The sequence below is a fragment of the Xenopus tropicalis genome, chromosome 1 (genome assembly GCF_000004195.4).
Source record: "Xenopus tropicalis strain Nigerian chromosome 1, UCB_Xtro_10.0, whole genome shotgun sequence".
Classification (NCBI taxonomy): domain Eukaryota; kingdom Metazoa; phylum Chordata; class Amphibia; order Anura; family Pipidae; genus Xenopus; species Xenopus tropicalis.
In genome coordinates this window covers 160,335,376-160,586,774 of record NC_030677.2, presented here as the reverse complement: position 1 = coordinate 160,586,774, position 251,399 = coordinate 160,335,376, and the positions used below count along the sequence as shown (strand labels likewise).

Sequence of the window (251,399 nt, the reverse complement as noted above, 5' to 3'; positions counted from 1 at the left end):
GAGTGGCAGCAACACAACTCAAGTATAGGACGCAGTATTTGTATTCATGCCATTGTAAATGTTTAAGAATATATTCTTAATATATAAAATATATTTTATTAAATATAATTATATAATTTATAACTTAGTTCATGTTCCTAAGAGTCAGTGGAAGTAAACTGCCCCCCCAGCGAGGAAGAATGAGCAGGGGATATATTCTGTATATATATTAAGAGGCGACTTAGAGCCATTGTGGTCCTACATAACAAATACTGTATATTTCCGACTGTTCAGGTAAGGAAACCGGCAGGCAATGGCAATCATAGCATGGGGTTCTTCACCTTCACAAACCTTGTTGTTTAATCCTGAAGGTCAGTAAAAGATAACTGTAGCTACAAATGTATAATATACAGTAACAGCACAGTATCCATTCCATGTTGTCATTTTATTTGCATGGCTTTTCAACTGAGCATTGTGGCCTTGTAGTGTGGCACTGCTCCACCACATCCACAGGCACAAACTTTAGTTAGTTCTACTGTATGTGTGTGATATATTCTGCAAGTATGTACAAGCCAGGGAGAAATGCACATCTTGATTTCCCCACCAAAGTATATGGTGGAGCTGTACCCAAATGCAACCCAAGGTGGGCAACCCTAGTGATTGAGCAGGGCTTATTGTGAAAAATATTCTCCTTGCAATCCCTTTACTTATTCCCTATCCTACAGTTCCTCTGGTGATGAGAACTGTATACAAAAATGTGTAGTGCTGTACCTTCGTCAACAATAAATTCATGTTATTGCCTGTGCTGTTGAAGTTACTCTTCTAAGCAGTTATACAAGGCATGTTCTCTCCTAATCTGGTCCTGGTTGCTGACTGTTATCCCATTCCCCTATGCTGGTATCTAGGTAGCCAGTTCTGGGCCAAGCCAGCCAGGTGCCCAAGGCAACCCGACCAGCCCCTTTGCCCCAAAGCTGACCCCTTTCCTGCACACATGTGCGTGGGCACAAACAAATAAGTGCGTGCATGCTTACGCCACACTGGCCTGGAGAGGTACAATGAGGAGCAGGCCATGGGGAAACAAGGGCCAACTGTTGTGCCCTAGGCACGTGCCTCTGCCTTTCGGCCCTATAGGTAGCAATGTATTGTATAGAAAGTAGGTATGCACCATACCAGCATTTGGTTTGTGCCCAAATGTTGTATATTTAGATTAAGGTTCAGATTCGCTTCTGTATTCAGCAAATCTTTCACAAAGGATTTGGGATTCAGCCAAATCCCAAAATAGTGAATTCAGTGCATCTCTAATAGAAATGTTTGTACATGCGATTATACTCTCAGGAACGGGATGTACAGTCTCTTTGTGTGTCTGTAGTAACAAAGTGCCCTGAGAATATAGAAGGATTGAGGGAACGGTGCAAGTTTGTCATGCAGTGATATGTACAAATGTAATACAATCCATTCCTACTGCATTGCTATGGTTTCAGCATAATAATGTGACACACCACAAGAAATGTAAAGCTTGGCTTTGATTCAGTTGCTGTTAAACAATTTCCGTGACATCAATCATGGGGATTCCGCTCAGATGAGACCCCAGAGTACTTTTCAGGTTAATATGGAACAAATCAGACAGCCATTCCATCAATCAGTTAGCATCTACTGCTGTTCCAAGTATGAGAGATTGACTGTTCCTTTAGTAGAACTGTTCCTTTAGACTGTTCCTGGCAGTGCCGGCACTAGCACCAGAGGGGCCCATTTCAGGGTAAACATGAATAAAAGAAAAGTCCATACTATACTGTATAACAATGATATAAATATCAGGTATTTCTGGATGGGCCCTGTCACTAAGATGTTTTAAGATTTCCCAGAAAGCTTTGTAGAGTGAGCCATCAGTTTCAAATACATTTTCACCCCTCCCACTCCCAGCAAGTGCAAGCTCCGCTGCCTAAACATTGTGAGCATTGCTGGTATCATAATCTACATTTGAATGAGCAGTTCCTGTTAATTGCTGCTATTTGTATTGCCCACGTAAGGGACAAACCAACTGCTTTGAAAGCAGAGAAAAGACAAGATGATCTTTTAGAATCCCGTTGGGAGTCACAGAATCCAGGATTTAGTTTGGGATTCGGCCAAATCTTAGTAATTGTCGTAGGATTCAGATTTGGTTAAAGCCACGTGACTTTAAATCTCTGTAAAAGCAAATCTGATGTTTTAATCACAATAGGTGATAACCATAAAACCTTCAGTTCTTTTTTTCCTTTTTCATGAATTTAAGGCTGAAAGCATGCAGGGCATTCATCTCTTTCTCAGGAATGCTTACTATGGTTTTTCCATCTGGACAGCACCAGGTTCTGCTATGGGCATAGGCAGGGAGCAAGGAAGGGGGTTTTACCATTACTCACTAGGGCAGCAGCTGATAAAAATGACCCGTATGACAGGGCCGCTATGAAACTATGCCAACATAAGTATTCCACATGAAACAAACTTCAGCAAGAGCATTTACGTGAGTTTGGCTCTTTTATTATTTTATTAGTGCACTTTTAGAACCATTTTCCTAGCTGACATGTTATAACCCTTCATGTATGCAGCAGCAGCAACACATTCACGCAGCAAAATATCATTCCCATGAGTCTCTGCACTCACACTAGGATCAGTTTTATCAGTCAGGAACCAATTACCCTGCCTGAATATTGGAAATGTGGAGAAATACATCTCCTTGTAGTAATCTGGTAGTATCAATCCCAGGGCCCCATTGCTGCAATCCTAGTTAGTATTTCTCAAGTCACACCTGCCATTTAGTGAGAGCACAGCTAGTAAGGGATTCACTCTATACATATCCCCAAGAGTCTTCCACTGGAGGGGATCTTAAAGCACTATGGTACCTGTCCTGTCCTAGCTCCAAACTGGCTTGGTTTTGGTGAGTCTATTCTGCAGGTTAATGTATTAATGAGTCTGTTGCCTCAACCCAGGATTGGGCCTGCTGGGCCCCAACTTTGACAGCCCACTTCTCCTACCCCCATCACACCCCCCCCCCCCCCCCCACATGTCCAATTGCCAGCCAGGCAGCTCACCCACCTACCCACACAATCAATGCACCTAACCACATGCCTGCTTACCCAAGGCATTGACTGTACCTTGGACTTCCCTCTCAGCCAAAGACTTGCAGCCACTTCTCCTGGGGAGGAGCCAGCCTGGGTCAGACTTAATGGGGCAGGCTGGGGTCTGACTGGGGTCCACCAGGTTTTTTCCCAGTTAGTTTCTCACCAGCCCAGTCTGACTCTGTTAACCACTGTACAAAGCAATGTAACAATGCTCTACTATCAAGCAGATGTGCTTTGAAATTAAATCATTCTACTCTATTACATATACAGTATATATATTATTATATTGTATATATACACATACACATATTCCTATATGAGTGTGTCTATATGTATTGTATGCACCATTGCAAATTACTGTATCATTGTGTGTGTAGTCAGTAGGTATAAACTTTGCTTTTAGATATATATATAAATTCTCATATACATCAATATATAAATTCTCATATACATCAATGCACATCTACATATTTGCAAGATTTAAAAGAACCTTAAATACAGTATTTTCTGAGCAGACTGCTCTTCTTGCTGTAGTTTCTATAGAACACCACGCAGGTACAGATGGTGAGTTTTATATACAAGTTTTCAGTGCTGGATCCTTCTGTTTGTTCCTAATAAAGCTGCCATGCACTAAGTTAGCAGGAAATTACCAAACACAATAGTATCAACTGTCACCTCCTGAGACAGAAGTAATTCATACGTTCTACTGACACAAGTGGAAATGTTAGCTTGGCTTTTATTAGTGCGGTTATCTTGGAAAAGAAAAGCAACCATGAACTATTCAGAAACTGCTGCTTCTTGAGTCTTATTGGAAAAGTAGGGTCCACAAAATCTCTTGGAAAACTTGCGTATGGGCATGAATTTATAATATATTATTCTTTCCCTATTTCCTATGTACTTTCACGTGCATCCAGTTCTAGTTAATAAGTTATATGTACATATACATAATTGCTCCTCCTTTCACAGCGGGACCTGAGCTCAAAGGTTAAATTTGGTATAATATATAACTAATAACAATAAAGCACAATGTGGTACGGGTATAGGATTCATTATCTGGAATTCCATTAACCAGAAAGCCCCCAAATACATTAATCCCATCTCTCATGGTGCTCTCTTTAAGTGCACACACTCCTGCAGTGACTTGCAGTGGGGGGGAGGCGGGATGCATGTCGGGCGAAGGATTGCATAGGGGGAAAGCAAACAGGGTGCAAATAGGGCAGAGATCCCCAAAAGCTATAAACTAGAGGGTAGGCAAACAGAAGTGGTACGTGCCTGGCACACCCCCCCCCCCCCCCCCCCCCCCCCCATTCTTCTGCCTACCCCTAGTTGTAGCCCTGCTGTTATTATGTCTAGCTATGGGAGAAGTGTATAACCCCAGTTTAGCTCCATTGCTGGTATAAATTGCAGTGCTGCCTGTTTCCGTCTACTCTGTAACTTGTGGCTGGAAAATTGGAGAGCGAAGCATTCTCTAATCCCTTATTTTGGTTCACTATTAAACTCTACTGCAAAACAGAAGGGCTTTTCTATCTCTCTGGCTGCTGCTGATCGGGTGTGGAATTTGCCTTAACCCTGTAGAAGTGGCACTGCCTGTGTTCTGCAGGGGCCATACAATAACTGAGTGGCCCCTACAGCTAAGGAAGACAGTAAATGTAACTGGATTGAAGCAGATGCCCAGCCTTTGTAAAACTACTACATCCAGTCTCCAACTATTTTGTAAATGTGTTTTTATTTGATTTTGCAACAATAACAAACAATGCTTACAGATGGATTTCCCACCATTTTGGAAGGCAGGCAGTAGTGCAGATATACTTGCTGGATGCATGTGCTTCTTACCCTAAGGCATCCCCAATATGTTTTACCTGTGAGCTTCATTCAAATATAAAAAAACATGGAGAGCAACACAAGCATGCAAAAAGTTCCTGAGGGTACTACATTTGGGCTTTGATTGGCTTGATTTGATAGCCCCTATATGGACTGGCAGCCTACAGAAGGCTCTGTTTGTCAGTACATCTGGTTTTATGCAACCAAAACTTGCCTCCAAGCTAGAAATTTAAAGATAAGCACCTGCATTGAGGCCACTGGGAGCAACATCCAATGGGGTTGGGGAGTGACATGTTGCTTGTGAGACACTGGTTGGGGATCACTGCCCTAAGGGGGGTGGGCATTAGGTATTTGCCCTAAGCATACTTTATACAATACAGTATTACAACTATTACATATTTATTTTATTGTATATGCCAGTATCTATATACCATAGATCAGAAGGGGAAGAACGGGAATCACACAAATGAAGAATGTGTGATTAATAGTGCCATGTTCAAGGTGCCAGAGTGCGGTTTGGCAGACTGGCCTACATACAGCACACTCATATGTACCTGTTTGTGCGATTCATTGTTCATCACTTCGTCTCAAGTATCGTCCTCTGTTTCATGCCACCAATTCCTGACATTAATGTAGTGCTTCCCAGGAGTCTTGTTCTCCCTCTTATATTCTACACTGTGATTCAATCCTTGCCCCCCTGGCACGCTGATATACAACTGAAGAAACCCACTTGGCTACCATGTCAAAAATGAAAGGGTTAAGTTGAGCTTAATGTAACTATAGCAGGAACACTGTGGCACTAGACGCCTTCCAGAATGGAAAAGGTTGCAGTGTACAGGTACGTGGCATTTCAAAGCTAACACAAAAAATACTTTATTAAATGTTATATTTAGAGACCCATTACAAGCCTCCAAGTCAAATAAACACCAGAGTTTTGTCCGTTCAGTAATCCCATGGATCTCAGCATCAGCTGCCTTCAACCCAGACATCAACAAGGGGCTGCAATGTTTGTGATGGATCTTGTCTGTCAGCTACGCAGAGCCCAGCGCCACAGCAAGGACACTTAGATGTCATTACAAAGACTATGAGATATTGCTGGGTACATAACACGTGTAAAGCAGCCAACTGGAAGCAATGAGTGGTATAAGCACGCCTGCCCCGCAGCTTAGTCATTGTGGCTCATACTGCGAATAACATATGTTGTTGTGTTCATTACTATTCCCAGCTTGTACACAGGAGACTATTCATGCCAGGCACCTGGCTCTCTCCTCATACTTCATGTGTCCTTTAACATAAGTGCAAGGTGAGGTGTTGGAGTGGGGAGGCCACATACAGTAGGCATGGCCCATGGGCAGTATATGCACATCCATAGCGCGCCCCTTTACTGCAAGTCATTCATAATGTAGAAGTAATGAGTGCCAGGGACACAACATGCCCTGCAGACCTGTACCTGAAGCTGGTTCAGGGTGGGCATTAAGCACAGGACGTCCTTGTGCCCAGAAGCTCTGCAGTCATCACTTAGGGGCTGAATTATCTACATTTGAATTAAAAAAATTTCCACAATTCAAGTGCAATATCTTTGTTTATGGATTACCAGAGCTGGAAATAGGAGTAGGCATCATAGACACATGCCTTGTGGGGGTGCAGTAATGGGTGTGTGATTGGAATGGGGTAGGAGCAGTGCTGGGCCAAGCCAACCAGGCGCCCTAGGCAACACAGTGGGCGGTGGGGTTACCGGGGCCGCTGCAGTGTAGAAAAGGGCCTGGAACCAGTGGTAGTTGAAAGAAGAGATACCTGCCTGGATCCCCCCACCATTGTGCCATTGGCAGGTGCCTCTTCTGCCTACTCCTAGTTCCGGCCCTGGGTAGGAGTGAGTGGTGGGAGTCTGTTTGGACCTAACTGAGCTAGTGGGTGCTGGGCAAAGTTGTATTGCCCTGGGCGACAATACTTGGCACAGCTCTGCTGATTACACTAAAATATATTGAGCAACGAAATCCATGTGGGTCATTCTTGCAAGGGATCTGGAAAATTGCCCGGACATCTGGGTGGCAGATAAGATGCAATGTAGATAAATGTAAGGCTATGCATTGTGTGTTTAGAAATATGTATATCATTTGTACTCCTAATGGAATCCTTTAGTGGAATCCTTAAATTTAGAAGGGCCTTGTACATTATTCTGCCCCCCCATTCCCTTTGTTGAGCCCCCTGCCTGCTCTGGGATAGGCAATGCATATAGTGCAGATAGGAGGCCGCCAGTTTCAGGTTCTTGTAAGTGCAACAATATAGGCCTGGGGCAAACACATTCACATTCTGCTATCTGCAAGGTCCCGCCTTTGTCACAGAACATCCGTATAGTCACTGTAACTCCTATCGGATCTTCAGATTGGACATATCCAAAGCTCTAGGAACAAATCCTTACTGGATACTAATTAAAAGCAACCTAGGCAGTACAGTGCTGCATATATGGAGTTACATTATATAAACAAGAATATACACATTCCTAATGTGGCTGCAAGTTTCAGTTAGATGAATAAGCGCTTAATAAAAACAGATTAATAACGTAATTCCCAGTGCATGCGATGCTAAAAACCAGTACGCGCCACTATTAATCCTCACATGCTGGAACATTAACATTTATTAAAGCAGGAGTTTACAGTGGAAGGAACTAGTAGATCTCCAGGCTGCTCACATATGTTCCGCAACACCCACAGAGCTTTCTTTCTCTGCTGAGGGTTATAAATCTCTGACACATTCAGCTGCTAAGTCTGTCTCTGCTGATTTATTCCTGCTACTCCGCTGCAAAGGTAAGTAGTATGGTCACATTGGAATGTTACAAATGGCCGCACCATCCTATGCCAAAGGTGCCTACAACCGCCTCAGCACCGTATGGCTTTTCTACATTCCACCTGTAATAATAATGATCACACCTTGTGCTCCGTGTATCACTGATTCCCAAATGAGAAGATTAAGACGAAAAGAACAATAAAGTTATTCATGGTCTCTGGAATTATAGCCATTTTTTATGACTATAATTTTTGATAATAGCCTAAAATCTAAGGTAAGTTTCTGCCAGAGCACATTGACTGCTCTTATAATAATAATAGAAACAACTATTTAAACAGGAGTAATTACTTGTTATTAATCTGTGTAATAAATCATTTTTGTATTGTTATTTAGTTAGTATATATTAGTAATAATGCTAATTTATATGATAAATAAATAAATATATATATGTGACAGGTTTTTGGAAATATCTTCACTGTATTTTTAGTGGTGCTGACATTGATGGTACAAACGCACAAATCAGTAAATGCATTTTAATGTTTATTCTTAAAATGACAGCTGTAGTGTTCAGAAATCCCCTGAGGTGATGCTCAGTGCCATGGTGAAACAATCCCCAGCACTAGGGAAATCTCACAGTGATGGAACGCTCCAAGCATCTCTCTATCCCTGAGCCTGATCGCTTGAGTCCCTATACTGGCAGCACTGACAGGGCAATAAGCCCTACTAGCCTCCTCATTGGAGCCTCTGGCTGCTCTGCTAACTACCATGATCTTGCCTCTCACTACTAGAGCTATTACAAATCTTTCCTGGCATTTATTTAACCCACTAGAACCTACCTGTGTTTCAGGCCCTCCAGAACCACTACACTCCCTCCAGCAAGTGGGCAATTTCGGAGTGAGGTTTCGGGGCCCACCGGGGCTCCAACGTCAGGGGGCCCCCACCCCTAACTTCATCCACAATGAGCCCGACCACGCTGCTGCCACCCCCCTGCATGGATGCGCCGCATACCTTCCTCCATGTGGCTCAATAGGCCCACCTCTAAGCTGCCCATAACCTTCCCTGGGGCATACCCCTACATTTATATAGGGACCGCTATAGAGATTCTTAATAGCTAAAAGGGAAATAATGGAAACTGCACATGATAGAGGGAAATTGTAAAGGCCTAAAACAGAAATAAAAATGAACATTTCTGCAGTGCAGGGAGCTAGTGCACAAACTCATGGAAATCCGGCCCCTCCTGAGACCCTTCCCTGCCAATACATGTGCCCACTTATGCAAAGAGATCAACCCCAGGGCTATATGGGAATGTCTTAACAAAATAGAAACTAATTGCCCAGTCCAAGCCTTGACATGAATTTGGCAATGAACCCTGATCAAGTTGACAGCTCTTGGGCAAGTTTTCAAACAAGAAAGAATGAACTTGGTCACTTCCATATCTTTTACATACTTAATATTTCTTTTCTGGGACCAAGACATTATAAGATTTACAAAAGCAGTGCTGCATGCAAAGTGCAAAATCAGGACACAAATCGACTTTTTGTGTTGTGTGTAAGTTCTTCCCAGAATTCCACCATCAGGTGAGTGCTAAATAGCGAGTTGCCTGAAAGTCTCCAGGGCTTTGTACACAAGTACACAAAAGTGCGTTTTACTACTCTTGTGTGCAAATGGCAATGCTGCTGGCACCCAGTGTCAACTATGGCATTAGTGAGTAATGTTTGTATGCAAACCCTGGAAGTAATACCCCAGATGGTAATTCTAGGGTCCCCTAGTGTTTGTTCCACATTGATCTCTGCACTTGAACATAATTGCATTGTATAAAGGTTTCAAACTCACAACTGGGCATAATAGCATATACCAGTGGCTTTATTATGGTTCCAGGTGCCCCTGTGAAAGCACAGCTAGAGACTAATGTAATCTGTGCACTAAACCTGTAATCTCCTTATCTCTTCCTTACTTTTCATAATCTTTGCTTGTTTATCTGAAGAGCAAGGAACAGACACATGCTTTGAATCTTTCCCTTCTCAGTTTGCCTTTTCCTGGAATTCCACGGGTACTGGAAATAGGTTTGTTGTACGGTTGGCCTGATATACGCGCTGACTGTGCAGGAACAATAAATCTCTAATGAGGAAACATTGCTCACATAGAACTCTGCTTTTCAGGTTTCCAGTTGCTTTAGACAAGAAAATCTTGTTAATAATCATTTGAATTTACGAGCGGTAACATCTGTAGTAAGGGTCAGTTTTTGTGTATGGGACCCCAGGGGGCAGATACAAGTACAAAGTATTATTATATTGTGTAACAATTATTGGTTGATTTTAGCATTTAGCATGTCCATCCGGTGTCCACCCAGCTGTTCCTGAAACGCAACTTCCAGGGTCCCACCAGCAGCCAGAGCCTTATCAGGGTTTGACAACCATAAGCCACTGAAGGTGGCCATACACGGGCTGATTCTAGCTGCTGATATTGGTCATTTAGAACAATTTGACATCTTATTGGCCCATGTACGGGCCTGCCCGGATGACATCTGGCCTGAAATCGACCAGATCTCGATCTGGCAGTTTTAATTTTTCATTGGATTGGGGGCCGCAATGGTTTGTTGATGTGGTCCACGAACCGACAGGCGTCTATCCCGCCATTTTAATTTGATTGTTTATGACTGAATTAGCCTGATATCACCACCCGTAGGTGGGGGTATCAGGAGAGGATCTTACTGTGTATGGCCACCTTTACTGAGCTACTATCACACTGGTACGGATGCTAGGCATGTCCTTTCCCAGCTATTGGCCAGATTAGCTAAAAACCATCAGAAATTCTCCAGTTTGGGTGAAGACACACAGAGCTACTAGTAGCAGCTACTTGTCACAGCTACTAAAATAGACTAGGCTGATCTTTTACTGATAATTGTCTCTATGTGTGTTTTAGCAGAGGCAGTTCTCAGTATTGTCTATGGCAGTATTGTCTATGGTAAGTAAAACTTACCTTCAGTGCGTTAGGGAAAGGACACCAGCAGGTCAGGGGAGCGCCCTGCAGTGATTGGGTCTGAGCCCTGAATTGAGATCTCTCTCCCTGAACAATATTATGCAAGCCAACAGCTATTTGTCCTTTGTTAGATTTAGCTTTTTTTAACTAGTTCCCATGAGCTACTTCAGAAGTTTATTGGCTAAAGAGAAAAAATACCTCATTGGTTATCATGGTTTCCCTTAGTTTGTGGAATCAGGTATATTTGTTTAGAATAGAAATACATTTATATTTTGAATTTTAGATAATGCTTATGCACATTTTTACATAAGCCCAACTGTATGAGCTCATGTCAAAAAGGGGGTATATTTCCTCCTTTAGCATTACGCTGTGTACCTATCCCTTCAGCTTTTCTTCCCATGTCATTAGGTGGTCATAAGCAGAGGATTATTATTGGGCACTTTGGCATATTTGTGCCTCAAAATATAAACCATCCCTACGAGTTGCCCCCCTCACAGACGGGTTTGGGCTGCAGTGCCACATACTCTGTGTGTACAGGAAGAGCTGGTGTTTTTGTGCGTCCCATCAACACATGCAGAGACATCAATAGGCCACAAAGTCTGCGTTATGTAGCAATAATCTCCCACTGATATTAGAATAGTCTGCCTATGAATATCTGAGTGTATTTCCATTAGCGCGGGTGTAAATGGGATTCCAATAGAGAGGCTCCTATTCAGAAGTCAGATGTAGCCATCTAGAGGACACTCAAACATTTGTTTTCTTTTATTTAAAATCTCATTTGCCCCAAATACCTAGAGTCAAATTGCAGTAAACTGAACTAAGATGAACAAATCATTAATTCTGAAATAGTCTAAAGAAATTCTGAACTGGCAGACTGCTATTTATAATGATGGCAGCGTGACTTGTTTGTATCATATCATAAAGTGCTTATGGGGTTATATAATAAACTGCCCAGGAGCAGTTACCTGTAGCAACCAATCAGCAAATAGAATTTACTGGTCGCCTGTTTAATAGCAAACATCTTATTGGTTGTTATGGGTTACTGCTCCTGAGCAAACTTAGTGCCTTTTATTACATATGAGGGTTGGTGTCTGTACACAGCCAGCATAACATTGGCTGCACATCTGAATCCTCCCCCCTATTTTAAATTATTGTTTTTAATAAAGAAGGAAAGGACATTTCAGTGGCACCAAGCACCACCCAGCAGCAATACTCCAGGAGGGGCAACATAATGTTCTAAATAACTTTAATTAGGATCCAAGCAATAAAGCTGAGTAACTTGTACAAAAAAAATGATTTTATGTTTATGACCAGAAGGCAAAGCTATGCAGCCCGTATGAAACATAGAGCAATAGCCTCTATAGAGCCTCTCTGCAAAGTGATTTCTTTTGTTCCTTTCTGCAATGTTTATTGTATCCCTTTCCCTATCAGAATATTATATGGCAATATACTGGTATTGAATTTAAGTTATTTAAAGTGAAAAAGTGATGAGCACTTTGTGTGGTTCCCCCAATTGTGATGTGACGATTCCTTGCAGCTCCTGTTCTCCTTTCCCTTCTGAATGGACTTCAGCAACAGTTGTGGGAGAGAGAGAAATATGGGGCACCCCTTTCAAGCATGTGTGTTTCATTCTCTAAGACACAAAAAATTATGAATAACACCAATAGAATTAGGGCCCAATAATAAAAACAACAATGTAGAAATGTAAGCGCGCGTCTCAGTCTCCAAAACACAAAACAATTGAAACTGATAACTCCATCAAAATAACTGCCCAACAGAAACCAATGGAAAATTCCACCACTGGTTACACAGGGAGTCAGGTTGCTCATTAGAACAAAATAAGAATCCAGGTTTATTAAATACTTCCAAGATAGAGACGGATATGCCAACGTTCCATTTGAATCCCATGCAAGTCATATAGAAGATTGAAACCAGTATAGTGAAGAACATTTCCTAACAGGCTATTTACAAACATCCGGTAAGATCGGCACATAACCAGTAACCTAATGCATTTGCATGGTACCTGCCATACTTCCTCAGGTACAAGTATAAAAGGGAGTAAAATAGAATGCTGTAGTTCCCTCTCCATTTTGGAAGTATTTGATGAGCCAGGATTCTTTTGAACTGATAGCGCCTCCATGTTTCTGTGCTGCTGCGACTTTTCTGCTTTGGGCTAATGGCACTGCTGGTGGAGAAAACACCTTGAATTTTAGCAGAAAAATGGCCAAACCTGCCCATACTGCTTCCCATTGGCACACTGTGTGTATTTCTTCTGCCCCTTTGCCCCAGTAGCTCTTACAATCTAGTTCCCTATCACATCCACATAGCACTATGGTCAGATGTTTAAGAAGCCAATTAACCCGCCTGTATGTTTTTGGAGTGTAGGAAGGAAACCAGAGAAAACCCATGCAGATGGGAGAACACTCAAACCTCTTGCAGATGGTGCCTTGGTTGGAATTGAACTGAGCAGCCTAGAGATGCAAGGCCAGCACTGAGCTTATGTGCTACTCTTTCTAGCAGCCAAGACTGTTGCATCTGATTTCCCATTCTATTAACACAAAGATACACAAAGCCCAATGCTCTGTTATAATTCTGATACATGACACAGCTCACACTGTTTTGGCCATGACTAGAAGAGTCCATACATGTTCCGTATCTGTAACGTGGGCAACACTGGCTCTTGCAGCAGTAATAGGAACAGACAGTATAAGGCAGAGAGATGTTCTGGAATAAGAAACAAGCGGGCACATGTTCTGTTTGGCTGGCAATAAGCTTTTTATTGAAACAGTAACACAGTGTTTCCACACTGCTCCCCACAATTCTCAATGTGGGCATGGCGTTATTTTAAAATAACAAGTGTAATGAAATTTCACCTTCAGAAGAAGGAAGAAACGTTCAGCAAGCTGCATTAAATATGTACAACTCTGCTCTATTTACAGATCACTCTATCATACAGTTCCAAACAGAACAGCTATACACAATATGAATGCACAGAAGCCTGTCAGGTCTCTAGCACAGTCCCACTGGCATCCTGCCCCTGCAGCACACATGGGAGTAATACATGGATCCTCTATCTACATCATTCCCCCCCGCCGGTATATATAAAGCATGATGTACGCTTCATTTCATTTTCCTCTAATACACTGCTGTATCTATTTGCACAAGAAATGCAACTGTAGACACCGAGTTTACCCAGACAGAATTCTATCCCTATGAAGTCCGGTTCCTCTTACATATTTATAAGGTCTACTATAGGCCTTTATTCAACTGATTTCTACCCTTTACTTAAAAGTCTGAAAAATATAAGTGTGCACCAGCAAGCACCTATTGCATATACTCTCTCTATATTTACCTTTTGGAATTAGGATTTATTGTAATAGATCTGTTCCATGGTACACATTGCAAAATAACATTTGGTCAGGATCCCCTTTAGGACCAGACTGGCCTGCTATAGTGTTATAGCATCTCCTAGCTGGACGCAGTTATGGAAAATGATTTCCACCATAGACCTGTCACCACTGTAGCCCTATCTATATCTAACTCTTGTGAGAGTGGGCCCTAAGTGTCAGGTTCTCTAGTGGACCCTGAGGGCCAGTCAGACACTGGGCCCCCTTAACTGACAAGGTTTTTTAATATATGAAAATATGGTGCCATCAAATGTATCTAGGGTAGCATTAAGCATTCAACTTCTGTATTGCTCTCCCTATGGGCATTAGCCCAACAGTTTGGGGACAACTGAATTACACAATGGTCTGAGAGGGAACAGAACATTCCTGGTCTAAGAGGAGAGTGTCACAAGGTTTGAGCTTAGTAGCTACACACATATGCTGGTGTGTAGGGGGAAGCTTGCCCCATTTATTGTGACTACCAGCATAGTGTCCCCTTTTCGGGGGGGCAATCCCACCCTTGGTCAGGACAAATTGGGTCCCATCCACAATATATGCACGTGTGCAGCTCCTACTTCTCTACTTGTCTCCTACTGCCTACAGAGTTAAAGTGACAGCGCTGCAACTCTTATTAATTCGAGAGCTGCATGTACCGTTCTACTATTGGTAGCCGTGACATCACAGCCCAGAACAGCTATACACTAACACAAGCTATACACTAACACATGGCGCTCCAGCTGAAGGTGTTGCTGGCCTGCTGCCCGGTGGTGTAAATAGAGGCAGGTATGTGCATGACATTGGCTACTAAACACCCCTAAAGGATTCTCATCACTTTAGCACATATTACATTGTCACATTATAGCTTATTCTGTACAAACATTTTCCTTATATATTTGATACTGAACTACAGGTGCCATATTGCTTGCCTCTGATAAGGTTTCTCCATAGGTCCTTGTGCTGACATCTCAGGTAAGGCAAGCAGTGAGGCAGCACCTACTCAATATAGAATATTCTGAGCACAAAATTCACTATTTATTTACACTTTACTCTGTATTTAACAAGCAAAAGATAAACCCTAGACAGGAAATAGTTTTCCCTTGGCATACTCCAGTATGATTTGGCAAAAAATACAAAAGTGTTCTGTTTGCCCAGGGCTAATTCCTGTCAGACAGAAGGATTAGGCTCAAGTGGTACTGGGACGTCTGGTACAAACCTGAATAACAGAGGGCGGCTGACGTATGTTTAATGACAGATACTTGCTGTGGTTGCACAGTTACTAGCGCTCTGATAATGACAGCATTGTGGCCAATGAACAGCAGCTAATGTTCCGCAGAACATCATCCTCAAGAAAATTTTGCCTGTTAATATTTATGTGCCGATGGTATAGACATATTCCCCCATTCCATTAACTGCTAACAGTGCTTGTATTACTCTTATTACACTAGTGTTTGCCTTTACCCTTATGGGCCAATATTTTTGTATTTCCTGCTGCCTCTAAAACTACTTCCTGTATTCTGGTAGAGAATGGCTCCAATGTTTCCTATGGCCACATAAAAGGCTGCTTTCCTCATATAAACAACAAACCCTTTTTAGCTACTGGACAAATAGCAGTTGCCTTTAATTGCAGGCCATGATGGACATAAGAAGCTTGTTTTGATGGCCAGGATCATGTGGCGCACCAGCAGCTCATTAAACTGTAAATCAATTCCTAGGCTGGTTAAATAACAAAACAACATACACAACAGGGGGAAACTTAAGACATTTAGAAACTGAAGCTGTCTGTGTGTGTGTAAAGATATGCTCATTTGGCCACTGCCAACTAATACAGCCATCTACATGGTGGGGCAATTTGTGTTCATTTGAACATTCAGCTCATTGGCCAATCATTGGATCACCATGAGGCCAAGAGGTTTTCTGCCTGGCCTGATTGGTAACCAAACAAGCTCTGATCAGATATTGATAAGGAGGAAAATAATGGGGCTCTCATATAAAGGTCAATGGCTTTTTTCTTAAACAACCAAGGCCCTGCAAGACCAATGTTGGTGGGTTCCAAGTGCTGTAGTGCCAGGAGAGGAAGTGAGAAAGATAAAGGCCAGTGGCATGCAAACTTCTGATTGGTTCCTATGGGTAAATATGAGTCAGGTAGGAGTGCACTATGGGCCTACAGTTCTATGAACTGGGGACCAAAATTTGGTTGAGTTTGTACTACAGTAGTACTAGGAAATTAGCAAGTTCCATTGAGTTTCAGTACATACTGAGGGGTAACTTACATCTATAAAAATATATATTGCACTCCAACAATTAATTATAAAAAAAATAACAAAAGTCTTTATTAATACGTTATCTAAAACATACAACCCCCACAATCCATGACCTTACTTGTTTTGTGCCCATAGGCAGTAAGGAACTTCAGACACAAACTAGATTTTGAAAAGCACAAACCCCTCCCACCATTTAAAACCCAATCAAAATTAACATCATCAGAAACAACTTCATCAGTTACATCAGTAATGACTCATTCACTTCTATTATACAAACAGCAGGAGGATCAATAAAGTTATCATTATACACCAGGCAGGGTTGTATTCTATATTCCCCTAAGGAGGTAAATCAATCAAATTCAGCATTTAACATTCTAGGATCTTAATTTTTGTGCTTTTAAAAATCCAGTTTGTATCTGAACTTCCTTACTGCCTACGACTTGCTTTATGGGCACAAAACATTTAAGGCCATGGATTGTGGGGTTTGTTTGTTTTAGATAATGTATTAATAAAAATATTTTACTACATTTATGGTGTGCAATATATATATTTTGAGATGGGCGACTAGGAAATAAGCAGCTATATTTGAAAGCTCCGTTCTACACATAACCAATGTGGGACATTCCAGTCAAAAACAGGTTCCAGGGTGTTAAACAATATAGTTTTTAAACCTATTTATGTCTCTATATATTGCTAGTAATCCTGTTATCAAACTGAATCCAACTGAAAGCCCAAAACATTGCATACATGTACCGAATCATTATGTGATCCAGCGGCAATGCCCTGCCCCTTTCCCATTCAGCGGACAGATAGACGCACCGCCTACTTGCAAGAGAGTCTAGCAAGTCTCTCATCTATTTATTAGAGATTAGTTTGGAGATCATATTCTGAAGACAGTAGTAGTTTTAGAGGTATATAAAATGGAGGTGGGGGTTATAGGGCACTGCTCTATATGTAGATCCCTTTTTCATGGAAAATGAAATCAAAGAGTCTGTGACTGCTTCATGAGAAGGAACAGGTACTGGGTATAGATATGGCTTTAATACCAGATGGTCCCACTGTAGAAGAATTTGTACTAGTGTAAGACCCCCAAGTTGTTAAACTCCAATATATTTGACATTGTGTTTAAGATGTCAAATAAAGGGGTTAAATAAATAGCATAAAAATAGCAAAAGGCTGCTCATATTGAACCAATACCAAGTTACTTATTGTTACAGATAGCCTTTCTGCTGCTTTAGGCAGGGGGTTTAATTCTTCCCTATTCTACTTTATCCCTTTCTAGTATCACAATGGAACCTAGAATGTTTTACTTTAAAGCATACCCTGTATTTCCACACTATGAAGCATGATTTAGTTGCCCCATATACACCCATATTTCCCAACTGAATACATGTCAATCTATAAGCTTTGCAATGTCATGTCTTTGTGCGAAGACTCAGACTGAGCAATGCTATCATTTGGATGTAACCAACATTAGGTTGGAACAGAATGCTTCTGAAGGTTCCCCTCACCCAACCCTCTGAAGGAAAGGCACCTACAGACATTGTTGCTAGGGGAAGCTAACAATAGAAGGCATGCCAATGGAGAGCTTATAATTATATATAAATATTGCATATAGAATATGACCCTGCCTTGTACAGGCTAAGCCTCCATAAATTGTCACAATTCTCCGCCTTAGCCTACATAAATTCTTATTATTACAAAAGTCCTAAAGTTCACTATCCATGAAATAAATACTTTATGTTTTTATGAACAATAACTAGTATTTTTCTTCATATATTTTATAACTTTTTTTTTAATCAGATTTTTTAGACTTCTAGGGTTCAAGGCCCCTTTGCAGCCCAACATGAGTTTGGTATCTCCTTAGCGCCTAATGAGGTTCCATGGGTTTCAGCAACAGCAAATAAGCATGTCACACTCAGACTGGTCCCTCTATCTGATTCATATTGTGGCCAGCCCCACATCCAAAGGAACCTCTATTTCAGCTTTTCTAACTTATTTAAGGACAGCAAATGGTGGACAATACTTAAAAACATGGAGTGAATATTAGATATACAGATAACCAGTTAGCACTGCCCTACAATACGGGGGGGGGGGGGCTTGCATTCAAAGTGCTAGTTGATTAAACTAGCACCTGTTGTTGGCACAACAATGGCTCATATCTTTATTACTTCCTTGTTGCTGTGTTAGAAGAAGCTATATACAGAGCCCAAAGGCCAACAGATGTGGTGGGACCTGATGAAGCCCCTCTAACAACATCTATCAGGATCAAGGCTAAACACAAAAAACAAAATGTAACATTACAGTTTATCTTCATTACAGTTTTCAACCTCCTTAATTCTGCTTGTGCAATTGCTTTAATATAGAATTAGAATAGTGTGTCTATACAATAATGGCTTCATATGTACATCCCACTCACAGGACAGTGGCCCCTTTACCAACACATGACTCCCCATCCTAGGAGTGCAACTTCAACTCTCTGTGGCTCTGTGGGTTCACTGCTGGAGAGATATCCTTACGGAAAGAGGGAAGGGTCCTTTTTCATCATCACCGGCCCTCCCACCTATCAGACAGGACCGCAGCAGCCTACACAATGTGGAAATACTGGTGCCACACTATATACAGTGTGCATATTCCTGGAAAAAAACATGCAGCAATTGCGCAAAAGGTTGTCTCTTTATTCATGTCACTAGTAATCCTTCAGCAGAACATTCTTAGAGAGTTACGGGCTGAGGGAAACAAATCAAGTGCTATCATTGGCTTCTCAGGGAACACAATAAGATCAGGAGACCTCTAAAAGGCTCCCAACCAGAGTGGGCAAAGTTCTGCAATGGCCGCGCATGCAGCTTCTCTGCACTTCTAGGTCTGTGTGCAATAAACTGGAATGTGAATATATTTAAGTGCATATGAACACATGTACATACATATACATTGTACACAGACATACAAAATCACGCACACGAGTCAGCTAGTTTAACAAACCAATGCAATGTAGCAAAGCACCAGGTGGAAATATCCCCTGAGTATAGAACTGAAATATCCAATCTTCTGCGAGGTCTGGGACTCGCTACTCTTTTCTGAGCAGTCTCGTTCCAGAAACTGTAAAAACACTGACCCTCCAGTGAAGATCAGGGAGTTGTTTTAAGGCTTTTCAGACTGAAATAGACATTTTCTTCCCAGTTTTTCCAGTCGTTGGATCACATTGGCTGCTGCTTCCTTTCCAAGCAATTAGATTGGCCGTGGGGATTCCATAGTGACCAGAGCTCCTCCATGGATTGGCTAGTCTCGCTACACTGTCACTCACTGTCTGACAAAGTTTCATACTGGGAGCAAAGCAGCGGTTTGGGCTCTTCATCCCGAGCCCTCTGTGGGGTTCCAGAGTTACTCTGTGGAATGGATGAAGAGGTTGGAGCAGCAACAAGGCCCGTTGGGAGCCGGATTGTTAGTGGATTGTATGGAAATGGTGTTGACCCTGTAAAGAAAGAGAATATATTGGTTTGAGTTTCATTATTATGGCACCTAAGTAACAGTATGTAGTTGCAGCTGTATCTCCAAACAACTTTCCAAGTTATCTTAGCTGCATTTATATGTATTATACATGTATGTGTATTTCATGGGAATTAACTCAATTCCAATATTTTAAAAAGAACAGCAAGGCCAATGGCACAAGAGCAGTGACAAATGGTTTCTCTGTGACAAACAGCGGTAAGACTTTTGGACACTCCACCCCTTCCCACCATGAAATACGTTGATAGAAGGCCATGGGCCCAAGGGCTTCCCATAGTAGTGGAACAATACTTTGACTAAACCTAACCTAAATGATACCTCTGGGCATAAACATACTGCACTAAGTTAACACACTACTAAGAATAATTTACTAACATTGTTTGCTGCAGTAACCCACAGCAACAACTCACAGTCTGATTGTACACTAACATGCAAAGGAGCAGTTACGTCTCAGTGTCAGGGTATAGTAGCCAGGGAATGGTGCACCCCTATAAAGGGCAGATGCACAAGGACAGAACTTAGTCTTAGAACTAGAGCTACACTCTGATAGGAAATGGTGTTACATTTATTAAAGCATTTCCTGGCTTTTCAGAACTAAACTTTAAACCAACATTTTTCTAACGAAAACTACATTTTGTTGAGGAAAAAATCAAGCAGGAAGTTCCAATAATGGTAATGCTGTATTTGTTAGGGGCAATGGAACATGGACGTTTTCATTAATGTTATCTTCTCAGTAGAGACCAAAATATCAAATATCTCTGCCAGCCGGTTCCTATTATACTGTATGGAAACTGTGTTGCCTAAGGCAGAAGAGCAGGTACCTCTAAGGTTCACTTCCTCCTGCAATATGTACTCCCATGTGTGCCATATACTGTTTAATTGCAATAGAGTTTAACTGGAAGTAACTGCCCGGCGTATGAATGCCCTTATTTATAGAACCTGATGCTTTGCTCATTACAGCTGTACCTGTTGAGGATGGCCTCTCTTCCCACACTCTGTTAGTTAGGGGAGTTTTCCTGTTGCAGTCGCCCTCTGAATGCACTGATGAAGCTGAGGGAGGCCTTTCTCCAGAAGCCTGACCTGGTGCAGGAGACTTGGCCTTCCGGCTGCTTGGTCTGGGAATCTTGGCTTTTCCACTGCCTGAAATAAAAAATATACAGAATACTGCAAAAGCTTTCCTTTCATGATATTTTTCCTAAAGAAGAGTTGCTTTAAACAAAAAGTACCGTAAAATAAATCTCGGCAAACATGGCACAGCATACAACTCAAATATGGATTTAAAAATACATAATATATAAATTAGGTGGAAATTAGGGTGCCTTTTATGTGACCAATGGCAACAGCTCGAGAGGAGGTAGTAGATAATTACTAAAATCTTCACATAGGAAACTGTCCTACTCCCCAGCGTTAGGCTAAAAACTGGAATGCACAGAGCCATGACTGAGTATTTTATGAATACGAAATGCGTCAGGACTTTTCTGTTTTAAGATCTCTGCAATAAAAACAAGTTTTAGTGGACTAAGGAGTGTGTGCTATTTCTCCTTCAATTGATGTTTGTTTATACCTCAGGCTACGGGCTCGGGCCACCACTTGTCTTTGGCGAGTGCATTTTCCCTATAATTTTGCCAGGAGTGTTCTGAAGTCGCATGTTGGAGGGTTTGTACACCCGGACCATATATGTCACTGGGTGAGCCTATCATCACGTTATTTGTAAACAAGTTTTGGTGGAGAGCCCGGGGTATATAGACCTGAGCTCACATTCATTAATGGTGAGCCATTAAAAGGGCTTTAGAAAGTTTTTTTAAGAAGTTTTTCCCCCTCCAGTTACCATAAAACTGAGCCACTTATTTTTCATTGGGATTGATGCACAGAGCCTTGCCTGACAACTTCACCCCCCCCTCTTTATTTAGGAACATGAAAGCATGGAAAGGTACTTTATAGGCACCCCCTACTAGCTGAGCCTTGTGTTACTACTCACTGGGAATAATGGATGCAGTTTAATGTTCACTTAAATTCAGATGTGAAATAGTGAGAGTAAGTTACAGACAGCTTTGTGCAGGGGTCACACAATTAGAGAGCCACATAACTCATCGGGGATTCCGATATAAAACACATCAATGTCTTGAGTCGATATATAAAGACACTGTAACACAGCCTTCTCTTCCTACACCCCCTGCTGGTAGTAGTTTATTCTCTCAAGGCAACTAAAACTGCAGATATCTTTTAACATGGCATCCAAATGCAGAAAGTAAGTGTCATGAATAGGGGTTACGGGCATCTATAAGGCGTTCAGGGGAAGGAGCTCTAAGGAGCACTGAGGTACCTATGCCCTTTTGGTATTGTTGATTTTTTTTCTAAATTTTGGATAAATCTATGCTATTGCTTTGTGCACCAAATAAATGTTTCATGTGTGAGACTGTCTTCTACTTGTATTATTATAGGCCAGCAACAGACAATAACATTTCAGCATTTCTTTAACAAGCAGGGACCATTGCTTGGCAAATAATAAACCATAGGAAATTCTCCATAAGGCTCTTTGTCTACTAAGCCTGTCCCAATCAATCTTTCTTTCTTTCTGACCCTACTTATGTGTTAGAGATATTTATTTAGGATTATGTTCTGCTAGCTTCTGTACAGCTATAGGTCTATACTTAGCTATTTTATAAAAATAGATTCAGATTACTCAACCAAAAGCTAGCTTATATCATATTAAATGGTCTGCTAAAGAATCTCGCCAAACTAGAATATATATAAGTAAATATTGCCATTTTACATCTTTTCCCTTGAGCCACCATTTAGTGATGGGCTGGGTGCTCCCTCAGAGATCAGCTGACAGGAAGTAACGCAGCTCTAACTGTAACAGGAAGTATTGTGGGAGTAAAAGGCAGAACTCTGTCCATTAATTGGCTGATGTGATGTAACGTGCGTGACAAAGGAGCGTTGCCCTGAAACTTTGCACTTAAACCGCATTAAAATTGCAAGGGGACACCCTGCTAAAACAAAACCTTGTGTGCCTGTGAGGATTCTTTTACTTTTACTAAATCAGCTGTGCCACAAGGTGTCACTATATGCAGAAGGAGTGGGCAAGCAACTGGCATGCAGTATTCGTCGGCAGCTCCTTCTCTCTTATGCGGCAGCGACAGGCCCTTTTATAAGGTTGCGCCTGTGCGTATGACGTCACATGTCAGTGACGAGGCGCAACCTTATAGAAGTGCCTGTTGCCGCGGCATAAGAGAGGAGCCGCTGACGATGACTTGGTCTGTTGGGGGTACTTTCTATGGGGGCACTGTGTGTGGGGGCTACTGTCTATGGGGCAAATGGGGGCACTGTGTGTGGGGGCTACTGTCTATGGGGGGTACTGTCTATGGGGCAATTGGGGCACTGTGTATGGGGCACTTTCTATTGGGGGCACTGTGTGTGGGGGCTACTGTCTATGGGGGGTACTGTCTATGAGGCAATTGGGGGCACTGTATATGGGGCAATTGGGGCACTGTTTATGGGGGAACTTTCTATTGGGGGCAATTGGGGCACTCTGTATGGGGCCACTTTCTATTGGGGGCACTGTATGTGGGGGCTACTGTCTATGGGGGGTACTGTGTATGAGGCAATTGGGGGCACTGTGTGTGGGGGATACTGTCTATGGGGCAATTGGGGGCACTGTTTATGGGGGCAATTGGGGCATTTACTATGGGGGCATTGTCTATGGGGGCACTGTGTGTGGGGGCTACTGTCTATGGGGTCAATTGGGGCGCTTTCTATGAGGGGGTACTGTCTATGGGGGGCACTGTGTATGGGGGTACTGTCTATGGGGGCACTCTGTATGGGGGTACTATGTATTGGGCCATTGGGGGCACTGTGTATGGGGGGGCAAAACTAGTACATAGTTATAACTCACTTATAACTGACTGCCTTCTCTCTATATTTGTATTTTATATGTAGGAGTTGCTATATTGTTTTCCTTAGGTAGTACAGTATGAGGGTATAGTACAATTTGCGTCTGATCCCACCATTTCAACTATATAAAAGGAGTATTTTTTGAAAAAAAAGGGGGTGTGGTAATTGGGGCGTGGCCACAAAAGTGGGTATGGAGGGGGCCCAAAAGTAAATTTCTGCTTAGGGCACCCATTTGGCCAGCAGCGGCCCTGCTGGCATGGAGGGGGTAACTGCACTTAGGCTAGTGAGCTTTAGCCCGTCATGACAGAGCTGTCCAACTGGCAGGCTGCGGTCCCCCCATTTGTCTGGCTGCTGTGACTGCTTACCTTTGTGTAAGATTTAAATGGTATCAGTACTGAGATTAACTGGCCCCCTGCATGGTTCACACCTCAGATTCAGGCTGTAAACCCCCTGTATTGTTCACACCTGTAAAACCTCAGATTGTAAACCCCTGCATTTTTACACCTCAGACTGTAGTAGCAGTGCCAGCATTGTGTCACTGTATTTACAGCCTGCCCTATGCTGCCTGTGTGTTCCATACTCTGCCTGCCCTATGCTGCCTGTGTGTTCCATACTCTGCCTGCTGCCTGTGTGTTCCATACTCTGCCTGCCCTATGCTGCCTGTGTGTTCCATACTCTGCCTGCCCTATGCTGCCTGTGTGTGCCATACTCTGCCTGCCCTACCCTGCCTGTATGTGCCATACTCTGCCTGCCCTATGCTGCCTGTGTGTTCCATACTCTGCCTGCCCTATGCTGCCTGTGTGTGCCATACTCTGCCTGCCCTATGCTGCCTGTGTGTGCCATACTCTGCCTGCCCTATGCTGTCTGTATGTGCCATACTCTGCCTGCCCTATGCTGTCTGTATGTGCCATACTCTGCCTGCCCTATGCTGTCTGTGTGTGCCATACTCTGCCTGCCCTACCCTGCCTGTATGTGCCATACTCTGCCTGCCCTATGCTGCCTGTATGTGCCATACTCTGCCTGCCCTATGCTGCCTATGTGTGCCATACTCTGCCTGCCCTATGCTGCCTGTGTGTTCCATACTCTGCCTGCCCTATGCTGCCTGTGTGTTCCATAGTCTGCCTGCCCTATGCTGCCTGTGTGTTCCATACTCTGCCTGCCCAATGCTTCCTGTGCATGCCATACTCTGCCTTAATGTGGGTATGGTATTAAAAGCTCTTGTGACAACATGAATGTGGGGGGGGGGAGTGGTCAAAACTAGCTTCTATGATCATCCCTCCAGCATGTAGGCAAGAAAAAGTCCTGCCCTTGATACCAGAGAAGTTGGACAGCATTGGCCTATGGGATACACCATGAACATATATAAATATCAGGAGTAAAGTTCTACAATATGCTCAGACCAGGGAAATACAAGATGATTAATGAATGTACTAGCAGATCAATATTTTTTATTTTCTTTTAAATGCTCTCTGGCACCTTAATGTTCCCTGCCACTGACTGAGTGCCTCCTGAACTTAAAGGAGAAGGAAAGGCTAATAAAGAGTTAATCTCTAGCTGCAGGCATACCTTCAGTTCTCTCAATAGTGCCCTTAAGTCTCCCCATATTTCACCTGTTCAGAAGATCAGAAGCCAAACAGGAAGAAAAAACGCTGAGCTGTGTAAGGAAAGTTCCCATAATGCCTCGCTCCTGCACAGACATGCAGACCAAACTGAACATGCTCAGTTAGTAAGACTATGAGTCAGCTTCCTGCTGATTGGCTCAGATCCACATTCCTAAGAGTGGGGGGGGGAGTGAGTTCTTAGCATTCTTGAGGGAGGGGGGAGCAGGAGAGAGGGGAGAGCAGAGATCTGTGTGTCTCTGGCAGAGGAATTGCAGACACAAGAAATCTTTTCACAGAGAAGTCAGTGCAGCGTTTCTGTGAGTGCTTATGACTGTATTTACATAGACCTTTCTGATAAAGCTTACTTAGTTTTTACCTTTTTTTCTCCTTTAACAAAACTATACTGTGGCATTTGAATACAACAAACAGTATAATGGAAATAGAAGCTCTGCCTTAGTTTGAGTATAATGGCACACAGGCTATTTTAGAAGCACATTTTAAAGCACACCATATTGCCTGAAACAGCTTGCCGCAAACTTAAATATAAATTGCTTGATACATGCTTATGCCATAGCTCGTAGTTTTATACGTAATAGTAGTTTTTGGCCATGCCATTTAAATCATCTGAAGTAGCTCTGTGTGCCATTATTCTAAATGGGGCAACCTTTGTGGCTGAGATCCCAGCAATCTTTATTACAGAGCATTTGGATAAAAGTGTGACACTAATATCACACAACCCTTTTTCCAGTGCTGAAGAACATGCCAATACCGACCGCCCTTTAGCTGTAGCTATGCAGATTCTACAAACACAAATGCTGGCAGTATATTTGGAGGCAAAGGCTGGCTGAGGATGCTTTGACTTGTACAAAAATGTACAAAGAATAAGCATGAAATTAGCTCCCAGCCCCATCTACAGGAGCTGTGCTGACAATAAAACATTGACCACACTTAAGCTATAGCAGCTGCAATATGAAAGGCTCTTGTATAGCATAAACAAATATGCTGGAGATTAGTGCTGTGTATGTATAAGTGTTGAATGTGGCTGTTGACTTAAAACCATCACACGAAGGGGTGATCATGGAAAATATGATTTTAGGGTGGCACACCAAAAGAATTACATTTTATATATATATATATATATATATATATATATATATATATATATATATATATATATATATATATATATATATATATATATATATATATATAGGGAAGGGTGCTCACTGTAGGGGACAAACTGGATGGCTCCATAAAAGTAATCAGTAAGTACAGTGATAAGGCATTCCTTTTCTAAAAATGCTAAATTTGTTAAAAAACCCATATAACAAAACACAACGCATTTTGGCCCTTACAACAAGGTCCTTTCTCAGTGGCACAAGGAAAAAAAGGAGTGCATTTGTCCCTGATGAAGGCCCCTGGTTTAAGGGCCAAAACACGTTGGATTTTGTTATATGGGTTTTCAATAAATTTTGCATTTTTGTAAAGGAGTGCCCTGTTCACTGAACTTACTATGCTTGTAGTCTGGCCGATTAACAAAGATGACAGCTCCAACAACACTTGATACCTGCAGATTTCACCAGTCTATTGCAATGAGTTTAACCTTGAGCCATGGACTATAGAAGCCTGGCCCCCCTAATGGTTTGCACAGAAGAGTGTAAAGGCTTAGTCTGGGTTTGTGCTCAATAGTGATTGTGTGTTGTTTCTGTGTCACCCAAAATACTGACAGAGATACAGGATTATTCTTGCCATCAAGCAATATATCACTATGGGCATTCCCTTTGTACTTTTCTCCTGCAGAGCAGGAAGGGTTCTTAGACAAAAGGTGGCCATACACGGGCTGATAGTAGCTGCCGATATCCGTCCCTTGGATCGATTCGGCCCGTGTAGGGGCAACAACGACTGGCCTGCCCGACTGATATTTGGCCTGAAATCGGTCAGATATCGATCGGGCAGGTTAAAAAATTCAGTTGGATCGGGGACAGCATCGGCTCATTGATATGGTCCCCGAACCGACTAGGCCCATTACAGTTGTTATAATTCGATTGTTTGGCCCCAGGGCCAAATGACCAAATTAGCCTGAATTCTACCGATATTGCCCACCCATAGGTGGGGATATCGGGAAAAGATCCGCTCGCTTGGCGACCTCGCCAGGCGAGCAGATATTTACGTGTATGGCCACCTTTATGCTGATAGTTGGGCCATACCTGCTCAGAGAGTTTGGGCCATCTGAGGGGTAATGACAGAGTGCATTGTAATCCAACCGGACTGTCTTATCTGTTATTGCCTCTACTTAGGGCAGATGTGGAAGTTAGAAGAGCCAAAGGTGCAAATTAACTTAACCAATGATGGCCAAATCATGTCTATTTGCCCGATGGACTAATGGTTAAAAAATTAAAGGTCGGCCATCTTTCAGCTACTGCAAACAGTGCATTTTAGTTCTTTTAATTAGCATGATATCTCTACTACTTTCCAGTTTAACCCTTTTGTACAATAATCACAAACATGTTTTCTATATTGGGAAGGTATATATTCTTCGGTGAAAATATTTATGCTGTTAACTCCTCTGTGAGAACAGCTAGTAATATAACGTTCCCTTTAAATTACATCAACTGTCAATGAGCATTTGCAATTAGCACTGTTCATAAAGTGCAGTGTGAACATCAGGCCAAGAGGAGCTATACAGTTATACCAAGTGCCGATGCCTAACAGCAGTCTGATACAGTTAGCGTGCAGGTGCATTGCTCAGCATTAAGGGGTTAATACACTTGTTATCCTTTTTAGTTCTTAGCCATTCATGATGTGTGTTTATAGATTGGTGCATGTTGGCATTAGAACAGAAGAAAGAAGAACACAATAGGGGGTTTAGAGCAGAAAGCAGGCAGCTCCAAAAGCTGGTTATAAACAGAGAGAGTAAAGTCAGACACAACTGAAAGTCAGTAGAAGAAAGAATAAAAGGAAGAAAGTAAAAGACAAAATTAATAACATTAGAGAAGGAGGCAAGAAATGTGAATTGAAAAAAAGCGGCAGACCTGTCAAGGATCGCATGTCGTCATTCCGTCCATCGACAGTGGTTATGGGTATAGCAGAGGGCAGACTTGCGCTGGCATTCAAAGGGTTAAAAGCATTGGCATTGAGAGCTGAGCGGTCGTCCCAGTGCTCGTCATATTTACCCATTAGGGCCTTTCTTATTATGGCCTCCAATCCCATGTTGCTGTTGGAAGTCTCTGGCACAGTTTGGTTTCTGCTGCTGATGGGTCCTGGGAAGAGAGAGAGAGTAAGAGCAAGAGGAAAATCTGCGGCCCCCACAAATCCCTTCTCCCGGCTGTGATGGTACTACAGCTTGTTACCAGCCACTGATTGATATGGCTCAGCCTTCTTTTCTACTTTTAGACTCTTGGGCTGATTTACTTACACATCAACTAAACTGCACTTGTGCTATTGCCCATAGCAATTTAAGAGCTTTTTGGCTTCATTTTTTACATTTTGCAGCATTTTTTAAATTGCGGATTGATTACTAAGGGTAACCACACTTGGTTGGTAAATCAGCCTCCTTGCTTTTTATTCTTCTGGGGTGTGGTGGAGAGGGTGGCATCTTGGACCCCATCAACAAAGAGCACCTTTCAGGAAATACTGTATATGCTCTTTTGGGCAGGGCCCCCTTAACCCCTTGCAATAGGTTATTGGCTTTGTATGTTATGTTGTATGTTCAGTGGATAGGCTCTTTGTACTGAACAGTGTTGTGGTATATGTTGGCACTTTATAAATACATGTTGTTGTTAATAATAATAATAATAATAATAACAACAACACCAATAATAACAACAATAATCATAACAATAATAACACAGCTAAAAAGCAAAGGACATTCATATTTATATTACATTACTATGGTTATTCTCAGACTGCATAACTGCAAATAATTGGAACTACTCTTATTACAGGGAAGATATTTAAGGCTACAGGAGCAACAAAAGGAGTGGGCTTGTGCTTTCATTATTACAGGAAGTTGTTGCACCTATTTACTACTTGGCAGGCAAAAAACAGATGCCAGGCAGACATCTAGCATGAATACAGCATCCTGATTGGTTGAATAGGCCAGAATGGAGCATCCTAATTGGATGTCTTATTATGAGCAACAAAACATTCAGGCAGCATCAAACCAAAGCACTGGGGAAGGACAAGGCTAAAATAACAAAGAAACAGCACCAGAGCTCATGCTGTAAGGAACCAATAAATCCCTTTCTCTATTAGATGCCTCTCTGAGATACCAGAAAACATTTTTAGTTTCTTCTTTCTCTTAAAAGAAGTTTCTGCTTATTGCCGATTGTTTTCTTTATTGCATTGGCGAAATGGCACAATGGCTAAAATGGTTAAAATGGCTGAAATGGTTATTTGCCTGCCAGTAGCATCGGGACCTACCACAAATAACGTTTTTGGGTCCTGAACTTTGGGAATAAGATAATCTTCAAGAAACTCCTTATCAGCCTGTGCTGTGACCTTTCATTATTAAACATGGTATGAAGCGACTTAATTCACACCTGAACCCTTACAGTGGCTTGACATTACCTGCTCCTGTATTGGCTGGCATGTTAAATATCTCTGTTCCTGGCTGTCCCACACCTGGCAAGGAAAATAAAACCACAAAATTAAAGGATATGTAAACCCCCCACAAAAAAAATAATCAGTGAACAGTCTCTTCATAATCTTTAAATACCTGCCACACCAGTTGTTCACAGTCTAATAGAAAGGCTGCAGCATCCCCTTAATCACTTAGGATCCCTTCTCCTCCTCTAACTTGCCCCCATCCCTTGGGGATTGACTTTGGCTCTTGGCTTACTGAGCATGCTCAGTTCTTCTCAACTCAGGTTACCAAACACGCCCTCCGGTCTGGCAGCCAAACTCTGCTCTAGCTGTGCACTCTGCTGCAGAAACATGTTTTTTCTCCTGTGCCGAGCTCAGCTTAACTTTTTTTTTTTATCAAAGTAATTTCTGCCTGCATTCATTGATCCATGAACTTTAGAGCGCACATTCTGTTTGCATATGTAAATGTCGCTGATGATGTGTGAAAAAAAAATGGCCACCGGGTGAAAGCTGCTATTTGTTTTAGGAAAATGTGATGGTGCTGGCAAACGGAGGGGATATATGCAGTACAAATGGTGTGGTTTGGATAGAGGAGATGTGCCCAACCTATATACAGAGAAGGAAAATGTAGGGTTTACATGTCCTTTAAGTGGGTCTCAAGACAACATACCCATACAAAAGTGAATTGCAACCATGACATTTCTAAGCAAAGCAAAAAACGATTGACGGGCACAGCAAGTGTGAAGCAAGTGGGGCTTAGCTCCTGCATGTTTATTCAAAAATAGCAGCAACATTTCGGGGGCGTACCCCATCGTCAGGCATGATGAATGGGTAACTCCCCCGAAACGTTGCTGCTATTTTTGAATAAACACACAGGGGCTAAGCCCCACTTGCATCACACTCGCTGTGCCAGTCAATTGGTTTTTGCTGGATTGTGCTGGGAGTGAGGTAAGGGTGTGCTGGTGGAACTTTCCTTGTTGTATTTCTAAACAAAGGCCATTGTTGACTAAAATAAAGGATAATCAGGACTATTTCAGAGGCAGCACTCTGCCACAAGAGCACAGGGAGTGTCTATTGGGGAAAAAAGTGGTGGTGGGCGATATTAGGTTGAATAGTGTGGTAGCATATTTTTATTTGGAGAAAAAGAGGTGGAGTGCTTCAAATATATTAATTTAACAGAATTCTTGAAATTTAACATTATATTTAAATGTTAAATAGCTATATATTATTAATATATGTTTATTTATACGTTTATAACAGCAGGGTACTTTTATATAGGTCACATGACTGAAAATAGGGCATATATTAATTGTTTCTTAAACACAATTTTTAAGGTAAGTGACACAAGTGACATCACAGAAATAGTGTAGTATGTAAAGAATGAATCAGGTGACAAAAAGAACAGAGAAATATTCCCCTTATTTTGACATTTCTTTAGGTGTAACTGCCCGACTTTAAGGCAGGAAGTCAATTGCAGAATAAACGAGAACATAAAGGGAATAAATAAGCACATATAGCACCTTTCCTAAGCACATGAAGGTCAGTGACCTTCCGTTTCTAACTAAGATTTTAGGGCTAGAAGGTGTAACGTGGCCTAGTATTGGGCGGGGACATTGGCTGTTTTCTTCTAAAACAGTGATCTTTTATCTAAAAAAAGATCTAAAAAAGTGATCTATTATGATCTTTATTTCTTTGTTCTGTAATAGACTCCCTGGTGAAAAAAGATCCCTAAAGCCTAATAAGCTGGCCAATAGAATACCTCCCTCCCTTGAGTGCTGCACCTCTCTTCTTTGCATTACATTGTCATGCACAGAAGCACTGTCACATACATTTAGTGGCATAAGTACAACTCACAGGACTTATCAATACATGATTCTTGCACTGAACAGAGCATATAAGTATAATGCAAACCAACCATGACCCATTAAAATATAAAATTGAGGGATAATCTCACTGTGACCCACTCACAACACATATCCAAATTACTAATGCAATGCATTAATGCATCTTCTACACCAGTTACTACACTGTGGTTCATATATTTATGTGGCACATATAAAATCCCATTGGAGTTCTTTGACGTGTTGATGCAATCATGGTCTAGGGATCAACCCTGTTTGTTTGTTGTTTTTTGTTTCTTTAGCAACATCTTGTTATAATTGAAAGCTCTTTTAACCACCATTGTTTTCTCTGGTTTGTTTACATTACACAGAGTAGTTTGGATGTGTGACATCAGCAGGGCTTTACAGAGAGTTCCAGTTTAAATGGAATGTAAATTGGTAATTGGTAATTCCTGTGAGTGGCATTATCCTTACTCCTGCATCTGGACTTGAGTATTCCTGAACACATACATACACCTGTATTCACATACACACGCATGCACACACACAAAAACATTACTTAATGAAACCAACAAGAATGAATAGCCATTTAATTGCACAATAAAGGGGCAGGGATGGCAGAGCTGTTTATAGAGCATGCTATATGAAGGGGGACAAGGCACTTGCATACTTATGTATGTTACCTTTAAGACTGCCCAATTTATGCCTAATCCATGCAGAAAGTTCCCTCTCAGATACAGAAAACACTGACTAAATCTACCCTGGGTAAGATAGCAACTACAAGCCTAAACACTGCACTTATATAATGGTTTTATTAAATGCAACCTTTCAGCATCAGCTTTGAAGCAGTTTCCAATTAATTAAAGAAACTTTGTCTTTCTACTATTTTATTGAGGCATTTTCAGGGGATCTAAAGATAATCTGTCTCTTCCTACCAACATCAGCCCCTTTGAGCTTAGAGACTAAAGGTGATATAGGACCAGTGGCACAAGTATGGGGGGCACATCTTGTCTGTTTTGTCTTGTGATTCCATAGTACCACTGCCCTCCCCCCAATCCAAACTGCTTCCGTGTGAAAAGAAAATACATGGAAACTCTTACTATACTCTTGCTCACTCCTGTTGGTTGTACTAAGCTTTTTAATCATCTCCTGTTTCTTGGACTTAACCATAGCAGAGTTGCTCTCGGTCAGCTTACTGAAGAACGCTGGGGGCTGTGTGTTGTTCCCTGGGGATTTCGAACCCATTCTGCAGAAAAAGCAAACCAAACATATCAATAAATACCTGGAAACAAACACTCCAGAACATAAGGACCCCTGTTTTTAGCATCAGGCCCAAATCAGCATTTGCTCAATAAACCTACAAATTTTTTAAACTCCTATACCTACAGCCAGCAGTGCATTTGTCCTGGGAATGTATGCAATAAAAATAGTACTACATTAAGGTTAACATCCCCCAAGGAAAATAAATACCAATGTACCAATCCTAGATTGCCTGAGAAACAAACTTGTTAGTAAAATAAACTTGTTGTTTGTTCCATTTACATAAATATCAGTTGAGGTTGCCTGGCTTACTAAAAAAACGCATGCAGTATTGTGTATTGTTAACAGAAGGTACAGACATTACTATGCATAAAGCAGAGAACATTACAACATGGGCTCTCAAGCTATAGCAAGGAAAAGGCGATCCTTCAATGCTAGGAAATGCCATATATAGTTCTCTAATACAGAATATCCCCTCTTTGGGGGACTGGAATAAGTGATTAGAGTGAGCTGTACAGGGCACAGATACCCTCCAACGCATTTAATGTAACATTGCTCTTCTGAGCACTCTTCCAATTTACATTATTATTAATTTATTTATTTAAGGTATTATTATGTATGAGCAGTTTCTGTCTGGGTGCAGGCAGACCTCTCATGGGGTGCTCTTGTGCTTAGTTCTATCATTCACTGTGCCTGGAACAATATAACTGAGCAGAGAAGCACCACCAGACACTCCCTGAATCACTAAGTTTATAGGGTTCTATCTGGCCCCACCTGGAGAGGATAATAAAGAGCACTCATTTTCTATGTTGATGAAAGCAGCAGTAGTTTGACTGCTAAAGGGAAAAAAATTATTTGTGTCAATTGCAAACCAGCTCATAACAGCACTCTAACCAGTTGTAAATGAAGTTGTATTGAGGGGTATATGTACCCTTTAAATATGTTATATCATTTCATGAGTAAATCTACAAAGTCAGGCTTTAATAATTTTCCAGTGGCAATTTAAAGCAGGTAAGCAGGTGGGGTCTATTATCTGGAATGCTCGGGACCAGACATTTTTTGGGACAAGATGTATGCAGCTTAGTTACCACAAAGTACAAGTAAAATGCCAATGTTTCCAGGATCCTTCCTAAATGTGATTAAAAACGTTGTGGGGCTCCAGGTCAATAAAATAACACAAAGGTTTTTTACTTTAACCTGCAGACCAGTTAATGCTGACTGGCTGCTATGAGTTACTAGATTTGAAGAAAATATTTACAATATATTACCCCTGCAAAGCTTAGGGACTGGGTGAAACCTACTTATACCTAAATATATGCGTTATGCTTCCCAGTAGTTTTTTTGCTGCACAAAACCTGATGGGCTGCAAATGGCAGAACATTATTCCCTTTTGTTAGTTTAAGTACATGTTTATGGCAATTTCTATTCACATCCCCTCTGTGATTTCAAAAAGAGCTTCCAGTCGGACAACAGTAACTGATTTAAACTTCAAGTCTATTTTTATTAACTGGCAATGGGAAAAGTTGCCATCTTTTATGATGCTAAATATCAGCCCTGTGCTCCTAAAAAATCTGTACCACTCCGCTGAATATCAGGAGCACAAGATGAGACAAAGTCACATAAAACCCATTCCAAATCAGAAAGGACAAAAATGCAGTGGGCATAAAACTTAAATTGCCATTTGGCTCAGACTTGGCCATGGCAAATGGAATACCCATGGCTATATGGAATGAGCAGGTCAGTGTGGAGGAGAACTGTTAGCATTCTGAGACAGAGACAGCGATGAAAGGCAGAAAGGTGATGATAAGTTGCACCATAATAATGAATAAAGATACTGAAGTAGGATTGGATGTTGGAAACTTTAGAGGAGGTTCAGTTTTTCCCATTTTAGCACAACTTTATTGCACTCTTCCTTTCAGCCTGCCCGTGGAAATTAGCCATTTTCTGTTTCCTCTTGCCTAGGTCACAGGCATCTGTGGGTATTGTAAAGCATTTAATCATATGTTTGCCATCAGACAGATCAGTGCTTGATGACAGCACATCTGTTTCCTATTCTACTACTCTATCCAGTATCATAGTTTCGTATCATACCTGTCAGAGGGTAAACATGAACCACTCCAAAGGGTTACTGAAACGGAGGGTCTCTCTCTATACATGAAGACTAGCAATAGCCAAGATTATACTGCTGCTAGGTGATACTGGTGCCCTAGTCCCTCATCCCTGTATCACTTATCAGGATTGGTGACCCCTGTGGCTCTCCAACTATTGTCGAAATTAAACACTATTAGTGGGTTGGACATCTGGAATATACTTTTTAAACACTTTTCAATAGCAACCATATTTATGAAGTAAATGGCCCACTCTGCTGACAGGCATTTCCTTCTCCAAACAGGGCCCAGAATATGCTCAAAGATACATTTCCTAAAAGCCCCCAGGTTTTCCCTTGCTCTGTTGAACCTCATGTTATTAAAAGCTGGTGAAGTATGGATGTTATTGTTAAAAAAAAAAAAAGTTGGAAAAGCATTTGGAAAGTAGAATTGGATATTGATGAAAAGGTAGGTCGGCATGCTTCAAGAATGCATTACCTTGGTTCTGTCAGTTCTCCCTCTCTATATAAAGTGGGATATGTGGTACTTCTAGAATAGTCTGGGTCTCCCATGCCCTCTGGTGGAGATATGGGGTCGATACCATCTTCTGATCCACTCAATGCAGATGCTTTGTTTTGATCAGGTGATCTGAGGATCAATGAAGCTTAAATTCAACTATGGGCACATAGGAGTCATTTAACCACAAATGATGGGAAAAGAAATATTTGTGTTTTTGGAAGGGTGTTACTAGGATCAGGAGGCTTGATGGCCCTTTTGCCAATATCCTCTGTCCCGGAGCAGACTGCAGACAGTAAATATTCCTCCTTTGAAGCCATGGCATTACAAACATGACACCGTACTGAGAGGTTCTAGCATGCCACTGAGACAGATCTGCCATTGTACATGTTATAACAACTTTAAACACTGTTTCCTAATTGACTTAGCAGAGATGAGGCCTGTATTTTCCACCAAATAAAAATAAATGCTGGCCTCGTATGAAACTACTTGTGCAATTTTCTTAGCTATTTATAAACAACGAGGAAACTAATATTGAAAGATTCCAGCAGACTGGGTAAACAGGTTCCACATTTTCCCAATGGATCTCCTCTGGGGCACAGACAACTCCAGAAAACGGGAAGGGGGTGATTTTGAGAACTAGGCTCTTTTACTAAAAGTGGGTAAAATCTTCTGTTTAACAGTAACCCATAGAAACCAAATCATTAGCTTTGTTCTTTACACTGCAGCCAGAATAAGAAAAGCAAAGTTTGGATAGGTTGTTGTGAGAGACGTTGCACACTGTTAGGAAATGAACCTGAGGGTGCAGAAGAGAAATACTGGACATAGCAGGGGTTTGTCATCTCAAGTTACTGGTAGCTTAAGACCCACTGAGGCCCCTTGGGTTCCTCACAAAATATCTGTCACCCCCGATTATCCAATGTACCCATTTTTTTATGCTCCCAATGACTCTAGAAAGAACCATTCCATAACACAGCAAAATGGATGGGACTGTACATTTCAAAAACTCCTGCACAGTTACAGTCTTTGAGGTTATGGGAGAACAGTAATGGGAGTATGCATGAATGGCATGCTTGCAGCTGGACTGGTGGGCGAGCCAAATCTATAGGCTCAGGTTTTCAGCCCCACCTTCCATTTTAGACTTTAGTGTAATTTTAAAAAACCCATGTGACCTAGATTCCAGCCCACCACTAATAAAACATAACTTGCCAACCCAGATAAGTGCTGGAATCAGGAAAGGGAAAGGGTATTTTTAGGAAATCGTTATTTCCACTTTCTCATTAGGATAAAGATGAAATCATTTTTGCCCAAAGACTAACTGATACCTCAGGAGTAGCATCCAAAAGAAACCCCAGTGTGAACACAACTGGGAGCATGGAAAAGTGCTTCCCTTACACACCTTGGAGAGTAGTTTCTGCTATGTCAGTTACTTGGTACAGTATATTTATACTGAGTATATATATTACATTTATGTGCATTTAAAACAACATCTTATTGCAATGCTGCCATGGTTGTCTGGCAAAAGAGTTGTGCCTCTCACCGTTTCTCTCCGTTGCTCCCTGGCGATACTCTTGCAGCCTGAACCAGTTCCTGATGCTGAAGCACACTGTCGCTGGGGTTCTGCCTTAGATCCAGTACAGGACAACCAGCTCCAGCATAATACATTGATGCTGGCATTTGAGGATGTAGCTGCTGTGGATGGTGCCGAGTGTAATCCTGCGTAATCACCTCCTGAAATAGAAATGTACATGTTTCCTCAGTGCCAAAGGCAACAAACTAATTGTATCTTTTTATATATCTGTATTCTCTATTTTGTGTTTTCTGGCAGAAAACTGCCTATACCAGCAATGTCTGGGGTTTCCCAGGAACAGCTACCACTTTGCCCCTTAAAGGGAAACCAACCCTATGAACTAATATTGGCCATGTAGCATAAACATCAATAACAATATCCATGCTTAAATATGTTTGCGTGATTTTGTTCTATACTTTTTGGGTTTCTGTGTATAAGTAGATTGCTAATAGAATGCAATGCTCTACACACACTTAAAGAAACAATAAAATGAAAATGTTCAAAAAGAGCATTGCAGGGCATGACTTTCCCTATCTCGCTGGTTGCCAGTGCCAGATTATAATACAAAGCAGCATGACTAAAATGCATTTTGCTTTTCTGTACCAGGAGCTGGTAGAGAGGTACTCCTACTACAGTCATACTAGATTACTTTTACTATAAGGGTTAATTTACACCCTTTCTCTGTTAGAACTTCTAATGATTCAGGGTTCCTGATATTATAGTTACACACTCTCAGAAACAACATTGAATATTGCCGAAACATACGCTAATGTGCTGTGCCAAGGTGACCACCCGTTGGCTTTTTCCATATGGAGGCTGAGCATGACATGGTGATTGTTGGCCTTCGGCTTTCTGCCGCATGTGACCATCTGATGTTGAAAGCTTGATGGGCCCTGTGAAGAAATACATAAGATGCAGTTTTAGTACACAAGAGAAATGTAGAAAACACTTTGGGAAGATGTAGTTGGTTAAGAAATAGATGTTAGGATACCCCAAAACTCTAGATTGGAAAGCCCCATTAAAACAGTTACCAGAATTACACAATGGCATAAAGCAGGGGACCCGAGTCCTTAAAACTTGTGTCATCTCGTGCTATGTGAAATTCCATTCACCTTGTTTTTGTCGTAACTCCTGATCAAATCCTGAGCTTTCCAGGTCCTGTGTAGCCGCAAGGATGCCCTTGTCATGGCACAGTCCGGGGGAATTCCTGGGGCTATCAAGTCTGTCGGGGCTATAGCCAGCAGGGAATCCTAATCAGATGCAAAGACAAGGTTTTAGTGTAACAACCCCCACTCCACAGACATGTTGGCAAAACTGAACTGTGCAAAATGTTCTCAACTTTGATGTCTCCTGAAATCAATAGTTCCACAATGAAATGTAAAAATAGAAGTTTCCTTCTGGCAATAAAAGTGATATTTTGCTGAAAATGCAGAGGATATTGTAAACATATTGTGTTCTGGGATTATTTCATCATTTCATCATTGAAATTCTAAAGGACTAAAGCTCCTAAAACCATTTTTTCCATGGCATACCCTCCCCTCCTATTTCCTTCATCAACACATCTTCTGCGGCTGCACAAGATGGAAGCCAAGTGAAATCAGTTTTCTCTGGTTCCAATGCCTTTTTACAAAATTCAAGTGCCACTACTGGTCAGATGGCAAACAAATATACCATTTCTTGGAACCCAAGAACATTCACCTCAAACATATAATTACTCTGTTTTGCTCTATTTATTTCTGTATTTCCATAACCTACACATTCATTGCAGTAACTCTGGTTACATGCCCACTGCTGACTTAATGTGACATAGCACACCATGACAAATCATGAAAATAAAGTGAATGATGGCATATGGATATTCCACCCAGGAATGTCGAGATGGCACTTTAGTTCATTTTTGGTCAATCCTTGTGGCATAAGGAACAATACCAAATATTCAGAGGCCCATCACTGACAGGGGTACAACTGTACCACCCCAATGGCTACTCTGCCTTTTCTGTAGAACGCCTTCATCCATCAGTATGGCCTTAGGGGCATCAGAATAATGTCTTGCTTTTCTCTTTGTATGTTCCATATAATGTTTTTGCATTTCATTGCACGTATCCCAGTACTGTATGCATTCTTATATCCTTTGCATTTGTAAAGAAAGCATAAAACACAAGTATAATGTTTTCCCCAAATTATGCGACATCCAGACCGTACATTTTGCACAGCTCCGCAGAGACCCACATACCACAACCCAAACTAAATCAGACACATTGAGCAGGCAGTGTGTGGCATGATTACAGCTGCAGCATTATGCTGGAAATGTCACAGCGAGGACACACCACCAAGCCAAGCCACCCCTAGGTGACCGCAACCTGCCAGCAGGCGATCCTAGGATCTGCATCCAAAGGAGAGCAGCTAATCCTCTGGAGGCGGCAGTGGAATCACTGAAAGCTGTAGCTTCTCCCGGCATCATAAGGACACAGGCTGCTGCACTCTGGATGAACCTTGCAGTTTGTTAATGCAACCCTCAAGAGCTGGGCTAGTGATGCCCATAACAAAGTGCCAGGCTACTGCACAAAGTAGTGATGGCTAGTTCAATTTTGAGGAAAATTAAGCATGCAACTAAACTACAACTTCCAGTATCCCCAACCAAACACTGGCAGTTGTAACATCTTTATTGCTATAAGAAGAGCATCGAGAGCAGTGAAGTTTCAATTAATTCTTACTTTGAACAGAAAGACCTCTTTGACCCAATACTCAAACTTACTGAGCAGCCGTACCCCAAGAGAGCTTATAAGCCAATATGGCATGTTCTGGATCTGGACGTGCCATTGTTAGGAGTGAAACACAGCTCTCAACTGTTCATTTTCCTGCTGCACACTTCACACAAGTTTCCATCTGAACGGATTTGTCCTAAAACAATGTGCTTCGTGGCTAAGCTAGGGTTAAAAATTGCAGTTGCCCTTTCCTGGTCTGATAGGTTGTATTTGCTGTATCTTCCTATAATAGGGCTACATTTATACAAGCCTTATAAATGTAAAAGCAAATGGGTCTAGGAGTACTATAAAGATCAAAAGGCCCCCTGGACAAGTGTCTAGTTCTGTTATTGCCAACCAATGACCCTCTAGATATTGTTGGACTTTAACTCCCAATATGCTCAAGACACTTCTGGTATTGGCAGGATTCTTGTGGTTCAATTCAAAGTACCTATTGTGAGGACTCCTGGCAGTAGCAGTAACAACTGGAAGGCTCCAGGTTGATCAGGGTAATGTAATAAACTGTGTAAGGTTTCCACAGGTCTAGTAACCCATAGCAACCAAAATGTTTAATTAGACACCTACCAGTTAATGCTATCTGACCAATTGTTGCTATGGGTTACTAAACCATCAGAAAACTTTCAACTACAAAGATGTTACACCACAATGGGAACAGATATGCCTTTGGCCCATAAAACAATTATAGCCAGTTTATAAATAATTAACCCATCTACTGGCAGACGCCTGCAAAGCATTGCATAAAAAGTAGTAAACACCTGTGTGACTTAAAGCCCTAGAAGGGGATGACAACACATTCCCAACAACTGAATGAGGCCAGCGAAGCACTAATTAAACCAATAATAAAAATAATAATAAAAAAAAAAAACAAAACAAATCACTCCTTGCAAAAAATATATGTCATTGGAAAATGAAAAACTGAGACAAATGATTTGTTAAAAAAAAAAAAAAAAAATACAAATTGGGAAGCCAAAAAAAGCCAATCACCGGAACGTGCATGAAAAAAAAAAAGGCCACAAGCTTTGGACTACCTGCTCCCGTATGTCTTACCATCACTATTGGCGTCGATATTTAGCGAGCCTCTTTCTCGCTTTCCGTTATCGCAAGAAATTTGACGCATGATAATGGCGTCTATGAAGTTGGCCGCAGTCATGGTGGTCTTACCGAGTGATCGGAGCTCCTGTTCCTGCATGGAAAAGGGTTTATTTGGGGTCTTGTCCCTATTGTGCTGCTCACTCGCTGCCACTGTAGACTGGTCCAGGGGCTGATGCTGTTGGCCTTTCCCCTGTCCGTTGTTATACTGGTGAGCTGAACTGGCCCCAGTTGCGATGAGTGGCCGAGACTCCATAGCCTTTATGGGAGAAGTCTGTTCTATGGCTGCAGCAGACAGCTTGGAGTTATAAAAGTTCTCAGTCCTATGGCGTTCTAACTTGGGGTCACGTGTCCTAGTTAGATCCTTCTGTAACATAGCATGCTCAGCAGACTGGTAACCCTCAGATCCACCTGCGGAGCGATGAGACGCTGCAGTCAACTGCACTGATGATCGGATGGGCGAAGAGCTTGAAGAAGTTCTAGGAGGAAAGAGAAAGATAATCAGAAACATGTCCGGCATGCTACTCTCACATCCCGCTTTACAGGATTGCATTACTGATATAAGTAACATACAATTTTTTTGTTAATGTAGACTAATAATGGTGCAGTAGTGTACTAATAATGGTGCAAATTGTATTTCCAAACCCCTACTTTATATAAAATTGGTCCTATACAGATCAATTGCTTTATTCTGACAGAACTGAGATCACTGGTCCATTTGTGTGTGGGGCCACTTCAATAAGTGCACCTGGGAGCGGATATATACATTTTTCAGACGGTATAGCCCATTCTGCCTTTAACAAACCGACCTTGGCAGTTAGGGAATAATGTATTTTGAAATCTTCATAGAAGCAGGTTTAAATGAGAGACCGCTTTATATAAAGCAACACATTTCATTATTTACTCCCTTCCAGCCAGCGGTACGATTCCATACCTCCCTTCTGCTTTTGCAAGAACCTGCTGCTAAAGCCACCACCTGTATGATGCCCGCACTGGCTGTAGCTGTCATCCCAACATTTTAAGGAGTAATTCTTACCGCAGAACTGATGGGGTGGAGCTTTCTGTGCTGGCCATAAGGTTTTTCATGCTTGTATTATGAAGAACACTGGGGCGCTGCTGCACATTTTCATGCATGCGTGGTGACACTGGGGAGTGTTGGTGGCTGTGACTGGAAGAGCGTCCACTGCTCTGTTCTGTGCCTAGAATCAAGGCAGGCTGTTAGTGATCAGTAGTTACCGACATGTATCTATCCATCCAAGCTGCTGCCCTATCATTTAACTTAATCTCAGATCATCAACTGTTGCAGGCAAAATCCATTTTCCTTTCCTATCTCTAATTTGGTAGTTTTACTAAAATGCTCAGATTTTAGTATGATGTTAAAGTAGCCCTCATTGGCTTGTTACTGTATATAGATGCCCTACCATATAACAATGGAATGTTGCTCCTCTGAGCACTTTTGCAATTTACATGATGAAACTATTACAGTGCTAATATCATGAAGGTGTAACACATGGACCCCCTGCTGTTTGGGCTGGATGAGGGTCATCCAGAAAGACCAAAGTTTATTTCACTAATGCAGAAAGTGTCTCCTGAAGCTTCTCTACTCAGCTCCATCACCAAATGTGACAGGAGTAATTTGATATTAAGTCATATGTAGAATTTATGCCTGTTAACTAATGTGGGGCTTTCAAAATACCATGAGACAGTAGAAAACAATAGGAATCAGTGGCCATATCTCTATATATTTCTGCCCTCCAGAGTGCTCACCAGGTCTCCATATAGGCGCATGCTCCACAGTAGTAGACAGCACTGACTTTTCACGCTCTCTCTCACGCTCAGGAGCAGATGAGGTCTGTTTGGTCACATGTGAGCTGGTTGCTGAAACAAAAATATCAGAATCACAAGAGCAACGAGGTGGAATAATTGACACAGCGAATGCAGTACATAACATCGCATGGTAGCTATTATAGCACAGAGAAATAGTACCTGGGGAGTGTGGGGAACTGCTGTGTCGGCTACTAAAGGTCTGCGGTGCCCCAGAGATGTAGGTTATCCTATCCATTGTGGCAGCAGATGGACTTGCAGACTGGGGAATGAGGACGGGTAAATGTGGCACTTGAGAGAGGTCTATAATTCCTATAAAAGGTAAAGTATAAGAGTGGAACAGCAGTGAGAATCGAATTGTAATTCAGAACAGACCTCAGCTTGTCAGTAATGAAAAGACAAGAACCCATAATGTTACAGTGCTGCTTCTGAAGTTTGGTTTAGGTTTTGTAAAAGCATGTAGAATAGTCCTGTATAAGCTTCTGGTATAATCCAAGAAAAATGAAAATCATTTGCAGAATTTTAATATACATATATATGTGATACAGCCTGTGTGAAAGCAAGCATCTAACTGGTTTCTCTGGATGACCCTGTTTTACCAATGTGGCTAATGTTATAAGCTCTGTATTCAATCAGCAGGACACAAAGCACTGTATAGTTTTACAATAAAACACTGTACAGACTATATATATATATATATATATATATATATATTTTTTTTTTTTTTTTCCCACCAAAGAAAAGTGGCACTGCAGTGCAATTGGACTTAGCCTGCTGGTTCAGGCTCACAAACAAAAATCCACCAAAAAAAAGCCCTGCACTCCAAACTTTATTGCTAAAAACACATAGAGAAAGGCCTTTTTCAAATTTTCAGAAAACAAATATATTTATATTTTGGCAATGATACAGCAGGGCTGGTTTACCAAAGACAGATGCAATAACTATTCTGTGTACTATCTGGTGCAAAATTGTTCTTGTATCTGGTGCAGAGCAGTGTGCATCCTGTGCAAGGCACAAAGCTAACAGGCAAAAGGGGTTCTTAATACATAAAACCAGTCCTAAGCAGGCAATAACACAAGGGCCCAAAATTCCTTGTGCCCTCTGGCGCTCCTTCCTCTGTGTGTGGGGAACACCCTAGGTGTCCTGCCAGTATGTACCAATGCATATAGAGAAACATGCATTGCCAGCAAATAAACATGAAGCTTTACTCCTTTTTTTTTTTTTTTTAAATTTCCCCCTGTGATAAAAGAGCCCTTATAAGTTCACCGCTTTAAGTGCAATTCTGTATAGCAGGAGAGGCCAAGGTGCAGAAGAAGGCCTGATACATAACATTAATGCATGCTAATACAACTAGAGCTTGCTTGCAAAAGGTTTTGTCCCTACCCGGGAGACTACATTTGGCCATTGGTGCTATACAGGAATTCCACTGACAGATAGGGTAAAGACAGATATTCAGTGCCTACTTCGAGGACCTGCTGTATAGTTGAGAGCCAGGGCTGGATCCCTCTGCTGCAGGCCACGCAACATGTCTGCCCTCTGCGCCATGGCAGTAGCTGTATTATGGTGCATGTGCTGTGAGGTGATGTAGTCATTGATGATAGTCTGGCGATTCTCCATGGCGGCAGTATCTGGGTAGCCACGGATGAGGTACGGAGGGTAGAGGTGGGGGTAGGCGGGATTAGGTGGCAAGTGTCTGGGCAGGTAATAGGCAGCTGCAGAAAAGAAGGTAATATGTATTAGCTCATTCATATGACTAAATCGGGAAAACAATCACCTGTTATTCAGCTTAAGTGTCCCTGCAGTCACACAGTAACCAGTATTTTAGCCAAAGACAAAACGGTTGCGCTTTGATTTTTGTTCATTACTAATTACCAGACATGACTATCTGGGTCATTATGGTGTTGGAAGGTTGGTCTGCACAGTAAAGTAAAATGTATGAATTTTAAAAGTATACCATACCTGCCTCCAATGGGATCCCTCTGGAAATGGTAGCAGGGTCAAATGCTAAAGGTATATGACCTCTATAGAGGTCAGCCTGGCTGACTCCACGCAGTATGTGCTCATAGGGGGATAGAGGGTGAAGGTGTTCTGGGACAGTGGTGTGAGGAGACTTGGAGTTTGCTGCATCTCTCGGATTAGGGGTACTCTTCCTTTCCTGAGGTATAGGCTTTCCAGATGTAATGCTCCCTGTAAACATAAAAAAATCAGTTAGAAATTATGTAGGAGCAGAGCGAGGGAAATGGCTCTTTAAGCTATGTAGATTTCAATTACATGTGCATATTCATAGCTCAAACTGTTCTTAAGCGGTTTACAGTCACAGAGCTTATTTCCAGAGAATATCACCTGAGATAGCACCTGTTAATTAAATCTATTCATCTAATACTAAAAACACATATGTTCTGGGCGAATAGCAACCTGAAAACAAAGTGCACATTTTTAAGTAACAGATTACCTTCAAGCTGCCTTTGTGAAGACTCCCTTGTGGTCACTGGAGACCCTCTATTCAAATGGCTGCTAAACCCTGCCCCATGGGCCAGTGGGTGTTCTTCATAAGAGAGTGGACTGTGTCTTGGCTTGCCTGGATCTGGCACAATAACCGGTGCCCCCCTTGTAATGGAGCCACCAGAGCTGGTAACAGAGCCGGGTCTGCTTTTCAGTGCCTCCTCATAACACACTCTCTCCATAGTCCTTGGGTCCTGCAAGACATCCATGGGGTGCAATGTGTGGAATGGCCTACCCGAGTTACCGATTATTGAACGCACGTCATGTTTTTTGGCACTTGAAGATGAGGAACCACTGTCATATTTCAAAGGGGTACCCTGTAACCAATAAAACAGACCATTAATCTACTGAACATTCTTACAGAGGAGAACAATATAATATTTTATTACATAGAGATTTGCTTCTTGGCATTTTGCCTCCATACAGGTCTCTGTCAAGGCACAATCTATGCATAAAATCTGACTGGCATTATAATACATGGGGCAGAATGACAGACAAAAAAGTATGTATTCTTTGGGAAAACCCAGACCAGCTACCATACAGTACTGCAGTGCACTGTCAATAGTAAGAAAGAAGAAAGGGTTTCTAAATAAAAAACTTTTTTTTTGTAATGTTTGCATCTAGCCAGGCTTAACATCTCTTTCAAGGTAACTGGCATAAAGAATAAAAAGATTATTTCCTTGGGGGCTGAGCAAATGTCAGGCTGTGTTGGCTCCCCAATTTCCTGCATCACTATGGAGAAATGCCCAGTAATATCGAGCAAAAAAACAACTCTGCCCCAGGCTTTTCAGGCTCCAAGTCCTATGGAGTTAAAGCAGCCATTGATACAGTGCCTTCCTTTCTATACTATTTCATAAGATTGTTGTTGTGCTAGAAAAGCAACCCATGGCTAGCAGATGGATTTAGCCAATTTTTCCTTTTGTTCTCCTTAGGGGAACCCTGCACACAAATGATTTCAATTTAAAATGCAGTTTTCAAAGAACACTGTTAACATAGAGATATCAGAGGTTTCTGAGATATCAGAAATAATAAATACGTTGACTACCAACAAATACAGGAGAGTTGACAGGTGGGTGCATAGTCAGTTAACAATAGAGTCTGACAGGGCTGCTGTTTGGAAAGTCTGAAATTAGCAGTCTAGTTAATTAGCATTAGCTCCACTATAGATGAACGTCAATTGCAAAAGTGCTCACACGGCACTTAATTAAATTACATCAGTTTTCTATTTGATTTTATATCTTGTTTAAGGGTGAAGACACATGAGGCAACTGTGATCAGCCACCATAGGTTAATGTACAAGTCGCCATGACTAATCGCAACTAAGCGCCCCGTGTGTCTTTGCACTAAGAGGTGGAGCCTTCGGGATGACAGTATGTAGATACTTAAAATGTGAATCCAGTCCAGAATGTTTGTTGCTAGAATTTGGGTTTATGCAAACTAAAAGATTTTAATGAATTTACACACTTAGGTGCCAAATTGTTACAGTGCAGTGACCCATGATAACCAATAACCCTTTGACTTAACAGTGCAGATAGAATAAAAACAGCTCATAGAAAGCTCACAGGGGGTTCACCCCACATAAAGTTCTTATTTCTACATCTTGTCTGGTTTAGGTATTTTATTTTCTAGCTAGGTAAGAGAAGTTTATATTGCTTAACTTCTATTGTTAATAAAACAGCAAATAAAACAAATCAGTCACTAGGGAAATAAATCTGTCAGTACTTAGCAGTGGCCCAGCATGCCCTCTAGTCAAACTGGAACACTTGATATTTAATGCTCTGTTTCTTGTATTCAGGGAAACATATTAACCAAATATCTGGCAGCAGATAAAACCCAGGTACTATATGTTCATGCAAAGTTAGGAAACTTCTTGGGTGCAAAATTAATTGTTGGTTTAGTTTAATGTGCAGGCCAAGAGCATGTTGTACTATACCTGTGTGATTGAACCTTCCTTATGAGACCTGGGTGTAACCTGCATTTCCGGTGTGTGCCTCATTTCTTCCCTAGGAATCTCATGGACAGATCTCCCTACTTCCTTCACTGTTGCCACCATGGCTTCATGGGCCTTCATCTTTAATGGGCCTGAAAGGCCTTCATGTGACCTCACTTTGTAGGCCTCAGGTAGACCGCGTGGTGGAGTGCTTTCTCTTTTCAGCTGCTTGGCTTCTCTTCTGAGGTAGTCCTCATGTGCCTCAATGTATGAACGAGGGGTACCTGTCCCAAAATACACCCACAGCTGAAATACCAGTGGCATATACACTTACATTTATATAAATCATTATACTAAAAACTACTCATCTCTTTATAAAAACATGTATAATTACCAAAAACAAATGTGCGGACATTTTGTATTGAATTCTTGCTGAAACTCTTAAAAAAAATCTGCTCAATGAAACAACTTTTTCTCTCTCCAGATTAGGGTTGCTTCAGTTTCCCCCGTGCATATAAGGCTTTCTGATGTGTGTTTAGTAAACAGATCTCCCTGACACAATACTATATCTGACATACTAACGTTTGCTTTTCATGTAACATAGGCAAAGCAAAAGCTGCCAGGTAAACTCACTATGTTATATCAATGGTTACCAAAATAAGAGAAGTGGCAATGCCAGTTTACAGAGGACTTTATTGCACCATATAAATCTAAAAAAGATAATACTACTGAAATGAGTCGATAACCATGATGCACAAAATTACCATGTGTTATAGAGCCTCGGAGGTGTTGCAGTGGTTCCTTCATACTGTGGGGGCTATGCCGATCTCCTGGAATCGCTCTTCCAATAAGGCCTGATTATGGAGAAAGTCAGAAATTATTATGATCCAGAGCATCAGAGACCAATCAGCCAACTGTGTATCAACAAAAGTGCCAGATTCATTATATATGGGATTTCAACAATTCAAATCTACTCCATCTCTGATACGCTAAACAATAATACCTTGCCTGAAAGTTTTATTTTAGTTTAATTCTTCCAAATATATCTGCCAACTTTTCATACAAACTGGAACCACTGAGACAATTGTTGTGAGAAGAACTACATTTGGCAACAAGACCTCTGCAGACGTGTTCCATCCTGACCTTTTTGGACTGAAAAGAATCGAAGAAATGTGAAAACCTCTGCTGTGTTTTTGGCTTGTGTGTCCTGGTATACAGAAAACTTATTAAGGCTCATTTACCACTGCCCCAGCCACAAGTACAAGTCCCCATGGGCCAATGAACATAGAAATTACAACCATGGTATGAATGGCAGATGCTACACTTATAACCTCATGGTGGGTTAAAAAATGGTTGCAAAGTACAGAAAGTAATAACATCAGGCACATGGGAGCACTGTCTAAGTGCCAGTCTAAGGGGCATTTTGCATGGTTTGCCTAAATGAACAGGGCCAATCAGGTTTGACAAATAGTTCTTAAGGTTGAGGGAAGAAGGTTTGCTCCCTGTCACTTTCAGGCAAAACTCCCACCATATCCTGTTTGGTTACAAAAAAATACATAAATAAAAATCAGATTCAATGGCACGCTTATATACAACTTATATTTTGATTCAACCAAAAGTACAATTACTAATTAAGTGGAAAAGCACTGACCAGGGATTTCTGTAGATAAACAGACTTACCCTCAATGGGACCAGCTGGAAGCTCACGAACTTGCAAACCTCGTGGCACCCGCCCGTCCATCATGTCATAAGTGCGTTTAGAACTACTGATCTCATGGGAGGAAGCTGCTGTCCGACCATCCTCCTTCTGAGATGTTGAACTTCCTATAGAAGGAAGGATGGTGTATCCTGTTAATCACTACATAGCATAGTAAAATATCTTATTTTATATATATATAATTTAGTTTCTGTATATCATTGCTAGCAATGTACTTACACCATGACCAGCTTGAGAACATCCAGTTCACAAGTGTAATAAACCATTCCTAGTAGCACTAGAACCACGTGCCTAGCGGTGTGAGTAAACCAAAGCCAGTAGTGTGAATACACCTTGGGCAGTAGTTTGTACCCACCTTGGCCAGCAATTTGAAAACACCAATTCTCAGTGGTGTTTGTACCAAAGCCAGGAGCATGAATACATTGGCCCAAGTACACTCTGGGCAGTAGCATGTGTACACCATGCCGAGCAATTTGAACAGACCGCACTTTTGATGGAAACATTAAATTCAGTGGATAATACAAATGTTTACAATTTAAAAACAATGTCTTAGATTTGAACAAATTTGTTTCCAGGTTTCATTTTATCTACCACACAGCAGCAACTAGAAGCCTTGACGGCATGTTGACATTTTCCGGGCATGCTCAACAAAGATTTCTAAATCTAAAACTATGATATTGCTGTCACTCATAGAGGACTTCCCTCAGCTGTTCTGTGTTTCTTGGACCTACCTTTAGCACAGTTCTGTTGAGATTATCCCAAAAAAGGATAAAATAAGACATTGATGAAAAAGCACTTTGACAAATTACTCTAATCTGAAAGGTCTGGCTGCAATTCAGATAAGAAGGGTGTATTCATACTACTGAACAGCAGAACTTATGGCCCTTCCAAAATAATATAATGTTGTGTAATGCTTCTAAGCTGAAACAATGGCAGATTGGATGTGGGATTAATTACATATGAAATAGCCAGACTTGATGTGGTCCTGCTACCCATAGCAACCAATCAGTTACTGTATATAACAGTGCTAGACTAGTGACCAGTGAAATATAACCACTGTGGGCACCTGTATTGTGACTTTTCATCATGGTACTCCACAAATCTGTTTAACTCTAAGGGGCTGATTTACTAACCCACGAATCCGACCCGAATTGGAAAAGTTCCGACTTGAAAACGAACATTTTACGACTTTTTTGTATGTTTTGCGATTTTTTCGGCGTCTTTACGAATTTTTCGTTACCAATACGATTTTTGCGTAAAAACGCGAGTTTTTCGTAGCCTTTACGAAAGTTGCGTAAAATCTTGCGATTTTTCCGTAGCGTTAAAACTTACGCGAAAAGTTGCGCCTTTTTCGTAGCGTTAAAACTTAAAAGGTGCGAAGTTTCGCGTAAGTTTTAACGCTACGAAAAAAGCGCAAGATTTTACGCAACTTTCGTAATGGCTACGAAAAACTCGCGTTTTTACGCAAAAATCGTATTGGTAACGAAAAATTCGTAAAGACGCCGAAAAAAATCGCAAAAAATACGAAAAAATCGCAAAATACCGATCTTTATGAAAAAAACGCAATCGGACTCATTTCGACCCGTTCGTGGGTTAGTAAATCAGCCCCTAAGGGTCATATTCACAAAGCAGTCTATTTCCGTTTATGCTAAAAGAAGTGTACGGCATGGTATGAAATAAAATACTTATTTATAAAGCTGTGGGATTTAAACTAATACTGTGAATCCCCTCTGGTAGAAGTCTCAGATGTAAAAAGGCTCTTGACACATGTAAGTCCAATGAAGTCCACGAACAAAGTGTTGCATGTTTAGAAATCATGCAAAGAAGCCAACATAGTTAATAAAACGCTATGCAATTGTATTTCTGCCCCACTATTCTTTTTCTACATTGCTTTATAAATACCTGTGTGTACTCAAAAACAAAAAAAAAGAGAAGAAGACTTGCCATCAAGGGACAGAACGTGTCCCTTCTTTCCTTCATATATGACATGCCCTTTAGAAAGGCCCTCGCGGACTCCTGGACTGTCTTCTCCCATGATTTTGGTAATGGTTCCTTTGTAAAGTACCTCAGCTGGAGTACCCTGAAAAACCACACACAACTTAATGCACCAGAAATAAGTCTTATCTGTAACTGTACTTTAAGATACACTTCTTTTGCTATAGAATAAAAAAGTGAAGAGTGAATTTGCACAAACAGATTGGGTGGATGTTATTATCCTGCAGTCAAGTGGCTTCATACCATTTTCTCCCATAACCTTTACAATGCACCGATTCTGAAAGTTTATATGAATGTTTACAGTCATGACATGTTTTACCATTTAGGATATAATTAAAAAGAAAAAACAGAGCTAGAGAATAACCTACCCAACCTGAGGAGACAAAACTGTTTATTAGGGCTGTCCAACATGTATCCCCCCTGCAGCTAATTTTGAACTTCAACACCCAGCACAGTACAAGATTGAGAACCAGAAATAAAAGTAAGGACAAATACTGCGGCGCAGTAACCTGCGATTTGTAGGATTCCCTGAGCGGGCAGAAGGCAACACCCCAGAATCATTTCTAGAATCCTGGCTCAAAGAAATTTTCGGGGCCGCACAGCTCTCTACCATGTTCGCAATTGAGCGGGCACACAGAGTTCCAACTAGGCAATCTCCTCCAGGGGCACCCCCTAGACCTCTAATCGCCAAACTACTAAATGCCCTGGACCGAGACAAGATACTTACACTGGCCAGAACACAAGGTCCCCTGCGCTTCCAAGCGTCTGCCATATCCATCTTTGCCGACTACTCCATGGAGGTACAGAGACAGCGTGCGGGTTTCCAAAGCTGTAAGGCCAGGCTGCGCGAGGCTGGTCTTCCTTATGCGATGCTCTACCCAGCGAGGCTCCGGGTGCAAGCGGATGGCCGTTTTATTTTCTTCACAGCACCACAGGAGCTTAACTTGTGGTTGGATAACAGAGGAATTCGCCCCTAAAGGCTCCAGATCGGCCTGCCCTGGGTAATTAATACCCGCCACAGATCACCACTTATCCTTTGGCCGGACCAGGCCTCCACGAGGTGCGGGTTATCTACCCTGTTATAGCCCTGGATCATTGTGGGCTCAACGCATTGTTGATTGTATTTACTCGTGTTACAGTTTTATACCTTACCCCAGTAATTTACAACTGAAGCTTAACGGAGTGGAGTGACCCACCCCAGCACTGATCAGAGTTATGGTTTTTGTTATGGGACAAGTTCTACCCAAAGTTGGGAATCGGGTGGAAGGGGAGGGGGGGAAGAGTTCGGGGAAACCCCTTTTAAGTGCTGCTTCTCAGCACAAATGTTGGTATAATTTCTATGTACAACAAAATGTATGGTATTATGTATGTATGCATTGGGAGGGAGTTTTGTACCGGTATACCTTTAAATACTCACCCAACCCCAAATCATGGCGATTAAGTTAACAAGTTGGAATGTGAGGGGCCTCAATTGCCCAATCAAGCGCAGACTAGTGTTAGACTTCCTCAAAAGACACTCTACCTCTATTGCCTTTCTCCAAGAAACACACCTGACAGGCTCTAAAATCCTAGCGCTTAAACGCCCGTGGATAGGTTGGGCTTATCATTCCACCTATTCCACGCACTCCTCAGGGGTATCGATACTTATAGGAAAATCTGTTCCCTTTAGGTTTAGCAATCTGAAGACCGACCCAAAGGGCAGATTTATTTTTCTCCATTGCTATTTCTATTCATGTGAAATGCTTCTAGTCAATATCTACATCCCCCCTCCATTCGAGGGAGAGGTTTTGTACACTCTAGCTGATTACCTAGCTATATACCCGAGAGCACTGGTGCTGGTAGCAGGCGACTTCAACGAAGTACTACTCCCAGAACTAGATAGGTTGTGGAAACATCCCCTTAGATCCCCCCCTAAGAGCACCCAGCTCTCTAGGCTAATGACCTCCCTGGCACTAATAGACCCATGGAGAGAAACGCACCCTGGAGTGCCCCAGTATTCATGCTTTACCGCTGCCCGTTCAGCCTTATCCAGAATAGACATGGCCTTTATCAATACAGCCGCGATCCCATACCTAACAGACACCACTTACCTCCCGCGAGGCATATCTGACCATGCCCCACTTCAGCTTAAATTAGAGCTCCCACACAAAATTAAGAGCCCACGTCCCTCCATAAATCCAGTATGGTTAAACATCCTGGACAACTCCAAAGCAATAGACGACGCTATAAACGACTTTACAGTTTTAAACCAATCAGTTGACAGCATACTTCCCTTTTGGGACTCTCTGAAAATTTATATAAGAAATTCAATATCCGCCGAAATAACGGCATACAAGAAACAGGCTCAAAAAGCGATACAGGCACTTGAGTCACAAGTTTCTCACTTAGATGCAGCCGCAGCTGCCTCCCCCTCTCCAGATAACTTAAAACTACTTAATGAAGCACAAAATAACTACGCCCAAGCCACTAAATTAAAAGCACTAAATAAGCTTTACTTTACCAAAACAAACATATATGAGCAGGGTGAGAGGGCGGGCAGAATGCTAGCACACCTGGCCAAAGCCCATACTACTCCTCCTCCAGTCCCCGCATTGAGAGACTCCCTAGGTAGACTACACACCGATCCTCAAGTGGTCCAAGAAATGTTGGTCACATTCTATACGGACCTGTACAAGACCAAACTTACAGCTACAGAACCAGAAATTAACTCTTTTCTAGCTTCACTAGCTCTCCCGACGCTGCCCCGTGAATATAGTAATCATTTAGACTCTGAGCTCACAGCAGTGGAGATACAAGAAGCGGTGAATGCCTTCCCCTTAGGCAAAGCTGCAGGGGCTGACGGTCTCCCTATAGAAATATACAAGAGGCACTCTAAATTACTAACCCCAATGCTGCTTAAGCTCTTTAAAGAAGCTGTACAACTTGGCCAATTCCCTGAATCTCTTTACGAAGCAGCAATCGTTCTCCTCCCTAAACAGGGCAAAGACCCACATCTGTGCGAGTCGTTTAGGCCAATCTCCCTCCTCACAGCAGATGTGAAAATTTTTGCCAAAGTACTGGCCCGTAGGCTGAGCAGGGTAATTACTAAAATAATACACCCAGATCAGATAGGATTTATCCCCGCAAAAACTGCGGCCCTAAATACCAGACGGCTGTATCTAAACCTAGCACATGTCTCTGCTGGCCAGGGGGCTAAAGCTATAGCAGCCCTTGACATTACAAAGGCATTCGATACAGTAGAGTGGCCTTATCTCTGGCAAGTACTTACCCACTTTGGATTCGGTAAAAAATACATACAAATGGTACAGCTTCTCTATAAATACCCCGTAGCCAGTATCCGCATCAATTCCCTTACCACCCCAGCTTTTGCACTATCCAGGGGCACAAGACAGGGGTGCCCGCTATCTCCCCTCCTTTTTGCCATAGCCATAGAGCCCTTTGCCCAGGCAGTGCGGGCGCACCCCCAGATCACAGGATTCGAATACCCTGGCTTTAATGAAAAAGTGCAGCTATACGTGGATGACACTTTAGTCTATCTCGGAGATAGAGGCCCCTCCCTGACTGCACTGACTGACCTCACGCAGAAGTTTGGCAGGATCTCAGGGCTACAAACCAGCATGGCCAAATCAGTACTCTTTCTGGTAGATAAAAAACAACCTAATGAACCCCTTGATACATGCCCACTGCAAATCTCTAATAAATTCACCTACCTGGGTATAGAGATTGCGCTACCGATATCACAATATCATAACCTCAATATAGAGAGTCTCTTTCAGTGGGCACAAAATAAATTTAAAGCCTGGGCAACCTTGCCAGTGGGACCAGCTGGGAGAATCCAACTGATCAAAATGTTTCTGCTACCAAAAGTCCTGTATGCGCTATGGCACTCCCCAATTTACATCCCCAAAAAGGTATTTGCCCAACTGAACTCATTACTCAGCAAATTCATCTGGGGCACATCCAGACCCCGGCTACGCTTAACTACTCTTATGAGGCCCAGGGACGGGGGGGGACTGGCACTTCCAGATATCTATATCTACTATGTAGCGGCCCAATTAACACATATTTCCCCAATGGTCCACTCGGACATATCCCCCCCACTATATCAGCTGTGGGCTCAGGTCACCGGTGCCCAGGGAATACCCTGGCCCTTGTTACTGTCTAAAAAACTACCTAGACACGCCTCATCCATACTGGTACTCCAGAATAAAATTCTCCAGGCTGGGCACAAGTTAACTAAACTAACCCAATATCCACCTCAGACTCCCCTCTGGCACAACCCTGACTTCCCACAACTGGTACCGCATAATCTGGTACACCCTTGGTCTCACCACAATTGGGGATGTCTGGGTTGACAACCAAGTCATACCCCTGCAACAGCTATGCGATACCAGGCATCTCCCCTCCACGCAATGGCTAACGTACCACAAACTGGCAAGGGCCCTTACCTCCCAATCTGCCCGCTCCAATATTTCGGTAGCCAAGTCTTCAATAATAGACACTTTATTACTACCAGCTCACAAGGGCAAAATCTCGAGCTTGTACAAACAACTGTATAAACCACAGCACGTAGACCCCGAAGTGCGAGCACGCGATGCCTGGGAGGGTGAGCTGGGGGCCCTCTTTGATGTTCAGTGGGAATGGATACTCTCCACCCCAAAACTGGTCTCATTTGCTAATAGACACAGTCTGCTACAACTGTATCTTATCCACAGAGCATACTATACAGTACAAAGATTGTATGCTATGAAAGTTCTGTCCTGACCTCTGTGCCCAAGATGTGGCTCCGAGACCGCTACACTAGTACATACCCTATGGAGTTGCCCAAGCCTAAAAAAGTATTGGGGTGAGATAACTGGGTGGCTTACCGCTGCAATCCCGGGCTGGGCAGAGGGTACTGCTAGAAACTGCTTATTAACAGTAGACCTAAACGATACTCTGGACAATCATACAAAATTGTTTATATTAAAAGCCATGTTCCATGCCAGGAGAATACTCACCTTGCACTGGAAGGACCAGACACCCCCTAAATCGCAGGAGTGGAAAAAAGCCATGGATGATACTGCTGCTTTAGAGCGGACTATACTGGACAAAAGAGGGAAACTGCTAACCTATATGCAAATTTGGCGCCACTGGACAGACTGCCTCGGTACCCCAGACCCCTTTCCCCTACGGGAACCTCCATAGATAACAATCCTCCCCCCCAAACCCTCCATAGCCCACACTTTTTGTAGGACTCCTAGGTCTTGGACTTCTCTTGGATCTTTTTCACTGTTACCAATGCACATCCTATGCCAATGTTGTACTTGATTATCTTGTTGTTCAATAAAAATATTTGTTAAAAAAAAAAAAAAAGTAAGGACAAATAATTTGCTGCTTTAAAATGTGGCTTCCCGGACTATGCTTTTGTACCACACTTGCACTGCAGGACTGACAATAGAACACATATGGGCTTATTTATCAATTTTCAAGTTTGTTATTCTAAATCGAATAACCTTGCATATCGAATGCTCACTTATTCATTAATAATGAAGACTCGTTTGAATAAAAAACTCGAATATCTCAAATTTTTCAAGTTTACAAGAATGAGAATATGGCTTGATATATGCCTATGACAACTCCCTTGACTTCTATAGAAACTTGCAAGCTTTCAGATGGCAAATTTTTATATTTGCATTTCTGGGTTTTTTGCACAGATATTTGAGTTTTTGAACCATAACTAATTCAAGTTTTTTAAATGCAAACAACCGACTGTTGATTAATCAGCTACTTACATGGGTAATGGATCCTCGGTAAGTAATTGGCGAGTTTGAAGGTGGCCTGCTGGCTGGAATGCCCTTGCTGAGACTTCCTCCTTGGGATGTCCCTGCAAAGCAACAAAGCAAAAGCTTACAGTTACAAAAACATAAAATCAAAGCTCAGAATTAATCAGCAGCACCGCACTGCACACAGAGGCAGTCTTTGCCAGGAAACAAAGCACCAGGAGATCATCGGACAGAGATGGAAATTCTAATAAAAAGTATTTTAATGTTTTTTAGCCAGTCTGCACTGATTAAATGTAAAATATCTCCCTCTCCCCATTGCGTTCTAGGACCTAACCATAGCACTGTACCAAAATTGCTACCTTGTCCCTTAAACTTTTAGGGACACGGACACTGGCACTTCTCTAAAGATGTCTCTGGTGCATGAATAATTAAGGGAGACAATAATACCATCAAGTATGTATGTATGTATGTATGTATGTATATCTTTATTTATAAAGCGCTACTTATGTACGCAGCGCTGTACAGTAGAATACATTAATACAAACAGGGTGTTAATAAGATAATAGATAAATACAAAGTATAACAATAAATACAGATAAATACAGCTGCAATAAGTTAAGAGTCGAGGACACAAGAGGAAGGAGGTCCCTGCCCCGTAGAGCTTACAATCTATATGGGAGGGTAACTAACAGACACAAATAGACAAATATCAGTGCTGTAGGTCACAGTGGGTGACACTACAATATAAGTGCCAGTTCCCAGATTAGGTGCTGGGCGAGTGCTCCAAAAGGTAGTCTTTAACCTTAGTTTTAAAAAGACTGGGGGAGGATTCTCTCCGGAGGAAATCAGGGAGGGCATTCCAAATGTATGGGGCAGCAAGGCAGAAAGGTTTAAGGCGGGAAACCGCAGTAGTAGTGGGGGGCACAACCAAACGATTGCTCTGCGAGGAACAAAGGAGTCGGCCGGGAACATAAGGAGACACAAGGGACGAGATGTAGTGAGGAGCAGAGGAATGGAGGGCTTTGAAGGTTAGGAGAAGAAGTTTGTAAGATATTCTTTGTTTAATAGGAAGCCACGATAAGGCCTTTAGCAGGGGAAGGGCCTGAACTCTCCTGGATGAGAGGAGGAGAATTCTGGCAGCAGTATTTAATATAGACTGTAGGGGGGAAAGATGGGAGTTAGGGAGGCCGGTTAATAGCAGGTAGTCCAGTCGTGACAGGATGAGAGCATGCATGAGCAGCTTAGCTGTTGCAGTAGAAAGAAAGGGACGAATTTTGGCAATATTGCGTAAGAAAAAGTGACAGGTTTTGACAGTGGTGTTAATGTGGTTAGAAAAGGAGAGACTGGAGTCAAAGATCACCCCCAAACAACGCGCCGAATTGACGGGGTTGATGAGGGTGCCATCAATAGAGATAGAAAAGGGGGGGGTAGGACTAGGCTTAGGCGAAAAGATCATTAGTTCAGTTTTTGTTAGGTTCAGTTTGAGGTGGCGTTGGTTCATCCAGTTAGAGATGGCCAGGAGGCAGTTAGAGATTTGAGTCTCAGTTTCAGCTGTTAATGAAGGGGTCAACAGATAAATTTGGATATCATCAGCATACAGATGGTATTTGAAGCCAAATGAACGGATAATTTGAAGCCAAATGAACGGATAAGATCTCCCAAAGACAGCGTGTAGAGGGAGAACAACAACGGCCCAAGTACAGAGCCTTGAGGTACCCCCACATTAAGAGGAACTGGAGATGAGGTTTTGTTAGCGTAGGAGACAGTGAATGAACTGTCTCCTGTATCTAATTATACAAGGGGATTGCATGTAATTGACTTTATTAAAACACTGGGGCGTGTCCCTGTTTTGCTGCAATCCTGCTTGCCGACACTTTTGTATAATTGGATACTTATCTAAAGATCCCATGACTTATTTTCTCAGGGAGGCACTTTTCATCCAAGTGCCCTATTTTGTATCTACATCAGCCAGATATTTTTTATCCTAATCATTAATCAGAGCTGTTGAGCAGTGCCTGGGGGAAATATGGGACACAACATGATTTCCTGCTCTCTCCATATTAACCTAGAAGTTTTAGGGTTGAGGATGTGCCAGAGTAGTACTGGGAGTTTTATAAATAGATGAGTTAACTTCAGCAAACCTGGACAAAAGTTTAATTATGATGACTAAAAAGTGCCCAATGTATTAGACCAATTAACCAAATTCTGAGTCCTAGGTTTACTTATTAATGGTCACTAAACTACTAAGAATGGAAGCAGCTTGAAGACAAGGATTCCACAATGCAATTTTAACAATTAAACAATGCACAGAGATTTAATCTCTGAATTGCAAACTGTTGAATAACAAAAGCTGGTTGCATACCCCTAAAAATGGAGGTCTCCTGAGAAGTCTGCATTGCAAGGTTCTCTGGTTGGCTTGGCTGGCTTCGAGGTGACAGTTGCTCCTGTTTCAGGAATGGCACTGCAAGAGAGATTTGGTCAGCATTTATATAAACTGGGTTGCATCAATTTTTTATTATCTCTGTGCTTATGCGAGTGTTATATTTGAATACACACCACACCAGTGAAGAGCAGCAATGAGAACATGGCAAAAGCATGACAGAAGGACAGACTATGTAGGACTGATACAGGCAAGAAAAAACACAGTAATATAGAGTAATAGTTTAGTGTGCAGTAAGCCTTTTTTGATATTTAGTTATTAGCAATGTCCAAGACGACACTACAGATCTCATATTCAAAATTAGTGCGGTTTAAATATTTAAAGTATCAGCACCTCTTCATTATGTTAATTTGTCCCAGACTTAAGCAGAGCAATAAAAATTATGCACAGATGCCTTTCCTCCTCTGATCTGAGGTATAAAGTTCACAGTGTATAAAAACAGAAGCCATTAAACTTTATTGCAGTGAGAGAGCGATAAGCAAGCCTAACAGGAGGTAACACCTTCTCTAAGGATAATGACCTGGAACAGATTTAGGTTCTCAACTACTAAAATACAGTAAATGCAGAGATTACTGGAACAGGCATATTGTAAGTGCCGCACACAGGCACCGAAAGGTTTTCTTATGGATCAGTTCCTATGTGAGATTGCATATGCTAGCAGTCTAGCGCAGGGACATTACTTGCACATCTCATTTCATGCTATGGTTCCCATCATTTAAAGAGGTCAAGAAGTTTAACAGCAAAGAGACAGAGAATATTAACATTATTTGCAGCAATGTGCCGTTTTTTGGTTGCAATCGGTAAGGCTGGATGAGGTGGGGATCTGGCCAGAGCTGGTTGAGCCTGGGTGTGACAAGGTTTGAGATCCCATAGGTATTTAAATGATGGGAGAAATGCATAAATCACAGAAATCCTATATATAGTGTTCATGCAGGAATCTAATCTAACGGCTACAATATTTTAACCTGCTCCTTCTATAAACTCACACTAAATGCAGAGAAGCAGCTAGAAAGGAACCAAAGGTCCACATGCCAATTCTACTGCCAAACAATGCACCAAAATGCTTTATTTTCTGAACAGATGATGTAGATTTCTGCTTTGAATGGAGCAGTTACCCTGAAACCCGTTATCAAGAAAGCTCTGCATTATGGGAAGGCAATTTCCTATATAAACAAATAATTCAAACAGTAACTTGTACTTGATCCAAACTAAGATATCATTAATCCTCATTAAAGGCAAAACAATCCTATTGGGTTTATTTAATGTTTAATTAGAGAAAATACAACAATAAACAAATCTTTTCAGTAGAAGCCCACATGGTTGGCTACATTTTAAGAGTTACATATCGGCTTAATCACAGTCCATGGGCAGATGAATACATCACAGAATGACATTTTCCACAGAACTAAGTGCCAGTGTATTTATTGGCTATGTCCCTACCTACAGGAACAGGTGCTGAATTATTTATGTTACAACCCAGCATTCAATTATTTTCCCCTTATTTTGAGTGCCATTTTGCAACAGTGACCACATTAGTTATAGTGAAGGAAGCAACCACTTGGCAGAGAGGAGGCAAGCTGACTGGGCAACCCAGGCAGCAACCTCGCCCCTGCACCCTCCCCCTCGCAAGCGTGCATGCATGAGCAGTGATGTTTGGGGGGGGGGGGGGGTTGCCAAGCAATGACAAATGGCGGGAGCAAAAGAGAGTGCCAAGTAGGGGTAGGCAGAAGAGGTACATGCCTAGTGCCCCCCCATTGTTGCGCCCTAAGCAGGTGCCTCTTCTACCTACCCCTAGTTCTGGCCCTGCTTCTAGTTACAGCGCCACTCTTAGGGTCAGATATACTACTGCTCAATCCTCTGTGCTCGAGCAATCAGTTAAAGAAGCCGCAAGTTTTTACTTAAATGTAAGTATAGTATCTGTGCCCCTTAATGTGAGGGCCCTGTCCTTTAATGATAATGGTTAGTAAAAAGTAACTTTGCAACAAACTTCCTCACCCAATTTTTTAGGGTCCATGTTCATCGGTAAACCCATCGTGATTGATCCAGCAGGGACCTTTGCATGTTCTGAACCATAAGGAACGTGAAGTGGGATGGGAACACCCTAAAATAAAATGTCAGATTTTAAACACACGATTAAAAACAGTTCCATTTACCATATAAACAGCATATGCGCTTATACACATTAAAAAAAAAAAAAAAAAAAGTTGTATAAAAACACCTATTGAAGTCAATGCAATTAGCAAATTTATCAGCAATTTCGCAAATATTTTGGTGATGTGAAAAGGGGCAGATTCACTCATCACTAATTAAAAGATACTTGACTTAAAGGAGAAGGAAAGGCTAAATTACTGGGGGTGCCATATGTTAGGTACCCCTAGTGATATAATTTACCTGAAACCCCGGGCTGGTGCTCCTGTTAGTAGAAAACTGCACTGCCCCAGGGTAATGCAGGCGAGTGGTCTTCTTCCTTCCTTCTCCTTTGGGTGAGATCCTGGGGCCCATGACATGTGCAGTTGAACTAAAAGCCAGCTTTTTTGTTAAAGTTCGGCTCTTCACTCCACTGCACGTGCACAAAGAGCGAAGAAGGAAAGGATTGCATTGCTGCAGGTAAGCAATTAGAGTCACTGGGGGGTACCTAACATTTGGCACCCCCAGTGATTGTAGCTTTCCTTCTCCTTTACGCCAGCCATACATATAGTATTAGTCCCCTAATTTGAGCACGTTTCCCAATGCTTTTAAATAAATATAACTTTTCCTTCACAAATGACATTTCCCACCACACAAACGTACCTGAGAAATAGATACAATGGGTCTTTCTATAGCGGTTGGGTGCTTGCTGGAGATGAGAGGAGGGGGGTTGGATATACTGGGAATGCGAGGTACCCCAGATCGGGAGCTGTCATGCAGGTTTAGTGGCACTGGATGACCTATTTAGAAAATAACATTTATTGAATCAGACTGATGCTGCTACAGACGTCAAACGTGGGTTCATATCCCTTTCACCATTTCTATAATGATTTTTATGCTCAGCATTCTCTGATTAACAAGAAATAAGAATATTATAATATATATAAGGACTACTTAAAATATGCAAAAATATTGCAGTGTTGTGCTGCTTTAGATCCTCACTCTAGAATACTTTCCCTGCAGTCCCTGACACAGTTGTGGCATAACTCATATATGTCACAGTGTAGAAAGATGCCACAAGAAAATACAGACTGCTAGCAGCACCCTATTTGACTACAACCAAATGTACATTGAGCTGCCAAGGTTGCTAAAGAATAAGAACGAAGGATAATAATAGTTACTAACTACTATATTAAAGGGGAACTATCATAAATGGGAATCTGCTTAACCTGGCTGAGTTCTGTCAGGCAGCTTGTGTTCTGAGCAGAGAGGAGTGATTGATTGACATCCAAAGTTTAACCCCCACCTGCCCATCTCTCTAATCTCATAGAAAACCTGGTAAAGACTTTGAAGAAGATCTAAAAATTCAACCCAATTCACACTTACATTGTCTGGCACTTTCCATCTCACTCACCTGAGTCACAAACAAACACATAGAACTTTATTTATTGATTATTTATAAGGAAAAAAAAAAAAAGAAAGAAGCCCCATATGAGTTTTTCTTTGCTGAGCAGCAGCAATTGAAACATACATGCCAAGAGAGCTGGCAGGTGATTCTGTAAGTTGTAGTTAAACACTAACTTTAGGGGATCCACTTGCACCTTCCCATAAAACTACAATTTGCCTTTTGTATTACTTATAAATTTATGTTGTAGGAACAATAGCTTATGTTACTGTTTGTGCAATAACATTGTAGTGATTCATCATATGCAAGCTTATCGATAACAGAAAATATGGCCATTTCTTAAGAAGACAAGGACTGGCTTCAGACAGAGTTATAAAATCCATTATATTTCACTAGAATCGGACTGGGCCGCCAGGAAACTTGGAAAACCCCGTTGGACCCCGGCAGCCCAGACCTGACCCTTGCCGGTGCTCCCGTGGCCGATGGTGTTCTCCCCTGACGCGTCAAATTTTAGCTGCCCCTTAGTACATCTGACTGCAGACTGTGCTGTACACAGAACAATGTATACTCCGCACTCTGCATTCTGGGACCTGAAAGTGTTGGGTTTCAGGGTGCAACACATAAGCCACGGTGCAAAGTGTAACAGAGTGTTTTGGTCATGCACATGTTTTGCAAAGTACATCTTGAGTTCTTAGTTGCTTAGCATTCTGTTCCAGCTTTGTGTTGGCCGTCACATTGTTTCTAATTGTAAAACAGGTTATACTAGGAAGTGATGGGTGTTGTAACAATAAAATTACTTCTAAGAATGCAATTACGTCTCTTTGTTCTGTTGTATTAATTCATGTTGTAGAAATGAGCAATATCTGCTCAAGAAAGTCTTTTATTTTGTATCCAAAAGAACTTGCACCCAGGGTATTTCCCCAAGTAACTATGATCACACAGCGCTATCTGCCTGTCTAACCAATAGGTTCAGATTTCCCACAGCCAAAAGTGAAAAGACCATGTGATTGCTCACCTTGGGCGTTATATGAGGACAGAGCTTCAGAAGGAGATGGGGGCTTTATCACTTCTCTGGCAGGCACTTGACTTTGTGGTACATTAGGGGGCCAAAGCGCAATGCATGTCGACTTTGCACTTATTCTTGGCGTTTCCACCTGTAATCCCACATATTGAGGTTTTTCTGCAAATAAATAGGAACTTCATTAAAGAATTTATTGATGGGAAAGGGACAAGGTTGTACCAGCCAAATGGTTAACCGTGTTGTTGTACAACATGGAATCTTAAAGCAAACACTAGATACACTGTATATGCCGTTGGGGAGCCCAACTGCATACATCTAGTTTTTGCTTTAAGATATTTACATTTAGGGGGGGAAAAACACCCAAGGGAGGGTGTGCCCCCGTGAAACGATGATCTGAGTTGGTCACAATAAATTGGGTAACATCCCTAACTGCATATCTGCACATCTAGTGTGTGCTGTTCTGTTATAATCTGTCTGCTGATGGAAGGACCGGGTCGGTCTTACGGATAACACTACTAGTGAGTGAATGAATCAAATATTTGGGTCAGCGGTTAAGGAAATGTTGTTTGATCTTATAGCAAAGGCCAGCACATGACTTTCAAACCAAAGGATAAGAGGGGTGATGTTGAAAAGAGAATGCCAGTTTACACAACGGAACAGTATAGGAAAAAATAGTACAGCCTTCATGTCATGCAAAATATGGTTTTATACAATGATTTATACTCGGGGTTCTTTTAAGTCTTCAGTCTTGGATTATTTTTTATTTTTTTGTTCTGGAGCTCATTTGTTTAAAAGGCCATGGCCAAAGGACAAGCAAGAAATACATCAAATGACTAAGTCAAGCACTCAGATAGTGTTAAATATTCAGAGCCTGCTTGCAATGCTTTCTTCTACTGCACACTAAATATTCTTTTAAAGATGAATTTATGGAATGAGATCATCAGGATAAAATATCTAGCTTTAATGATAAGTGTTACTCGCATACTAACAGGAGAGGAGGGCTGAACACACAAAAACATGAGATTAGTCACTTTATTTTTCTTTCTAAGAGAGCAGTTTGGACCTGTGAAAGACAGAGGGTCCTTGGGTGCAGGGTAGCATTATCATCATCATTTGTTTATGCAGTGCTTTACATTCATTTATAATAAACAGGGGTCTTACAATAATTAAGCAAATAAGTGTAAATCTGTCCATGCACGTTAAGATTTTAAACAAATCTTTTCATTATTGTAGGACCAAGCTTATCATGAAACGATTATTTAAAAGTGCGATTTTACCATCAACGAAAAGAATGATTCCAAGCAACAGCATCAAGTTTAAGCTAGGTAAACTACCTGCTTGGTCCTAGCAATTGGACAGTGGACAAATTTCACTGTTAACACCGAAAATTTTCACAACTGCCCAATTGATTTTCAAACCAGTATTGGATGAAAGATCGCTAGATGTACAATTGTTTTGTGCATTCTAACCTTGCGATAATTTGACGGTTTGGATCGCACTGAAATTGGTCATTAAGGAAGGAAAAATCGTTACGTATACATTTAGCTTTACAGAGTAAAAAAAAGGATCAGCATGCCCTACATGCAAGAGCCTACAATCTAAGACTTATGCCACACAGGCGTATTCTCGGCAAGCCGAAACACACTTGCCGAGAATACGCACCGCTACGCTAGATTTACCCTATCTTGTACCTGCACCCAAATGAGTGAAATACGTTTGGGTGCAGGCACATGTAGCCGATATCCGCCAAAAAACCATGAGACTTTGTATCTTCGGCGGATATCGGCTACATGTGCCTGCACCTGAGCATTCATTTGGGTGCAGGCACAGGTAGGAGCGTATGGCGATATTTTCGGCAAGCGTTTTCCCGCCATATGCTATGTGTGGCATCAGCCTAAAGGGTTGACACTTGGTCAGTAAATTAATGCAAATTATTAATTATACATGACAATTTAATTCTGTCATGTATATAACTCCAGTTAGCTATCAGGTATCATGTCATAGACATGGCTCCAAATATTCCTCCCTAAATCTATTATATTCCACATATACAATACATATTCATCATCACCAGCCGCCAAAGGCGTGTGCACACTAAAAAAGCATTAGGCTGTGGTTGCTGTTGTTGTGAAGCAAGTTGAGAGTCAGCTTAGCCATAGATCTGTGTTGATATCTGGGCACAAAACTACTCTGAAAAACTAAAGCAATCTCAATTTTGTCACATATGAAAAGGACAGAAGTCATAAGTATGACATATTGTACTGATTAAACACCTTATTATCTAAATTCTATAAACTTACCATCCTTTTCCACAGTCATAGGACTTTTACTGCTCCCTTTGGGGCTATTGATTGTCTGCTGCTCCTTGTCAGGTGGCACAGGAGGCTGAGGGTGCTTAGTGAGTGCCAGTACTTCCAGGGCCAAATCAGGAACTGTTGTGATCTGGTCTTGGTAAAGGGCCAGCCCATGACTCATCTGTTGCTTCACTGGAGTGTTCTGAGCAGCTGACTCAGAGAAGCCTTCCGAAATCTGAAAGAAGGACAAGGGTCACTGAACAAACAGTGTTATCACCAGACAACAACATGACCTTTTCTGGGCTTCTGTGCCAGCATATCTTGTTAAAATGGACCAGTCTTTCCACAAGAGATCCCTATTCACATATTTATTACTTACAGAAAATGACTCGATTCCAACCTAATATTGTAGCATGATGCATCCAGTTAGAATGCAAAGGAACTCAATTGCTGAAATACCTGCTCAGGCCTGAGACTGGCAAATATGAACCAAAATTCCTGCTGGTTTGAATCCATAGAGAGTTGCACATGTTGTGGCAAGCAGAGCAGGAACAGAACAACAGTAGTAGCAGGACCTGTTTATTTGTACAAAAAATTCATTCCATTCACCCCCATTTCTTGTCTTTGAAAGAGCACCCTTGTTAGCTCATTTCAGTGAAACAGAATGCTTAGAAACCTTTACAGGGCTGGGTGTGGGATTGATTGTTCCCCTCCTTGTATAGCATGACCCACCTGATATTCCACTATTCCTACAGAAAATATACTGGTTGTAATAAGAGACAAAGTTGATTTCCTCAGGCACATGTCACATATTGCATTCCCATTAACAACCCAAGAAACAGAATATAAAATTAAAGCAACGATTGTTGCACCCAGGGAACACACTGTCTCTGTATGTAAACATGCATGGAAGCCAACATATTGTTCCATGCAACACAAGCACTCTTCAAATGACTGCTGATTGTTCCCTACTAGGCCACTAGACTGCTTTTATATTAATATAATGATAGGAGGAAAAATAATTATTCCTCTGTTTATGAATAATGACTGGGAAGTCAAGATGTCCTGTTAATACACAAGTTCCCTTGACAAAGGCGTTTGAGCCAAAATGTTGGGGTATTCTCTCATCCAGAGTATCTGCCTTTATTCCTTTTTGCTGGGTGGGATGTATTGATTTGTTTATTGATGGATATTGTCGATATATTCTATAAATGTAATATTGTTGTTACACAATATGACAAAATCTGATATTAAAATGTTTTTATTGCAGTAGCACCCTGGTATGTTTTTCTGAGCATTCCTACTAATAGAATACATTGTCACACCAGCACTGTTAAATGAGCTGAATACTGCACAATGGAAAATTAAAGATTACATGCAAACACAGCTTATTGCCCCTTTTGGCACTTACTATGGGTGGAATAGCAGCTGCTCTCTGCTTCAACTGTTTCAGGTCCAGTGGCTTCTGAGGCGAGGAGTTGATCCGTACTTCGCTGCTGGAACTTAGCAGGCTGGGCCGGGGAGACTGTAGCCTGCACCAACAAATAGCACAGATGTCATTTTGCAGTCATGTAATTCTTGCACACATTTCTGCCTCTTCTACATTAGCACAGCAAAGAGAAGGGGATCAATAGACACCCCCTCATCTATAGGTATCACAACAGGGTCTGGAAATCAGTTAAGGGGCATTCACGCTAGGCCCTAGCATCACAAGAGCACCTTGGGGGTCTATGTAAATACAGCCATAAGCTCTCACAGAATCGCTGCACCTCTATCAAAAGAAACACAAGATTTCTTGTCTTCTTCTATGTACATATGTACTTTGGTATCTGACTCATCTCTCAGAAAAATCCTTCATTCCCGGGGACAGATTCTGTGCAGCTCTCTCCTGCTCCCCCTCCCACAAGAATGCTAAGAACTCCCTCCCTTAGAAATGTGTAATCTGAGCTATAAGGGCTAGAGCTGCAGCAGAAAGCTACAGAGACCAAGCTAAAATGGCAGCTGCTGTCTTAAGCAAACGGAGGGAGCTTCCAGGGCTGTTTACTCAGGAATGGTAAAGCTCTCTGCAGAATAAATATAGCGTTCCACTAATGTGGCTTATCTACTGGCGGTAAAATGCCAAATTACTTTTCTTCTCCTTTAAGTCATTTATAACTGTTAAAAGAGAGACCTAGTCTTCCTGCAGGGGGCCACACATTCTCTAACTTCAGCAGAATAGGGAATTATTTGCCAGTAAACTCTCATCTGACAGTATTTCCCAGTGTTCCATCACACAAAGATACTACAAAAGCCCCAGGCTGAGTTGACCTTGTAGTTAACTTAAAATGACCTTCTCTCTTGCTACCTTGCAGGCTTATTAAGAAGTGCTTGTACATTTTCTGTTTAAGTGAATGTGAGGCTGCACACAATAACATGAGGATCAGAGCCCGGAACTTTGACCAAAGCTTCTTGTTTATCTGCTATGAACAGGGGTGAATTCTGGGGCCAGCGAATAGTAGGAGACACTCTGCAATATTTCATTGCCAATGACCTAATCTTTTGTTATTCGCTCAAACAAGGTAAGGGAAGAATTTTTTTGCTCTCTTTTGTAAGCAATTAGCAAGCACTTAACAGAAAACTGCCTACAAATATAGATCCTTTTATAAAGAGCCTGCATAGAACATCATGGAGTAGTCATTACTGGGAAGAAATGCTTTCAGTATTCTCTTCTGTAAGAGGCCTTTGTGTACAAGAAAAGTCATTCAACTCAAGCAGGCAACGAGGGAAAGTGGTTATTTATTGAGGTCAACTAGAGGGTTAGATCTGTGACCGGCAACACCGAGAGCAAATAAGATATCAGAAAAGTCACGTGCTTCTAGTCCATATTGTGCCTCCCCTGCTACTGCTAAACTACATCTCTCATGAGCCTCAGACAACCAGCAGCTGACACATGGACCTGGAATTCAACATGATTTCAAGGGGGCTGGGGCCAGAATGGGCATTATAATGGGCTTGTGAGTCCTGAGAAGTGCAGAATACAATAGAATTTCCTACGTGATACTGCTTATTATTATTCTCTGTTACATTATATAGCAACAACGCATTTAGGCAGCACTGTACAGAGATTATACATCATTCATACCCAGTGGGGCTTACAAAGTCACATTCACACAAACTAGGGACAGTTTTATTAGGAGCCAATTAACCTGCCTGTATGTTTTTGGAGTATTGCCATTTATTCCTTGCAAGGCCAGAGACTCAAAGAGAAACACTCCAGTACTTCAGTACAGTCCAATATTAGCCATGGCGCCAACGTTCTTAAGTTTTCCCACACTATCAGCAATGACAATGAGAACATGGAGATAGTTCCTATATAGTGCCAATCTGGACAACCCAGGCACCCTGTGGCCCAAGCATTACATTACATTAGGATGGCAATATTCAGTAATATTTTCAGTATCAATATGGCCTACGACATACGGACATACCTGCCATAGTTGTCCTGCAGAGAACAGTGGTGATTGAAATGCCCAAAATTGGCCGTTACCCTTCCAATAAGAAAGCATGAAAAATGCTATGCCTGCCTGCTGTCAGAGGAATCAGCATTAAACTTTGCATTGCACTCCTGGGTGCCATGATGCTTGCACAATACTTTCCCTGGTCACGCTCCCCTTTACAAATGCACTGTCTTGCACGCAAATAAAACTTACTTTAAGGGAAAGAGAACAGTGCAAACTCAGGTTACCCAACTGTAGGAACTGAACCTGGTCTGATTGCCTTCCAGACTGGGAATGAGGGTGAAGGAGCTAGATTTGAAGTTACTCTTCTGCATAAGGTGGAACCATTTTTCAAGGCACAACAGAAAGCTACGACTAAAATCTTAGTATGACTTATACAGGTATGGGATGTGTTATGCAAATTTTTAGGGTCCTGGTGTGTTCTGGATAAGAGATTTTTCTGTCATTTGGATCTCCATACCTTAAGTCTACTTAAAAATCATTTAAACATTATTAAAAAATTATCAATTAAAAATTATCATGCTTCTGATGAAGTGGCGGGATGCCACAAAATGCATAAAGCGTAGGTCCTGTGTGATGTGCTTTTTATTAATGACTGAATAAAGACTGGTTTTATTATTTTATTTTTTAATTCAATGGTGCTCCGCTACTTTTGATGTTTCTAAACATTACTAAACCCAATCGGATTGTTTTGCCTCCAATAATAAGATTATTATTACAGAGAATCATTTTAATCATTAGATTAAAACAGAGTCTATGGGACTCTCCTGTAATTCAGAGCTTTCTGGATAATGCGTTTCTAGATAATGGATCCCATAACTGTACTGGCAAAAATCATGTACCAAACCAACTAAAGCTTAATGATAATTTGTCTTTCCATGTCCTTTGTTTTAGAAAAACATTTTATACTTGTACCCAGTAGGGCTCATACACATACAAAGTAAGTATAATGTGCAATAATTTCCTGCCAGTCATTGCAATACATTTCCACCCCTGGAAATGTAGTGCACCCTGTACTTTGCACTTGTGCAAAACCCATCACATGCCACTTGCCACAAGATGTTAATGAGTTTACATAAGTCTTTGTGAATAGCGTCAAAGCAAGCAAAATGTTGCTTCCATACGAAAGCTTTGTGCTTGCTATTGCATTCATAAATCAGCCCCAATGTGTTACTATATAAAGGAATTAGGTTGGAATGTCAGATGAAATGTTATGATAGCTTTTGGGTGGAAGCATTCCCATTGTGTACAGTGTTTTATTAAAAAGTTATGGGAAAAGATGAAACTTTATTACATTTATATGTGACATTTTATTTTGTCAGTACATTTCCCACCCACTCTGTACTTTTAGCCTGTTTTCTTCTCTTATAGCTATAAATGTCCTAATGGGGATCGCAGGACAAATGCCGGGAGGGGGAGTCACAGTTTTTCCCTGGGTGCGCCTGTGACTGGGTGGTCTACTGCCTCTACAATTACGTCACTGGATAAAGGCAGTCTCTATGTTTTTTTTATGGGGAGGAATGTAATCATAGGTGCAAAGTTTGCCTATACCTGGGAGCCCTTATAACCCCAGGTTAAAAGTAAATGCTACCTGCTGATTTTATCTGGAGCCAATACTGTACATTTTATTTCATAACCTAAATTGTTACTTTTAAGTAGTGTGGGTTTGCAAGCAGTACACAGACAAAATGGATTCACCTCCAGGATAATGTTGTGTTTAGCATTTAAACTCACTTTTTTTTTTTTTTATCTCCCAGGGTCTCTGTTATGCAATCCCTCTCTAAATAAATCTCTCTCTGAACCAGATACATGTACTCCCCCAGTACATACCTGTTTTTCTCGGCTTCATCTGCTTCATCTGCACTGCAGGTGGCACTAGAGTCACTGTCTGCATTTGCCTTGCCTGTATGTTTGCTGTGCTTCTTTTCAATTTTAGAGGTTGCATCCTCTGCTGGTGCTGCTTCTCCTGTTTCTTTCTGCATCTCTTCTACCTTTTCAGCCACATTTTCTTTGCTGTCCTCCAGCTCCTCTTGCTTTATCTCCTGTTTATTCAGCTCCTCGCAGGCTTTTCCTTCTTCCTCTTCCTCCTTTTTAATGATATGAGTTTCTTCCTTCCCAGCCACCTCCTCATTACAAGTTTTCTCGGTAGTGTCCTGACATTGTTCGGCTGTGGAGTTTTCTGGACTGACGACCACCTCAGTGTTGGCGTTCTCCCCAGAAGCTCCCGTTGGCTTGGGTTCATTCTCTCTCCTCTCTTTGGCTTCCTGCCTCGGTGAAGGGACACTCTCAGTGTCTGAACTGTTATTAACTGCAGCTAACAAATGGAAAACACAGACCATGAGTCCAGATAACACTCAATTCTAATAATTTAAGAAGCAACAATTACTTAATGTATAACTGAGGTAATTACATGCTCTGCCAAGAGCCAAACACCTAGTGCTTACACCAGCTTCCTGCCACTTAGCCGTTGTCAGGGCTGGAATCTCCTCATAAGTTATGGAAAAAAGTACAATTCTCTCAGTCATGCCAGTCCCAAGCATGGTAACTGGTTTGTTTGGTGACAAGAATATACAAAGTGTCAAAACAAAATACAGCCCAGTCAGAAAAAAAATCCATCAAAATGTTCTGATTGAAAATGTGTCAGCACCGATTCAGTTATAATGGCACTGCAGTCTGAAAGTAGAATGCCCCATTTTAAATAGGAGTCAGAAGTAAAGAGAAGCCCAACTACGCAAGCAGCTGTGCCACTCATATCTCAAAAGAAGCCACTAATATGCTCAAATTGTTATAAATGTCCTGTTTATACAGCGGCAAGAATGAACATGACTTGTAAGACAGGCTTACACTGACGGCAAAAGTAGTATGATAAAAACACAAAACGGATGAAGAATTGCCATGGCAAATATTGTGGAAAGACAGCAGTGTCGATATTGCCTTTAGGTGCTGCTTAAGGGGTTTTTCACCTTTGAGTTAACTTTTAGTATGATGTAAAGAGTAATATTCTGAGACAACTTGCAACTGGTCTTCATTATATATTATTTGTAGTTTTTTTAATCATTGCAGTATTTGTTCTGCAGCTCTCCAGTTTGGAGTTTCAGCAGCTGGTTGCTAGGGTCTAAATTACCTTAGCAACCAGGGAGCAGTTTGAATGAAAGACAGGGATATGAATAGGAGAGGACCTGGATAGAATAATAAGTTATTAAAAGTAAGAATAACAATAAAACTGTAGCTTTACAGAGTGATAGTTCTCTGGCTGCTGGGGTCAGCAACCCCTGTTTGAAAGCTGCAGGGAGTTAGGAGAAGACTGCAAATAATTACTATAGAATAAGACTAATTGAAAAGTTGCTTAGAACTGATCATTCTAGAACATACTAAAAGTTAACTTAAAAGGTGAACCACCCCTTTAACCTCAAGGTTATATTTTGCTGAAATACGTATTGTCTATCTATAATATCAATGCATCTATCTTTAATTACCATCAAAAACCATTCTAATAAAGGGGCTAGGTGTTGCTTTGCCACTGGTTCTATCATGTAGCTCAATGTCGCTGATAAGCCTTGCATGTAAAATGGGAAATTATAACTACTAGCAACTCCTACATGGTACAGCATATTGTAACTATGACCGAAGGTAGATGGGCTAGCAGGTACCCCATATCCTGCTGTTAAGATACATTTACCAAGGTAAACATCCACTTCAATTCATTAATATGGATAAATAACACACGCAAATAATTTCAAATGCCTCCTGGATGGGTGCTTTACAGCAGCGTCAAGATATTTAAATCTGAGAACTCTTTCTTCTGTTCCTTGGCAACCTACCATTGAATGCATCTGCAGCATTTTAAAAGTCACTGCAACCTCCTCTTTGCTGGAACTTCATTAATGATGTCCCAAGCTGGCTGCTTGCATGTGCAAATGTGGCTTGCATGCAAAACCCATCCTGGATCATTACAGACTATTATAGTGTGATTATATCTGGTAGCAAAATAGAAGAGGGGTCCATCATGTACCACTGTACTTATTCATTAATAATCTTATGTTGCTTCTTGCCTCAAGGCTTCTACATGAAACCATGCTGCACAAACAGGAACCATAGAGGCCATACAGAGTATTAACTAAGGGTAGGTGCAGTGGATCCTTAGATCACTATATACTTAGCACTTGCATTACTCCTTGTGTCCCATGATGCGTGCCCCCAGTTGGATGTAGTGTCAAGACCCCCACCCCCGTCATCCAAGGGAGTCCATGTCCAACCCCTTCCATGGGATCTTAAAATGTAAATAATGATTGTACTGATGCTTTATAAAAGGAAGGAATTTAATGACTACCAGGCAAGTGAAATAACATTTTTTTAAATTCATTCTTCTGATGTTAAAGGGGTTGTTCACCTTAAGCTTGATATTCTGAGACAATTTGAAGTTGGCCTTCACTTTTTATTTTTTATGCTTTTTGAATTATTTAGCTTTTTGTTCAGCAGCTCTCCAGTTTGTAATTTCAGCAGGTATCTGGTTGCTAGGGTTCAAATTACCCTAGAAACCAGGCAGTGGCTTAAATAAGAAATTGATATATGATAGGAGATGGGCTGAATAGAAAGATAAGTAATAAAAACTAGCAATACAATTATAGCCTCACAGAGCAATAGTTTTTGAAGGCTGGAAAGAGTCAGATGAAAAAGGCAAATAGATTAAAACCATAAGAAATACAAAATGAAGACCAACTGAAACGTTGTTAAAAATTGCCCATACTATAACATACTAAAAGGGAACCACCCTTTTAAGACCAAAACGTTCAACTTTTTGTTTACCTTTGCATACTTACATTTGTGCACAATATTAATTCACAATGATGGTAGTATTTACTGTATGGTCTGTATTTGTCCTGCAGCATTATGGTATTTTAATAACATTTTAGCTTGATGTAGGTTGTACTTAGTTTAATGTAAAACTAAAGCTTAATGAAGAAGTGGGCTTGCAATGCTGCACATTATGTTTTGGCCTTGTTTACATGACCAAGGTGACCACAGCCCTTTAATAATTGAAAATCCTCCCAGTTGATCATTATCTCTTTCCTGCTAATTGCTCTAAGCTGCTGTGAGCTGCCTTTTGGGCAGATATCGATCGGGAAGGTTAAAAAATTTAGTCAGGTCGGGCACCGCATGGGCTCATTGATGTGGTCCCCGAACCGACTGCGCCCATTGGCGTCAAAATAATTTGATCGTTTGGCCCCAGGGCCAAACGATCGAATTAGCCTAAATTTGCCCGATATCGCCCACCCATAGGTGGGGATATTGGGAGAAGATCTGCTCGCTTGGTGACCTCGCCAAGCGAGCGGATCTTAACGTGTATGGCCACCATTAGTTAGGAACTGACTCATGATACACAATGTGTATATACACACATATATAATGTAAGTCCCAACACAAGGCTAATTAGTAATTACTTGAGATTTACATAACAGAGCAGCTAGAAACCAGTGCAAACTGCATCAAAGATCAGCCCTGTAGCATCAGCTTTGATCACAGACTACACAAGACAGCTTTCATGTCTGATGATTTTGATTCCCCCTAATCATAGCTTCTCAGCAGTAGCCCAAAGGAAGCAGGCCATTTTTGAGTGTCAGTGACACTGCACATGCTCTAACAAGATTGTGCATGGCGAGTTCCTGTTGACAACTTGTGGATCACTACTGATATATAGTTACTAAGCCTCCAGCTGCTACATAAAATGTAACAAAACTAGACTATTCCACACTCCTGACATTACAAAGCAATGAAAAATAATAAACAGTTGCACGCTGAACCTTGTAGCTATAAAGAATTCAATTAACATATTAAAAGATAAACGTCACCATTACTTATATAGCTGCTGTCAAGGCAACCATTAAAAGAAAATTCTGCACTCTACTTAGCAAATAAACTAGAACAAACTGTATAAGAATCCCCTCTTCCCCCTCCAAAAAAACAAAAAACAAACACTCATTATAACTGTAAAGGAAAAAAGTCATACTATTAATATACTATTATTAAATAATGTTTGAGTCTCATTTTTTATTCTGGCACTATTAATAAAGCTACCTTCAGTTACAGCCCAATAATATCCTTATATTATACAGTTTAACTTATTAAATACAAGTTTCAATACATTCTGGGATTTAAGTGATATCAACAGGCACCAATGATAATTAATGTTGCCTCTATATAAAGAATAAATTTATTAGGATATATGCCTTCTGCAAGCAAGAACATCAAAGGGTAATGAGTCCTAAAGGCAGCCCAAACCAAACCAGATCCACCACAAGGTTTTACAGCTGAATTAAAGGTACCCTTGTATTTCCCACAACACAACTGCAGATAAAAACACTGAAAAGAGTAAAACTCTGTCTGACAGATTTCATGACTTTCCCCACAGGATGGGTTTTGTGGTCATTACAGTAAGTTATAAGTTCCTAAAGAATGTAGGGAACTTTCTATTGTGGCCCTGCACCAACCATTCAATTTCCTTCATAATCAGCTACACCTCTCATTTACTACATTACATACTATTAAAGATATTAAATGTATTTTAAACACAAACTAACATTTAAAATGAAATTGGAAAGAAAATATAACTCTAAGCAACTTTGTAATATACATTTAATTGCTTAGAAATATATTTATTCCAGTGGTTTTAATGGTAATGTGGCCATGTTGCCTTATATTTGTCTTTATGTGCATCTGATATGGAAGTGGCATTGTGCCAGCTCCATATGGAAGCCTTTCTTTTGCCCCAGGTATGATACTCACCATCTCCTTCATCTGCCATTTCCTCTTCATTGCCACTCATACCAGATGCCTCCATCTCTTCATCCTCCATAGCAGGAGGGTATGGGGTCTCCTCCTCCATTTGGACTGCTTTTTTCTTCTTACGTCTGTTGTTCCGCTCCTTCTCCTAGACATGAGTGGAAAATAAAGAAATCAGTCCTCTAATAGCATAATAACCCTCATTGCAATCACATAAGTGCCAAGTAAATCAGACATTTTGAAGACCAAAATAGAGGCAAAAGAATGAATTATTAAACAAAATCTTATTATGGGTTTTTATATTTTTTTTTTACCTGTATGCACAGTACTAACAATTTGTGTGTGCAATCCAGCGGGGCTTATTTATGAACAGTGGGCAAATCTGCAAATCTGAGCAGTAACCTATGGCAACAAGTCAAATGTTTTCTTTTTTTTTTTTTGCTCTACCTGCAGCTGGCTGAAAAAAAGTTAACTGATTGGTTGCTATGGGTTACTGCCATGAAGTAGATGTGACCAGTGTTCATAAATGAGCCAAATGGTTTTTGGCAGCTTAAAAAAAAATAAAAATAAAATATAAGAAACCAAGATGATTTCTTATATTTTTTCTTATATTTCTTATATTTTTTTTCTTTTTTTAGCAAATACTGTTTAAAATTTTGAAATGGAAATTTGTGCAAAAAAGTTGGATTATTTTCCATATCTAATATCGACAGTGATAAAGCAATTCATGATTTTTTTAAACATGCAGAAAGTCACAATTTATTAATTACAATACTATAACTGCAGAAATAGTGATGGAAACTGATGACAATTAGGATTTTTTTTTTTACCAGGGCTACATGATTTGTCATAAATGTGCCCCTCCCTTTACATATGTAAAGGCAGTATACATCCCCTTACAATATGAGCTGAACGAATAGGGCACATGCTAATCATACTTTTTGCTTATTGCTTTAATTTACTGTTTGACACTAAATAAGAATATGAAGCCAGGTTCACTAGTTCTTCTTTCACTTATGGTCCCAAAGAACTTCAAAGGAGCTGATAATACTTATTACCAGATCACTGAGAAGCCCTTGGTAATGAGCTGCTTAAAGGCTGCTGTTTAGAGAAGGGTTGGGTTTGTTTGTTCAAAAGTAGATGTCTATAAAGGAAGGAAGGGGTGAGTTCAGTGAACATACCCCAACTTTCAAATCAGAGATTTATAATGGCAAAACATAAATAAATATGGATTTTAAAAAAAAATCAAATAAACATAATTAGTTTCAACACATCAGGGCCAATTCATTAAAACACGAGTTCGAATCCCTAATGGGAAAAATTCGGATTGGATACGATAATGTTTGAAGATCGCAAATATCACGAAAATGCTTACGAAAAAATCGTATAAGTCACGATAATATAGTATTGGCGACACGAAAGTCACTAAATTTTCGTACCAAACGATTGTAAACAGCTGCAGAACCTTTCCGAATTTTCTGCGCAAGCGTACGAAAAAGTTGCGCGGGCCTATGGAAAAGTCACGCAAACGCGAAAAAATCGACGAAAATACACTTGGAGCATTTGATTGAAGGCTCCGAGCGTTCGTGCCTTAATAAATCTCCCCCATAAACTACTTATTGCCTTCATTTTAGCAAAGGTGTTTTAGGTGTTTTGTCCCTTTAAGTTAAAAAGTATATTTACTATAAGCAGCCCCATGGTGCTCCCAAACATGGCGCTAAAAAACAGTTCATATGTGAAACCCTGCTTCATCTAAATAAGCAATTATTTAATGAAAAAATATACTTCTTTAGTAGTATGTATTACTGGGTAATCCTAAATACAAAATTGCCATTTTAGGTATCAAGGGTCGCCTCCTAGGATCATACCATTCTTAATGCACACATACAGTGGCTTGCAAAAGTATTCGGCCCCCTTGAACTTTTCCACATTTTGTCACATTACAGCCACAAACATGAATCAATTTTATTGGAATTCCACGTGAAAGACCAATACAAAGTGGTGTACACGTGAGAAGTGGAACGAAAATCATACATGATTCCAAACATTTTTTACAAATAAATAACTGCAAAGTGGGGTGTGCGTAATTATTCAGCCCCCTTTGGTCTGAGTGCAGTCAGTTGCCCATAGACATTGCCTGATGAGTGCTAATGACTAAATAGAGTGCACCTGTGTGTAATCTAATGTCAGTACAAATACAGCTGCTCTGTGACAGCCTCAGAGGTTGTCTAAGGGAATATTGGGAGCAACAACACCATGAAGTCCAAAGAACACACCAGACAGGTCAGGGGTAAAGTTATTGAGACATTTAAAGCAGGCTTAGGCTACAAAAAGATTTCCAAAGCCTTGAACATCCCACGGAGCACTGTTCAAGCGATCATTCAGAAATGGAAGGAGTATGGCACAACTGTAAACCTACCAAGACAAGGCCGTCCACCTAAACTCACAGGCCGAACAAGGAGAGCGCTGATCAGAAATGCAGCCAAGAGGCCCATGGTGACTCTGGGGGAGCTGCAGAGATCTACAGCTCAGGTGGGGGAATCTGTCCATAGGACAACTATTAGTCGTGCACTGCACAAAGTTGGCCTTTATGGAAGAGTGGCAAGAAGAAAGCCATTGTTAACAGAAAACCATAAGAAGTCCCATTTGCAGTTTGCCACAAGCCATGTGGGGGACACAGCAAACATGTGGAAGAAGGTGCTATGTGTGGCGGAAAACTAACACTGCACATCACTCTGAACACACCATCCCCACTGTCAAATATGGCGGTGGCAGCATCATGCTCTGGGGGTGCTTCTCTTCAGCAGGGACAGGGAAGCTGCTCAGAGTTGATGGGAAGATGGATGGAGCCAAATACAGGGCAATCTTGGAAGAAAACCTCTTGGGGTCTGCAAAAGACTTGAGACTGGGGCGGAGGTTCACCTTCCAGCAGGACAACGACCCTAAACATAAAGCCAGGGCAACAATGGAATGGTTTAAAACAAAACATATCCATGTGTTAGAATGGCCCAGTCAAAGTCCAGATCTAAATCCAATGGAGAATCTGTGGCAAGATCTGAAAACTGCTGTTCACAAACGCTGTCCATCTAATCTGACTGAGCTGGAGCTGTTTTGCAAAGAAGAATGGGCAAGGATTTCAGTCTGTAGACGTGCAAAGCTGGTAGAGACATACCCTAAAAGACTGGCAGCTGTAATTGCAGCAAAAGGTGGTTCTACAAAGTATTGACTCAGGGGGATGAATAATTACGCACACCCCACTTTGTAAAAAATGTTTGGAATCATGTATGATTTTCCTTCCACTTCTCACGTGTACACCACTTTGTATTGGTCTTTCACGTGGAATTCCAATAAAATTGATTCATGTTTGTGGCTGTAATGTGGAAAAGTTCAAGGGGGCCGAATACTTTTGTGTATATGCTAGGTCACATCAGCCAATTATTGGACATAGTTTTGCCTTTTACTCCCACACTACTCCCTGGTACAGTTAGAGCTACATTATTTCCTGTCAGGTGATCTCTGAGGGAGCACACAGCCCATCACAAAATAGTGGCTCCAGGGAAAGGATGTAAAAGGGCAATATTTACTGAAATATATAGATTCCAGTTTAGTAAGATTCTTCAAAAGGCCAATCTCAAAAACCTACAGTCAGGTTAACTGGCTCCTAATAAAACTGACCATGTGCTTGGGACTGTAAGCCCGACAGGGGCAGAGGCTGATATTAATGATGTATAATCTCTATAAATCACTGCTTAATATTTCTGTACTATGTATTTATAAACCTGGCATGTATATAGATAAATATAGACACAATTCCACAGTACTTTACATATTATGCACCATTCCTATCTCTGCCCCAGTGGAGCTTACAGTCTAAGGTCTCTATCACATTCATAAAGCATTTGATTCTTATATCTTACAGAAACCAGCAATGGCAAATTAAAATAGGATGTCTACATTTAAAGGGGTTGATCACCTTAGTTATCTTTTAGTATGTGATTGAAAGGCCAATTCTGGGCAACTTTTCAACTGGTCTTCATTATTTATTTTTGGTCAGTTTTGATTTAGTTGCCTACTTCTTCTGACACTTTCCAGCTTTCAAATGGGGGTCATTGAGCCTGACAGACAAAAAACTATTGCTCTGTGAGGGTACAATTTCATTGTTATTGTTACTTTTTATTACTTATGTTTCTATTCATGTCCTCTCCTATCCATATATCATTCTCTCATTCAAATTGCTCCCTGGTTTGTACCCCAGCAACCAAATAGCTGCTAAAATTCCAAATGGTGAGCTGCTGAAGAAAAAGTGATATAATTAAAAAAAACTATAAATAATACAAAATAAAGACCAATTGCAAATTGTCTTAGAATATTACTCTCTACATCGTACTAAAAGTTACAGGTGAACAACCCCTTTAAATAGTTTATCTTTTGAATTTGTAAATGAATGAGACATTTTCCCGTGATTAGTTTGTTTCTCTTTCCTGCTGCACTGACTTTTTACAATAGACATTAAAGGCAAAATAATGCATTAGATAATATGTACTCTTTATCACGGAAATCTTTGATCTAGCTCTGGTGCTCTCGATGTTTGGCCACTAAGGGTCCATGTGAACACCCCCTGCATACTTGCTATTAAGTAGGTTTAAAGAGGCTGTGCCTTGGGAAGGGAGCCTTGTACTTTAAGACGACCAAAAGATTAACAAAGAAGTAGCATGAAAATGTTGTACATTATGTTTAGGGCTTCTGTACCAGCCCAAGGCAACCACAGCCCTTTAGCAAGGAAGATCTGTGCCCCCAAACATGCCCCAGTAGCTCCCCATCTTCTTTTCTGCTGATTCACTGCACATGCTCTGTGCTGCTGTCACTTACTGAGCTTAGGGACCCACTCACATACTGTATATACTATAAAAGTCATGATACAAGGGTAATTAGTAATTAATTCAGAATCCTATTACATTGCAGTTCGGAAACCAGTGCAATTAGCATCAGAATTAAATAATTAGCAATGTAACATCAGTTTCTGAGACAAGAGAACCCCATTTTCTGTTTAATGATTTGCAACGACCCCCCTAAGCTTAACTTTTTTAACAAATGCCCAGAGACAACTGAGCACGTGCAGTGTTGTAAGAGAATATGGGGAGCTCCTGTAACAGCTTTGAAGGCCAGGATCATTACTGTTATAATGTGAACCTTTAGGCTGGGGCAGTAAGAATATAAAATACAGCATTTGTAGCCACATTTATTTTCAAGGTTTAGTTCTCCTTTAACACCTAAGCCTACCTTGCAGGAAGAAAAGGCTTGCACCTATGCAATTATTTACAAGTGCTCTAGTGCAGCAGGCAATGATTGGCTCAATTCTGTGCCCATTATAGGAATATAGGTGGTTTGGCTGCTTGGAAGCTTTTAAGCTATTTATTAGAATTGGTTGCCTTTAACAATGTCCTATTTTTATCCGAGCTGCATTACAAGCAGATGAGCCTTAAAAGCATCTCAAATGCATCTCAAATATTTCCATTTGGGGACTGGAATATTGCACAAAGACTCTCAACACAAATCTACCTCCAAGCTCCAAGGTAACAGACGTTTTTTGTTTCCTAGTTAGCAGCAACACACAGAGATCTGCTATTTTTTTCTTTCTGTTTTTTTGGGTGGGGAAATTGTTTTGTGTTTATAAACTTAAAAGAGTTCAAAGTTTTCCCTCAGCTTGCATTTAATTGGCTCTTGTTATTGGAAAGGGAACCCGCAGACATTGTACAGCAGAACAGCGACAAGATGGTTAAGCACAATGGTTACTATGGAAAAGCTCTCTAATGTCTTGCTGAGCTCTCTAACTGTACTTGAACATGGCTCTACCCTCAAGAACAATCTTTGCTGTAAGCACCGGCTTTTGTCTGCTTAACCCCTTCGCTGAAAGTACAAACTGCATAAGGAGGCCACAGGAACATATCTAAGCTGTCTCACCCAGGCCCTGATTATAACATATATTTATCGATCGGCTATTATAAAATTTCATTGGCGGGAGGAGGAAGTCGGGAAGAATGAACTTTTTTAGCATACGCTAGGACAATGTCTCTCTGCAGGACCCAGGAAGGGCATTGAATGCTTGGCGGCACAGAACACAAATGCTAGCCTTGTAATGCTTTATAAAAATAAGCTGAGAAATTGGCAGAATTGTTGGCTGCTTCAAACGGCCTCTCTGAATAATCCACTTCCTCTGAAATATGTAATAATCCTTAAAATAGTATCTCACTATTTTTTAAAGCTGGAATGAAAAGAGGAAAAAAAACAACGAAGGCTCTTGACAATTACAGATTTTTTTTCTAGGCAAGGTACGAATGTGGAATTCTTGCCTAAACAAACACTATATAATTTCTACTTTAATTCTAAGACAAAAAGACAACAGAGGTAGCAAAACGAAACACAAGGCTGATTCTGTGGGGCCCATATTATACACTTTGGGGCTTGGACTGTCCACTACTAACATGGTGGGGGGTGGTGGACAAGAGTGAGCTGCTGTTTGCTGGCACTATGGCTTTTTACAATGCAGCTCCTGGCAAATGCCTTCAACAGATGTTGACTGGCATTAAAATAAGCTGGAGACCATAACTTTACACTAGGGTACATCTAGTCTGTTTCTATGGTAGGCAAGTGTGCCAGACACAGCTTAGCACAAAAATGTGTCACTTGGACCAGAATTATTAACAGGCCCCACCAATTGTTCCCCGCAGTGCAGGAAACACGCAGTTGGCAAGAAATGCAGATGGATGGCTGCAAATTGACAAAGTCCTCTACCAATAAGGCTCGGTCAGCTTGGAAAGGTTCCTCTGGTAAGGGATGTGAAGTCTGACGACTTGGGCAAAGCACCCAGCCATAAAGAGAGCAGACTGCTACAGGAACGGCTGCTATCCCCTCGCTGGGAAGCTCTTATTTATGTGCACTTGCTTTAATGATACTGCTGGCAGAATCTTATCCCTTCTGTGCTTATTTTTCAAGATATGAAAATATGGAACCTTAAAAACAAAAGGGGGAAGATAGCAAACTGGGAAAAAAAGTTTACAAGGCACCAAGGGAATCTGCTATGTCATTCTGCTGTCTCCAGCAAACCTAACGTTGTAATTATACCCACATTTGGTAAAAGTTCTTAGCGTTCAAGGGCATGCTCGTAATACAAGACTGCTAAGGATCACAGCATATTCTTTCTTCTTCTAAATATTATTCTGCACCAAGACACATTATGCCTACTCTCAACGTAACTATTCCCAATCCCAGAAGTGTAGTGTTCTAAATACATTAGTCAATTTATTTGATTTATTCCTTAAATATAATTACAAAGGGAGTAATTCAGTGAGTTCATTCCCCAGCCAGATTTGCAATGAAGTATGGGTAATATTCCAATAACTTGTGTTCCATCTGTATCTCACACTGTGGGAACTATGGACATTTTATATGATTACAATTACAATTTTAGCCTTAATACTCAAAAAATAATCTAAAAACACATCAAAGAAGATTTTGCTATTTTTTTCCCTCTCCTTCTAACAAAACATACTGGCACTCTTTTTAACATTTCTGTAATTCGATTCCATGGGGCACTACAGGCCCTCAAACTTGTAGGCCCGAGCACCTTAGAAATCTCCTTAATTAGTCAGATTGAGCTTTACTGCTGAAAACAGGGCAGTTTTGAAGAAGTAATCACCCCTAATGTACAAGGTTTTGGAAATGAGAAATTTATTAACCACTCCAGTATCTCCATAATGAGTTACTTCTACATCTACCCCATATCTATCCATCTATCCTCTATCTACCATATCTATCAAAAACAAAGCCATGTGGTTGCTATGCCAACTTCTCTTTACTAACACAAAGTGGCTTGTTATTTCACATTAACACTTTTAGGTGGTCATAATAGTCCTTCCTCCAGTTCTGACTTACATTCTAAAATTCAGACCAGTATATTGGTGTTAAATCAACAGCGCAGAAGAAAAAAATTAGACCAAATCAACTCTCAAATAAAATACATTTAAAGTAGATGTAACCTGAAGCCCCCCAGATGGTCAACATAGTTTCTTTGGTACACCAATAAGTTACACAATATAATAAAGTAAAAATAATTTCCCCAGGAAGACACACACACATAAAAATAGCTTGCACAGGTTTTATAGCATGTTGAAATGCCAGTAGGCCATGACTTGGTTCCGTCCAGTGTAATTCTGTATATGTATTGGTTCCATGCCTGAGAAGGCGGATAGTCAGTAAGGCTGTGGATATGAGCAGCTCAGTCAGCTGGCACCAAACATCATGGACGAGATGCTAGTATGGACTCAGGTCTTTTGATTCCTTGGCCACAATATTTCAGCTTGAAGGGGCAAATTCAGCATACCAGATGATGAGTAAATTCACAATGAAATAACAAGTACTGCTTAAGGCCCTACAATGGACTTAACTGTTCATTTGGTTTCCATGAAAGGAAGCAGAGTTTTGCACAGTAAAACAAATTTTAAAAATGTTAGCAATTTTCAGGGTCAGCTGCACTAATCATTTCTAGTTCATTTAGGGGCCATAAAGCAGATTTCTTTACAGGTAAAAATTTCATCTGCAACTGTTAACTCGGCACGTTTGACCTGATCCATGTACCATATTTCTACTGGGCTAACTGGATAACATACTGTCCAACAATCCAGATTTGAAAATTAAGAATATCCTAAAAACTCACTCAGTGAAGCAAAATCCTAAAGAAAGAATATCACAACTACAGGTATAGGATCTATTATCCAGAATGCTCAGGACCAAAGGGTTTTCTGGATAAGGGATCTTTCCATAATTTTGATTCCCATGTTAAGTCTGCTTAAAATCATTTAAACATTTAATAAACCCAGTAGCATTGGTTTGACATCAATATGGATTCATGTAGCTTACCTTAAAACAATTACAAGCTACTGTTTTATTTTTACAGAGAAAGTAAAATCAGTTTTAAAAAGTAGAACTATTTGCTTAAACTGGAGTCTATGGGAGATGGCTTTCCCTTAATTCGTAGCTTTCTATATAATCGGTTTCAGAATAACAGATCCTACACCTGTGCATATTTACACACACACACACAATAGTGTGTGAAACAGTTACATCTCTCTATCTACTATTAATTTGTTAAACTGATCTACCAGGTATATTGCATGGGACTTTCCTGTTGGACTAGACTTGGTAGTCATCTAACAAGTTGTCTGTAGACTGAGAAACTGACTCCTAAATCATATCTATTAGGGTGAAGACACACTGAGCTACTAGTAGCAGCTACTTTTTCATGGCTACTAATCTTCAGAAAATACCCTGCCATAGACAATACTGAGAATTGCCTCTGCTAAAACACACATAGAGACAATTATCAGTAAATGATCAGCATTGTCTATTTTAGTAGCCGTGACAAGTAGCTGCTACTAGTAGCTCTGTGTGTCTTCACCCTTAACATTACACAGGTGTAAGCAACTAAGGACAACAGGTATCTCTCTATATTTCTTATTTGCAGAGAAGCACCTATATTATATGTCTGTAGATGGGTGTGTCAGCAAGTGTCTCAGCTGAGTAAATAAATATGCATCTTGTATCCTTTTCTGCATCATAGTGTTGCAGTTACCCTGCTCCTATTTAAAGGATTATACAGGCCAGCAAAGACTAATACCCTAAAAATACAACAGTTAGAGAAAGTCTTTAAGTTTGACACACCATATTTTGTGTCCATATTTGAGAGAAAATTATCCAGTACAGAAAACAGAACCAGTAATAAAGAGAGCCATCTGCATGTAAGACATCACTGGCAATGGTTGCCACCAGTTTCTTACCATTTTCAGTTTATGCTGCTGTAAAATGCCATCTAGGTTCTGCCTCTTCTTGTAATTGAAGTAGAAGTTCTTGCACTGGGACACGGTCTTGGAGCCCACCATCCTGGCAATGGCAGACCAGTTACGTCCATATTCAAAGAGACCTGAGTACCAAAGAGAAGAGAGGGCAAGATTTGTAGAGTTAACCATTAAAGAGGCCGCACTGGAGAAAAATGAAGGATTAGCACGTCATTGTTTAATCCCAGACCTTGGGCAGGAGCTTACTGATATGAGAACGTTTATCACAGAGGTGCTAGTGAAATCAGTCATTGAACTGACAAGTCCCAAAGTAAATGTATAAACAGGATATAGAGTTGGCATGGTATTAACCGTATGCTCTGCCAAAATGCTCTGCCCTACTTCTTTAGTTAAGTTTTAGTTCTCCTTTCAGATTACTCTTTCTATAAAGAGGTGATTTGTGCAACCTATATTCCAATCATATTTTAATCTATAAATATTTTCCATTTTATACATATTTGCCATTTTCAATACTACTTCATTTCTATCACACCCAGGGACACTATACTAGCCATTCTTTAAATGATTCATATTTTATATGCAATGTATACATTGTAATGTGACCTTCTTCCATGTGCTTCTGTTATGTCTTCAGCTCTTCTCTGGTTCATATTAAAGCTGTCTGAAATGCCAATCTTTTTTTCTTTTCCGCAAATATCTTTTCCTGTGCAATTTTCTAAAACCTGAGAGCAGTGTATCTGCAGCCCAGGCCAGTGGGTAGGTTTAGGCATTTATAGAATTGTATGTCTGTGTGATCTTTTGCGTGTGCTGGTGACAAGCTATGTGTGGGGACACAAGACTAAAATCTGAAAGTGTATGTCTACGTTGGGGGGGCATTTACTATCGTTCATATTTCTTTCACAAGTTGAACACACTATTTTTTTTGTGTAAAAAAGTGAATTTTGTCATTATGTGACAAAACCATAAAAAAGTACTAATACAAAACGTCGCCATCTACAAGCTGTCAAGATCATGTAGAAGTCAATAGGAGCTGTCCTAGGCAAACTGTAACAATCTTTATTTAACTTGTGGTTTTAGAGGTTTAACGTAAAGATTTACAGGAAAATTTAAAAAAACTTTAGTTAGTAGATGGCAACACTTGCTCAGTTAAACAACAATTCTCAGTCACTAAGGAGAACTAGACAGGATTCTTATTTATATTACATGCATGTATATATGTTTAGCACTTATACATGCCAGTCTGTTGAACTCCTCTTTGTTTAAAAAAGGGAAATGAGACTGCAAGCCCATGGCTGCCCAGCTATTGCTGAAATAAAACCCCCGGCATCTTGCTCCAGGCAATGATACTGTCTGCCGGTTGCAGAACAGTTGCCTTGTAATGAGGAGAACACATTGTCAAACACCCATCATTCCATGCCACATATTTTACCTTGAGCTAATGAAACAGCATCTAATAAGATAATTTTAAGAAGCATGTTACGATAAGGTGCATAAAACCTGGTGCCTGCAGTGTACCTGCATTATTAATGCCCCAATCCCGCTCAAATGACTAGGATCAGACAGGGCTGGAACTATGGGTAGGCAGAGTAGGCACCTGCTTAGGGTGCAACAGAGTAGGTAGCGCTAGGCACATAACTCCTCAGCTCTCTGCCTACCCCTATCTCCGGCCAGCAACGTGATGCGCTCCCCACTTGTAACAACTGGGCATCTTATCACCCTGCCAACCGTCAGCCCCCCTTCTTTCCGCTCCTCCCCTCGTTGCAAAGGAGGGGGCGATCCAGGGTGGGTGATGTGCCTTGGGCACACATCGCGTTGGGCCCGGCCCTGGGATCAGACACCAGGATTACTGCACAAACTCAGAAAATTTATTGCAAGAAACAAATTCAGCCAGTATTCTCTTCCCCACCACCTGACACTATTTATTATAAAGTTTATTATTATTCACACAGTACTGGGAGCCCAGGCACCTTACAATCTAGGTTTGGTGCCTAAAATGTTAAAGGCTACAGGGTTTTTATTCAGTATTAGCAAACTGTATAAAATAATTTGGTTTGCATAAAACAATAATTCCTGTAAAGCACGGAACTAAAGTGTCGGGGTTTAAAAGTGGGGGCCCTTGGCAATGCAGGAATGTTGGGCCGCATATGGGGGGAAAGGCAACTAGGGACCATGGGATGGGATCTGTAGTGAACAACATATGAAGGGCAAAACCTTGGACATCATACTGATGTTTATGCAGAAAATATCTACAAAATGTTGGTTCGGGTAATTATGTTTTTTTTTCTCCCAAAAGTTTTCTCCTGTTCTTGGGGCCCTTCTTCTTTAACCTGCCCTGTTCTCTTATGTTACGTACTCAATCCTATTACTGTACTCGCAAGGTGCAGTGCTCAGAGATGCAAAGGAGCCTTGTATTTAATAGCTGATATTGATCTAGTGGTACTGGGCTTCTCTTGCACCCATGACGTTAAGGGACTGAAGGGAAGACATCTAGGACAAAGTTGATTACATCAGGGGCAGGGAGGGATTTGAGGATTTGTAAGTTCTGTAACCTGGACAGACACATGATGTTCAAAATGATGTGGATACAATTTGTGCACCCACCAGAAATGTATATGTGTTCCTGCATAGCTTATGTCTAGGGCAAGTGGCCTTTGGTGCCTATTGTCTAGTGGTCTTTGGCCTCTCAGTTGGTTTTGGTTGACTGTTCTCTGATCATTCAGTCTAGGAAAAGACACAGCAGGAAGTGAAAGTGTTAAATTAAAGGGACATTATAAGGACAAATTATGGATTTTTGGGGGGGACTGTTCCTTTTATTTATAATATTTATAACTTTACATATTGGTTCTTCATATTCATAAGCTTGCTAACAATAATAAGCTCAACTGACACTAATTTTTACATCTGTGTTAGATGGAACTGCATTTTTTTTTAGGACTTGACACTTTTCGGAGGATGCTGGAAGTTCAACAACAGTTTGAAAGGACAAAAAAAAAATAAAGTGCGTTTATTGTACTTGTATCCAATTTCACAAACACACCTGCCTCTGGGGAGTCATAATACAGTCTGACCACCTGGTATGGGGCATCTGGAAAGTGGTATTGGCTTACCTACACTAATGCTACTAACATCTTGTGAGCCTCGTGCAGATCAATCACTGGCATCTCTCAGCGCCAAACCACAGTCTTTATTTACAAATACACAATATACAAAGGGTAGCATATTCACATTTCACCCACAAAGGCACCGCTTTCATTAGCAGATAGATCTCAACACAGGGCTGTAGGATGGCTTTCACTTGGCCATCCTGTACTCTTCAATAATTAGCAATGCACATCAGCGGGAGAGATTGCAAAAGATTAATTCACAGAGCTGCAGTAACAGAACGTTCTGTGCTGTAGAGCCGCTGCCATGTTTAACTGTGTGCTGCATTTAACCCCATTTCTACCATCGCAGAACTCTAGGCAGCACATTTGTCATCTCTCGTAAGAAGGGTTGCCACCTTTTAAAAAAAAAAAAAAAAAAAAATACCGGCCTTCCTATATTTTTATCCTTCTTCCCTTTAAAGAAAATTGGCATCAAGCATCACTTTTACCAGCCAGGCCTGTAAAATACCGGCCAGGTGGCAACTCTACTCATGACGTTAGAATGGTTTACAAGTGGTAAAGCCTTTTACAACCACTGCTTAAATTTATGCACAGAGTGACCATAACCATATTTCAGTATGGCCACCAACTGACTACTTGTTCCTTGGCATAATTTAATTCAGGTAAGCAGTGAAGTAACTAGACTCTACATGGTCCTTTGCTTTGGTAATGCATACTGAAACCATCCATACATCAGTTAGGGGCCTGTTAGGCCTTCTATTTTTTCTGCCCTACAGCAGGATTCATTTTCCAAAGTACATCCATACATACATATCATGAGTTCAACCCTGAGGTACACTGAGAAAACAATATTACAACCATTCCTTGTCTTACAGTTAATATTAGAAAAAGAAAACAGGTTTTATGAATTACTCATCATAGTGCACTGCTGGGAATAGTGACCCAACAACTGTAGGGTCTAAATAATACAAGACATCGGCCTAGCACAAGGGCAGGCTACAAATGGTGCAGCGCTGAAATTGCAATTTATGTGACCATTGGACAGTTGAAATGATGTACTATTGAGGCCCTTTTCCTTTTAAATATTGGAAAAGAATTCCCCATTCAATTAATGCAGGGATACGTTGGAGTCCTGAAGGCTTCTAGGATGTGTATTATGGCAGTTGAGAAATCTTCAAGGAGCTGAAAGATGGTAGATGTCCTGTAAGGCCCTAATGTAAAAAGGAAGTGCTAATGAAAGTTCTATAAGGACATACAGATGCTGATGGACATTCTGTAAGGTTACAGAAATGCTGCTGACAAGTTCTGTAATGGTAGTGAGATGAGAACATGGTGATCTGAGAAAACCTGAACAGGTAAAAAGGTGCTGGTGGAAAGTAAAAGTATGGACATTTTGTTAGATGTCCTGCATGCATACAGAAGTGCTTTGCAAGTCGTGTAAGGGGACAAAGTGCTGGAAGAGACTACGGGGGTATAGGTGTGAGCTCTGTGATCATATGGTGGGGTTTGTGGGAGTTCTGTAAAGATATGTAGGTCAAAGTTAAATCTGTTGAAAGGCAGGAAGGCATTGGTGAGATCACTGGCACCCTGTGTACAGGTGTTGGTGAATGCTTTACAAAGGTATAGAGGAACTCTGTAAATGTATGGAGGTTTTATCTGTAATCTTAGGGTGGTGTAAGTAAGTCTCAATATACATAAAAGGGTTGTTCAACCTTAAAATAACCTTAAGAATGATGTAGAAAGTGGTATTCTGAGACAGTATGCAATTGCTCTTCATTTTTTTCTGTGGTTTTTGAGTTATTTAGCTTTTTATTCAGCAGCTTTCCAGTTTGCAATTTCAGCAATCTGGTTGCTAGGGTTCAAATTACCCTAGTAACCATGCACTGATTTGAATGAGAGACTGGAATATGAACAGGAGGGAGCCTGAGCAGAAAGATGAGTAATAAAAAGTAGCAAGAAAAAGACATTTTTATCTTTAGAGAGCATGTGTTTTTTGAAAGCTGGAATCTGAAAGCTTCATAGAGTCAGAAAAAAAGGGCAAATAACTCAAAAACTATAAAAAAGAAATAATGAAGGCCAATTGAAGAATTGTTAAGAATCAGACATTCTATAACAGACCAAAAATTAACTCAAAGGTGAACCACCAATTTAATAGATCTGTGTGAAGTGAAAGTGGTATCTGTGCACATGTTGTATGTAAGGCAGAAGCCATAAACATATCACTGGTTACACAGAACAATAAAGGAGTTAAAAGTATGAGTAACTTACCTTGAGGCAGCCAAAGAGTTATAAGTTTAAAGGTTCAGGGGCAAGTGGCAAGACAGTCACTATTTAACTTTACGTGAATTCTTAACCTTTTCACTGCTTGAAGCGACACTGCCAAACTGATGTGAGAATGTATCTGTGTACAGTATTCCAAAGCAGATTAATTATAAGGGCAGACGAAGGAACAGATAAGAACTGAGTCTTGGCAGCAGACACTGCAAACTAAAAAGAAAATCTGTAGTCACATTGTAGGTTTTTGATAGAGACCTAAACTACTGTAGCACAAATGCAGGAATAAGTTCATTCACAGCTTCCATCCAAAAATGTCCAAATAAACCAAAAGGTGGTGCTTGGTATGGCTATATGCTGAGGTATGTCCCTAAAATTGCAATTGCAAATACTAGATGGCTACTTAATGTCCAGAAAATCACACCTATTGTACCTGCTTGAGATGGTGGCAGTGTTCCGTGGACATGAGAGCTATAGAATTAGCATGAATCCAGGCCAATGAGGTTAACACAACATGGTCAGGGCTCCTTCATGTGGCTGTACAGTTCCCCCAGCAGGGTGTAAGGTTTCCCTTGTTCCAATGTGTAGCCTGGCAGGTAGATGTGGCCCAGAGCACACGGTCCCTTACTAAATCATATTCCAGTCTTCCCACTGAGCACAGGAGCAATAAGCAGCTGTTGTTGATCGGAATGTAAAACCAGGTCAGTGTCACAGAAACCTCCTGACGGACGAGCAGAAGTTGTCACATGTTCTATCCTTTGGGGTATATAATCTTCTTTTCTCTTCCTGTCAACTCTCCCCCTAAGAGATCCGTTTAAGTAAAAGTATTGCTCCCATGATAAATGTAAACCTTAAGCCCAAACTCTGCAGATAATATAATACCTTAAACCTCCAAAGTTCTAGATAAACCTTTTTTCCACAATTATAATCTAGTCCTTTGTGTTATTCCCACTTGATAGTTAAACCCATAGAAGACTGTTCTTCACTTCCCTATCCTCTGTCTTCTAAAATGTTTTCCCCTCTCCCTCCTCCCCTCTTCTCCCTGGCGGTTCACCCTGCTCGATTTCTCACCTCCCAGAGTAACTTGTTGGAACTGAACTTCTCTCTAGCTCACCGACTGCCTTTCTAGTCTGTTGCCTCTTTTACCTACCTCCGTTCCTTTCTACAGCACAGCAGTATAGGGGCCAATGCACTTTCAAGTCTTGAAGCCAATCATTCCAAAATAAAATGTGGGTAGAGGGTAAAATCGAAGCCAAACGCACAGATAACAGCACTGCAGATGCGCGTCTCCTGCCAGCTGGGGTACTGATACTGTTGCTATGTGGAGGAGTCACAGAATGAGTGATAATCTTTCTGCTGCCTGACCTGCGGGCTCCTCTCGTCTGAATGTGACCTCTAGACAGTATGTTAATAGCAGAGAGTGTGGCACAGACCCAGGTTGTCAAAGGGTGCGGCTATCTTGGCACCAGCCTTCCTCCTCTCTCACTTTTTGCCTCTCCCCATCCTCCTCCTCTTCTCGTTTTCACATCTGAGTGTGTTCCAACATAACAAAGCTTTCTGCCTCAGTCGCGCTGAAGGGGTTATTCAAGTGTATTAAAGATGCTGGGATTTTTTTATTCTGCGCTCTTCTTTCCTACACATATAGAGAATGCTTGGCACCAAAAATCATTAACCCGTCCAGTGCCAGCAACGCTTGGTGATTGGAAAGCAATGAACTCTGAGCAGAACTAGACTGAATATAAAGTTAGCTGCAACGGAGAGAAAAAACCCTAATAATTGTGGCAACAATAACCCTGCATAAAAGTGTTCTGCATCATTCCCTGTTTTTAGATGATTGCTAATGTAAATAAATTCTTGGCATATCAGTCATAAATGGAGTACTTCTTTTCTTCTTAGTATAAAAACAGTTTGGGAAAAACAAATTTAGACCCTTAACCCTAATCGATCCATTTAAAACTTGCATCCAAACTGACCCCACAAGGATATTGTTTAAAGCTGGGTCAGGGAGGTGCAAAAACATAAGGCCAAGGTCCATTCACTAAGGGTCATTTATCAACCTAGGTTACTGCCCACAGGCTAATTTGCCCAGTGTTCATAAATAAGCCCCACTGTCTTAGGGCAGTCTGGCTAATTTGGGTCCTTTGCACTGATTTGGCAGCTTATATGCATCTGTGTATGGGCACCCCAGAAAGGCCTACCAACTGATATCTGTCCTAAAATTGGCCAGGTTTGATTTTCCCATCAGGTTGGGTCGGTCTGACGGCTCATATACCTGTCTTTATAATTTGACCATTTGGCCCTAGCGAGTGGATCTTGACGTGTATGGCCACCTTAACCCTTATATTTAATTGCAGCCCACCCGATGACTGAGTTTTCGGTCAACTCACATATCACTAGATCACACCTAGTGGTTAGTAGCTTAAAGGAAGCCAGAGAGGCATCCAGGTATTTAATTTGTTTCACATGTGGGTCTACACATCTGCAGAAAAAAACAGTCAGAGCATAAGAAAGAAGTCAGATCTGAAGTTTATTAAACCTTACCACTACCAAGCGTAGGCAGAAGTGCAAGGGTTCTGTATAATATACCATATATATATATATCTATAGCTGCAAGTGTAGGAAACCAGAAGCTTTCCCACAAACTCCCATCAGCCCTGACCAACACCTTCCCACCATAAATGGAGGGCTCTGGTCTCTGACAGTAAATGCTTGAGCAGGCTATTGATATTTGCATTAGGATATTTTGCTGAAGTCAGCTATTTGCAGGATTTTCTCAGAAGTCGTGGGAATGGAAAATTATTTGACAAGTGTTAAGCTGTATTACGAACCTGGGAGCACAATAGAGAGCTCACGCTTGTAACATGCATTGCTTAAAGGGGCAGTAACATTCAGATGCAAATCTTTCATATGAAGATGCATGCTCAGACATCTCCAGGCGTATGCATTTCAGTGACGTGATATATGAGATATACAATAGCCGATAGTGCTTTAATTGAGAATTGTCAATCTTTACCAAAAACAGCATACGCCAAAACTGTTGATACTTTGTACATGCCTCTGTAAATGTGGCAGGGTATAATATTTATATTAATGTGTTTATGTGCCAAATAGGTATTTATTGAAATGTACATATTTTTTTAGACTGTACATCTTTCTCCTGCTGCCCCCATGCCCACGATGATTATGGGTTAAAGTTACATCTGAAACACCAAGCTCTGGCTAAATCTAAACAAAGGAAACCTGAGGGGTTGCTTAGAAAAGTAAAGCCAATGGAACATGAAGCAAAGAATACACTCCATGTGCCACAGGCCTAATCCATTTTTGTATACAAAACAGCAACATATTCAATACATGTCAATAGTTAAAATCAGATCCAAGCATAAAATGGTATTTCACTGGTGAGATCCAGCATTAGCCGCTTTCTCTGTCATTTATGCTGTCAAATGCCACTAAAGGTTATTATTGCCTACTAATCTTTTAGCCGCTGGTAATGTATTGTTCTGATGTACAGTGCTGCGTGCACAAGTTATTATTTATATAAATAAAAATATACATAAAAAGTGCCTGGCCTATACAGACAACTATAAATATGCATTATTAAAGGAAAACTATACCCACAAACTAATACTTAACCAACAGGTAGTATATGTCATATAATGTGGCCTATTAAATAATCTTACCAAACTGGAATATATATTTATCAGTAAATATTGCCCTTTAACATATTTTCCCATGAGCCACCATTTTGTGCTGGCCTGTATGCTCCCTCAAAGATCACCTGACAGAAAAAAAGTTACATTTAAAGCACCAAGCTCTGGCTAAATCAAAACAAAGTAAACCTGAGGTGTTGCTTAGAAAAGTAAAGCCCATGGAACATGAAGCAAAGAATACACTCCATGTGCCACAGGCCTAATCCATTTTTGTATACAAAACAGCAACATAGTCAATACATGTCAATAGTTAAAATCAGATCCAAGTATAAAATGGAATTTCACTGGTGAGATCCAGCATTAGCCGCTTTCTCTTTTCTATTTAGGTACACACAATGGCACACACTTCTAAAAAAAGTATAGTTTTATGAAAATGGTTTATTTAGATAAAGCAGGGTTTTACATATCAGCTGTTTAATGCGATAATAGAGACCTACATATTTTGTGGGAATAGTTTTCCTTTAATTTACTTTAATGCATGTTAATTTCTAACTGGTACATGGAGTAGTCAATTATTTGAAATGGGAAAATGCCCCTGTTTAATTTGTACACTTCATTTTGCGATCATTTTGCTCCAAATTACGGTGCACCGTTGCTACAACATGATCATGTTGCAAGTATGTGGTCAGTTAAGGCCTTCACCAAGGGGCTTCTGCCAAAAAGCAATTAGATCTTGAAGATCTAAAGCAATTAGAAGCAGCCAAAACCCCATAATCATAAATGCACTGATCCATGTTTGTTTCTATTTGCTTATATCTTCTAAAAGTTACCCTGTTGTCTTGCAGAGGTGTGCCAAGCAGCTCGGAACCTTGTGTACTTCAGGAAGAGGAATGAAACGTGTGTGGCTCACTGGCCCTTGCCTCCTAGCTATATTCACAGCAAAGTTGTTAATAAATGAGATCAAGATCCTGGCAGGCAGTCCCATCTTATTCTGCACCAGCTGTAACATGCTGTGTTCAGCCCCAAGTCACATTCATGTGAACTGTCGATTTATTCTGGTGAAACACTGGACAGGTCAGGGCAGGCAGAGGGCAGATCTCTGCCATGCCAGAGAAACAGATTTGAGTCATGCGGGGACTCCTAAAGAATATAGCGTGAATAAGATAAATTCATTCTGCACTGGGCTGCTAAACCAGCAAAAGCATTCATTTGTTTAATGAAATACCTCTATGGGCCAGCAAAGCACTGTATCCTGTCCAAAGGTTTAATAAGCAGATGGATCTCCTCCACCCAGGAAGCCAGACTGTAATCTTCTAGCACTCTCAGAAGCAATACTGCTTGGATCCCAGCTTGAATTTGTACTCCTGCCTCTAGAGACTAGAAATGCAACAGCGCAATCCAAAAAGATAATGTAAATGCTTTCACTGCCAATAAGGGCCCTCTAGAGGAAGAGCCAAGGCAGCAGCACAGGTGGCCGTATGGGAAGCCAAAGCAATGCACTTAGATTTTAGTGTATTCTTCTATGTTGCTAATTTGGTACAGGGGATAAAATGGCTGATGCAGAATGCAGTGGCTTAAACACCCGCTGTGGCACCTATGATGGTTACTCAGTCAAAATACATAACACCCTACACAACTCCAAATCCACATCAATTACAGTCTAACTAACCTAACAAATGCACGTGTAACATGTAATTTTATCAAGGGGAAAAGTTTTGACTGTTGGAGGAAACTCAGATGATAAAAGAAAAAACATACAAACTCCATAAAATGCCCTGACCAGCATAAATCCCAAGGCCAGCATGGAAACTCTGAGACTCTACTTACTGTGCAACTAAAAAGTAACCATCCTTAGATGATGTGACAGGAAAACATACTTTTGATTTATGACAGACTATCTCTTAATTTGGCATCAAACAGTGCACCATGGCACGCCATATCACAACTTCTGTTTCAATGGAAAAAGCCGATACAGTGATCTAATTTTAGTTAATATTTAGTATGTTATTTAATGCCCTATACCTTGCACCTTTGCAATTAGTCTTCATCATTTTCAGTCTTCATAGTTTTTTTTTTTTAGTATTTGCCTTCCATTTCTTCCCCTTTTCAGCTTTCAGATGGGGGTCACTGACTCCAGCAGACAAAAAACTATTGCTCTTTGAGGCTATATTTTTATTGTAGTTGTTCTTCACCTAGTCATATTCCAGTCTCTCTTCCAGATCAGTGTCTGGTTGCTAGGGTAAATAAGACACTAGCAACCAGATAGCTGTTGAAATAACAAACTGGAGAGCCGCCAAACAAAAAGCTAAATACAGTGGCTTGCAAAAGTATTCGGCCCCCTTGAACTTTTCCACATTTTGTCACATTACAGCCACAAACATGAATCAATTTTATTGGAATTCCACGTGAAAGACCAATACAAAGTGGTGTACCTGTGAGAAGTGGAACGAAAATCATACATGATTCCGAACATTTTTTACAAATAAATAACTGCAAAGTGGGGTGTGCGTAATTATTCAGCCCCCTTTGGTCGGAGTGCAGTCAGTTGCCCATAGACATTGCCTGATGAGTGCTAATGACTGAATAGAGTGCACCTGTGTGTAATCTAATGTCAGTACAAATACAGCTGCTCTGTGACGGCCTCAGAGGTTGTCTAAGAGAATATTGGAAGCAACAACACCATGAAGTCCAAAGAACACACCAGACAGGTCAGGGATAAAGTTATTGAGAAATGTAAAGCAGGCTTAGGCTACAAAAAGATTTCCAAAGCCTTCAACATCCCACGGAGCACTGTTCAAGCGATCATTCAGAAATGGAAGGAGTATGGCACAACTGTAAACCTACCAAGACAAGGCCATCCACCTAAACTCACAGGCCGAACAAGGAGAGCGCTGATCAGAAATGCAGCCAAGAGGCCCATGGTGACTCTGGGGGAGCTGCAGAGATCTACAGCTCAGGTGGGGGAATCTGTCCATAGGACAACTATTAGTCGTGCACTGCACAAAGTTGGCCTTTATGGAAGAGTGGCAAGAAGAAAGCCATTGTTAACAGAAAACCATAAGAAGTCCCATTTGCAGTTTGCCACAAGCCATGTGGGGGACACAGCAAACATGTGGAAGAAGGTGCTCTGGTCAGATGAGACCAAAATGGAACTTTTTGGCCACAATGCAAAACGTTATGTGAGGCGGAAAACTAACACTGCACATCACTCTGAACACACCATCCCCACTGTCAAATATGGTGGTGGCAGCATCATGCTCTGGGGGGGCTTCTCTTCTGCAGGGACAGGGAAGCTGCTCAGAGTTGATGGGAAGATGGATGGAGCCAAATACAGGGCAATCTTGGAAGAAAACCTCTTGGAGTCTGCAAAAGACTTGAGACTGGGGCGGAGGTTCACCTTCCAGCAGGACAACGACCCTAAACATAAAGCCAGGGCAACAATGGAATGGTTTAAAACAAAACATATCCATGTGTTAGAATGGCCCAGTCACAGTCCAGATCTAAATCCAATGGAGAATCTGTGGCAAGATCTGAAAACTGCTGTTCACAAACGCTGTCCATCTAATCTGACTGAGCTGGAGCTGTTTTGCAAAGAAGAATGGGCAAGGATTTCAGTCTGTAGATGTGCAAAGCTGGTAGAGACATACCCTAAAAGCCTGGCAGCTGGAATTGCAGCAAAAGGTGCTTCTACAAAGTATTGACTCAGGGGGCTGAATAATTACGCACACCCCACTTTGCAGTTATTTATTTGTAAAAAATGTTTGGAATCATGTATGATTTTTGTTCCACTTCTCACGTGTAAACCACTTTGTATTGGTCTTTCACGTGGAATTCCAATAAAATTGATTCATGTTTGTGGCTGTAATGTGACAAAATGTGGAAAAGTTCAAGGGGGCCGAATACTTTTGCAAGCCACTGTAACTACAAAAACTGAAAAAGTTAATTTAAAGGCGAATGACCCCTTTAACCACATGATACTGTCATCCATGAAAGCCCACCATGCCATTTTCTGTAGGAAAGTCTTAGTTATGGCACAAACTTATTTCACAGTCTCTTAAGAAATTATATTATATGACACCTCTGTCCGATTTCCTTAGTTCCCAACTGAAAGTTTCACTTTCCAGAACAATATAACTGGACCAATCAGAGTCTGTGATTGCTTGTCCTCCATTAACTTTAGGATTATTACAAAATCAGCCATACAATATCTTACTCAGGTGGTACAGCATGTCAATGTGTATAGCCACTTTAAAAGTAAAAATAGGACACCTTGGTGGTTTCAAGCTGCCCTGAGCAAAATAAAATAAGCAGGGCCTTGGTATTTATAAAGCAACCTGCATCTAGTATGGTACTTATGGATTGGATGAAATCTGATTTAATTCCAATAATTAAAAAGTGATTACAATCTCAGCTTGTCAGTGATAGGCCGGTAAGTGTGACATCCGTGGTGGGCAAGTTATTTGAAGGCTTAGAGAATGCCATTATGAGCAGTAATCAGCATGACTTTATTAAGGGCAGGTAAGGTCAGACCAAATGGATTGCTTTTTATGATGAGGTAAGTAAGAAGCTGGACTATGGAGTTGCAGTAGAAGTGATCTATTTGGATTTAGCCAAAGCATTTGATACCGTTCCCCACAAACGACTGCTTTCTAAGCTAAGGTCTGTTAATCTTTGTGAAGTCATTTGCACATGGGTAGGAAACTGGCTACAGGATCGGGTACAGAGGGTGGTTGTTAATGGTACATTCTCTACTTGGAGTAAGGTTCTCAGTGCGGTTCTTCAGGGATCTGTATTTGGTCAACTTATGTTTAACTTGTTCATAAATGACTTAGGGGAGGGTATTATAAGTAATGTATCAGTGTTTGCAGATGACACAATACCCGTGCAGCCCAATCAATTCTATCCAGGATGTGGCATCCATGCAGCAGGATCTTGACAAACTGGCAATTTAGGCACTAAGTGGCAGATGGAACTCAATGTTGATAAATGCAAGGTCATGCAGGGATGTAAAAATATGCAAGCCACTTATACCCTTAATGGGACTGCACTAGGCAAATCCATAATGTAGAAGGACCTTTGAGTCCTTGTAGTTTATAGACTTGGCTGTAGCAAGCAATGCCAGGCAGCAGCTGCAAGGGAAAATAAAGTTTTAAGCTGTATTAAAAGGGGCACAGATTAATGGGAGGAGGGAGTTATTCATCCACATTATAGAGAGCTGGTAAGGCCCCATCAAGAACATGCAGTGCAGGTTTAAACTCCAGTGCTCAAGTGAGATATTAATAAATTAGAAAGGGAAGGGCAACTAAGCTGGTAAAGGGTATAGAATGTCTCAGTTATGAAGAAAGTTGGGTCTATTTACGCTGGAGAAGAGATGCTTAAGGGGGAATATCATAACCATGTATAAACATATAAGGGGATCATATAACAATCTTTCTAATGCTTTATTTATCAGTAGGTCATTCCAGTAGACACAAGGCACCCATCCCAATTAGAAGAAAGGAGGTTCTGTCTAAATATTTGGAAAGCATTTTTTACAGTGAAAGCTGTGAAGTTGTGGACTTCTCTCCCTGAACCTGTCATACTGGCTAATACATTAGATAGCTTCAAGAAGAGGTTGGATGGCTTTTTAGCAAGTGAGGAAATACAGGACTATGAAAGATAGCTCATAGTACAAGTTTTAGGGACTGGCCGATCATTTTGGAGTAAGGAAGGAGAATCTGTTTTCCCCCTTTGAGCTGTTGAAGAGGCTTCAGAAGTTTTTTTTTGTCTTTCTCTGAATTAACTAGCAGTTAAAACGCGTTTTATATTGACATAAGAGGTTAAATTTGATGGACAGGGGTCTTTTTTCAACCTACGTTACTATGTAAGTCATCAACAGTTATTCAAACTAACATTTACAGCATCCCTAATAAAATCCAGCTGTCAGTGGTTCCTGAGAACAGTAGTTTAACAACAGCTAGAATGCATATTGGCCACCAAGAGGTAAAGCATTCCTGATGCCGCTGCTGCACTTATATCCACTGCTTTGTGCACCTGATGAGACAAGTAAGAGTCTGGGTAGATCTGCACTCAGCAGAGCATTCAGAGCTTGTGCTGGCAGCAGATAGCAGGCACCGGCACTTCCCTCCACACTATTTATTCTGTACATCATGCTGTTTGTCTAAGTGACTGCTTGCCAAGACTCTGATCCTTACAGCATGCTGCACGGCTCTCAGAGGTGATGTATTACTCATCACATATCACAAGGCATCTGCTTCTCCAGCATCACAAATATATCACGTGGTTTTGTGCCGGGATTAATTGGCCTTAAGCAGGCTGTAATGGGTTTCACACACTGTTTCATTTGCTTTGCTTTGTGCATTGTTTAGGCTTACCTGCCTTAGAAGGGACAGTATACATATAGCAAAGTGAGTATATTTACACACATACATTATATATAAATGGCAAATATATTGTGGTAAATATACTGCAACAATGTCTTTCAAAGAATATTGCAGTTTGATGTCCATTTTCCAGAGAGGAGGTTTATTATTAAACTTCACTCAAAACCTTGGGAAAACACAATATGATTGATTAATTTATTCTTTGACCATAATTTCAGGTAAATGAGGTCTGACAAAGTGGCAGATTACAAAATGGCACCCTAGAAATCTTTTTTTTTTTTTTTTTTTTATATAATAAAGGTCCTTTGTCCTTTGCAAATCCATTTTTTTTTTCAAGCTGAGAGAAGCAGATCTCTTATGCACCTTATTGACAAGTACAGCTTCTGCATTTTGTGGGCCAATTCCCACTCAGCTCCCAGCACTCTTGGTAATACAGATCAGCAACAACGTGCAAAAGGTTCTAGTGTCTCTAAAGGAACTTTTTTTTGGTATACTGAATTCATGCCTAAATAATGTCCCCAGTGAATTCCTAGGAGAGGATGGGGTAATATATTATATAAAAGTTGCAATGTTTGCACAAAGTATAAAAAGAAGTGCTAACTTGGGTGCTATGGGTTACCTAGCTGAAACTTTGGAACACTGCAGTGAAGTTCTGAGTTCCAGTAATATTGCACACATATGTCTGTAGGAATAAGAGTGTTAGCAGAAAAGGCAAGAAACAATAAATGCAGGTATTGCACTGGCATAGCCCAGTGGCACACTCACCTTTCTTAGCGGTTTCCATTTCCTCTTCCGTCCACCGTGAGCTTTCATTCATCTCCATGGCAGCTGCAAATTATGGAAGAGTTGTTACAAAAGTACTAGAAAATCTCTCAGCCATGTAACAGCTTGTTAACAATAGCGTCTCTTTGTATCCTTTAATGGTGTGCATCAGGGTCTCATAGGACCGACATGAACATTATCCTTTCAACGCTTCAGGGAGTGGCATTATAGCACAGTTATCCCCAAGTGACCCCGACACTCACAGTGGATTTCTGCATGTGAAGGAAGACACATCAATAATGTGGGCTTTTGATAGGGAAGCTTTGGCTTGTCCAGCTGGAATACACAGGGGCTCTTGGTTTCCAAGTAAGACTTTTTATCCCTGTGTACATTGGTTGCATTTAGTTTCTCAAGCTGGAAACATTTGCAATTATTCCTCTTTTAATGGGCCATGAAAGGGAGAGCAATGAGCTGCGGGCACTTAGAGCACAGTGCTGATTGGACCACAGTAACACACATGCGGTTCACATAAAGGACAGAATGGGCCAAGCAGGGAAAAAAAAGTTGCAAATACAATTAAAAATATTAGTGCTCTTCAAGCAGAGAGATTGCCTTTGCAAGCCCTAGACAACTATTAGCTGTGGCCCTTTAGGGAACAAGAAGGAACATCCTTTACAGCTCAGTGAACTAGATTTCAGTTGGCACCACTTGCAAAGCACATCACAAGTAATTTACTTTCATGGAGAGATTCCCCACAGCCACAAGCTTGTAATGCAGAGGACACGAGCAACTGGGGAGGGAAAACCGCTATACAATAGATAAGATAGATAAGATACAGCTGCGCAGGATCTGATAAGTGCAAAGGGTTGGCACAGACAAAGTGTTTGTCTACATATTAACCAGTACCTAACGGGAGCTGATGTAAAAGGGAATAAAGGACAGAATTATTATTTTTGCACTCTTTTTAGTGGGAAATGAATAAACGTGCATCAGGGCACTGAAGTCCTGCATAAGGGAAACTCTGTGCTTAAGCTTGGGGTGGATTTAAGGGAAACCACAGTTTAGAAAGTGATGGAGAGGCATATACTCGGCCCCAATGACACTCTAGCTACTTTGGTATCTAATTAACAGTGACATAAAGAAACCAAAGTGAGCATGGTAATTAAGCCCATTAGGACTTAACCTTCACTATAAATGAATAAAGCATCATTTAATAGCTCACTGTAAAACACCATTTTTTAAAAAATTTTTTAACATAAGCTTTAATTGATGTGACATGGGTGTCTTTTCCATTAAGATTTATTAAACTTACTATAATTTTGGTCAATAGCTCCCTAAGGTACACAAGCAAATAAGGTATAAGATGTCAGCTTGTGCTCCTAGCTTCCAGCAAGTATCCACAGGGTCACTGGTCAGTAGCTGCAAATATGTGGAGAGTTCACAGTGGCAATCAGCAGTGCTTGAGAGGCCTACCTGCAGAACCTGAAGCAGTATCTGCTCCTTGCAAAGCAAGCCAAAAGTTGCTACTGCTCAGGCCCAGCCAAGCAATCTGTAGTTTCTGGCAAATGCCAGAGGGACTCCTGTAAGACGCCATAGACAGCTTCAAAAAAAAATTTGGCGGTTATTAAATGGCCCCCTTAGATTTACTAGCAAATTTATAATGTTGGCTCTGGCCATAGAAACTTTTTTACTGGCTAAGCAATTGAAATATTGGAAGGGAGGCAGCCCAAATGTATACTAAAAAGTTATTTAAAACGTTATATAAGCTTCAATAGACCTTATTTATCCATATCCTGTGGAGCCTGAGTATTTTACAAAAAATGGAGCAAAATTCAGTTTGAAATAAGTATTTACACTGACACAATCAAAACACAAACACAACCTGCCGAAAAAGAGTCAATTCAGCCTCAGTGTTCGTAATTAACGTCAGCAATAGTAAACTGGGTACATTCTACTTAGAAGGTAGTGACATAGATATGGAGCTGGCACAGAGGTCAAACTGCATTTCCGTACCCTAGTGCTGTAATACTAGTATAATGGGAGACACAGGTCAGCAAACAACTTAAGATCATGTATAATAAGGAAAGCACCAGTAATAGTCACAGCACAAAAATTATACTGTTTGATTTTTTTCAAACCATATGCTAAGCTTTTTTTAGCCCAGGGACGCTATTTTATTTTGCACTTCTGACTATAATCTATGTTGACAAGGACAAAGGAAAATGAAAATGAGGACAAGCTAAAGAATAATGTCTTTTTGTAATATTAAATGATTCTTCCCATCCTAAATACAGACTGAAACAGAAATAATCCCATGCTCGTGGACAATACTGTAACACTATCTCTGCAAGCCAATATTTGGCACAAGGTGATTAGTGGCTAGCTCAACATGGCAACCTAGGGCAACCAGACAGCTGTATCTGGAGATATAGAACATAAAATATTTATGAACTCAGTGTGCAACATACAGGGCAAAATTGCATCCATTTACAAAGGCACACTTTCTCTGCACATGTGACTTGGACCCAAAATGCCAATGTATGCTAAATAACAAGGAAGGTGCAGGAAAGTGCAGCAGCTTAAATGCAAAGAAACCTTAAGGTGATGTTACCTACATGGCTCACGTTGCATGTTCCACGCACAAACACCCAGATCGACTCACACCTATTAATCACTGCTTCCATAAGTGTCACCATGATGGAAATGACACCATTCACTCCCACAATAAAGAAATCGATATAGGAAAACAACTTGAGAGATTTGCCAAATTAGTGCCTGCACTGATAAGTTGTGCAGAAGTGGGGACCCAGAAGTTTAGGAAATAATGTAGCAAAGAAACAAATAGCACATTACATAGGAAATGTGCACCTTGCACTTGCTTAATAAATGAGCCCTACAGGATCCCACACTCTCAAAAGGGAAGAGCAATTAGTCGATAAAATAAATCTTTTTGCTTAAGCATAACAAGCATGCATGCTTCCTCCTCCCCACCAATGCAAAGAAAACATATATCTACTGTATCTGCTTTTGTGCCTCAGGGTCTCTATGGTTGTCAACAGGGGCAATGTCAAGAAACACTGTTAAGTTACATCAAGTCACCAGGTAAGTTGAGGCTCTTCAGACTAAATTTAGATGCTTGGGTTGGTGCGTGCCTATCAATCTATACGCATCCTCTATGGCAGCACAGTGGCTCAGTGAATAGCACTTCTGCTTTGCAGTCGTATGGGGTTGTGAGTTTGATTCCAGCTTGGACACCATCTGCAAGGTGTCGGTTATGTTCACCCTGTGCCACCAGGTACCCCAGTTTTCCACTACACTCGAAAAACATAAAGGCAGGTTCATTGGCTCCTATGTAAAAGTGACCTTAGACCACTGGGGCAGGGACTGCAGGGAAAACACTGCACTGTTAGTGCTGTCAGCAAAACTGATTTGCTGGCCAGTGTTATAATAAATACCAGCTACAAATTCCCCTCTATTATGGAGAAGCTACTATGTTACTTTAACATGCAGTAGGTTTCAGGATATCCCTGGCACGCTCACATCTTTTCAGTGTTACAAGGTAGCAGGTGTGTGACAGAACTGATGTGTTGGCAGATAGCACTGATCAGTCGCAGGGCACTGGCCAACAAGTCAGTATTGCACTAACTCACTCAACACACACTGACTTGTCCCACAGGCATCCTAACATAAAGTATGGTAATATTTTTTGTGGCAATCTAAAATTTGTGATTTAGTTTATAACTGAATAAATGACAAACTCCTCACTCAGCAAAAATAGTTGACCGGCACAACGAGTGTAATGCAAGTGGGGCAAACTCCTTACTCACCCTGTTTCCCACAACAGGGGATCCTGCAGAACTGTAACAGAGACTATAAGGTTTGCTGGATACAGGGCATCTCCTCACACACCCTTTATCCCAAATCCCAAGAAAAATATCAACCGCAGCTTTTGCAAAGTGAGAAGGATGAAACCTAGCTACCCATTACACAAATTGCAAACTTCAACCTTTTAATATTCACATTGTGGTTGCATCTGAACATTCTGTCTAAGTGCTTTCATCACAATTAATGATGATGGATTATGCGGCACTGACAGCTATTACAGCGATAGCCTCTCTACCAGTGTACGGAAGGTTTGATTATGTATCTTCTCACTGGAAGCAGGCCACGTCTGTTTTAAGACTTTACAGTAAATGAACGTTATCTTATCAGTCTTTGGTTGTTGTTTTGATAGAGGCTATGCAAAGAGCATATTCTCTCCTTGCAGGCTGGTTGATCCCAAAAACAAATTCTAGGAAGTTAAAAATGTGACACTTTCACCACATTCCACCTAAACAGACAACAGTCCATTTATTGCTTCTATTAGTATCACTCTGACACACATTCTGCTAAGGATAGTATGTAGGGCTGGGCCAAGCTGACTGGGCACCCTAGGCCACCTCGCCCCAGAGTCCTTCACCCCCATGCATGTGCAGTGACGTTGCGGCATGCGGACGATGGGATGTAAGGGAGTGCAGACCAAGGGTAGGCGGGAGAGGTACCTGCCTGGTGCCCCCCAAGCCTTGCGCCCTAGGAAGCTTCTACCTACCCCTAGTTCAGGCCCTGAAGGTACGTTTTTGGCCAAATCTAATGAAGTGTATAAAGTGGCTCACTCCCAAAATTTTGTATCCGACTAAAAACCTAAACAAATGTGCCTGATTTGCAAATAATAAAAAAAGAAAAAAAACTTACATCAATTAATAAAAATGTCCAGTGATTTACAGTCACATAACTGAAATGATTCATATTCGGTTCAGCTAAACATCAAGAAGTAGGAACTCTCTAAAAATTCCAAAACATATCCTTGATTTTCTATATCCCTAATTTCTAGAGTCTCTAATGTTATCTTACCCCAGGAAGGTGCTCTCATTCTGTGAAAAATGCACCGATCCTTGGTAGTTTTCACCAGGGCAGGGTGCCACCATCTTTTTTTTTACTAATCCAAAAATCTACTGTGCCTTTTTAGACTTGGCATGTGCGTAGTACAGTACTAGCTGGAAAAGTTTTGTACTATGCACAATTGTCACTTAAGTCACTGGACCAATGTTCCCCCCTAAGCAGTGTGCTTGCTCATTCATGAATGCACAAATATTGAGTCCAGTAAACAAACAACATTTTATAAAAGTGTGCACAAAAGATCATTTTTGTACAGGCAGCCAAGAGATAAAAAGTGAAGTTGTATCAGTTTGAAAAATAAATACTTGAACAAGATTTCATTAACGTAAAATCCTTCATATTCGGTAGCCCCCTTTTTTACCCTTACAACTGAAATCTCCTATGAAGCAGACTGAAATGCCTGCCTGTTTTGGAAAAGCATTTGCTCCTAAAAGCCTGTGTTTTAGTCTGGACAATATAGTCAAATAAAGTAAACTATTGTAACAATCAGCGCTTATTATCGGTGAATTAAAAAAAAAGTACCTAAATCTGCATTTTGTTGGGGCGCAGTCGATTCTTCATTGGCCTCATTTGCCATAGACCTTGTAATCCTCCCCTTACGTCGGCCCTGGCTGTTGGCTGTTTTGCGCCCTTTTGCTGTCACTGCTTCTTTGTCATCATTCTCATCACCAGATGTGTCGTCATTCTTCTCCCTAGATAACCATTTAAAGCATGAGTTGTGCATTTGTGCTTGCTGCTGGAAGAAGCTGCGGTATTAACATTATCAGTCATATAATATCTATAATATGGGTTCCGATTTTAGAAGCATGAAACAAGCCCCAATAGGTAGATAAATAACGTTTGAGTACTAATCCATAAGGGGTGTGACAAACGGGGAGATTAGTCGCCGTGCGACAAATCTCCCCTCTCGCACGCAACTAATCTCCCCAATATGCCATCCCACCGGCTAGAATGTAAATCGCCAGTGGGCTGGCATACGCGGCGCAGTGATTTGCCAAAATCGTCGAAGTTGCCTTGAGAGGAAACTTCTGCGATTTTGGCGGCGCGTATGCCATCCCACCAGCGATTTACATTCTAGCCGGTGGAATGGCATATCAGGGAGAATTGTTGCGCTGCGACTAATCTCCCCATCTGTCACAGCCCTAAAGCTGGCCATACACGTGGCGATCTGCCGATGTTTCGTGCGACCATCGGTCGCACGAAACATCGTCAGATGTGCCACACACCATTCAGGGCTGAATCGGCAGGTAAGGAGGTAGAAACAATAGGATTTCTACCTCCTTCTGCCGATTCAGCTCTGAAGGGAGATTTTGATCAGGCGCCTTCTATGGCGCCCGATCAAAATTTTCCAACTGGTCTGATCGGCGAGTCGGCCGATATCAGCAGCTTCCTGCGATATCGGTCGACTCGCCGACATACCATACACGCACCGAATATCGTACGAAACGAGGTTTCGTACGATATTATCGGTGCGTGTATGGCCACCTTAAGGGTAGCTAGCCTAACAAAATTAAAGAGTTTAGTATGATATAGACAGTGGTGTTTTAGCCTATATATTCACTTTTCTTCTGAAGTTTATAGGCTTGCTGCTATCTTGTGGGCTTACTTATCCTGGCATGGAGACAAAGTCAACTCAATTACAAGAAGAAACCAGAAGTAAGAATAACAATAAAGTTGTGTCATCCAAGCCATCAGTTTTTTAGTTGCCAAGGACACTCTAAAAATATAAACAAAGTCTTCAAAGGACAACATCCCAAACAGGTTCTATATAGGATAGATGAAGCATTTTATGGTATGCAATTAGATGCTTAATGCCTATGAAGAGAGCGGTTATTTTACTGAAGTCACTCAAAAAAAAAAATCAAACCAGAAAAGCAACCTACTTTCCAGGTTCATCCTTTTCATTCTCCAGGTCTTGCTTGTATTCGTCTCTATCACCCTCCTTTTCTTTTTCATCTTTTTCTTCCTGGTTAGAGCGGGGCATCTGCTGCTGCAAAGGAAGACCAAGCATGAGCAGTCGCACATCTTGTTCTAAGCTTTTAGAGTTTAGGGATGCACCAAATTTTTCTTGGATTTTTTTTAAATAGCAATATCTCCATGACCTTCACAAAAGATTTTAACAATTTTAAAAAATATATGCAAAATCTTATTTGAGTATTAATATAGCATATTATGTGAAAAAAATGTAGTGATATGATATATTATGGCCAGTATTCTTATTATTACATATTCTGCAGCACTGTACAGTAAATGTGTGTATACCTTAAACATACAGATTTAAATACAAAAACAACCAATAACGATATGAGAGGTAACGAGGAGCCTTTCAAAATGATCTTAAAGAATTCTAAAGAGTATCAATCAAAATTACATAACAAGCTCCCGTGCACAGAGTGTAGCTAGAGTGATGAGATAAGCTTGAGATTTAGGGGCGTAGCTGTATTTATTAATATTGGAGACAAATATCCCCGTTGATGTTGCCCAAAGCAATTACTAATTGCTGACTGGTTGTCATGGGCAACTTCACTGGTGATATTTGTCTCCAATATTAATAAAATATGCCCCCTGGTGTACATTAAAGGACAATGAAAGGTTAATATAAATTAAAAGTAAGTCTAAAGGCATTCTTTTTAAGTACTTACTGCATATCTAAATTCCCAGATCCCTGCTTGCTTCTCTGAGATATGGTGCTGGCAGCCTACAGCAGTGTGAAGCCTACAGTGACATCACTGAAATCTCTCTCCCCTTCCTGTAGGTGCCAGCGGCAGCTTTCCTATTCTCTGAGCATGTGTGTAACTTGATCCTGTCTGCTGTTCTGAGCTACACATGCCCACCAGCCAATCAGAAGTGGATCTGGCAGAGGGGAGGGGGGGAGGTAATGAAACACGTGCAGTATGAAGCAAGGAGGGAAAGGAAGGGAGAATACCTTTTTAGAGATGGCTGCCTGTTCTAGAAAATGTGAAGTAAGCATGACTGAGTAAATATTTGATTAGGTGAGCCAAAAGTGTGACGTTTTTACTAAACAATAGGAGGACTATTGGGCAGTATGCTGTTTAAATTTTGACTTGCATTCTCCTTTAAGTAGGAGTTCTAAGCATGGCTATTTATTTATGTGCCAAAACCATGTATGTTTTTCTCCTTGGTAATATTCTATTTCCAGAGTAGCTCAGTAATCATCACGGCATCACCTCCACACTTTCTACCAAAACTGAGTTTCCTGTGGAACAGGCACATCTATTGGTAGATACACACATTGTCCACACATTGTATCTACCAATGGATGTGCCTGTCCCACAGGAAACTCAGTTTTGGTAGAAAGTGTGGAGGTGGGAGTTGGCAACTGTGGACCACTGCCTTTGCTACTTTTAGAGAAGAATGGGGCCATATAACATACAATCATATCCCTTACAACAAAACACTACAGGGGTCTGACACCTTATGAACTGCAATATATGACTACCTTCATAACGATCTTATGGGACACAGATGCTATTAAATTGAGGCCAAAGCTCCCCCCCGCTTTACCTACAATCTCACCAGTGACCTCTCGCCTCTTCCTCCCTACTGTAACAAGGGCTCACTCTTTTTCATGATTCTTAATATTCTTATTTTCCTTTTTTCATTTATCTTCTTTGCTTTTAACTTCCTTGCTCTGTTTTAACAACTTTTGTTTTTTCTGAGAAAATTGATCAGCTAAACTTTTTCTCTTCCAACTGCCATTAAACTAATATAAAGCCCTTCAAAACCTCAGAGAAGAGTATGGATTTTTCCTTTGATATTTCATTTTCTTTCAGAACATCCAGTAATCAACCTGTGCTCCATGGATGGTAGGGGACAATGTAGGTTTTGTAACAAATACTTTACAGGAGCAAATAATTGATTTGTATTGTTATGATGATTTTAATAATAAATACATAGCATTGACATACATTGACATAGCATTATGAACATCTATTAATTGCTCAAAGATGCATAGATGTTTCTGATACAATGCCTATCACTATGGGTACATGAGTATTATTACTATAGAAAGGATCTAAAATATATTCCTAGAAGGAGACATAGCAACATTTGTACTAATACGGTTACGTTTTTTATTTTCTCCACTTTTTATTTTTTCTCCGTTTGTTCTTTCCTCTCTATTCTCTTTTTCTTTATTGGGTCCTGTTTATCGTCATCACTATGGCATGTTGTATACTATATATGTACGTATATTCACATTGTTTTTTTCACATTGTTGTGTGCACACTGTTTTGGGGGGTGGGCCCTGGCCGACATGTGAGTGACGTCATGTGTCCAATTCTGGCGCCACATAGTGTTTATCAGTGGGTTTCTTGTGTGTATCTTCACTTTGAGAAAGGCTGAGTTTTCAGCCGAAATGTTAGGTTGATGTTGGAATAAACTATTCTATTTGTCTACACCAAGTCCTGTGAGTGCGGCATTTTCCTACTTCTGCGTTCTACTAATATATTATATATATATATATATATATATATATATATATATATATATATATATATATATAAATAGTCCGACGTTTCAGTTCCTACAGGAACTTTCATCAGGGACCCTGATGAAAGTTCCTGTAGGAACTGAAACGTCGGACTAATAAAGAACCTCACTGATTTTGATGCCTTTTTGATGACTCCAATGTGAAAAATTGCCTGTGAGTGCCGGTCTTCTCTGCTGTTTTATACATTTATCCTACTGTCCAGGCACCCAGGTAGCGTTCCTAACTTTTGGTGTGCTGCTTTTTGAACTGTTTGTATATATATATATATATATATATAAATAGTTAATATAATGCTACATATATGCTAATTTTGTAGGAATAAAGAAACAAGGGAAGCTGTATATCTGTATATTGCACAGTGAAGCAGATCCCTATGTTGAAATGATGGGCTGTGGTCCTCAATCTCCAAACTATCTTGATACAAGTATCGGATCCCTTATCCGGAAACCCATTATCCAGAAAGTTCCGAATTATGGAAAGACCATCTCCCATAGACATACAAATACAAAATACAAAAGGCAGCTCCCCCCTCCTCTGTAACTGCATCTCATACAGCACGGGTACCCAAACGTTCTTATTTGTGAGCCACAGTCACATGTAAAAAGACTTGGGGAGCAACACAAGCATCATAAAAGTTCATGGAGGTGTCAAATAAGGGCTACGATTGGCTATTAGGTAGCCTCTATGCACACTATCAGCTTACAGGAGGCTTTATTTGGTAGTAAATCTTGTTTTTATTTAGCCAAAACTTGCCTCCAAGTCAGGAATCCAAACTAACTACCTGGTTTGGGGACACATCCCCCCTTGGAGAGCAACATCCAAGGGGTTGAGAATCAACATGTTGCCCCCGAGCCACAGGTTGGAGATCACTGTCATACAGTTATGCAGAAACTCGTCCCATTAGGCAACTAAAAACCCATAAGTGGCTGCTTTAAATGGATAGGTTGGTTTCCTAACATTTGAATCCCTTTGTAAACCCCCAGGCTACAGCCACTTCCAGCTCCACTGCCAAACAAAATGTGATCTACATTTCAGGGTGTGTTGCTTATAGGATGTCAATGAGCACTCATTGATGAAATTAGCAAGAACATTATGTCGAAAAATGTAGACAGTCTACAGTCTTTTCAGATGATTAGACTCCTAAATGCTGAAGAACCAGTATCACTATGTCTCAACTTAACCCCAACACTGGTTTTCTGGAGTGCAGCTGCAATTCCCCATTTAGCCCCCAAACAACGAGAATGAAAGACATTTTGAGAAATAACTTAATCCAGGATTGGACCAAGTGACCCACTGAAATGTTGGTCATGCTCCACCAATACAATAGATTGTAGGGCCTCTGCCTTTAAGATGCCTATATAGAGTGTGCTATCCATTTGCCCAAACACTTAACAGAAACTTTGAATTAAATGATATGAATATATTCTTGCATACAGAAAAAGAAATTTTGATTCTGTAGTTTTTAATTCTAGAAAGTATACTGTTGAATGGTTTCTAGGGTTGGACTAAGCTTAGTAACCTTAAAGTAGTCTTAATAACACACTGGAAGATGAGGGCCTACATAGAAGCATACGTAAAGAAAAAATAAGAATCAAGCCAGAATTAATCTGCTTTCTAGTTCAGTTCATATCTGACCTTCCTAGGTTTGTCCAGGCCTCATAACATTAAATGTTTGCTTTCTGACAGAACTAGTAAATGCTAATGATTTCTGAGATAGTCGCTAAGGGTTACCAAACATGGGCAACCTTTGCTTCTTTGCTGAATTAATAACTAGCAATGCACCTAGAATTAGTGGTCCCCACACCCAAATCTTTTGCTGAAAAAAACCCTGAATGCATACTTCAATAAAAAGATCTAGCGTGCAGGCTTACATGCCAGTAATACTAAACATATCCAGAATTAGAATGTTTTTGGGCAGTCCTCTACTACAGTGAGAACATCACAATACTACAAACATCTGCTAAGCCTTCTTCATTTTACAAGCAGCCCCTAAGACCGCCTTGTGGATTAAAGGTTAGGTACTCGAGGCAGGTTTGTCATTTGGACAGTAAATATGATGCCTGATGCCAAAGGGGAAACTGTGAGGCTTGCTCTTCTCCCCACTGCCGTGAAAAAAAAAATAAAATAATCATATATTATATATATATATATATATACAAGTAGCAGCAGTATAAAATATGCATATCTACATACATTCAACACGGTATACACATGTTTAATTTTCCTAAATCTGTTTTATTAAAGGAGTTTGTCAGTCTCAATGGCAAAACACATTTTAGTGATGAGTGACATTACTGCTCTCAACAAAGTTGCCAAAATAAAAACGTAAGTAAATAAGCACAGGGGTAGCTGGCCTGCCCAACAGCTTGCAATCAATAGAAGATGGTTAAGTCTTAATATTAACATATAACACTGAAAAATGTATCAATAATTGGTGAAGTACAACTCCCAGAAACCCACGATACAGTAAAAGAACACAAAGAAGTTCTGTGTAGTGTCTTTTAGGAGTCAGCGTGACCCACAGCGATGGTGATTTTCAAGTAACAGTCCTCCCACTGCCAGTGTTTACTTCAAGAGATTTTACAAGTCCCCCCCCCTCCTCTACATGGTACCACCCCCTTAAAGTGGGACAGAACTCTAGAAGAGTTTGTCATGGCTAAAGTCCAGTACTCTCCCTCCATTCCTATAACTGCGTGTGTGCAGGGCTATAATTAGCACAGTGCTAATGAGAAATCTGTGTCAGGGGAGAGGAGTAAAGCAAAGCTACAGGAACAAGGTTTATTCTTTGCTTCGGAACAAGTTGGAAGGGGGAGAAGTAGGCAGAACAAGAGAGAAAGGAGGGGAGAAGCTGTGTGTTAGTAGAAGAAAGTCTGACATGACAACACAGGGACATGTAATACAAGAAAGATTAACGTTCGGAAGAAACATATAAACGTTACATAAAGAAGAGGAGAGCTCCAACCTGTTTTTCTCCAGCCTTTTGGCTGCTAGAGTTGTAGATTAACAACTGGAGAGCTGCAGGCTGAAGATTACTGCTTTATGTAATGCTTGTAGCCGAACACACAGACTCACCACTCTTCCTCCTCCTCCTCCCGCAGCAGTTCAACAGGACTCTTTCCTGCCCATCTACTTACTTCCAATTAAACGCTATTTCCTTTCCACTTTTGTAGGTTCCAAGCTTCCATAGTGGCCCCCTGCTATACAGCCTGGAGTGTTCTAACCCCTGCTAGGCAGCTGCAGACCTACGGAGCTGGGGACCTGCCCAGTCGAGCGCTGAGCCTCCACACTTCCTGGCCATTTGCATAGCTAAGACTTTAACTTAACCACAACATTCCTGCAGCGATTTTGCAATGTGGAATAATGCTTGATCACTCGGTGAATCGCCCTTTAGATATGTAAGGCATGGGTGCATGCTGTGTAACATATAAACAGCAGTGTCTGTGCAACGTGCCTACAGCTGGCTCACACTGGCTAGCTGCAATCTACGGGATATCTTCTTGTGCCGGGGAGAGAAGGATCCCAACATATCATACATATATATATACAGGTATGGAATCCCTTATCCGGAAACCCATTATCCAGAAAGCTCCGAATTACAAAAAGCCCATCTCCCATAGACTCCATTTTACTCAAATAATTCAGAATTTTAAAACGGATTTCCTTTTTCTCTGTAGTAATAAAACAGTACCTTGTAATTGATCCCAACTAAGATATAATGAATCCTTATTGTATGCAAAACAATCCTGTTGGGTTTAATTAATGTTTTATTGAATTTTTAGTAGACTTAAGGTATGGAGATCCAAATTACGGAAAGATCCCTTATCCAGAATACCCTTGGTCCCGAGCATTCTGGATAACAGGTCCTATACCTGTACATACATACACACACACACACACACACACACACACACACACACACCTGAAACTGCTCCCTACCACTGCACTGCTGGGAACACACACAAATGGCTCAAACATCTGTGAGGCTCACCTGGAGTTAACAAATAGATATCCAGAGTAGCTGCAGGCAGATAAGAACTAATTCACTCCAATCAGCTCTTTAAAGGAAAAGTAACACTAAAAATTTTTAAGTAAAAAAATCTATTCTACCCTGCCCCAATAATCTGCCCTAACCTGCACACTATTTATTATTTTGAACGCTTTATTAGAAAATACCTGCTTAAACTTCCTATACAGAAGGAAGGCTAGGATCGATCAATCAATCGTCGCATAGTGGATTCTGCCCTGCATTGCCGTATCACCTTATTTCAAATGACCGGAAGCCAAGTTTTAGCAGGTATTTTCTAATAAAGGTATTCAAAATAATAAATGGTGTGCAGGATAGGGCAATTATTGGGGCAAGGTAGAATAGATGATGATATTGTATCATCCTTGAGTACCTTACCCGAAGGCGTGGGTTCTCTCGATGCCCATGTGCCCGAGGACAGCATGTGCGGGCAGACCCACCTTCGCCGAAGCTAGGGCGGGGACCACCAAGTCTAGGCCTAGGGTCAAGCCCAGAGGACTATGACACCTATCCCGGGTGCACAAATCCAACACAAAAAGGGTGTGTTAGTGTACGGGTGCAATGCTATTAATTGCCTTCTTCAGGCTCCAGCTGGTGCAGTTTCAAAAATAAAAATTGTAGAGCATGATTAGGCATAATAAGCATGTGCAAAGCCCCCGACAAAAAGGCCGGCAGCTCTTCCCTAATGGGAACACAGCTTCTCCGCTTTCATCAAGCTCCCCACTTCATCACAAGTAGCAATTATCTGATCTGAAACTGATAAGAACAGATACTACACTTGATCTTAACAAGGTAGAATAGATATTTTACTTAAAAAATGTAAGTAAAATATCCCACCGGCTAGAATGTAAACCGTCAGTGGGATGGCATACACATTGCTGTGATGTCCCACAGTCGCCCGAAGTTTCCTCTCAAGACAACTTCGGTTGACTGTGGGACATTGCATCGATTTACATTCTTGCCGGTGGGATGGCACTTCGGGGAGATTAGTCGCCCGCGGTAATGGAGATTTGTCGTGGGGCGACTAATCTCCCCGCGTGCCACTGCCCTAAAGGGCCAGTATAGAAATTATGATTTTAAAAAGCAGTAAAAGTTGGGTAGTATTTTTTTGGACAGCCCCATTTCTAAGTTAATATTAAATATAAAGTTCCTATAAATACATTTCTGCAAGTGCTATAACATTTTTAATGTCATCGCTGTATAATTAGCGTCAATGGGTAAAACAGTTATACAGGTATGTGATCCCACACCTGTAACTCATAGCAACTCTGCTTATATAATAGTATATATAAAAATATTTAATAAGTATAGAAAGAAAGCTAAATATATACAGAACATTATATTTTTTCTGGCCCTAGTTAAATGAAATATTGTTAAAAACATAAAAGGGGAAGTACACCCAAATATAAAAATGTTAACAATCAAATGAAATTGAATTCTAAGTAATATACTAATGCACAACAATTAAATTAAAACATTCCAATTAATATGGAAGTTATTTGTAAATGTTATTGCTGCTGAAGGCAGTACTTGCCTGCCCTTTGCTAATTCCTGCACTGCTAGTCCTGAATACATGTACTGTTAAAACTCAACAATGACAATGACATGCACAATTCTGTAATTCTATGTTACCCAACCACTTAGACTGTAAGTTCTATGGGGCAGGGACTCCTTCCTACTGTGTCTCATACTACATGGCACTTATTCCCTTTGTGTTTATACTTATTTATTGTATTTATTATAACACTTGTGCTCCGTGTGTGTAATTTTGTAAGATTGTACAGTGGTGCGTACCCTTGCAGCGATTTATAAATTCATACATACATACATAAATAGCATAACATACAAGGCATTGTGGAAATCAGAGACTTTGTGGGAGGAGAGCTAAGCACTGCTACTTTGTTTCAATACTATACGTAATCAGAAATAAGTACAGATGAGCTCCGAGGAGTATGTCAGTCTGGGAAGAAAAGCCTGTTGGTCACTGGGCAATCAGGGGAACTTCTGTCCTTCCTGTCCACTTACTTAGAAGATCTGGCCTTGTCCTGCACTCAGGAGGAAGGTAGAGGAAAAATACAGAAACTCTGTATCTCAGATTTAGTCATTACTCTAATTGCAGCTGAACAAGTGTTATGCACTGCCCCCTACTGCTTACTGGGCTCCAAACAAACTTGTTTATATGTACGAAAGGATTTGGCATAATCTTAGGGTGATGCCCACAGGGAGATTAGTCGATTGCAGTTAATCTCGGCTACCACAAGCAACTAATCTCTGCGTGGGCCATCACCCTTATAGGGAAGCAAATTATTATTCTACAGACACTGGTCAGTCATCTTTAATTGCATTAATTGTAACAGTACTAAAGACATAAAGGCCTGAGGTGCTCATTTAATTCCAATCACCTAAACTGATTGGCATTACAGTATTGTGACATTAAGAAAGTACAAGTATGGGAACTCTTATCCAGAATTCTTAGGGCATGGGGTTTTCCATACAGAGAATCTTTCTGTACTATGGATCTCCATACCTTAAGTCTGCTAAAGAAATCATTAATTAAACACAACAAAATTTGCCTATAATAAGAATTAATTATCTCTCAGTTGGGATCACTACAAGGTACTGTTTTATTATTACAGAGAAAGGAATAATTTTAAAAATGTGAATTATTTGATTAGAATTGGATCTACATGTGATGGCATTCCTGTAGTTCAGAGCTTTCTAGATAAGGGGTTTCCGGATAATGAACCACATACCTGTACAATGGGGAGAGAGGAATAGCTCTTCTGAATGTTAAAGAAACTGAGCCAACTTTAGCTAGACATCGGTTCAGATGGCGAACCATCTCCCACAATGTCATTTCATCTTAACAATGTTTATCGCACCTTGTTACGGAATGCTGCACCATCTTCTGCCATTGTGCCCCTTGTGAGCACTTAACACTTGATTGCCCTTGGATCATTTTCCCTACATAAAGGGCCTATACTGCAATGCTTACCTTTATATAAGGAAGCAACCTTATTCCTTGTATTGCAGTAGTTCTCGCATTACACCCCCCCCCCCCCCCCCCCCCCCCCCCCCCACACACACACACACACACACACACACACACTAAACTCCTGAGTCTTCAACAAAAGCATAAAAGAATTTCTGGATTTAAAAATAAATAAAAAATGAAAATTTGTCACTTCGAGCAATGGCACTTTATCTTGTCACCCCTGCTTAATCTCCTCCACCTTGGGCAACAAAACATCAGAAAACCCATCTAAATTGGTAGCTCCATTTGATAACCTCTATCTTCCCTATGGCACTTCTGTTTACAATCTGATGGTCTAAATATCAAATTGCTTTCTCATATCCAGCAGATGTGCGATATTGTCAAATATGAACAAAAGCCTAACTAAAGCAGTAGGACAGAAATGTTGCACATTATGTTTTGGGTTTCTGTACCAGCTCAAGGCAACCACAGCCCTTAGGCAGGGAAGATCTGTATCACTAAAGATGCCCATTAGCTCCCCATCTTCTTTTCTGCTAATTCACTGCACATGCTCTGTGCTGCTGTCACTTACCTGAGCTTAGGGACCCACCCACAATATACTGTATATATAGAATATAAATGTCACAATATAAGGCTGATTAGTAAATAATACAGATTATTGTTGCATGGCAGCTCAATGCAACTAGCATCAGAAATTAATAATCAGCACTGTAGTATCAGCTTATAAAACAGACAAACCTCATTTTCTGCTTGCTAATTTGTGACAATCCCTAAGCTTAGCTTCTCAACAGCTGCTCAGAGCACACTGAGCATATAAGTGTTGCAGACACTTCTAACAGATTCCATTATGGTAACCCCTGGTGATAAAGTTAAAGTACTGAATCATTACTACTATAGAGACACTAAAACAGTTTCAGTATATAAAGTTTAGTATATAAAATATGGTATTTCTAGCTATATTCATTTTTCGGGTAAAGTTCTCCTATAAACCTGGGTTGGTGGTAGCTAGCACATACTGAGAACATGTACTATAGTCAGTTGCTAACCTGGCTCTTTCCCCGGCGCCGATAATTCCTTCTTATGAGGCTTTTGTAGTTTTCATTCTTTTTGGTCAGGTAATAGAAAAGCACGCAATCTGAAACAGTCTGCAACACACAAGAATAATATACAGGATAAATACAAAGGATAATTGGAACATACAGAGGGTTCAGGAAAGCCCTGGTTACTTGTGCATGGAATCTCTTTCTTCTCACGCACAAACTTTTTTTTTTAATTGTACATTATTATTCTTTTAGGGTAAATGTCTCTTTACTGCATGTCTTAGCTTGAGTGCACCCAGGTAAACCCATCTAAATAGGGGAAGAACTGACCTTAGGAAAACTGTCTGTTTATGCTATTGTACGTGCACAATGAATTGGTTACCCTTTAGATCTTTTTTTACTTACATTGCATTGCAACATATCAAAGAAATTGCATGTTAATGCAAAATCACTTCACTGAGACAGAGAGAGAGAGACAGAGAGCCAGACACAGAGAGTAATAAACCTTTTTTTATTTCTGCATTTATATATATATATTATTATTATACATTTTATATATATATCTGTAAGTAATAATCATCCGTGGCCGGCACTCCCTTCAATACTTTGTCAAAAATGTATTGAAAAGATATTGTTTAAAACCGACGTTTCGGTCCTCATTAGGACCTTTCTCATCCTTGAGAAAGGTCCTAATGAGGACCGAAACGTTGGTTTTAAACAATATCTTTTCAATACATTTTTGACAAAGTATTGAAGGGAGTGCCGGCCATGGATGATTATTACTTTTTGCATACTCATATTTTGGCTGTGCACCCCACAGGATATTGAGCCTTGGAGTGCTGACACTATTTGGATTATATATATATATATATAGTAAGCACAAACCGCACTTACAGGACTTGTATGAAGCAAAAAAATGGCGTTTAATTCAACAGTTCAACGGTTAAGGCTCAAGCCATCTTCAGGACATCCTTGAGTCTAAGCCAAAACGTTGAATAAAACACCATTTTTTTTGCTTCATACAAGTTCTGTGAGTGTGGTTTTTTGTGTTTACTAATTATGCTATGTTAACCACGCACCCAGACATTCCTGGACTTTTTATATATATAATCATATTCCTGCTCTTTCATACAGCTTGATTTACAACAACGGTAAAACATTAAAAAACTAGCTTTACACAAAACAACCAATCAGGCATTAGTTACTCTGGATATCAATAAAGCATTGTGCTCTCCTGTACTAAATATGTGATAGTTAATGGTTTGCTAAACTTAGTGAACCCATGTGATATTTGCTTTGGTTTATAAACATGTTCCAATCTGTGGCAGACTGATACACAGACATACCTTCCTTTCCAAGAATGAGGCAATGAACACAAAGTTCTTGGGCTGCTGTATAAACCTATAAACAAAAGGAAAAAGGGATTAGATGCCAGACATGGGCCAGTATTGCTGCTGAATTGGCAGCTTACGGGTCCATGTATAAAACCAAAATGATGATCTCCTAATTGATCTAGTTGCGGCCAGGCTAGAAAATCCCCTCCGGTAAAAACTAACTAGTCCCTTTCTGAAAAGTCTACACAGGCCCTTAAAGGATATGTACACCCCACACACAAAAATTTACTCAGTGAACAGCCTCTTTGAAATCTTTCAATACCTGCCACTCTGGTTGTCCAGAGGTTAATAGTAAGACTGTATTTATGATGAAATGTACGCTGAATAAGGGTCTGTGTGTGTGTGTATGCTGTTTGCAGATTTAAATGTAACTGATTATGTATCAGAGGAAAAATGGCCACCAGGTGAAAGCTGCTATTTGCTTTAGGAAAAAGTGATGGTGCTGGCAAACAGAGGGGATATATGCAGTACAAATTATGCCATTTGGGTGGGGGAGATGTGCCCAACTGATATACATTGTACCCAAATGTAGGCTTTACATGTCCTTTAAAATATATATATATATATATGAGCAACGTAGCTCAAAAGACCTCAATAGAAACTTATCTGTTGGCCCAACCCTACATTTCCCTTGCTGGGGACCACCAGTTGTAGTTATTCACCTTCTGATGTTAATAAAAATCTGAACCTTGTTGCATGTTTCCTGACATAGATTAGTTTACAAACCAGCTGTGTGTTATTATACAGTTTTAACACTGACAAAAACTTGATAAAGCCTTGAGAACATGCAGAGACGTCGTACATTTCTTGTATTTATTATGTCTTATCCTTCAGGACTAGATATTTAAGCTGGGTCAGGTCATTCTTTAATAAACACACAAGTAGTATTTATGCTCATTCTAAAGCAGAAAGAAAGACAATGCAAAATGTATTTTTATAATTAAACTCTTCTAGAGCAGGAGCACACATAGACGGAAAGGCTTTAGTCACAATGGCAGCTCTCATCACATTCTGAACCTGTCAGTTTTACTACTTAGTAAAAGTAATGCTCAAATAAATATTTTGCCAGATTTAATTTCATAAAAAGCAAATAGTGCAGGTACCATGGGCCCAGTGGAGCCTGGACTGATGACTTTTCAATACTGATCTGTAAAAAAAAGGTGAGCATCAAAGAACCTTTTGAGGATTGCACCTCCAGTGTTATCTGAGCTGATCATACATTTAAGTTGAAGAATCAGACAAGCAAAGGTGCAGATTATGTCTTCACTGTTAACAACATATAGCAGTAAAAAAGAGCTATGCTAAACTGGTTGCAGATAGATGGAAAAAAAAAATTATATATATATATATATATATTATTCGGCATTTACATCAAAGCTTTTGTTGTCTTTTCTATCTCTTGCTAAAAGCTCTGCATGGTGTTTGTGTAAGAATTTTCAGAAAATTGTGTGATTAATCAGAGATTAGCTACATGAGTATGCCGGGTCAGGTGCAGAATGCTGTGTAATACTTTAAAAATGTATTAGAAATATTTCTTGGAGCAAAGCTTCAAAGCTTTTAACTGGAATTAGAGGCCAGAAAGACAGAGCTAGAGAAACTATGGTTTCTTTCCGGATGAGAATATGTATAGAGTGGCCAGGTTTCCCATTAAAGGAGACATATCCTATAAAAATTAAGAATGTACCAGGGAATTATACTCCTCTAGATATAGAAGGATTGTGCTTTAAAAAGTTGTGTTTCTGACTGATTTATTGAGAAATTCCACAAAAACCACACTAGCCCCGCCCATCTGTGCCACTTCCTGCTGGCTGAATTCTCTGGATGTGCAGGGGGGGGCCGGCGGCCCTCTGTACACTGCACTGTAGGATAGGAACCAATCAGCAGCTACGCTGACCTGATAGGAAACTGAAGCCTGTCTTTGCTTGTGTGAGTGCAGGGCTGTGATTGGCTCTCCCCCTCCTACTGTGCTTCTGGCAGGGACCGTTAGGACACACCCACTCATCATGGTTGCCACCTGGCTGGTATTTCATTGGTCTAGCTGGTAAGATACCAGCCAAGACTGAGGCTAGTATTAAAAATTTATTCGCAATGTACTTGACGTTAAATTTGTAAGAACTAGTCATTTTGGCACCAGGCCACCTCTTATCCGGCCCCAACTCTCCTCTTTCTTCCCTTTCTAGCTTCCATACTCATGAAATCCTTTTTCGGCTTCCACGCTTGATGATGTAACTCAGTGCTGTCCAACTTCCGTGGTGCCGAGGGCCGGAATTTCTCTATCATACATGGTGGAGGGCCGCTAACGGAAGCCAGTTTTGACCACTCCCCCTTTTTAAACTACACCCACTTCAAACCACACCTATTTTATCACAATGGTGGTAGCACAGCAAAATCCCAAATGCTTGGTCCTTACAGCGAGGATATCAACCATCATTCATATGTGAAAGAATTATATTATGTCATAATAAGTTAAACCTTTAAATCCATATGCCTCCTCCTCCCCTGTGGATAGCACAGCAACCCCCAGCACATAATTACACATATTAGGGACCATTTAATGGCTATTTCCAACTGCTAACAAACCCATAACAAACCCCTGCCTGGTTCACCTCCCACAGACAGCATAGGGCAGGCAGAGTATGGCACACACAGGCAGCACTTTGTCTGCCCTATGCTGCCTGTGTGTGCCATACTCTGTCTGTCTTATGCTGCCGGTTTGTGCCATACTCTTCCTGCCCTACTCTGCCTGTGTGTGCCACACTCTGCCTGTCCTATGCTGCCTGTGTGTGCCATACTCTGCCTGCCCTACCTGTTTGTGCCATACCCTCCCTGCCCTATGCTATGTGCCATAATCTGCCTACTCTATGCTCCCTGTGTGTGCCATACTCTGCCTGCCCTATGCTGCCTGTGTGTGCCATACTCTGCCTGCCCTACACACAGGCAGCATAGTACAGGCAGTACCTACAATGTCTAAGGTGTGAACAGGTGAACAATGGGGGTGATTACAGCCTGAGCCTGAGGTTTGAACAGTGCAGGGGGTTAACAATGCAGGGATTAAAAGGTGTGAACAACACAGGGGACTACAGGTTTAAACAATACAGCCTGATTAAAGCCTGAATCAGAGGTGAGAACCATGCAGGGGGGGCAGTTTATCTCAGTACTGATACCATTTAAAGCTTACACAAAGGTAAACCATCAAAGCAGCCAGACAGGTGAGGGGCCACACAGAGGGGGGGAGGGGGGCCAGTTGGACAGCACTGATGTAACTGATCCCCTTGACACTGTAGCTCCACTCCTGTGATGTCACAACCTGCCATCTTTTGTGCCCGCCTCCCGCATAGATCTTAAAAATATGTTTGCGGAATATGTTGACGCTTTATAAATAAATGTTAATGTAATGTAATGTAAAACCTTAGGATAAACACAGACCCAGAACCAGCCCCTACACTTGCCTCAGCCTACCACTGTGACTGACCCCGGACTCACTGTGTCAGCCCAGGTGCAGGCATGAGGAGTGGATTTTGGGGGCCCAAACGTGGGAGTATGCATTTCATCATAACAATCAGTCCTGATACATACACCCTCTCATTTTTACACTGCCACCATCACTAAAATGAGATCTCCATCTTCACATAATAAACAAAAAAAACAAACAAACCGCTGTTTGTTTTGGTTTCATGCACTGACTGGTGCTTTGCCTTTGAAATATAAACACCTCTGCTCACAGATATACAGAATATCTACAGAATACATTGGGGCAGATTTATTACAGATAAATATCAGGGATCCAGAAAAATTGGCAGCAGGTCAATTTATTTTAAGGTTTAACTGAAAAATGTATCAATGTAGACACCTAGCTGCCAGTCTGCTCTATAGAGCAGCAGCACTGGGCCCACCCATATGTATGCTTGCTCCCCACTTCAGTGCATTTAGCCTTATGTGAAGCACTTTGCTGATAACATACATCTATAGTTTTACTAATAGGTAGTTTGCCACTGCTCGCAGGGACCATTTTCCCACTGCCCTAAAGACTCATGGTGTAATGCAACACTTGCCTCATCTTGTACCACTGAGGACACTGTGAACTTAAGGGAGAGGGGAACTGGTTCCAAAGAGAACAGCAACAGACTATTATAGTTTCCATTTTGTGGAATCCGGTACATCTGAGTAAAAAAAAATATATATTTATTCTAGTGTTTATGTGCTTTTTCTACATAAAACCATCTGAATAAGCTCATATAAAAAAGGGGGTATATTTACCCTGTAAGCTAGTTTTCATACAGGTCACCAGCTTGAAATGCTACAATTTGCCAAAGCAACACTGAAGTGGTTTAAAATGAGAGACTAGCAATATTTGTAGCAAGAGTTTTTGGCTGTTGGGGTCAGTGAACTCCCATTTAAAAAAAGGGTAGAATAGAAATGGTGCACACAAATCTTTGCACCTGTCAGTAGTCACTTGCATTTCTCACTGATGGAAACTTTCTAGCAGCTCTTTAGCTATACAGAGCACAGGGCTGTTGACTGTGGGACATGTGACATGACACGAGCTGTTAAGAAGTCAAGTGAGTGCACAGGTATGAGAGAGTGCACTGAACTGCAGCAGGGAGGAGAGGGACTTTCCCTTGCAGGTTAAGAATGAAAGACATGCGTTTTAACTGCGTGTTTACAATACAAAAAAAATTCCAATGTCATTTTAAGTGGTTCTGCAGAAGTGCTCCATGTGGCTTTACAGAGAATAGGGTTTTTGAGAGAAAGCCTCATTTATAAATTTTGTATACCAAAAATGCAGTTTATCTGCAGAAAAAATGTTATTCTAAGCAATACACATTGTACATGATTTTAAAGTTATTTGTAATTGCTATTGTAAGTAGTATCTGTCTGTCCCTTGCTTTTCACTTCCCTCCAGGGGGCGGGGATCTGGAATTTTCCCCTCAAGCAAGGCAAGTGCCCCAGGTCTCCATAATTCAGTTTAAGGGTTATGTTATGTTTTTTTCAATTATTACACAACAAGTACATTTCTAAATCCATGATTTATTCTACTCTTCCAAAAACATTTCTCACTAACCACCACAACATTTGGTCAATCCAAGTCATGTGCATTGGCGCACTTAATAATAGCATGTGCATTAACGACAAACTGTCTACAGCAATGTATAACTGAGAACTGTATATTCATATCAGTAATGATTCACTTAATGGCTCCCCATTATTCGTTTTGGAGAAGGTAGGTTTAATTGTTTGTCTATGGGGACCATGATTGTTTAAGAGACCTCAAATCCACTGGTTTCCACTGAGATGAGTTCCCAAAGACCTGATGTAGGTATAGAACCAACCTGGGTCTTCATGAATAACAGAAATGTGGCATAAATATGAACCATTGCTTCCAAAATTATATCACTTATTATTAAGTATAAAGTAATTTTTCTATAAATGATCTAGAATAAATTCATTTCCTACATATCTCTCAGACCTGGCAGCACCTTAACACCTACTTATTGCATACAGATTTAGTCTTTCATTACAGGCCACTTTCAGTTAATGATCTTGCCCCCTTTACTCTGGAAAATTTCCTGCAAGCACCCATGCACGCAAGAGTCTTGTGACTTAAGTGTTGGGTAAAAAGCATATTGACCCTTGGATATTGTCCTTGGCCATTATTTCTGCAGAGAATCCCCATGTGATCTGAATTTATGTATTACAAGAAAAAATGTGCCTTCTATTGAAAATTAGAAGTTACCAAGGAAGTCCAAGAACATTTGTTTACTCTGTTTATATAAGCTGGACAAAAAGAAACTTACTTCTCCCTAAATGTGTCTTTTTCCTGTTCGCTCCACATGTTCATAACCTGCCGTTCCTTGTACACCTTCATGGGATCGTCCATAAGACCATTCATGTTAATAAACTTGATCCTCTGCTGTTCAGCATCAAACAACATGGGAGGAATGACTGCCAGCTGGCGCATCTGCCTCTCCAGATTCTGCAGGACACAAGGCAGCCATTAAAAATGTACCAGCTTTCCCAGGTCAAGAAAAAACATGGAATATGCCAAGATTGCACAACTAAGATACTAAAATGTATATTATTAAAATAGATACAATATTATACATACACTGCCTATACTATACTGTATATTGCAGATATAAGGCACTGAAAAAGCACCCAATATCACCCCCAAAATGTGAATGGTTTATGCAATCCTGAGACACCTCAGATTTATGTTATGCATTCTTTATCAGGTAATGTTTATATGGCGCGTGTGTGTGTTCAAATTTTTAAAAAATACTTTCTTTTTAATGTCCAACTTCATATTTGTGTAGAAAAGAGAATATGTTTTTTATAAATCAAGTTGTTGTAAATTAGATATTTGTTACTGATCGTAATGATCACAAGCTTAAATCCCTTGAAGGATTGTACACCGCATGAAAGTTAAAATCCATATGTGGTTTTAATGTTTGAATGGAATAAAGATTTTACCTTTCAACTGTTGTGCAAGCCTTCTACACATTTAAACCTGTGACTTCTCCCCAGCTTTGGGTTTAAGGCATTGGCACCCGGACCACTACAAGATTCGGGTGCATCTGACTTGGGTTATGGACACCTGGTCATGATATGACTGGAGAAAGTATAGAAATAATTAATCCTGTGCTGCAAATTAATTCCAGCTGAGCCACACTTCAACCATAGTGAATGCAATCAAAAGAAAAGAAAAAATGATGGGGGGGGGTGCTGCTGCACAGAGATGCACACATTGGGTGAGAAAGAGCAAATATCTGTGAGACTTGGTAACTGAAGGAAATATTCGCTGAACCAATTCTACAAAGATAAAATTATCTGATATGGGGAATGGAGGTAAAAGTTACAAGAAAATAAAGGTGGCAAATGGAGATGCCCCAAAAGTATCATCTCAAGCACCTATTACCCCCCTGGATTTTAGTATGCTGTATGCTCCCCCATATAACAAAGTGTTGAGTAAATGCATGATTATGATAATTTCTGTTACATATATACATTTAGTGGCTTGAAGTGTCAGTGCTCTATTTAATTTGGCATTGATGTGCATAATAAATACAACCTCTGTTATTAGTTATCCATACTACAGTTGGGTTACAGGACTAAAATGTAAGGACCCCCAGGCTCCTGACCTGTTCTTTATCCACTGCACAGGCCCTCAAACACTCACGTGGTGAGTAACTCAATGAAAATTGACCCCATTACTTACTAGCACCTTGAAACTGTATTCTTCTTCTGTTAGCTGTGGATTATAAATGTGCTTGGATACACTTATTGAGATTTTTTATCTAGATTTATTATTTAGCATATGAATTGATATGATCACTTAGTTAATTGCAGCCCTGTCCTTGCCTAATATATAAATGCAAGAAATGATTGAGCACATATATTTTTATGGTTCTTTTATAGTAATTTATTCTTTTAAAGGAGAAGGAAAGGTTAAAAACTAAGTAAGCTTTATCAAAAAGGTCTATGTAAATACGGGGTCCGCTGTCAAAAGATTTGTTGTCTCTTTGTTTTCCTCTGCCCTCTGCCGGAGACATGCAGCTCTCTCCTTTCTCCCCTCTCCTGCTCCCCCCTACCTAAAGAATGCTAAGAATTCACTCCCCACCGCTTAGGAATGTGGATCTAACCCAATCAGCAGGAAGCTTCCTCATAAGTCTTACAAACTGAGCATGTACACAGGTCTTGGTGCAGGAGCAAGGCATTATGGGAACTTTTTTTTCCCCCTATGAGGTTTCTGATTATCTGAACAGGAGAAATATGGGGAGATTTAAGGGCACTATTGAGAGAACTGAAGGTATGCCTGCAGCTTGAGATTAAATCTATTAGCCTTTCCTTCTCCTTTAAAGGTATTCATTTTACATCTGATCCAAATGTAAAATATTACATCTGGATCAGCCAGTTATTTATTTATTAAAAAATGTACATGTACATACTTTGACCTTTAAGGTTATTCTTATTTAGGGAAATAAAGTAAATGTAATTTAAATGTTCAGGTTACATTCTTTCTCCCCAATATTTATTATTGTTTAAAACTGTTGGCCCCTTAGGGAAAGGCTCAACAAGGCGTATTGTCACCCTGTGTACAAGTGCAGGCTGACAATCTGCCCATATGCCTGAAAAATCTTCTAATTGATTCAATGTTTCTGGGTGCAGGCACGCTCAGCCATTATCAGACAACTAACACAAGGCCTTTGTTTGCAGATTCAATGCTTTCGGGTGCAGGCACAACATTAAGGTAGAAGATAGGGTTAGGAGAGATATGTGCATTTAATCTCATAGAAAGTTCACAACCTTGACTCATAACTTCATACATTTTAATTCAAAGACTATGGCAGTGAAGGGGTGAAAATCCATGCAATCCATCTGATGATTTGGTTCTGTATTTTAACTCATACTAAAGTGCAGATTAAATAAAGAGAGGGGTGGTCTTAACATGACTTCAGTGGACACTTGGCACATGGCATTTCATCTGTGTATTTTATCAGAGACACCAAAGTTAAAAAGATATAGGTATAATGTTATTAAGCTCTGAATGCAACTTGGGAAAACCCAGAGCAGTGAAGGGGTTAAGGCACAAGACCTTGCTCTGTTTCAAATACAATCAGGCCTAGTAACACATTAATCCTTTTGGAGCACCCAAAACCTGCAGGAATGCAAAAGTAGGAGGTACCTGGATGTGAGAAATTGTACATTCCCTTGTGAGTTTGCAGCCACTAAACATATCACTTAAACATGAAAACATATTGCATGGAGATCAATCAGACACAATCTTGAAAGGTATATGACTAATACTTAAAAGCTACAGTTGAACAGTATATTGCATATCCACCCCTTGTACTTTACACCACAGAAGAAAAAGTGATTTGCACATACAAAAACTGCGGCCGGAAAGTCACTGTAGAAGGGAACCTTACCTCCTGCTCTGAGAGACCGTCAATAATTTCTGACACTTCGTGCTCACTGCGTGCTGCAGAAAAGGACAGGCTGCTTCCCCTCTGTCCTACCCTGCTGAGAAATGGAATGGAAACGTTCAGTCACATGCAGCAATGCATGAATATGTTGTATGGATGAGCAGCTTTACATGCTATGGCAAACATGTGGTGTTGTCTGTTACCCAGAACCCTTTCAGGTGTCACCTCTCTGAAGAGTTACAATGTGCCATTAGTGGAAGAGTTCATATGCTGAGGACTTCCCATACCAGTCAGAAGCTGCTTGGATGAGTAGTGAAACATCTTCAATGATTACTTAAGTCCGGTTGCTTTATAATATAATAAATATAAGATGGAAACCTAGAATAAACATGATATACATCATATACCAACCTTTGCATGCGTTCCTGTAGTTCCCTCTGCTTGCGGATCTCCGGAAACTGTTTTTCATAATACTCTCTTATTTTGCTCTCTTTGGCTCGTCTTCGTGGGTTGTTCTCAATCCGCTCCACTTTCTTTTCCCAGGCTTCCATTAACTGGTCATAGCGCTGACACAGTTTCTGCTCCTGTGAATGTAAAGAAGGCATGAGGCCTACTAACCAGTGCTTTGTTTATCAAAAGAATAAGAACATAACATTAAATAATATTTAAAAACAGATTTATCTAAATTCTAATGCTGTAAGTCCCTCAAATATTTTGCTTGAACAACAACAAAAATACAGCATCGGCAAGAACTAACATTCTCAGCTAAAAAACAAAGGATTTCACGCAACACCTACATACTGAAAGTAGCTATGCAAATGATCAGCTTTTGGCACGACTGCGCTAAATTATCCTTATTATCATTATTTCATCATAAGAAAGATTTAAGTGAGGATACGTGGCCACCTTCTGAAACATTAAGAGTTCTGCCTAAAAGCTGCCTAAAATTCTAGTCAATCCAACTATTTGGAATTGATGGGTCCTAAACAAACACACCTAGTTATACACCAGCCCACGTGTCAAGTGGCACAAATACGCTGCCTAGGCATGTATGCCTTTGTGCCAACTGACACCTTTATGTTAATGCATATTTCTTTGATGAATGTTGATGCAGTAAGTCACAGGTTTAAGCAATGGGCCAAAAGCCAAAGAATAGTTTATTCAAAATGATATGCTGGAAAAAGAAGATAATCAATATAAAAGTATCCATGACTAAGGGCTGCCATACCGAGGATGCAGATTTCTGTCAGGGCTGCCTGGTTGCAGGCTACCTACCCATAAGACTGGGATTGGCTGGCATCCTAGGTGCAAAGTGCTAAGTGCTACTGGCATTCCTACACAGCCTGGGAGAGCAGCCAGCTAAAAGTGGAATGGCTTGTGCTGGAAAGGTTTTAATAGGGAAAATTTCATGGATGTGGCACAAAAGGTAGTTTTTAAAGGCAATATTTTTCTATTATGAAATAGCAATGTAATCAAATATGCAAAGTTTGCTAAAGATCTAGTTACCTACAGCATCAAATCAGCAAGTAGCATTTATTGGTCACCTATAAATATGGCACTAAAAAAAACATACATATGGCCTCCTCTGCTTCATATCTGTGTGCGCTGAGAGGATTAAAAAGCCACTTGTCCTAACCCCCCAGACCTAAGCCATACCCTATGCAATCCCTATCCAACCCTACCAACATCATGTACATACCTGTGTCTGACCTTCCCAGCCCTGAAATCACCAGAGGAAAAAGGTGGTAGCCTGAGGTTGCAGACGGAGTGAACTATGGGCAGATTAAGGCCCATCATCCACCTGCAACCCATTATGAAAGTGTTGTGCCAGCCTGAATCCAACTGACCTGAATGGTCATGTGGAGCTCTGCTTAAAGTTTGTACAAAGCCACAGCTGGCCCTTGTCTCCATTATTCAACCAAAGTATCAACGAGTGCTGTAGACTGGAATTTCTCAAATTATTTATAACTGCTAGTGATCAGTGAAATTTTTACCAGATATGGATTTGAGGAAAAATCCCAAGTGTTGCCAATCAGAATTTTTTTTGCAAAACTGCTGCAAACTTTGCAGCAAAAAAATGCACATAAGCTCCAATGTATACTGCATTGAAAAAAAATGATTGTCGTATTCGCTCATCACTAATAACCACACTAGAAGGCACAGATTTGCAAATAAATAAGTACAGGGACCCAGCATATTGGCCTCTATCGCAGAATTAGTTTCCATGTGTGAATGCAGCACAGTAAAGCAAACTTTATTCTCCCAGAAGGCCACAGCAATCATACAGAGGAGAGGCTACGCTTCTGTACTTTTAATTAATTCTACCCTGTATTCTGCTAGATCAGCGTCTGCTCTTTCGTGCCATTAAGCTGTCCTTTGGCACAGAAACACTGCACAGTAGGCACCGCAAAGTGATGCTAATTAGAGTTTTCTTTCAACTTGACTCTCGCTAAACCAAGACCTTAGTAAAAGGTCGTCTAAAGCCCCAAAAGTCTCAGTGAGTAAGCACGGCGATTTCTATATTCTAAAGAATATGCTATACACTATATTTGCTTATTATGCTTCTTTACATTTCAAAGTCACAGTATTGTCATAGCCTCCCTCCTGTTTAGGGATAATATTATTTTATTATGATGCCACATTATACCTATTAAACCTAATATATATCCTACAACTTACCCACTGCTTCCGTGCATGGTTTCGTCTTTTAAAATACAGTATCAGCTTCTTTCGCATCGTCTGGTTTCTGTATGCAATGAAGAACATTTCATGCATGTATTTTTATTATTTACAACCTGCCAACATATTCTGCAGCGCTGTACAACAGAAGGCTTTATACAGTTAACATACAACGTACACACTAATACCGACATACACAGGAAATATAATAAGACAATGCTCATTAAAGCTTACCACCTAGGCCTGTTTAGGACTAGCACACACAGTGGGGCTCATTTATAAATACTGGGCAAATTTGCACCTGGACAGTAACACATAGAAACCAATCTGTGATTAGATTTTTCCAGCCAAGTGCAGGTAGAAAAATGAAAGCAAATATTTGATTGGTTGGCATGGGTTATTGTCAGGGTGCAAATTTCCCCAGTGTTTATAAATTACCCCCAGAATGTTTTAACTTTTGCTTAGATGCTGAAGGATCCTGGGAGTTGCAGTTTAAAAACATCTAGGCCCTCAAAGTTAAGAAACAGGAATCTAAAGTTTGTATATGTGCCTATATGAGCCTATATGTGAGTCCAGTAACATGGAGCTTAACTCCAGTATAACTTACAGTATAAAACCCGAAGAACTCGAAACTCAGCACAATATTGTATAGTATGTAAAAATGTAAAAAATTTAAATAAATTGACTAAATCCAGACACTCACATTTTAATGTTCTCGTGATATTGCTTCGTATCTGAAGGTTGGTTGTATAAAGGCTAGAATGAAAAAGAGAAATTGTCATTAATCAAATGCCACTAGACCCTGGACTTGTACTACAGAAATACTGGGCTTGTTGACTTGCATTTGTCTATGTGCTGCTATGAGTCTTACATTCTTTAGAAACCTTTAAAAAGGTTTTATGTATTTAACTAATTCAATTATATTTATATATTATATATAATGGAGTACTTACTAGTTCCACATGGGGTCCAAGACCTTCCAGTATCCGGTGGGCTGCCTCAGCTTTTTTCTGCAAAACCAACAACAAGCTATGTTATTTTGTTAGCAAATATTTAATACAAAGGGTCAAAACGGCAAAACACCTACAATGCAGCAATCAGAACATTATTATATACAGAATATAGTTTTGTCTGGGCCGTTTTAATAAGGTTTGAGTGTCAATAGCGCTTAGGTTTTCCATGGATGACTAGGGGAGTTAACTTGAAACAGTGCTATTCAACTAGTTATTGAACTAGTCATTAGTCATCGACTAGTCACATAATTTATGGGCAAATTAACTTCTTGGGGAGAGAGGGGGAAAGGAGGATAGATTTCAATGCAAGTAGAAAAGGAGGCAATATGGGAGGGAGAAAGGATGAGTACAGAGGGGAGTATGAAAAAAGTTCAGGGGGTTTGAAGAAAGTGGAGAAAGAAATGCAAAGGAAGAAAGGAAAAAAAAAAGGGTTGAATGGTAATTAGTTTACCTGATTAATAGAAACAATACCTAAAATAAGAAGGGGGGCTGCAATTTGCCAGGCTTGACAAGGACACAAATATACCTGGTCACCCAGCACTGAGTTTACTGTAGATTAACTGCAAAGTAATCTAACTGAAAAACATTTTGGCAACAGGTTATCTGCCAAACAAGGAAATGCCATTAAAATACACAGAGCAAGAGATCAGATGCTCTACTTGACAAAGGGGCCTTTGTGAAAAATCTGACACCAAAAATGTTTAAAGACAAAGGTTGGCCTTCATTATAAATACTGAATGACACGTAGTGCACATTTCCAGTAGAGGAGAATTTGGCCACATGCTTACCCACACAGATATTTCACTCCTACAAAGAATCATTACAGCAAATTAGCATTACCCTCAGTATGGGCTTAGCATGATTCTACTTGCCATGAGTGGCTGGAGTACCATGCCAGTAACCGATTCATCACTTTAACATGTTGCTTTCAGTGTATAATTTGGGGTAACAGCAAAAAAAGAGATTGGCGTGTTAGAAAGATTTATTTCACTTTTCCCTTGCCCGTGCCCACCTCCTGCTATGAATCAACTTGTTGTGTATAGCTCTGTGAATGGCATTCTATCTCAGTGGGCTCTGCAGGATGCCAGTTATTAGTTAGGAGATTAATAAAATGTACCAGTGCCAGTCTCAGCATGGGGTGGCACACAAGGCACTTCCAGCATGTTCTGCTCTGAACACTTTCTCCTCTCTCTGATAAATGCAACTCTCAGAGGAAATAGTAATGAGAAATTAACAATATAGAAGCCTACATTATGCTTCCACATTTAGGCTGATATTCCCCCCACCCCAGTCATCCATTAAATATGTTCAATCCCTCGAAAAGTCAAGTCATCTTTATTGTCATCACATTTGCATATAAAAAAAATATACACATGAGACGAGATTGCAAATTAAAGGCCCACCCAAAAAAAAAAAATCAAAACATATTACATTTCACATACATGCATACTACTAACCAAGTGCAAAAACATATTATATTTATACAGAGCAAGATCAAGTTACTAATACATATCCTAAGGGCAATGTCACACATTGCCTCCCACATGGTCAAAAAATGCCCAAAACTGTAGTCCCTGTCTCCAATAAGTCCCTGCTACCACCCTTTCCCCAACTGACTTTGTCTTAGAAAGACCCTATGAAGTGTGTTTAGCGTTCTGAGTGGCACTAAGGTGGCTAATCTATTGGCAGTAAAATGCCTTTCCTTCTCCTTTAAGGGTGGAGACACACGGAGCTACTCAGTATAAGCTACTTGTCACAGCTGCTAAATGCCAGAAAATACCCTGCCATAGAAAATACTGAGAATTGCCTTTGCTAAAACACACATAGAGACAATTATCACTTAGTGATCAGCATTGTCTTTTTCAGTAGCCACGACTAGTAGCTGCTACTTGTAGCTCTGTGTGTCTTCACCCTAAAATTCTGGCAACCATCTTCTACCATCCCCTTATCAGCTCGGAAAGAGGGACACAAATAAATGCCGCGCACAGTGCCCATGCCCACTTCTGCAACCACACCTCCTAAATACCACTCCCATTTAATGAAGTTTGGCAGCTTATTTAAAGTTTGAACATATTTCTGAGCGTTTTGGGGTCCTGTTTTATGTGTTATTACAGTTTTGCTGAAAAAGCTGAAATTGCCCTCTAAGCTGCAAGTCTCAGTTCCCCTAAGTAGACGGGGAGATTAGTCGCCCGCGACAAATCTCCCTTGTTGCGGGCTACTAATATCTGGGAGATTAGTCGCCCTCAACAAGGGAGAGACCTAAGAGACCTGTTTAGCTTATTAGTAACAATTGTATTTCAAGTGCAGGGAGGCTTTTTACCTTTCTGGGCTAATTATTTCATTAAAAGTGAGAAACAATGTTTCTAAGTGCAGGTGACGCTTGTTAAGATTTCTGGGCTCTCTGCCAAAAGCTACTTTTAATTAAATTTGTATCTTTTTTAGCTTTAGTGCAGGAGATCAAAGGGAAATGAGGGACTTTTCAGTAAGAATCCAGGACTGCCAGTTGAGCTGTCAAAAGAGGGACTGTCCCACAAAAACCAGGACAGTTGGGAGGTATGCATTAACAGGACAGGTCAATAATAAAATACAATACAAAACACAATTACACTAGTATGTTAGTCCTTTATAAACAGGGACGAGTAAGAAACACAGTTAAAGCAGAAATTGCAGCAATAACAATAATAATTTATAGTTCTATACAAAGGCAGAGCTGGGTAAATTTGCAAAAGCTGTGAGATAGAAATCTTATTCCAACTATAACACTTCATAAATAGGCTCCTATGAGTGTGCAAAGCTGGCCCATTGCACAGATCCCAAACCACAGAACTTAGGGAGAGAGATTTTATGAGTAATAATTGTACCATTTTCCAACATAATCTAAATATTCTTTTTCATATACAAAAAAATAATCCAGAAGAAACAGCCTGTAATTTAAGTTTATACTAATTTTATACTTTTTCAGCCAGAGGTTTATGCAAACATGATACTATCTGCCCATTCTTGTAAGATACACACTATCACGCTTCAGCATTTTTGCTTCCGCCACCATGCAAATTCACCCCACTCCAGTCACCTCTAAGCCTGGGAAATGAATGATACATGACTAGGTACAATCAAATACTACTTCTTGTTCTAAACACTGGAGTGTGCAAAAACTGGGACTCATAGCCACCAGACCCCAAACCAACTCCTGATACATTTATTACAAATCAAAACCTTGTTTACAGGGCTGGAACAATATGCAAAGATCTCTGAATATGCTGCATGCCACACACTGTGAACCCATGCTGTGTAAATGCGTCAATGCGGCTTGCTAACATAGTAATAAAAAAAAAAATCAATTATGTTTATTGTTCTTAAAAAAACAAGAACAAATGACATATACACACCTTTAATTGTACGTATTAATATACATGTGTGTATATGGATATTATTGTGCGTGTTTGTGTCAGTACTTGTCCTTCCACACTCATTATAACTGCTGTAGGTTGGCTCAGTAGCTGAACAGTACGTGTGAAAGGTAGAAAGGAGACAAAGAAATGTTGTGTCCTCAGATGAACTGTGCAACAAGGGAAGTCGATGGAGCAGTAATGCGTTTGGCTGCCGCTAAGGGGCCCCCACACACTAGCCTAGTAGCAGAGACAGAAAAACCCATCTATTTTTCCTGAGACTTTAGATATGAGGCTGGGGGAAGGGAAGTTGGATCTTCCTGTTGTGCTTGAGGCACAGAACTATAAAGATCAGGGGACTACAGAGATAGAAAAATAGGTTAATTTGTGTAACACATTAGAATTCACAAAAAGAACTGTTGAAGGAACACAGTAGATACTGTATATAATGTGCATGTTCCACAGAACTGAGGGAGGTGTACCGATAGAATGTGTTACCACGTTTGCACAAACAGGCAGCGCCATGGCAGTTGTACCATGTCTGCAAACCCAAAGCAGCCAATCAGCAGGCAGCATTTACCTATATAAAGGCAAACATATACAAATTTGCCTAACAACTACATGCATTATATGTTGAATGTCAAATCTAAGGGTGAAGACACATGGAGCTACTTAGTAACAGCAACTTGTCACAGCTGCAGGCGAAAATGTAAATTGCCGGTGGGAGGGCATACGTGGCGCATCGATTTCCTCAAATCGCGGAAGTTTCCTCCAAAGGCAATTTACATTTTCGCGGTGTGATGGCATTACGGGAAGATTAGTTGCCCACGACAAAGGGAGATTTGTTGCGGGCGACTAATCTCCTCTGTGTGCCACAGCCCTAAGGATTGTCACCATTCTTGTTGATACAGTATGCACATAGATGAACCACAGTGACTGGTATGCAAAGATGGTAGGCCATGACTGACAGATACAATATAAGAATAACCATGCAGCCTTTTTAATGTGCTGAGGAAGTAACCTGGTCAGGTCAGGAAACCTGCATGTTGTGGGTAAGATTTTTGGAAGTGGGTAAAGATGAGAGTCAGCGGGTCGTGGGTCTGGTTGCAGGTCTTATCCATATTTATTTTATTATATTACCTATAATATCTCCTTTACTACTTTAAACATTTTTTCTACCCCCCTGTTCACTTCAGATGACATCACATCCGGTTTGCAGAAACAGCATTTCCTGTTAAACAGTAGTCAGTAGGTCATGGATCAGGTTGCGGATAAAGCAGTTGCGGGTCGGTTAGGGTAGCAGGTCAAAGCAAATAAAAATGCAAGTTGTGGGTCCAGGACTCAAAAATTGGTAGTCAGCAGGTCACAGATCAGGTTGCGGATAAAGCAGTTGCGGGTCGGTTAGGGTAGCAGGTCAAAGTAAATAAAAATGCAAGTTGTGGGTTCAGGACTCAAAGATTGGTACAGGGCAGGTCTCTACTTTCCACTTTGATATCTCTCCAGCTTTCAGATGGGGGTCACTGACCCCAAAAGCTATTACTCAGTGAGTCGACAATTTTATTATTGCTACTTTTTACTATCTATCTTTTTATTTGGGCCTTTTACTATTCATATTCCAGTCACTCATTTAAACCACTGCCTTGTTGCTAAGGTAAACACAACCCTAACAACCATATGCTGAAATTCCCAAATGGTGATGAACAAAATGCTAAATAAAAGAAAATCCACAAAATTGCAAATTGTCTCAGGATATCAGTGAGACACCATGGTGAACAACCCCTTTAAAGATACTGGGTGTGAATACTAAACAGAGTAATATGTTTCAGTATAGGTTACAGCAGCTATGCAAGGAGCAAATTACACCAAAGATACATACAGAATATATAGTAACAATAAAATAAGTATAGGAGGGTCAGGGGCAAAAAGCCGCTCCTGGTAACTTTAAGAGCTGAATTTCCGGTTTTTAAACCGGAAATTCGGCTCTTCTAGTGCAGAGAGCGCAATTGCGCTCTCTGCACTAGCGATCTCACCGCCCCCGGACCCGCTCCTGCGCTCAGAAGGTAAGCGCTGGGGAGCGGGGGCGGCATCCAGGAGCCACCTCAGGCGGCGATATGTCCAGAATCGCCCCTGAGGAGGGTGTATACTAGGTATGCACTGAACCCAGGGATTCGGGCGAATACCGAACCGAATCTGAATCCTAATTAGCATACGCTAATTAGGATCCAGACACAGACATTTAACCCTTCCATGTCCTCATTAGCATATGCTAATTTAGATTCAGTTCAGCCAGGACTGTGGATTCGGCCGAATCCGAACCCTGCCGAAAAAGAACAAATCCTGGATTTGGTGCATCCCGGGTGTATACAACTTAATGCAATATAAAAAAAGAATATTTAGCAAGGTGAGACTGAGTAGGGAGATTTCAGATTAAAATAATCAAAACCTACGAATTAAATGCTAATAAGGTTGACCAAACATAACTGGGCCTGTATCAGAGTCTTACCCTGTTCTCATCGTAGATAATCTGGACCAAACTCCGGTGCTTTGATTCAACAGGAGGGGGTGAAATTGGTTTCTCAGGTTCAAGTGGTTTGGCAGCTTCCTCCTCTAACTGTTGCTGTTAAAGAAATGAAAACATTTTTGGAGATTCAAAGTAAAAACAGAAAATTAATTTTTTCCTACTTTTTGGATAAGGGATCTTTCTCTAATTTAGATCTTCATAACTTAAGTCTGCTAAAAATCATTTAAATATTGAATAAACCCAATACGATTGTTTTGCCTCCAATAAGGATTAATTATAGTTGGGATCAAGTACAAGGTACTGTTTTATTATCAGTTTTAAGAATAAGAATTATTTGCTTATAATGGAGTCTATGGGAGATGGCCATTCCGTAATTCGGAAATTTCGGGATAATGGGTTTCCGGATAAGTGATCCCATACCTGTACTACAATACATAAACACATGATATAAAAAAACACAAAATATGACTAGAATTAATCAGAATTCCAAGCAGAGAGAGAAAACAGAATACACAGAGGAGTTTAAATGAATTCAGCAATAGGAGTAAAGTGATACCTCTTTGAAATCTGACAAAACTCTGGGGAATATATTAATTCATCGAGGACCTCTATATTTATGTGGCTGTTTGAGTTGAGGGCATACACGTACAATACGATTATGTTTTGGCTATAGGTATATGTGATCTGTTACAGAACTACAGTTCCCAGCATCCCACTTTCAACTCATATGTCTGGGAGGTGTTGTGGCAGTTACAGTTACATTAAACTACTGGAACATGCTTATATATTTGGCCCACTGGAGTTTCATCATATTAGATAGCATTATTTATTCTCTGAAAAGTCTGGTCACAAATGCATTTGATTTTCACTTTGTGAGCCCACCCCCCAGAGAGGAGATGGAGCGCACACAATGACCTCTCTGTTTGCTCTTTGGGAGAGGAAGATCTGGTTCTTATTTCAAGTCTGGGGCATTTTTAGTTGAAATTGGCAGCTGCTCTCTCACAGATGGACAATGTGGAACTGTTTTCACAGCAGCGTGTATGAAGCAAAGACTACTCTACAGAATCCGTTCAACACATATCACATCCCCATTTCTTTCAGCTCCTAGGGGATCAGGCACTGCACACAGAAGCAAAGGTGGATCCTGTGACTCCAGGACAGAGCACTGACAGAAGAATAAATCTTATTTACAAGTACAGATTTGTTTATATTTAATACAATGTAAAGTGGTCATACTTATTCAGATTTTAGTCTTCCAACAAACGTTCACCGTTTTCGGCCTTCTTTTCCATATGCAAATTAGGAGTCCGTTCGGTATTCTGCCAAATCTTTCGCAATGGATTCGGGCTTTGGCCAATCCTAAAATAGTGGATTCGGTGCATCCCTACTGGAAATGCACTGCAGATCCCCTAAGGATATTGTCACATACACAACACATGCGCAGATTTTATGGTTATCCGACCAAAATTTTTTAGCCTGTCCGATCGACTTAACAGCCCATTTATGATGGTCTCTTACAATTACATCAGTGTGTGTATGGCCAGATTTAGAGAATAGCCCAGAACTGCCACTAAAATTGGGTTTCTTTAGACATATATAACCCGGCAGAGTAAATATTGCTATAATGTTTTTAATGAGCCAAAAGTACTAGTTTTTGGGTACACTGCTTAGCACTGATACATTGCAGTGCTAAGCACTGGGTCCTAGGTTTGATTCCAGCCAGGGCACTATCAGCAAGGAAATGATAGGGGTCATTTACAATTCAGATGCAGTGTGAAAAAAAAGAAGATTACCAGTTTTCTTGCACTTTGCGCACCACATCCTGCTTTGTGTAAGTTCCTGAAGGCCTCTGTGTTCCATTTTGCCCCTTAGGCAGTGCAGTGGATGGGCAGGGGGAGACAAAAGCGTCTCCTCGCCTGCTCCCTTAACTTGCATGTCATTCAAGCACCCAAGTTAGGGAGTATGTGGAGAAGCACCCTGCACTGGGGGCCAAATGCTGTCCTATGACTTACAGGTAGTAAGGTCAGGGCTCTCCTGTGCCTTCTGACCCTTTTTTATACAGTTATTACAAGGTAAATTTTAATTTTAAAAGTCTGCTTGAAGGTGACATTTTTTGATGCAAAAATCAGAAGTTATTTATAAGAAGGTTTATGATATCCACTGCACACGTCAAACCACAACACTCACAAGGGTTGATTCACTAAGGTGCGTTAAAACGAGCGCTATTTATAGCATGCAGTAAAAATTTTACCGCGTATTAACGCATGATTCACTAAAAGGATACTTGCGTTAATTTAGACACAATGTGTGTTAAGTTACTAAGACTATTTTCATGCTGTATTTGACGCAACGTACGCTAATTAACGCAGCACGCACCGTGTGCGAAGAAACGTACGCCATATTAGCCATACACGCCATTATTTTCGGAAAACTACTGTTCTGAAAATGACCATTTCCCTGCAAACTGGAGGCTGCATCACTCTAGGGCAGCGTTTTTCAACCGCTGTTCCGCGGCACACTAGTGTGCCGCGAGATGTTGCCTGGTGTGCCGTAGGCAGGGCCGCAATTTTTACTTTCAAAAAAAAATCCGGGCCCTGTCATTGGTTGCGCCCCGTGTGTACGGGTGACGTCAGTACGCACGGGGCGCAACGTTATAAAAGGGCCTGTGTGCGGTCGCGTGTAGGCAGAAGTGCAGAGGCGGCGCGCGTGAGGGGAATATGCTGCTGAAGCCGCCGAAGAGTAAAATGCTGCTGGGCACCAATGTATTAGGGGGGGCCACGGGGCACACTGACTTATGGGGGCACTGCTGCTGGGCACCAATGTACTAGGGGGGCTGGCTCTTGGCACCAATGTACTGGGGGGGCACTGCTGCTGGGCACCAATGTACTAGGGGGGCACTGCTCTTGGCACCAATGTACTAGGGGGGCACTGCTGCTGGGCACCAGTGTACTAGGGGGGCACTGCTGCAGGGCACAGAGTTAAATTTTTTAACATTTTCTAATGGTGGTGTGCCTCGTGATTTTTTTCATGAAACAAGTGTGCCTTTGCCCAAAAATGGTTGAAAAACACTGCTCTAGGGCCAACACATACTTGAATAAATCCCACTGCAAAGTCCATATTGTGTTGCCAAAAGCTCATGAACTGTACTTTTCTATAATTACCGCCTGCCCCAAGAAGGTGTTAATTTTCGCACAGACTAATGCAATATTTAGCGCGTCTTAGTGTTTGTGAATCATGCGTTAGTATTATTTCTGCGCGCTAATTAACGCAATGTGTTAAAATTAACGCATACGGTTGCACGCTATTTAACGCAAGCTATATGCGACTTAATGCATGTGATCATACTTTAGCGAATCACATGGGTTTTTTTTGCATCAATTTTAACGCAAAAAAGCATGCAATAAAGCTTATCGACCTTTAGTGAATCAACCCTACAATCTTTCTTTCATTTGCGGATGGGGTTGCTACTTTCTGAGTTCACAAAAGCAATATTTGAAACACCTTTTCACACTGCATTTTTTACATTAACCACTACTACATGCAGGTGGTAGCATTTTAAAAAATGTCCTATTGGTTGCTATGGTTTTTACTACATATGGAAGATAAGAAAATGTAGTAAATCACCTTTAAAGGAACATTAACACCAAAAAATAAAAGAGCTTTAAAGTAATAAAAATATAATGCACTGTTGCCCTGCACTGGTAAAACTGGTGTGTTTGCTACAGTAACACTACTATAATTTATATAATAAGCTGCTGTGTAGCCCCGGGGGCAGCCATTCAAGCTGGAAAAAAGGAGAAAAGGCACAGGTTACATAGCAGATAACAGACAAGTTCTGTAGAATACAATAGTGTTTTATCTGTTATCTGCTATGTGCCTGTGCCTTTTCTCCTAAGAATGGCTGCCCCCCATACTACACAGCAGCTTATTTATATAAATTATAGTAGACTTTCTGAAGTAAACACACAACTTTTACCAGTGCAGGGCAGCAGCACATTATCTTTTAGTTACTTTTATACACTTTCATTTTTTGGTGTTACTGTTCCTTTAACAATGTTATTGTTACTGTCCAGTGAAAGTCTTACACACTGCCCTACATGGACTATATAATTTCCTTTATGATAATAACATTCCTAAGAAACATTCAAGTTTGCTGATCATAAAACCTGTGCCTCATTGATAAAAACCAATAGCAGCTATATTGGTCTGTGGGTAGGATCTGATCAGTTCAAACGCTGAATGTCCAATTAAAAACTGCCGGGTGAGATTTAGCCGATAGGGTTTCCATGAAAACTGGAGAAACTGAGATAAAATGTCACTTTCACCACAGGTAGTGGAGCTCTGTAAAGGGTTTACTACTTCCTATTTCAGTGTTGTTTTCTAGCAAAACAGAATTGATGATCCCATCTCTTGAAGGCACATTATCACTGAATTGATTCAATTCTTGAAGATTTAAACATTAAAACTGTTTAAGTGAGTGAATAAATTAATATTTCATGTGGGTAAGCGAAATAATATTTTCCCTTTAAAAGTTATAACTGGTTTCTTCCATATACTTTTATTTAATCAATTAATGCCATAGGATGTTCTATATACTGTTTTGCAATGCATTATGCTAAAGCTAAACTATACCCCAACATCTAACTGGTCAGATACAGGGTTGGACTGGGACGCCGGGAAAAATTCTGGTGGGCCCCCAGCGGCCCAGACCCGACCCTTGCTGACACTCCCCCTGCCCGACTGTTCCTCCTGATGTGTTAAACTTATGCGCACTCAGGGGAGGACATTGGGTGGGGGCCCCTGCGGGGGGGGGGTTAGGGGACGCGGCCGGCGAGTGCACCTGCAGGGTCCCTGGGGCGGGAGTCCCCAGGCTTGTTATTCCTATCATCTACATTCAAAATGATTTTTTGCAACAAACCGATGCAGTTTAGTTGTAGCCTAAACAAACTGCTAAACAGAGTTGTGTTCTTTTAGACTTCACAAAACACATATTTATGATGTAGGTTTGAAAGCTCAAAAACCGTTTCCAACTTTGCGCGACTTTGGAGAGCCAAAGCGATGCACAAGCATTTCCACCAGCAACTTCTATTATTGCTGATGAAAACACGTCGGAGTGGTTAGTTGCCTACTGTAGCAGAGATCTATAGCAGGCGACTAACGTGTTCCATGGGCCATCAGCCTTATACGGAAGCCCGTTATCCAGACAGCTCCAAATTACAGGAATGGCATCTCCCATAGACTCCATTTTAATCCAATAAAATCCAGTTTTAAAAATGGTATCCTTTATCGCTGTAAAAATAAAACAGTAGCTTGAACCAGAAATTATAATGAATCCTTTTTGGAGGCAAAACAATCCTATTGGGTTTATTTAATGTTTAAATTATTTTTTAGTAGACTTATGGCATGGAGATACAAATTACAGAAAGACCCCTTATCCAGAAAACCTCAGGTCCTGAACATTCTTAATAACAGGCCCCATACCTGTATTATATAAAATGCCATGCTTTCCAGAGCCAATGAAAACATTTATTCAACACAACTATTTACTTCACTATTTACAACCACAGGGCAAAATTATGAAAATTTAAAAAGGGGAACCCCGATGGCGTTTCAGCAGTTCAAATGTTATCACACTGATTAACACTTTCCCGACTGTCATTAACATTTTTCTGACAGTCAGCAAAGTGCTTTAACGAGCTGGGACATTTACAATGCATTAGCTGCTTTGACAATTATGCCAATTTGTCAGAAAGCAATCAACAGCTTTAAGCAGTCAAATTCTTTCCCATGGGGTGTTTTTGTGCAGTGGTAGCACAGTACTGTAATGCTCTGACAAAGTAAAACAACTGTGTTAATGTTAAGGCAAAACAATCTATTCAGTTTGGTCAAGTTCTCTTCCACACTACTTTATATGGAACAAGCAGTAAACATAATTTGCCTTTGGAAGGAAAATACATGTTAATCTACCCCTATATGTACATTGTTCTTTATTAGATGTAAATAATTTACTGACGGCAATTAAATTAGGGTTTACAAATAGCCAAAGAATATTAACAGCTTATCACAAACCTGTTTTTTCTTCAGTTTGGATATCTGCTGCTCCACCATGATGATTTCCCGATCTACTCTGTCCATATTCTGGATCAGTTCTTCCTTGGAAAGCCTGGTAGGCAGAAGATCTAGATCTCCATCAGCTAGAGGAGGACTGGAAGGGGATACAGGCTCTAGCTTCCCACTCATGCAGCGATCCTATGGACAGCAAGAAGAAGATAAGAAGGAAATTCCAAGAATGGAGCTTGTTCACATATATTCAGTAGAATCTTACTCAGCTCTTTCTTCCAGAAACAGTGACCCCAATGTATTTCACCTTCGGTGCTTAGTCACTATATTCCCTTCAGCTATTTCCCAAAAGGCACCTTACATGATTACCCAAAAAGCAGAAACATCTTTAAAGGTACCCAGTCATTACAAATACATTTGACAGAACAATAAAAGTGCTGATGCATGAGAACAGAGTAGGGTACAGACCAGCCCAGAAACATGAAAGATAATTAAGCATAAATGCATTGTGATTATAGTTCCGTTTGACTTTTTTTTTAATACATAATTTGTATTAGGTACATATAATTTTAATGAAAAATAAAATAAAAATACATTTTCTTATACTGCAGTAGGAGTACTGTCGTGATTTGTCACTTTAGGGCAAGTGTTACCAAGATGAGCCCCTTGGACACTATTCAGCCCAGCAAAGAAATGAAACAGCAGCAAAGTGAGCACAGATCAATGTAACGTGCACTTACAAGATCCCTTATTTTATGTATTATCAACCAAGAGCACGTCCTTCTGCAAAGAAAGCCTGCAGAGAATCTCAGCCGGAGCCTGATGGAAAAGTGAACCTGACAACTATATATCTGTTATGGCAGACAGTAAAGACATATTTAGTTGGTCTTTAGATTCAGCTCCAGGTGCACACACAGACTACATTAAAAGAACCCTGACACACTATTGCGTGTATAAGGACAAGAGGCCTTCTAAGAATTGACACAAAGATTTATTTACACGTTACTTTCCATCAATCGAACATACCATATCTGGAATATATTAAAATTCTAATCAATTACAAAGAAGCATATGTAGCCAATAGGTCACAACACTCCATGTCTGGCCACTGATGTAGAACAATGTTCTATATTAGGGACAATGTTTGTAAGGAATTGAAAAATAAAACAGTATCCACGCCCAGAAATGGAAGGGTTAACATGTCATATGCATTCCCTACTAAGGCTATTAAAATGATTGCCATGAGAGAGGAACCTAAGCTTAAATGGCCCTATGCCAACAAACGACACTACCCCCTCCAATGAAACCTAACTCTCTCTCGCTTTTGAAAGCTGCCACTGGGGGCTGGTGTACCCTCGACATTCGTCCCTGCACACCAGCTGCTCGCTGACAATGACACTGTTATACAGGCCGCTGCCACAGCGTAAGTGACATCATGACTTTCAGCGCCCAAGCAACTGTGTCCTGTGTCTCTGATAAGGTTTCTCCCATAGTACAGATAGCTCCATACATGTTACTTGGGTTACTACCATTTCAGTGAGTTGCTATTCTGTGTTTGTATGAATGTATAGTGTCAGGCTAGCTCACAAATGAACCTGTAGCCGGCGCTTTGCAGAAATGAGCTGCGAACCTGAATAATTAGGAGTAATGAAGTAATGATGTGTGTTTGCTCATCTAGCAAATTATTCAGGCAGCGACTGCAGAGCAATTTCAGTTACCTGTTATTTCCATAAACCATTAACTACAGTGCCGTCCAAGTTTGTTAACCTGTCACATTAACCCTTCAAACAACAAGCGGGGAGGCAGCAGCACCAGAGACAGTGTCTGCAAGGAAGTCCATTAAACTGGACCAAAGCTGCTGGCCCCACAAAGCAGCCACAACAACACAAAGAGTGTCCTAGTTCCCACAACCTCTTTCAGAGAGTTCCATGTAAGCAGCAAATCTTTGTGCCCTAAGACCACTTACCAATTAATTTGGCCAAGGTGTCTGCTTGATCTCATTTTGTAGAAACATTTTGTGTGCAGTGGTTTAAATAAAAATATGCTAAAGCAGTGAATCTGCGTGAAGGTGCTCTCCTCTTACTTTGTAATGCACCAAAGGGCCAGGCTGTGAGCCATTGGGTATTGATGCATTGCGCTTGTGAGCAGCAAGGCTGAGCGTTTGAACACCTACATTTTGATCTTTGATCTCAGTTTGTGCTTTGTTGAATTTATCTGCCTTATTATAGTTTTCAGCTACCTCTCAAGGCACATGGAATAATGGTTTAATCCTTCCAGTACATCAGGGTTAAAGGGGAACGCCGGCTTCCGAACCAAAATTTGTTAAAGAACCCCACATAACACAGAAACCCCTAATATGCCTATCAATCTAGTCTGTTCCTTCAAAAAGTATAAATAAATAGCATTTTTATTTGCTGAAATCCAGCTGCAAACACAGCCCTTCTCTTTCTGCATCATTTGAAATCCTGGCAGGGGAGGAGGTACTAAAACACTGATGTTACAAATTGTAACAACTTCTACATACCTTACAGACTGCATGCAAAAACGCTATAACCCACAATACATTGCACTGTGATGTTCCTTTCCTTACTGCCATCATGTGTGCAGGGAATTGTGGGATTTGCAGGATGCAGGAAGGCCGAGGACAGTTGACTACTGTTACATTTTATTTGATTTTCAAACCATATTATTACTTGTTAAAAATCATGGATGAAAAGACTGCATATTTTATGTTTAAAGTATACTGCAAAGTTGCTTGAAATTATGTTTTCATTTCAAAAAGCTTAAGTTGTTTGGGTGGCGTTCCCCTTTAAATATTATTATTGTAAATGTGGCCTTTTGCAATGTTTTAAGAATTCTAATTCTTTAGATCACAAAGTCTGATACTTAAAGGAGATTTCTGATTTTAATTAAAAAGACAATATGGTGCCCCACTGGGCTCCACTGCCTCCATCTGGGTGGTCAAGAACAGGGACTTGTATGTGAAAGCACTGGCCACCTCACAGAGCATCCAGCACTAAAAGCCACAGTTGAGAGTGCAGCATTTTAAGGGTTAGGGAAACTGCGATCTGCAACAGGTGTTGTACTGTGGCGCCTGATAAGTGCACCCCACTGATTCGGGGTTTGACAGCTTACTCTTCAGGTCACACCTTTTAAGCCTTTTTGTTTGATGATGGTGATGATGGCAATGTAATGATAAGCAATCAAGTTTTCAAATGTCATAAATATACATTTGATGTTTGAAGATAAAGAAATGATTTGTCTATAAAACAAACATTTCTTCTCTAATGAACAGATTTATCAGCAGCCATAGGTTCTAATTACGATCCCTCCTACCTATTCTCTGCATGTATGCAGCAGACTGTAATTATTACACCGCACAGCTAGATAATGTTATGAAGCTTCCATATGGGACCACAGCTTTCACATTCAGACAGATAATGCAATTATCCTCCAGAGTTGATAGCAGGCTGAATGCTGAGATATGATCTCAATACACCATTATTGGAACTGTGCTCTGAAAAATTTACACAAAAATGGCTTAACAACTGCAGTAAATTCCCATAACCCGAAAGGCTGGGAGTGCTAAAAATCTTGTCTCTGGAGAAGAAAAAAAGGGGGAAAAAAATCTCGTTAAGATGCAAACAGCAAACTCTGGCCATGATATCTATTAAGGCTGGCATGGGATTTAGCAAGGAATATATAGAGTTCTAGATGCGGCTCACACTAATTAGGCGCAGTCCTGCCCAAAAACAGGGTTTATGTCACCCTACAGGCAGAGCCATTTTACAGATTTGTAAGAACAAAATATGGCACTGAAACATCATTATCTTAATGGTCTCTTTAGAGGAAAGTACAAAGGAAAAGAAGAATTCTATATGGAAAGAGAAAAGCAAACACTTGTGTTATTACACAATTATGTGCCAGCACTCATGGCTTTAATGGGCTAGTACCCCCCAAATCAGTCAAATATCACCTATACACCGCTTCTAATATACAACGGGGTACATTTACTTACCTAGATGCAGTATGCATATGCAATTTCAAAAGCAATCAGCATGTTTTTCCCAAAATGCACCGTCTTTTTTCACAATTCTGATGCCACTGCAGATGCAAATGGGTGATTCTCTTAAGGCAAGAACTGTGCATGTGCTTCATTGAAAATTAAGAGCAATTGTACCAAAGTCTCTCTACTTTATGGTGTTTAGACTGTCAGTGTCATGTGCATCCTATTCTTCTCACAATGTGTGCGGAGCCTATTGACGCAGAGAGCTAAGGGAACCCTGGAGCTACCACCACCTCCTGACCAGGTTCAGTAGCACACAATTTGAAATGGAAGGCAGGAAGGACTGAGCAGCACTAAGCACAACTAAAAGAAACTGCAAAGAGCACAATTTGAACTCAAAACCTAATGAATGGGATTTTAGGCGCAACTCACTGTGGTGAAAAGCACAAGTTGCCCTCTGCGTTTGCGGGCGTAAATAAGCCCTAATACAATAGTGGTATCTACAGTCATTGATAAAACACTGACGATCTTTATATTTAATCTGTGATTTAGCATTGATGACAGGTTCTTACGGTATCTTATTGCAATACAGGGTTAATTGAAAGAGCCTATGATTACTGAACACCACATGGAGCCATTTCTAGCAACTGCATAAATTGCTATTGGATTCCACATTCTTCCTTGTTGCTGAATCTGACATGCACATTATTAAGAGCCGTACTGTTAAATCCTATTTTCAGGTTCCCATACTAAAGGTCTGAAATAGAATATTAATCCTTGTGGAGCAGAGCGCCCAGCAAATAACCCAATCTGAATCATGAGGCTTGCATGGATCTAGGTCAGGTTTATCTAGTGATTCTACAGCCTGAAGCTATTTCATTGCAAAACAAGTAACAAATGCTCTATTCCCTCCCTGCAGATTTACATCTGTATTAGCCACAAATTTATTGGTTTTCCTGGAAATTATGGCCTGTCTGTGAGAAGAGGCAGCGGCAATAACTTTTTATTGCATTTTCCCTGCACTGAAATGCATAACAATATATGTTTAACATTCACTGCTGGGAACCTCCAACCTGTTGTTTTCCAGTTGTTGCTTAAAGGAAAACTAAACCCTAAAAAAAATATAGCTAGAAATGCCATATTTAACATACTGAATTAACTGCACCAGCCAAACGGTTCAACATTTCTATAGTAGTTATTATCCAAGCCTTCACAGTTACAGGAGATCCCCATCTTGGATTCTGTTAGAAGTGTCAATGATTCCGAACATGCTCAGTGAGCTCTCAGCAGCTGTCAAGAAGCTATGTTTGGGGGTCTTCCCAAATTATCAAGCAGAAAATGAGGTGTGCACGTTAGATAAGCTGCTGTACAGGGCTGATTATTAAATTCTGATGCAAGTTGTGCTGGTATTAGACCTACCATGTACTAATAATCTGTATTAATTACTTATCAGCCATATACTGAGACTTTTATATTCTATATATACAGTATATTGTGAGTGGGTCCCTAAGCTCAGTAAGTGACAGCAGCACAGAGCATGTGCAGTGAATCAGTTGACAAAAGATGGGGAGCTACTCCACATATTTGGAGGCACAGATCTTAATTGCTAAAACATAATCTTCATTGAAAAACACAATGTGCAACATTTCTGCCCTACTTCTTTAGTTCTCCTTTAACTACAAATGTCTGCATAGCCTTTCTCCTTTAAAAAGATACAGAAGGAATAGATCATTTATTCCTTCTCTATTGGCACTAGAATAAAATGTTAACTTGTAGAATTAATTATTTGCAAAGTACACAGATTGATATATTAAAAATTACAAAATCCCTTAAAGGAGAAGGAAAGGTAAAAATAACTGAGGCATGCCAAATGTTAGACACCTCCAGTGATTGTGATCGGTTTTCTCATAACAGGAGCACCAACCTCGGGTATAAGGTAAGCGATTACCTAACATTTGGCACCCCCAGTGATCTTTACCTTTCCTTCTGCTTCTATGCACCTGGCAGGGGTTATCAGGTCTTAAAGAAGCAGTATACCCCCCCTTGTACAACATGTCAGGGTGGGTTCAGGGGTTTGGCCAAACCCAAAAAAGTGGGTTCGGTGCATCCCTTGATTATAAGTGAACTAGTAAAGCCAAGCTGAATCTATTCCCCAAATAATAGGATGAAATGACAATTATAGCCACATGAATCTATGTAGAAGAGGAAACACCAATAAATTAGAGCAATTATAAAGCACCAACATTCCCATGTCTAATGTGACAGAAAAAGAGTATAACTTTATTTGGGAATCTGTGGAATTGGTCCAAACAAAGTTAGACCAGGCAGTCCAGATAAGTGCATATCTATTTGTTTATGTGAGGCACTTTTCTACAATAGGAAATTCAACCTATTGGCAAACCTCTACCATTATGAGTGAACGTTGGGAGCTAGGCATTAGCTGGATAGCTACAATAATGCTTCTTTGGCTCCACATAAGACCACCTATCTACCACTTACAGACAAATATATCACTTAAGGATAGGATGGTTAATTATTGATACAATAATACTTGATGTGCTGAAAACTAAATGAAATCATTAAGCACAACTACCAGTGTTTAACATTTAGGGAAGCACAGAAACCATTGTCTATTTTTGGCATGCTCAGAGCGCTGAAAAGATTACTGCACTGGCTTTCCAGTCCCTGCTATAAAATCCTGTTCCTTCTTCTGCCAAGAATGGAAGCAGCTGACAAGCGTTCAAGGTTTTGGCAGGACATTCCCAACCCACTGAGAACACTCTGCTAAAACTGCACTGCACCACCGTGCTGCAGCACGTACCAAAGGCAGTCACGTTTCCCAGGCATAGAGACCAGACCAGATTGGCTCTGGAACCGCATACCAACATTTCTGAGAGTGCTGTGATTCAACTTGATGAGGGTAATGTAACAACAGGTGCAAAGTGTATCCACTTCTAGCAACCCACTGCAACAAATCAGCATGGGGTTTTCCATTTGAATGCAAACATCTCATTGGTTGTTATTGGTTACTAGTCCTAGGGCAAACAAATTACCACTCCAAGACATACATTTTAATTAAAAACAGAATAATGTTAAGAAAAATAAGTGCTTGAAGACAGAACTGAGCCTAAGCAGAGACTGAACGTGGTACCTCTAGATCAGTAATCCCCAACCAATGGCTCACAAGCAACAAGTTGCTCACCAACCACTTTGATTTTGCTCCCAGTGGCCTTAAAGCTGGTGCTCATTTCTGAATTTCTAACTTGGAGGTAAGTTTTGGAGGCATAAAGACCATGTGTACTGCCAAAAAGAGCCTCCTGCAGTATGCCAGTCTGCGTTGGACTACTAAATAACCAACAACAGCCTTTATTGGTCATTCTTTAGGAACTTTTTTCAGGCTTAAGTGGCCCCCAACTTTTTTTTTTTTTTTAAATGTTGCTCATAGGTAAAATTTAAAAAGTCTGGGGACCCCTGCTCTACATACTATTGAACTGCTATGCTAAGACATGCACAATACAAAATTGTGTCATGTAAACGAATAGTTGTGCATTTTATAAGCTAATGCCCCATGGAGATTAAATTGCCCACGCTAAATCTCTGCCTTTCCACTAGCAACAAAGTGAATTGCTGGTGAAAAGGCATATTCATTGCTTCATATTTCCAAAGTCACGCAAAGTTTCCAACTGCAGGCAATTTTGCATGACTTTGAAAAACAAAATTATGCATATGCCTTTCCACCGGCGATTTCCTTTGTTGCCACTGGAAAGGCAATTCGGAGAGATAAGTTTCTCACGGTAGCAAAGGTTTATAACGGGCGACTAATCTCTCCGCAGGGCATTAGCCTTAGAGGGGACTGCCATTAACCTATCTGCTGCTAGATCAGGAAGAGATAATCTCCTCAGAGACTGAGAATAGAAGCTTTTATGCACTATATTGAACTTGAACTCTACAATTATCAAGAAGCTTGAGTTACCTAGACAAACTATAGACAAGTTTTTTTTGTGTGTGTTTTGTGGAATTCGTGTTTACTTTAGAGCAATTTAGATCACCAAAGCAACAGACGGTGCCCACATATTATTTCAGTGTCCTTAAAGCATTGTAGATTTCCCTGTTCTATCTCTTTGCGCAATGGGGACCCAGCCAAAAACTCTTTATTATTTCATTCCAGCAGACCAAAGGCAAATTGAAAGACTAGAGAGTGACAGACAGTGATACGCAGCGGAGGGTGTTAAGCGTCCCCAAATGACCTCTTTATACCATCCAGTGCCAGCATTCCATTACTGAAGCCTGCATTATGCACTGCGGGTTTTCTCTGAAGAAGGCTGAACACCAGTCTTTTATTCTAGGGATATCCGAATATCTCTTGCACAGACCAATTTCAGCATTCAAGTATCTTGTTAAAACCATTTTTTCTTAAACATGGCAAGAAGCACAATTTTAAACTAGCTATTTTTGTTCAGTCTAGTGGCCTGACTATAATATAAAATAGCAATGTGCGTGAAACTTTTTTCGCGCAATTTTTTTTTTTTGAGCATGCTTTGGTTTTCCCTATTGGCATTAAGAGAAACATTATATGTATTGTTATTCAAGTAACACAAAATAACAAAGGCATGGCAGTTAATCCTGAGGTACATGATAAGATGTTGTGTTGTCTGTATCCTTTACAGCAATGCCATTTACCAAGGATTTTAGCAGTAAGTAAGTTTTCATTGCATACTCCACCAAGTGGCAGAAGTTTAGTATGTTATTAAAGGGGACATGTTATTAAAACAAATTGCATAAATTTCCCCCTGTATAAGCATAATCTGCAATATAAATAAAAATGTAAATGTGTTTTAATATAAATAGGTGGTTTATGCCATATCAAGTGCCCCCTTCCACAGCAGCAAACACCAGTATCATTTCATATTAATCCAATATATCCTTGATATTAGTTTGATATTAGTTCAGGCTACCAGTAAACAACCCACTTTGTTTTACCCATTTTGGTCTACAGATAAGCAGAAATCATCTGTGCACTGGTCTAATTATCTACCTTGCAAGGAACATGGAGTAGCTTTAATTGCCATGTTTGCCTTGTTAAGGTTAAAGGAGAAAGAAAAGTAAAAACTAAGTAAGCTTTGTCAGAAATGTATATGTAAATACAGCCATAAGCACTCACAGAAATGCTGCACTGAGTTCTCTGTCAAAGGATTTGTTGTGTCTGTTTGTACCAGAGACACGCAGCTCTCTCCTCTCTCCTGCACCCCCCTACCTCTGGAATGCTAAGCATCCCCCCCCCCACCCCTTAGCCCCCTGAGCCAATTAGCAGGAAGCTTCCTCATACTCTTACAAACTGAGCATGTACACCGGTCTGGGTGTCTATGCAGGAGCAAGGCATTATAGGAACTTTCTTTACACAGCTCAGCGTTTTTTCTGAACAGGTTCAATATGGGGAGACTTAAGGGCACTATTGAAAGAACTGAAGGTATGCCTGCAGCTTGAGATTAACTCTTTATTAGCCTTTCCTTCTCCTTTAAGAAACAAAATCCAAAAATTAAAACACCAGGCAAAAAGTATGTGCAGCACAAGCCCTATTCATTGAATTCATGTTAAACAAGGGCTAAACTGGCTCTCTTAAACTTATATGTAAGCTCTATTATTAGAGCACTGCAGATTTCACCCATTATAAAACTTTTGGGATAGTAAGTGAAGGCTGGCACTGTACAGCTGCATAGGGAAGAAACTCCCTAAAAATGAGAAAATAAGGAGTAAAAATACCTGAAATCCCCTACCAGTGTCTACCAATGAAGATTGCTACCAGCATAGTAAATTATCAGGTAACTGAAGAAATGTTGCCCCTCTCCCTGCATTGTTACATCTCAAGGTTAGCCTACCACCTTATCCAGGGGCTGAGTAACAGCAAAGAGAGGCTCAAAATGTAAATTGTAGGATTAGGCAAAAAATATCTATGGTTTTTGTCACTTTTGTCACTTATTACACTCAAATCTGTTTCACTTTCCAACTTCCTAGGTCAGTGATCCCCAACCAGTAGCTCGTGAGCAACATGTTGCTCACCAGTGGTCTCAAAGCAGGTGCTTATTTTTTAATTCCTGACCTTTTTGGCGTGTTTTGGTTGCATAAAAACCAGGTGAATTGCCAAACACAACCTCCTGTAGGCTGCCAGTACACGTAAGGTCTACCAAATTGCCAATCAGAGCCCCTATTTGTAACCCCATGAACATTTTTTATGCTTGTGTTGCTCCCCAACTGTTTTTACATTTTTGAATGTGGCTCACAGGTAAAAAAAAGGTTGGGGATCCCTGTCCTAGGTTTTTGCAAGCAACTGTGGGAGGAAGAGAAGGTAATTAATACCATTACCAGTCCGCAAATAAACCCTCTATTTAATTAGCTCCTAGAAGAAGAGTGGAACAACAGATAAAAACAATACAGTAGTTGTATGTGTAATGCTTTCTTTAGGACATTTATATCAGGTTGAGATTATACAATCACTGAACAGAACTAAAAGCCTTAATTCAGTGTTTACATAGATAAATTCAATCTAATGTGATAGAAAATAATACTTTTAACATTCGTATAAGAAATGTAAACAGCTACTTAATAGGGTGTAACTCAGTGATTAAATAAGACATTGATTGCAACAGCAAACCAACCAGTCATAGAAGGTTACATAACAACATTGCAGTATTTCAACATTGTATATATGTATGTATATATATATATATATATATATATATATATACATACATACAAACAAACAAACAAACACATACGTACATATGAGCACACTATTGCTATGTAATAATATCATATGCAATATCATAAAAGTTTTCCTTTAGGTTATTTCAGAAGTTATTTGTAGGAGGCTAAAAAATCTTCTTTCTTTATTTTAACAAAATTTACTGTAAAAGGTACTGCCAACATGGAAATGAAAGCACTTGTGCCAACAAAGTTGAAGCGCTTTCAGCAGATGCAGCCATCATTTAAGCAAGTGCTTTTGCCAGTTTTTATTATGGAGGATGTGCAAGTCAGTTTTTTGGGGAATAGTGTGGACCAAAACTGCCAATAAAAACATCCACTTTTCTTTCAAGTCTCCAAGTCTTTTAACCGCGTTAACCAAAGGCTGTCATAACATAGACATGGTTTCATTTCCGCCCGACAGGCGTTATTTCCAGGTTTTGTTGAGCAGCTAGTTTAGCACAACTCATACTCCTACGCATCCTGACTGAGAGCTCAGCACTGTCACTGCCTGCCCCCCCTTCTCTTATGGGATGTTCCGTTCAGTATTATATTAGTGCCATTTCACCTCCTAGCCAACTGGGACTGCTGCCAAGGTCAATACAAGTCGCAGCCAATATCATGAATAACAGAGAAGTCCGGCCCACTGGAAACTCTGAGATGTTAATCCCAGCAACAGATTAGCGTTCCCATAACAGAGCCTTGCTGAGATTCGGCCAGCACAGACAATACTGGACTTTGTCCAAGTGGACCACAGGACACTCAATTTGCTCCTAAAGTTGCCACCACACTAATGCCATAGAGAGATTTCTTATAGGCTGAGAAAACCTGATTTAATAGCACTGAACATGTATACAGCCTGCACGTAATACACATATAAATGGTTATACAAGGCATCCATAGACAACTTTCCCTGTTTTTGTAGGAGAAAGTGTCTCAGATGTTCAGACACATTTGCTTGGTTCCGTAGTGGCACATTTGTCAAAACCTGTTCAGCAGCATCTCCTATATATAAAATTACCCTATCAATAAACTTAGTAAGGCATTCCCTGTGAAAATGCCTTGACATTACTCCCCGGAGATATGCCTTGTCTTCTCCTACTTAAGGAATGTTTTCCTTGTATGGGTGGGGGTGAGCTTCAAAACCAAACTGAATGGTCTTGGCTTGTCTGGGATATCTCTAGGGTTTTATGATGTTGAATACTTATGTGAAACAATTATAGAATATGTGTGTGTTTTGTGGTTTTTTTTTTTTAATATAGCAGAAAATGTTGGCATCTTGCTACAAGGATGCCTACTTTGCAAGGATTTTCCCACACAAACTGACCCTCATAGCTAAGGCCAAAGCATCAGAGGATTATTCTATAAAGAGCTAAAGCAAAGCCTTTGTATGTCATGAATAGAGGAATTTGAATGACGTCTGGATGAAATTCCAAAAGTAACACTGGGCAGAGTTTGTCTTCTTGTAACGTACAGGGGCAGGGCATGGATGTGCTCCTGATTTCATACCTTGTGTTGTTACTAAAGGGGCCCAGCGGCCCCACCATTGTTCCATTGCAACTATGTGGGACCCTGACAGGACTGCTGCTATGAAAGGAGACAGATGAGAAAATAACAACAAATAGTCTGTACATCCAAAGTTGCTGACATGAAAAATACAGCCCATTTCCCGCTGTAACTGACTGATAAAATAGCTGTTTCTCTTTAACCCGAGACGCCTGAGCAAGCATATGAATAAGATCCAGTTACCACCAGGCTATCTGGCTGTCTATTTCATAACTTAGTGCCCGACATTTTTCTTTATTTTTCTGAACAAAGGCTCAGATTATTTTCCTGGAAGTCAGCCTTGGAAAAGCAAGATAAATGCCTGGAAAACACAATCTCTCTTATGGGTCAAATAAATAAAGACCACATGTTAAAGGCAGTAATACACATCACATGCAGGGAAACAGTTACCATGCCCTGGGTAAGGCCAGAGAATACACAAAGAAGGCACGGAGTTTCTACTAGACAGGTATTTGGTAAATCCTGTATTTATTTTTGTATTTAGCTTAACTGCACAATATTAAACAATCACAATAAAAGAATAGTAAGAGTAAAGACATAATATGCACTTTGGATCTTAACATGCTGTCTACCTAATAAGAAAGGTTTAAGCAGAGCCAGAGATGGCCAAATTGGCAGCTTCCTTCCAGGGGTTTCTAAACTACAACTCTCACCACTCCCAACAACATCTGAAGGATGTCAGAAAGTTCTTACAGTTCAGCAACACAAGCAGGGCTGCAAGTGGGACAGAGAATCTACTAGCTAACCAATGAAACCTTGTATAATATTGTAATTGATACACTGGGATATAGGGTGGCACCAAGTACATGTTTAAGCTGGGAAAGAGTGAGAGAGAAATCGAGGTAGCACACAGGTGGGGAAGATACTTTTTCTGCATCCACTACTGGTCTGATGAGCTACAGGGCCCAAAGTCTCACCACTGCCATCTACTTGAGCACTGCATTCATGGGACCACCACTGAAAGCATACAGGTGCCATGCCCTTATGAAAGAACATATATACAGTAACAACCATGGCAATGTAGTATGATCCCTAACTGATGTCACCCCTTGAGAGCAGGGTTTGGATATAGGGCTAAATGCTAAGGGTATAAGGTTTTAAAAAAACAAGAAGAAACCCTGTCTTACCTATCACAATAAATGCTAAAAAAAAAAACAACAAAAACAAAAACAAACAGTAAATTGTGAACTGGGAACATTTGCATGCATAGCAAGAGATTAAACAGATAACTACAGTTCTAAAAAGTGATGCCAAATACACCAGTGTTTGGAGCAAGTCTATATAGTCTTAAGGTGGCCATACATGCACCGATATTATCGTACGAAACCTCGTTTCGTACGATAATCGGTGCATGTATGGCATGTCGGCGAGTCGACCGATATCGCAGGAAGCTGCTGATATCGGACGACTCGCCGATCGGACCAGTTTGAAAATTTTGATCGGGCACCATAGAAGGCGCCTGACCAAAATTCTCCCTTCAGCGCTGAATCGGCAGAAGGAGGTAGAAATCCTATTGTTTCTAGCTCCTTACCTGCCGATTCAGCCCTGAATGGTGTGTGGCGGATCTTACGATGTTTCGTGCGACCGATGGTCGTACGAAACATCGTCAGATCGCCACGTGTATGGCCACCTTTAAATAAAGACACGTAAGATAGAATAGGAGGCAGCATTCATATAGAGACCATACAGCATCTTTGCATTATCCTTTCACCTTTCGGTGCATCTTTCCAGAGAATGACGTAAATGAATTTGTGGGAGTGCAGTACATGGGTAATCACTGAGGTACTGACAGGAATATTAACTGAAGGAAACAAGGTGCCCTTCACTGTGGTCTTTATCTAAAGAAACAGTGCAAAGAAGGCAGCTGGTTTTCCTCAACACTATGTTTCATTCCCAGAACCTGCTTGTACTGCACGTTAACAGAAGAGGGCTAACAAAAACACATTATGGAATGGAAACAAAATGGCTTGCCTCCCAGTAAAACAGATAGTTAGCAAAAACTGTGATAAAGGAATAAGGGGGTAATCCTCTTCCTGGCATAAGCTCATTCATCTTCAGTTTCCATTAGCAAACTGAGAGAAGAGAGGGGAAAGTGTGGCGATGCTCTCTGTGCTACCTGCATGGGCCTCAGAGAAAAACATCAAAAAGGATAAGTCCCAAAGCAGTGAAGGCAAAGGGACTTGCAAGAAGGCAAAAACATAAATTTATAAAACTCTGTAAATGTATAGATGGAATATGACGTAGGTGTCCTACACATTTGCACCACCAATGCAAAAGTAAAGTGTACCGAGAAAGGAAATGAGCTCTTTAGTCTATCTGCTACTGGCTTTTTTTTTTCTTGGTGTGGAGGTGTAAACATTATAAAGGGAATATCTGCCTTATCTGTCCTTATTGGCTCCAAACCACACAATACTTTAGCATTCAAGTCACATTCAAATTCTGTAGGGAAATCTCTAATGGATTTGTGGGCTTTGGACAAAAGGAAGGAATATTATTCTCCTAATGTAATGAATACCACTTTATCTGCACAGATGTAGTTTACAGAAGAGGGCCGCTAGTTAAAAGACCCTCCTGGCAGAGTTCAATTTGTTGGAGAAAAGGCAATGGACAGTACCATCATGGGCAGTGAAAGCTGTAATATAGATTAGGGCCTTAATGGCAGGGGTACACGGGGAGATTAGTCGCACTACGACAAATCTCCATTGTAGCGGGTGACTGATCTCCCTGCAATGCCATCCCACCGGCTAGAATGTAAATCGCCGGTGGGATGGCATACGCGTTGCTGCAAATTGCCAAAATCGCCGATGTTTCCTCTCAAGGAAACTATAGCAAATCACAGCAACGCGTATGCCATCCCACCGGCGATTTACATTCTAGCCGGTGGGATGGCATTGCAGGGAGATTAGTCGCCCGCGACAACGGAGATTTGTCATGGCGCGACTAATCTCCCCATGTGTCACGGCCCTAAGAGGCAGGAGAGACATCAAAGGTCCACTGCTGACTTCAGTAGCTTTGAAAACCAATCCTACCGAGTGGAATGGCGCAATCACAATGTCTGTGCTTTGGTGGGTCTTTTGTTTTAGCAGCATTCTGTGGATCAACAGGAAAGAAGCATTCCTGCTTAAAGGTTCAGAGCATCACCATAAGCATCAACCTTGTGGTCTTGGTATTGGGTTCAGTGAGATGGGACTTGGTGGTTGAAGGCCAAAGCCATTAAATCTGTGGGGCCAATCCCAAAGCTGTGTGATCTGCAGGAACACCTCCCTGTACAACTTCTATTCTGCAGAGTCTATGGGCTGCCAGCTTAGAAAATCTGCTTCCCAGTTTTCCTGTGCTGTAATATAAATGGCTAAAAGGTTAAGGACATACTATTTGGTCCAGTACACCTTGCAAAATCTTAGCAGTGCAGGTCTGTAGAACATGGGAAGGGAGAAAGGAAAGATACAACCTACCTATTAGGGAGTAGGATATTAAAAGGGCTATTTTTGGAAAGAAAAGGATCAACACCTATGGTCAATTTTTTCTGCCTGTCATCCTGCCTCAAAAATTAACCTTTCAGTGTCTGTTCTACCCAGGAATGGGCAGGAATATCAAAATCCCAAAGATATTTGCTGTTCGAAATTACACCATTAAAATAATGAAAAACTTTAGAAAGAGGTATAACATAAGTGCTAGTGTTAGTTGTCTTACCTTGTTTAATTCTTCCCCTGTTACATGCTGGTTTTGTGTTATGAGGGTAGAGTGTCGGATAAGTGGGTCATGAAGAATTTCCAGTCTAGGCCTCTTTACTTCTGCCAGGTCTAGATCTTGTTGCTTGCTCAGGTCAGACAGGTAGGAATGTTGGTCTCCTCTTCCATGTAGCTCTTGAGACCTGGGTTGAGGGGAGCAATGAGGCACTTTTCAGTTATCTAGTACCAAATAAGACTGTGATGGCAAAAAAAAAAGAATTAAAAAAAAAATAGGAATTTGCACTTCAGTATAGAGAAAGGTTTGTAATTTTGTGATTTCGATATGATCCAATAACATAAAATTGGCTGAAATGGTGTAGTTTGAGAATTTATGCTGTCTCTTCTTGGGCATTTGTTTATTATTAAAGATAAATATTTGTATACTCAGGTAGAGTTCAGTAAGTTTGGTAAAGTAAAGGCACAGTGGTTGAAAAAAAAGTCATATGACATTAAAGTTGTATAAATACTTGATGGGTAAAAATTTAATTTGTAAATGTAAACGAAAATTCGAAAGGCCAACCCTGAGTCTGTCTATCGCATGTACATCATTATGCAGAATATTTTGAATCACTAAGGCACAGTAGGTAGGTTTGCTACCTGGCCACTTATTATGCGCTGTGGCCGGTAAACATGATGCTTGGTGCCAACGTTATTAATAGGAAAAAAAAACAAAGCCAGGAAAGCTGGAATTTTTTTTCCAGAAAAGGTGGCAACCGTAACAGTGATTCAAGCAGTTACATTACCTCAGATTTTATATATGCAGTACCATGCTAGCAGCCAGCCCTTTTTGATCTAAGCTCAAAGATAAAATCAGTGTTTAAAAGCACTAAGTCCAGGATTATCAGCCTGGGGTCTTTTAGCTGTTTTGTTTCCCAGTTATCATCCAATATCATTTAACAGTCAGACATGCTGAGATTTGCAGTTCACTGGCTGGAGGGTATAAAATGATGCCTACGGTTACACGTAATAGCTATAGATAGGAGGAAAAGGAAAAAACACATTCACTCACCCCACCACTCTTTTCGGATTGCATGACAATTCTCAGAAGTAAAGTACATTCTTGGGACTGTTTAAGAGCAGCCAATTTCAATGAAAATCAGTGATCTTAGATTTGTGCCAAATGCCTGCCTTTCGTCTTGCAAGATGCTAAATCCTTGAATGGATAGTGCATTATGAAAGCACAAGGTGATCAGCATAAAAATGCACTAAATATATATTCTCTCGACAGATGTTCAGCTATCTGACAAATTCTGTAATCTTAATATCTACATCACCATAAGCTATTGTATTTTCCCTCTCCTCAGCTATTTTAGGCTTAGAGAGGTTCCCAGCAGTAGGCTTCAATAGGTTTAGTGAGATAAAGGCTGATGTAGATAGAAAATGATCTCATGCATAATAACAATCTTATTTAAGGTACATTTAGCTATGATAGGCTCCTGAAACAATTCCCTTCCCATTACACACACACACAAAAAGGCAGACCTCAAAACTAAAATGCATCTTACACACATATCAGACCAAGAGAACCTTTAAATCACCCTAGGGAGAATCTCTGACAGCACTGATGACTAGGAGAAGTCCACAAAGCAGCCCTCAAGAAGCCTGTGACATTAAGAGAAATGTTGATTTTATCTGACCTACTTACAGGTCAGGAAAATGCTTGTGTGTAGTGCACCTGCCAGCGGAGGCAACAGATGAACCTGACATTGGTGCTCTGCCCAAAGGCTAAATATCACACAGTCTCTCCTCCTTATTTTTCACTGACATAACGGAGCGCTTGGGGCAAGGTGACTGTGCTGATTTATGTCTGGCAATAGAGTAGTTCAACGTTAAGGTCACAAGAGCTTCAAAATTCCACTTGCCTCATCACGCTGGATCCCATCAATTATTTTCCAGACAAGACAACATTTTATTTTCAGCTTTAGCACATTCTTTCCTAACATCAATATTCCTCTATCCATCATACCTGTATTTAGTTTTAATTCCAACACTGTAGCCACTGAAAGTACATGACATTCTACAAAAAACAGGAAAGTGTTACTAATGGAAATGAATGTATTAATCTGGGCCGATATAAAAATAAATGTTAATGTGGCTGAACCCCTTTATGTTAACTCTATAGAACTGATCCCAATCCAACACTGTGTGCATAGACTTTTTAAATACTATTCCCAGCACAAGTCAACATCATTCAGCTGTCTGTGGTATGCTAGGATTTGTAGTTCCTTAGATGTGCTTTCTGTTATTCTGTTTACAGCATCAAGGGGCACTACACTCTCTGAGAAGTCTCAGTTACTTTCATAAAGAAAAATAATAGCCCTTTATTTAAGTCTCACAAATATTCTGTAATAATAAAAACAGCGATTAAATATTATATCTTATTATTCCCCATTACAGGTCTGAACTCGGATATAAAATAGACCCCTGACATTTCAAGTACACAGAGGCTCAAACAGCCCTCGCCAGCCCAAAAAATAGTTTGCGCACAGAACGTACATCCATTGCTTACTGTTACAAATAGATATTTTAGCACATGCTGTTCACAAGAAATTAGAGGGAGCACAATGATGAATAGCCCGTGTTACACATCTTCTCCATGGGGGCAGGGAGGTGACTTGGCTTGGATGTGATGGTAAAAAAGTGTATGTATTGAATGGGCACAGGTGCTGGTAGAACAATATGCTAGTTATAGCCACTGCTTTAGGGCCCTAAAATGTTGGATTCACTGCTCTAAACATATTTGCTGGGGATATAAACGTCTATAAAAATATTTATTATGTGAAAATATTTATACAGAATGGAGCTTTATCCTATCCATACCTCCCAACTGTCCCAATTTTTGCAGGACAGCCCTGATTTTGACAGCTTAGCCCGCAGTCCCGGATTCTTTCTGAAAAATCCCTCATTTCCCTTGATCTCCTGCACTGAATGCTAAAAAAGATACAATGTTTCTCAAACTTAATTTTAAAAAGTAGCTTTTAGCAGAGAGCCCAGAAAAGTTAACAAGCTATACCTGCACTTAGATACAATTGTAACTAATAAGCTAAACAGGTCCCTTGGGGGAAATTAAACTTGCAGTTAAAGGGCAATTTCAGCTTTTTTAACAAAACTGTTATAACACATAAAACAAGACCTCAATACCCCCATAAATGTGTTCAAACGTTAAATAACCTGCCAAATTTTGTAAATTGGAAGTGGTATTTAGGGGGTGTGGTCAAAAATGTTGCCACACTGCACACATCATTTCTTTTTGTCCCTCATTGCATTTTTCAAATGTTGGGAGGCATGCTTTATCTAGTTAAGCTGTGCTACCTTCATAGCAAACATTAGCAAAAGCCCATGAATTAACACACAAGGATATGGACCTGAGGACATGGCAGCAATGCAGTTCTAAAGAGCTTGATTAGCAAAACCGCATGCTTCACACTGGAGTGTTCTACAGAAAGGTGGGAGGTAATCATTTCATTAGGGTTATGGCACAACCAGCTGATCATATTGAATGGTATATATAGTAATTTCCACCCCAAGGTTTAGTTTTCATCAAGGCCCCAGTTTGATGCTAATGCTGTTGCTTGTGGGACCCCACATGATCATGATAAAATACACAGTTGTTGGGGTTGTTTTTTTTTTTTTTCTTTTTTTAAGCATTTATACAGTATACCCAATACACTTTGATTCCTAATTAATTAGTGTTCTAGTGTCTAAAAAACATTGGTCCAATCTATCAAAAACAAAAAATTACTTTACACCTACAGCAATGTTTTATCTTAAGGGACCAGAATTAAAGGCAGCACTGCCACCCTGCTAAATAATTTCAAATCCACTTCTATCCTGTTAATCTGCCTATATAAACTTTACTTGCACTAAACAAAAGAGTCAAAAACCTTGTTTTCTTTATTCTGTCAGAAACAAAAATCTCAGCAAGCAGGTGTATGCCATTTTGTGGAAGCTGTCATTAAGGCAAGCTTTGCATCATCTCTAAATCTCATATTTGCGCCAGAAAGGAGAAACCACACACACCCAAGAACAGATAATGTGAGATTACAGATGGTGAGGAGGGAGGGGAACGGCAGTATGTGAATTAAACAGGAGGCTGCAATATTTGATTGACAGCTGAAATCTTTAAATACATTTGTAACAGGTATGGGTAAGTAAAAATTTGTTTTTGATGATTAATTTAAATAGGGTTTCATTACAAGTTTAATATTTAAAGGGCTGGTTCACTTTTAAGTCAACTAGTATGTAAAGTATGTTATAGAATGACCAATTCCAAGCAACTTTTCTAATTGGTCTTTGTTATTTTATTTTGTTTCAATTTTTTTTTTAATTATTTGCCTTTATCTTTCTATCTCTTTCCAACTTTCAAATGGAGGTCACTGACCCCAGCAGCCAAAAAGTTATTGCTCTATGAGGCTACAATTTTAATGCTATGGGTACTTTTTATTACTTATTTTCTATTCTGGTCCTCTTCTATTTATATATCAGTCTCTTTTTCAAACCACTCCCTGGTTCCTCAACACTAGCAACCAGAAAACTACCAAAATTCCAAAATAGAGAGTTGAGTGGGCAGCTTATTGGCACTTGTACAGGGCCCTCCTTAAGGGCTCTGGGACACGAGGGAGTTTAGTCGCCCGCTACAAATCTCCCTTGTTGCGGGCAACTAAATTCCCCGATATGACATCCCACCGGCGAAAATGTAAATCACTGGTGGGATGGCATACGCGGTGGCATGATTTGCGGAAATCGCAGAAGTTGCCGTGAGAGGCAACTTCGGCGATCACGCCGCGGCATATGCCAACCCACTGGCGATTTACATTTTCGCTGGGCGACTTATCTCCCCGTGTAACAGAGCTCTTAAAGGACAAGGAAAGGCAAAGTCACTTGGGGGTGCCAAAATATTAGGAAAAGAAGAAGGCGGGTGCCAGTGTAGGGGCTGATTCTTGACCTGCGTTTTTCCACAGGCCAACAATCAGCCCTGTGTGGCACTAGCCTTACACACTGCTCTGATAAAGGTCTGCACAAAAAGTCTGTTCAAATCTACTAGCACAAGCTTTTATCACATCAGGTTTTAAAATGTACTTTTTCCTGCTGGAATTCAACAGTAGATACAGAAAATGTTTTGTTGCATTTCATGCATAAGAAATAGAGGCATAATAGTAGAATAGAAACATACAGCCCTAAAATGCAAGTATTAGAAAATGGGGTAGATAACAGAAATGTTATTATTATTATTCAGTACAAGATGGATTAAAGGTACAGGAATCCTCACTTATGATCCCAGACAAATCATACTAGCAAACATTTGGGCAAAGGAGAGAGAATGCAAGGCCCCCGGCTAAGAGCCCTATTGTTCGTGAAGTGAACGAAAGGGAGGAATGTATTAATCATCTACCCTTCCCTGACCACAGGTATGTGTACCCAGGAGCAGAGGCATGCTGATCAGTATAATAATTAATAACAACTAATTTGCATTTGTTCCCAATTCATTATAAAAAATATATGTGATTGTTTCCAAAGAAAGAAATTCAGAACAGTATCAAGGAAACAAAACGTTCCATACAGACACAAAGCATGTGAAAGGAATTTGAATTTATTTGTCAGTGTATAAATGTAAGAGCTTGCCAAACATTTGCACAGTTTTGCCAAGTGCGGAAGGCCTCACCCTTTGCAACATCTTGGCTGCTACCTAATCAAATATAAGTGCATATAAAACAAAAAGGAAACTAGCTGCTAAAATAAAAGAGCCAATATCCTGTGATCACAGCCAGTGCCTCTGATAACATCTTTATAGCGTCTCACTGTTGTGACGTCACTGCTTCACTTGCACAATGTTAATGTTACTGGGTGATGACTCAAATATTCAGTTTTTTCTGAGCAAGCATGTGTCTTGCACCTATATAGGCATATCGTATGTGAGTGTGTAGATAGGTCAGAATAGGTTTGTGTATGCTGGGTTCACTTGGAAGGGTTGAACTTGATGGACTTTCTTTTTTCAACCCTATGTAGCTATGTAACCTTATTACACTGCAAATGGCAGTGAGAATTTATTTTCATGGGCAGTAATACAGAAACAAATAAAAGGTGCCTAATGAGTATCATGGCTGAGAATAGGATCAGGACTGCAGCACTCACTGCCACTGAACACTGGGGAGGCAGTGCTTAGTTTCACTTCCTTGAGGAGAAACATATAGCATCATTACTTCTGTGCTATTCTGGTATCATGGTTACTTTACCAATGGGAAAGCAGAAGAACGTTCCTACACTTTGAGGTTTCCCACATTTTAAGGATGTTCTCACAGCAGTTATCAATGGATCAGCAAGTAGCTGGGCAAACTGTCTTTTTCACCTGTGCATGCGTGAGGAGATTCTGAAGTGTTATAAGGGTCCCATAATATGCCAGAGAGGAACTGGTTTATGCAAACCGTTTTATTTGTTGTGGGATACTCATTTACATATCCCATATAATATGCAGTTGTTCCTAAAACACTATTCTGCAATAAAAAATATGCAAAATACAAAAAAACCCCACAAAGATCTGGCCTACGCTTTGTATTTCATGCATACCTTTCATTTCCTGGCTGGAATTCAGACAGCAGTGAGGGCCGCCTTCTTTGTGTCAAGAGAACGGAGCCATGGCCTAGGTGGGAGCTGTAATCACGGGGGTGGTGCTGGTACTCCAAGAGGTTGGCATCCTGAAACAAAAATTAAAGTGTTCTTAAGCAATTTTGTATTCTACCACAATGGTGCACATCCAGTGGCCCTTCAAGTGTTGCAGCATTACACCTTGTAGCCCTCAACCAACAGTAAAGTTGTAACTAAACAAAAGCTGGAGGGCCATAGACTGATATTTCTGCTATAATCTAATTCAGGGCAGTTGAGGTTATTAATACAAAATCTAATCATATAATACAGCATACAAACAATGTCCAACGCATTAAAGTACTAAAAAATACTGTAATTTAATAATTTGTCTTCGTTTTGCTAGTCCATTAAACCATAGCAACCAGCAGGAAGCACCTGATTACTGGTTACTAGATGTGGGCAAACTTGAGACCACCCCCCCATCCCAGACAACAGGACAGCCTGTTAAATGATCCCCTTATTGGGGATGAAAATATATCACAGCAAGTTTAGGGATTGTAAGAGACATGAATTAATGTTTTGCTACCCCTGATTGGCTACACCCGACCTGAATCTGCCAAAATTAAGTTAGTCATAGCTATGTGCTCTTCTTTGGGCTCTGTGAGCAATCTGGAATAAAGCGTACTTAGTGCCTAAACGTGAAGTCACTCTTAGGCACCATGTATTCTGGCTTCCAGTTATATCCCACTTTCCAACAATAAATGCCTATTACAAAGTTGGTATTCTACTGGAATCCTTAAACTTACTAAGTAGCCTTTTGATGGGTGAAAATCTTCACCCGTAGCAAATAAACACAAAACAGCATTATACTCAGAGCCTGGCAGCATGGCCAAGCAATATTAATTTGAACCAGTTCTTCGATTGTGTTTAAAGGGGTTGTAAATCCAATAAAAGATATTGTTTAAACAGGCAAAACTTGTAGTTTGGAAAAAAATATCAAGGGACAGACACTGCTTTTAATAGGAATTACACTATAATTAAAGAATTAAATTTTGTTAGACAAAAATGTTTTTAGGTTTACATCCCTGTTAATCTTTGGGCAGTTGTGAAAGAGAAATTCTTCCCTAGGCCAGCTGGTAAACTTCTTACACTGCCTAGTACACAACATGGTGTGTCACGGCACAGAGCATTTTACATACAGACCTGGGAGTGTTACAATCAGCTCTCTCATTAAAATGAAACATGGATTTGAGGAAAAGCGTTTGTTTTGGTTGAAGAACAGAAAGAATGGAATTTCTGATGTAACGCTATATGACAAAATCTTATTAATCATGTTCAAGGGTTCACTTGCCATATGGGTCTCTTTACTAAGAAATAGAAGCATGATTATTCCCTAGGAGAATCGCAATAAAATGCCCAAGAGACTGTTTCAGATTTTTATAAGGGGCAAAGACTAATCTGAGGCAAAATGGCATTTCTACCAACATTCTGAAATGTTTCCAGTTTCTTGAAAAGTGCAGGCCCATCTCCAGGCCCATGTACATTATATACACACATAAGCACACACAATACTCCCCCTTGTACAGTAACCTGAGAAATAACATGCTTTATTTAGAAAGGGCCAGTGTTTCATTTGGCAAGCATTCTTGCTAATCAGTATTCCTCTAGTCAGCATTTCCTGACACCTGGAACACTCACACTGGTTTCCTAAAGGCTGTTATAGTGCTCCCTTGTCGTATTTGCCCCCTCCCTTACTGCCATGGAAATGGTTATGACAAATGTGCATTAAATCAGGGATGTCTAAGCTAGGTTGAACTAAAACTCCCAAAATTCCAAAAGCCAAAGGATGCACAGACTTGTTATTCAAAATTTATTTGCTAATATGACCACTGTAATACTTTTGGAAGCCAAACAAATTTCAACCAAAATTCAGGTTATTGTGGGTCCACATATGGGAAGCTGTCACTAGTATAACTGGAGAGGTCTCCTGGCATGGCGTGTATTGGCACACAGAAACTAGTTTCATGTAGTGCAAGATGCAATAATAGCATAACAGAAAACACAAAGACACTGCTATGAGTACAGCACTAATGGACAATTAAAAATCAAGGCACAATGCAGCACACACAATAGAGCCTAATCAGCATGCATTAGCATATTTCCAGCAAGTTCAGCACTGATACCAAAAATATATTACAATAAAACCTGCTAAACACACCAAACACAATGCATGAGCTGAATTTGTTGGCCTGTATATATCTGATGAGTTATACAGATGCCTATTTACATGCAGATATACATACACTGAAAAGAATGTAGCCAAAGTAGTAAGATAAAGGATATTAGCAACTGCCAAGTATTTCCATGATTATACAATCTGAGTGCTTTTACACAGGTCATGGAACTCCAAGCTGTCAACTATCAATTAAATTATTACTTATAATGCATACTTTTTAATGAGCACTATGTATAATTAAACCTTATTTCATAACTGATTACATCTGTAAGCACCAAGGACTTATTCGGTAACACCTTTTACACTTGTGGCACACTCAATATAAAATATATATATAGATTTTCCCCTACAATAACCTGGTTATCACTAACTGCCCTTGTCCTCTGTCAATATTCTGTTCTGCCTGAGGGATACCTACTATACTTATAACTTGGAGGGGTGCATTTATTTTACAAATCCTACAGCTGCTCCTTTCTCTAGTGTGTGTAGCTGGACACTGTAATGTGATGAATATAGCTCCCAACAGGAGATTGCCATGAGTGCCATACATCGGTTATATTTGTCTCCACTCAGTTAAGTAGTGAAAAAGGGCAGAGGAACAAGCATTATCATCCATTTTGGCACTGTCACCATTCCATTAAATGTAGTTAAAGTATTATTCCTGACTGTTATTTTGACACATAGCACAGAGTTTTTGCCCTATGGGAACTAATGGATTTTGCAAGCTTAATGCTACACAGTAGTTAGGGCTAATTTAACAACTGAAAACCAGTGGTGCAATGTCAGTCCAGCCTCTGAGATTTGCCTGCTCAGGGACACATACATATATCCGTTAACAAAAAAACAAGCCCTGATAGCTAATATATTCATTTGGAAAATGAATATTTCCCCTCCCAGTTAAAAAATAGGAGAAAGGTTTATATTTATCCATTATATACAGACTGACCCACAGGTAAGTTAGATAGACAGACAGATAGATAGATATAGAAGACAGGCTCATTAAAAACTGGGAATAACTGCAACCAGTTGGCTATTAGCTTTGTTCTACTATTTGTAGGTAGAATAATGAAAGAAAAAATATGATTGCCAGAGGTTACTGCACTAATACAAATTTGCCCACAGTAAATAATCCCACATGTACAGTTCATAGGGTTGCCATCTTCTGTCTGCTTGGAGTCAGAGCAGGGAGGGAGGCGGTGACATCACGGGGGAGGAAAAAGCAATGTTCCCTCTAAGCTGTGTGCACACAAAATTTGAGGCCAGCGCACAGAACAAATTGTGGCACTCACACAAAATTTTGTATTATTCTGACCTGAGCACAGTTTTTAAAAATGTGCACACAAGTTTAAAATGTGTGCACAAAATAATGTTTTGCACATATAGCCAAAAAGCCGGGTAGGTGGCAACCCGAACAGTTCATTAAAAACACGTCCTAGATACAGCAGTGATCCCCACTTACACACAGGACCTTTTGTGTGCCATAGGCCTTAGAAGCTCATCTATTAACGCAGGTGATGACTTGACCTGTCCTGTGTATTTGAAACATAAGTCATTTGTTCTTTCTTAATTGCTTTGTTAATTTGGGATGAGATTTTCTTTTGTCTACTCATTGTTATTTACACAAAAAACGTGCACACACTTGAGAATAATATGGGGGAAGACGGAAGGAATGTTTTTCTGAGCTCTAGATACATCCTTTGCAGTATTATTTCTGGACTCAGTAGATCCATAATTGCAGCAGCTCCCATTTATTACATAAAAATGGATTTGCTCTGCTACTTGCCCCTTCAGTGTGAAGTCACGTATCGGTACAGAATATATTGCTTAGGGATGATGATTTTAACATTCTAATATAAGAACACATCTGTCACTAGGGATTAAACCAACAGCTCAAATAAATAAAGCATTAATCACAGAAGAAGAGGAGGCAAATTGTGCCTAGGATGTACATGATCTAAACATCAGCCTCCATAACACTGAAATTAAAGTGAGAAAGAAAGTGACAGAATATTAGCATAGAGCAATGCAAGGTCCCCAAGAGACTGATCAATTGGCTGTAAAAGCAATACATTAGGAAGGCTGAAAATTCCTTCATCAAAACAGCACTCACACACGACTGCACTTGGTCATAACTTCAAAGTCATCTTTTCTTGACCTTGAACATTTTTATTGATTGAATAGGAAAGATTTCACTTTGACAAGTGACAAAGCTGTGTGTCAAGGCTATTCTGAAGATAACATGATCGCTGTCACACCACCATTAATTTCCAAAAAATCCTATTCATATTACACAACATCATCTACAGCACTGGAACAGTAACACCAAAAAATGAAATTGTTTTAAAGTAATTAAAATATAATGCACTGTTGCACTGCACTGGTAACACTGGTGTGTTTACTACAGTAAGGCTACTATTATTTATATAAATACCCTGCTGTGTAGCCACGAGGCAGCCATTCATAGGGGAAAAGGCACAGGTTACTTAGCAGATAACAGAAAAGCTCGGAAGAATATAATAGTTTAACTGTAATCTGCTATGTAATCTGTGCCTTTTCTACTTTGAATGGCTGCCCCCATGGCTACACAGCAGGGTATTTATATAAACTATAGTAGTATTTCTGAGGCAAACACACCAGTTGCACCAGCTGTACTTAAAACAGACCTTCCTGTATTTTCTCTATGAATGAAATTATAATCAAGCATCATTTTTACTAGCCAGGCTTGTAAAATACTGTCCAGTTAGCATTATAAGTATGCATTATATTTTGTATATATGCCTGAAGTCAAGGGCACTGCTACCATAAGGCACAGTGAGAATCTTGCCTCAAGTGGCAGCACCCTGCAGCAGGTCCAGAGATTGATTCAAAATTAACCCTGGCATTTCATGTACACAGAGGCCCAAACAGCCCCCCCACAGGTGCATAAATACTGTAGTGACTGTCTATGGCATCTTACAGCAGCCCCTCTGGTATTTGCCAGAATTCACAGATTGCCAGTCTGGGCCTGCTCTGCAGGTTTACAGGATTGGTAAAAAGGGGCTTTTTAATGATCCTGTAAACCTCTGAGCTGAAATTAGTTTTTATTAAATTGGAATTTCAGCTCTTCTAGTGTAGAGAATGCAAAGGTGCTTACTGCACTAATGAAGAGGCCCTACCATGATCTGCTGCACAGCTCTGAAATGTAAGCACAGGGGGTGGCATTGCCCCTTCCTACACATAAAGATCTAGTGCTGAGTTGACTGGTTGAATAAAACTTCCACTTCCCACAATGAAAGCTGCAAACACATGCCCAATCTATCTAATACAGACAGATAGAAGCAGTTTGATAAATATTCCTCTGGCACACATAATGCAACATTTTTCACACTTTTTATCCCTGGAAAAATGCTTTTTCACAAGTCTGATTTTATCAGTTGAATTGCGCATAACAAATTGGAGGCGATTTCTACAGAACCACAGGGCACGGCACAGAATACAAACACAATTACAGGGGAAAAGCTGTTTAAAACAATTGCAGTAATCAAATGCACATTTAATGCACTGGTAATGCTGTTTGGAAGTCGGCAGCTTCAGATTTAATGTTCATTCCAATAAAACAGGAATAATCTGCTCCGGCAGCCTTACAGTTTCAATCTTGCAGCGAGACTGGAGTTGTATTACCCCAAATTCTGCATTGTAGGAAACTAAAGAGACTACATGTGCTATCAGCCACAAATCCCAAACAAATATCATTTATTCTATCTCCTTTATTCTGTTTATATTTGATGTCACCTTGATGTTACTTGTATTTTATACCAGTTATGATAGCTCATTGCAGGCAATTCCTCAATAGCCTTATTGTTAGATATTCAATATAACCAGTTTAATGGTATGTGTAACTCTTAGGGAAATGGCTCCCAGGGTGATTTGTATCTGGATGGCAAGGTATTATCAGAAGACTTGTCTTCTGCAAGTAGTGCACATTTCCTGAGCTGACAAAAATCTTTGTGTGCCATTGGCCTTAAAGGGAAAATATACCCCCATTTTTGATGCACTCATTCAGTTAGGCTTATTTAGAAAAGGTGGTAGAAAAATTTACAGATATAAATTTTTATTTTTGTTTTATTTTTTACAAAAACATCCCAGATTCCACAGATTGAAAGAAAACCTGGGAAAACCATTTCCTAATGTCCCTTAGATTCATAGTGCAATGCATGTTGAATTGTGAAGTGATAGATTCTAGCCCAAGATTTCCACAGTTTGGAGCCCAAAGCTTTACTTCTGCTTCAGTCCCCATTTTGCTCTTCGAAGTGGGCAATCACTTAGACTTCTCTTCCTCCAAATTAGCAGTCATGCTTGTTCACATGTACAACCACACTTCCTCCAGTTACAATCACAACTGGACATTTTTATGTTCATTGCTGTTATCTATCTGCCTGGCGCTGCCCTAGGCACTCCTTCTCTCACCAGTCAACTCTCTGGTCCGACTGGTGCATATGCATAAGAGGCTTTGGTACCCTTCCTCATAAGCTACAATACTTATTGTTACACATATTCTGATATGATAAAATTCTTTAAATATGATATACATTGTCTGTTGGTTAAGTACAGCACCTATCATTTGCCTTTAAGAACTGCTTTTTAAGAAAGCCATCTATATTAGCCAGCTGGCATGTACTGGTCCAGAACGTAGCATTTTCATAACCCAGGACAATGCATTATGACTTTGTCTTAATGCATTAATAAAAATAAGCGATATTATAACACTGATAGCTTGCAATGCCGGTTGTTCCTTGACATGTTTTGAGAACTAAAGGTGATGTTAAAACCTCTCTAAAACCCCTAGAGTCATTTTTATGAACTGGGACACAGTTTATACAAAAATTGGTTATGCTTTAGGTAGAGGATTAAGATTAAAAAAGAAAAAAAAGAAGGATCGGTGTGGAAGATTTCTGCTTATGTGCAGCACAGATGCCGCCCCTTTAAAATTGTTGCAGAAGGATAATCGTTCGGATCATAGATGTGGTCTCTATTAAACTGTCTGTTGCGGGTTGCCAAGAACAGGAAACCCAAAATATACACAAAGTGCAAATGAGAAAAGCATCACTTCCCCTCCTGTAGTTTCTAACTTGAGAGCAGCTCAGTGTATGTGTATAAACAGCCAAGCATTTCCTCCCACATGTGCTTTCATGGAGCAGTAAAGTGCAACCATGTTGGATCCTTACTAAGTTATAAGGGCAGGGATGGTCAACTATTCCAGCACTCTGAAATAAAAAACATCTAAGCTTGCAGAACTGCAACTTTCAAAGGGTTTTCTGTCAGTGAAACTCCTTGATAAAATCCCCATCGGTGTTGGTTGGTTCGGGGACCGCATCAACGAGCCGATGTGGTCCCAGATCCGACTGATTTTTAAACCTGCCCAATAAGAGACAGATTTTGGTAGCTAGAATCAGCCCGTGTATGGCAGCCTTAAGGCTAATAGCAGACAGCTCATTTTCTCTGCTGCCAATCAAAGCCAAACTTCTGCACCTTGTATGAATGTGCGCTGAAAGGCACAGAATGAGCACACACTAAGTTGATTTCGCAGCAAAAAAATTTCTGTGCTGAAATCCACTCTGTCTGTGTCCTGACAGGCTGATCTCCTGCCTGTCAATGCACACACACACATACAAGGTGTAGAAGGCAGCAGATCACATAAAATAACCTGTGTGCCATTACAGATGTTTTAGTAGTAAAAGCAATGGTAAATACAAGAACAGACATATCTGAAAGCAATTTTTTACTTATGTGATGTGTGCTACTATGTCACCGGTTTCTCCTGATAGCTGGTAAGGTATCTATTATTTATAAATGGATGCAATCTAGGTCAATCCCAAGCAATCTGGAGCTTATTTTTTCCTCTGGTTACACAAAACCAGCGGTGCCATTCCCTTTAAGGCTACGATACAATGGGGTGTTAAGATGACCTGTACATTTTCTGGGGAAAACAGAGGCTTCCCACTAGGGACTACTAGTAAGTAACAGCCTAAGAAACAGGTTTATTAGGGCCTGCAGATTACATATTGTGAAGAAGTATGACATTTTCAATTTTATTTACTCTGAATCACTGATAAAATGATTGGCCTAAGCACATCCGGGAAGTAGCTAATAACGTGCATGGGGGCCCTTGTTTCCAGCAGCTGGGCGTCACAAGGGACAGACACATTTACATCTATGCCCTGTGATGCACTAAGAGAGATACATAAAAAATAAAGGCCCATAATTGAAAGCACCTCCCTCAGCAGACAATAGCTGCACTTGCTAGCTTTATTAGATATATGATAAGTAATCATCTTACCCACAAGAAGCTGGATTTAATTGTTTACTATATATTTTTACATTTGCAGCTGAATAAAGGAGGGAACTAGCCACATACAGTTCCCAGCACACTTTACTTCACTTTGGGCAGTTCTGGTTTTGGTTAAATTAAAACTGCTTTAAACTTTTTCTTGTGGCCTAGGACTTATCTTGTGCAAACACCATCAAATAGTCCATTCAGAAACAAAAGCAAAATTGTAATAAAAAAAGCAGATAATAATAACAGGTGTTATTGTAATGATACACTAATCGCTAATGGGCAGCCCCCCACACTAATGCAATAAGTGGGTCTCAGCAAACATCACCAGGCCTGGTCATCACTGCAGCAAAATGATTCCAAAGAAAGTATGACGTGAGTTACTTTGGTAATCAAGCAAATGCTAATGTAACAACAATAGATATTTTTTTGTAGCAAGTAGAATATTACATCACTGGCTCTCTGCTGTCCTGGAAATACCACAAGTAAAAACACTTCCATCAGACATGACATAAGCATGTGAGTAATAGTTTGTACTTACAATGGCTCTCCTTTGAAAAGTACATTTTTAATTGGTTTCATTGTTTTGGGTTTTGTGCTGGGTACCCTGTTTGTATGCCCTATTAAGCCTCATTGATAATAAGTGTTACAGAAATGGCACATTGATCATTATGGTTATTAGTCATTTTCTATCGTAACATTTTGATGACCATTATAGCTTTATGGAATGGGCACTAAGAGGGTGCTGGAGCAACACACCACAAGGTATTATTACGTTGGGGGAAAACCACACTGGTGAAAAATGGGCCCATTTCTATTGCTGGCACCCACCTATCACTGCACACATGGGGTGGATTGAATGCATGTTAGCAATCTGAGTAAAATGTTTTATCCAATTGCAACACCTCTATTGCTAAAAATTCTATTCTTTTATTAAAGGGCGTGGTTGGTTGTTTTGACTACATTACAGCCAAGCTCAGGTTATGACAGTAAATCACTTTCACAACACCACAAAGACTACTGATTGCTGCATGCATCCAAGCCCTAACCTTGCTGTGAATACATCAACTTATGACCACTTTTTACATATTTGTAAACACTCCTGTATAGGAACAGTTTGTATTTTCACCATAGTTTACATTTGAACGTGTTTGTCTAGAAAGCCAGTGAGACCTTTGAGTGGGAGTTAAGTGTTGTTGGTTTCAAATTTGTCTTACCGTGTGCGCACGAGACAACTGTATTGGATAGGCCATAGCATGGGGAGGATAGCGAGCCTCTCCTGTCCTTCGGCTCTGTGTGGCTTGCTGAGTAGATCCAGACATCTTCTAAGTGCAAACAGATGTTTTCTTGCACTTTCTTAACATGTAATGATGGGAAATGGCAGAGGATCATGGGAATATTTAGCCTGTGGTCACATCACTGAGTACCTAAATAAAAAAAGTAATATTAACATTAAAGTTACATTCTTTTTTTATATCTTAAGAAAACATAATTTAATTATGCTAGAAAAGAGTATAAATGCATATGCAGCCAAATTTACACGACTGTTTTATTGTGAAAATCCATTAAGTGATTATAAACAGGATAATCACGTCATATTATTGTTTTTGCAACTAAAGGCAGTCATATATTCAACTAGGTGAATTCTACCTCCATTAGGCTTTCCATGTTTAGTTAAGCTGTATATGATCCATCATTTCTCCTGATGTGTGGCCAACAGACAGTTCAGGGATTCTGGAGGAATCTTAATTTCTGTACAATAGGGTATTAGATTACCATTATTACACTACTAGCTAATGTACATATTTACAGTTTACACTGTTATGGTGTGATCAATGCTTTATCCCAAGGTGTCACTAGCTCTACCTGCCACAAGGCATCTGCAGGGGTAAGGATAATGCCACATAGGGCTGACTTTCGGCCTGCGAAGCAGCAAAGAATCAGCCCCTATGCTGACATCTGCCTTCCCTTGTGCCTGCACCTGGAGCTACTACTCCTGCCCGGGTGAAGGCAAACCGAGCGGACTTCAGTGCCAAAATCCACTCCATGGCAATGTCAGCAAAGGGGCTGATTCTTGGTCTGCGAATGCAAATAATCACCCCCATGTGGCATTACCCTAATGGCAACGTCACAAAAATAAAAAAGATTAACCTTTAATGTGTGTGGTATATACTAACAATGCAAAGGAACTTTGACATCAGTGTTCCTTAATTTGGGTTTCAAGTTTGCAACATTCTTAACCATGTATTGAATATATGATTTTATTGTTATCTTATTATCACCATCATCCACTGACAGTGATGGAGGGTTAAAATGTTAAACTTAAACTAGCAATGTGTCCCCAGTGTAAAGAAAACTGTAGTGACCATGTTATTCCCTGGTGGGCAGTAATAAAAAACCAATACACTTCCTTCAATTCAAGTTCAAAGAAGATGGACACCACTCTATTCTGTAAACAAGCACCAAGATGTTCTGGAGTACTTATGATTTGCCAAGCTTGGCTACACAGCCGTGCTGCTTTGTACACCAAGTAAACACGACACATAATAGAATATGTAAAACATTATGCCTAGAGCTGTTATAGACAAGAATCACAACAATGGCAGCTTGCAGACTAGGGTTTCAGAACCAAAAACAGAACTAGCTGGCAGGATGAGAGCTCACCACATGCTATTGCACTACAACTCCCAGCATCCTCACAATGAGTCTTGAAGTTTAGCAAGAAATGGCAGGGCACAAATTGAGCATCGGTGTTTGGGAAGGTGTTAGCAACCCTTCTACAGCCCATGGCATATAAACAAGTACATTATGCACACAGCCCAGTACATACCCAGTGTATGATACACTGCCGAAAGCGGAGACATCACATTACTTTTGCCAGCCCCCCAGCCATCTCACCAAGCCCAGTGCTGCGAGGTTTTCCCCCTGCTCAACGGAAACGAGGAAGTTCTCTTAAAGCTCCACCTTCACTGTACAACTTTACTCCAATCCTTCACTCTGCTGCAAGCCACAGGCTCTGCTTTCGTAATTAAAGTGCAAGGGATCAGATTCTCTTGGTCAAACGCCAAGTCTGAGTTCTTTTGTCCTTGCTGCTTCTGTGAGGGCTGGGTACAGATGTGTAAGCTGGCAACCGAGGCAGCAGTTGGCGTGTGAAACTGAGATTCTGTGTGTGTGTGTTAGTGTTTGGGGGGGTGGGTTAAAGGGGAAGTTCTCTCTTTTAACCGCAGATCAGGGGACAATGATAAACTTCTCCGTTATCTTCTGTTAAGAGTTGCCACTCACACTTCCCCTCTAACATGATTCTAGGCTTTAATAGTTAATTAAACGGCTGTTGGACCCTTTGCAAATGTTATCTGCCACAAAAAAAATGTATTCCTGGAAATGGGCTCCTGTCTGACCTCACATCAATGCATACAATAGAATACAGTACATATGTACTATACACTACATTTGGGTTAGGGCTACAAGTGAAGATTTAAAGTGGTTTCAGAAAGGGACTGGATGTTGCTTCCTCTTTTCAGACCAATGTCCCACAGTTGCAAACCAAGCAGTAATTGCCCACAAATAATCAGTTGATAGTTGTCTAATCTGGTGATGTGGCACTGTACATTTCAGTACACTGTACATCATTTCAAAAAATTGTGCTGGCCTTGCACAAACAATTAGGTGTAATCTTAATTTTTATCTATAAGGAAATCACAGTTTATGAAATAAAACTTGAGGTGGCCACAAACAGGTCAAGACAGATATAGCAATGAACCAAAAGAATAATCTGGACACAGGGAGTGGGTGAAAGAGTAGGCACACAGAGCTCTGGGCCAGAGCAGATGGTACATTTGCCAGCTCAGGTCATCAGATTTCATTCTACCTATAAGGGCAGTGGCACATGGGGAGATTAGTGCCCATGATAAATCTTCACTAGCGCGGGCGACTAGTCTCCCCGAAATGGCACCCCACCAGCAGAAATGTAAATTGCCAGTGGGATGGCATATGCGTCATCAAAGCGACATGTATGCCATCCCACCGGCGATTTACATTATGGCCACTGCCCTAAGGGCTGTGGCACACGGGGAGATTAGTCGCCCGCGACAAATCTCCCATGTTGCGGGCGACTAATCTCCCCAAAATGCCATCCCACCGGCGAGAATGTAAATCTCCGGAGGGATGGCATACGCGGCACCGCAATTTTCCCAAAATACTGATAACAGTCTCTACACGTGTATTAGCAGAGGTAATTCTCAGTACTGTCTATGGCAGGGTATTTTCTAACGTTTAGTAGCCGTGACAATTAGCTGCTTCTAAGTAGCTCTGTGAATCTTCACCCTAAATATTCAAAGAAAATAGCAATGCTACCATTTCTATATGGCTGACCAAAAAGAGCCAATTAATCAGTAATTAAAAAAAAAAAAAAAAAAAAGCATATAGTGTAAAGCTGACCAGTCCCCACTAACTGCAAAAATAATTTTATTGTTGCAGACTGGCAGCTAAACATTTCCTCGTGGCTTGGATAAAGAATGCAAGGGTGGGTCAATTTGCCTTACCCTTCGGACTAAAAACTAAATGCATTTGGTTTTACCCTCTTTATGCATTGGAGGTTTTAGGAAGTAAATATGACACAATCACCAAAACAGATAAAATGGCACACTGTTTTTGCAGTGAAAGAGTTTATTTCTTTTTTTGTTTTAAAGGGACAGAAAAAAAAGTCAGTTTTCTGTTATTAAACAGAATCTGATTTTATACAGCTGCAGATTGAAGGAATCATTTGCCATGACCCTAGATGCAACTGCTAGTGCGCTATGGGTCACAAATTAGGTATCTTAGTGCTCATTCAAGAAGGACTTGTGTCTGGGATCAAGCTACACTCTGGATCTCACTTTGGATTCAAACTCTGATGCAAGGTGCAGAGAAGCAAGTTTAGGGCTTTGTACTTGCATATCTTAAAGACAGGTAGGGGCAGGATGGAGGGTGCACTACCATCATCGAGGGTGCAAAATTCATGGTGTCGTGCGCCTTTTTTTTTTTCGCACTGTGCACCCTGCCTAGCTATCAGTAAGTGCTGTTAGACTCTTCAGTAGAATCATTATTACAGGTAAGGGATCCCTTATCCGAAAACCCCTTATCCAGAAAGTTCCGAATTACGGAAAGGCCTTCTTCCATAGACTCCATTATAAGCAAATAATTCTAATTTTTAAAAATGATTTGCTTTTTCTCTGTATTAATAAAACAGAACATTGTACTTGATCCCAACTAATATATAATTAATCCTTATTGGGGGCCAAACAAGCCTATTGGGTTTATTCAATATTTAAATGAGTTTTAGCAGACTTAAGTTGTGGAGATCCAAATTACGGAAAGATCCCTTATCCGGAAAACCCCAGGTCCTGAGAATTTTGGATAACAGGTCCCATACCTGTATTCGTAGCTTTCTTTTCTCAAGCACCCAGGCTGAAGCAATGGTTCCACATACAAACAAGGAAGAAGACTAATGCAGGGCCAGAATCCGCCCCTATACTGGCATCAGCCTTACAGAATCAGAATCCTGCAGGAGTGGAAACAGTGGATTTTAGATAGGATCATTAATCTCTGCTGTCTGAACACTGGGGACCTATGAAGACCTCTCGAAAGAGGACTGTACGTACCAATGTGATTTTCAAAACCTTACATGGTAGAATAAGCTGCTGACTGAGTCTGAAAGGGGTGAGTTGGCAGCTTTTATTAGCCCAGGAATGGCTAATGGGACATAAAGCACACCCTGGGGCCTCTTGTCCTTGACATGATTGGAAACTACATATGCTACAGGTACCTTTAGCCCTATAAGACCAGTTTGTATTTTGGTCATACAGCATAAAAAGGCTGCTGTAAAGTTTTTTTTTTTTTTTTTTTAACTACTTATCTCTATACACCACAAAATGTTTTTAGGCACAAACATTTTTTGTATGATGTGTATTTTCGAATCTGTTTTAATTACATGTTGTACTTGAAGGGGGTGAAGTGTTTCCTGGTGTGTCTTGGGTTTATGTCACAATTTACTGCTGACAATCTATCTAGTATGCAAGTTTCCAAAGTGTTTGACCACATTCCTCTGTAGTGGAAGCCATATGAGTGAGTGACAGACATAGTGAGCGCTGCAGGCTGGAAGCCGCCATAGATATTCATTAATAGCAGACTAAAACACAATATTAAAGATGCTGCCTGTGACTACGCACCCGCCACTTAGAAAAGAGCATCAAAATTCTTTGTTAGATATCTACTAGGGGTCATTTATGACCACAAGCACTGCTGCAGTCAGTTATGTATAAAACCCCATTATTAAAGGCATCCTAAAAGTGCCATGCACATCTATATATTTGCATTTTCGCTTCACTTTCCTTCCTGCCTCCTGTTCCATACCGAGCACATTTGCACCTACTGGTGCAGAGGAACCCTGAAGTTATTGCCACCTCTAGTAGCTCTAGGCTTCCCTAACAGTATTGAATATGCATCACTGGCATGCTGAACACAAGACCTGATATCAACTGGACAGAGAGATATCTAATCAAAGAAGAGGCCTAAATTGGTGTTTCCTTTACTTCAACAATAGTGAATCAGTAATGATCAGAAATGTTACGCAAAATCAGCAGTCCTCTTGCCTGACACACTACTATTGGTCAGATTTGCACACAAGATTATATAAGACCTCACAAACATTATTTAAAAGAATGAGAGTTGCTGGCCATATATCTATACCAGTGCTATCCATCCTATTGCATGTAATGGGCCAATTATATCTCATACAGCAAGCTGGAGGGACAGATTAAATGAAAATTGTTTTGACATATATTGAAGTTTAAGGACCCTCTGAGCAGACTGGGGACCATAAAATGACTTTGGAGAGCCACATCTGGCCCATGACCTCCAGATGGACAGCCTTGGTCGATAAACCATCAGACCAGATTGAAAAATGGTGCACCATTTAGTGTTCAAGTTATAAAGGTTGTGAAATGGGTGGGGATAGAGAAAACCTTCCCTACTCCAGTGATAGCATGGTTAATTACAACAATTTAACCTCATATATGCATACTGACAACCAGTCCTTGAAAATTCTTATACATAGAAAAGTGTTAACAAATATACATTTAGTCCACATATGTGCATAATTCAAATCATTGTGTCAGATATTAACATAGTGTATAACTGGAACAGAGCTGAGCTCCCCAATACTGCTATTGCCCTATCACCACACACTGACATTCCTTTTATTCACAGTAATCTGCAGTAAGTCAGAGAGGTGTGTATAGAATATACACTGGTGTGTGGTGAGAAAACATCACATGGATACACAGCAATGACTGTGCTCCCTACCTCTTCCTCAGCAAAAGCACCACAAAGCACAGACCTGCTGCACCACTGGAAAAAGGCCATCACACAGCTTCTATTTTACTGGCATGCAGCACACTGAGGTACACATGCATCTATGGCTGGGTAGGAAATGGTGACAGCCATCCGGCCACAAAATGTGGCTTAGACACTTCATTTTTTTGCAGTAGTAAAGGATTTTCATTTTTTTTTTTCAGTTATGGAAACCCTACAGAACATCTAAAAAAAAAAGCTGACGTTGATAACATAACAAAACAAAAAAAAAACAACAGCAAATATTCACTGCATGGCAAGCTAATGAAGAAATATACTGTTTAAATGGCAGAGGGCAAGGGTGTGAGCAAAGTGTTTTAAAGTTTGGTTTCACTTTAAAGTTTTAAATGGCACTGTAACTATATCTGAGACAGTATGTCACCGATCTGAACTGAGTGCATTAAAAAGATTGGTTCCCGTGGGTATTTCAGGATAAAATGTAGAGCTTGAAATGTGTGGTTTCACCCTTAATAGTCCCTGCGGAACTCTGGGTTCCATATCGTCTCAATGAAGCGTTTAATTCTGGGAGCATTATCCTATTCTAAACCACCGTGCGTCTATTCTGTACCAATTTACATGCTCACTACAGATGAATTGGGATGGAAGGGTTTTTATAGTAAAAGCCTTTAGGGGATACTAAAAAAAAATCAGCTCTCTAGAGTTTATTGCAGAAAAAATTCAATTAGTAAATAGGCTGCAGAGTTGTTCTTCTTAGGCCCTGTAGCCGAAAGATGAATAAACTCTACAGCTTTGTTTCTATTTTTTGCTTAGTGGGGGCAAATCACTAATGCTTAAGCATGCATTTAAACTAATTTGTGTATGCTTGTGATCACCCAGTTACAGGAAATGTTATGTCATGTCTAAACAAATCCTGCATTTTAAATAGCATTCCATTGGCTCAGTGGTTCCCCAACTGTGTGGCTGCTCCCCTGGGGCCTATTGCAGTGACTTACCCTGAAGGCCAGTTAGGGTAATCTTTGGGAAGAATGATTATTTGCTATACAATGCACTCCTGAAAGCCAAGCTAAGTAGGGTTGCCACCTTTTGCTGTGGGGAAGCCCAAGCAGGAGGTGGGGCTGGTGATATCAGGGACAAAGCAGGTGGCATTTCAGGGCGGGTCTATGATGTCAGGGGCGGGGTTATGGAAATTCAGACAGGCAGTTTTCACTCGGACAGACTTTCCTAAAACTGGGCTGTTCAGGTAAGAACCAAACAGGTGGCATCCTACAACTAAGAAATCATCTGGATTATATTTGGAGGGGAAAACATTTGCTGCCCTAAATATTTTTGGAACTATGGCAAAATGGCAAATAAACTAATGTTTTCATATACTGTAACCTGGTTATAAGGGAAGCCCTGCCAAAAGCTGAATCTCTAAGGGGGTCTTCAATTGAAAAAGTCCGACAACCTCTGCTCCATATTCATCTGCTCAATTGCTAATTTATCCCTCCTCTGAATAATTTCGAGCAGTGCACAAAATCTGTTTTTAAGCTACCCCTAAAATATTAATCAAATCAGTCCGATACAGTGTAATTCTGAGACATCATACATGAATCAATCCTCACCCAAACAATAAAGAGGCTGATTTAATCAATATGTTCTTAATTGCCCATTGCAACCAATCAACCGTAAGAGTTATAAAATAAAAGCAAAGACATAACTTGTTGCTATACGCAACTACACTGATGCAATTTACCACTTGTGTTAGTAAATCCACCCCAAAACAGCATTAAAATACTACCACACCACAGAACCTGATTTTCATGTTATCAGAGAAGGCAGAACCACTCCATTTTCTAAATTATGACTGGTGATATAGTGTCAAGCATTACTTTCAGTTGCTTTTTTTGTTTTTAATGAAATAGGGGAACCTCAACACACATCCTCCAAATCACAGGTAAATCAGAGGATGTTCGTTAAACTATAGATAAATCTGTTTCTATTTTTGCCCACAGCAAACTCCTACAGAGCAACTCAACACACATAAAGGCACTGCAACCCCGCAGTACAAACAATTGTAGTAAAAATACCATCAATTTCTGACTATCAACATGGAAAGAATCATGGGATTTGCGGCGGGGGGTTAAAGTGAGCTCTAAAAACATTTTGTTTTGGGGGCCTTCTACACATTTTCAAATGATAGGGAAAAAAAACCTCTCAACAATACTTTCTTTTGCTTCCCTCTAAACCATATGGTGCATACAGTTAGTCAAGATGGTGAAATTATGAAGGACAGTTATAGGGACAGTATGTATACCTTTATATACAAACATTACAACTATACTTGTAATTAAAATGCATATTGCCTTAACTCCATGTACACAACACCCTCTTTTACCGCTGTTTTGGCTTACAGATAAGCAAAAGTCCATTATGCAGGGACTTACTGTACATCTAATTGCCTACCTTCCATGAACCAGAAATTAAATAAATGGAGCAGCATGTAAAACCACCGAGCAAGGTTTTATATTTTATTCTGCACAAAGAAAAAAAAAAGCACTCAATTTCAAGATTTAAGATTTCACGTTCTCTTGTTTACCATGCTATATTAAGTTTTATATTGCATTAACTGGCTGTATGAGGGCAATAATGAGGCCAGTGAAATCAATAAACTAGTGCCATGCCTCATATTTTAACCCACAAACCAATCAAGCTGTCTTTTCTAAGAACAGAACATGAGATTTCCCAGCATGCAGAGAAGCCCTGGCCTAACATTTTTAGATATGATAACATGGCAGTATTATAACCCATGTTTGCTTTAAGAATGCAACATCAACCATATCAACCTAACATTTTGGCACCCCCAATTGACTTAGCCTTTCCTTCTCCTTTAAGCATTGTAAAACAGGCCATCTACATACAACTGGAGCTGACTTACTGTGAGGCTCATGCTGCTACAAATGAAAGATCCATATTATAAATATCTTGCCGTTTCATAAAGTGCAATGTACACGACTGCCAAACAAAGTAGATAATTTCACAAGTCGGGTATAGGGATTTTCCCAAAGCAATCTCACTTGTTCGAGAAGGGACATTATGTTCTAACTAAGTTCTAATCCATCGTTTCTTGAAAACCTCCCAGCAGGATAAATGAGATGAGCCTAGCCACATATTCTCACCTGTTTAAAGCTTCAAAAGCACAGAAAACGAAATGAAAATATATTTATTTTCAGTGCCCCATTTGGCCACAGTATGCAACACATCATTTCAATACTGTAAGTACTGTATGTAATGCAAATATGAAGACAAACATACCTTGTGATTTACCAAAAACAGAGCAATAGTGCGTGGGTAGGTACAAGTAGACATAGGAAAAAATTGTTAGAGGAATATTTGTTCATGCTTTGTCCCCACCTAAAAATAAGATTAGTGAGCAAAAAACCTTACCATTGTTCCCTATGCAGTATTTTAATGGTTCATTGCCCATATGACAGCTCTTCTCCATTACAAATTCCTTTAGTTCCGGCGATTACTTTAACTCATGCTTCTCTAGTAAAACATAGCAACCAATCAACAGCGATGGTTATTATTGGTTGCTATCTACTTGCTATTGGTTATTAGATCCAGACCTGGCAACACCCAATTCTATTTTACTTATACAAAGTATAAGTAACGTGAAATGAACTCTGTTATCTATGAACTTCTTTTAGGAAACTCTTGATCTCTCCTTAAGACTGATATAGGGTTTGTCATACATACATCACTGACTGGAAGGGCTGGGTCTCTGACTGGAGGGGTTGAGTACTTCTGCCCTTGGTGTAAAATAATGGCGTGCTGAGGCTAATATTTATTAGTACAAGCTAGGCCAACACTGGAAGGATGTGCTACTTATATCCATGAAAATTAGTTGGATCTCTACCCAAATATGGTTACATGGTTAAAACTACTTTGCAAAAATGCAGTTTAATACCGTATTAGCTTTATTCCAATTTCTTTTTGTTTTGTTATACGTGCTGATTCAGCATCTTTCTGTTATATCACATTATTTATTTTCTGTTCTACTGCCTTTTTACCTTCCCTTCTTTCTACACCTTGGTTTACACTAACAATAAATTATATGTGGCTCAGACTCAGTCACAGCTTTTCTCTAAATAACTGTTCACTGAAAACCAGTGAAGTACAAGATGTTTGTTGTTTTCTTGAAAAGTGGTTGTGGGTTGAAATAACTTTTATCATTCCTATAATAAACGTTACATGGAAACTCATTACTGCATACCACGAAAATGTAATTCTAAGCATCTTTATTCAATGGTTATTAAGTTAATTTAAACCAGTATACATCTGAGACAAGATGTATCACCAAAACTCTTGCAATTTAGCCTACATCTTCTCCAAGAGCAATTTAAATAATGTTTCACTATATTTATTACACACAGATATTCACATCCGATATTACAAATATAGGCCAAACATTTTAAATTAATCATTTTAACATACTGAGCAAGGTCAGGTGGCTCACTCTTGAACTATATCATGTTTCAAATTACCGGTTTAAGTTAAAAAAAAAAAAAAAAAAAGCTAAACAAATTGAATTTCTTTATGGAAACAAAATACAAGATCAATACAATGATTTCTGAAATCAACTTGAGTTCTGTAGCATGATGTAGATAAAAAGAGGACATCTTATGAGACACCTGGGCTAAGAACACATCACTTTTAGCAAATGAAAGGTCTCTTTTAGGCTGTGGCTTCCAAACTGTGGGGGAAATCTACCCCCGGGGCCCTGGGTAGTGGGAGAGGAGACAGTTTGGAGGGAAAGCTTATTTGCTCTCCTAAATTCACCTAAAACCTTGGTTTGAAGGTCGATCAATGAAATATTTGGGATAAACATTTATTACTTCCTGGATATTCCTTGAACAATGGCTAATACCTACATCAATGTTTTTCTATAAAAACGATATACTATATTTACACCATATTTACACCAGTCAGAGACCCAACCCCTCCAGTCAGTGATGTTTGTGGGGAAAAACCTATATCAGTCTTAAGAAGAGATCAAGTGTTTCCTAAAAGAAGTTCATAGATAAAAGAGTTCATTTCACCTTGATCTTTTTTTTACGTTTTCAAATGTGGAAATCGTATCCACCAATTCTCACCTGTACCCTTTCATCCATCAACTCCTAAGGCTAATGGCCCACAGGGAGATGTAGGGCGGATATTTTCAGCAAGCGTAAAAGCGCTTGATGAAAATTCCACCCTACGCCTCCTACATGTGACTGCACCCGAATTAATGAGATACGCTCAGGTGCAGGCACATGTAGGAGGCGTAGGGTGGAATTTTCAGAAAGCACTTTTACGCTTGCCGAAAATATCCACCCTACGCCTCGTGTGGCATTAGCCTTAGTCGCTGCGATTTTTAAAAAATGGGTCCCAGAGACAAGTTGCTCGTTTTGTCTCTACATAGAGAAGAATATATATCGCCAGTACCTAAACCGATGATACTACTTCAAATCGCTATGAGACCCTTTTTCAAGCGATTTTACAAAGAAAGCATTGTCATTCAAAGCTCAATAGTTACTGTACTTATGTTAAAATGTATATAATACATTATACAACTATGCTTTTCTGAATAAATATTTGTAGATTTTGGCAGAAATTCCTGACACATAATGTATATTTTACTGTACAAGTAAGAAACACAAACTTGAGAACTTTGAGAATAGGAAACGAAAAACACTGCACATTTATGACACAAAATAAAATCTATAAATAAGATTGTTCCCCAAACACATATGAAATTATTTTTGGCTGAAAGTTACTTCTCCCCATAGCCAGTTCTGATGAAAAATTACAGCTACAAACATCTTGTGCTAACTGGGTTTCGATAGACTATTTTTAATCGCAACAAGCTGTGACTGAGCCACATGTGATTTATTGATAGTGTAAACCAAGGTGTAGAAAGAAAGGAAGGGAACAAGGCAATAAAACAGAAAATATATCACAGGGTACAGCAGAAACATGAAGGAAGGAGAAGATGTAGAAAGTGGAGGGAATTCAGGAGGAGAAAAAGGAATGGCAATGGATCGCACAGGGGACCTTTTTAACCATTTATTAAATGGTTGGCAGTTTTAAACTTAAACACAAATATCTTTGCAAGTCCAAATAATCCAGTATTCAGTTTTGGATTCAGCCAGCAGCTTTTGCAAGAATCATATCTGACTAAATCTTTAGTACTTTGTTGAAACACATCGAAGTCCTTAATGCCATGTCAGTCTAAAGACAACTGCAGGTGGCAACTGTGTTAAAATCTAAATATATAAATTGTATATTTTCAATTTTATTTATTGATCTTTTGCATTTTCCTTTATTCAAGAACTAAAGATTTGGCGCATACATAATTGAAAAATAAAATTTTTGTCAATTGCACAGTAATGTAAGAAAGACGGGTCAGTTCAAGCGTAGTCAGTTTTAAAAGTGTGTTCTTGCTATATGGCTTGGTGACAGTAGCTGCCCAGTTAAGCTATTAATTTATTTATTTTTAACAGGAAAATCTCTTTTATAGTAGAAAGCACAGCTGAGAAGAAACTGGGGTATGTATAAGTAGCTGAATTATACCTGTAGTACAACCTGAACAAAATACTGCAAATAAAAAATACATATTTTTATACCCAGTTCAGTAGTGCCCCTATCACCGGGAATGCATGAGAAATGGTCTTGCCCAAGGTGACACAAGAAGCAAATGCTGTATACACGCTGACATTACACAACAAACTGGCACAAGAGGCAAACAGGAGGCTGTCTGTAAATAAGAAGTAACTTTTTGTCTGTCTCACAGAACCAGCAGGATATATTATGTGGTTCTCTGCAGAATTGCCATGGCACGACATTTAAGGATAACCTCGCACTGCAAGTGCCAAGCAAAGCTTTTCCGTGGAAGCCTGTATTTTGGAACCCGGCATGCATCTAGCCTTTCATATAAATTTGCAGAGGTCTTTAATTGCAGTGATGTAATTTCTTCCGCATTTGTATTCAGGAAACTCAGTGAGACTCCCCTGGAAATATCCAGCTGTCTATCCTTGGCTCTGAATAATTAACTTCTGCAGGGAATTGTTACACTGACAGCAGGTTTTCTTAGGAATACCTTTTTATTTCATTCTTTAGGTACAACAAAAGTCCACCATTGACGGAGTTCCTGCTCAGTCTTAAACAAGTCTAAACATTTGCCCTTGCTGAGTGTGGAGCCCTCCAATATCACTGTGCTAGGGGGTGTTTAAAACACTGATCCATAGCCTTTAACCTGGAGCCAAATTACTTCATGAAATCAGCTCTGTAATCCAAAAATCGGTTTAAATCCACCTACACACCTTGTTTTTATTACGGTTTTCTATTATTAAAAGAAATGTCACATTCCCAGACCCAGCCTGAAACAGCATGAAACACAATTTTGTGTGCCAATCTATAGGTTCAGAATCCCTGGTTAAAAATGATTTTGTAGCAATTTGCCAAATGAAAGCAGTATCTACTGTGCATGCTTGCTGCCTCTGCTCCAATGGAAATCAATTAGGCATGTGCAGTAGTTACCTCTTTGACACAATCACAGAGAGAAGTAGAGCTCAGAACAGAAAAAGGGTTGGGGCTTCATTTTAGACTCGGAAGTAGCTGAAATGAGCTGCTTGTGTTTTAGAAACAAAATGAGACTGAAAGGTGAACTATAGCCTAACTAAAGAAATAGGCTAGAAATGTTGTACATTATGTTTTGGGCCTCTGTACCAGCCCAAGGCAACCCCAGCCCTTTAGCAGGGAAGGTCTCTGCCTCCATAGATGCCCCAGTAGCTCCCCATCTTCTTTTCTGCTAATTCACTGCATATGCTCTGTGCTGCTGTCACTTACTGAGCTTAGGGACCAACTCACTATATACTGTATATATAGAATATAAATGTAACAGTAAAGCTGATTAGTTATTCATTTGAATGCATATAACATTTAGCTCTAAAACCAGTGCAATTAGCATCAGAATATAATAATCAGACCTGTAGCATCAGTTTATATGACAGGCCAGCCTCATTCTCTGCTTGATAATTTGCAACAACCCCTAAGCTTAGCTTCTCAACAGCTGCCCAAAGCACACTGAGCACTGTGCACTGTCCCGGATAGTTCTAACAGAATCCAAGATGGAGAGCTCCTGTGACAACTGCAAAGACCTGTATCATTACTATTATAGAGATGCTGAAACTTTTGGCTAGTGCGCTAAGTTTAGTATATAAAATATGGCATTTATAGCCATATTCATTTTTAGGGTTTAGTTCTCCTTGGGTATGTCATTCTGGGCACCATTTAGAGTAATTTTAGAAATAGAAAACAAAGGTTTACCTATTCTTTAAAGTCATATTAGTTTTATGGCTTGTATTCAGTTCTGCTGAGCACTAAGGATTAGCACGGATTGGCACAATCCAGAATTTGGTGCATCCTAAGTATTGTCAATAAACTAGCCTCACTTACATGACATATCAGGGTGTAAAGCAAATACTGCACACCTCAACAGGAACAACCCTTTATGTAATCGAGCATATTGAGCGTCATTAGTGATTGACATCTAGATTTGATAGTTGTGGTTCAAAAACATATGGCTACCCATGTAGGGTAAGTTATGCACAGAGTTATGAAAGTCTTATTTCTGGCAGAACAGGAAACAAACTATTAATACAGGTAAAACACACTCATAAATTCTCATAAGCATTAACTATTTTAATAAATTAGCCAACTTCATGTGGCTGCTGCAGTGCAAGAGATAGAAACCAATGCACACATTCCTCTGCGCATCTGGGTCTAATATCTGTAAGTTAGCAGATAAAATGCTCTGTATAGTGTTTTGCTCTCAATGAGTCACACAGGAGCTCATATATTTGCAGAAACAGTTATCCATTATTATTATCACAGTGCGAGCATATTCCACTGCGCTGTCCATTAAATGGATGTATACATCAAACATACAAATTCACATACAAAAGCAACCAAAGACCAATACCAGAGGTGAAGTGAGCCCTGCTCAAATAGCTTACAATTTAAAAAATCCATACAGGCAGCACACATTGCTGATTTTTCCATCCACTATTGCTTATACACTATTAAAGAACATGAAAAAATTCTAGAAAACACTGGGGCCATAATAAATAAAATTAAAAAGATGAAATACCATAAAATATATCAGAATTAACTTGTACAAGGCAGCAGTTCAACACACATAATGCGCTCTGATGGCATCTTATGACAGTTTTCTTTATGAAGTGAAATAAATAACAGGTATACAATCTATTATCCTGAAGGCTTCCAAATGTATGTATGTATGTATATTTTTATTTATATAGCACTACTTATGCACACAGCACTATACAGTACATTTACATAACAAACAGGTGTCGATACAATAATAAATACAAAGCACAGTTACATATATGGAAGAGAACAAATCAATAATTGGAATAGAGATACGGTATTTAAAAAGGCAGGAGCCAGACATAAGATTTTGTTTTTCTAGGGCAGAATTGCACTTATTTAATAGAAAGCTTTACATCTGAATAGCAAAGCTCTTTCAAGTACTAAGTCTGCCACTGTGATTTTAGCTTTTCAGTTATAGAGAACAGATGTACGCACCACCCATTCTTATAAAAAAAACGCTAGAAAATGAGACACAGATTCTTAGTTTATAGAAAATCTATATCATTACTTTTGGGCTTATAGGACCATTTAGAGAGACACATTTTAGATACTACACAGTTTTAAAAACTTAGACCAAAGTCATACAGTAGCAAAGGCACTTTGGGGTTGGGTTTCCAGAGCAAACATTCAACTCTCCTCTAAAACATTTGAAGTACTTTGTGGGACAAAAGAACAGAATGAACATTTTCTTGTGTCAAAAAGAAATATTACCAGATGATACGAAGGGTCTTTTACTGTATATAAAATATATGAGCACAGGTTATTTTGCACCTGTAGCCTTATTTATATGCATATCTGTGTCTGTATATATGAATATCTGCAAACATATTTGACCTGATGAGGATACCCCAATATGCACTGCCATCCAGTGATAGAATGAACCTCAGATTTACATGCAATAACTTTTGAATAAAGAATCTCCCAGACAGGGGTGTACCTAAGGAAAGTCTTAAATCATATTTTCTTAATTTATAACTGGATATTTTAATGACCCTTAAATGCTAAGAAATGCAATTTACTTGCCAAGCTTTACAACAGACCATAGCTCCATAACTATAAAAATAAACCACAAATTGTAGTTAATACTGATCACACATTTTTCACAAATATGTTTTATTGTGTTTTGAGTTTCATTTTCTTTTTTATATCTAGTAGTCTTTATTTCTAATAAAATAGTACTAAACTGTACAGTGCAGATAGCAGTAGCAATTATTTAACAATAAGCTCTGATCAGTTTATTAAAGATTACCAAATAAAAGCAAAAAAACTGATTTGTTGCTTCATTACACTTCATTTATATAGTGCCAACATATTGTGCAGTGCAAATGAAAAGATTAAAAATTATCAGTCCATGCCCCAGTGTAGCTTGCAATCTAACATTCCTATCACATTCACACACACTATGGTTGACATTATCAGGAGCCAACTGACCCGCCTGTATGTTTTCGGTGTTTATGCAAGTGCAATTTCACCGTAACATGATTTCCTGCTGTGAAGACCTCAGTGATGCTGTTTGGCAGCCAGACTTTGGAAACTAGTGAGTAATGGTAAATTATGATTAAGCAGATATATCAGTCTGCGAGTTCAAATATGGAAATAAGGCATGAAAATCAAAGTAACGTCACAAATCTAACAAAGGAGTCCCTAGAGTGGATCCCTGCATTCTATACCCCCTTGCCCCAGTTAATGTAACATGAAGGAAGCTTTATGTGCCCTACAAAGCTGATGCTCTTGAAAATCTGAAATATGTTACATAATGGAATGCTTTTATAACAATGTAGCTCCACGGTGCGTGGCTGACAGGGGAAGGGAAGTGCTTTTCCTTGCGGGATTTTTAACAAATATTGATTGATTTCAGCCCTGACTTAGTACAGATAAGCTGCACTTTCCCTTGGTGAAATGTGCTTTCCATTAGAGGCAGCTCTTCCATATGGTTGTCCAATTACCAGTTCTCCCTGAAGAAAATAAATGCTACAAAAGAATGTATATTTATAGCAGAAAGTAGGCTCTTGCATGATAACTACCGTCATGTGGACTCTGTGCTCTCCAAGCTGGCACATGTATATATTTATATACAGGAGGTGGGGGTGGAAGACTTCTGCGGCTATTCACCCAAACGTTGTAGCTAAGTATGGTAGCTACTGTCACTATATAACTTTCTTTTAAAAATGTACTTATTTTTCTCTATTTCTCTATAGACGACAGAATGACTGTACTAAATCCATAAAAGAGGTTCAGATGTTCAACATAATGATTTCTTGGAAACTAGCACAAGATCTCAGTAGTGACAGCTCAACATGTATGATGCCATTTTGCCTTCACATAGAACCTCAAAAGTAGGGCAACCTAAGGCTCTCCAGATGCTGTTAAACTCCCCCCCCCCCAAATAGCCTTAGGTTGTTGGTGGGATGCTGAAAGTATTATCCCAACATCTGGGGAACCCATAGTCACTTTGTTTACTCATGTGAAATCACAGACAAAGCTCTGGTAGCTCACGGCAGATCAGTCTGATTACACACACCAGTGCAGATTCCCTACCTATTCCCTCCCACTATGGTTATACTTTTGAAGTTATATTCTCAAAATTTAGGATACACCTGTTGCTTACTGGTGCTTTTAAACATAATCTATGGGGCGGACAACCGCTTTTTTTTCTTTTTTTATCCAAACATTATATATATAGGGTTAAACCAATGACATAATTTCTCTGTATTGCAACATGAATATATATACACATATACACATTCTCATAAATATATATACACACACCACTAAAGGGTGACTACCTAGGTGCACCAGACTTGTCACTTCAGATTAGATCCGCAATATTGCTTTATAGCTAAGTTTAAGTTTATAACCAAAATGTTGGCCTAGGTGCTGCAGTCCTGAGCCTTCAGCATAGGGAGTAATCAACCATCCAAACAAGAAGGTTGTGCCCCATCAAACCACCAAAAATAGTTCAGGTTAAAAAGTCCATCTTTATTTTAACATAGATTTAAAAAAAGAATGATGTATGAAGTATTTCATATCTTGCACTAACTCATAAGAAAACCAATGGCATTCCCCAGCTGATACTGAGATCTATTGATCAGGACAGAAAATCTTTTTATCCTCTTACCACATTGGCCCCTATACTCTCTATTTACCAAAATCATTAGGCTTGCCATTTTGGGTGTGAGGTTTCTAATCAAGTTGCCCCCAACTGTGTAAACAGGTCGGTCAAAAATTCACTCATTTGGTGATAAGCCGTAATAAATAAATGGTCCCCTTCATCAGAGAATAGCTGGTAGTGCCAAAAATACATGTACATTTTGCTGATCCTAAATGCTATTTGCAGATCCAAATAGGAGAGAAATCAAAGTCACACAAGTGATAAATCTCCTTGAAGAGAGAAAGAAAGCAAGTATTGGTGCCAGTGAGGTAACCGCACAAAGGGCTACAGTGAAAACGAAATCAAATAGCCTGCAATTATATATAGGATCCTCCTGACTGTCTCCACAATAAACACTGTAGATTACATAAGTCCACTGCTCTTGTAATGCAGCCAGAAGCATGGCTCTAGGAGCGTTTTTCCCCCTGGTTTAGGCAGTAACTAATTATTTCTCTGTCTCTATAGAAACAGTGGCAGTTTTCCAGACTCCTCATTTGAAAAAAATACTTAGGACTTTTAATAGTTTTGTTCAATCATCTCTATCAGCTTTCTTTTGTGTGACTGGCTAGTTTACTCGAATATAAAGCAGCAGACTTCATTGTATGTACTTTTTTATGCATATATAATTAAAATTATCTCCTACTTTCTCTATAGATTAAAATAAAGTAGCATACACATTTAGGCTATCTGCAGCAGGCATTTTTTGTTCCCTAGTAAAGCACTCCATCAGTGATAGCTTCACCAATGAAAATATTGTGGCCTAGCAGTTTGTTAAGCATGGAAGCACAGCTTTGGGTGATCCAATATTGCCCAGCACATGAGACCAGGGGCATAGGCAAGGTTCTTAATAAAATGGTACCTTGATGAGACAGTAACTGGGTAAGGAAAAAAGTGCGCTGGTGAGTAGGAGAGACCTGTGCGCCTCACCCTCGCATTGTTAGTGTCTGTTACCCCAAGTGCCATTAAACTTTACAGTAAGTCGGCCATGCTCCACCTCTTCTACTTTACTTTCCTTCTTTTCATTCTACTGAATCTTGGAGCTACAACAAAAATGTATATTCTGTTTCCAGTTATGCATAATCTAACAGCAATCAGCAGTTTGTATTGAACTTTCCATTCAGTAAGCCTGGGCCTGTGCTGTAAAGTCTCTGGTAACACAGCTAAATTTAGATCTGAAATATCTTAGAAATATGAAGTTCCCTAAAAATCAGGGAACATGGGTCAGTTCCTCTATAATTCTGGTAAACTAAAAAAGGAGAGGAAAAACAAAATAGGTTTAAGAGAAAAAGCTCAATTGAAGTGATTTTTCCATTGTACAGAAGTCTTCTACTATACAGTCCTACAGTGATTTATATGAATTTACAAAAACAAGTGCATAGTGTTAAGCTTATTCAGTATTCAACTGAACTCAAACTGTATGGAATGGGGGACTCCAAAATACTGCATATTCATTTTATAACAAAGTTATGCCCATGGCAGCAAAGCATAATCATAGAAAAGTCAAGTGGTTTTGTGGCTTCTAGGCTTCAAAATAGAAACTGTATATTTGTATTTTCATTCTTAATCTGTTGGACCCTATAACCAAACCCAAAACATGCTAATGGCACAATATCAGTTATATTTGAAAAGCAGATATCCCAAATAATTCAAAATGAGGAAATGTGGCTTTGTACATAATGATTGTAAGTGCATTTTGAAACTGACACAAAAGTCCCAATTGAAAGCATATTTCGCTTTTGAGTTCAAAGAAAAATGTTTTAACTCTAAACATCTGAGATCTAATTAAAGTGATACCTTATTCTGATAAGATAATACATATATGTAGCGGCAAGACACTGAAACTGAAAAAGTGAATCAACATCTTCATTGAAAAAACACAAACTAAGCACTAAGTTAACCACACAGTTTCATATAATATTTGGACAGAACATATTCTCAAGAATTGAATTGGTCTTTGCACAAAAAACAAAACCATATATGTTTCATAAAAGGGTTTTTTTTTTTTTTTAACAAAATGAACATAAAAACATACAAGTTCTTGGGTACAAAAAAAAATCAATTTTAATGTGAATACTGTGGTTTTATGAATAATTCGATACCAAGTAAGCATATAGTTACTCTATGTGGCATGCAGTGACCTCAAAATATGAATAAGTCATAGCATTTTCCATGGCAGTACCTGCAAAAGAACACAGGGTCGTAATAGCATGTAATAGTAAGGTAGTCCCACAAATTTAAAAAGAGTTAACACGTGAGTGTGTGAATTACCAAGCCACCAATCTTTGTTAAACTTCTGTGTCTATAAAAAAAGACTCGAAATTATAATTTTGCAGCACCTCCCATATGATCTATCATAAGAAGAAAAACCATCATAAATATGAATGGCACATGTCTACTGAACACAGGTAAAGGATCCATTATCCGGAAACCTGTTTCCAGAAAGTACCAAATTACAGGATGGCCATTTCCCATAGAAATTAATGTGCAAATGATTTTTTTGTAAAGATGTGGAGATCCAAATTATGGAAAGACCCCTGATCTGGAAAACCCCAGGTCCCAAGCTAGGGTTTTACACATCACAAAATACCACAGCTGGGTAACTAAAGGACACCTTACATATTAGAAAGTAGATATCATAAAAAAAACAAAATGGGTAAATATGGATTTCTAGGCAAAATATATGCTATTTTAACAATAATTGTTTTAGCAATTAAAGAACAAAGAATCTCAAAATCGCTCGGGAACAATTAGTGTTTAGACAAAACACCTCTAACCAAAGCTTCTCTCATGCTTGTACTTGTGTGGCAGTGGTATTAACACTTACACAGGCCATTTTCATTTATATTAAAGGGATTCTGACGTGATTTTTATGGTGCACACAAAAGTGTTGTTAAATCAGAAAAATTGTTGAATCCCTTTATATTGTCAAGTCTGGTTTTTAAACACTATGCCCCTGTGCAACAATTGCTACTACTAAGTAAAGGGGGCATTTACTAATGCTCGTTTTTTTCAGTTCAGGTTTAACAATTTATTATGCAAAAAAAACCTAAGTGCAAAAATACAGCAGCTACACCTTGTCAAAATCATGTAGGAGTCAATGGCAGATTGTCCCTTTTTCAATTGGAAGATCTTTGGGCGACTTCAGAAAACCGAAGCGATGCGTAAGCCATCCCTCCAACGATTTACTTTCTTACCGGCGGGATGGCATGATGGGGAGATTAGTCGGCCGCAATAGCAAATATTTACCACGGTGACTAATCTTCCCAGTTTGCTACTGGTTCAAGCAAGTTCCAGGTAAATAGCTGGATGCATCTTAAAAATACTGTTGCCATTTGATGCACCTTGGAAAGCAATAAATATTCAGTTTCTGACAGCACTGGCCCAGTGTGTAATAAAGGCTTTTTTATTTTGAATTGTTGTTACCTCTTATTTGCATTTTGAGTCAGCATTCTCCTACATCCTGGGAAACGTACACCCATTTGCCTTCAGCTGTCTCCTAAGGGTGGGCATGTATTGTACATACTTATTTGCTTATATCTTTTGGAGAAATAAAATGTGCAGCTGCAGAGCTGGAGCCTTTGCATAGCAAATAACTGGAAGCCATTGACAATGTAACAATTGTACTTCTGAAGTGATAACAGAGATCAGATCGCGGCAGTTCTCCAGAAGCATAAAATGCTAAACTGCATACAAAATATTTTCAACTTTTTTTGAATAAACAATTATTTAGCCTGCAGAAATTGAACCAGAAAGGCTCCAATGACTTAAAAAGGATCTTTATCCCAAAACTGATTTCCACATAATGAAAAACATATAACTTGCTCTAAGTCGCTTTAGAATATATATTCTTTAAAAATGTTTAAAAACATTTATAAATCTGTTTGCAAGTGAATTTAAAAAAAGATTAGTTTATCCCTTTCTGCTCTCTGGTTTTAAAGTGGCCAAACACTGGAACATTCGCTTGTTTGGGGAGGTCGCCAAACGAGCGGATCTTCTCCCAATATGACCACCTAGAGGTGGGCGATATTGCGCTTATCCAATCATTTGACCCTAGGGCCAAACTATCAAATTACAATGTAGGGCATAGGCGCTGTCGGATTCAAGGCTGTGGAGTTGGAGGCAATTTTGGGTACCTGGAGTCGGCAAAAAATGAACCGACTCCGACTCCTACTAAATTTAAATGGGAAAAAAAAAAATAAAGCAAGTTTAAATGTCCCAATTCACAAACAGTCATAATTAATTACTTCTCTGCTATAAGAATAAAGCCCAATGCACGCAGTGCATAAACGAACACGTTGAGTGACCATGAAGCATGCTTTTCATTGACTGTATGCTTCACTAAATGGGACGTAACGCACAGTTAAGGTGCGGCAGCTCCACTGCGTCGTGATCCTCTGTTACTGGGAACACAATGCCCACTGTGAACCTAGCCTAACTCTCACTGATAACTAATTAAGTAAAAAAAAAATTGCAGGACTAGACATACTTGTATACGTGAAGGGAATGGATAGTCAATAGTTTAAGACTGAAGCTTTAAAACATTTGAAAAACTGCTGTAATTCAGCTGTAATGTTAGCTTAAACTTTAAACATGACTATGGGATTCTAGGGAAATCATTAGGAGTAGGAGTATAGATAAAATTGTCTATCAGTTTATTATCAGTTCAGTTGTGTTTTAAGTGCCCCTTCCTGGATGTATAAAATACATTAGCATATTAAAAACAGAGGAGTCGGAGTCGGAGTCAGAAATATCAGAAACTGAGGAGTCTGAGTCGGAGAATTTATCTACCTATTCCACAGCCCTGGTCGGATTAGGGACCACATTAACGATCCGATGCGGTCCACGATCCGAAAATCTGCCCAGTATTAGGCCAGATCTTGGCCAAGTAGGCCCGTCAGGGGTGCCCATAAACAGGTAGATAAGCTGCCGACTTGGTCTAAAGGACTCGAAACGGCAGCTAAAATCTGCCCGTGTGTCGTCTTTATGACCTTTACTTCCAGTTGCAATTACATTTACACATAACTTTAGAACAACTGTAAATTTGTAATGAATGTATATTGGAAAGTTGATTAGAATCACTTATTTTAGAGATGCAGGGGTTATTTTTTATTTTACATATCTTGGATTTCGTTAGTAGTGTCAGCGACACTAACATGCTCAGTGTGCTCTGAGCAACTGTTGAAAGCTAAACTTAGGGGTCATCGCAAATTATCAAGCAAAAAATTAGGCTGGCCTGTTATAGATGCCAATGCTACAGGTCTAGTTATGAAAATTCTGATGCAAATTGCTTTGCTTTCTGAGCTGCCATGAAATCTGAATTAATTCCTAATCAGCCTTATATTGTGACATTTATTTACAAAGATGCCCCTAGCAGCTCCCCATATCTTTTATATATACAAGATATAGTGAGTCAGTCCTGAAGCTCATTCAACTGACAGCAGCACAGAGCATAGGAAATGAATTGGTAGAAATGGATATGGGGAGCTGCTAGGGGCATCTTTGTAGGCACGGATCATCCCTTCTTTACTAGGTTGGCACAGAAAGTTTCCTTGAGGTATGTTCTGCCAACAACCTACAAGTACTCGGTACATTTCCTGAAATAAACGAATGAGAGTTTTGCGTCTATGCAACCAATCCAAAGTGACAGGGTCAGTTACAAAGCTGTGACTTACCACAGGGAAGCAGTGCCTTTCCTCTGGCTGTCAGCACAGCCACAAAATGATGGGGAACAGAGTGCAGGATATGCAGAGACACTTCTCAATGGAGAAGCCACCTACATATCCAATTATCCTCCAGGCTGCTGCCACAATGGACCACAAGGAGAGCTGCTGTGCCAAACCAGCTAAAAAAAAAAACTAAAACACAGCCTTGTTTGACCATATTTTCCTTATATGTCTTTTTAGATGCCTTCAAATTAATTCATGCTGTGAATGTTTTTTCATAGGTCAATATTTTTCACATTCATGAAAAGTGAAAATATGACCATTATTACTCATTAGCAGCCACATATTTTGTATGAAATATTTTTTGACCTATTTACTAAACCATTTCATGAATTTCAAAACTGACCTTTTTATCCACTAAGACCGAGAGGGCAGTTATTATAACAATGGCAATAACTATTATAAATATTATAATATAAGGATACAGGAAAAATGTCTGATTGTCTGAAACAATGAGTGGACCCAGGAAAAATAATAGAAAAACATTTCAAAGTGGACACAATTTGTGGGGATATAATTTGTGCCAATAATAATAAATGCCTAAAAAAAATAAACAGTGAAAAAACAAGGATTGGTGAAAAATTCTAGAAATTTTATAGATTTCTGAAAAACTGGTTTTATCAAGATTTAGTTCATTAAAAAAACAGCAGTCTGATTACAGTCTAAGCATGAGCGACAAATGCGACTTAGAAAGGTTTATAAATGTTTCCACGCAGGGTTAAATCATAGTGGCAATACTAATGCTTGGGCCACTGACTGGGCTAAAACAGAATTTCCTACATGATGAAACAAGGCTGCCAATTCATGCAGTGCAAAAAGGCTGCTCCCACACATCTGGGCATGGCTATAAAGAGTCTTTTTAGTTCCGAGCAGCTGATGAAAAACAGAAAATAGAAAAAAGCACATCTTTGTTACAAGAGACCAGTTCCACCAACAGATGAATCAGCAGTAAGTTAACCTCAGTGCTATCTCTGTACCCACTGAGTGACTTCATTTCTCTTTTGCACTTCAATAAAGTGGTGATCTTAAAGGGCAAATAGAGGCCTAGACAATTCTTGCCTGTAATATGTTCGTACGTAAATAATATGGACAGGGTCCAATTCCAGCTGCATGCCTGCAGGATACCCCTCCTTATAAAAGAGCTACTTAGCCCATACAGTTAGTTGCATAAGACTTCTGTACATGGGATGGAAGAGAACCATATCCTGTAACAGGTATATGGGGGCAAAGATTGGAACTTTAGACTGTTAGCATTCCATTCCTAGAAAATAAGAATAACAAAACATATGGAATTGCATCCAGTCTGTAGATCACTGGAATTGCAATCAAAAGATATGGCCATCTAGGTATTAAGGCACTATACAGGTGGAGCCTTACTTGTGATAACTCCACATTGCATACATAAATCTCTGCAGTAAACTGTATGTGCCCCTGAAAACTGAATATGGAAACCTTACACAAGTAAAATATAACTTTTTCTTATCTATGAGATGCTTTGTTTGAAAATGACAACTGTAATAAATTGCTTTATGTATGACATGCAATGTTACACTTTCAACCACTTTGGATAGTGTTGTGCCCACACACACTGATTTCTGCCTAAGATCTGCTTAGAATCATGTAGATTCCAGAGAGATATGCTCGTATCATAAAGCAGGCACAAATATCAGACAGCAGGCTAGCTAGCTCTTAAAGTTCAAGTTGTGCGGAAAAGTCATTCATTTCTGCACCAGCACCATGTAGGAGGGAGCATCAGATTGGCTTTGGGCAGCATAAATGGGAAATCTGATCCTGGTCCTTGGGAAATGTGACCTGCATTTGTGCATAGGAGAGAGAGGAAACACACGTCTATATGAGATGAATTCACATGTGATAACTCTTTATACCATCCCTGTCCACCCATTTAAGGTGCCACCCTAGACTGCTAACTGCTAAATTCACTCTACAACTGTTAATTAAGTCTATTTATTAATTAACCTCTTTGTGATGCAACCTTTGGCCTGTCTTGCAAGAAAGCACTACATTAAGAAGCACTGTACATGCTGCTGGTTTTATTTTGATGACTGTGTCCCTTTAAAAATGTTCCTACAAACCAGTCAACACAAACTAAGGTCTGTCAGCTCTATTGTGCTCTTTCCCTTAATAAAACCTTTGTCATGCTTTGCTTTTAAGACTTCATCTGCCCAGACATCTCTTGCACAAGATCAATAAACAAGGAGGAAGTTACAAAACAGAATTGGGGTCAAGGACCCATTTGCTAGTACAAATACAGAATCAATGTTTTGTAGGGAAGGGAACATTAATGTACACAATATGTTGAATCTGGTTTCCTAAGCACAACACACAAATGCGACTACTAAAAAAAATCCTGCTATTTGTCACTTGATTTACAGCTCAAAAACAGACAAGAAAATGCTCTGATTTACCCCTTACAACAGTCACCTGGACCTACAGGTTGCTCATCAGTCAGACAAGTGTTGCTCTAAAATACAGTAATCAAACAAGTGTACATGCAGTTCCAGGCAATAGAGATTGAAATTAAAGAATAACAAAATGCACTGAATTGCCCTGCTCCTGAAACTGTCCTTAAAGGAGAAGGAAAGGCTTATAAAGAGCTGCAGGCATACCTTCAGTTGTCTCAATAGTGCCCTTAAGACTCCCCATATTTCTCCCGTTCAGATGATCAGAAGCCTCATAGGGAAAAAAAAACGCTGAGCTCTGTAAAGAAAGCTCCCATAATGCCTCACTCCTGCACCAAGACCGGTGTACATGCTCAGTTTGTAAGACTATGAGGAAGCTTCCAGCTAATTGGCTCAGATCATACATTCCTAAGTGGGGGGGGGGGAGTTCTTAGCATTCTTGAGGGAGGGGGGAGCAGGAGAGGGGAGAGAGGAGAGAGCTGTGTGTCTCTGGCACAGGAAAACAAAGAGACAAAAAATCATGTATCTTTTGACAGAAGACTCAGTGCAGCGTTTCTGTGAGTGCTTATACTGTAGTTGTATTTACATATACCTTTCTGAAAAAAGTTACTTAGTTTTACCTTTCCTTCTCCTTTAAACTTCTAGTTTATTGATATAGCACAGGGGCTTAGTGTGACTGGAAATTTGGTGTGCACATCACTAAGTAAAGTTAGCCCAGCATTATAGAAATAAAGACGATATAAAAAATCTCTCTCTCTCATTCTCTTTCAAGGGTTGAGAGGGCATTTTATAACCCATTTATCTTTTAAATGGATAGTGCCTCTCCCTTCCAATCTTCTAAGCCTTTAAGGCTCTGCACCTTGGCAGTAGTGTAAAATAAAGGTCTCTTTTATAAGAATCTCTTTAAAAATGTTATTATTTTGCAGCACATCATAAAACATTTAAAGAGGAATGCCGGCTCAAGAAAAGCCTCTGTCCTATTAGATTTTCTCAATGCACAGAGCTGCTGTACCAGATACTCAAGAGATTTGTGTAGTTAACATTTCAGCAATCTCCCCGCTTACAGTGCCATCTGGGTGGTGCCCTATTTAGCTGCCCCTCTTTCTGACTTGCATTCCGTCAATTTCTCTTGACCTTACTTTCAAATTAAAAGAGAAAACCCCCAAATTTGCAACATTGTTTTTAATCCAGCCACCTTAATATAGCTCAGTAAAGTATGCCGAGCCAAATAATGATATAACAACTAGTTATGATAAGCCAAGAAATTTGCAGTCAGTATTCAAGGAATGAGAAGCATTCTCCGTTGTGTATTATCAGACAATAAATCAAGCTGAATAAAAATGCAGGGCTCTGCACAAGGATACTCCGAGGAGGGCTGTGAAGGTACACAATGTTCGTTCCGCCAGTCACTTTGCCATGTCTCTTGGGCTTCCTGACACAAGCAGTAAAGCTGCACATTTTACTCCATCAATCCCATGAATTATTAGCAGTGTTCACTTGCAATTGCACATTAACACCCTGTTCCACTGATCCTGGCTATGATTCTTTTTCATTCTGGTTACCCCTGCAAAATCAACATTTTTTTGGTTCCTGTTTCTCCTAAATTGCATTGTCCACTTCTGCAAATTTACTGCATCAAAATCATCAGAGTGCCTTAGTACACTTACATCCAAAGCACTCATTTTCATCATATATATATATATATATATATATATATATATATATATATATATATATATATATATATATATATATATATATATATATATATATTTATTTTATTTATTTTTTTGTCTGAGCCATGAGTATGCCACTTAATGTGGACACTATTTCTTTTTATCCTATGATTATTTATTCTATGGTCCCTAGTTTGTGGAACCTTTGTCATGCAAAGCAACTTGTGCTCAGCATGGATATTCAAGATTACTATACAGTTTTGCAGCATCAAGTATTATGCTGCTGTCTGTCCTTGGTTCCCAATGTCTGTATGTAATTATTATTATTATTACATTATATATATATATTACTGTATATACAAACACACAAACAACCAGTCCAAAATTACGAGACAAATGGATCCGCACTCACAGGTCTACGGTTTCTTTCTATAAGACCTCTATGGATCCATATAATGTATTTATAATTATATTATAATATATACAGGTATAAGACCCGTTATCCAGAATACTCGGGACCAAGGGTATTCCGGATAAGGGGTCTTTCCATAATTTGGATCTCCATACCTTAAGTCTACTAACAAAATCAATAAACCATTAATTAAACCCAACAGGATTGTTTTGCATCCAATAATGATTATTTATATCTTAGTTGGGATCAATTACAAGGTACTGTTTTATTACTACAGAGAAAAATGAAATCAGTTTTAAAATTCTGAATTATTTGAGTAAAATGGACTCTATGGGAGACAGGCTTTCGGTAATTTGGAGCTTTCTGGATAACGGGTTTCCGGATAAGGGATCCCATACCTGTAATATATATTATAACATTTAATTATCGAATTAATTATGGAAAATTAAACCATGTTCATGTTTCAAATGCATGTAGTAATATCCTCAATTATTTCAAATAATAAATTCATATGTATCAGAATCACCAAGAGACACCTATCATATTACAGACATTTTTTTACATTATTTCATATTTCTCCTCTCCCTGGGTGACAACAGAAACTGGGACAATTGTGGCAAAGCAAGCTAGTAATTTCAGGGCTAGATTATATTAAACCTTGCAAAACAGCTTAGGTACCTCAGAAGTGTACACAGACAAATATATTTGTGAGCTAGAAAGTCTGCAGTTAGAAAAGTGATCGTTTTTTCTGGCGGCAAATATTCTCCAGAAATGAATAGTAGAAGAGAAGCAGAACTAAAGCCTTATCATACACCTTGTGGTTTCTCCACTTGTGGAAGAAAAGTCCAAAACCACCTGTGCCTTCCTTCACCACAGGTACAGGCTGTTTTAGACTGAAAATTCACATTTCATGTACCAGTGCCGACAGTCACCAAGAGGTTTTAGCATTTCTCCAGCAGTGGAAATATTTTGAGCTGAAACATCCAGGTTTTAATATTAGCCTAACATTATCTCATGCCACTCAATGCAGCTAAAGGGCAAATACCTTCTTAAGGGGCAGTATAACCCCTTTTAAAACACAAAAGTGTAACAGATAGGGCTTGCCATGAACATCATTTTTGCCTGTTGTTTTAAATAAGACTTTTTTTTTTTAATTTTTTTTAGCTAACAGGTAGAATTAATGTAGATTATTATATTACTAGTATATAGTATAATGTGACTGTTTTAGCAGGAGTCTATTAGGGTGAAGACAAAACTGAGCTGCTAGTAGCAGCTACTTGTCGTTGCTAAAAAAAAAATAAAAAATAGACAATGCTGATAATTTACTAATAATTGTCTCCACGTGTGTTTAGCAGAGGCAATTCTCAGCATTATCTATGGCAGGGTATTTTCTGGCATTTAGTAGCCATGACAAGTAGCTGCTACTAAGTAGCTCCGTGTGTCTTCACCCTTAGGCACACAGGGAAATTAATCGCCCGCGATAAATCTTCGCTACCATGTGCGATAAATCTTCGCTACCATGTGCGATAACCTGCTAAGAATTGCTCACTCTATAACATTCTAAATGTTATTCTAAAGATGAACTACCCCTTTACCAACCACACCAAATTAAATAGGCACATTTTATTAAACTGAATAATTAGAGAAAACTTGGATAAATGTGAATGCTTAAATAGCTTTTTATACTGTGTACGTTGAATCAGACACATATATTGACAACAAGCAGTGTTACATAATAAAAAGGGAGTGAGCAATAAATTGAAATAATTTATGAATGATGAGTGTTCCTTTGGCATGCATGTACTGCTGGGGCTGGTTGGCTGTTACTAGGCTAATGCTCCAAGGGGCCAGATGTACTGCATGCTCTGCCGAGACATTTGAGGAGGAATGTTTGTGACAAGGGTATGGAGGGATTTGGTTCAAAAGGAAAGAAATAATGCTTAAGGCAGAACAGGAATGGCTGGTGTGAAAATAACACAACAAAGTGTAAAATAAAGGTGACATCTAAAGACAAATTGATAAGAGAGGAATGCAAGGGGCAGTTCAGGGCACAATGGAACGTGTTTGTCTGTTTGTCAGGAATCCATGGCACAGAGCTGAACATGAGAAGGAGCACTGTAACATTTAGAGCAAGACAGTACAGCCCAGAGCTAGTTAGGGTTCCCATGGCTTACTGATCTTTTAAACAGGGCCCAAACTAGGGCCAGGTACATAGACACATAAATAAGCTTTGCATAAATCTACCCTGGCTTTACCCAAGTTCACAGGCAATCTGAAGTAGGCCCTAGGTGAGTTTGTGGCAAAGGTGGGGGGGGGCTGTTGTGGGAAGCGGGTGTGTGTTTAGGCAAGCCAGTGGATGGGTGAAGAGGTTAAGGTGAATGCAGGGTAGTGGGGAAAAAAAGATAAACAATAACTTGCTTTTGTGTAAAACTTGGGTCGATGCACAGCTCTAATGGAAAATCAATATGCTGGTTTAAAAATGAGGGATTTAATGCTCATTGAATTGTTTTAAAAACATGGCAAGGTTTCAACAATTCATGTAGGTCAGTCAAAGACTTAAGCATAATCAAGTACCGGTAAATATGTGTTGGCAAAAAGACTATTCAAAAAACGCATCTGACATTTTGCAGTTTTTTACATTCATTTGATTCCCTTTAAGTTGAAATGCTTTACTTTTGTTGTTGGTAAAATGTGTCTTCCACATGGGATAAATTCTCTGAATAAAAAATAAATGATGGTTTCACCTGCATGCTTATTTAGTTGTCTCAGAGCCAATCTTTCAACTTTATTGGCGACATGCACACATACGGTTTATTATGTCCCTGTCTAGACAGCCCATTGTAAAGTGCTCTTTGGAAAAGACACTTTTTTCTGCATCTGGTTAAAGCAAAAAGTCCAGACAAACACCAAAATATCACAGGTGCTCTTACAAAAAAAAACCCAAAACAAAAATAATTAAACCTGACACATAGTAAATAGCAGGTTTTTTAACTGGGTGCAAATTAAAATTTGAAAAGTGATTTTTAGTAGACAATGGTAATCTAAGGCAAGAAGTTTACTGTCTGCAGGATAAAGTATAAAGCAATATTATTCTAACTGATGATTAATGCCAGAGCAAGGCTAAGTTCAAAGGTTATTGTTCTGTAAAGCCAAGCAGGGATTCTTGCAGTCTTTATTAAAATCTGGCCATGGAAAATCAGAGTTTAATTAATGTCTTTGGACAAGTATATTTGGCAACTATGACTGCTTACACCCACACGTATACTCAAAAGAGGCTGAGAGTTCGTGGTGTTCTATTACTTGAGGTAATCCAACCCCAAATGCCTTGGAACAAAGTTAAGACACAGATATAATAACTTCTTCCAGATCACTTACATGATGAACGCCATTGTAGACACTAGTGCTAACAAGCTGGTACCGCTGGGGAACACAGATGTTCCTACATAATCCATTGGTTTGATCACTATGGTTCTACCTAAGAGGATCCAAAATAGCTGTTAGAAGTAGGCCAATGCTACAAGACATAGCTTCCAACAAGAAAAAGTCCATGCAAGCACAAGGAAAACATACAACTTATTTATAGCAAAAATGTCAACTTACTTTATTTGATTAAGGTGATAATGATTCACTCCAGGCATTTAAGAGACCTTATTTCATGTTACCATTTAGAGTGAAGAGGAATTAGATCTCAAAAAGCCAGGACTGGGTAATTATCACTCAAATGATGTGAGTTTAGCTGACATCTCTGAGATAGTACCCTGGGGGAACTCAAACTCAGGACCCCTGTGGTGGAAGTCAGAAATGCTAACCACTGCACCTCCTGCTTCCCGAAGTCTTACTTGATTTTGCAAAGGCTTGTAATGAAATGTACCATAAATAATTACTGTATAAACCAGCATGATTCGTTTTGGGAATTGAGTGTAGTGATTTGGCTGAAGGTTCATGTACACAGAGCTGATTCCGTAGTTAATTTGGTAATTGGACTACAGCAATAAATTGTTTACAACAGCGTTCTACATCAGGTTGCATCCAGTGAATTTATTAATCACTTAAAGTGGTGATTGAATGTAATTTCTCTGCTTACTAATGCCAAACAGTGTCTGCAAATAAATATCGAACATTTGAATTTTTGAAAACACTAATTCCAATTTGTGAGTTTTAGCGCAAGAAAATTCCAGTAAAAACATGAGTCATCAATTGCACAAGTGCAGTTGCCAATAGCAACCAATCGGAAACTGGCTTTAAACAGTCTACTACATATTAGAAGAAGAAAGCAAATACAGTGTATCTGACTGGTTAGTCTGGGTAACTGTACCGGTGCGCTTAAGGACTTAATGACTATAAATTGTCCCCTTATGGCATTATTTGGTAAAAGACACTGGGGCTCACTTATAACACTGGGTCAATTTGCACCAACGCAATGACAACCAACCAAATGTTTGCTTTTATTGTTCAACTTGCAGCAGGCTGAAAAAAAGCTAATCTCTGATTGGTTGCTGTGAGTTACTGCCCATGTGCCCAGTGTTGATAAATTAACACCCAGATTCAGTAACCCAAAGCAACCTGTTTAAAAGCAAACATCTAATTGGTTGCTATGGCATACTGTACTTGGGCAAACTTACTGCCTTTTATTACATGGTTTTTGTAAAATTGCTGTAAAATTTACACTTCTGGCAAGATGTAGAATGGCAAGTTTAAAGAGCAGAAAGTCCACTTAGGTTGAAGACACATGGAGCTACCTAGTAGCAGATACTTGTCACAGCTATTAAATGCCAGAAAATAACCTGCTATAGACAATACTTAGAATTGCCTCTGCTAAAACACACGTAGAGACGATTATCAATAAATGATCAGAATAGTCTATTTCTGTAGCCACGACAAGTAGCTGCTTCTAGTAGCTGTTTGTGTCTTCACTCTCTCATGGGAACAGGTGAAACAATAGGTTATCAGAAAGCAGTGTAAATAGTATTATTTACAAATAAAAAAGTACACCACAAAAATCATGACATTATCCCTTTAAAGTGTCGATGATCCTGTACTGTATCAAGCAGCCTGCAGGCACAATGGATAGATAGCACTTAAGGGGCCATACATGGCCACCTTTCTGTTGTTCCATTTGAACAGATAGACTGATAGACTTATTGACTGAACAACTGGAGCAGCAGTAACTCTTCACTACCACTCCTTCCGATGAATCATTTGCAGGCAGACAAGGTACATCATCAGTTTAAACATGTGCATTCAACAAACCAGATTAAGTGGAAATCTCCGTAAATCCTCTCTTTTCTAAATCCCAACATCCAATATTTACTAGTACTACAGTAATATCTGCACAAATTCCTACCTTGGAGGAATACAGAACTGTACTAACTATCTTGGGCTAAGGGTAAAGGGACATTTGATTTATTTCAATTCTAGTCACACTGACAAAAGTCCCGGAATTATTCCAAAGAAAATTAACTGGTAAAGTTGTGGGTTAAATACACCACCAAAAAGTCAATCGCCTGGTCATACCATATGGTTTCTGCGTTATAGTTTCATGAGTCAGAACCAGCAGTGCACAAAAGAACAAACAAATACTGCTTTCATTGGCAAATATATTTACAATTAACTTTTAAACAACTAGGAATATTTTAACTACTGTATAATAGAAAGTATAATAGAAAGTTGCTTAGGATTCTTTTTTTTTTTTTTTTTTTTTACTATACAAAAAAAAAAATTCCCCTTAAATTAATATCAGATTGCATGAGCGTTACCCTGAGAGGGGGACTGAACGACCTGAGAAACAGAACAATACACAGAGAGAACAAACACTGAGCTGTTTATGCTGTATTTGGGGATTAAATACATTATCCTCCTCTGTCATATTATGAGTTGGTAAAAATCTACTTTTCATGGTCAGTTCAAGTATTTCCTCAATAGTCTGTACAAGGGCATTGCATAAAGCCAACATAAAGCATCACGTGAAATTCTTAACAGGATATTAATGCTTAACACTATGGCATATATTTATAGCGTATTCTTTGAGAAGTGCCCAAATTTGGCCATGCAGCCTATTATTTTCTTTTATAGAAACTGCTCATCATCACTGGCGTGAATGTAATTTGGGCCAAATACAGTGACGTGTGCCACTGTGGATTTTAGCACTTTTTTTTTTTAACACCTTTATAAAATATAAAACTTCATACTCACAAGCCATAGGCTGATTACACTACAGCATCTTGCTTAAAGGGGACCTGTCATTCAGCCATAAAATGATGTACAGGTATGGGATCCCTTGTACGGAAACCCGTTATCCAGAAAGTTCAGAATTACAGAAAGGACATCTCCCATAGGCTCCATTATAAACAAATAATTCTATTTTTTAAAAATGATTTCCTTTTTCTCTGTGAAAACAGAACCTTGTACTTGATCCCAACTAAGGTATAATTAATCCTTATTGGAGGCAAAACAAGCCTTTTGGGTTTATTCAATATTTAAATGATTTTTAGCAGTTATAGAGATCCAAATTACAGAAAGATCCCTTATCCGGAAAACCCCGGGTCCTGAGCATTCTGGATAACATGTCCCATACCTGTATAATAAACGTCCTTTTCAAATTAAACATGAAACCCAAATTCCTTTTTCTTAACAAAACCATAGCCATCATAAAGGCATTTTAAAAATCCTTATGCATAGAGGCATTTAGCATTTCATAGATGTCACTGCACTCCTCACTTTCCATCTCCCTCCAAATCATCTAATTGTGTAGCCAGTCCAAGGGTATGGGCATCTAGTCTTCATTATATCACAAACAAGATTTTGGCAAAGGCAAAGCTTGCCTTAATAACAGTGTCCACAAAATAGCACATGCCTGCTTGCTGTGATTGAAGACTGAAGACTGTAGGAAACAAGATTTACACTATTTATATAGTGCAAACACCTAAATGTCTAAATTCTGCACTCGGGCCAATGCAATGGATTCCAGTTGCAGGCACAGGGAAAGGCTGATGCCAGTGTAGGGGGCTGATTCTCGGCCTGCATTTTTCCCCAGGCTGAGAATTAGCCCTATCTGGCATTAGCCTAAGGCAGTGATCCCCATGTTGCTCACCAACCCCTTGGATGTTGCTCTCAGTGTCCCTAAACCAGGTAGTTATTTGAATTCCTGACTTGGGGGCAAGTTTTGGTTGAATAAAAACAAGATTTACTACCAGATAAAGCCCCTGTAAGCTGACAGTGTGCATAGAGGCTGCCTAATAGCCAATCTTAGCCCTTATTTGGCACCTCCATGAACTTTTATGATGCTTGTGTTGCTCTCCAAGTCTTTTTACATTTGACTGTGGCTCACGAGTAAGAAAGGTTGGGGAACCCTGGCCACAAGACAAACAAAAGCAACGACTAGGCCAATGAATTGTGCAGTAAAAGCAACAATACTGTCTATATTGCATCAGTAGTATCATCATCATTCTAAATGAGAACCCCGATTGTATGTACCCAGATTTAACGTTTTCCCAGGAAACTTAAGAAATCATATACAGGCAATAGGAGTCTTTTTTTTCCCCCAATTTTACATTTTCCTGGAATTTACACCATTTTTATCCTGTCCCCTGGGATATGTAAAATCAGGCTTCTGCTGCAATTATTGCATCATTATAATAGTCACTAACTTTACCTTAGAAATTAAAGCCTATAAGGTATAATTTCCAGTATAATATAAGCTTGTGTATATTAGAAACATATAACATTTTGAAAATATCACACTTATAAAGACACACAGAAAAACCTTTTTTTTTTTTTTTTTTTTTTTTTTTTTTAAATCCCATTCTTACAGGTGCAAAATGCAAAAGGCCATGGATATACAACACCTGGTTATCCAGCTGTATCGGAACTGCACCCTGCCATTTCAAATAAAAACCCTAAAGTTTGGCTAAATGTTCCTTTAAGCAATCCATACTTAAATGGCTAAAGGTGGCCATACACGCACCGATATTATCGTACGAAACCTCGTTTCGTACGATAATCGGTGCGTGTATGGCATGTCAGCGAGCCGACCGATATCGCAGGAAGCTGCTGAAATCGGTCGGCTCGCCGATCGGCCAAGTTAGAAAATTTTGATCGGGCGCCATAGAAGGCGCCTGACCAAAATTCTCCCTTCAGAGCTGAATCGGCAGAAGGAGGTAGAAATCCTATTGTTTCTACCTCCTTACCTGCCGATTCAGCCCTGAATGGTGTGTGGCGGATCTGACGATGTTTCGTGCGACCGACGGTCGTACGAAACATCGTGAGATCGCCACGTGTATGGCCAGCTTTACTCGACACCTCAGTTTTATAGACCAAGGGATACTTGTCATGAAACAGAACCTTCTATGTTAGCTGAACCTTGCACATGACACACTTATAGTGGAAATGAGCCTCCTTTCCTGTGCAGTAGTATCTCATATTATCTTTCAAACCTACATTAAACCATAAGCAAATAAATAGAGAAAATAACAAGTGCTGTGCAATGAACTCCTGTACCCTCTGGCAAAGCTCCACAAGGTGACACACAGTACTCTGTTGGCTTGCTACTCCCACACATCACCTCACACACAGGGCAGCTTCCAGCATGTCTCTTAAAGGGACACAGGCAACAGGAAATAGAATGATTCTGTACACAACAATAAAGCACTGCACTTGCTCTATTGCTCAGCAAAGAAGGTACATACACACTCAATTCCAATGAACCTGACAGCATCATTTTGGAAAAAATCAACACAAGCAGCTGAAAATGTACAACTACCACAAAACCAGTACCCTGGTCAGAATAGAACCCAAGCACTGCAAGCCAACAATTTTAATCTAAGCTTAGCGGGTTACTAAAGGTATTTTGTTACTTGCTAATGAGCATTTTTTTTTTTTACCAGATAGGGGATCATAAGAGTAGGGCTAAATTTTAAACGTTGTGGAAGATTCTTTAAGTTTTATTACTTTTTTGAATGGGTCATTTTCCTGCATAAGATTTGAGTGATGCAGACTTAACAGGGGGCACTTTTTGTTATGACTGCACTCTCTCCCTCTCTCTTGTGATCATTATTTCGCTTTATATAGTTTCAAGCCCCTTTCCTTTACACCAACCTATTGTCTATTCTTCTAAATATTTAGGTGTAGGATGTGCAGTATTATCTCAACATAATTCTGGTAACAGTTCTAATCTATATGCTGTCCAAACTATAAGGAGCATAGGAACATCATTTTCTCTTGAAGAAGCCTTATGATAGTAAGTCCAATGTTGTATCCTTTCAAGGGATGCTTGCCATTAGGCAACAGTACATGCATTATTTATAGTTCATGAAATTATCTGTGGATGGTTCAACAGCCCTTACGTCCCCACAAGTCCTTAACAGATATCCCCTCTACTCGTGTGATAAAGTGCATGGAAAAAAAATGTGATATTTTGTATAAAGCACCGGTGCATCTATACTGTCAGATAAACTGCAGGGCTAGTCTCTTATTGTGTTGCAGAATGCATGAAACTCCTTAGAAATCACAACATCTCAAAACCTGACCCCGTGACTGCTGAAAAGATCACATGACATAATGCTGTAATCAAGCATAAATTCTGTTTTTAGATTGTTTTGACATGGTTAATGAGCAGTGTTAAAGCTGCCCATTCAGGCACCATAAGACAGTAATGCAAACTATGGGAAAAAAAGTGAATATTTATGTTGAGTTGTAGAAGGGAGGTTGAAGGCACGTTTACACAAATGCACTTTTATCACTGAAAGGCTGAAGGAGATGGTGGCTGACATAGCTGGATACTAGATAGCTGCATCTTTCTACATTTGGTAGCTCCCATTCATATAATTAAAAAATCATGGTATATATATACCATCCACAGATAATTTTATGAACTATAAATAATGCATGTTTAACATAAAGAAGAATTAAACCCTAAAAATAAATATGGGTAGAGATGCCATATTTTGTATACTGAACTTGTTGCACCAGCCTAAAGTTTCAGAGTCTCTATAAACATTATGATCCAGGCCCTTAAAGTTGTTACAGGAGCTTGGATTTTGTTAGAAGTGTCACATGCTCAGTGTGCTTTGGGCTGCTGAGAAGCTAAGCTTAGGTTTGTCATATAAGCCAATGCTACATGCCCGATTATTACATTGCACTTCAGCTGCCATGTATCTGAATTACTAATCAGTCTTATATTGTGACATTTATATTCTATATTTACAGTATATTGTGGGTGGGTCCCTAAGCTCAGTAAGTGACAGCAGCACAGAGCATGTGCAGTGAATCAGCAGAAAAGAAAATGGGGAGCTACTGGGGCATCTTTGGGGGCACAGATCTTCCCTGCTAAAGGGCTGTGATTGCCTTGAGCAATTTAATATTTTCCCGTTTGGTAAGATTCTTTAACAAGCCACTTAATATGATGTATACTATCTGTGTAGGTATTTAGTCTGGGAGTATAGTTTTCCTTTAAAGTTTATAAGAGAGAATTAAAGATATGTTTAAAAAAATAGGGTTTACCCTTTGCAAAGAACAAAATAAGTGAATAAGTGAAGCTTCTAACACAAGAGTAACAACTCATGCATGTAGTAAGAAGTTCCATTGTATTCAACTGAAGCATCCTATTGATCTCAGGCCTTTTTAGTCTTCTTGTGACATATTTAGAGTAGAAGCAAGGAGATGGGTATATATGGCTACAAAATGAAAACAAAAATAGAAAACACAACAAGCCTTTTAAAAGCTGCAGCTGAGCACCCAGGGGGAGGCTTCGCTCTGTCTAAACAGACCAAATGGTATCTTTCAGTGCATAATTAATAGCTCCTGCCTAGAGAATACAGCCTATTATTAGCCTCTCCAGACACAAGCCACCTTACTCTTTGATTCACCCGTCAGGTTCTTTGGCTTTAGCCTGACAATAACTGCAGCAACCAGTGGGGCAGAAAGGTCAAAACTGTATATATTATGCAGGTCATAGTAGGAAAAGTGTTTTGCACAGAGATGCTAGAACATTCTTTAACCACTGCACAGTCACAATGTCTCAGCTAAATACTGATATACTGCCTTAAGCACATGGAATCTTGGGTATTTACATAAATCTGCATTTTGCAGACTGAGGACCAGCATTGCTTTTCATACTACAATTCTTATCAGCTGTAGGCTGTCAGAGAAGATGGGGTTGCAGTTTAAAAACATCTGAAAGGCTGTTTGTCGTCCAGCAGTGACTTTTTATTTCCTAATGTGTTTTGAGAAATAGTTGTTTAATCACAGAAAGACATAATGGGTTATTTTAGCAGAGTGGGGGTACCCATATGCATACACAACTTGGAAGCCAAGTTTTGGCATCTATATATTTGTTCTCACAGAATTGGTGTGCAGGCTATCCTAAAACACTTTGAAATGATTCACGGCCTTTAGCCCAACCAGTAATGGTGGTCCTACCCTTTCTCAGTCCTCCAGTATCACAACCACAATGGCCTGAAAATCACAGAAGTCACCAAAGGGTGGGGGTGGGGGGTTTAAAAACCTCACCAGTATTCAAAGTCAAGGTGCATCTAAATAGAGAACATTACCCAGAATGCCTTATCAGCATATACTGGGATGCCTGTGGAGCAAGTGATCCACCAAGCCTATAATTACACATAGGTTTAATGTCAGGTTTATATGAAAGCAATTTCTTAGATTTAAGTATTATCTAAGTTGCAGTCTTGTGCAACTGCTCGAATTTAGTATTATTATTTGTATTGTTTGCTACGATTGACAAGAATCATTTCAGCAAGCAGAGATATTATTTACAGTAAAACACCAGCCTCCCATAGTACCTGCTGCAATGTTGATGTTATAGACTTTATACAATATAGAATTAAAATGGAATAGGACATTAAAATTTCAAAAATTGATTGTCGCATTGATCTCGCTTTTGGCTACCTATGGAAATCAGATAAAGCCTAATATAAATACTGTAGCATAATGGTCACCTAGCTGCACATGTTATAAAGAACTATAATTTGTAGATGCTGAATAAATATTTTTCATATAGTGTTACTAAAGGAGGTCTGCAACTTATTGAAATTCAAAAAGATGGAAACTGCTGACACCATGCGGTTGTAAACCTGTGAACACCTTTATTATTTGGATCACATGTTTCAGGATTACCTTCCTATATCTAATGAGGTCTGGAACGTAGTTTACAGTTAAACTAACCAGTGAAAACCTTGAGAATTGAGTAGATTGCTACTGTTCAAACAAGAAATTTCATTGAATTTTGTCCCAGGGCATTCCCTGACCAATTAATTGTTCTCAAATTGTGTTCTGTTTCTTTGTTCCTTATAAGAGAAAGAACAATAAACAAGTCCTAATTAAAAACAAACCTATCCATACTATGGACACCCATACACACACATGTAATCATCTCCTTTCTAATAATTCAGAGTATTATCTGCCTTTTAGCAGTTCTGCAATTCAACAGTTAAAGGCTGAATGGCCCTAGAATTCTATTTCCTTGCACAGTCGCTGGGGAATCCTCCCTGCTTTTAGCCAGATCATTTTTATAGCCTCCTCTACGGTCAGTGTCAATTTCTGCTTCACTAATACCCAGACTAAGGACGAGAAGTGACAGCACCAACGTCCGCCTTTCAAAAGTCCTAACACATTCCGCTATGGGGAGCTCACCTCTGACCCCTGCTATTTTTTTCTTAATGCCAAACATCTGATCCAGAAGACTGGGAGCCTCGGCAGAGACCTATATATTACAGCTGTGTTGGCAGCTGCAGGATGTCTCCGTGGCATTTCCTATTAACAAGGCATATTGATAAATAATGTGCAGACACCACTGGGCCTCTTTCTGTTTGCATCAGCGCACAAAGAGACCTCTTTCTTTACTGTAAACTTCCTAGGCAGAGAAACAAAAAACAAAAAAAAAGGATTTTTCCCAAACGTTCCAACTGCAGTATGAATAATAAATGAAAACCATGTTTGTTTGTAGCAAACCAGATGTATTCTGTGTATCATAAATTAAAGTACATTATTTAGTACAACTAGTACAAGCATTACTAAACTGTGCCTACCTGTTTCTCACCTGGTTTTCATCTATGTGCTTTATACATGCTTCTTCCTACAATCTAAATTTAGTGGGGGAATAATTGGTGTATCCCAAAAAGCTCATTTTATAGATGACAAGCTTTCAGCCTAGTGCCAGTGTGGCCAATCAGCAGAATAGGCTGAATTCATGAGCAATTGTGTATGCTGCCAAATATAGAGCAAAAAGATGCCAAAATTCTACAGACAATCTGTAGCACTGAATTTTTTTTGAGGCTGAGTAACAATAACAATAATTAAAAGAGATGTACTAATGAGTGTATATTCTTTCCAAATTAACTCAGTGTTTCTTGCAGTAAAAGATGCAAACTCCTTCTATAAAAAGGTGGGTTAGATCAAAAATGATGGGGTAAGTAAGGGCTAAAGAGAAACATTTTCAACTTCTGAGTTCATGTGACAAAAAGACTCATGATTTAAGGATTTGGTTTGAATAGATTCTTGGATATGGGCAAATCCAAATTCTGCTGAAAAATACAGCCTGTATTTGTTGCATCCCTAGTTGGGACTGATGGACTTAAATCACAGCTGAATAAACACAAGTTTGTCATCCCTGTTCTTCATTACTTGAGCCTTGAACATTCATGTATCATATTTGTTTATATCTTATTGTTAAGGATCTCTGCAGAGCCCCATAGATTTAAATGTATTGAATGCTGGTGACACATTAACTATAACCAGTGGCTTTACCACAATTGTTTCAGTACAATGACCGAAACAGAATGCCAAGCCCATCGATGACCCTATATATCACTAAACAAAATGCAAGGGTCACATGTTTGTGCATTTCTTGCTTTGCTTAGGAGTAAACTGCTGCACTGTCACTTGAGTTGCTATCAGCATTGCACCCCTAGTCCCTATCTATATAATCACCACAAGGAAATGCTTTCTTATGCAACATGCTCTTAAAATGTCTCATTTTTTTACAGATGAGTGATAATATGTGAGGAAAGGAAGGACTGCTAAAACCAAGTGACTGTGCTGGGTATGTGAGCAATTTGTAACTCTCCAGTTAAAGTGAAAGTATCAGCAAGAAACTGTTTGTTGTCTGGGGACAGTCATTCTGCTACTGCACACATGTATTTGGAGCACACCACATTCAAAAAGCTGCACTTAAATAGTTGCTAGTTTTAAACTGCACAGCAAAAGCAATTTTCTTTAGTACCTGCAATTTCTTCTAAGCATAAATTGATTAATAGCACATACGTGAATGCACAGTCACTCATGCTCTATATATGCACACATTATACAGGCCTGAGCTTCATATTCAAAGGGAATGTTGCCATTATGCCATTAAATCTATTTCCCTGCACCCCACATTTAAACAAAAAGGCAGGAATTTCATCTGGTAGGAGCTGACCCAAATAAATTATAGTGGGAGACAAGCCCTTAGCCACCAACAGAAGGAGCGTAGGCAATAAAATCACCACATGTGTTAATTTTCTGACTCATTCTATAAAAAGCTATTTGTAAAAGAAAGCAGAATACAGTGGGGCTCATTTTTCATCACTGAGTCAATTTGCATCTGGGCAGTAAGCTCTGGCAACCAATCAAATGTTTGGTTACAATGTTCTACCTGCAGCTGGCTGAAAAAAAGCCAATCACTGATTTGTTGCTATGGGTTACTGGCCAGAGGCAAGCGTTGGTAAATGAGCCTGGGTCTTTGTTTGTTTGGTAACAACATGGCCATTATGAGAGATGATGAAACCTGAGAAGAAATACAGCAATATGCCGTTTTATCCCCAAAAAAACTAAAAGGAAGATTACGATGCAATTAAATTGAACTGATTATAAGATCCCATTCTGCCAATGCTGCTATAACGAAACATAGAATTCTGTAAGACTTGACCTCAGCAAAGACCATCAGTTCTGTTAGCCCTGTACACAGTAAAGCAATAACCCACACATGCATTCTGGCTTTATTTTCACTAAATCGGGAAACTCACTGTGCCATGTATTGGCTTTTATATACATTCCAAACATCATGTATAACTCAATATCACATTGGCTGTTCTGGGACATCATAAAACATCTGACATAATAAAAATAATGTATCTGGAATTTCTTGCTAAGCAACAAAAAATGCAAGCCCACATCTGAGATATCCAAAATAATAAGGCGCAACCAAAAAAAACAAAAACCATGCAATCATTATATCATTTTGCCACAGGAGACAACGATTCATAGGTGGCATATTTTATGTCATAAGGACAGGACCCCACCCTTGGCAAATGCACCTGGTCCCATTTCTTCCACATTTAAACAGGTTATAGCCAGATGTCAGGAACAGCGCTAATAATGGAGGAGCTTCCGATAGGCATCCATGATAGCGTCAATAAGCACCCAAGGGCTCAGGCAACCCACACATATACCAAAGCCTAATTAGCAGATCTGCATGCATCTTTTATAGTGTACAAACACATGATAGTCCCCAGCAAACATGATCCCATGATGCAGTAGGAAAAAATAAATAAAAGTGAAACTTCCAGCAGGTAATGAGATGTGATTTTATGTGCTGCGTAAGAAACAGGAAACTCAAAAGTAGGGCAAAGTTCCAGGGAGGCTGCTCTGTTATTACCCACATCACATGCCTCACTCCGCCATGAGCTGCTTTGGTATTGCATAATGCTGAGAGCACAGGTCATGTACTTGTGCACACGGATCTGTACATGTATGAAGGGCTATAGAAACATGTGAGTGCATTGAAGCCGTAAAAGGAGAAAAATACAAAGTTGTCAAAGAGCATCAGTGCAAACAGCATTTTTGTATTTTTCTCAGGAAATTACACCTTTTAATAGATTCCCAAGAAAAACACTTAGGGGTGGATTTACTACAATTCTCATTTTTCTGGTTTTAGAGTATTTTGAAACCATGACTTAACTCATATCTACAAAAACCACAAATGTCTTGTCATTTATTAAAAGATCCGAATTGCAAAAGCATGGAAAGACAAGGAAAAAAAATGCAAACAACGTAGCCAACAAAAGCCAACGCCAAAAAACCCGAAAATCTTTCAGTTGTAAAAAGGACAGGAGATCTCTACATGATTTTGACAGCTTTTAGATGGGATTGGATTTGTTGCAGTTTTGTCGCATAATAAATCACAAAAACATAGTGGGGGTTTTTCCGCAAAGAAAATTGTACTTTGACTAAAAAAAAAATCAGAATTTAGCTAAAAAAAAATAATCAAATGTTATGAAATGCCCCCCTTAAACTGATCATAAAGTAGAGATTTCCTCACACATATGTCATTATGCACCTCTGATTTTCATACTTTTGTGAATCCGATTAGGTAAGTCATGTAGGTAAAAATCATACTCAATGCCAATGCTGCTGACAGGAAAACAATTTTTAACAAAGATGTATTTTTTTTCCCAGAACATGTAATCCTAGCCCAAACTCCCCAAAGTCTGCAGCGTGCATGAACTGTTAATGTGAATTAAATATACATATCTGGACCACATCATGGGGCAGGCAGAGGGCAGCAGATCGGTTTATAAAGAATATGTAAACAAACTTTACTGCATTGTATTTAAATCAGATAAGTGCAACCGGGTGAAAAGGCCCTGACTACATTTATATGATGTAAAACCAGTTCAATGGATTTTATGGATTGTTCTGCTGTAAACTTTGAATAAAGTGCCTAGAGCATATATGTCAAACACAAGGCCCGGGGGCCAAATCCGGCCCACCTGGCTGTTTTATGTGGCCCTTGGTGAGTGTGTCTGACCATCCAGCCTGATCAATTTCCATTTTCCTCACATAGTAACAAAGACTAAGGGGTATATTTATCATGCTGTGCAAAAAGTGGAGTGAAGCATTACCAGTAATGTTGCCCAAGGCATCCAATCAGTAATCAGATTTCAACAGTAGCAAAGCATCTATTGGCTGCTATGAGCAACATCACCGGTAATGTCTTACTCCACTTTTTACACATTGTGATAAATATACCCCTTAGTATCTTACTAAGTACTGTATATTAATAAAAAATTCAGCCCGCGACTTAGCCTGTGTTTTAGATTTCGGCCCCCTTATGTGATTGAGTTTGACACCCCTGGCCTAGAGTTTAATTTTAATGAATTGTTAATTAATGTACCTTTAAGTCTAGCTATGCCAAAAATGAATGGTTTGATGCCAGTTCCATCAACAGAATTATTTAACGGCACTTCAAAAGAAGCTTGCAATCAGATCAACAAACTGCAATGTTTCCAGCTTCACAGAACAAAGAGGGCTTTTAGGCCAAAGGCAGACTGGGTGCTTTCAGGTGGTTCACATTGCAGTCAATGGAAGGCGACAGGAGGAGCTTTGGGCACTTCTCCACCAGATAAAATCCAAGCACAGAGAAACCGACCCCATGGGCCGCATATTGACCATTGCATATCAAGGCTTATGATACATGTGGAGTTATGATTCTGGGAAAAGTTTCTGAAACAATACACCATTATACAGTATATCACTGTGAAATATGTTAGTGCTTTATAAATATGCATTAAGAATAACAATAATAATAAACTGTCCCATATATGTTTTATTGCAGTGCTGGGATTGTGGACTTGCGTACAAGGGAACCCCCTGTATCTACTTGATTTTTCTTTTTTCCCAATTTGCACCTAATGTAACAGACTCATGTTGTGTGTATTTGATAGGGAGATTTGATTGTAAGTGCCAATGAGGCAAGGACTGATAAACACTGTGTTAATTGTAATGTGTACTGTATAAATAAAGGATAATAAATAATTAGTTGCCATCAGCAACACATATGCATTACTTAAGCTTGTATCACAAGGGGGATTTAGCACTGAGTATTTTCCTTCAGAATACTGTGGCAAGGCCACACTAGAGGGTCTACTTATAATAATGTTTAAAAATTATTTACACTGAGAACAGTATCAAACGTGGTTTAACATAAATGGCATTTTTGTATAGTTGTGTAAAATGGGTTTCATCACATTAGGGGGCATATTATGTAGAGATTTTCTGCCTGAAACAGTGTAAAGAGGGTAAAGTAAATGTCATATTATATATAAGCTGTGTATTAATACTTACACTGTGCACTGTGATCCCTGAAATCATCCCTTAAAGAGAGATATTGTGCTATTTTTAGGTGGTGCAAGATTCAGTTTTTGGAGAAAATATGTTTTCCGTTGTAATAACTGTTCCAAGTGGGAAGGTGAAAAAATGTTTTAGAAGTGAATGGATGACACCCGTAGCTCAACTGTTCAGAACCATGAGAATGCAATGTAATGCTAGATCAGAGCTTAATAGACTGATCACAGCTTTCCACATATTGCCCACACTGTGGGATATTTGAAATGTTAATCAGACCGGTATTGGTGCCATTTGGTAGCACAATGGATAGCCAAATTGCCCTGATTGGCCAACAAATCCATAGGAGGTGTGATTGCATTCATCAGCAAGAAGTACAGGCCCATTATGATTCGAGTATAAGCCGTTCCGAATATAAGCTGAGGTACTTAATTTTGCCTAAGAAAACTGGAAAAACTTATTGACTCGAGTATAAGCCTAGGGTGTCACCAGTAGGGCTGGTGCGAGTGAGCCAGCACACGAAGTGTGCTCACACTTTGGTTTAATTGAGTATCCCAAAAAATTGCCCCCTGTCTAGCCTAAGAAATATATATAGGGTATAGAGTGTTTTAGACAGTGGTGGCCCAAGAAAGGTACTAGAAAGGGACTAGACATGGTGGAGTGGGCAAAGATCAGGAGAGACTGGAAAAGGCAAAGAACAGGACCAACTGGCCTGGCAAGTGCGGGACAGGTAGGAGCAAGTTGGAACAGGCATAAAACAGGACAGACAAAAGCAGGACGGAACATTTAGATAATCCCCTACTCAGCATTATAGCATTTACATTGCTAATACCAGGAATATATTGAATTCTTATCACTACTTTATATATATAACTTTATATAAATGCCCATGCCTCAGCTTGTAACAACCATAATGACTTGTATGGACCTTAAGTAACACAGGCAGGGCAAACATTGGGCCTGTACTCCAGTATGACTTGTTCGTATCAGCTTTTGTTGTGACTTGTGGCAGGTGCAGAAAAGGAGCAGTTGTGAGTAAAAAAGGTTGCATTGTGGGATAAAAATGGCAACTTACCAATTTTGCACATAACGCTTTCATATCTGTTTCCCCAATTGGTTGCCCTTCAGCTACTGCCAAGCGACTTTAAGTTCCCTCAGTCCCGCTCTCTGCCTTTGCCAGCTTCCCAGAACCGCCATCCTGCTAACTGTGCGCTCTTCTGATGTGCGCGCTTCTGCTCTGCTGGGCGCCGCAGTCACGCCAGTGACGTCACGCGCCCCCTTCAGTTACTCATGGCCTCATCTTAGACCAGGCCATGAGTAACTGAAGGGGGCGCGTGATGTCACTGGCGTGACTGCGGCGCCCGGCAGAGCGCACAGTTAGCAGGATGGCAGTTCTGGGCAGCTGGCATAGGCAGAGAGCGGGACTGAGGGAACTTTAAGTCGCAAGTGCCGGTATATAAAACTGTGACTTAGTTTTGCAGGAGTTTTTGTCCGTGCAGCGTGTGTGCGTGTGGGGCTTTAGAGTTGGTTGAGGGTAGGCTGTGGTGTTGGCGGGGGCCAGCGGGAATCACCAGCAGGGGGTCAGGAGGGTCCGTGACTCGAGTATAAGCCGAGGGTTAATTTTTCAGCACATTTTGCGTGCTGAAAAACTGCTTATACTCGAGTATACACGGTAATCAACTTGGTATAAACACACCAGAGCATGATCAGTCCAACACGGTCTTTCAACAGGCGACAAATGCACAATCATTTACTTTAGCTATACTTTAACTATATTACGCGTACATTCAGAAGACCATGGTGAAAAATATGGGATTGGGTTTCCAAATAATCAAGCAGGGACATTTATTGGAAGATTCAAAGAATTATGCTATTTTGGAATCATATAAAATGTAAACAGTTTGCTTAATATTTGTCATTGGTCAAAGAAGAATCAATCAAGAATCCCAAGTGTGAATTGTTACAAGAGTAAGGATCCCTCGTAGATTCCCACTCTACACATGCACAAACTGAACTATTTTTTTGCATTAAATTGTTGATTTAAATGCATACACATGCATATACATGCACTGCCCATACAAGCAGTAATGGGCCGGCAATAAGGCCAAACGCAGCATAACTTCCAAACCACATCGATTAAAATATGGAGATCTTTAGTAATTATAAAAGCACAAAATTACTCAATTTCAAAATGATGCCGGCGATTCAGACAGAAAAAGAGTCAAGCATTTCAGTAATTTTTAAACAAAATGACCAAGGACCACACTGTGTCAGGCCTGCATTCTTCAGATGCTTGGTCAGATACTTTTAGAATAACATTTCTGATCTGGTATAGCACAAAATATGACCAGAGATTGAAAACATGGCCCATGCACATTGCCTAGCGCCATGAACTACTGAACTATATACCCGTACAAGTATGGGAACTGTTATTCAGAATGCTCAGGTGCTTCTCCAGATATGGAGTCTTTCTGATGATGGTGGATCACCATACCTTAAGTATACTAAAAAAAATGATTTAAGGAATACAGCTGGATATGATTACAGCTGGACATGTCTAGGTATAGGCCCTCTGCAACCAGGACAATGTCTTCTTATGCAGAGGTTCTCCCATTACTTGGTTGTGTGGTACAGCAGCTGTAACAGGTGCCACGTGTTCTATCCCCCCCCCACCCACCCAATTTAATAATCTTGAAGCACAAAAAAGTTCAGCTGGTATTTGTTAGAACAGCAACAACTTGAGACTTGTTGGGAAATAATGAGTTAATTACTCCGACAGCTCCACACATATTTTTACAGTCACTAGGACTTGACAAGGTGTGTGTTTGTTGTTCTGTTTGAATACTGTCAGTGGTTGATGTGAGCAAAAATCTCCCTTTTGTGCCTGTCTAAAAACAGCACAGTCTGCAATGCGCTAGGCTAGGGCACACTGATTTGATTATAATTAATAAGAAAGTCTCGCCAGTCAGCTAGGTTGGTATTGCTACTGCTCTAAATAAGCTAATTAAGGAAGGGGATTGGCCAAGTTTTCTATAAGTATGCAAAGCTTAAAGGATACATTATGGATGAATAAAAAAAACCCTAATCTTGAAGGTAATTATGAATAATATTTTACTCTGGGCTAAAAATTAATATTCTCTCTAAAAATGGCTCCTTTATTTAAGCTCCCTATAGATCCACTCAGGTCCCTGTTCGAGTTTAAAATGAGGGGTGGGTGTGTTCTAACGGCCCCTGCCAGAAGCACAGTAGGAGGGGGTAGCCAATAACAGCCCTGCAATCACACCAGCAAAGACAAACTTCAGTTCCCTATCAGGTCATCCTCCCTGCTGATTGGTTTCTATCCTACAGTGCAGTGCGCTGAGTGCTGCTGGCCCCACTGCACAGCCTGGGAAAGGAGGCAGCAGGAAGTGTGACAGATTGGAGAAACTAGTGGGGTTTTGGGAGAAACTTAAAATAAATCGGCCCGAAACAAAACTTTTAAAGGACAATCCTTCTAAGAGGCATATAATGCACTGGTACATTCTTAACTTTCAAAGGATTAGCTCACCTTAAAATTATTTTTTGTGATTTTTAGCATGATTTTACATTTATTGGTCAACTCTGAACTTAAACTAACTATCAACTATCTAGCAACTAGGACTCTTAAAGGGATTTTGTCATGATTTTATGGCATAGTTTTTATAACTATATTACACTGTTTACATAGCAAATAATTGATTCTACCATTTGAAATGTTATTCTTGAACCAATAAATGTATTTTTGTTTTTAGCTAAAATATTGGTGTGTAGGAAGCTATCTCAGTGCATTGTGCCTGATTTTGAGGTTTCAAGAGCCAGCACTACACAATAGATCTGCTTTCAGATAAACTATTGTGCCATTTTTGTTATCAGGGATAATACACCATTAACATGATAGAAGATATTAGAAGTCATTGAGGAGTTCTAGACCATATAATGCCATGCAAGTGTTTTCATATGTAGGTCACAGAGGAACAATATATTTCTAAGAAAACTAATTATGTGAGAAAGAAATAATGTGCTTCTGGGTGCCACCGAAGGGGTATTTTAGCTACTTCCATTTCCTGCCTTTTGGGTTGGTGGTGTTCCTATACATCAGTGGCAAATACAAAAGGAAAAAGTTTAATTGGAGCCAAAACCCGTTCCTTGCTAAAACTGTGAGTGATGTGTCCCCCACGTGAATCAGTAATGTTTGCTTTATCTGTACTTTCTATTGCCTTTCATAAAAAATGTTTTCTGCTAAAACTATTTTTTATATTTAGAGCTGTAGTAATTAATGATGGTTCCATAACAGTGGAATGCCTCCTAGAAAGAGATTTTAGTAAAGCCCAGGTATTGATTTTTTTACAGAAGCTAAATAATTTCAAAGCAGTGGACCCAAAAGCAAAATATAGGTTTGAACAGGAAATGAGGCTATCTAGATTATTTTTTATAAAATGTACAGTGCCCCTTCAAACTCACATAAGAGACAACATTACATGGCTGTGCTAAAGCATATGCAAACCAATTTGCAATTGTACATCCTTTATTTTTTTTCTTTGGATGAGCCACTGGAACTGGGTTTGCAAACATTCTGTCTAAGAAGAAGATTAACATTACGTTTTTTAAGGGTTCTATGCTCTACTTGGATACTGGCAAAGCCTTGTGTGGTCTACCAGCCTACAATGACTGAAAATACAAATATGTACTTCAGCTACCGATAAGAGGGAGTTGGAAGCAATATCAAATGGGATGTTTGTGACTAATTTGCTGCTGTTTAGAAATCTCTTCACTAGTTCAACCATGAAACATAACCTATAGAAATAAAATATACCGTACATTATATTATAATAGGGGTAAAATATAACTCTGTGGTAAAACATAAAAAGTCACCAAAATGTTTCACAACCATCTTTTATATTACATGGTATATAGTGAATAGTGTACCCCCTACTGTAATATATAAGAATATTATAAGTCACCAAGGGGTTTCAAAGCCCTATATAGAGGCACAAGGTCAAAGGCAATTTAAAATGTTATCTGATCCTCCATTCTAGTTTCCAAATTACTGCCTGGTTACTAGGGTAATTAAGCCATTGCATAATGGGAAAAAAACAAACACTAAAAACTTTAGCTTAATTGCAAAATGTTTTAGAATACCATTGTCTACATAACACTACAAGCAAAATTTAAGGTGAATTACCCATTTGAAGGAAACCTATAACTACAAATAAAAGTTGCTGTTATAGGCATTACCTTCTGACTACAAAACAGAGTATGATGTATTCTGCAGCTGTCGTAAGCAATTTCCTCAGCATGTCGCTCTAAACCAGTGCCGTCCAACTTTTTCCACAGGGTGGGCCAATAATCTAATATACCACATATTAATGGGCCAATATTTTAATAAAATGCATGGTTTACCACAATTCAATCCAAAAGTTAAGACTCCTTTCCCATGAGTTTTTTACTTACACCTGCGGCCACTGATATTTTCTGGTCATTTGCCAAATTTTAAGCACAATGATTTTTAATTACACTACAAATGCAATGCCTTTTACAGGAAGAACACCTTCACTGTGCCAGATGTGGAAGTATGCAGCACGCACCACTCTGCTGTCTGAGCAGGCATGGTGTTCTTGCAGCGCCAAGATGGGCCACCGGAACACTTTTAAAATACTTGTAACCATGCAGCCCAAGGGGCATATTCATCAAAATGTGACATTAGAGCTCATCACAAAATTCACCCACTTTCTATTCATTCCTGTGGGATTTTAGAAGCATATTTATCAATGGGTGAAAGTTATTATACACAATTTGATAAATACGATTCTAAAAATCCCATGGGATTGAATGATAAGTGGGTAAATTTTTCTGTTTTGAGCTCTAATCTCAAATTTTGATAAATCTGCCCCCAAATGTTCCATGTGAGATTCCAGCTGTCTTTCTGCCGCATGATTCAGACTACAGTGGGCTAGAGATCCTAAACAAGCTATATAAAAAGGAATAATTAGGAAGGTGACTGAGCTGCAGTTATAAAATGTAATTTGTAATGATTAGGTTAAAGAAAAATGTTTAGACATTATTAGATGTGCACTTAAATTAAAGAAAAAAAGGGAATGTCGACTTTAAAGGAACAGTAACACCAAAAAATTCAAGTGTATAAAAGAAATTCCAATATAATGTACTGCTGCCCTGCATTGGTACAACTGGTGTGTTTGCCTCAGAAACACTACTATAGTTTATATAAAGAATGCAGCTGTGTAGCCATGGGGGCAGCCATTCAAAGGAGAAAAGGCACAGGCACTTAGCAGATAACAGATAAAACACTATTGTATTCTACAGAGCTTATCCGTTATCTTCTATGTAACCTGTGCCTTTTCTCCTTTTTTCCAGCTTGAATGGCTGCCCCTGGGGCTACACAGCAGCTTATTATATATAAACTATAGTAGAGTTACTGTAGCAAACACACAACCAGTGCAGGGCAACAGTACATTATATTTCATTTACTTTAAAACTCTTTAATTTTTTGGTGTTACTGTTCCTTTAAGATACACCAATTTACATCCCTACAGCTGTCACAGAGCTACTAGGCACCTTTATCTGCTGTTGTAATTCAATCAATTTGGCCCTAAAGGTGGCCATACACGAGGCGATTTCGCTCGTTGTGCGATGAACGATTATATCGACAAACGATCGTATGGCGATCGAGTTCCCATACGATATGCCATCCACGGGCAACGATAATTCGGGAAAGATTTCGTCGCATCATTATCGTAAAATACGTACGATCGTACATCTACGTACGATCGAATGTCTTTGACTTCGGCTGCTGGCAATCGTGACATGCGCAGAGAACAATAGTTGAAAGACAAATGTCTGACACTCACACCAACTGGCAGATTTTATCGTTAAACGACCAAAATTTTTAAACCTGGCCGATCGATTTTGGGGACGATAATGTCGGCTCGTTTAGTGGGCCGACGATCGTTCGTACACCACCAACTATACGATAACTTAACGATTCCATCGGATCGTTCGGGAATCGGTCGTTTGTAAGTAAAAAAACGGTCCGTGTATGGCCACCTTAAGGCAAAACAATCTAAATAGCCTCATACTGCCCACCTTTAGGTTTGGCGAAGTCACCAAATGAGCGAATCTTCCTGTTTATTTGGTAAAGTCACCAAATGAGTAGATCTTTGTCCAATTTGGCCTTCCGTGCAGAGAAACAAAACAGACTTTTCTCCTAAGTCACATCACATCACAGAGTGTCAGCTATTCTACTAAATCACATCACATCACAGAGTGTCAGCTCTTTTACAAGTATCTGGCAAATAAATGTGAGCCTTTCTCCAAATTCCTTGGTGTGAAACACATGCATTGGTGCTTTTAAATTGAAATTTTATTTTCCAATCACTCTCTGACGTCACTGAGTAAAATACAATACAAACAGTAGGAAGAGGACTGACACACGGAGTAATATTTTGCCAATAAGACCACTCAAAGTGGCAGGGACCACCTTCCTACTGTGTCTCATACCACATGGCACTCTGTGTAATTATACTTATTTATTGTATTTATTATAACACTTGTCATCCCTGTGTGTAATTGTGTATATTGTAAGATTGTACAGCATTGTGTTGCCTTGTAGCGCTTTATAAATAAAGTTATATCCACATACATACAATATGGAGAAAAACAACCAAACTGGGTAATTTTCTTAAAGCATAGCCAACCACTAACTGTTGCTAAGGTAGAGACCAGAAAATCCAGCATGTAACGGACTCCTTATCTCCAAAGCCAGTTCATGTTTGGCATGTACTTTACCTTGATATTGCTTGTTACATTTGTTGTTCATTTGATGCTGTTAAATAAAGTTATCTGAAAAAAGTGCAAACATGCCATGTCACATGGCCTCCTTTGCTCAGTCAGGGTTTATAGTGTACAAATCGTTAAACATACCCTATGGTTTCACCAATTTAACATTAAAGAGGTGTTACACAAAATGAAGACCCCCAGTCAGCCATCAAAAGCACAATGCTCTATCCAAGCACTTCACAAAATGTGTGGCAGCTACAAAGCTGCTGCTATTACAGTATGAGGGAATTCCCAAAAGCACACGCAAGTAACGCACCCTTCTGTACACAGGAAGCCGGAAAGGCATCTCCAACAGAGCTGGAAGAGATTTTCTTTTGCTGGTTGGATTCAATTCTTTGGCCACAGGATAAGATAAACACCGATATGCTTGAGGAGGTGAAGGAGGATAATCTGAGAAAGCACAAGTGCCAATGTAAGAAGATTGATATGCAAGTGCATGAGTATCAGATGTCAAGTGAGACAGACACAAACAGAGCCGCATTCCACACAGTGCTTGACTAATCTTTAACACTACCGCTGCTGGAATCACACTCCCTGCTATTTTATTTCAGCCACTCCTTCAGATTAAACTGAAGGTTAAACTGGCAAGACAAAGGCATCTTTTTAGGTGTCAAGCTGCTTTACCAAGGGTATTTGTCTGATAAAAGCCACAGTAGTTTGTGTGCATCTGAGCAGCAAGCAAGTCCTTCTGGGCAGACAACACAAGGTCTATGTCACACGCCACCAGCTTTATCGTGCCCGGGCTAGGATTCAAAATAGGCCCAGGCAGTAAGCAGTAGTCCAAACAGCCCCTCACCTGTTCAATAAATAGTACAGTATAATCAACATACTGCCAGTCAGGGCCTAGCCACTATTAATATTATTAGCATGTATTTATAAAGTGCCAGCATACTCTGCAGCACTAGACGGGTATATATCAAACATACATATGCCATTACACCATAAATCGCGCCCCAATCAAAATGGAAGGCAAAAAGGGTTGACTGACACACACAATCAGCAGTCAAAAACACACAACTAATGCTTGGTTTTAACTTGCTGAATAATAATACCTTATTTGCCTGTCTTGCATACCATGTAAACAGAAACACAGTAGAAAGGAAGCCCCTGCCCCTTAGAGTTGACATTCTAATTAAAGGTATACTATTACGGGAAAACAGTTTGGTTTTTTTTCAAACCGCATCAGTTAATAGAGCTTCTCCAGCAGAATCCTTCATTGAAATCAAAAAATTTTTAAAAATCAAATTTTTTTAAAAGAGCAAACATTTATTTTATTTAAAGTTGAAATTCCACATGGGCAGCTGACCAGCAGAACAATGGGAAGGTAGCAAGACAGCAGCTCCCTAACACTTGTAATGATAAAAGTTGTTGATATCAGAATAGCACTCAATAGTAAAAAATCCAAGTCTGGCTTGGGACTCCAGTTACATGGGAGTAGGAGAAACAATAGGTTATCTGAAGCAGTTTTAATATGTAGCGTTGGCTCCTTCTAAAGCTCAGAATCAGGCACAATGCACTGAGATGGCTACACACCAATATTACAAATAATAAAAAATACATTTGTTGGTTCAAGAATAACATTTTACATGGTAGAGTGAATTATTTGCTATGTTAACAGTGTAATTTAGGAATAAAAAAAAATTAAAAATACACCAGACAAATCACAACAGAATCCCTTTAAGAGCCATAGTCTTTCCACTGAGCTTACGGCACAGACAAGTTAGGCTTCATGCACATCTAGGTTTTTGCTGCAATTCTGTTGGATCCCAATGATTTGGACAACAATCTCATTGAATAATTAACCCATTAAACCCTCTGATCTAAAGTAAACAATATCTGATGTTTTATAGTTGTGTTTGTCCTAAACAAAAAAAACTACTACTAAATGCAACATGTGCCACAGTCTAGATATTGTACATAGGTGTAACATGTCGGCGGCTGTAGCTCCAAAACAGTTTGGTATATGCATTTTCTCCTCGTATCTATGGCAGTGCAGAGAATGCTGTGTGTTCCACTAACCTTATGTTATGTATTTTAAACATAAATCCCCTTTAAAAGCAATTGTATTTAGATAACCATCTCTGGCTACTCTCACTGATGGTCTAATAGCTAAAGGCTTGGGCTCTCAGTTCTGGACATATTCCCAGCAAGGTAAGCTTTTATTCCATTACACAGAAATGTGTACAGAGTGTCTCTTGTCTAATCAAAAATCCAGCCTCTAAATTAACGAAGAGCTTGTGTTCAAGCAGAGTTACAGCAGTTTGTGAGGACACAGCTTAGGCAAGGCACATGTTGGTCACAAAAAGCGGGGCTATAATAACAGCCAGGCAGCACTCCCTCTAATATCTTTTTGGCAGCGTGACTGAAAATGATCTTGTGTGCACATCTACAGAGATCTCAACTAAACCCATGTCATTAGGGTCATAATCATTTACTCCAGCCATTTTTGAGACCTTAGTCCATGTTACCATTTAGGGTGATAGCACATGGGTCACTCACTGTAAACCATGCTCATGAAAATAAATTGCCGTGGGAACTGCAACATTTATTGGTGGTAATTACACAAATAATGTAAGTTAGAATCACGGGAGCACTTAACAGACAGCTCAGCGTGTGCTCAACGTACTGCTGAAACCCAGAAAGCATATCCATCCGCCAATATAAGAAAAATTGTACACAGCAAACCAAAACACTGCTGTATATAAAAATCAAAGTTTATTCAGTCCTTTAAAAAACAGGTTATGCATGTACAAAAATAGGACTATACGCTTGATGTGTTTCGTGGCATCACACCACTTTCTCAAAATAAAATAATAAATGTAAATTACACAAATAACTTAAGAAGTCTTTGCCCCCCAATTTAAATGTTGCACCCGTGAGAATTTCCAGTTAGCAAAGAGTATTTTTGCATTTTGTCACCTGCAAGGGAGTGCAATGTTCTGCAGGTGTCAATGTGCCTCATGTGCTGTCATCCTTAGTGTAAAGAATTAGGGCTGAAACACTTTGGATCACCATAATTACATGGGGCTAGATGACATGTTCAAGCTTAGGCTAGTGCCACACATTGTGGATTCTTGGCCTAAGGATTAACATGGGCTAGGAATCCACCCCTATGCTGCTATCAGCCTGCTTTCTTGCCTGGAACCACTGCATTGGCCTGGGTGCAGGCACACACAGCAGATTTTGGCGCAGTAATGCATACTCATTCTTCAACTGATGCAGGCAAGGTAGAAGGCTGATGCCAGTGCAGGGAAGGATTGTCTCTGTTTATCCTCAGGCCCAGTATCCACCAAGCATGGCATTAGCCCCAGGCTGGGTGCACATTACTAGTACAGTGAAATCCTACCTATTTGGCTTTTTGCTCTACGGTGCATGTACACCCGAACCAGGGCTGTAGAGAGGATCCAGGAAGAAGAAGATGAAGCAGTGAAGCACTCCTATGATAGACCCCAGGTCAATCCAATTCTCAGATACAAAAGCACTTGCCTGGGGTCTCAGATAAGCAATATTATTATTATTGTTGTTATATTAACAATGAGGTTTCTAACTTTTTGCCACCCTCCGGTGATTATACCCTTCCTTCTCCTTTAAAGTCAGGCTATAGGTTTTATATGACTAGGCCTGAATTTTAATAGTAATGTTAGGTGCTTTGTGGGCAACACCAGGCCATATAGTACAGAAATGGGAAACTAGATACTAAAAGAGTTCTATTTTAAAAGACACCCAGCTTCAATAAGGCTTCATTTTAAACAAACCAACAATTTCATGTTTTTAATGATATCCTTTTGTCTGTAATAATAAATTAGTAAAGTGTACTTCACCCTAACCTAAATTCTTATAGGTGGCAAAACAATTTTACTGGCTTTATGTAATCCTTAAATGCTCTTTAAAAGACTTAAAGTGTTGTACAGTACTGCATACATAACTAGCACTATATAAATACAAATATACATACATTATACATATATAAAGAAAACCAAATCGCAAGCATTCACTATATGAATACAAATATACATAGATAATTAAGGTATGGTGATCCAAACATTCCACATAATAGATCTCTATCCATAGATTGCTATATTGGTAAAAAAATGCCATTGCAGATTTGTGGCTTGTAATTATAGATATGGGGTTTGTACTAGCCATAGACTTCATTATGGATTGTATCTAGTAGTTCCTCTGAACTATAGAAATAAATAATAATAATACAAGCATATCCATAGCAATCACAGATTAATTATGTGTGAGCTTGAGTAATTGGTAATGAGAATATTTGTCTTGCTTTCCTCCCAAGCGACTCAAAGTACTATACGACAGTAAGGTAGCCATGTTTGAATGCAACAGGAGATGTTCAGGCTTCAGGGTCATGAGACTCTAAGGACTTAATAAGGTTTCCAATCATTACTAATGTGGGAACTACTACAGCTACGTCCATTAGAGCTCCATGAAAAACACATTATACAAAGCAAATACTGTATGTTCTTTTAATTAAACAAACACATGTCTCTTTTAGTCACATGATCTGTTTTAGGCACCGTTAGGCCAAGGCTGACTCCTCCACATGTGTGGTTTAATGATCTGGTTATTGAGTATTAAGAAATATATATATATATTTTTTAAAGCTGTGAATTCATAAATGCCTACATTTTAGTATTGTGCACTATCCACACACAGATACACAAACATAATGTATAAAAGTAGCAATGAAAGACACCATAGTAGTTTGTATTAGTAAGAGCAGTATGAGGCCTTGTACCATTGAGCTGTGATGTTGTTATTCATGCCCAGAGCCTTCATGCCAGTGTGGGGAAGTTCCTCCTCCTGTCACCAGGCTGCCAAAGCTGGCTTTTTATTTGTAAGCAACCTTAGCACTTTGTGTTCCCTGCGCTGCATCGATTTTACTTTTCTTTCATTGCTGCTGTTTAAATGATCTCAGCAGTGGCCTAGTCTACAGGAGGAGGGGAAAACACATAATCTCTGCCATTTCTTGCTTCTGCCTCTAGGCCACTCCGGGGAGAAGTTCTAAATATGTCGTGCAACTGCCAAGACTTTCCCGGCAAATGCTGCCTGCAGAGGGAGGGAGAATGGAGGAGGGGATAAGAGATCCCCCCCAAACAGCCGGTGAGATCCCAAACTCCAAGCTGCTAGATTCTACAAATGGAGCAGGAAATATTGCAAATAATTGTACACTGATTACTGGGACACACTGCCATGCTATGCTTCTTGCTAATGTAAGAGGTGTGAAGAAGTGAGATTATCATGCTCTGATGCAGTGCAGGGATCATGAGGTCATTTCCAATACAGGTGGGGGTGGGGGCAGTAATACTGTGTCACCTCCTGCAACACAGATTCAGGTATATAAACATCTTCATAGCATTTTTGTAACAATCTGGCCTTCTAGTATTGTTGAACTTCAACTCCCTGAACCTTTTAGAACATATCTAAAATATTTACACAGCACCAGGTTAGAGATCCCATTCAGAAGCTAAAGAGTGCATCACTGCAATGAGTGTCAGCTCCTGTACAAATACTCCATGAGACATCCCCCTATAATAGCAAGAAAACACAGCATTTGTCATGGTGTTGCTGCTCAGTACAAAGTGACCCACACACTGCAATGGTGTTGCCCACATCATCTCCCTTATAATAACAAGCCTTGGCTCCCCTTCAGTAATTAAGAAGCCGGCCCACTTCTGGGGGTGCATCCCTGCTGTGAGTTTATAAAATTACCCCGCGTAATACGGTAATAAGCAAAATGGTAAAAAAGACAACGCAAGCACCACCACATCAGGAATGTCCGATCTGTGGCCCTGCAGCTGTTGCAGAACTACAACTCTAGACAGCCACCCACAACATAGCTTCTGTTGAAGGATGATGGGAGTTGTAGTTTACAAACACCTGGAGCGCCGCAGATCGGACATCCCTGCTACAGAGAGAGAAGAGAAACGACCCCCCCCTCCCCCGATGACTGTTGGTCTGGCTCAGCATTTACCTCTGGATCCATAATGGCTCTATTCAGTCCAGTCACCAGCACGCCCTGAAGCCAGTTAGTAAGGAGAAGGCAAAGCTCTGGCGATCCAAAGTGGCAGCGGCCCCGGTACAGATCCGCCGGACGGCTGTCCGGATAGCAACGGTCTCCCTTTCCTTATAGGATAAATCCAGAGAATCCCCGGTAGCTGTTGCCTCGGTGCTGCCGAGCTCTAAAATGTCTGGCTGGAGCTGCTCTCCCCTGCTCTGTGCGGCTTTAGAGAGCAGCAAGTTTGTGCTCATGCTTTGCTTTGCCTGCCTGTGTCTGGGATTCTGCAAGAGATTGATGGCACGGTTCCAGCCAAGGCTTCCACCAAACAAATAGCTTGCACATTTCTTCCTGGCTTTTCTTAAAGGGACACGCTCGCATTTTCCGCTTAGGGTTTTGATTTGTGGCAGTGGTGTTTTCTTCCTCGCATTATTATTATCATTATTGCTGTGGTATATGCGCATACATTTTTTTAAAGGCTCAATCATATGATAATTGCAATTAAAGTCTTAGGATCAGAATAAATACTTGGGAGCTTATTAACGCTCTGAGATCTAAAAAAAATAAAAGCCAAACTGTGGCATTTATATGAATCTATTAACAAGTATCCAGTTAGCTTCTAAGGGGTAATGCAATAAAATGTGCAAAGTTCACTCAAGTGTAGTTACCTATAGCAACAGGTCAGGTCCTGGCTGTCAATCAGCTGACTGAGTACAACTCTAAGGAACCGCAATGAGCACCTTTTGCCTTAAGTACCTTTACTCATTAAAAATTTTCCAGCATATCACTGCAGTAAAATTTGCACAACCGCAACTGCACTAGCGCACATAAATAACCTTACATCTTGTATTACAATCCGACATGTTGGATTACCTGTTTTGTTTTCCCTCCCTCCCTTTGCCAAGTCTACCAATTCCTGTAACCCAACCCCAATTAATGTTAAAACCTCAATTAAATTATTTCAGTACACCAATATATCCTCATAAACAGGCAATATTGAGGAGAACACAGCCAGGATATAGTAGTGGCACAGCCAAAAAGCATTTGAAATACAGAACTTATGGGTTGGCAATGGTGTTTATGTACATTACCAGACATATAAAGTCACCTGTATTTTTCTGGAATCACCATGATTTAATCACCCTCTTAACCGGTCACCTGGACTAAAAGTACTGCCATCTGCTGTAAGTTGCTCCCAGGCCTGGATAGGGTTGCCACCTGGCCGGTAACAATGTTGCTTGATGTTATTAAATGTCATCCTGACGAAGGGAGGGTGTATCCCCCCAAAACGTTCGTCAAGGTGGTCGCATTAAATGGGGAAAGCTCCCTGACTGCATATGCTTGTGTGTGCGGCTCTGTTGCAAAAACAGTTCGATTGAGGATAAGGACCTGCCAGGCCTACGGAAGGCTTGCACCACTAGTGCAGTGAGTATAACATTAACAGGTGTGCGGCTTTAACAAGTGTATTAATAGGGAAAAACCATAAAAATGTAGGAAGGCCAGTATTTTTGTAGGCTTGACCTGGAAATCAGTGGTTTCTGGCAAATACCAGAAGGGCTGCTGTAAGGTGCCATAGATAGTTACTATTTACTGGCCAGGTGGGGAGCTGTTTGGGCCTCAAGTGTGCTTGAAATGCCAGGGCCTCTTTTGAATACCAGTGCCGTGTGCAACTTTTGGTAGGCAGAAGAGGCTCCTGCCTAGGGTGTAATGCTGGAGAGATGCTAAGCAGGTAACTTTTCTTTCACTTACCACTAGGTCTGAGACATTTCCCACCACTGTGTTACCCCCCTCCAGCAGCCACGGCGACCCCACCGCCCCATGTGCGCATATCACATGCTAGCTTGCACATGTGTGCGTGGGAGGGGGGGCAGGCCAAGCCGGCCTGGTTGCCTAGGGCGCTGGTTGGGGCCCAAGGACATGGTGCAGCAGCAGAGCCAAATACATGATGCCAGATACATGTAAAGGAAGGAATTCTTTAGCTCTTTAGATAAATTCAGGTTTAAGGATTATTTTGTTTTTCTCTACATCAGCCAGAAAAAAAATATCACAGGAATTGCATGAGCCAAAGGAGAACCTGAAGGCCATGTTCTTAGGGTATCTATTGTGTTATATTACTGGGAGATGAACAGATTAGTAATATTACAAGGCATGAGTAGAAAGTAAGTACAGAAGAGGCATGTGGTAACAGAGATTGAACTGGAAAATGGCAAATTTTTACAGGGCTACAGAAATGGGTGACATCCATGGCACGATAATATCAGACATCTGATAATATTAGATTGTTAGCTCAACATACTTGAACAGATAATTGTACTTAACCTTATTTGTGACAAGTGGCAAAACAGCCATGTGGTGATGTGGTTACCCTTCTACCCTAATTTAGGAACTGGTTTGTGAATGTCCATTTAAAAAAACAGAAGAGACAAATAGAAACAGATCCCAAAGATGTCTAATATAATCTAATACACGCCTTTCTGTTATTTTTTTCTAAGTTTGTGTATTTTCATCACTTTCTACTTGAGTTTTCTTGTGTTTTAGTCATCCAACTCATGAATTCTTCCTTTGAAAATTTCCAAGGTCAAGAACAGACTGAAGACTTTCCCATAGTGCTGAGTGCAGCTTATTAACAGTATCAACATTGTTCCCAAGCAAGTCTTATAAGCCTTTGGCTACAGCTTTAAGGGCACCAACAAGATGATGCAGCACATGGCACTCTAATTTCTGTTGAGTTTTGACCTCTTAATAGTGTAAGAAAATATCCGGTATACACTTGGCATATTTTTAGAAGAAATATTGGGTCCTGGCTCAAAATGGATTGCCCACCTCTGATACACAGCAAGTTGTGGCTAGATTGGGTAACTCTGAAAAAATATGTTGTGAACGATCATTTTTACAGTATACAGAAACTGTTACATTTATGTATGTTAGTCGCCACAGAAAAGGAAATCACATAAAATGTGTTATTTGTGAGTTCAGTCTTTGTGTGAAAGTATATTAAACTGTGTAGTCTCAACAGCTTTCAGAATACATCTCTCCTGGAGAAATGACAGAAACTTTACAGAATTGGAGGGGTGCCCACTGGTTTTGGATTTCTTATTAATGGTTAAGACTCAAGGCCAAGGTAATTAGGTACTTACCAATAATCCTACAGGCCTGCATGTCATAGATTAGGACTGTCACAAGGCTGACATCCTAATTATTGATTTCTTTACATGTATACCCTTAGGGGGCAAAGTGCTCTGTACATTTTTTTTGCATTATACAGTAATGGATTTATGATAGAAGAATCATTTGACTGATATTTGGTAATGTAAGACTGGTTGTGTTTCTGCAGCCTGCAGCAGTAGCTCTTAGACAGGCAAACAGAGATAAAGGTACTCTGTCTACAGAAAAGGCAAAGGAATGCAAAATGTAGTGTCTGCAGTCACGGATAGATCATGGTCATAAATGGGATTTGGTCCTTCAGACCAATTCAGCAGCTAATCTGTCTGTGTATGGGCACCCCCGATGAGCCTACCTGATTAATATCTGGCCTAAAATTGGCCAGATCTCGATCAGGCAGGGTTGATTTTCTAGCATATTGGGGACCACATTGGCTTATTGATGCGGTCCTCGATCTGATGGCGCCTATGCCTGTTTTTGCAATTATTGAATTGGCCCGATATCGCCGACCTTTATGTGGGCATATCAAGAGACGATCCACTAGCTTGGCGACCTTGCTAAGCGAACAAATCTTCCTGTGTTTGGAACTTTATGCTACAGAAGGGTTAAAGTGAACCCCCCGCACTCAATTTCAGTGCTTACATGACAAAGTCATGTGATTTTAAGGATTCAGATTCAGCCAGGCACGTGGATTCAGCTGAATCCGAATCCTGCTTAAAGAGGCCAAATCTTGCCTGAATACCAAACCGAATCCTGGATTCAGTGCATCCCTAAATATCAGCCCTACTGCTACTTTTGATGCCTCATCCTGTGAATTCCTTGTTTGTAGTAGCAGTGCACTGTTTACAAATTGATGGGGTAATGTAACAAAAGTCAAAAAATATGCCCTAGGTCTAATAACCCATACCAACCAAACAGATGTTTGTTTGTGACCATATAATTTTACATGTTGATTGTTTGTCATGGGTTATTAGACCTGGTGCAAACTTTGCAACTTTTATTACATTATCCCATAAATCATCAAAGACTGCATTTAAATATGCAATCAATTTCTCCTTACCAGGTCAACAGAGCCGGAATAGACCATGGATATGTAGGGACCCATAGGGTTATTATGCCCCTATGGCTTTAAACCCTACCACTTCCTTAGATTATGCTGTTACTGGGCAAAGACCCATGTGTCCAGTTCATAGTTTGCGCTTCTGCCTTATTGGTTTACAGGTTGACTTCACCCTTTGCACTCCAATATAGTGTTTAGCAAATGGGTGGGTCTTCCTCTTTGGCTGCCTCTGTGTCTCAGGTGAAGGTCCACTGAGCCTGGGATCAACAGGGCCCCAGTAAAGCTATAATTTACCCTAGAATCTGCATCTATCTCTAGTGAAGTCGGGGACAGGGACCCCATGAACAAGGACCAGTTAGATAGGTACTCTTGTGGAGTACTTTCTAGGAAAGTGAATTAGAGAGGGAAGGAAGCAAGAGCAGTTTGGATCCACCAAGGAAAGTAGCTGGAAGTACCCTTCCATACAGGCACTGTTGCCTTAGTATAGGGTCATGGTTAAGACACAGGAGGCAGGCAGTACCTAACCCTGATCCACAGTTGGCTGTAGGACTCTTAAAGCTAAAGGTATTCAACCTGAGGATTTATCCAGACTGCTTCCATAGGGGTGCCAAGCTGACCAGGTGCTTTACCCTGCCCAGCTTCCCAAATGAGGTGGGAGTACCACTATCATATGTCATCTGTCTTGTGAGTATTACCCTGCAACATGTGTGCAGATACTGTGCAACTCATGTGCAGATATTATTTTGAAGACGAACACAAGAACAATTGCTACATCAGACGCAATTGTACTTATAGTTACAGGAATTCAACTGCACTATGAACGCCATCTATATTGCCTCTAATTCCTTCTTCACATTTTTTTAAACTTGCATACACATTGTTAGAAACTGAATTGTTTGTGCATACCTTAATATTGTGTGCGCACACAAGAACACAGATTAGAGGGAACATTGGATGCTACCCATAGCAAAGCTAAGACATGCCAGTACTGCAGCAAGTACAGCTAGTGCAGCAGGTACATCCCAACACTGATGTCTTAAAACATTGTTTATTGCACATCGCATGAATCAGGTGAAGTGGGAGCTACAACCAGTAACTGGTGTCTTTTCTTGTTCTAGCTCTACAATTTTTTGTAAAGTTATAGTATTGCCATTTTTGTTTGTGCATCAGCACTTCACCCCTTCTCTGACTCCTTAACAAGGTACCTGTGAGTACTTATCTCATGCTATGATCAAGAGTAGTTTGAAGCTCAATAACCAGTGAGTCTCAAAACAATAGATGGGCCTACACAACAGCTATTATGATTTCTAATGCTTAAAGGAAGTTTCCTGTCATGTTTGTGGCTGATGTGTATCTAGCCTTTGGGTAGTTCATGTGAGGCAATTTGTATATGTCTTAATGGTCTCTTGTTTCATGAATCTCAGAGGACTGAAGCATTCACCCTGGATGATCTGTTTGTTCTTGATGGCCATATAAAGCCTAGTATCAAAGATCTTACTGCAAAAATATATATTAAAAATATATATATAAATATATTGAATATAGTGGCCAGTGAAAGGAGTGAGCAAGAATGTATATTTTACCAGCCCTTCCTTGATTCTTTAGCATAGTTGGCATTGGAAAGAAAGCCTTCAAATAGTCTCAAAGATATATCATAGAAATGTTTGCAGAGTCTTTGTAAAAACCGCAATACACTCCCAGGAGTAAATGTTGCATGGCAAGACTGCAACCAACTTACCCATCGAGCTGTGCTGCTAAGTGGTTCTAACATTATTTACATTTCTGGAGAGTTCCTTATGTAAAACAAGTGAAGTGCAGTATCTCTAATAAGAGTAAAGCAACCTTGTAGAAATCTGTAATCTATTAGTGGTTTCCATGGTGTGAAGGCCTGAATAGGTTATATTTATGAGTGGCATTTTTATTCATAAATTAATTAGTCCTCATGTCCTTTAGGAGCCTGTAAGAACTGGCTGAATGATGTTACCCCTAGGGATGCTATAAATAGTTTAGAGGAGAATGTATAAGGATAGGCTGAAGGATGGGAAATATGCACAAGCTGTAGTGAATTTGAGATAGTAAGAGAAACATATACATAAATAAAACAAGCACCAAACCTTGGGAATTACTGAGGATTTTACTTGTCACTATTTTTCTCCTGCATGTTCTTTAAATTATTACCATAGGGGCTTGAATTAAATGCATACATCTTCATCCAACTGACCTATTACCTGAGAACAAGGAGAACAAGCTTTTTTTTCTTTTTTAATTCTAATTGCAGGTAAAGGGAACAAAATAATTATACAGGTATGGGACCTGTTATCCAGAATGCTTGGGACCTGGGGTTTTCCGGATAAGGTGTCTTTCCGTAATTTGGATCACCTACCTTGAGTCGACTAAAAAAATTATTTAAACAGTAATTAGCATCCAATCAGCAGTTAGCATTTCACTGACTTGTTGAGGTAGGACGAACCAGTGTTGTGATTCACAGTGTTTGTATTGTTTATTACACTAATATAATTTATTTTATAGAAATATAAATATAATATATTTTAATATATAAATATAATATATATAATATATTTTATGGGCCATCAGCTGAATAAAGACAGGGAATCTGCAGTTTTTGCCATTTTATCTAAAATATTTTTAAAAATGGCAAAAAGAATATTGGTTGCTTGCAAAATACATTTTTCCCCTTAGAGAGGTTTAACACTGGTCTGTAGATGGTGTACTCTCTGGTCTCTAGGACCTTCCTTGTTCTTACCCATCTTACACTGGGATGCGTTACATGGGACTTTTCACAGTCGCTGTGTAATTTGACGCAGTTGGCCAGCTTGAAGTATATTGCAATATATGGACAAACAATCCCTGTTTTGCTTAAAGGGGAGGGCATTTCTTAGTAGCTTAATGCACCGAATGTCTTGGTGTCCTATATACAGTGGCTTGCAAAAGTATTCGGCCCCCTTGAACTTTTCCACATTTTGTCACATTACAGCCACAAACATGAATCAATTTTATTGGAATTCCACGTGAAAGACCAATACAAAGTGGTGTACACGTGAGAAGTGGAACGAAAATCATACATGATTCCAAACATTTTTTACAAATAAATAAATGCAAAGTGGGGTGTGCGTAATTATTCAGCCCCCTTTGGTCTGAGTGCAGTCAGTTGCCCATAGACATTGCCTGATGAGTGCTAATGACTAAATAGAGTGCACCTGTGTGTAATCTAATGTCAGTACAAATACAGCTGCTCTGTGACGGCCTCAGAGGTTGTCTAAGAGAATATTGGGAGCAACAACACCATGAAGTCCAAAGAACACACCAGACAGGTCAGGGATAAAGTTATTGAGAAATTTAAAGCAGGCTTAGGCTACAAAAAGATTTCCAAAGCCTTGAACATCCCACGGAGCACTGTTCAAGCGATCATTCAGAAATGGAAGGAGTATGGCACAACTGTAAACCTACCAAGACAAGGCCATCCACCTAAACTCACAGGCCGAACAAGGCGAGCGCTGATCAGAAATGCAGCCAAGAGGCCCATGGTGACTCTGGACGAGCTGCAGAGATCTACAGCTCAGGTGGGGGAATCTGTCCATAGGACAACTTTTAGTCGTGCACTGCACAAAATTGGTCTTTATGGAAGAGTGGCAAGAAGAAAGCCATTGTTAACAGAAGCCATGTGGGGGACACAGCAAACATGTGGAAGAAGGTGTCTGGTCAGATGAGACCAAAATGGAACTTTTTGGCCAAAATGCAAAACGCTATGTGTGGCGGAAAACTAACATTGCACATCACTCTGAACACACCCTCCCCACTGTCAAATATGGTGGTGGCAGCATAATGCTCTGGGGGGGCTTCTCTTCAGCAGGGACAGGGAAGCTGGTCAGAGTTGATGGAAAGATGGATGGAGCCAAATACAGGGCAATCTTGGAAGAAAATCTCTTGGAGTCTGCAAAAGACTTGAGACTGGGGCGGAGGTTCACCTTCCAGCAGGACAACGACCCTAAACATAAAGCCAGGGCAACAATGGAATGGTTTAAAACAAAACATATCCATGTGTTAGAATGGGCCCAGTCAAAGTCCAGATCTAAATCCAATCGAGAATCTGTGGCAAGATCTGAAAACTGCTGTTCACAAACGCTGTCCATCTAATCTGACTGAGCTGGAGCTGTTTTGCAAAGAAGAATGGGCAAGGATTTCAGTCTGTAGATGTGCAAAGCTGGTAGAGACATACCTTAAAAGACTGGCAGCTGTAATTGCAGCAAAAGGTGGTTCTACAAAGTATTGACTCAGGGGGCTGAATAATTACGCACACCCCACTTTGCAGTTATTTATTTGTAAAAAATGTTTGGAATCATGTATGATTTTTGTTCCACTTCTCACGTGTACACCACTTTGTATTGGTCTTTCACGTGGAATTCCAATAAAATTGATTCATGTTTGTGGCTGTAATGTGACAAAATGTGGAAAAGTTCAAGGGTGCCGAATACTTTTGCAAGCCACTGTATATTGATAATGGGTGAGTGCAAAGGATCTTTTGTTGTTATGTCTAAGAATAAAAGTTCCACAATTTATAGCAAATATATTTTTCATTAGGTGCTCTATTCCTGCTACTTGGTTGTTTCAAGCGTTACATTATAGTGGTCATTTACAACCACAATTGCAGTACAGGTATTGGACCCCTTATCCGGAAACCCATTATCCAGAAAGTTACAAATTCCAGAAAGGTCATCTCCCAACTCCATTTTAATTAAATAATTCACATTTTTAATAAAACAGGACCTTGTACTTGATCCCAATTAAGATATAATGTTTAATATTTTTAATATTTTTTTTTTCAGACTTAAGGTAGGAGATCCAAATTATGGAAAGGTCCCTTATCCGGAAAACCCCAGGTCCCGAGCATTCTGGATAACGGGTCCCCTACATGTACAGGGTCTTGCAAATATCCCTATAGTCAGTTGCGTGTAAAACCCCATCTGGACTCATTGAACAATTTCTTTTGTACATTCTGCTATGCATGAGCTACAGAGTCATACAGTAGGTCATTTAGCGGGAGATCAGGCAACTAAGAGGTGGTATCCATTACAGGGTAAGTTTAAACTGGCCCATTGTTATATAGTTCAATATGCAGCAAACATACAGTGGAAAGCTGCTACACAAATGATCTCATAAAATCCAGCACATAAGTTGGATACCTGAGATCCATTTTCTGTATACTCTGTAATCATTATGTTCTAATTATTTAATTAACCAACACTGTGCTGACCTTATATTTTTACTGCTGATTTGTTGTAAAACAGTTATTAAAAAAGTTATTTAAAAGAATACTAAAATGATTTTTTTCAGTTTCTTTCTTCTTCTTTACATTCCACCATTTTTCTAAAATGTTGGTTATAAGGCCTATGCACACGTAGGGGCACATTCATCAATGTACGTTTGAGTCCGAATACAAGTTTTAGAACTGTGTGTATTTTCTGCGATTTTTTTGTTAATTTGCGCAACTTTTTTGTACTTTGCGCAACAAAATCGTATTGGTTGCAACGAGTATGAAAGTTTCGGATTCATTCAAACTTTGGTATCGTGACTTTCCTTGGGCCAGTTTGGAGCTGCAGAGTGCCATTGAGTCCTATGGGAGGCTTCCAAAATCCTGCCATTTACGATCGGATATGAAAATTTCATGACTATCAGATCACCATTCGCAAACGATTGTTTCAATACGAAAATTTCTGAACTTTCGGATTTCAAATGAAAAGAATTTTCGTGACATTTGCGATCATGAGAAATGATCTCATTTCATGATTCGGATTCGTACCTTAGTGAATTGCCCCATAGTGTTTTCTCTGTCAAATAAGAAAATGCCAATCTCCTTTGCACCACATGCCTTTCAATAATATTTCACCTGGGGCAGACTTTGGACTCACTTTTACATTTCCAGGCAGGAATGCACTCAGTTTAAGCAATGTCAGGTAGATACCATGCCTATCAATGTTTATTGAACAGGGTCCAGATCAGACATATACACATACACACATATATATTTAATTTTTGCCAGCTCAGATAGTGTTTGTACACTTTTTTTTTTTTTTTTTACAAAGGAACAACTGCATGAGCTTGTGTCTCAAACTCAAGTGTATTTTTATCATTAAAAATGCAGAAAAGGGATTCCATTTGAAGAATAAAAAATTGGATTCCATTTGAAGGGTCCCAAATTGGAAATCCCTAAGCATGTGATGTACTAAAAGTCTTGTACTTTATATCTTTACCAATTCTCACGCAATGTAATGTTCTTTGTACTAATATCTAAAATTGACTTTTTTTCCCAGCACGGATGCCCTTCCTGCTCTTCCTGCCCTGCACTAAAACCAACCCCTGAAGTTGGTTTAAAAGGATATTGTCATGATTTTTATGGTATACTTTTTATTTCTAAATTACACTGTTTACATAGCAAATAATTCACACTACCATTTAAAATGTTATTCTTGAATCAACAAATGTATATTTTTAGCTGTAATATTGGTGTGTAGGCAGCCATCTCATTTCATTGTGCCTCAGTCTGAGCTTTCAGAAGGAGCCAGCGCTACACATTAGAACTGCTTTTAGATAACCTTTTGTTTCTCCTACTCCCATGTAACTGGAGAAGTCCCAAGCCGGACTTGTATTTCTTACTATTGAGTGCTATTCTGATATCTACTGGGAGCTGCTTTCTTGCTCCCTTCCCATTGTTCTGCTGATTGGCTGCTGGGAGGGGGGTGATATCACTCCAACTTGCAGCTCAGCAGTAAAGTGTGACTGAAGTTTATCAGAGCACAGGTCACATGGCTGTAGCACCCTGGGAAATGAAGAATATGGCTAGCCCCATGTGGAATTTTAAAAAGAAAAACAGATTTCAATGCAGGATTTTGCTGGAGAAGCTCTATTAACTGATGTGTTTTGAAAAATACATGTTTTCCCATGGCAGTATTACTTTAAGGTTTTTTTTCTCATTTACATGAGAGTATCCCTTTAAAGCTCAGAGCAAGCATCTCTAATGCTGCGTGAGGTTCATTCAGCTCTCAGTTCTCTGTGGGTTAGTAACTGTAACAGAGTGTCAAGTCAAACTTTAAAACATCCCAATGTTTTGCTCTTACCAGGAGAATGTCTTTATGCACAAACCTGGCCTTCAAAGTAATGTTCTGTTGAAAGGAGTACAGAGGCAGATTTGTCAAGGTTAATGACCCTTTGTGGGGGGTAGAGAAATGGAAAAGAAATGTGAAATCATTCCCATGTTTACAGTGGAGGGGGTACTTGCAGAGGCGTAGATGGCATGTATATGATTAACTCCTTCTGTATAAGCCTTTCCTGCCCAAGTCTACACATCACTAGCAAATCAATGCTATGCAGCCCTATTTCTTTTACTCTCTCTATATACTGTACGTGTGATTCATATCCGTATATGTAAGCACTCCTAAACAAGTACAGTACAGCACAATTTCAGTCTAGGTACCTATATGGTTAGAAATCACATAAGGAGTCATTTACTTACCACAAAGTGCAATTTTGGATGCAATCACCATGGTTTATCCCAGCATCTGTGAAGGGAAAGATGTACCTGACACAATTTGTGCTTTGCAATGTAAAGTGTGGATGCAATTTTTTACTGGATAGTGCCACCGGTGCTTGTAGTGATCTGTGGCCTCAGTTGTTCAGGCAGAAGTTCAATGCATCAGTTGACACAGATCAGTATAGGAACAATGGAGCTACAGGGTTCTCTTGCTTCAATGGATACACTTGCACCAAATTAATTCACAGTTGGATATATAAAGGCAGTATCTCAGTGCGCAGGTACCTTTAATAAATGGAATTTTTCATGCAATTGCTGCAGCAAAGGTTGGGCAGTGGCAACTGTGTTTGCAGTAAGTTAACGGTCCCTATAGTATGTAAGTATGTATATCTTTTTTTTAAAAGCGCTACTTATGTACGCAGCGCTGTACAGTAGAGTCTTGCTGTGTAAGTTAGGTGCCTTACTGGAGCACTCTCAAACAAGTAGAGGCACAACATTTAAAATTACTTAGCGCACGGGCGCAATTTTGTATGCAATCAGATGTTATTTACCCCCAATGTAGTGTTTGTGGATGCAGTTGCGCTGCCATCTAAGTCTGGATGGCATAACTTCTAGTGCATGGTGTCAGAATGATGTCTGCCCACTTATTTAGTTTGCTGCGTCAGTACACTCAGGCCTCTTTGGGAACATTACCAAAAAAAAAAAA

General features: G+C 40.0%; 1 protein-coding gene and 1 pseudogene across 18 annotated transcripts; both read right to left on the bottom strand.

Annotated features, from left to right (window-relative positions):
* Positions 1 to 13,414: 13,414 nt before the first annotated feature.
* ncor2 (nuclear receptor corepressor 2) lies at positions 13,415 to 239,261 on the bottom strand. Of its 18 annotated transcripts, XM_012969087.3 has the most exons (49): positions 238,902 to 239,261; positions 233,166 to 233,299; positions 178,214 to 178,423; positions 168,430 to 168,557; positions 161,828 to 162,008; positions 145,837 to 146,016; positions 139,750 to 139,863; positions 133,798 to 133,854; positions 133,548 to 133,600; positions 132,845 to 132,911; positions 130,577 to 130,749; positions 130,169 to 130,262; positions 128,458 to 128,490; positions 127,037 to 127,215; positions 121,194 to 121,248; positions 119,854 to 119,952; positions 109,159 to 109,265; positions 107,798 to 107,967; positions 102,344 to 102,406; positions 86,150 to 86,292; positions 76,320 to 76,464; positions 71,367 to 71,850; positions 67,451 to 67,571; positions 66,046 to 66,274; positions 63,740 to 63,904; positions 61,983 to 62,119; positions 61,188 to 61,293; positions 59,115 to 59,213; positions 56,762 to 56,853; positions 50,937 to 51,072; positions 48,956 to 49,099; positions 48,040 to 48,129; positions 47,279 to 47,559; positions 45,296 to 45,662; positions 44,803 to 45,030; positions 44,307 to 44,555; positions 43,006 to 43,155; positions 42,787 to 42,897; positions 42,056 to 42,218; positions 40,978 to 41,498; positions 38,278 to 38,415; positions 37,931 to 38,058; positions 37,136 to 37,326; positions 35,578 to 35,727; positions 32,833 to 32,978; positions 29,877 to 29,930; positions 28,340 to 28,567; positions 20,779 to 20,952; positions 13,415 to 19,777 (listed from the first exon to the last, which is right to left on the bottom strand). In XM_012969087.3, exons 3-49 carry the CDS (start codon positions 178,316 to 178,318, stop codon positions 19,602 to 19,604), a joined length of 7,404 nt encoding a protein of 2,467 aa, XP_012824541.2. In that variant the 5' UTR covers positions 178,319 to 178,423; positions 233,166 to 233,299; positions 238,902 to 239,261; the 3' UTR covers positions 13,415 to 19,601. The 18 variants fall into 18 exon arrangements, with proteins under 18 accessions (XP_012824541.2, XP_012824535.2, XP_012824602.2 ...); XM_012969081.3 differs by lacking the exon at positions 233,166 to 233,299; XM_012969148.3 differs by lacking the exon at positions 233,166 to 233,299 and having other exon boundaries at positions 28,481 to 28,567.
* On the bottom strand, positions 116,524 to 116,617 carry LOC116408544 (annotated as a pseudogene).
* Positions 239,262 to 251,399: the final 12,138 nt, after the last annotated feature.

Bases quoted from the DNA above. Each gene is read 5' to 3' on its own strand.
- ncor2 (XM_012969087.3), bottom strand. From the start codon at position 178,318: ATGTCTGGATCTACTCAGCAAGCCACACAGAGCCGAAGGACAGGAGAG. The intron at 42,898-43,005 runs GTACTATTTCTC...TTTTTGTTTCAG, and splicing joins CAGTTCCCCACACTCCCCAG to CAACCAGCTCACATGTGACC. The intron at 42,219-42,786 runs GTGAGCACTCTG...CCTTGATTCTAG, and splicing joins TGCGCCTATATGGAGACCTG to GCACAGAACAGAGCAGTGGA.